Source organism: Dermochelys coriacea, chromosome 10, assembly GCF_009764565.3.
Source record: "Dermochelys coriacea isolate rDerCor1 chromosome 10, rDerCor1.pri.v4, whole genome shotgun sequence".
NCBI classification, from domain to species: domain Eukaryota; kingdom Metazoa; phylum Chordata; order Testudines; family Dermochelyidae; genus Dermochelys; species Dermochelys coriacea.
The window spans coordinates 51,908,746-52,197,103 of record NC_050077.1 but is presented as its reverse complement, the minus strand read 5'-3'; the positions used below and the strand labels follow the sequence as shown (position 1 = coordinate 52,197,103).

Below are 288,358 nucleotides of genomic sequence, written 5' to 3'. Positions count from 1 at the left end.
GACAGTCTAAATATTCTAGCCTTCACTGCTTCGGGGAAGGGAATGTGTTGGCAGTGCAGCTGTTGCGTTGAAGCAGCCTTTGGAATGGTATTGCAGCCTCTCCACAGGAGATTCTTCCTCGTGCCACCCCTACACCCTTTGGGGCAATGGCTACATCTTGGTAAGAGTTCTCCCATGAGGTCGCTCTCAGCAAGAACACCGTGCCAGCAGCCTTAAAATGGCACTTCAGTGTAGCAATAAGAACATTATCAGGCCAAATGGGGAAATTATACCAGAATAAACTAGCACCTCTTGCCATTGTAAATATTGCCAGGTAGACTTTATCTGTGAGTAACATGCTTTCCATTTTGGTGTTTCCTGGAGCAGTATGTAATGAGCCAATGGATGAAGGCATACATGGAGATAAGATTGGGATCCGACTCTACTATGATAAAACCACAGATCACTGTAAACCATTTGCATACAGAGGTGCTGGTGGGAATGGGAATCGCTTCTTCACTGACAGGCAGTGTATGAAGACATGCTCTACATTAGCTGAACAAATCTATCCAGATGATGGTAAGTCAGATTGGCTTTTATTTTGACTTTTCCATTCTCAGCATAGCTTCTTCTAATTGTAGAAGAGGCAAAGTCAGGAGAAGAACCTGAGGCCCATCTGTTGCTGTGGAAAGTGGTGGCGGCTTAGGATCATACCGAAGCTGCAGGTTGACCATCAACACCCACTCCTCTAGCTTTACTCCATCCACATCGTCATCAGCGTATCCCCAGTGGGAACGGCGTAAATTAAAATTGCCGCAGTAGACTGAAGGTCCTGAGAAGGTGGGGAGGAGAGGAGTTGGCCAGTTGGTTGATGGAGATTTCTAGACATTGATAAGGGTTAGTGTTATGATATAGATATTCAGGTCTGTCTGTAAAGGCCTATATTCTAAGAATTTAGGTGTATTCTTATCACTTGGCTAGTTATAGAGGTATAAAAGAAAGAATCAAAATCACTGTCTCTCAGCGTAAGGTCCTTCTCTTACTGTGACAGTCTGAGGCCCAGTTCTTAGGCTAAGGCCTTTGGCTAAGCAGCAGAGGCAGCCATAAGCTGGGAAGCGACCGGTCACCTCCTCACATTCCAAACTAGTCAGATTGAAATAAGGTGCTATTGGGCTGTTAGGAATACAATCCTGTCCTGATAATGCCTATCGCCTCCAGAGAAAGGGAAGTGCCTAGAAGATGTAAAAGGAAACTTAGTTTGATAGCATCCTGTCTGGCAAGGCTGGTGTCAGAGCTGGGAAGGAGGACACTAAGGAAGGAAACTGGAATCATGCTTGCTGGAAGTTCACCCCAATAAACATTGAATTGTTTGCACCTTTGGACTTCGGGTATTGTTGCTCTCTGTTCATGCGAGAAGGACCAGGGAAGTAAGTGGGTGAAGGAATAAGCCCCCTAACAGTCAGGTCCTTCACTTTTATAGCCTGACATTCGATTATATCATTTGGACATGATGATGAGACTGAAGTTGCTGGAATGCCTTCCCTGATGTAGGATGCCATCCTAGGTACAGGCAATATGCCTGTAATGGAGGTGAGACACAACAGCAAAGACAGGGATTGATTGTTGAGTGTTAACGGTAGTGTGTATTTCCTGAAACAAGATGACGTGTGCTTTGTATACTACTGCCAGCTGGAGGAGGAGGAGGTCCCTGATGGCCACTGAAATTCCCACAGTATTGACCCTGAGCCTAACTGTGAAGGACTCAGAAGGAGAGAAATTATAGTCAGTACATATTTAAAAATCTGTTAAAACTTCCTAAAGATGGTTTCCCTGGACATGATTTGGAGTCTGGTACCTCAGAGCTGGCTAGAAGCAAGTGCTGTATGTTCTACTGGACAGTTTGGGGATCTCCCCTTTACAGTTGTAGAAAAACTCCTCTTTTTAGCTCTGCAGGATTATGAGGTGTTGGATCTTAGATATGTAACTGGTGCCAAACTGAATATTGTCAACCCTGAAATAGGAAACACTTCTCTGGCTCTTCTACCTTATTACATAAACTGTCAAATGTTTGATGGAGATAACTCTGTTTTTTTTTTAACTAGTTGTTTAGTTTAGTTCCATCCTATGGGATAACACTACATTCCTCAAGGTGCTAGTAGCAAAATTCCAGCCTTTAAAGTTTTTAATAACATTAAAAATTCAGTTCATACTAAATACTATAACTTCCTGATCCTCTCCTCCTGGCAAGATTTCACCACCTTAAGTACTAGAATTGCATCTGGGTGTCTTGGACATTATTTTTAGTGTCTAAAGCAAGTCCAGGTCCAGATCCAAACTATGACTTGGGTCCTTCTCTGCATCTCAAAGTTAAGGGCTGTGGATATGAGGTGTTGGCTCATTCACCAGCACTCCAGAGAAGGTCTCTATTTGAGGCCCTGTAAATTGGTGGCTGATTTATTCTCATTTGGATATTGTCAGTCAATTCAGAGTTTGGGTTTGCTGTGTATATAAGCAACCAAAAGTGCTGGTGCTTATCTGAACTGCTTTGGGAAACTAACGAAGAACATAGTTTCTCAGGAGACTCCCATGTTTTCCCACTTCAGAGCAGGTGAAAAATCCTAATAACCGCCCCTTCCTCCTGCTGTCTTTTACCATTTCTTCTTCCAGTTCCATCTGGAACCTGGAAACAAACCTTCAAAAGGCCTACTTCAGTCCTAGAAACAGGGAGAGGCCTGGGGGAAAGGGAGTTTGAGCCAGTACTGTCTTTTGTGTTCAGATTGCAGGTGAACACTGGGAACAACTGAGCTTGAAAAATTACTTTGCATGCAGTAAAAGAGAAGGAACTAGGAATGTTGCAAGACTAAATCCTAGGAAAACTCCCATTTGCCTGTCCCATGGACAAGTCCATGAGCGTATGAATTATGATTCCCCCTCAACTATCCCAGGGTGAAATGCCCCCAATTATGAGGCAGCACAAGTCTCATTTCAGCCCATCCTAAGTTAAGGAGGGCCTTGTGCTAGCCCTGCGAACAGTGAGGCATTTTGCCCAGAGATTCTTGCTCAGAGCTTTAGAATAGAAACTGACCAGGACAAAAGTGTTCTGAGCCATCAAACCTGTTTGTTCAGATACATCCTCTAGAGCAAAATGGCACTAGGATCAGATATATGCAGGGAACAGTGGAGTGTTATTTAAACAAAGCTAGAATTGAGTATGTGCAGCACAGAGGCAGATGTCTTGGGGCTTACAACAAACAACGCAGGAGAAATATCGTGCAGAGTATTTTGCGTACAAACATACTTGTTTAATGTAGGGGGGCAAATGATACAGTCTGTCTACAGTTACAATTTACAGACACTGAAACAGCTACCGTGCTTCTACTGCTGTGTACTGTACAAACAGAAATTAGAGCTGGAAAAGACCCATTAGTCCATCTCACTACCAGTGCAGGATGGTTCCTGGCAGGATTTTTTCTGTGCTTGGCTTGGGACTTAGATTGGACAAGGTGTCATCCATTACTTCCTCTGGAAGTCTCTTCCATAGCCTACGAGATCTTGCTATTAGGACACTTGCTTTTTTCCCCCCCGAGACTCAGCCTAAATTTCCCTTCTGTTGTTTTCATTCCATTCTTTCTAGTTCTACTCCTCTAAATGCTTTGGTATATACTAGCAACAAGCAAATAATTTGTAACACATCATTTATTAGTTGAATTTTGCAGATAGATTATGAAGTGCTCAAATCTATTTCACTTAGAATCATAGAATCATAGAATATCAGGGTTGGAAGGGACCCCAGAAGGTCATCTAGTCCAACCCCCTGCTCAAAGCAGGACCAAGTCCCAGTTAAATCATCCCAGCCAGGGCTTTGTCAAGCCTGACCTTAAAAACCTCTAAGGAAGGAGATTCTACCACCTCCCTAGGTAACGCATTCCAGTGTTTCACCACCCTCTTAGTGAAAAAGTTTTTCCTAATATCCAATCTAAACCTCCCCCATTGCAACTTGAGACCATTACTCCTCGTTCTGTCATCTGCTACCATTGAGAACAGTCTAGAGCCATCCTCTTTGAAACCCCCTTTCAGGTAGTTGAAAGCAGCTATCAAATCCCCCCTCATTCTTCTCTTCTGCAGACTAAACAATCCCAGCTCCCTCAGCCTCTCCTCATAAGTCATGTGCTCTAGACCCCTAATCATTTTCGTTGCCCTTCGTTGTACTCTTTCCAATTTATCCACATCCTTCCTGTAGTGTGGGGCCCAAAACTGGACACAGTACTCCAGATGAGGCCTCACCAGTGTCGAATAGAGGGGAACGATCACGTCCCTCGATCTGCTCGCTATGCCCCTACTTATACATCCCAAAATGCCATTGGCCTTCTTGGCAACAAGGGCACACTGCTGACTCATATCCAGCTTCTCGTCCACTGTCACCCCTAGGTCCTTTTCCGCAGAACTGCTGCCGAGCCATTCGGTCCCTAGTCTGTAGCGGTGCATTGGATTCTTCCATCCTAAGTGCAGGACCCTGCACTTATCCTTATTGAACCTCATTAGATTTCTTTTGGCCTAATCCTCCAATTTGTCTAGGTCCTTCTGTATCCTATCCCTCCCCTCCAGCGTATCTACCACTCCTCCCAGTTTAGTATCATCCGCAAATTTGCTGAGAGTGCAATCCACACCATCCTCCAGATCATTTATGAAGATATTGAACAAAACGGGCCCCAGGACCGACCCCTGGGGCACTCCACTTGACACCGGCTGCCAACTAGACATGGAGCCATTGATCACTACCCGTTGAGCCCGACAATCTAGCCAGCTTTCTACCCACCTTATAGTGCATTCATCCAGCCCATACTTCCTTAACTTGCTGACAAGAATGCTGTGGGAGACCGTGTCAAAAGCTTTGCTAAAGTCAAGAAACAATACATCCACTGCTTTCCCTTCATCCACAGAACCAGTAATCTCATCATAAAAGGCGATTAGATTAGTCAGGCATGACCTTCCCTTGGTGAATCCATGCTGACTGTTCCTGATCACTTTCCTCTCCTCTAAGTGCTTCAGGATTGATTCTTTGAGGACCTGCTCCATGATTTTTCCAGGGACTGAGGTGAGGCTGACTGGCCTGTAGTTCCCAGGATCCTCCTTCTTCCCTTTTTTAAAGATGGGCACTACATTAGCCTTTTTCCAGTCATCCGGGACTTCCCCCGTTCGCCACGAGTTTTCAAAGATAATGGCCAAGGGCTCTGCAATCACAGCCGCCAATTCCTTCAGCACTCTCGGATGCAATTCGTCCGGCCCCATGGACTTGTGCACGTCCAGCTTTTCTAAATAGTCCCTAACCACCTCTATCTCTACAGAGGGCTGGCCATCTCTTCCCCATTTTGTGTTGCCCAGCACAGCAGTCTGGGAGCTGACCTTGTTAGTGAAAACAGAGGCAAAAAAAGCATTGAGTACATTAGCTTTTTCCACATCCTCTGTCACTAGCTTGCCTCCCTCATTCAGTAAGGGGCCCACACTTTCCTTGGCTTTCTTCTTGTTGCCAACATACCTGAAGAAACCCTTCTTGTTACTCTTGACATCTCTTGCTAGCTGCAGCTCCAGGTGCGATTTGGCCCTCCTGATATCTTTCCTACATGCCCGAGCAATATTTTTATACTCTTCCCTGGTCATATGTCCAACCTTCCACTTCTTGTAAGCTTCTTTTTTATGTTTAAGATCCGCTAGGATTTCACCATTAAGCCAAGCTGGTCGCCTGCCATATTTACTATTCTTTCGACTCATCGGGATGGTTTGTCCCTGTAACCTCAACAGGGATTCCTTGAAATACAGCCAGCTCTCCTGGACTCCCTTCCCTTTCATGTTAGTCCCCCAGGGGATCCTGGCCATCTGTTCCCTGAGGGAGTCAAAGTCTGCTTTCCTGAAGTCCAGGGTCCGTATCCTGCTGCTTACCTTTCTTCCCTGCGTCAGGATCCTGAACTCAACCAACTCATGGTCACTGCCTCCCAGATTCCCATCCACTTTTGCTTCCCCCACTAATTCTACCCGGTTTGTGAGCAGCAGGTCAAGAAAAGCGCTCCCCCTAGTTGGCTCCCCTAGCACTTGCACCAGGAAATTGTCCCCTACGCTTTCCAAAAACTTCCTGGATTGTCTATGCACCGCTGTATTGCTCTCCCAGCAGATATCAGGAAAATTAAAGTCACCCATGAGAATCAGGGCATGCGATCTAGTAGCTTCCGTGAGTTGCCGGAAGAAAGCCTCATCCACCTCATCCCCCTGGTCCGGTGGTCTATAGCAGACTCCCACCATGACATCACTCTTGTTGCACACACTTCTAAACTTAATCCAGAGACACTCAGGTTTTTCCACAGTTTCGTACCGGAGCTCTGAACAGTCATACTGCTCCCTTACATACAGTGCTACTCCCCCACCTTTTCTGCCCTGCCTGTCCTTCCTGAACAGTTTATAACCATCCATGACTGTACTCCAGTCATGTGAGTTATCCCACCAAGTCTCTGTTATTCCAATCACGTCATAATTCCTTGACATCACCAGGACCTCCAGTTCTCCCTGCTTGTTTCCAAGGCTTTGTGCATTTGTATATAAGCACTTGAGATAACCTGTTGATCGCCCCTCATTCCCAGTATGAGGCAGGAGCCCTCCCCTCACAGACATTCCTGCCTGTGCTTCCTCCCGGTATCCCGCTTTCCCACTTACCTCAGGGCTTTGGTCTCCTTCCCCCGGTGAACCTAGTTTAAAGCCCTCCTCACTAGGTTAGCCAGCCTGCTGGCAAAGATGTTCTTCCCTCTCTTCGTAAGATGGAGCCCGTCTCTGCCCAGCACTCCTCCTTCATGGAACACCATCCCATGGTCAAAGAATCCAAAGCCTTCTCTCCGACACCACCTGCGTAGCCATTCGTTGACCTCCACGATTCGACGGTCCCTACCCAGGCCTTTTCCTTCCACGGGGAGGATGGACGAGAACACCACTTGCGCCTCCAACTCCTTTATCCTTCTTCCCAGAGCCACGTAGTCCGCAGTGATCCGCTCAAGGTCATTCTTGGCAGTATCATTGGTGCCCACGTGGAGAAGCAGGAAGGGGTAGCGATCCGAGGGCTTGATGAGTCTCGGCAGTCTCTCCGTCACATCACGAATCTTAGCCCCTGGCAAGCAGCAGACTTCTCGGTTTTCCCGGTCAGGGCGGCAGATAGATGACTCAGTCCCCCGGAGGAGAGAGTCCCCGACCACCACCACCCGCCTTCTCCTCTTGGGAGTGGTGGTCGTGGAACCCCCAACCTCAGGACATCGCATCTCATGCCTCCCAACCAGCGGGGTCTCCTTCTGCTTTCTCCCCCCAGACATATCATCTGGTCCACTCTCCGCAATGGTACCTGTGGAGAGAACATGAAAGCGGTTAGTTACCTGTGTCTGTGTTACTGGAACCCGGACATTCCGCTTACCTCTTCTGGAGGTCACATGTTGCCAAGCTTCTTCACTGGCCTCTTGGCTCCTCTGTGCAACCTGCTCTATATCTTTAGAGCTTTGTGCCCCTAGAAGGCTATCCTGAGTTTGGTCCAGAAAATCCTCAGTCTCTCGTATACAACGCAGGGTCGTTACCTGTTGCTCCAGACCTTCAATCTTCTCTTCCAATATGGAGACCAGCTTGCACTTCGTACAGACAAAGTCGCTTCTGTCCTGTGGAAGAAAGACAAACATGGCACATCCAGTGCAGGTCACAATAGCTGAACCCCCCCCTTCCATATCACCTACCTACTATGAGCTTCCTCAGAGACGTTGGCAAGATTAAAGTTGTTCATAAGCTATTCATGGAGGGAGGAAAATCTAAAACTTGAAAACAGTTTGAGAATTCAATATTTTCAATGCAAAAGTCTGTGCTTTGTGTTTTTTGCCCCATGTGACTTAGTTAGCTAACCAAGTTAATGGGACTTGGGCTCCTAAATTAGTTAAGAGCGCCTTTAAATTTTCTCTGTGGTTTTGTTCTCTGATTGACTGACTTGGTTAACTCCAACACAGCATGAGTGCCAAATGTTTCAGTCTAATGGACAGTGTTGGGTTCCATTTCATCAGAAGATTTGTGAGAACTTGGAGTCCTTCTCTGTATCCCCAGTGCACTTTATATAAAATGAGTCAGGCTTTTTTTATTTATTTGTTTGTTTAATACACCCAAGCTTACTTAACTAGCCCTCTCCAAAATCTTTAGGCCAAACATGTTCATAATGCTGTAGTCACAGTGGAATGAAATTAATTGCGCAAGATAGACAATGTTCTGTTTTGACCAATGAAAGGATGTAATAAATACTCCTGAGCACTTAATAGTGTTAGAAGCATGAGTACACAACTATGATTATATTTGCAAGATTGCGTTTGAAGAGACTGTCACATTAAATTTACAAAAGTAGTTACTGGTTTCAGAGTAGCAGCCGTGTTAGTCTGTATTCGCAAAAAGAAAAGGAGTACTTGTGGCACCTTAGAGACTAACAAATTTATTAGAGCATAAGCTTTCGTGAGCTACAGCTCACTTCATCGGATGCATTTCGATGAAGTGAGCTGTAGCTCACGAAAGCTTATGCTCTAATAAATTTGTTAGTCTCTAAGGTGCCACAAGTACTCCTTGTAAGTAGTTACTGTAAGTGTTAGCAAGCCTTAAAGCTAGTTAAAGGAAAAACATTGTTGGATCTCACCCTGATGTCACTCACATTGTTGCATAGATGAAAATGGGCAGTTTAACAATTGATTAGACTGGTATGTAAAACTGCAAAACGTAGGAGAACTTTCAGTTTAAAAGAATTCCTTACCTGTTATGAATAACATCTTAGGTATTTAAAACTGGAGACTTCTTAAAAATGGAAGGTTCCAGAGTAGCAGCCGTGTTAGTCTGTATTTGCAAAAAGAAAAGGAGTACTTGTGGCACCTTAGAGACTAACAAATTTATTAGAGCATAAGCTTTCGTGAGCTACAGCTCACTTCATCGGATGCATTCAGAGATTGCTTATTTCATGTACTCTTTTCTATTTTCTTTACGCAAACTGAGTGAAATGTATAGTCACTTTCACTTTTGTTTATAGCAGGATTGTGCTAAAGCATGACAGAACATAAAGCAAGGTTTGGGTTACAAACACTACAAGGGAAATGCTTTAGTTGTTCAAAAAATCTTCCACTGGGAAGATCATTCTATTGTAAAATCTAGAATATGGACCCAGATAGACAAGGTTTTTGGGAGATCTTGTAAATGTCTGTCTAGCATTTAATTTCTTTCCCCAACGCTAATTTTCTGCAGCTGAAAAAGAGATTGTAGTTCCTTGTCTTGTCTGCTGTACATAGTGCTCCACTATTGCTAATTTCTACGACAGCTGTAAGCACTGCTGCTACCAGAATGTGCTCTATATGGGATCAGTGCCTTTGAATTCAGCTGCCTTCCTTCAGGGCTCAAGTTTGGAACAAATTTGTACTGCTCATCTTCATAACTATAATTCTTGACACTGTCCTGCCAATTAAATGGTTGCTCTGAAGAGTTTCTTATATGAAGGTACTAGAGTAAAGATTATTATTTCCTTATCCAGGTTGTTCTATGGAAGTGTGAGAATGAATGTGTTTGCCTCTGAGGGAGGCATCCAATTCTCTGAGCTCACATCACCAGTTACCCAAGTTCTCAAAGTAGCCTTTAAAAATGTCCATTCTAGGGATTGTATTTTGCAGATATGCTCAGAAATGACAGAATCAGGTATATTTCGACAGTTGTCTCAAAGTTTTGAGGTGTTGTCAAGGGTGCAGGAAAGAGCTGTCACTCTGGGCAAAACACAAATCATAGGAAAGGTCAAGTTTCTTCTAAGAGTGGCACATCATCATATTGTGCCTTTAGTTACCCTGAGTCACCAATATGAAGGAGTGGAAAACAATCTTTCAATGTGGTTTAAAATAAACAAAACAAGATTCTCAGCTGGTGTAAATCAGTGTATAGCTCTATTGAAGTAAGTAGAACTATACCAGTTATACCAGCTGAGGATCTGGTCTATAATTCCAACCATGTCAGCAGAACACTGAGTCCCACTCTTTCGAGAGAATCTTTTGTGTTATCCAACCCATATGGATCCTGTAATAATAATAATAAACAATTTTGATCAGGTTACCTTAATTCCAGTCTGTTTCTTGTGTCACATTTACAGGAACACAATTGCTCTGTAGATCTCAGAAACATATTTGAATTTGAGTTTAGAGTAAATACAGCCTTTTTCACTGTAGGACTATGCACATATTCTACAACTGTGGGAATCCTTATTAAGCTATTACAATTGTAACACTGCAAAAAATTTCATCACCACTGAGAATAAGTCACTTGGAATGGAAGGGACCCACCTCAGAGTGTTATAGGAAAACCATTAAACCCATGGATTGGAAATTCAGATGGTTTCATTCAGAGCTACAGTATAAAGGGGGGAATGAAGGGGATCAATTTTGGCTTTGAAATTACCTTACTTTGTATCAGGGTGCCCCCTGGAAATACACATAGGGAACTGGGGTAGAAATAATCTATCCAAGAGGGCATCAATTGTCTCTCTACTTTGTGTGTTCTTAAATCTGAATACTGCAACAACTGCAGTCAGCTGGATCCCTCTTTTTTTAAAAGAGGGGGTAGCTGGCAGGACATGCTCTATGAGGATTCCAGGATTCTGAAACTTACTCCCTCATTGCTCCAAAATGGCCTGAATTTGGTGACCCTCTGGGTGCTCTGCATTTGTTTGATGGGGTTTCTGGAGAGGGCTCTGAGTGTGTACTTCCTACAACAATACAGGGGGGAGGGTAGAGAGGGAGCTCCTGTAGGTGACTGGCTGGCTGAGTTGCTGAATGATTACTAAAAAAGAAAAGGAGTACTTGTGGCACCTTAGAGACTAACAAATTTATTTGAGCATAAGCTTTCGTGAGCTACAGCTTATTTCATCGGATGGTTTTCCACCAAATACATCCGATGAAGTGAGCTGTAGCTCACGAAAGCTTATGCTCAAATAAATTTGTTAGTCTCTATGGTGCCACAAGTACTCCTTTTCTTTTTGCGAATACAGACTAACACGGCTGCTACTCTGAAACCTGAATGATTACTGTGAAGCTGATGGGATTTCATTGTATTAGTGATGTATTAGGTGGCCAAAAGCCTTGGATCGGTAGCTTTAAAATTAGCATTTAAATTTACAAAAATAAGAACATGATCACACAAGCAGTTTTTTACTGAAAGCTTTTCCTCTTCTTGAATAGAGGTTGTGACTTGTAACATTATAATTAAAAAGAGATGTTATAAAGAATTTGTTGGTGATACCACCAAGAAATCATGTGCAATACTCTTTAAGTGACTTAGGCTTAGATTCTTAAGCAGGGATAGACATTCTGAACTCGATGTAAAAAGAAAAGGAGTACTTGTGGCACCTTAGAGACTAACAAATTTATTTGAGCATAAGCTTTTGTGAGCTCAACATTCTCAGCCTTTCTTTCCTAAAATATATAACACTGCTGGCTTGATCTGAAGGAAAATAGCTTCCCCCACCATCCTATACAGTGTAATATATTATAATTTCACCTAGAAGTCTCAGCTGAGATCAGGGACCTGCTTTATATAAACACATGAGACAGTTCATACCCGAGAGAACTTAAAACAAGAATACTCCCCAGTGAAGTGATTTGCCCACGGTCACACCTGATCAGTGGCAGAGTCAGGAAACAGAACCCAGATGTCTTGGGCCCTAGGTTATTGTCCTAGTTACTACTCCACACTGCTGTGTATATGTAAGAGGTCTGGGCCAGTAAATGAGACTTTCAAGTCCCACACCACATGTCATAGAGGAATTGATTCCTACTAACAAACAGGACTAAGTTATGCCCTTGGTTACCTATGCAACCTCATTGAACTAATTGGTGTAACTGAGTAGACTTTGGCCCATTATACACCTGCCATTAAGCTAATCAAATCTGTTGTATATCTATCCTCTTAGTATATTTATGATAGGTAACCGTGGCTTTCTTATTGATAACAAACCAGTCCGCCAGAGCCTAGACTTGATGATCTTCCAGAGAAACACTGCAGAGCCCCTCTATGCAGACATTTGTGGATGAGATTGACTGAGGAATGCATTGTAGATAAGGGGCTTTATTACTGTATATGCTGGTCAGTAGTTAGTAGAAACTGATCATATCACTTTGAATTCTGCGGTTTTGTGTGTGAAATCCTGTATTTTAAATTACTGTATGGTGCTAAGCAGATCAGAACAAAAGAAAACAGATTAGGCTGATTCAAAGAGTTGCTTCATCTCCAATGTTCTGATTTTAACCTTTTGTTCTTCATACAGACCGTGTTTGCCTCTTGGAGAAGGATCTTGGACATTGTAAAGGAACCTACTTGTTGTGGTATTTTGATCATGCGCTGAAGAAGTGTAGGACTTTCATTTATGGAGGTTGTGCAGGAAATGGAAATAGATTTGTTAATGAGACAACATGTTGCCAGAAGTGTGCTCAGGGTATGTACAGTGCACTCTGTTACTTTCACATAGAGATGTGGGCATCGAAAGGTCCATTACCCACTGTCCTGATTAGATGTGACTTGCTGTAGGCAGAGCTGGTAGCACTGCCAATAGCTAAGGTTGCCTAATATGTTCCATTATAAAACCCCATTTTCAGGTACTGATAACTTGGACAAACTTTAAGTGTTTAGTTGAAATTGTCCAAGCCAGGTGTCGATTCAGTGCAGCATGGGATGGTGACCTGAGGCAAAGAATTAATTTCATCATGTTTTTTTATTATACTAATCTCTATCATATCTGAGTTCTTCACAAATATTAATAAACTTACCTTAACACACACAGACCCTGTGAGGTAGAAAGGTATTCTCCCTATTGTACAGATGGGAAACTGAGGCACAGAGAGATGAAGGCCAAAATTGTCAAGTATCTTCTAATTTTGGATGCTGTTTGAGATGCCTAGAGCCTGATTTTTTCAGAATATTTATCACTATATGTTCAGAGAACAGCTTCTATTGACTTCAGCTGCAATTGTGGGTGCTTGGCACTTCTGCAAATCAGACCCAGATGTCTCAAGTTGAGCATCTATAAATAAAGAACACACTTAGTGGTCATCTATAAAAACGTGGTTTACGTGACTTGCCCAATATCACATAGAAATCTGTGCCAGAGGCAGGAGTAGAATCCACTTCTCCAGGGCAGCATTCAACTGCCTTAACCAGGAGACTCTCCTTTTTTTTGCTGCAGTCCCCTTCCTTCCAACTTCTACAGCAATGAGGCCAATAGTCTTACAGACAACAGCACAATTCCATACACAGTCTTGATTCACTGAGTATCATTCATCCTGTGCACTGAATGAAGCAGGACTCCTGTGGAATATGGCATGAGATCATTTAATTAAAACTGTATTATAATGCGTGTACACGGGGGCCTGAATTAACTTTTTTTGAGTGCCTGACTTTACAACCGTAAGGCCTGGTCTACAGTACGTGGTTACTTTGGAATTAGCCAAGTTACCGTGAAATAAAACTGGTTCTGTCTACAAGACCAAACCAGTTTTTTTTATTTAAAGGGCTCTTTACTCCGATTTCTGTACTCCACCTCGGCAAGTGGAGTAGCGCTAAAATCGAGATCGCAGTTCCGGGTTACAGGTACTGTGGACGCAATTCGACAATATTGGCCTCCGGGAGCTATCCCAAAATGCTCCCTTGTGACGGCTCTAGACAACTCTCTGAACTCCGATGCACTAGCCAGGTAGGCAGTAAAAGCCCCAGGAACTTTTGAATTTCCTGTTTGGTCACCACCATCACAGGCGACCATGAAGAGTCTACCATCTCAAGAGACCACGCAGTCCTGGATTCCCAGATGAGCTCCAGCGTGGTCCAAACGGGAAGTACTGGATCTCATTGCATGTTGGGGAGACAAATCTGTTATGGCAGAACTACGTTCCAAAAAAAGGAATGCAAATACGTATGCTAAAGTCTCCAGAGCTATGACGGAAAGAGGCTACTCCAGGGACACAGAACAGTGTTGTACAAAAATCAAGGAGCTCAGGCAAGCGTACCAAAAAGCCAGGAAGGCGAATGGACGCTTTGGGTCACAGCCCCATATGTGCTACTTCTATCGTGAGCTGCATGCAATTATGGGGGTTGACGACACCACTACCACACCACTGTCCGTGGACAAATGCAAGGAGGGAGTAGCATGGAGCAAGGAGGATGAGTTTTTGGAGGACGAAGAGAAGGAGGAGGAGGATGAGGACAGTGCACAGGCGACAAGTGGGGAATCTGTTTTCCCCCCTAGCCAGGAACTATTCTTAACGCTGGAGCCAATAGCCTCCCCCTACACCCAAAGCATGCTCCCGGACCATGACCCTGGAGAAGGCACGTCTGGTGAGTGAGAGCTTGATCGGAGCCACGCGGTGGGGGGTGGGGAGGAAACCCAGCCACGCTGGGCTGTTTGCATTTAGTTTAAAGGGCTCATCCCTGCTCAGAGCCTCATCGGAGCCACACTGGACTGTTCGCATTTAGTTTAAAGGGCTCATCGCTGCTCAGAGCCTCATAGGTGGGTGAGTGTGTGTGTTTGGGGAGGAGGGTGTTGTGTGAAGCAATCATCCCAGAGAGCCCGCAGGCTGCCTGCAAGTTGAATTCTGTTGGCTGGCCGCATGTGATGGCTTACTCACACCAAAGTGGCAGGCACTTCAGTATAAGAGGCAAAATGAGACCTTGTACAGAAAGAACATATGCTATGTACTATGAATTGCCTGTTTCACTGAGAAACAGTGTCCCCTTTGTTCTCTAAAATACTTGTTCTCTAAAATATCTTTAAAAATACTACCCTCCTTTTTTTCCTCCTGCAGCAGGTGCAAATGTTTCAATGCGGCCCCTATCTACTCCGTCCCAGAGGCTGGTCCAGATTTGAAGGCGGAAAAAACGAACTCGGGACGACATGTTTGCTGAGCTCATGCAGTCCTCCCGCTCTGATAGGGCCCAGCTGAATGCATGGAGGCAAACAATTGCGGAGTCACTTAAAGCATTACATGAATACGAAGAGAGGAGGGACGTGCGCGATGAGAGCAGGCAGGATGGTATTGTCAAGCTCACGGGGGAGCAAACTGACATGCTCCGCTGTATGGTGGATCTAATGTGGGAAAGGCAGCAAGACCACAGACTGCTGCTGCAGCCCTTGAATAACCGCCCTCCCTCTTCCCCAAGTTCCATAGCCTCCTCACCCAGATGCCCAAGAACACAAGGAGGGGGAGGGGGAGGCTACGGGGAGCTGCACAGTCAACCCCAAAGGATTGCACAAGCAGCAGAAAGCTGGCATATCCTAAATTTTGATTTGGTTTCTGGACTTGTTCTTCCCTCCTCCTCCACCCCCCTAACTCAATACCCCCCCCCTCCCCAGTCTAGCTTCTGATTTCTCTCAATGTTTCGTGCAACAAATAATAAAGAACATTTTTTAAACAATTGTGAATTTATTTCCTTTCATATATATATAGGGGGTAGGTAACTTTAAGAGAAACAAACACAACTCTCACACCATACCCTGGCCAGTCATGAAACTGGCTTTCAAAGCTTCTCTGATGTGCAGCGCGCTCTGCTGCGCTCTTCTAATTGCCCTGTTGTCTGGCTGTGAGAAAATGGCCACCAGGCGAGTTGCCTCAACCTCCCACCCGCCATAAACATCTCCCCCTTACTCTCACAGATATTGTTGAGCACACAACAAGCAGCAATTACAGTTGGAATATTGGTTGTGCTCAGATCTAAGTGAGTCAATAAACTGTGCTGGCGCGCTTTCAAACGTCCAAACGCACATTCTGCACTTGCTCAGCCTAGCTGAACTGCTCCTTACTATTGTCCAGGCTGCCTGTGTACGGCTTCATGAGCCATGGCATTAAGGGGTAGGCTGGGTCTCCAAGGATAACTATAGGCATTTCAACATCCCCAACAGTAATTTTCTGGTCTGGGAAGTAAGTTCCTTCCTGCAGCTGTTCAAACAGACCAGAGTTCCTAAAGTTGCAAAAAGAAAAGGAGTACTTGTGGCACCTTAGAGACTAACACATTTATTTGAGCATAAGCTTTCGTGAGCTACAGCTCACTTCATCGGATGCATTCAGTGGAAAATACAGTGGGGAGATTTATATACACAGAGAACATGAAACAATGGGTGTTACCATACACACTGTAACCAGAGTGATCACTTAAGGTGAGCTATTACCAGCTGGAGAGCGGGGAGGGGAGGAACCTTTTGTAGTGATAATCAAGGTGGGCCATTTCCAGCAGTTGACAAGAACATCTGAGGAACAGTGGGGTGTGGGGAGGGATAAACATGGGGAAATAGTTTTACTTTGTGTAATGACCCATCAACTCCCAGTCTCTATTCAAGCCTAAGTTAATTGTATCCAGTTTGCAAATTAATTCCAATTCAGCAGTCTCTCCCTGGAGTCTGTTTTTCAAGTTTTTTTGTTGAAGAATAGCCACTCTGAGGTCTGTAATCGAGTGACCAGAGAGATTGAAGTATTCTCCGACTGGTTTTTGAATGTTATAATTCTTGACATTTGATTTGTGTCCATTTATTCTTTTACGTAGAGACTGTCCAGTTTGACCAATGTACATGGCAGAGGGGCATTGCTGGCACATGATGGCATATATCACATTGGTAAATGTGCAGGTGAACGAGCCTCTGATATTGTGGCTGATGTGATTAGGCCCTATGATGGTGTCCCCTGAATAGATATGTGGACAGAGTTGGCAACGGGCTTTGTTACAAGCATAGGTTCCTGGGTTAGTGGTTCTGTTGTGTGGTGTGTGGTTGCTGGTGAGTATTTGCTTCAGGTTGGGGGGGCTGTCTGTAAGCAAGGACTGGCCTGTCTCCCAAGATCTGTGAGAGCGATGGGTCGTCCTTCAGGATAGGTTGTAGATCCTTGATGATGCGTTGGAGAGGTTTTAGTTGGGAGCTGAAGGTGATGGCTAGTGGCGTTCTGTTATTTTCTTTGTTGGGCCTGTCCTGTAGTAGGTGACTTCTGGGTACTCTTCTGGCTCTGTCAATCTGTTTCTTCACTTCAGCAGGTGGGTATTGTAGTTGTAAGAATGCATGATAGAGATCTTGTAGGTGTTTGTCTCTGTCTGAGGGGCTGGAGTAAATGCGGTTGTATTGTAGAGCTTGGCTGTAGACAATGGATCGTTTTGTGTAGTCTGGATGAAAGCTGGAGGCATGTAGGTAGGAATAGCGGTCAGTAGGTTTCCGGTATAGGGTGGTGTTTATGTGACCATCGCTTATTAGCACCGTAGTGTCCAGGAAGTGGATCTCTTGTGTGGACTGGTCCAGGCTGAGGTTGATGGTGGGATGAAAATTGTTGAAATCATGGTGGAATTCCTCAAGGGCTTCTTTTCCATGAGTCCAGATGATGAAGATGTCATCAATGTAGTGCAAGTAGAGTAGTGGCATTAGGGGACTAGAGCTGAGGAAGTGTTGTTCTAAGTCAGCCATAAAAATGTTGGCATACTGTGGGGCCATGCGGATCCCCATAGCAGTGCCGCTGATTTGAAGGTATATATTGTTCCCAAATGTGAAATAGTTATGGGTGAGGACAAAGTTACAAAGTTCAGCCACCAGGTTAGCCGTGACATTATTGGGGATACTGTTCCTGATGGCTTGTAGTCCATCTTTGTGTGGAATGTTGGTGTAGAGGGCTTCTACATCCATAGTGGTCAGGCTGGTGTTTTCAGGAAGATCACCGATGGATTGTCATGCACCTTTCTCGGCCATCCCACATTCATGTCAGTGAAACGTCCCTTGTGATCCACCAGTGCTTGCAGCACCATGGAAAAGTACCCCTTGTGGTTTATGTACTGGCTGCCCCAGTATAACGGGGCCAAGATAGGGATATGCGTTCTGTCTATCGCCCTGCCACAGTTAGGGAACCCCAGCGCATTAAAGCCATCCACAATGGTCTGCACATTTCCCAAAGTCACTACCCTTGACAGCAGCTGGTCAGTGATTGCACTGGCTACTTGCAGCACAGCAGCCCCCACAGTAGATTTCCCCACTCCAAACTGATTCCTGACTGACCGGTAGCTGTCGGGCGTTGCAAGCTTCCACAGGGCTATGGCCACTCGCTTCTCAACTGTGAGGGCTGCTCTCATTTTGGTGTCTTTGCGCTTCAGGGCAGGGGACAGAAGTCACAGAGTTCCATGAAAGTGGCCCTATGCATACGAAAGTTTCTCAGCCACTGGGAATCATCCCATACCTGCAACACTATGTGGTCCCACCAGTCTGTGCTTGTTTCCCGGGCCCAGAATTGGCGTTCTGTTGCATGAACCTGGCCCAACAGCACCATGATCTCCCAATCGCCACATGCCGTGCTGTCTGTGTCCATGTCCTCATCAGTATAGTAATTGCGCTGTCGTCGCTTCCTCGCCTGGTTTTGCAGGTACTGCACATACTGCTGGATAATGCGTGAGGTATTTACAATGGTCAAAACTGCAGCGGAGATCTGATCGGGCTCCATGGCTATGGCACCTGAACGGATAATCCTGGAAAAAGGGCGCGAAACGTAGGAGACCAGAGTGGCAGCGGAAGCTGTACTTTGTTTGTTGTAGCCAAACAAAGGCTGAAAATGGTTCTCTTCTGTGGCTTTCACGGAGGTGGGAGCCCAGGACAGACAACATGGAGAAGCTCGGAAGCGTGATAATAGCAGGAGAGCAGAGTTGGTGGCGGAAGCTATGCTGTTCGATTCACGGTAGCCGAACAACAGCTGAATATGGTTGTCTTCAGTGGCTTTCACGGAGGTGGGAGCCCAGGACAGACAACTTGGAGAAGCTTGGAAGCATGGCAATAGAGGGAGAGCAGAGTTGGCGGCGGAAGCTGTGCTGCTCGGTTCACGATGGCTAAGAAGAGCTGAGTTGGAGAGGTGGATTCATAGTAGCAGGAGAGCAGTGGTGCACCATCTGCTGAAAGCAGTATGGCGTCTCCACGCCAAAAAGGCGCGAAACGATTGTCTGCCATAGCTTTCTGACAACACACACCCAGAAACACCCATGAGAATGTTTTTGCCCCATCATGCACTGGGAGCTTAACCCAGAATTCCAATGGGCGGCAGGGACGGCAGGAACTGTGGGATAGCTACCCACAGTGCACCACTCCGACATTCAATGCTAGTCTTGGTACTGTGGACGCAATCCACCGAATTCCGTGCTTTAATGGGGACACAGAAGACCAAAAGTATAAAATAGTTTCTGAAAATTCGAATAGAATAATTTCGAAATAATTTTGTACTATAGACATACCCTAAGGTCTTTCTACTCTTTGTTCTGTATGTAAGTATCAGAGAGCCAACACTTTGACTGACCTCAGGTGGCCATTCTTGGAACTGCCTAAGCAATAAATAATACTAGTGACAAAAGGTGACTTGTCAGTGTGGCTGCTGCTTATCCCTCATATCCTTTTATTGTCAAAGTTGCCTGTGCTTTTCACAGTCTTAGTGTCTCTCTCTCTCTCTCTCTCTCTTATTGCTGAAAAACACAACTGACATAAACAATCATGAAGCTGACCTTTGTGTATTTTACTTCTTTTAGTATAAATACTCTGAGTATGCAGAGTGCTACCAAGTTATGGCCAAATTCTGGCCTCAAATATTCATGGATGGTTCCTGTTGAAGTCCATGGTAGCTGTCTGCACATATTCTATAGCAAAACATTATGCATAAGTCTTTAACTATGATATGAGTTGTGTTCTGCTATGCTCAGCAGATGGTTTTTACGCTATAGCACTGATTCTTAGGGCCACATTCTAAAGAGACATGCAGCCTGTGCATAGCTCCCATAGGATTTCTTTAGCCATAATTTTAATTAGACTGTTGCTTTCAAATTGTTACCTTACAGTCTGAATAAGGATGGTAGGATCCAGCTCTCAATCAGATGATATATATATACATAGAAGTTTCATGTATATTATTTGTATAAAATATACAGGATTATTTTAATCTGAATTCCTCGTCATCAGCATTCCAGAGATCCTGTACAGCTAACCTTCCTAGTCCGATTCTCCCCAGCAATTCACATTTTATTCCTCCATTGGCAAGTCACTTGTAACACTTCCTTCTTCCAAACACTCGAAGTGGATATTTTTCAATAGAAAAAGAGATTGCATTACAAGCATACCCATTGTGTGACATTAAAATTGCCCTTTTGCAATTTCATGTATCTGATAACTTGTGTGTGTGTGCAACACTGCTCTCTGCTAGATGGAATCAAACTTGCTCAAGCATTTGTAACTTATCTTGACCACTAGAGGCTGCTCTACAAGCGATCAGTCTGGCTGCATTCGAGCTAATGAAGAAACTTCTTTAGCTTTTCTGTTTTATTCATAAACACCACAATTCAGGAAAGCACATAAGCAAATGAGTAAAGTTAAGCATGTGTTTAAAGTGCTTTACTGAATTGGGTTTGAAATGAAACAGGAAGCTAAAAATAACACTGAATTCATTATCATAATGCCAAAGACCAATGTGTGTAAATGTCTGTGCTTTTAGCTCCTGCATGTGAACGAACAGGAAAGGAAGATGAAGGGCCTGATGTAGGTAAGATGACACCTTTTTTAGTTAATAGTAATTCACCAATCAATGCTATCTGAAGCAGTTATTACTTGGATTATTTTATTCTAAAAGTAATGAATTGCAATGGTAGCCAATCATTCCAGTAAGTGCTAATGGTCACCTATTACTTTCCCTCTATGCCAGTGGAGCAACTTAATTGAAATTACATTATATTGAAGGGACAGATGCAGGTTAAAATTTATAAATATTAATCATAAATATCATCCCACTAAATTAACAAAGGCCATTTAAAAACAATTGACCCATTTGCCTGATTGGTTTGGCTCAGATCCAGGAAGGGACCTAGGCATTGGAATGCTGAGAATCACGGCACGTAGAAAATCAGAGAAACAACACTGCAATCCACAAAGCCTGAGTTAGGCGTCTCGGTGAATGGAAAGAGCTAGGCACCTCAGAGTGTGATCCACAAAGCCAGCATGCTAGAGTGGGAGCCGCCTAAGGTACCCAATGGGAGATGCTGACCAGAAGGGTGTGTGTTAAGCTCTGTTCTTCTCAGAGATAGGTGCCAAGACCAGACTGCAGGCTAGCTCTGGTGGTGGTCAACGAACTGGGGGAAGTTAGACAGTCAGCCTCTTAAGTGGCTTGCAGAGCCCAAAACAAAATGGCCTGTGGGCAGGGGGTAGGGAAGGAGGAGCTCCCTTATAATCTTTAGCCTAGTTAGGGTACTCACCCAGGGTGTGGGAGACCATCAGTTTAAGTCCCCCTCTGCCTGAGTGGGAAACTGGATTTGAATGGGGATCTGCCACTTTCAGGAGCATGTCGTGACCACTGGGCTTTGGGATATTCTAATGCAGATCTTTTGTTTAGTCTGTTTTGATCCTTCCAACTTTCTGCTCATACTGTTTGATGCTGAACTGTTGTACGCGCTCATGGGAATATGCACAACCAAGAGAATCATGCTGGGATCCAGAGCTGAGGTCTTGGGAAGCTGATATAGGGGCACCATTCTCAAGAGAGTTGAGGGGTTGCAGAGAAACCCAAAGAGAAGCACTATTTCAGAGGTGCAGGATATTTAATCTGATATGCTTAGGGGTAAACCCTCTGCTCAGCCCCCAGAAGGGAGGAATCCTCTCACCCAGGCTGCTGTGTCCCCCACAGACAACCTGCTCCCTGGCTGATCCTCACCCTTGCTGACTGGTCCACTACCAGGCAGGGCCCCTTTGCTCTGCAGGGTGATCGTATTCCACAAACATCCCTCTGATATCCCACCTCATTGCTTCCAGTGCTATGGGCATCTTCACAGCTGTGGAGTCAGGGGAAGGATTTGCCTCTTGTTAGATAATACTCGATGCTCTGATGTTCCCATCTTAAAGTCAAACCTTGGCGGGGGAAAATGCAGACCCACATTCTCCCTCTGAGTGGAGGGATTTGCAATCTCATGGAGTGGGGAGAGGGAAGTCTGCAAATCTCATGGAATCTGAGGATCTGTGGGAAAAGTGGAGCATCCCTCCTACATGCCCCCTATACATTTCAGGGGATGTTCTTTCTTTCTGGCCTACTCTCTAAGGTCTGGTCTACACCAGGGCTACATGGCTTCCATAAGATCTTTGCTGCCATGGGCCATTCTCTCCCTTTTCCCCTCCACAAGCTGCATGCTAGACCCATCTCCAGCAGTTGTAACTCTTTTTCTCATCTGCCACCCTATTAAATGTATTACTCAATCAGAAATACACCAGGTCCTGAGGAGAACATGCTGCAGGCCATGGCTGCTCCCCGGCTACGCTTTGTCATAAATATAAAGGGAAGGGTAACCACCTTTCTGTATACAGTGCTATAAAATCCCTCCTGGCCAGAGGCAACATCTTGTTACCTGTAAAGGGTTAAGAAGCTCAGCTAACCTATCTGGCACCTGACCCAAAGGACCAATAAGGAGACAAGATACTTTCAAATCTTGGGGGGGAGGCTTTTGTTTTGTGCTCTTTGTTTACGTGTTTGTTCTCTCTTGGGACTGAGAGAGGCCAGACAAAAATCCATTTTCTCCAACCCATCCTAATCCAAGTCTCCAATATTGCAACCAGTATAGGTAAGCCAGGCAAGGCGGATTAGTTTATTTTTTGTTTTATGTGAATTCTCCCTGTGTCAAGAGGGAGGTTTATTCCTGTTTCCTGTAACTTTAAGGTTTTGCCCAGAGGGGGATCCTCTGTGTTTTGAATCTGAATACCCTGTAAAGTATTTTCCATCCTGATTTTACAGAGATGATTTTTACCTTTCTTTTTTTTTAATAAAATCCTTCTTTTAAGAACCTGACTGATTTTTCCATTGTTCCAAGATCCAGGGGTTTGGGTCTTTGATGATTTTGTAACAAATTGGTTAGGATATTATTCTCAAGCCTCCCCAGGAAAGGGGGTGTTTAGGGCTTGGGGGGGATATTCTGGGGGAAGACGTTTCCAAGTGGTCTCTTTCCCTGTTCTTTGTTTAAAATGCTTGGTGGTGGCAGCATACTGTTCAAGGACAAGGCAAAGTTTGTACCTTGGGGAAGTTTTTAACCTAAGCTGGTAAGAATAAGCTCAGGGGGTCTTTCATGCGGGTCCCCATATCTGTACCCTAGAGTTCAGAGTGGGGAAGGAACCTGGACACACTCCCTCTCACTGAGCCCCAGCTCCATGTTCTGTCCTGGCTGATGGGTTCTCAGAGGGAGGGAAGCATGCTGTGGTGGTGGTGTTCCCCTTTACCAGGGCAATGGAGGGGACCAATCCCATCCTTAGGTTCGAGAACATGAATATCTTCCTTGTTGCTGTTGCCTGTTAATACCATGGCTGCCCATTCTAGCACAAGTCAAAATTTCTGGACCTACAGCTCAGCACTGACTGCCTTTCCATGGGGTATATTGATAGGTGACAGTTCTTGTACTGTTCAGCTACTGCAAGATAGGGCACCTGATGTGCAATAGGGTACCAAAGAAAGTGTATCCATATACTGGAGGAATCAGATATAGAAGGGCCACTTCTGTCATCAGCAGAAGTAACACAAGACGAAGTCATTTGTGGAGCAGTGGCACTGGCACCAGCTGTGCCCTGAAGCTACTGGTGCACAGGCAGCAGTGGAAACCAACACAATCTGATTGCTTTCTCAGATATTCAGTCTTCTGTTCTGTCTCTGTCATTGGTGAAATGAAATGTAAAGACACAAGACATCTATTCTCTCCAGTTAACCATACACTGATTTTCCTGCAGGCTTGGTGCTTGGAATCACTGTGGGATGTACTACAGCAGTTATCTTGGTATCTGAACTCGCCATATTCCTTCAGAAAATGTAAGACTATGCATTCCATTCAATACAGGTGTTTGGGACTGTGGCTATTGTATGAGATATTGTAAATCCAGTGATTTTTCTCCAAGGGGATAAAAGCTAACCAAAAACTCACCTTCACTTTGGAGGTGGGTGGTGGCTCAAGCTCAGTCTCTGTTTCCACACTCAGGGAGACTTGCACATGTATTATAAAATGAATTTCAGTGGAAGTTAGCAGGCTAAATACCATTGAGGATCTGCCTTTAATTCATTAGGCTACACAGTCTATGGGAATGGGTAGACCTGAGGTGGTATTTCTTGCTCCTATATGTTTCTACTTGTGAAGCAAACCTATTGAAACAAGGAAAATTTGAACTAATAAATTGCTAGAGTTCAAGCAAAGCTTCTTTGATTCGTACAAAGATCCACATTCATGCTTGCTTTTTAAAATAAATCAGACTTAATTTACTTTGTTTTGGTGTTTCGAAATAAAATATAGAAGAAGCTGGAAAAACGAGTTTTGCAGCAGCTTTATATCTTTAGCCCACATTCATCCCCAGTGTATTTATTTTAGCTGTAAACATCTCCATTAACTTACTCCTGACCCCTGAGTGTGCTACTGGCATAACATTCTCAGCCTCCCATACTTGTTATAGGAGGTAGAGCAGGCCAAAGTTAATGACGACCCCTTTTGATTTCAAGGGGAGCTGGATAGGCCCAGTAAAGGTTTCTGTTGGCTTGTGTAAAACAATGTGACAAATAGGGGACAGTGTTAAACATATGCATTTTTTTGGAAAAGAGAATGCACCTGCAATGGAACTGTTGTGCTAATTTAATCTCTCTCTCAATTGTCCAGAGTGAAGAAATATTCAACCAGAGAAAAGAAGCAAAATAACCCCCTGGCTAATATAGAAATGTACTAACCAGAAAGAAAAACCTTCTTATTTCCTTGGATTAATGCAGTGAATTCCTTGATTTGTATCATATGGCTTTGTTATATGAAATATTGTTTATACTTTCTAAAGAACCTATAAAATGCATACTGGGATTTGTAAATCCTATTCATCCGGTCCAGTGTATGGGGGAGTTCTCATCCCATTTGAGGGACATATATAAGAAACCCCATAGCTTAGTGTCAGAATGCACTAGTGGTAACTTAACTCAAAATACTATATCTCTGAACTAAATCCTGCTTTTAGCTACACAGCTGGAAATGAAGAATAACTCCACTAAGCTTAGTCTAAATTGTTTATGATGTTGTGGGTAACTGGACCATATGTGCATTTAGTGAGTCTGTTCCCGCCCCCCTTCATGCACGTGCAGAATTTCCATTAATGTTAATTAGAGTTACTTGTGTGGGACAGCAAGACTATGTTCTCCCAAGACTTCTTGTGGTTCAGTAGTGCACTGTATTAGATGCTTTCCAAACTCTTCACCAGAGAGTCTTTACTGAGATGTTAGTTCCAACATCATCTGCATTATTAAATGGTGCTGTAACACTTAAGTCACCTGCTGTACCTGTGCCAATTGTCCATGTGCAGTGCAGAATGCAGCCAAAAAATGAGAGAGAGCCAAGGAATGCAAGGCTCAGAAGTACTGGAATGAAACAGGCAATCTTCTGATCTTTACTGCCCCCATTATTACAATGCTCAGCGTTGCATGTTACTGTAGAACAATGGTTCCCAAACTTGTTCCACCGCTTGTGCAGGGAAAGCCCTTGGCGGGCCGGGCTGGTTTGTTTACCTGCCGCGTCCGCAGGTTCGGCCGATCATGGTTACCAGTGGCCGTGGTTCACTGCTCCAGGCCAACGGGAGCTGCTGGAAGCGGCGGCCAGTATGTCCCTCGGCCCGCGCCACTTCCAGCAGCTCCCAATGGCCTGGAGCAGCGAACTGTGGCCACTGGGAGCCGCGATCGGCCAAACCCGCGGACGCGGCAGGTAATCAAACCGGCCAGGCCTCCCAGGGGCTTTCACAAGCAGCCGATCAAGTTTGGGAGCCACTGCTGTAGAAAGTCTACTGGGTTTTTTTCTGTAGTACACTTGTATTGATATAATATAAGCTGTCAGATTGTTGAACCATTAAAACATGGCCTTCTATGTTTTCTGCCTGCCTGCACTATTTTTTATCACTTAATTGTGACCTTTATGTTACAGAAGCCGGAAGTTTATTTAAAGAAGCCAAATTCTAAGTCAAGTAACTGTTTTTCTTCAAAGTTTAAGGTAAATATATTTGCAGCAAGAGAACAGTCCCCAGAAGGTACAGACGAAGCATCACCTTCTTATCTCTAATGTAAATTAACACACTGCACTTTTTCTAAAATAGAAAACTATTCACAAGACATACTCGTGTGAATAGTTCTTAGAGTAAGCAAGCACCATGGGTTGTACCATCATAAATAAGAGATGGCTTGAATAACTTCTGTCTTACCACATACAAATTTAATTTAGTCTGCTTCACGTTTCCTTTTAAATGTCCAGAGCTATAGTAAATACATGGGGGCTGAGTGCACGTGGACCTTAGAGACCAAGATGATACCACCTAATATTGGACAGGGGACTACTACTTCAGGTTAATTTGGTAGTTAAGGTTACCCAATACTGTCCCTTATAAGACCCTGTTTTTAGTGGCTTACAACTTTGCCAAACTCTAACCATTTGGGCTGAACATTTTCAGGCTGAATTTTTTGGAAAGCTTCAATAAAAAGAGTTCAGCCATTTCAGAGAATGAGATCAAGGAAAAAAATACTATTTTGATTAAAAAAAAAAATCTTATTCTTATTTACTACTTTCTTTTCATACTCTGATGTGCCTCATCCCTTCCCTTAAAGCTTCCCTGGTCCCATCAGCAGTCGCACCCGCCACCATTGTATTGTATCCAGCTGAAATCGGTTAGGACTGGATACCATACAACAACCTATTTCACCATGAGGTCTCCTCAGCTTGGTATCGGCTGAACTCCATCTCCTAGGCTCCTGCATATCGGTCATTTGACAGCTACATCCCTCTGCATGCAAGGAGACAGTGACAGCTCCCTACCATATAATCAAGTGAAGGTCAAGCCAAGGCATCTACTTCCTTTCTCCCATTGATCTAAAAAAGTTACCCATGTTGTTAATATATAGAACTAATTACGCCTGCAAAACAAGAGCTGTGTTCTATATTCAAGACTGTCAATACTACAATTTAACTATGTTGGAAGAAACAGAGAGCTAGACAAATTTCTGAGTCCAGTTGTATGACGGGTTGCTTGTGATGGTAGGGGAAAAAGCTCAACAGTCCTTGGACTTGCTTCTGGTTTGTCTCGTGTTTCTAAAGCTCATGCTTCATCATTTCAGATGGCCACTGCAGAGGTGGGTGGGGTGAGCCAGGGCTCAGGTGGTACAGAGCATGCTCTCTTTCAGGTGCTTGGCTGGCTGGTTCTTGCTCACATGATTAGGGTCTAACTGATTGTCATATGTTGTTACAAGGAGGAGGGAGAAATTTTTTTTTCTAAACCTCTGAGGATAGGACAATGGGGTTAAATTGCAGCAAGGGAATTTTAGATTGGACATTAGGGAAAAACTTCCAGTCAGGGTGGTTAAGCACTGAAATAAATTGCCTAGGGAGGTTGTGGAATCTCCATCATTGGAGACTTTTAAGAGCAGGTTAGACAAACACCTGTCAGGAATGGTCTAGATCAATGGTGGGCAACATGCGGCCCATCAGGGTAATCTGATTGTGGGCTGCAAGACATTTTGCTGATGTTGACCCTCCGCAGGCCTGGCCCCCCCACAGCTCCCAGTGGCTGTGGTTTGCTGTTCCCGGCCAATGGGCACTGTGGAAAACGGCGGCCAGCGTGTTCCTGTGGCCTGCCACTCTCATTGGCCGGGAATGGCAAACCGCAGCCACAGGGAGCTGCGGGGAGCCAGGCCTGCGGATGGTCAGCGTCAGCAAAATGTCTTGCGGCCCGCAATCAGACTAACCTGATGGGCCGCATGCAGGTTGCCCACCACTGGTCCAGATAATACTTAGTCCTGCCATGAGTGCAGGGGACTGGACTAGATGACCTCTTAAGGTCCCTTCTAGTCCTATGAGTCTATGTTGGGTTGGGAAGGAATTTCCCCCCAGCTCAGATTGGCAGAGTCCTTGGGGATTTTTCATCTTCCTCTGCAGCATGGGTATGCAGTACACTTGCTGGGAATATCTAAGTCTCTCTCTTTTAATCGATTCCCTGCCATTGTACTGTCCTTGGGCATGGGGGTACCTCGGTCCCACCTACTCTCTGCCTGTGGCACATAATAGTGGGCTGTAATATTTTGGACTAATTTTGGTTGTTGGGTTTAATGTGCAGGTGCTCCTAGGCTTAGTGGCTTGTGATACAGAGGTCAGACTAGATGATCTGATGGGCCCTTCTGGCCCTAAACCATGATGATGACTCTATGACAAGCCAGGCCGGGGAACAGCTGATACACACCACAGCCTGTACCAGCACCTCTGAAACCATCGCTTGGCTCACACCTCCCACCGCGGTGAGCCAGGTGTGCCTGAGAGCGTGGCCGGGGAAGGGCAGGCTGGCAGGGCAGCTCGTGTTTCTTCTCTCCTGGGACCCCTTCCATGCCCGCTGGGAGCCCCTTGTGCTGCTTGCCACGGGCTCCTGCACTCTCTCCTCTTCCGCAGGCTTGTGAACCCAGCTCCTCAAAGGGGCTGCCTGTGGCCCGAGCCGTTACATGCGGGCTGCTGCCGGAGCCGCCGCTTCAGGGCCGGGCAACGGGCTACCACTTCCCCCTGCCCACAGCACCCAGGCTTTTAGTGTCCGGTCATTAGATCTGACCGGACGCTGCCAGGTTCCCTTTTCGACTGGACTTTCCAGTGGAGAACGGACACCTGGCAACCCCGCCCCCGCGCCACGTGTGGGCAGCTGTCCCCCACCGTTAAAAGAATCTGGGCGGAGCTTGGAAGAAGCCCCTCCCCAAAACCTGTCCGGATGGGAGGGCGGCGCGGATCGCGGCGCGCGGACGGGAGGGCGGCGCGGAAGGCCCGGCGGGCGGATCTCGGACGGGAGGGGCGCAAAGCCCGGCGGGCGGATCGCGGCAGAGCAGATCGCGGACGGGAGGGCGGCGCGGAGCGGAGCGGAAGGCCCGGCGGGCGGATCGCGGGAGGGCGGCGCGGCGGATCTCGGACGGGAGGGGCGCAAAGCCCGGCGGGCGGATCGCGGCAGAGCGGAAGGCCCGGCGGGGCAGATCGCGGACGGGAGGGCGGCGCGGAGCGGAGCGGAAGGCCCGGCGGGCGGATCGCGGCGCGCGGACGGGAGGGCGGCGCGGAAGGCCCGGCAGGCGGATCGCGGCGCTGGCTCTAAGATGGCTGTTGTGAGCGGGGCGCAGTTGCTGTGAGGAGCCGCCCGCCTGTGCTATGGAGTGCCCGCACCTCGGCTCCAGCGTCTGCATCGCGCCCGCCTCGGCCCGGTTCCCGCAGGGCTCGCCCTCCTCCTGGTGCTGCAGCGGTGAGTGTCCCAGGCGCGGCCCGCACGGCAGGCCCCAGACCGCGCGGCCTAGGCGGCGCCCGCCGGCCCGACCTCCCCTCGGGAGGGAGCCCGGGAGTCACCTCCCCAGCGCGGGCCGGGCTGGCTCCGGGGAGGGGGGCGCCGGGGCCCCAGTGTTCCTGCTGCCGCCTGGGCCGGGGGGGGGCGCGGACCCCCGGAGGGCGGGTGCCCGGCTCCAGCTCCCCTCCGCCAGCGGGGCAACTCCTCGCGGGGCTTTAAGCGGCTCCCCCGCCACACGCGCCCCTCAGGCCTAGCTCGGGTGGGTGTCTCGCTGTCCCTCCCTGCAGAGCTTTGTCTGGGCTCTGGGACGGGCTGGGTGTAGCAGGCTGAGCTCATGTGCCGGGCGGGGAGCCTGCGTCTCTTCCCCTGCCCCCCGCCCCCCGCCCCCCAGCCCCCGCCGGGCTCATGGCGGCTCCCTCTGTCAAGGAATTCCAGGTTTCTGTTCTTAGCCCCTTTGTTTGCGCGAGGAGCAGCACGTTCGTCTCTACCCAGGGGAAGCCGAGCGCAGGGTATGTGGAGAAAGGGGGCCTGTGAATCTCGCAGGATCAGTATAAAAGTAGCTGCTTAGCCTGCGAAGCTTTGTCTTATTTTTAAAACATTTGTATTTGTCCGGGGTTTTGCACAATGTGGTTTGGATGGGAGTACTGGGGGGTGCGTAAAAGACACCACTGTGTTACGTAGATTGAAGGAACCAGTAGATTGAGTGGTGAAATAATAAAGTGGTGTGTAAATATCTATACAGTATAAATAAACATTTACATATTCTAGACGGATGGTGCTGGAGCAATGTAGGAGTCAACGCTGCTCTGCATATTGACTTAATAACACAAATATGTATCCGTGATATATGTATTATTTCTTAAGTACCATCTGTGTCCGGATATTGTTTGTTCAAAGCTTTCCCCTTGGGGGGGTTGCTCTGCCCAAGCGGCTCTAAATTCAACTTGTTAATGGCAACATAATTATTGCTAGTTTTTTTTCAAAAAGATGACCTCCGATGGTAGCTGTCATTTTAGCTTATGTTCTTCTCTGTATTCATTGTCAACATGTTTAGTCTGTTGTGTTTAGCCTTAAAACAAACAGAAACCCCCCCCCCCCCCCAAAAACCCGGGGCATTTAGTGTATATATAGCAATAGGCGCGTTTGTAACAATAACTGTGTCTGTGGGCAGTGGTGAGGGGAAGTGTCATTTGAGATATTAGTTCATGGAACAATGAAATGTTAATTAAGTCATCAGTTGTTTCCTTTAATGTGCAAATGCTGTTTATTTTTTGTCCTATTGCTTGGATGCTTTAGTGTGGGACAATTCTGCAGCTTGCTTGAGTTCTATGATTGGCATTTCCTGGAGTGAAGGTGGGGTAGTTCTGCTGCTTTCTTTGGTAAAACCAGTTATTTTACTCTTTAAAGCTTTTGCGTTTACACTAGAGTTTGTTTTTCAGTGGAATAATGCAGAGTAATGGTTAGAGAAGGAGAGTGTATAAAGGAAAACTTGTTCGTTTGTGTATATTTCTTTACCTGGAAATCTAGCCATTATGGTTGGATGTGTCACCTCATGGTGTTGACAAAAGGCACTAAGGTTTACCCTTCAAAGAAAGATAACATTACCAAAGCTGAAAATATGCTAAGCTGTTAATGCAACTGTTTAACTAAAAAGAGAGCCAGTCTCCTAGAAAACATGAAAACGCCAGTGTTTTGGAAAGCCTCATTTCATACAGAAAGGTGAAGTTTGATCGATGGATGTGCTGTTTTCTGAGAAAAGAAGTTCAGTGATTAGAACAAATTTTCCTTTGTTAGACAAGTGCATGTCCGCCAAGCTAGCGCTTATGGGAAGATACTGTGCTGGGTGCTGAACTGATTTATTACAGTTGGGAGGAGGTGGGAGGGAGTTAAACTCTTTGAGAAACTGACTAGATTTATAATGGTGCTATATTCAGGAGTGCACACACACACACTAGTTTCACATTTTTTAATAAAACCTAGAAACAATAACACAATCCCATATAAATTATTTGGACAGGTAAATCAGAAGTACGGTATTAATTGCTAACAAGTGGATAAAGAAACATTTATAGTTAGTACACTAAATTTAAAACATTCAGTAAAAACATAAGCCAGTTATCAATTACATGAGAGACAAATTACTCATGACTGTAATTGAATTCTTCAGTCCCTTCACAGGATTGCCAGATGAAACTATTCTACTCCATATTTAGTAGTCTGAGTGACATTTCCCATGCGAGCTGCCTATCTTGATAGGCTATTATTTGTTAGTGTTACATGATCTCTGCAGTGGTGCACAGGATACTCTTTCTTGTCTAAAGGACAGGCCCAGCAAAGAAAATAACAGAATGCCACTAGCCATCACCTTCAGCCCCCAACTAAAACCTCTCCAACGCATCATCAAGGATCTACAACCTATCCTGAAGGACAACCCATCACTCTCACAGATCTTGGAAGACCGGCCAGTCCTTGCTTACAGACAGCCCCCCAACCTGAAGCAAATACTCACCAGCAAAAAAAAACAAAGCCCGTTGCCAACTGTGTCCACATATGTATTCAGGGGACACCATCATAGAGCCTAATCACATCAGCCACACTTTCAGAGGCTCGTTCACCTGCACATCTATCAATGTGTTATATGCCACATGTGCCAGCAATGCCCCTCTGCCATGTACATTGGTCAAACTGGACAGTCTCTACGTAAAAGAATAAATGGACACAAATCAAATGTCAAGAATTATAACATTCAAAAACCAGTCGGAGAACACTTCAATCTCTCTGGTCACTCGATTACAGACCTCAGAGTGGCTATTCTTCAACAAAAAAAACTTGAAAAACAGACTCCAAGGAGAGACTGCTGAATTGGAATTAATTTGCAAACTGGATACAATTTAACTTAGGCTTGAATAGAGACTGGGAGTGGATGGGTCATTACACAAAGTAAAACTATTTCCCCATGTTTATCCCCCTCCCCCCCACCACTGTTCTTCATTCGTTTTTATCAACTGCTGGAAATGGCCCACCTTGATTATCACTACAAAAGGTCTCTCTCTCCTTCCCCCCCCCCCCCCCCGGCTCTCTGGCTGGTAATAGCTCACCTTAAGTGATCACTCTGGTTACAGTGTGTATGGTAACACCCATTGTTTCATGTTCTCTATGTATATAAATCTCCTCACTGTATTTTCTGCTGAATGCATCCGATGAAGTGAGCTGTAGCTCATGAAAACTTATGCTCAAATTTGTTAGTCTCTAAGGTGCCACAAGTACTCCTTTTCTTTTTGTGAATATAGACTAACACGGCTGCTACTCTGAAATCGTTCTTATCTGGTTTCAGAGTAGCAGCCCTGTTAGTCTGTATTCGCAAAAAGGAAAGGAGTACTTGTGGCAGCTTAGAGACCCATTTCAGTGACAGTAGCACTTTGAATGATGCGCACAGAAGTCAACTTGTGGTGGGTGGTAATGGATCTCAATTTTCCCTAAGAGCTCTGATGACTCTTTTTATACGAAGATTTGCCCATGGCAGAATTTCTGTGCCATGTACCATTGTTCTCAGTTGTTTTAAGTAGGAATGTGATCGATGCTTTTCTTCCTTCAAAGATGAGAGAATAAAACTTCAGTTACTCCTCATTATCACCTCTGTTTTTGCTCTTTGTCGCCTAAGAAGTGAACCCCTTTAGCAAGAATCTTATTCTTTTGCTTGTTCTGCTAAATGGTAATATACCATTCAAAAAGAAAATGGCTTATGTATAATTTCATATGTTGTCAAGACTTGGTGGGACTGGATAAAGCCGGATGAATGGGAGATTTCTTTATTTGTCTTTCGTTGTCCTAAACTGGAGAAAAATATTTAGCCAGGTAATTGTCTTCTCTCCTTTTATCCTGAAATTCCAGTTTTTACAACTTTTAACATGGCCCAAAAGTATCTCCAAAGGATGTGTGATCTGTCCCATTCTGAGTTAGCTGACCTTCCTCTGAAAAGGCGAATGAAGATACTGAGATATAGAGAATATTTTGGCTGCCATATGACCCACCAATGACAACAAAACATTCTGGAATACCTTGGAGAGTGGGTCCTTAATATAAGAAGTGACTTAGAGTTTGGACTGGTTCAGGTACCCTGGATTCGAAGGCCCTCTAAATGTTAGATTGACTGATGCACACGGATTGAATACTTTTTTTTTATCCACCAAAAGAGTCTTGATGGCAATGACTCTTCATTGTATAAAGTGGAGGCATCTCAAAACATTTTCATGAGTAGTGCAATAATATAACGATGCTATCTGCACTACATAGCTGACGTTTGAAAAATAACATTATCATAGGGTGGTTAGGTGGAAGGTGTGCAGCAGGGTGAAGAGGTGTATTGGCCATGAAGCTAACAGTCCTGAAGCTAACAGCTCCCTTTGAAGCTAACAGTCAAGATTCTTTTGGAGGTCTCTTGATTGATGATGGTGAACTGTGAGAATAATAAAAGGCAGTATTTGTGAATGCACTCAGCCAAATCTGAAGTGTTCTGCTCCAAATCAAAGAATAAGGGCCTATGCCCATTTCTAGACAACACCTAGAACTTTAATCATAAATAACATGGCAGTATAGTTCAGAAACTGGAGAGTTTAAGTTCCACCCTTTAAAACATAAGCCATTTCCCCAGATTATTATTTGAAGCCTTGTAGTGTGTTCTGTGCAGGATGAAATACAAAAGGCAGCATGTTCCTTGCTTTGTGGAGTTTGCAACTAAATAAATGGACAACACACAGTGCATTGTGAGACACCCACAGGGAAGTTCTATCTTAAGCTATTTTTTAATTGCTTAGAGCAATGGGTCAGTGGGTCTTGTGAAAGAACATGAAAGGAAGAAATGAGATAAATCATTAGGAAAGGCAGAAATTGTGCAGAAACATGCTGAAAATCCCTACTAATCAGTACTGTCACATGAAATATTGTTTGCAGATTTCTGCTACTTCCAATTAGAGCTAAATGTTTCCATGCATTTTATTTTCTGTAATTTCTGCTGCGTTTAGGATATTGGCGATAGTCCCAGGCAAAACCAGTTAAATTTATGACATGCCACACTCTCAGGACTCTTGTGCAAACCATGTAATTAAAAAAAGGATTCGCAACAGCTCGGATGTGGTATTTTCCTTTCACTTTTTCTCACTCACTTGCGCAGCCGCAGCCAACCATATCTCACCTATCACAGCACACTTCTAAGCAGACCTGTGCAAGCTTGAAGGGTCTTGCCAACTTTTTTGGAATGGAGAAGACTAATTGATGCTTTGTGCAGTGTGAAATTGTAAAGTGTTTCTCTAGAAAAACTCATGACAGCTAGGATTGTCTCTGCTTAAATATTCAGTACTTATAAGAGGAAATTGTTGCACTTCAAGTATGCTTAAAACGTCCACTACTTCAGATCACTGTCAGCTGAATACCTGGTTTTAAAAATAACACACATGGTGGTTTTTATTAAGTACTGAAGGATTCCTTTTGCTGTAGAACTGTATTTCCTGCAGAAGTTCAATATACTTGCTTGGAACTTGTGTTATCTTTGCATGGTAGCTTGTGATGCAGTAAAAGCTGCTCAGAGCCTCATATTGTGATGTCCACAGATGTCTGTTGGATTTTAAAAAGTAGAAGAGAGACAGAGAACTTGGGTAAATAATTTTGGCCTACTGAAATATGATTAGAGTGGAAATCCAAATGCTGAAATAGGAGACTTTTTCTACTCAATTAAAACAACTTTACAAAATGGCATTGCTAATCCGCTGTCTTCCAAACTTATATATAATGAGTCCAAATGCTATCAATGCAAGTGGGAGAATGTTCAGGGATAGGAGTTTATTGGGTTTGACTGACTGCTGGTTATGTTTTTCCTTGCATAAACCAGTAACACTGTTCTCTATTCATTTGGGTAGGTAGTAGCATCCTGCCACACTGTTTTTTTTGGCATTGCAATCTTGGACTGTAGTAAGCAGTGCCAAGACAAATATGCTGTAAAAGTAATGAACACAGACTTTAACCTTCTCAGCTCAGCTCCGCCTCCTTTCTTCTCCATCCCCATCAGTACTAGTCTCTTCATAATAAGGAGAGAGCAAAGTTCCTAATTTTCTTTCATTCTTCCTATAATAGGGGAAAAAAACCCCACTAAATCATTTGTAGAGAAAGAACCCACTCCATATTAAGACCCTGATTCTTTAGTCAGGTTGAGATGGCCCCAGCCCTTTATGCCCCCATAGAGTCTCATTGAATTCAGTGACATTGTGAGGATATGAGTCTGGGTGCATGACGATTTGTTTGTGAGATTAGGGTTGCAACCAAGTTCCATTCTGTTTTTTTTGTCCTTTAACTTTGGTTTGGAAAATTGGTTTGGCCTAAAAATTACTAGCCTTACTCTGAAATCAAAGGGGAGAGTTTCTTTGCAAAAACATTTTTAGACTTGTTTAAGTTAAAGGTCACTTAAATCAAATTTCAAAGCCCAGTAGTTTGGTGTGTGGGGTTTTTTTTTTTTTTTTTTTTTAAATCTAATGTTTCTTTGGGTCTTTCAGCTCAAGAATGGCTTGTAAATAACCCTTCAAACTTTGTATATTGATAAATCTCCTTAAAAGCTCATGTACCAGCTGTATCTGAAGAAAATTGCTTCTAATTAAGCAAAGCTCATTTAGTTTTGCACCCAATCTTGCTTCCATTAAACCACATGGAAATGTTTACATGTTTAATGTATGGACAGTCCCTTCATATCTGTCAGCAGGTTGCCCTCTATTGGTTAATTCAGCCTTGAAAGAAAGTAAGGAATTTTCAGAGGTATAGGTTAGCAGAGATCTTCCTTCGTCACTAGTAGTAGAGACCTGTGTGTGTTAGAGCTGAAGGATCAGAGTTCCAGTCTCAGCACAGCAGGCATGTGCTTTATGGAGGGGAGAGAATTCTTTTATATTTAATGTGGCAACCCCACACTCCCAATATAATGTTGATTTTGATTCCTTTTGCAATTTCAAAAAAAGAACTTAATGTTTTCAAATATTTAGAGCTATGTCTTGTTGGATTACATTGAGTAAATACTATTTTGAAATTAATATATTTTGAAATGACTTCTCTATGAAGTGTTTTGTGTTTGTACTACCTCAGTCTGCCCCAAAAAATTGTATTGCACCACAAAATATGAAACAGCTTTTTAACCTGGGCCATTGCATGATACAGTCTTCAAGGAGGGGAATAGATGTTAACGGTGCTGCTATTATTTGGACACTAGATGTGTTTCTGTGTCAGGGAAGCTGTCTGGGAAGAGAACATGGCAGTGAAGAATACTTGTATATATCTGAATTCATCTGGGAAACTTCTGAAAAGTGAAAAAAAAATTCCAGGTTCTAGTTAAAAATCTTTCTGCTGGATGTTTCCAAAAGGCCACTTTGTCGTAGGAAGAAATGTGGACAAGGAGGTTTAGCAGAGGCATATAAACTGAGGTAGTATAAACAAGTCATTGTATGAAATTTTAGTTTTTACTAACTTTACTAGTGCTTATTATATAGCTTTTCGTAAAACTAGGTAGATATCTAGGTGACTTGATGTACCCCCTGGAAGACTTCTGCGTACCCCCAGGGATATGTGTACCCCTGGTTGAGAACCACTGTTATAGAAGTTAGATATAGTAAAATTTGTTAGTCTCTAAGGTGCCACAAGTACTCCTTTTCTTTTTGTTATAGAAGTATAGATGACTTGCAAAGCAAAGATACACAGCTCTTCCTGCTGGTAGTAGTTCATCTTAAGTGATCACTCTCCTTATAGTGTGTATGATAAAACCCATTGTTTCATGTTCTGTGTGTGTGTATATAAATCTCCCCACTGTATTTTCCACCGAATGCATCCGATGAAGTGAGCTGTAGCTCACGAAAGCTTATGCTCAAATAAATGTGTTTAGTCTCTAAGGTGCCACAAGTACTCCTTTTCTTTTTGCGAATACAGACTAACACGGCTGCTATTCTGAAACCTGTCACTATAGCGCAATGAATCATGCAGATTGGAATCAATCTAATTACAGTTTGCCTAATTATAATTAGGCTAATAAAGCTCACGCACCTTCCCTGCACCCTTCAAGATGGTGGAAAAGCACTAGATAATTGCAAAGTATTATTAGTCTGTTTTTTAGATGGGGTAGTTAAGGTTTAGCTAGGTTTAGTAACTCAGTTGAAAGGCGTTGTGGTCTAGTGGTTTAGGCAGGAGCTGTGGAACTATACAGTGTGAGTCCTACTCTTGGGTCTGACACTTAAGTTCAAGAACTTTTATCCTTCTTTACCAGTATTTGGAACGAAGGTAGGTTAGGCCTTGGGGAGCCATGGTTAACTTGGCTGACACAAATCATTTAATTTTAGTAATCTCGTGCCATTTCGCTTCACATTTATTTGTCTTCATTCATCTGTGCAAAAAATTTTTAGAAAAACAAAACAAATAAATGACTTCCCTCTCCCTACTAAAGCAAATGCCAAGTGATTTCCAAAACCAATTCCCTCAGTTTTGGAAACCAGCTAAGGGTTTTATGTTTTGTTTATGTTCTGAGATTATTAGGGGAAACTGTTTTTTCATTTAGGTAAGAGTAGAGGCTTTTGTGTTGTGATGGAATATGCATTACTTTATACTTGATATTGATAATTTTCTTACTATGGGGGCAGTGTAAGCCTTGGTATCCTTAATGAGTAATTTCCTTGCTTGTAAGTGGGGATTTTATTTTGTTTTTGTTTTGTAAATGATATGATAGATGAGTACGCTTATTGCTCAGCAGTCTTAAATAGTTTGTAAAACAAATTCTCTTTTCTAAAACTTTTCTCTTTTGAGACCATCTATTAAATCTGGATTTCTACAAATATGGCTGTGAAATTTCTCTCTCAAATTTTTTGTTACCCATTTGGATCTAGTCAAAATAGTGACAGGTAACGTACCTAAACAAGGCATTTTCACAGAAGGTGGCTAATCTTTCTAGAATATTGCAAATTGATACTGATTTACCTTTCCTGTAAAATACCTCAGTACTCTCTGAGGCCCTGCAGCTACACTAAATCTGCACAGACAGACCCTTGTGCCTTGGCTGAGCCACATTTACACTGTTGGAATTTTGTGTAGGTGCAAGTGTTTGCTCAGGCAGATCAAATTGCAGGATCTGGGTCTTAGATGGTTAATGATAACTCTGGATACTTAGGCTTTGTCTACACTAGCACTTTTGTCAGTAAAATTTTGGCAGTCAGGGGTGTGAAAAAAACACCCCCCTGATGGACATAAGTTGCACCGACAAAAGTGCTGGTGTGGACAGCACTGTGTCGGCAGGAGAGTATCTCCTGCTGGCATAGTTACTGCTGCTTGTTGGGAGTGGGCATAGGGCGGCTGCACATGAGACCTTTCAGCGGTGTAACTGCCGTGGTTCAGCTGTGCTGCTGTAAGGTCCGTAGTGTAGATGTAGCTTTACTTTTCTGCTTTCATTTGGTAAGTAACATATTTTACTCAAGTGGACTCTTGAAACTCTCTTCCTGTATCTTGTTCACTCGGAATGTTTTGATGGCTTCCTTTTTTTCTGGCAGGCAGAATAGAGGGGCATGGTCTGCAATAAATAGGCTGTTAGAATCTCCCTCCCCAATACGTTGTGACCTCAGACTACTCGGGGATTCAGAGGATTCCTCTCTTTAAGAGTTGGGTAGGATCTTGAGAATTGCAATGCAATCTATTCTGATTTTCCTTAGCCTCCCTCTGAAATTGTCTTGTTTTTATTGTTGGTGTAAAGTCTTTTTTAGGTGTATGCTACTGTATTCTGTGTTCTATAATATTTGTCTCCCTTACAAGGCTTGATTTTTTAAAAAAAAAAATTTTTTTTTTGTAAATGTATGTACTCTTTATTTTCAGGAATGGTTAAAGTGAATTTAAGTAAATGTTCTCACTAGTAGGAATTAAACAGCAACAAAACCCTCAGATATTGATTATTCAAAATGCGACAAACTGAGATTAAATGACAGCTTTAGAAGTAAAATCATATACGATATAGTGGGGAAAAATGCTCTAGTTATTTTCTGGTGGAATTGCCTAAAAATATGGCATCTCTGTAAACAGAAAACTAAACTTTTCGCTGCTATTAAAGAAGCATCCTTGTGTAATGTTAGTTATGTTTAAGTAACCTTTTTTTCTCCATAGCCCCTGACAAAAAAGTCAGAATTTACTGACTGCCCTACTTTTAGCAGTGTCTAATTTTTGTTTGGCCTGGTTCTCTATTCTTTGTTTAACCACTTCCTCAGGAACTAGTACCTCTGTTTAGCCAGAGTTAGAAGTTATAGCGTAATTACAGTTTTTTTTTCCTACCTGAGTGTCTGCTCGTCCAGTATCTGTTTAAAGAATACAAACAAATATGGAACTTGCTGCATGTTTCCATTACCAGGTTTTTCAATTGCTTCCATAATCACAAAGTATCAGGGCTGCAGCCAGCACTGTTGAGTGCAATTTAGGAAGTGAATTGTAAACAGTAGAAAATAATCCGTTGTTCTCTGATGAGCAGGCTTCAATCCTAGCATGTTCCTAGCACTTTAATTACCTTATTTTATTTATTCTTGGGGAATGAGTGTTTACTTCCCATCGTGTTACTTTTGAATTCTAATTCAGCAATTGTTTGGCAGTTCTATGCTCAGTGTGATGTTTCCAAAATAAGTTGACTTAGGCCAGCCAGGAAAGTTCTTGCATTAGACTAAGCATTGCTTTTACTTGCAGTGACAAGTGGCAAATATCAGGACATACTGCAAATGTACTGTCATGTATTAGTTTCTGCAGGAGTATAGTGAGAGCAAGAAAACAAAATGTGGCCCCAGCTCTTTTTCTGACTTCATCATTGCTTTTCTTTGTTTTTGATGCTTAAGGCAGATGGCAGAAGAAATGAGACTGACTTTTTCACTGGTTTATGGCGAGGGTGGGAGGGTTACTGTAATTCTGAAAACCCCATTCGCGATCTGTAATTTTAAGTGAAGTTTCAACCAACCACAGACTTGATATAAACTACAATTTATTCTTATGCATCTCTTTGTCATGTGAGAGCATGTGCCATTAAAAAAACAGTTAACTTATTTTTGTACAGAGTGATAAACTCTGAGAAACTAGATTTCTTGGAAGAATATTCCTTTGACAGTTGAGACATTAATTTGCCTTCTTTCCTTCTCTTCTCCTTCCCCAATAAATCGGTGTTAACAAAACATGTTAAACAGTCTAATTAAAAATCACTTCCTATCTGTGAGATTTCACTTTGGCCCCGGATCCTGCAGGGAGCTCAGGGGAGGCTCGACTTGGGCGCATGCAGAGCCCCGTAGGGGCACTGGTAAGATGACATAGTTTAGGTTCACATGGAAGGTTCTGCAAACTTTCAGGGATCCGTCGGCAGTGATACTTATTGCCAGACTGACACCGTAAATAGTATCTGTGATATCCTCTTACTAGTTCATTGGTTGTCCAGAGGGTCTTACGGGAACAACAGGTAGATGAGACTTGAATTTCTGATAGCAGTAATAAGCAGGATAATTAAAAGGAAAATACCAAACTAAAACTCCAACCTCTTCTGGCTTTCTTGATGCATCAAAAATAAGCAAAGCCACCCTCCTCCCCCCCCCCCTTTTTTTTCCTTTATTTTACTTTTGCAGATGATTTAGTTCAGAGGTCTGTGGACTACCAGTGGTCTGCAAGCTCCAATCAGGTGGTCCGCGGATAGTTCCCTCTAAGGTGCGCGCCTGGGTGGCCGCCTATGAGAGAGTGAAGGGCCTCCCACCTAATTAGTGGAGCCGCGCAGGCGTGACTCCACTAATTAGGTGCCTGGATGCAGGAGAAGGTTAGGTACATATAAGGTGAGGTAGTTGCCTTGGGGGGAATAGGGGGTAGATGGGAGGGGGCAGTGGGGTAAGAAGAGGGGGTGGGGAGAATATGGGATGTGCAGGGCTGTGATGGCCAGAGAAAGAGGCAACTTTCCCCAGCTCCAGGGCTGCAGCTGTCAGGGAGAGATGGCCCTCCTACCCAGCTTCAGCTCTGTGGCTGCTGTGGCGGGTGATAGACCCCCTCCTCCCCACCCCAGCTCGGGGGCTGCCGCGGCAGGGGAGAGAGGGCACATCCATCGCATTAGAAAGTTGTGTGCTTTTATTTGTAGAACAAAAAAATGTTTAAGTTTTTTTTGATAAAGCACTTTTATCCAAAGCGCTTTACAATAGTTTTAGTTAACGACACAAACAACACTTGGAAAGATCATAGAATATCAGCGGTGCAAGGGACCTCAGGAGATCATCTAGTCCAACCCCCTGCTCAAAGCAGGACCAATCCCCAATATCTGCCCCAGATCCCTAAATGGCCCCTTCAGGGATTGAACTCACAACCCTGGGTTTACTAGGCCAATGCTCAAACCAAGATCATTAAGTGATCCGTGGAAACCCTCAGCAATTTTCAAGTGGTGCTGGAAATTGATTGGAAAATAATCATGAACCCAGTTAAGTATAGAAACAAACAAATGAAGGTTAAAAGGAAAGAGATTGGAAGAAAAGATAATCAATATGGAGTGAACAGCCGTTGTTCTAAAATCCATTTGGAGAGGGGAGAGCTGTAAGCCACTGAAGTTGGAGGGAAGGAAGGAAATGAGATGGGTTTCAGAGGGTAATGAATGCCATACTGTTTAGCCCACCATAGCAAAAGTGCAGTCAGCTCTGACTTCAATAGTAGAAGTGGGAACAGAACTCTGCACTTGCGCAGGGTCTTCTATCTGAGGATGGTATAAAGTACTAGACTCATTTCTCAGAAACAGAGGCCAAGTGACTTGGCCAACGTCACACTACAGGTAGCTGGCAGAGCTGAGACTAGAATCCAGGCCTCTTACCTTCTTTACTTTGCTTGTCTGTACAGTGACAGATAGACTATTTGAATTACTGGTTGTTAAAGTCCTTAATGCAGTTGGCTCTGGCAACCCTGGAGTCCTGCTTCTTGAACCTTGTACTAACAGACACCTCTGCTCACACAGGCTGTTGAAAGGTGGAGAACACTTCAATCTCTCTGGTCACTCGATTACAGACCTGAAAGTGGCTATTCTTCAACAAAAAAAACTTCAAAAACAGACTCCAAGGAGAGACTGCTGAATTGGAATTAATTTGCAAACTGGATACAATTAACTTAGGCTTGAATAGAGACTGGGAATGGATGAGTCATTACACAAAGTAAAACTATTTCCCCATGTTATTTCTCCCCCCTACCACACCCCCCTACTGTTCCTCAGATGTTCTTGTTAACTGCTGGAAATAGCCTACCTTGCTTGTCACCATGAAAGGTTTTCCTCTTTTCCCCTCCTGCTGCTGGTGATGGCTTATCTTAAGTGATCACTCTCCTTACAGTGTGTATGATAAACCCATTGTTTCATGTTCTCTGTGTGTGTGTGTATATCAATCTCCCCTCTGTTTTTTCCACCAAATGCATCCGATGAAGTGAGCTGTAGCTCACGAAAGCTAATGCTTAAATAAATTTGTTAGTCTCTAAGGTGCCACAAGTACTCCTTTCCTTTTTGCGAATACAGACTAACGTGGCTGCTACTCTGAAACCTTTCAACAGCGTGTGTGAGCAGAGGTGTCTGCTAGTACAAGGTTCAAGAAGCAGGACTCCAGGGTTGCCAGAGCCAACTCCATTAAGGACTTTAACAACCAGTAATTCAAATAGTCTATCTGTCACTGTACAGACAAGTTTCAGAGTAGCAGCCGTGTTAGTCTGTATTCGCAAAAAGAAAAGGAGTACTTGTGGCACCTTAGAGACTAACAAATTTATTAGAGCATAAGCTTTCGTGAGCTACAGCTCACTTCATCGGATGCATTTGGTGGAAAAAACAGAGGAGAGATTTATATACACACACACAGAGAACATGAAACAATGGGTTTATCATACACACTGTAAGGAGAGTGATCACTTAAGATAAGCCATCACCAACAGCAGGGGGGGGAAGGAGGAAAACCTTTCATGGTGACAAGCAGGTAGGCTAATTCCAGCAGTTAACAAGAATATCAGAGGAACAGTGGGGGGTGGGGTGGGAGGGAGAAATACCATGGGGAAATAGTTTTACTTTGTGTAATGACTCATCCATTCCCAGTCTCTATTCAAGCCTAAGTTAATTGTATCCAGTTTGCAAATTAATTCCAATTCAGCAGTCTCTCGTTGGAGTCTGTTTTTGAAGCTTTTTTGTTGAAGTATAGCCACTCTTAGGTCTGTGATCGAGTGACCAGAGAGATTGAAGTGTTCTCCAACTGGTCTTTGAATGTTATAATTCTTGACGTCTGATTTGTGTCCATTCATTCTTTTACGTAGAGACTGTCCAGTTTGGCCAATGTTCATGGCAGAGGGGCATTGCTGGCACATGATGGCATATATCACATTGGTAGATGCGCAGGTGAACGAGCCTCTGATAGTGTGGCTGATGTGATTAGGCCCTATGATGGTATCCCCTGAATAGATATGTGGACAGAGTTGGCAACGGGCTTTGTTGCAAGGATAGGTTCCTGGGTTAGTGGTTCTGTTGTGTGGTGTGTGGTTGCTGGTGAGTATTTGCTTCAGATTGGGGGGCTGTCTGTAAGCAAGGACTGGTCTGTCTCCCAAGATCTGAGAGAGCGATGGCTCGTCCTTCAGGATAGGTTGTAGATCCTTGATGATGCGTTGGAGGGGTTTTAGTTGGGGGCTGAAGGTGATGGCTAGTGGCGTTCTGTTGTTTTCTTTGTTGGGCCTGTCCTGTAGTAGGTGACTTCTGGGTACTCTTCTGGCTCTGTCAATCTGTTTCTTCACTTCAGCAGGTGGGTACTGTAGTTGTAGGAATGCATGATAGAGATCTTGTAGGTGTTTGTCTCTGTCTGAGGGGTTGGAGCAAATGCGGTTATATCGTAGCGCTTGGCTGTAGACAATGGATCGAGTGGTATGATCTGGATGAAAGCTAGAGGCATGTAGGTAGGAATAGCGGTCAGTAGGTTTCCGATATAGGGTGGTGTTTATGTGACCATCGCTTATTAGCACCGTAGTGTCCAGGAAGTGGATCTCTTGTGTGGACTGGTCCAGGCTGAGGTTGATGGTGGGATGGAAATTGTTGAAATCATGGTGGAATTCCTCAAGAGCTTCTTTTCCATGGGTCCAGATGATGAAGATGTCATCAATGTAGCGCAAGTAGAGTAGGGGCATTAGGGAACGAGAGCTGAGGAAGCGTTGTTCTAAGTCAGCCATAAAAATGTTGGCATACTGTGGGGCCATGCGGGTACCCATCGCAGTGCCGCTGATTTGAAGGTATACATTGTCACCAAATGTGAAATAGTTATGGGTCAGGACAAAGTCACAAAGTTCAGCCACCAGGTTAGCCGTGACAGTATTGGGGATACTGTTCCTGACGGCTTGTAGTCCATCTTTGTGTGGAATGTTGGTGTAGAGGGCTTCTACATCCATAGTGGCTAGGATGGTGTTTTTAGGAAGATCACCAATGGACTGTAGTTTCCTCAGGAAGTCAGTGGTGTCTCGAAGATAGCTGGGAGTGCTGGTAACGAAGGGCCTGAGGAGGGAGTCTACATAGCCAGACAATCCTGCTGTCAGGGTGCCAATGCCTGAGATGATGGGGCGTCCAGGATTTCCAGGTTTATGGATCTTGGGTAGCAGATAGAATACCCCAGGTCCTGGCTCCAGGGGTGTGTCTGTGCGGATTTGTTCTTGTGCTTTTTCAGGGAGTTTCTTGAGCAAATGCTGTAGTTTCTTTTGGTAACCCTCAGTGGGATCAGAGGGTAATGGCTTGTAGAAAGTGGTGTTGGAGAGCTGCCTAGTAGCCTCTTGTTCATACTCTGACCTATTCATGATGACGACAGCACCTCCTTTGTCAGCCTTTTTGATTATGATGTCAGAGTTGTTTCTGAGGCTGTGGATGGCACTGTGTTCTGCATGGCTGAGGTTATGGGGTAAGCGATGCTGCTTTTCCACAATTTCAGCTCGTGCACGTCGGCGGAAGCAGTCTATGTAGAAATCAAGGCTGCTGTTTCGACCTTCAGGAGGAGTCCACCTAGAATCCTTCTTTTTGTAGTGTTGGCAGGAAGGTCTCTGTGGGTTAATATGTTGGTCAGAGGTGTGTTGGAAATAAGTAAAGAAGGTAAGAGGCCTGGATTCTAGTCTCAGCTCTGCCAGCTACCAGTAGTGTGATGTTGGCCAAGTCACTTGGCCTCTGTTTCTGAGAAATGAGTCTAGTACTTTATACCATCCTGAGATGGAAGACCCTGCACAAGTGTGCAGAGTTCTGTTTGATGGAAAATTTCCATCAAAATGAAACTGATTAAAGACTTAATGTATAAATTTAACGTTTTTAGTGAAGTTTTGATTTCCCAACACTATTAATCATTTCCCAGCCTTTTGGTTTGCAGCTCTCTCTCCTCCCTATTTACCTCCTCAAGTCTTTGTAGAACTGATAGTAGAGGAGAATCTTGGCCTGGTTTCATAGGCTTGATTTAGTCTATCCTGTGACACATCATGCATCACGCAATACAGCTGCTATTTCACATTTTTCCCTGTGAGCCGCTACTACTTTTCCCTTCAAGGGCTGCTGCTGGAGTCTGCCCAACTTGTCTTGCTGTGTTGCCAGTCTCAGGCGCCAGACAGGCAAGCTTCTGAGAAAGATGAATTAGGGACATTTTTCTTAGCAAAACAGAGCAGTGGGTCACTATTAGACAGTATGGGGTAAAAAAATGGGGGACGTGAAAGCAATTCTGATTGTGCTTCCAAATATTTTTAACATTATTCTTTACCTGCAACTTTTCCTGGAAGCTCAGTACTGTAGTCCCCCCTCCCAAGGTCTTGTCAATACCAGGTATATAGGTATAATTATACTGTTAATATACACTGGTCTTTCACCCTGTGTGGACGCTCTTATCTTATACAGTACCAGTGGCTTTTTTTTTTTTATTTAGCTTGTACTGATCTAATGAGACTGAAAACAGGCCACTGTTTTTCCAAATACACAGTATTTTTACACTAATTGTACAAAAAGTGTCCATATGGGGAGTCACATTAGTGTAACTACTATTGTATACCTGTGTAGTAACTCTGGTAAATTTACCTGTGTAGTCAAGCCCTCAGCTGTTTTATAAAGCATGAAAGAGCGGATATTGGAAACTGCTCAACGATCTTAATATCAGTCCCTATTCAACCAGCTTCTAGGCTTCATTAATTACTGGCTGAGCTTCATACCCAGAGTGTTGCTCTTGTTATACCAATGTTTTATGGCTTTTTCTTTATCTCTATTCCGTTGTTAAGGAGCGGTTTCTTCATGTCCAGGTTGTGAAGTAGTCTGTGGTAGCCATGGCCTTAGGTTATTTCTACTCCCTGTGATTTGCAAGGCAGCCAATTTGAGTTCATTACGTACCCGTAACACCATATGCCAAATGCTTCCATGGGTACTGCATCACACAGGGGTTCTTATCTTGGCACTTTAAAAGGGCTGTTTCCTGTTTGTCTCCTGTTCTTCCTGATCCTTTTTTCTTTGTGTATGTGTGTCTGAGTTAATGAGGTGGATTCTTTAAAAAAAAACTATTTGTAGTGTATGCGCAACGTGCCTCAGGTGGCACATGGCCAGGATTCATCACTGGATTTGGTCCACTGGTTGAATCATTAGCTTCCCCGGCCTGGGCTGGGTACTGATGGAGAGCGCGACATGAACGCTGATCCATGCCCCCCACAAAACTATTAATTTGAGGCTTTGTTTGTATGCAGCACATAAACCTAAATTGTCTGTAGTCAAAGCCCACAACTCTATGCTGTAAGGGCGTAGGGTCTTTTGTTTCTGATGTTCTTGCTTCATTGGAATACACTGGAGAGCTGTGTGAAGTAACATATCTTACAAGATCCATAAGTGCTCCCAGAAGAAAGAACATGAGGGTGAGGCGGGGGGGGAAGGGGGCCCTTGATGAGCATGCACCCATCAAGCTGCATAGAACAGAATGATTAAGGTTTGGTAAGTGTTACTTATCAGGATGGGACACAGAAATTGTAGCTGTAGCTCACAAAAGCTTATGCTCAAATAAATTTGTTAGTCTCTAAGGTGCCACAAGTACTCCTTTTCTTTTTGAGAAACTGGAAGGAATTTATATAATCTGAACCCTTCTTCTGAATGATCTTAACTACACAGGATTTCAGTATGAAACTCACTGGAATAAGTCTATGCATTTGGTGTTAGACTGCTTCTTGGGGAAGGGTCCATTGCTCTTTTTTTGTTTGCAAAGTGCTTTGATTGCTTTGGGTGCTATAAAAATAATTAACTAGTATTCAGGTTTCACTTGTAGTGATTACACTGTAGAAGACAGCATTTTCCCTCTGTTATGTGATCGAATGTATAGTTTCAGCATTTCCAAGCAAGCTGATGGTGATGTACAATGGCAAATTATTCACTATTTGAGCCAGCATTGTGGCAGCACAGATTTATTTTCCCCTGTTTCAGATATTATCATCTTTCTCTAAACACTGAAGGCCATTCTAAAAATACAGCAAAACGGAGCAGTTAGTAACTGCTGTAGCAGACACTTTAGTTCAAGAGCAGCCAAGGTTCCTGAGCTTGTCTAGTGACTAAGGGAGGTGAATACTACTAATTAAGCTTTTTGCTCAACTAAAAGTCTTAAGCTGTTTGTAGGATGTAAGTCTCTTCTAGATGCATTTTTGCAAAATGCTTTTGTTCCCTATATTTTTGAAGTAGCATTTTAAAAAGCCAAGGGCAACAGTGAATACAGGCATAAGAAAAATAACCCAAATTGTTTCTCTTCTCCCTCCTCCCCCCTTCTCTTGAATATATGGTATTTTCTGTGACTTAAGAATCCCAGTGAATCAAGTCTACTTTGACATCCAGCTAGATCTGTAGCTCTTTGCTTTGGAAGTTGGATGATAGCCTAAAAACCCTTCCAACAAATGTGTTGCAGGAATTGTCAATCAGCAGAGAATCTGTTTCCTCATCCTCAGTACTATGTTTTGTCAACTGCAGACAGCAGCCCCCCTCTGGTACAACTATCCTCTACAATCCTAAATGGGCCCTTCTATTTGAGGGGCAATTGTTGAGGTTTTATAATTTACATGGACTGAGGAGGGATTTGCATGAGCCTGTGCTTTTATAAGGACCAGTCTTGTTCTTTTGCACTTGAAAAACACTTTTTCCTTCCTATTTATTTTTTAATTTGAAATACAAACCAGCACAGTCCTGCCCCATTCTGTCCTATCTGTTGTCTACCAGTATCATCTATGGGATCAGAAATGGGATGTGAAATCTGCTGCTGTAGAGCCACAAAAATATCAGAGGTTCCCATGTAAACAGTTGTTCTTTAAAACAAAACAAAAAAGTGAAAATGTAGGTTACATCTACACTACAAGTTCTACAGCGGCACAGCATCTGCATCTACATTGGGAGGGTAGGTAAGAGGTTAGGTTGATCTAACCACAGCACTCACAGTGCAAAATGTTCATAGCCTGGAGAGACGTAGCTAGGTCCATCTAAGTTTTAAGTGTAGACTGGGTCTTAGTAACAATAGTATATTTAAAAATGAATCTTGAGGGCTTTCCTCCACCATACCCACTCAAATGACTTTTGCCTTCCTCTGCAGCATGGGGCATGGGTCACTTGCAGGCTTAAACTAGTGTAAATGGTGGAGTCTTTGTAACCTGAAGTCTTTAAACAATGATTTGACTTCAGTATCTCAGCCAGATGTTAGGGGTCTATTACACGAACAGGTGGGTGAGGTTCTGTGGTCTGCAATGTGCAGGAGGTCAGCTAGATGATCAAGATGGTCCCTTCTGACATTAAGTCTGAGTCAATGGTCCCCAAACTTTTTCAGTTCTGCCCCCCGCCCTTTACCTAGTCCACACGCCCCCAGGAGCCAGGGCGGGGTATGGGGGGTGAGTGGGGCAGGACGGGGGAGAGGGAGCCATGCTTTTAGTGTCTGGGCTGCTGGAACTGTGGCTGGGACCGGAGCGGAACTGGAACTGGGACTGGAGTGGAGTGGTTTTCCCTCTCCACCCCCCGGGGGGCTGGTCCGGGCCTGCCATGGCCCCCTGCACATTCCACTGTGCTCCCCTAGGGTGGCGCACCCCACAGTTTGGGGACCACTGGTCTGAGTCTATGAGAGAACAATTTGTAATAGTCACTGTCAAATACTGTAGATTCTTTAAAATAAGTTTTACAACATATGAATAGGAGTGCTTTTTTCCATAGTAAATGTATTCGAGATTTTACATTTAAATATTCCTGTGAGGGGTTGTGAATTTACCACACAACAGCATTGTGCTTATGAATCTGAAAATGAACATTCTCTTAAGAAGTGAACTGCCCTGTCTACTTTTATCTTCCTACCTGGGTGAAATTAAAAAAGGAAACGCACTATTAATGGTGAAAAGTCAGTTATTTAAATTCTTGGAGTTCTAAATCTAGGATGGAGTTAGGATTTTATTGTAAAATATGGCTGTTTTGGCCCAGTGCCCCCTTTAAAGGTTGGTAAAATTTTTGGGCTTAAACTTTTCTCTCCACAAGGAAAACTGCATTTCAATATTAGACATTATATTCGCAGATATAATGAAGAGCAAATTTACTAACTGTTCTGAGTCTGAGATTTGACACTAATATAGTACAAGAGCTGAATGTGCAGAAGTTTCTATTTTAATGTGCAAGAACACAGATTTGCAACTTGCATTCAAAGATGACCTGTATTCTTTGTGTTCTAATGCACATCCTTCGGCGTTCCTGTGGCAGTTCTGTACTCTTGTTGTCAGTGGAGACCATTCCATTACAAGTTTTGCGACAGTGTTGATGTCTATTTTAAGAAACAGCCTGGAAAAATACATGTGGCTATGAGCAATGATGCATCTGTATGGGACCGGTAAACATCTGTTACCCTGTGAAAACATTAGTATTCAGATTCTTCAAGAGATCACAGCCAGGTCTTTCTATATGGTCCTTTAAACATTTGGAGCATGGACAAAGGCTGATTGATATTTTTTAGTTAGTTTAACCTATTGCCTAAATTGAGGCATTTCTCCCTGGACCTCCTACTCTTCTCATTGCTCTCTTCAGGGGTGGCATACTTTGAGGGCTGGTTAAGGAGAGCTATAAATGTGTGCTCAATGGTTGTGGGTCCTAGTGGATAGCAGGAAGGGGCACTCGCTAGGATCTATGACAGGGTGTATGTGTAAAGATCTTATGCAAGTATTGAGACACCTTAAGAACTGTAGCTTTTTTAACCAGAACACTGAACTTTCCCTTCTGTGCTCTAGATTGGACTATAAAACAGAGTCCTTTCACGTGTCCAGCACATGACTGAAAGGTTAAAATGTTATAGTTAAGACCTGCAGCAGCACTTGCATACAGAAATGAGCATTCAGTGCAGTGACTATAGGTGTGGTTTTTTCAGTCTTGCAGGCTGCAGTGATAAAAGACAAAATAAATGCTTTAAAACATTCACTGCTGGTTTTGGAATTGTAATTTGTGATGTTTTTATATTGTATTTGAAAATCAAATAGTGATCTAATGAAAGCAAAAATGTGATCCTTTGCAATATGAATAGTAGGTAAATGCCTATATGCCTGAAATTAAAAATGAAGGAAGATTAATATGCCTTGCTATCAGCTTCCTCTCCTGCAGTTCCTACTATAGCTTAACATGACTATTTTGATATTTTATATAACCATACAGTCAACGTGGAGCTAGAGGAGAGCTGGTTCCAGCTCACTGGATTCTATAACTGTAATATCACAGCCAATTCACCTGACTTTCTTTTTGTTTAATAGTGTGCCGATCCAATAAAAGTCCCTGGGTCTGTCTGACTTGTTCCAGTGTCCATTGTGGAAGGTACGTACAGCACATATTGATTTGGAAATTACTTATCCTGCCTTTTTAATGCTCTCTTTTTCATCACCTTTCCTCTGCTTCTTGTTCTGTTTAAAACAATCTCCCTCCAAAGGCTCTGAATGTCCCTGTTCCATTGTTCCTCTACACCGGAATATAATGTCAAAGGCGCTATTGCAGTTCAGCGATTTATACACTCATGCTGAACACAATACAACAAAAGTATCTCTTGCATTTCCAAATTAAGAACTTTTTTTTTCCTATTGTTGGAGAGCCTTAGATTTATAGGAGCAGCTCAAATTTTGGGGGTGATAAGGTGCTTTTCTTTTGAATTAAAAGCACAAGTAGTTAATGTTGTAGTAGCAGTTAATATGGTTTGTCAGTGGAACTGTTTAAAGCTGAAGACACAGTGGCAATGGAACTACATTTTATTTTTTCTTGTAAAGGCCTTCATAATATTTGAAACTCTTATATTTACAAAAGGAGTTTACTGCATTGACTGATTCAAAATAAAGCTGCTTTTGCTGTAGCAGATTAAAAACAAATAGGTATTTCTTGGTATTCTCTAAATCAAAATCTTGCCCAACTTACATTGTGAGATAGCAAGTATCCAGTTTAAACTGAAAAGATCTTAAATGTGTTTTCAGGGTACCTTAGAATAAAAGTTTCCCTTAGCTATATTGACAGCAGCTGGTGCAGGTGTGTCTTTATCTGATTTTGATGTACATTGAAATACACAGAAATACGTGCATACAACAATGTAGTGGTTGAGATGATGATTCACACTTCAAAAGACGTAGTAGAAATTTGCTGGTAAATGTGTTTTGAGATGTGCATGTCTAAGGTTAGTCTAGCTGGTTGTCACATTCAGATAAAAACTGTGGGAAATAAAAACACTTAAACTGAGGTCTACCACATGCACTGCCAGGTTTTTATCCTTGAAAACCACTATTAAGCTTAGTGAGTTTCTTTCTTAGATAGATCCCAGTAAATTGTATTTTAAGTTTACTTTAACTGCCTGTTTCTGTAGAGGTAAGAATATGCTAACTACTTGAATCATTTCTTTCATATCAAAAGCTTCAGCACAAAAAAAAACCCTTTGATTTTTCCTGTATTTCAAAAGTTAATAGCTTGGAGGGAGGTAGATGGGAAATAGCGCCATATTATATGAATGATCAAAGGCTGAAATCCATAGCTTGGAATATTTTACTTATTCTGTGTGGTTTTTTTTTTTTAAACTGTTACCAAACCTTTGTTATATACAGTTAATAGGATTTGAATTACATTTTTACTCAGTGTGTGTTAGATCTTAGAACTGCTGTCAACCCAGGAATTAAACGTACTTGAATGAGAAAGCACTATCATTGTGGTCTGGAAATCTTTAGGATGTAGGGAACCAGCAGGATCTTTTGTTCAGGTAACATTTAAAATACAAAGAAGAGACGATAGTCACCCATATCTTCACTGGAAGTGCCACGTTGTTCTCTCACCTAGATTTGGGGAGGAGAGAAGAATTACAACACAACAAAAGTATCTCTTGCATTTCCAAATTAATAACTTTTTTTCCTATTGTTGGAGAGCCTTAGATTTACAGGAGCAGCTCAAATTTTGGGGGTGAAAATGTTCACCTTTTCACCTGGTATGCTTTTTATATACAAAGGACTCTACAGACTTAAACTGCTCTTCATTACGTGACCTCAGGCCCAGTGCCTCCCAAATTCATGGACTTTACAATAAAATGCAAGTGCTTCAGTTTTAAATCGCTGTCTGCAGAGCAGTGGAGCTTAAAACGGATATACTTGTATGTAGGAGTTAGTGTTCAGTTAAAGCTATTGCAGACATGGTGAACACTGGAAGGAAAGAAAGCGAGGCTGTAGGAGAAGCGTACTGGGGTGGAGAAGGATAAACTAAATGCTGATGTCTTAATGTGGACAAGGAGAGCTAACATTCTTTTCCTTTATAAATATGTGGCAGGCCATAAGAGGCTCATATGCAGGGGTTGGCTTAAAGAGACCAGTGTAGAGAGAGAGAGAGAGAGAGAGAGAGAGAGAGAGAGAGTGTGTGTGTGTGTGTGCGCGTGCACGCATGCCTGAGGAGGAGAGATTTTAAAAGGAGTTTAGGCAGTGTTTATAATTGCAAAGTCTCTTTTTTTTTTTTTTTTTTTTTTTTTTTATAGAGGTGACTTGCATATTTAACACACTAACAGCTATATTTGGTTTACTTTTTTTTTTTCTTTTTTAAGACTACTATATCTTTTCCCTTAGGCTTTGGTTAAATAACCGTTTAAAATACAAAGAGTTTTTTGTGGTCTCTCCTTTCTTTAAGATATGTGAATGGCCATGCAAAGAAACATTATGAAGATGCACAGATTCCTTTAACCAATCATAAGAAAACAGAAAAGCAAGACAAAGTTCAGCATACTGTGTGTATGGATTGCAGTAGTTACAGTACATATTGGTAAGTAAATATTTGCAGCATGTCAGTTCATGACATTGTTATATATTCAGATGTGCAGATATTAGTAACCCATTTGGAACTTAGAGAAACATTATATATTTTTTAAAGTCATTGTATACATATTCCCAGCCTTGGCTGTTTCAAAATAGAAACAGTATGTGAAAGTTCTCTCTGCTTTGAGATGTATTTTAGATCTGTGATTAAAGCTAGATTCCTATGTTACAAGTGACATACAAGAATGTTTTTCAATATGTATAATGCGGATTTGTTTAGTTGCGCCAATTTTTGTATAGCCTTTCATGTTTAGAGGTATATAAGAGCGTATCTTTGGAATGCAAATAAGAGGACCAGTCCATTCCAGTTCCTCATTTCATAGAGTTAGCCAGTCTTGTGCAGCATAAACATTTAAAATGGTTCAAGTATGATTATGGTCAGAAGAGTGAGTGATTAAGTAAAAATGGCGAATTCTTGCCCAACTGATCTGCTTGCAACGGATCTGCTCATGTGTGCCTTTGTGTCATCTTCTCTGCTGACTTTCTGGTGAAAAGACTAGTTTTTCTTGATGGAAGCTTTGCAGAGCAATATGGCTATGAGAGTGGGAGCTAGAACCTACTTGGGTGCGAAATTAAACTGTCAACCAAATTCAAATAGCAGAATCTTTATAAATGGAGATATAAGAGGCAGAACACAGCCCTGGCTGAGTTTGCTCTGCTAGCAATAGTCCTGTAAACTGAGCAAACAGGCAGCAAAGGCTGGGAGTGATGTTGTGGAAATGATGCTCACCATCTTTCTCCCCTCCTCCACCCCAAGCAGAATTGTTGACAGCATCTGTTGTTTTTTTTCCTCTCAGATTCAGCATTATTACTACATATGTGATTGCTCAAGGGGAAAGGAAGAATGGGATTTAAATAGCTGCGTAGTTCTGAATGTGATGTTCTCATAACTCTACAGGACAGATCTCCTCCTCTGAATAAGACACAATTTTGAGCAGGTGACTTAATATCTTGGTGTACTGGATCAGCGAGAGTCCGTGCTCTGATGCCTCAGGTCTTCTGCTGTAAGAAGGAATGGTTCCATGTTAAATGTCCTCAAGGAACCCTGGATTAAGCGGTCTGAGCCAAGAGAAATTGTTTAGTGCAAGTCAGAAAATTAAGAGTTAAGGCTTATGTTATACATGCAGCAATACCAAATGCTTTATATGAATTGATAGGCATAGGAGAATGCAGTTTTAATGGTCTTAGGTGGAGTTTACTTCCATTTATATTTTTTCTCTGCCAAATGAAGAGGCACAGGGTCCAGTGTGATGATGTATTGAAAATCCCTGTTGTATATGCACAAGGCCGCAGAGATAGGTTGCTGTGTGAAGATTAAGTCTAAATTTCCTGACTTGTCAGTCTTAATGTTGCAAGGAAGTTCTTGGCATTACATATTCTGTACTCTGCTCATCATCAAAGTAAGCATGTGGATAGGAATTTGATCTGGATAATATTTGAAATGTTGGCTATCTCTTCTGTTAATTGTGCAACAGGTTTGAAAACATATATCAGATGCTATTTTGCAGGACTGTTTTATTGCCTATATACAGGTTTCAGAGTAGCAGCCGTGTTAGTCTGTATTCGCAAAAAGAAAAGAAGTACTTGTGGCACCTTAGAGACTAACAAATTTATTTGAGCATAAGCTTTCGTGAGGTACAGCTCACTTCATCGGATGCATTTGGTGGAAAATACAGAGGGGAGATTTATATACACACACAGAGAACATGAAAAAATGGATTCCTTCAACTACAATACTCACCTGCTGAAGTGAAGAAACAGTGTGTATGATAAAACCCATTGTTTCGTGTTCTCTGTGTGTGTATATAAATCTCCCCTCTGTATTTTCCACCAAATGCATCCGATGAAGTGAGCTGTAGCTCACGAAAGCTTATGCTCAAATAAATTTGTTAGTCTCTAAGGTGCCACAAGTACTTCTTTTCTTTTTATAATTCACTAGGAAATGAACAAAAAGAAAAGGAGGACTTGTGGCACCTTAGAGACTAACAAATTTATTTGAGCATAAGCTTTTGTGAGCTACAGCTCACTTCATCGGATGCATTTTGTGCAGTTATGCAAAGCTGGACACGTTACAGAAGCAGAATTTTTCTGCTTTCACCAAAAGGCCTCAGTGCTTTCACTCTAGCATTTGGAAAAGGATAGCAGCATCTGGTCAAATGCAGTTGTCTTCTAGGGACATTATCAAAACTGATTCCATAGGCCATTCAGCATGGTCAGCATTTTATTTTGTAAATCTCTTACATGTGGGAGAGAACCTGCATCCAGTACAGTCATTCACAGTACATCAGTTCTAGTTCTATACAGTCTTTACTTCAAAATACTTGCGATCAATTCCAATTAATATTTTGTGGTGGTGGTGCTCATGGAAGAGCGAATAATTGGACTAGACTAAGGCTGACACTATTCAGATTTCTCTATGCTCCTGTAACTTCAGTCTGTAGAACAATGGCTGTTGCTCAACTAAAGCTTACCAGTTTATGTAAATTGTTTGGTGGATTCCAGTTGTGATTAACTACTGCACTAACGCTTTTTAAAATGTTACTCAGTGGCTTTATAAACTTAGACAGCATAATGCAAATCACATTTACGTGACACTGTGCCTTTCAAGTGAGCATGCGTTTAGGATTAATGTTAGTGTGTCATGCAAATAGTGTGGCTTGCCACTAGCATTCAGAAGTTAGAATAACAAAATAAAATCCTGAGATTTTACTTCTAACTACTAGTACTTCTGACTCTTAAATCTCCCTCTTGCAGTTCATGCATTGAGCTTTGAAGCTGAAAGGTTGTGTGTAGGGAAGGCTGCCTGGCTGTATGAAAGAGGACTTTGCTATTTCCTTTCCCTGTGTGTAGTAGCAAAGAGAGCTTGCATTTCACTACTGTGCCACAAGTCCCCATTTAGCCTGCAGGAAGGCTCTCTGCTGGCCAGAGGGCACATCTCTTCAGCTCTTAGGTAGTGCCATAGACCTACACACAATGGGGACAGGGAGATTGTAATCATACAAATAATTAATCGTACAAAAATTGGATCAGCAGTTCAGGAACATTTCTGTCCCTCAGACTGACCTGCATACCTAGGATTTCATCCTACACACTATTTTAATCTTTGTATAAAATATACTTTTTGACATATCAGAAAACTAACTCCTCACTGGTCAATAATATGAAATGTGTGTAGTAAAGTTTTATAAACATAAGCTGAAATTAGGTCTGAAATGCGTTTCCCAGACAAGTCTGGGTAAACCAGTTTTTCAAAGACAAAGGAGAAGCTGATGCCTCTAGCCAGGTGTCTGGAAAGTTGATGGGCAAACACCTATCAAGTGGCCATTCTTTGGCAAGGGAGCGGGGCAGGAACAAACAGATCTGTATCTTAGCAAACTGCTTGAAATCTCTTTCCCTTGCAATTTTGTCTTTGTCCTCACAACATGAATAAACTTTATCTAGGGGTAATCCTCAGGAAAAGGGGGACTATAAAAGCAAGGGGCAAAAATACACCAAGGTGGTCCTCCCTATCCATCTTTCTCTCTTTCACCTAAAGACAAAAGAAAGAGCCTTTGAACTTTGGGAGCAGATCCTGGCCTGAGACTTTGTTCAGCAATGTTACTGGAAACATGGGGTAAGGGATTTCACCTTGAACCAAGTCTAGTTTTAGTACTAAAGAAGCATATTTTTCTTGGAACCATTTCTGACTTTAATGGCTTATACTTGTACTCACTAAAAACCTTTGCAGTTAGATAAACTTTTCTTCTTTAATCAAAACTAACCCAGTGTTGTGTTTTAAACTGAATTGTGTGGATAACTCCATTTAAAGTTGCCAACTATTGGATGTTAATCCCCTTAGAGGGGCAATGGACCTAAAATAGTTTGAGCTGTTCAGGAGAGGGCGGGGGGGGGGGGGAATTTGGACTGGGAGTGTGTTGGGGTCACTCTGCAAGTGGTAACCAAAGCTGGTGGAAACCACAGTGTGACTGGAGGGTGGCTGGCAGGCTGCAGCTATACACAGACACTTTAAGAGGGTGACCAGCATGATGTTTGTGAGGGGCCCAGGTTGGAAGCTACAGCAGCAAAATATTGTGAGATTCCCCAGGTTGGAGGGTCAGGGTGACACAGCCCCTTGCTGGTCTGGACTGTGCCCTGGAATGTCATATACTAGTATTGACATGCATAGCTAAGGTATTTTAATTTGTATTTGTAGTTTGCACGTAACCTCGATATAAATCAAAACTAGATCAAATAGCTTCCTGCAATTAGTCTCAGACTCTTGGCTGTTTACACACTGATAGGACTGTGATAGCTGCAAAAATAGCAGTGCCATAACTGAGGCCATCTTTGCGGCCTGAGAGATTAGACATTTCATAAATATTCCACATTTTGCAGAACACAGAAAAATACTTAGAAGGAACATTACATGTAAATATTTGGGTGTAAAGGATTTTGTTTTTCAGCAGATTCTGTTTTCCCCCCCCCCAAAACATCAGTTTCCACACGTTTGAAAAATAAAATGGGGTATAAATCTCTTCTTATTTCTAGAACGTGTTCTGGCTGCAGTTTAGGACACTAGAAAGCCATGACTTCCTGCTGTAATGTTCACTCTTTTTCTGGTAAGAGTAGTTTGTCAAAGGGGAATTTCCCAAGCTAGTAGATGTGCCTTCCTTCTCTCACCGTCTGTATAGAGAGGGGGCTGTGTGTAAGAAATACATTCTTGAATACATTCACAAAGATACTTGAAAATCAAATCTTCCTTTCCTTCATGTTTAGGGTTCTGTATTTTGACTCTCTGCTAACTCTCTTGAAGCAGTAGATAGAGTGCAGCTTCCTATATTGGGGATGAGAGCATGAGTTTCAGGAGATATGTAGACTCCTGAATTTCAGTTCTTAACTTGTAAATGGCTTTTCAGTTTACTCTAACCAGCCACTATGTGCTTACAAGGAGTAGAGGTTTTGCTTCTCGGGCTAGCACAAAATGCTTTCCCCTGCTGTGCTCTTCTCTTTTCCTGTGCACTAGCAGTAAAATGATATTTATAAGAAGCCTGCTTCCTGAAGTATAAGATTTCCTGAAGGAGGATTCTTGTAAATCTCTTTGCTCTGTTCTAACATGCATACAGATGACTAGCAGAGCAGGGGAAAGAGTATTATTCATATATTTGCATAATATGCTTCTGGTGTGTGTTATCCCAGATTCAACTGGTAGGTCAAATTTCTGACTTCTCAGTCTTGTTGTTCTCTCTTAAAGCAGGTTTCAGAGTGGTAGCCCTTGTTAGTCTGTATCAGCAAAAAGGAGGAGGAGTACTTGTGGCACCTTAGAGACGAACAAATTTATTTGAGCATAAGCTTTCTTTGTTCATCTCTAAGGTGCCACAAGTACTCCTCCTTCTTTTTTCTCTTAAAGCAGTGGTTCTCAAACTTTTGTACTGGTGACCCCTTTCACACAGCAAGCCTCTGAGTACGACCCCCCCCCCCTTATAAATTAAAAACACTTGTTTTTTTATATTTAACACTATATTATAAATGCTGGAGGTGAAGTGGGGTTTAGAGTGGAAGCTGACAGCTCATGACTCCCCACATAATAGCCTCGTGACCCCCTGAGGAGTCCCAACCCCCCAGTTTGAGAACCCCTGTCTTAAAGGGATATGGTTGTGTTGATTAAGGCTCAAAACGTAAGGTTTGTAAAAATGAAGCTTTTTGCATTTGAAGATTGAATGAATAAAAATTACACATTACTTTGAGATGGCTGCTATCTAAACATTTGATCATGCTAGTGCATGAAAACCAGTAGTGAAACTTGATGTATAAACTGTCATAGTCCACTATGAGTGGAATTTAAAAAGCAGGTGGCATTAGTGATGAAAAATAAGTTAAGGTTTTTTGTTTTTGTTTTTATTCTTCAATTTAGGAATTTAAGGTATTAATATGGTTAAGGAAATTTGATTATTTTAATTGTTCTTAACCTTACCGTATGTCTCTCTAAACTTCACTAGAGATTTATAAAGCAGCTTGAGGATCTGTGACCTAGTGGTATTGTCCAGCATTAAATTTAACAATTCCCTGGAGCAGTACATTTATGGCTTAAGGCCATTTTTAGCACTTATAGGGGGTAGGAGGGATGAGGCCGGGGATTTAGAGCTGAGATGCAAAAAATAGAAAGTATATAAGAGGGGAAAATACCATGCTATACCATATAAGGAAGTATTCTTTATAGCCCCCTCCCTGAACTACACACTTTATCCCATACAACCTTTTGTTAAAAGCATACTGTAGATCTGCAATATGCCAAGTGGCACACAGTTCAGTCCGTGGTAATCCTAATGATCACAAATTAAAAGAACGTGTCAATATTCACCTGGCATTTAGGTAGAAATCTCATTATTTTAAAACTCCTTAAACTAAAAACTAGATTGGATTTTAAACAAGATTTCTATTTTGATGTTTCCATTGTGCTATTGTTCCAATGCTGCTGTTGCTCCTCCTTTTTTTTTTTTTTTTTTTTCAAATACTGGTTTGACTCTAAACTTAATCAGTTTAACTTTTGTTTCTAGTCAGTTTTATTTTCCACTCTTTCTGTAGTACAGTAGTGCTTGAGTTTACAATGGCTTAAATTAAACTGTCCATTTAATGCTGAAGTATCATGAAAACTTTTATATTGAAAACAGGCTTTGTAAGTCTCTTTATTGGGGTTTGGACTTAACAAGGACCTGAGAACTAAAGGAATAGTTAATTGTCTATTTAGCAGCTGGCAGCCTGTTATATCCATATATTAGTGGCTTTGAAGATAAAATGTTCTGTTGCTGTTTCATTTAGGTTGGCTTTCATTACCTGTTTACAGATGGAGGCTGTTACACATGGATTCAGATTGAATCCAGATTAGCCTTGATCCAGATGGAGGCTGGATTCGATCTGAATCCCTAATGTGCCCATTCAGGCAGGAGCATGGGCATGTTGGTGCTAGGGACAACACAAGCCACCCCAGCATCGATCTGTTCCATCCTTTCCAGTGATTCAGAGTTGGGCTGTGTGTAGCTTGCCCTAAAGTAGTGGGCTTTGTTGGAAAGAAACACAAACAGCAGTACCCTGTTAGCGTGATCAGGGAACTGACCAATGTAAGCAAAGTACTTTTACTTAAAAAAAGCATAAATGGATGAAAGGTAAAGCAAACTTAACTGGTCCCTTCTTTTTTCCTAATAGGATGTCACCGGTAATATAGATGGAGAAAACCTGTTTCTTTATTGGTTTCCTTTTATTGACAGTGACCATTCTGTGGCTGTATATTTCATACTTGGAAGTGATAATTGGGTCACTTAGTTTAGTGAACAACTAAAACTTAGTTGTTTTAAGAAATTTGAGTGAATTTCTTCTCTTGCATACAGCATTTGCAGAAATCCTATGCAAGCTGATCTAGTGGATATCATTTTCTGCAAAAAGGTGCTCTGGTCCCTTCATTTTTCAACTCCAAATGTTTTTAAATTACAACAGGGCAAGTTATTTATATTTGAATTAAGGTTAGTAATATTGCTGACTTTGTGAACTATCTCAAAGATTTCTGCAATGAAAAAATTGTGAATTGTTGAAGTATCTCATGTAGCACTGATTGAGACAAGCAGGAGAGTAACCTGAGCCTGTTATGTATTCACACTTTTAAAAAAACAAACAAACAAAAAAAAACTAAGCAAGTCTTATATTAGAGGGAAAAGGAGAGAAATGGCTACAGTTCAGAAAGTAAATATTTTCAAGGAAATAAACTTAAAATATAGAAGTGCTCTTCCTTTAGCTCTGTATATGAGATAAAATGAAGTGAGCTGTAACTCACGAAAGCTTATGCTCAAATAAATTTTAGTCTCTAAGGTGCCACAAGTACTCCTTTTCTTTTTGCGAATATAGACTAACACGGCTTCTACTCTGAAACCTGTCATTTTTATTCAGTAAGTAAGGGCTAATGTACAGGGGTGGCAGTGCATACCAGAGGGTTGTAAACAGTAGAGTGCTCTAAATGCTCTGTATAGACCCTGCTAACACACTCTAAAAGCTAGCATGAGTCCATGTAGTCTCATCTGATTCAGTATTGTGCTAATGTGCATTAGGAACCTTCTAGCATGTGTCAATAGGGTCTACATAGGGCAGTTAGAATGCACTTTGCCCCTTTCTCCTCCAGCCCCTGTATAGTACTGGTTCTCCTATGGGAAGCATTAGTGTGCAGTGCTTGCATTCTGGTGGCTCAAAGTAGCATTGCATCTGCACTGACTCTGCCTCCAATGCTGAGAGATGTTGGGAGCCTCCACATGACTGGGGCTTTTTCAGGACTGAAGTCTGGGTTTCTCTCAGATCCCTGGCTGCTGCATCTTTTTGAAGTGACACCCCCTGCATCATCTCTGACCCAACAAACAGCAAAGGGGATGCAGCTGAGCGGCTCCGCATCAAACCCGTGGAGGGGAAGTTTTGTCTCCTTTGTTCTGTGTGCATATGTGGGAGGGGAATATGAGAGGCTTAGCTGAGAGCAGTCGGGGATATGCTCTTGAAGCAATCTTCTCTGTGGGACATAAATCTTTTTTCCCATCCTCCTCCCCCTCCCCAAATGCATGCACACACTGTGGATTTACTTGTACCTCAAGACAAAAGACAGAGTGGAGCATGGTTTTTTTTTGCAAGCATTCCCTGAAGGCCTAGCCTCCTGTTAGAAAGAGGCTGCTAGCTGTGCGTGTACGTTTAAAGCATTTATTGCAAAATTCTTGATGTGACCGTCGCTATATGTTTATACGGTGTCTAAACAGTGCGCTGTAATCTGGGTGAGGCTTCAGCAATAAGAAATGTTAGACGACGTTTCTCCTCCCTTCTTCATGTGTGCAGGATTCCTCTCTGGTTCTGGTTCATCCTTTCTAGACCTCTTCTAAGGCAGCTCCATTTCCTACCATTGTCAACTTCACTATTGTAGACCTAGTAACTATGATCATGAATATTGCATGCTGTAGAATTGTTCTCACTAGTTACAGCTTATGTATTTTCTTAGAGTAGACTCTTGCAATGAAGAGTTCTTTGGTGGGGGACCTTTGGAAAGCTTGAGCTGCCTGAAGAGTGGATCTTGCAGTTGTTTTGATGCACTGTATTGGGAAGCTGGTAGTCTTAACTGCATGTCAAATTACAGGATTAAAAAGAAAAGGAATACTTGTGGCACTTTAGAGACTAATAAATTGATTTGAGCATAAGCTTTCGTGAGCTACTGCTCACCTCATCAGATGCATTTGCATCCGATGAAGTGAGCTGTAGCTCACGAAAGCTTATGCTCAAATAAATTTTAGTCTCTAAGGTGCCACAAGTACTCCTTTTCTTTTTGCGAATACAGATAACAGGGCTGCTACTCTGAAACCTGTCATTTATACAGGATTAAAGTATAGCTAGCTGTTCGTGAGAGTGGAATATAGCTTCTCCAGAAGTGTAGATTTTGATAGTGGACTCAGTTCATGCTGCTTTTCTGATTGAGCAATCTGCCCTCATTAAGAGCTTCATCTCGGGAAGAATATGTAGACTGCTGTGAAATGTGCATTGAAGTTGTTATATGTTTTAAGGATTCTCTGTTATCACTTGTTCATTGGCTGTGTTACAAATGTCTTGGGGCCTGATTCTCTACTTTCACGCAACTTGTGTAATCTCACTTCTGCAGAGGAGGTGAAAATGCTGCCAGTTTGATTTGATAGAATTTTATGCTGACTTTAAATGGTGTGTGGAGGCAGTTGGGGAATCAGGCTCTTTCTTTATACAACACAGTTAATAGTTTCTGTTAATAACAGCCTCCCTGCTGCTGCTGCTTCTCCTGACAGCTTCCAAATGCTTATTTGATTTATACACATTTCCATGCTGCTTGCCCCCATTGTACATCACATACATAAAACCTTCTTGGACAAATAATTTGTAGCGGAAATACATCTTACAAAAACCTATTGGATGAGCTTGTGTTTAAGGCACTGGACTGGGATTTGGAAATTTAACCAAGACCTCCCAGCTCTTCCACAGACTTTATGTACAATTTAGGTCAAATCACATAATCTGTCTGTGCCTTGGTTCCCCACCCTTTTGTGTCTCTTCTGTTTGGAGTGTAAGCTGTTCAGGGCAGGAGCATTCTCTCTCCTTTGTTCTCTCTTCTTTAAGTGCGTACAGCACCCAGCACAATGGGGCTCATGGCATGACAATGCACAATCAGTTTAATTATTTGAATTGAGAAAACATACAATCGCAGCTTTCATTTGCCTGTCCTGCGTACGCTAAAGTTTCTGTCCCAGTGGTATGGCTTTTCTTTGAACCAGAGCTGCTAATGCCAGTATCAGTTCCACAGAGTATGTTTGCATTTTGGAGCCTTGGAGTTCTGAAGTAGGACTAATGACACTTGATGCTTTTAGTTTTACTTTTTGGTGGGAAGATAATAGTTGGAGTCATGAATTTAATTTTACAAGCTGTTGTTTGGCTGCAGTAGAGAAAAGAGGGTACGAGAGTAAGAAGCTGCCTGCACCTCTTGTAAATAGAAAAACAGTTTTTGAGAAGTGGGTTAAATTCAACGTTTTGCCTCCTTTGTTTGAGATCCCTCCATCTCTTACACTAAATACCTATTGCCTCCAGTACTTGCTCCCATAATCATGTGAACTCATCTGCTATATCCAGGCTTTGAAGTGCTATGCGTCACTGACACCCTTTACGCTTGCTGTTTGTTTTTCTTGCAGTTATCGCTGTGATGATTTTGTAGTCAATGATACCAAGCTGGGCCTGGTACAGAAAGTCAGGGAACACCTACAGAACTTGGAAAAGTAAGTAACCTGCTTACCACTCCCCACCCCGCTCTGGGTGGACTTGGATATTGTTTCATTTGAATGGATTTTCTTTTCGTACATTGTCCTTGTACAAGCCTTTTCATTACCTAAAAGAGATACCAGGATTAAGGGGTTGGGATGACTTCTACATTGAAACTCATGGAAACGCGATTAACTGTGTCTACGTGCTGACTGAGGCATTCAGACTTGTCCTTGTCAAGAATGTCTTGGGAAATGTCTTGCCAAGAAGCAGGCATGGGTTCCCAAAAGTAAGATTTGGTTTCTGGAGCAGAGAACTTAAAGTGGAAATGGAAGCGGGAAATAGCCCGTTAAATGTTAACCAGGTGGCCTGGTTTCTGAACATCTGAAGATGAGGAAAGTTCATGAACTTATAATAATTGTATACTTAGTTATAGAAGAGCAGTGCTTTATTGTGACTTACCTAGTTCTCTTCTACTGAGAATTATTATCATCTTTATTATGCAGATGCTGCAGCCAGTTCAGGAGAGCAAAATATTAGGGCTTTCATAGTTTGCTTGGAAACTTTGCAAAATACCTTGTAGAAGTCTAGGCACACACAGGTCCTTCCAAATATTGTTTGGCTGCCCCAGAGTTCAGACACCAATACCACTAATAAGTGGCTGTGATGTGGGAAAATCTTCTGATACTGGTACGCTAAATGTGTCACTTTAGCATCAGAATCTCCCGTTTGGCATTGTCCTAATCTGAGGCCCTCTCCACTTCCAGTTGCTGTCTCATGTGAATGGGGCTAGGAAATCCTAACACACTGTTTTTCATTCGGTTTTTTGCTGGGTTAATTAAAGTGTACAACACGTGGATGAGGGATGTATTTAATATTTAGGGAAGCCTAGGAGAAAATCTGCAACTTAGTTTTTCAGAGGTGAAGGTTGCCACTGTCAAGGCCATTGGATGGTTAGTACTCATGTCCCAAGGTAAAAGCCCATTACAGTGACTTCATGGTCAAAAGGATTTAAACTATAGACTTGAAATGGCAAAGGAAATATTGAAGAACGTTGCTATAGCATCCTACATGTCTTTTAGGTTTTTTATATTTTATATTTTGCCTCTTGGCTGGTGCCAGAGCACTCTTGGAGGAACACGGTTATCCTATGATGCACATTTCTATCAAGGAACTTGTTGTTGTTTGGGAGTCTCCCTCACCCTGGCCTGACAAACACTGATCTATTTTGCATACAGCAGTGGAGGACCTAGACACGTTGGATCACACTGCAATGGTACACTGCATAATTTCTCATGAACCAGTAGCACCTCAACAGTTTATCTTGTCCTTTTTATAGGTTTCCAGCTGTTTTGAATAACTGTAAAATAGTTCACTTCTTACTTGGGCACTTTGTCTTCTAAAAGCTTATCTTAAACTAAACATACTTCTATAGCCTTTAAGTGACTGTCATTGATTAGCAACATATGAAGCCCTTAGTCCATTACACCCAATAATTTTCTAGGAATGGACTTTTTTGATATAATGTTGTTAGTGTTTGTCTGAGAGAAACTGCAAAGCTTGTCGTTCAAGTTGTTTTCTGCCTTAAATTGGTTGACTTTGCACTTTAAAATAAAAGTCTTTCTAAAGCTCTGGAGAGACACTTCTGAAGACAAGACGTGCCACTGGAGAAATTCTATATGAAGTGTCCCTTTGATTAAAAAAATATGAAGTTTATTTCAGATCAGCAGTTGCATGCTAATTAGGACGTGCTTCAGGGTACTCGCTGTAGCATAACATAATTACATTAATTCAGATACTAGACACTATTAAAATAAGAGTTTGTTTTGAGTCAGTGCTCTGGAAAAGATACAGTCTATTTTAAGACAAATATTAAGTGTTTATTGTACCTCTATAAAAGCATACATTGAAACCCCGGGGAAGGCCTATCTGCTGTTGAATGTTAAAGATCTGTTGCAGATGTAACTGTTAGACATTAAGATGAATGCGCACTCACTTTGTCCATTTTATATTGTTTTTTTATAGTAAATAACATGTTTTAACTAATTTATTCCTTTACTATAGTTCAGCTTTTACAGCAGACAGACATAGGAAAAGAAAACTATTGGAAAATTCATCTCTAAACAGCAAGTTATTAAAAGTAAATGTAAGTACAACACTATCCGTGCTTGAAGGGGCTTCGTCAACTTACCGAGTCTCAAAATGGGCCTAATGTTGACCTAGTTTTAAAGTGGTTATAATCTGGTTTCAAATTCTAAATGTCATGTATTTGTTGTATCTCTCTGCCTTCCTGTAATGGACAGGTGACTCAATTCTTTTTCAAAAATTGCTGGTGTCATTTTGTAATCACACTAACTTAGTGCTTGAGCTTTCCTGTTGCTGTTTCCTAGTTAGTGGATGCTGCTAAGCTAGTGCCAATTGGGCTGAAAAGCAGAGGTAGGTAGGAGGCAGCCTCTTGTCTGGCAGATGAGTATTGCTGTCAAATGGTCAATTGCAGAAAAAAGGGCACATGCCATTCCTCCCTAATAGTTAAGGAGGTAATTGGAAATTAAGAAAAGGGGGTAAACAGTGAGGTGGGAAAGTCTGTAGATGATACAAAGTTACTCAAGATAGGGAAGTCCAAAGCTGACTGTGAAGAGTTCCAAAGGGATCTCACTAAACCAAGTGACTTGTCAACAAAATGGCAGATTAAATTCAGTGTTGATAATAAATGCAAAGTAATGCTCATGGGGAGAGGGAAGTCGCAGCTATATATACAAAATTATTGGTTCTAAATTAGCTGTAGCCATGTAAGAGATCCTGGAGTCATCATGGATAGTTCTATAAAAACAGCTGTTAAATGTGCAGCAGCAATCAAAAAACCTTAAAGTATGTTAGGAACCGATAGGAAAGGGACAAACAGATATAATAAGACAGAAAATATCATAATGCTATTATGTAAATTCATAGTACGTTCACAACTTGAATACTGCATGCAATTCTGGTTGTCCCATCTCAAAAAAGAGATTAGAACTGGAACAGATACAGAGAAGGGCAACAAAAATGATTAGGGGCATTGTACAGCTTCCATACAAGGAGAAATTAAAGAAGACCTAGGACTGGTGAGTTTAGAAAAGAGTTGACTTGGGCGGCAGGTATGACAGATGGCTATAAAAATCATGTGTGTGAAAAAGCAAATAAGGAAGTGTTATTTACCTCTTCTCATAACACAAGAACTAGAGATCACCCAATTAAATTAATAGACAGCAGGTTTAAAACATAAGGAAGTACTTCTTCACACACTACTCAGTCAATCCGCAGAACTAATTTCCAGGGGAGGACATGAAGGCCAAAAGTAAAACTGGGTTCAAAAAAGTATTAGATAAGCTCACAAGAGGATAGGTCGAGGAATGGCTACTAGCCAAGATGATCTGGGGTGCAACCCCATGCTCTGAGTGTTCCTAAACCTCTGACTGCTGGAAGCTGAAACTGGATAATGGGATGAATCACTCAATAAATTGCCATGTTCTGTTCGTTCCCTTTGAAGCAGCTGTCACTGGCCACTGTCAGAAGACAAAATACTGGGCCAGATGGACTTTTGGTCTGACTTAGTATGGCCATTTTCAGGTTCATAATAGACGTTTGAGTAAAATTTTCAAAAGGGTTTAAGTCCCATTTTTCAGATCTGACTTGAAAATATTACCTTTTGTCTCTTATCATCTTGCCTGCTGCTCCCATTTTACAGGTACCTGTCTCCGGATGTTGGATAGAGGGCATACCGCTTTCACCTTCAGTTTCTCAGAGCACTGGGGAGGGTGTCCCTTCTGCCCTCTCTCAGCTTGGTGGGGCTGCATGTATAAAAAAATTAAAAGGGCAAGAATGCAGTGGAGGAATGGAACCTGACCTGTGGGAGCTGCAGTAGTAGCTCTCAGCTGCTGGTGCTACATTGTTGACGCATAAACTTGCCTCTCCACACAGATAACTTACTTGGAGAGGCGGGAATTCTCCGGAGGGTGCGTGAAGGTAGGGATGGATGTGGCTGGGAGGACAGCTCTACAGCTGCTCTCCTGTGTCTACGCTGCAATTAAAAACCTTTGATTGGCCAGTGCCAGCTGACTCGGGCTCAGGGGCTATTGAATTGCAGTGTAGACATTCAGGCTTGGGCTGGAGCCCAGACTCCAGGACCCTGCAAGGTGGGAGGATCCCAGAGCTCAGGCTGCAGTCCAAGCCCAAACATGTGCACCGTAAGTAAATCGACCCTTAGCTTGAGCCAGATGGCACAGGCCAACCACAGGTGTCTAATTGCTGTGTGTGGACATACTCCTATTTGGCTCCCTCTGCACGCCCAGAGTTCCAAGCTGCCAGCAGTGAGTTGCTGTCTTGGAATGTCTGTGATTTTAGTTACTTTCAAAACTGTCAGGCCTACTTAGTGTCCCTCTTCAATTGATAAGAAAATTTCTCAGGATGACTGAGGAAGCGTTTGCAATACAGGCTTTTTTTTGGCTACAGAATCACATGCATTCTCAGTGTCTGGAAAACCAGAAGTAAAACTACAGCTGATGTATAGCAATTGAGAAGACTGAATTAGAAAATACTAACTGAATGGAGTTTATATCCATTTTAGAGTCTGACCTATCTTTGTTTTCTCTGTTTTATTAATACATGAATGTTGCCCAAGGCAACTGATGGTCTTTTCTGTGCTGGCACATTGGATCAGTGTCTAGAAAAAGCAGGGCACAGGGTGTTTACAATAATGCCATGCTGTCTAACCAGAGATGGGGTGAGAAGGGTACTAAAAGGCATTTTGTGTGTGTGTGTGTGTGTGTGTGTGTGTGTGTGTGTGTGTTGGGAGGGGGGTGTTGTATGTTTGAAACAACACCTTCTTTAAAAATAGGCTCTTGCAATTACTTAACTGCTAAAATGCTGCATCTGATTAATGCTGAGTTTTCTATCTAAATACTATAAAATATTCTTATGCTGTTTGCTCTTTAGGCTTTACTTGAGACTTAAGTTTTGTATATTGTTTGTGGTAGTGTTAATTTCTCTAATGATATCAAGACACAAGCAAGGGGACAGTATCTGAATTACAGAAGCTTTCTTCCATTGTCCCTACTTGAAAGCGCACTACTTTTGTTGTCAGGACCAGAGTTGATTTTGAACTCCTGTTGTTAAAAGATTGGTTAACATACCATTCTGGAGACAGTAAGGTTAAAAGTTCATCATGTTGTTCTTACGTAATGTATAAATTTTGACTAGCAACTAAAACACAAGTGCAAAGGATTTAGAAATAAAAATGGCTACAAAACCAAATTAGCCTGTGTTGCATTTCTCTAAATTGTCAACAGTTGGTAGGCCAACAATGTCATATGCCTCCTCTCTCCAGCCCTCCTTCCCCAACTCCTTCAGCTTGTAGAGTCTGTTTAATTTCAGTAGTTTTCCCCAAAATGTCATTTGTTTTTCTTCAAAACAAAAAAAGCAGCAACCCAGTGCAGGTGTCTCATAAGGAGTCCTAAAAGAGCAAACCCATACCACATGATGGTGGGGGAGTCAAGGAGTAATTGGCAAGGAATTGGATCTCATTTTCAGGGTGAGATGATTTTCAATAGTGCCTTAGGGAGATGGGCATGCAGCTCCCATTGAAAAGCTTTGGGAATTGGTACCTAACTCAGATGCTCTTGAAAATCTACCCAACAGCCTAGAGTGGATTGTTATAAAGAGTAAGTAAAACATTCTCTCAAAACAATGAAGATCCCCAAATGTCCTCTGAGGGTTTATTTAGATGGTAAAAAAAAAAAAAAGGGGGGGGGGATTTTTCAGTCAAATTAAGGACCCCTTTAATACCTGTGTAGATAGTTAATACCTTTGAGTATTTGAGTGAATAACTAGATCCTTTGAACTAGTCATGTTGTAGGCTTGGCTCCCAGCTGGCTCAAACAGTCTGTTAGTTCTATTTGAATGTGCACTGCTACACAGGTGGCTGTTGTGTGCTTCGGGGGTAGCTGTCTGTCTCTTTTGACATATCTGTTTCTTCTGGTTCCCAGGGGAGCACCACTGCTCTTTGTGCTACAGGCCTTCGGAATCTGGGGAACACGTGTTTCATGAATGCGATCCTTCAGTCTCTCAGGTATCAATCATGTTTTATATGCAATCATCAAATCAAATTACCATCCTGGGCTTGAGGTTGATTTGGTGGTATCTATTCTGCAGTGCTAGGGAAGAGAGGCCAGCTATTTCTCTTCCTCACTCTTGCCCTACAGACCTGTTGGAATGGTGGATGCTGACCCGGCACCGTACTCTGTCCTCCAGGAGGAGGGAGGATCTCTCCAAAGTGATCCCTGTGATTGTTTCAGGAGTAGCAATGATGTTCAGGGGAAACCCCAGCTTGAAGGGTAGTGGGTCTGACGTGTGACACCCCTTGTGGGTGAGGGATCAGTTAGGGCATTTGCAAGGGAAGGGATTGTCTGTGCTCTGAAGGAATGCAGTGTCTCCAGAGAGAGAGAGGCAGACAATTATCGCTGGGAAACGGTAACATAATTTGGGTGGCTGGTTACTGGGCCTGGTTTCTCGCTAACAGATCTGTAGGTGCTCTAGTGGCATGGTACCACTGGAATTCTGACCAGAGAGGCAAACTCGATTCTTGACCCTTGTTGTCCAGCCTTTGGAGACTGGGCTTTTGTGGAGTTGTGCTTGGTCTCCATTATGTCATCCTCTTGCTCCCCTTCCCCTTTAATGTACCAGTGACTCTACTTAATATGCAAGTTAGAAAATGTCATGCAGCCTGGCTGAGAGCTGCACTAAAATTTTTGTGACCTCAGTGAGCCTTCCTTCACCCCATAAGTGCACGCTTTTCTGTGTAACAGCAGCAGCTCCTTCCCTCCTCATCCCAAAGTTAACACGTGTAATTGAATTATCATTGTGTTGCTCACAAAAAGTAACTTCAAATGTAACTTTGTACAGTATTTTGTGCATATTCACAGTAAAAATGCATCAGATGGTGTATCCTCAGGGCCAAATTGTCACTGGGTAGAGACACAGTTGGGTACCTATGTCTGAGCATGCAATTACATGTGCACTGGCAGGAGATTGCCAGCCTCTTTTTTGAAAACCAGGGCCAAATTCTCAGCTAGTGTAAATTTGGCATAGCTCTGTGGATTACATTGGAAATACTCAGATTTAAACCAGCTGAGGATCAGGCCCTGGTCTTTTTAGTCTTGTCAGACTTGCTGTTTCACCCTTCTAATGAACTAGGTACAGTACTTGCCATCCATCTACCTTCCCTATCCCTTTGTAGTTCCAGCTAGATAGTGTATTACTGTGTGCAATTCCTGCTCTTAACTGTTGAGTATTATGAATGTACTGTGTAATTAAAATTTTTGTGTTTCACTGAGATATGGTGGCATAACAGTGTTGGGGAAATGATTTTTATCTGTAGTCTGTAAATCAATTTCTAATGCTTTAAATTCCTTCTAGATGGTATGAACTATATTAAAGTCTACTGATGCATTAATATTAATGCCACTTATAGAAATGGATTTGTTTACAGTGAGCATGATGTAAGAACTCAACACTGAGTAATTGTGGAACCTTGGTATCGCCTAATCAAAAGAGGAACAAAAGATATAACTGTCGCAGATAACTGGGCTAGTGAATGCTGTTTAGTGTACATGTGCTGAGTAGATAATTATATTGTAACACTAAATGCAACTTGACAGTTCTCTTGATAGGAAACTTGACCTATTCAGTGTTATAAGAACTAGTTTAAGAAGTCAAGTGAGCATCTCCAAAGAATACTATGCAAAGCACACATATCCTTTCTATTATCTATTCTATATGATTCTCACTCTCATTTCTTTTTCCTACAGTAACATTCAGCAGTTTTGCTGTTATTTCAAAGAGTTGCCAGCTGTGGAGTTGCGGAATGGGAAAACAGCTGGCAGGCGAACTTACCATACCAGGAGCCAAGGGGATAACAACGTGTAAGTTAATAAATTTCTTGCTAATACTGAAATTCAAGAAGCAGCACTAGAAACTGAAAGAGGTAGTGCCAGGTGCTATTTGGGTGAATTGTACCAGTGGAGATGTTTACATAATTTCCACTGTTTTCTTGTAGCTGTCACAGGAGAGGAGAAGACTAGCATTCATCAAACAGAATTATTAACTTAACTGGACTAAGCGTCACCTAGTGCTACTTAATTTTGCTCGAAAATTAGCACAGAAGCTTGGATTTAAAAAAAAATTGGCTGGAGGATCTTAAACAAGAATAATACTCACTGTATTGAGTTGTGGAGAGGAGGAAAAATGTCTGCTAGGTACCGGGGAGGGGAGGGGGTAGTTTTGGGCTTGGTTTATTAAACATCTTAGCACTAAATTATAGTATAGGTAACAACCTTGAGAGAATTTCAAGGTGAACAAATGGACTGAATCTTCACCAACATGCAGATAATTGTGCGCACAAGATTTACAGGTACAATTTTAGAGGTGCTCAGATACTACAGTGATGAAAATTTAGATAGAAAATCTGTCCCACTTCCGTCCTTAACATCTGTGATTTCACAATGTTGCTAGTCTGTCTTCTCTACCCTTTCAGTTTTGTGGATTAGTTTTAGATTGTAAGATTTTTAGGGACTTGGAATATGTCTTTGTGTAAGAAGCTGAAATGATTTACCAAGTGAACCATTTTCATCAAAAGAAATTCTTTGATATTTGTACCACTGAAGTCCTGAAGATCAAAATGTAGATCAGAGTATGAATCCACACTCATTCCTTTTTACTTTCTCTCCCCAGTTCATTGGTTGAAGAGTTTAGAAAGACACTTTGTGCTTTATGGCAAGGGAGCCAAACTGCATTTAGCCCAGAGTCTTTATTTTACGTCGTTTGGAAAATCATGCCAAATTTTAGGTAAGTTCTATAAGAGAAAGAGCAGTGTTCTTGAATATAACCTTATGCCACCTGTGCCCTAATCTGGCTCCTGGAAAATACTCCATGCAGCCTCCCCCTATGGCCACAAATGTAGCTTTCAAATGTGACTTCACTTTAATCTAGAGACTTTCATTCATCGAGATAATTGCTTGTTGCCAATATGCACACTGCATATAGTAATCAGAGAAGACAGATCCCTTGTATACAGGGACTAGAGTACATAATTTTGATGAGTTTGCTTGCTTCTAGGGGCAGGAGAGCCAAGATAAGATCCTACAGTTCGTCACCAAGAATAAGGGATTTACAGAACCCAAACTTTTGGCTATGATGGGAATGATATTTAAAAAAAAAAAAAAAAGAAAAGAGTTGCCATAGCCCTAAGTAAAGCATACTGGGCAAAACTTCCTTGATTCTCAAAACAGTCTAGCCACTGCCAATGTAACTCTAAGTAAGGGCTATAAGAGTCTATGGGTGTTACACACACTGTCAAAAAAAAGTTACCCAAGTAAATCAACAAAGTATCATTCCTCTCCAAGGTCTCCCTGTCCTGGCCCCTGAACCTCTTTCAAAGGAGCACTGAAACCTGTTAGGATTTGGGAAGGTAAGTTGCTCCATGTTCTCAGGTAGTAAAGATGTTCTGTTATCTGTTACATTTCCAGCAGTGCTGAAAAGATGCTGTGAACACACATGCTTAGCTAATTATCCAGATAATAAAACTTTAGTATTCTTCACACTGCCTAATATGTGTTTTACTGGTTTATGAGAATCAAGGAAGTTTAATACCAGTGGCTTCAAGCAATGGCCAAAATGTTCTAGGCATAAGAACATTATCTCTAATATCCTTGATGAGTTACCCTGTTATCAGTAATAAACCTACCCTACGGATCTTGTGTGACTGAGCAGGGAAATCTGTTCTCTAGCAAATTTTCAGCACTGTGGGTTCTATCATGGCTTTTAACATAAAGTGCTGCCCTCGTCTGGGAACGTGGCACTCTCTGGGGAGAGGGAGAATTTATGACCCACAGGTAACATCAGTTGTCTAGGAACACTTCATTAGTGAAAGGTACTAGTTGTGCACTCTGCCTTCCTTCGACCATATCTGCCCCTCTATTGAGTGAAGTAAAATAATGCGGTAAGCCACATGGAAAGGAAAGTCAGCCACTAGCTATGTTTTTTTTCCCCTGAATTTGGAGGAGGGAGGGGCAGTGGCCTTGGCTGGAGGAGGAAAATAGATGTTCTGTGTTGAATTGCATCATGCTGTGTAAGTAACTGGTGTTCCATTTAGAGTCCCCAGTCTCCCTGTGCAATGTTAGCAAGCTCAGAGGGGCTACATGCAGGGTGGGCTTCGGATAAATGGACAGGATTGGTGCTGGTGGCATGATGGCAATAACCCAGCTACGCTGCTTGTGTTTGCACAAAGTGAAGTGATGGAGAGGCCTTGGAGCTGAGATTTGGTTGGTTGGTTTTCCCATGAATCTCAGCCTTTAAGAGGTTTTAGCTAACTGTGGCATCTTCTGCCCACCCTCGCCACCCAAGGCCAGGTCTCCCTAATTGAAAAGTATAGCATAGTGGAAGCAACTGGAAATCGCTGGTATTGCAGTATAGATCTCTCCAAATCCGTGTGGGAATAGGGAATATAGCTCATGGCTAGGAATTGTATATTATACATTCAGTACAGTTGTGGTGGAATGATGGCAAACTGTAGTGTGCCTCTGCAGGCTGTATCTTTTTGCTATGAAAGCTTGGTCTCTGAGCTATCTAGTATGGCAGGTCTGCTGCACGCTGAGAGAGAGCTCCATAGCCTCTTGGTGGGTTGAAGTATGTTTAGTATTCTTCGTGAATTCCGAGAGTTCCCCCCCCCAGTGACTGTTCCTTTTGTATCATGTTTTGCTGTCCATGGGGAAGAGAATGCGGATGGGCTGGATTGAATTGTTTAGGTGCACTGGGATCTGCTGTTCAGGTGCTGCTGGGATCTGAGGTCTGTGTGAGAAGCTGTATTCCTCACCACAGGAACTTTGGTCATTTTATTTTAGATTGTTTAATATTACAAATATATTTGTACTTGGGTGAATGGAATACAAACCTTACAAAGCGCTATATTATAAATGTAAATACAATAAAGCATTTATAAATCAAATTACATCGCATTTCAGATCAAATATATGTCCCATTTCATTTAAAATATCCGTCCTTTGGCTTAAGTAATGTTGTCTGTAACACATTCTTGCTGATAATGCTATTTCCATAAATTTTCTTTCTTCTGTTGTAACTCTAAGCTATATAAAATGTGGATTATCCATTAAACTAAGCAATTCCTTCTAACTTCTAATGACTGCATTTAAACCGCAGTCTTTCTTACATTGATCACACAGCTCGGAAAGAACTCTGCCTCATTCATTTGTTCTGGAGTGATAGTACAGTTTGTATAAACATTAAACATCTTACGTTTAGTGTATCTACAAAGTTAACGTGCAGATATCTCATCCTATACTCCATAATCTTTTTAATTCTGAATTCCGTCTCTAGTGACCTGATGAAGATAAATACCAATCAGGAAAACTGCCCATTAGAAATTTTAGATTTTGGAGTATTAATAATTTTACTTCCAAAATATTTACTTGATGTTGTTGGTTTTTAATCAATCTAACTCTCTATTGGGTAACAATTTGTTAATCAAATTACAAGTACAAAAAGTTTGTTGGTGCCACTTTTTTTAGAGACGGTATGGTAATTGTCTCTCCTGGGTACTGAGGCCACAGGTCTCCAAAGTATCAGAGCACCTGTGTTACCATGGCTCCTCCGGAACCCCAGAGGACTGTCTGTAGTCGGTATCAATGGTTGGGAAGGTGCAGAACACTTCCTAGATGGGAGTTTTGTTGCATCTGGTACCAAAGGGTTTCTCTATGCTGCTCTTTTAGAGATGGTACGATAATTGTCCCCTCTCCTTAGGGGATGATCAAGGCGGTGGAAGCCTGTCTCTGTCTCGCAGAAGCAGAGCTGACAGCAGGGCTTCTCTACGCTGCTCTTTTAGAGATGGTTCGGTAACTGCCCTCTCGGTGCAGTAGATGCCCAGAGTAGAACTCGGAGCAGCACAGAGCTTACAGAAGCCCCTTGTCAGTGCAGAGAGCGGAGCTCAGAGCAGGAAGCCCCTTCTCAGGTTTCAGCTTCCAGAGATTTCCCCCTCTTCCCCCCCCCCCCCCCACTAGGAGCAGCAGCTGAGCTCACAGCAGGAGGTTCCTCTGCTGGTATTGTCCTCCCGAGGTGGCCGCTCTGGGGAGTCCCATTGGCTGGCCAGCTACTCGGGGGATTGGTGCCGAGATGGCCGCACTGGGGAACACCCCTCTGGCTGGCCAGTTGCTCGGAAGAGCCTTTCCAGAGAGCCTTTCCAGGTGGCGGCTGCTTCTTTCTCTCTCCTCCTCTTCACTACTTGACCCCTTTTGAAGTGAAGGCTCCGGGGATGATCCGGGGTCAACACCCAAGGGAGTCCCCTGCAGACTGAAGCGTTTTCTCTCTAGAAGGAATTTTTACTTCAGCTCCCAGCTCCTGTAGGAGGCTGCAATTTTAGGTGTGGCAGGTAAAGCACGGCTGTGAGAGAGCCAGGCAAGCCCCTGGGCAGGGGGTGTCATCCTCTAGCAGGGAGGAATATGCAGAAGAACATTGTCTTTATTTTTATTTTTGTAAACAACTGAAAAAGAAAATAATTGAGTCTACTAGATGCCTTGGGAGGGGCGGGGGAATGCCCCCAGATAGGGAAGGAAAGTGAAGTTCTTTTCCTTTTTCTCTTTTTAAACCAAAGGAATAAAACGAAACAAAACACTAGCCTGAGTACTTTTAGGGACAACAAAGGTAACAAACACTACTTATGCTAATGACACAAATAAGGAAGAGACTACTGCTCGCAAAGGCGGTAGAGAAGGAAGTGAGGGGGGGTTGGTCTAGTGCCTCCAGGCAGACAAAGATGGGGAGAGAGCACATGGGTTGGCTCAAGGGGACACTGCTACCAAAAATCTCTGATTAGGTGTCGGTGTGCCCCTGCACCTCTAAAGTGGAACACCCATAGGGACACTACTCGAAGAACCACCAAAGGTTCTTCAAGTCTAAAATGCGTTCTATACTGTTGAGAGTTTGCATAGACACTGCCCTTTCTGTTCATGACTTCAGAAACCACCACCCATCCCACTCAGCCACATAATATCCTGGTGGTAACTGCATCAGTTGCTTACATGGAATAGGAGAATAATATGTAATGGATTTTTAGCTTTTAGTGAAATTTAAAGGACAGAACTGCAGAGACTGCAGCTCTCTGCAGACCATGGTTTGGGAACTTCTGTACTAATCCTATGAAGAGTTGTATAGCTATCTATTACTCTGATGTGCCCCCCACTTCGTTTGGGGATGGGTGCTTTGAGTCTTACGATGTATTCATGCAGATTCCTCCTGACTTTCCTTGAATTATTACATCCTTGAGTTTACTGGTAATTTACTGGTGATACTGTTACCCTCTATGTTGCTACAAGTTAGGCAGCCAATCCAAGTGCTTGAAAGAAGTCTCATAACCACATAGGTTCACAATTAGTCAGCAGTTGCAGTGGCTTGGCACAAGTGTGACAAGAGGAGTGGGAAGTTTAGAATTCTGCCAGTTGTACTCTTGTGCATACACAAGCTGTGTCTTTGAGATTATATTGCACTCTGATCTGAACTAATTGCTTAGCTTGTCTAGACTAGTTCACTCCAGGTTTCCAGAGATGTGTGGAAATTGTTTCCTAGTACAGCCAAAGTATTAGAAATTGCACAAACAAGTGTATCCTGTAAGAAACAGGCTTTGGTTTGGTTTGAATGTTGGAACTACTTTGAGCCAATGTGTCAGAAATAAAGATGCAGTCTCTTTAAATTCTCTGAATATTTTTGTGTTAAGGGGATACCAGCAACAAGATGCCCATGAATTCATGCGTTACCTGTTGGACCATCTACATTTGGAACTCCAAGGTGGCTTTAATGGTGTTTCCCGCTCGGTAATTTTGCAAGAAAATTCAGGTCTCTCTGCAAGCAACAAATGTTGCATGTAAGATATTGTTCTAATTCCATCATGGTGGGGCTCCATGCATGAATCAAAGTATCCTGTGGGAGTGATCTGCCCTATGGCATCATATTTTAAAAAAATATCTAAAGAAATGAACTAAAGTAGCATCACACTCTGGAGCCTCTTAGTCAAAGCACCCAAGCCTTATTGTGTCTTGAATCAATTGTTTTTTTCATAGTAGTTATGGAAATTGGTCAAAATAAATAAAATAGTTTAGCTGGTGGCTGTGAATGTGACACTTTGATTCAGTATCTCTCAAAATAAAACCAATCCCATTTTTTTCTGTATACAATTGTCTTGAGTTCAGGCTAAACAAAATTACACACTGATCAATGGCATGTTAATTATAAATGGGCAACAGGTTTTTTACATGAGTGGAACAGGAAGTGGCAGTACATTCAAGATTTGCCATAACTGGATTTTTTCCCGGCAATACAACATTCTGTATTTGTATCTCACCTAAGAGATATCCTTGAAGTACCTGCTGCTTTAATTTGTCTTTGATGATGTTGTAGCATTTCCCTTCAGTTTTCCTATCATTCCCTGTTTTGAAAGTGAAGCACTTTTGGGTGCCTTTCAAATCTTTAGGTCTGGAAATGCTGACACTTCCTGAATTATTTTTTCTAAGTGTGCTCTGCTAGATTGAAAACAGCACTGAGACCAAAACATTTATTTTGCTTTAGGCAGGAATGTTAACAGTCAGTACAGCCTGGATTTTGATCACTGGGCAGACTCCCTATGTTAGGATTATCTGAGAGTTATGTCAGTCCTGATCTATGCAGGAAAAGGAATTACAAGTTAAACAGGCCTGAGCAGGGCAGGTGAGTGCTGCATAGGCTTGATTACAGTATATAACTAGTGTTCTACAACCTACTTTTAGTTAACTCTGTAAATAGCTGTTTTGCCTGAAGTCACTGGTCTTACAGGGCTAGGAGTGTGCTCTTTAGTATAAAATAAAATGAGTCAGTACATTTCTTGGTTCATGCAAAACACATGCACCACAATCAACTGAATCTAAAAACCCTATTAGACTCGGATACAGAATGTTGCAGGGTTGGTTTTAGAGTATCTGGCCAAAAATTTTGCAATCCTCAGCTTATCTGAGCCTGGAAAAACTCTGAGGCTAGAAAGGCAGCTTTGCCTGAAAAAAAAAGATTTGTCCCAATGTGACCAGTGTACAGATAATGCTGTAAACTTGCCTTATACGAAATATTGACCGTTTATTAATCAGGTCCGAAGGTGGCGGCTTGTAATCTCACAGCGCAGGTTTTCTGCAGCCCAGCAGGTGGTTGGAAACCTGACCATATAAACTAGCAAATTATTCTGGTTTCTTGTAATGTTAATTACTTAGAAATATTTGGTTTCATTAAGCATTAAGAACATGACAGTGTTAAGAATTTACACTTGAATGTTTTCAAAGGTCAGTGTCCCCAGTTGTTACTTATTTCTATTGTCCTTCATCTTTCTCACCACCTCCACCATTGTAATGGCTTCCAGGGGTAAGATCAGGAGAAGGCGGTGCTCCTGGCAGTTAGCCTGAGGTTTTGTATCAGACAAACACAAGTTGATAGTGGGTTTTTTCCTTTCTTCAGCAGAAAAACAGTTGTTTCGTTTTTCATATAGTACTACATTATGGAAACACATCTCATGGTGCATAGAGCAGTACTGCTTTGGCCTGGTTGAATTAGCAGTCTAGCTAAGAATCTCCTTCTATTTTGGAGCTTTTAAAACAAAAAGATTACTATAAGTGCCTTATGAATATACAAAAGAACAATGACACAATGTTTAGCATGTTCTTGCAATGTAAATGTCTTTTTGGAAGTGACTAAATGGGAGGAAACCTGCTTTAAAAAGCCCTAAAGATGTGCAGTAAAAAGTAGGGAGCAGGTTCAAAGAGAAAATACACCCTAGTTCACCTAACTTGAGAGACTAGGGTGACCAGATGACAAGAACAAAATATCGGGACACAAGAGGGGGCAACCACAGGCTCACGCCCCCCACACCAGGGCTGGCTCTAGGTCTTTTGCTGCCCCAAGCAGCGCAAAAAAAAAAAAAAAAAAAAAAAAAGCCAGAGTGCTGCTGAAGCAAAATATCAGGACAAATGGTGCCCTGACTGTACATCGGTCAGGACGCGGGACAAACAACTAAATAGCGGGACAGTCCCGATTTTAGCGGGACATCGTGTCACCCTATGAGAGACAGCTGTTGCATAGAAAATTGCTCTTAAAAATAACACCCTTATAATCATGTTAAATCATCTGTACTCTGGAGAGAATGGACTGTATATAAACATAGCCTTTAAAAAGATTTGGGACGCTTATCTATTTTTTGATAGAAGATCTGTTTCTTATGAATACCTGCATAGAGTATAGATTCCTGTTTCTTCTAGGTTTCCAGTATCTTTGCTGTATTAATGTTTGCTTTGTGGAATCTAGTGATGGGTGAAAGGGTCAGGTAAATTAACCCAATCCTTGTTTGTTACATCCAGACCAAACTGCCTGATGGTTTTTGATGTTGTAAGCAATAAAATATTTCACATGCTAAAATGCAGCCTAAAACGGAAATTCTGATGAGTTTCTTTTCTTCATGGTGGTTTGTTTAGAAATGGAGCCTCTACAGTTGTCACAGCTATATTTGGAGGCATTCTTCAAAATGAAGTAAACTGCTTAATATGTGGGACTGAATCTAGAAAGTTTGATCCATTCCTAGGTAAGGTATCTTTCTCTTGCAAAGTATTGGCTATCATGTTTAAAGCTCTGAATCTTCATGTATCTGACAAATGATATGTGATGAGGCTGAGATTTTACAATGAAAGATTTCAGTGAGAACTATTTTTTTTATTTTGATCTAAGAAATTCAGTTGTATTTTTTCTTTCCTAGACCTTTCACTAGATATTCCAAGTCAGTTCAGAAATAAACGTACTAAGAATCAAGAAAATGGACCAATGTGTACACTACGAGGTAAGAGTTCATGATGAATGAAATCTTGGCCCCCCTGAAATCAATAGATTTTTCAGCTGACTTCAGTGAAGCCAGGATTTCACCCAGAATGTTTGTAAATGTGATTACTGCAACCATATCCCACTCAGTTCTTTATCTGGAACATGATAGTGCCTTTAGGGGAGGGGAGGCTTTATTTCTTGAGTTAGAGCCCAAAATTAACTATTTTCAGAATTACATGGATCCAGTTTAAGATTGAACTTTCACTGAAGCAGAGATATAAGGTTGAGAGAAAAGAAATCAAAATATTAGTGAACTATTAAAATGGCTGGATTACAAGCCCTGGCTTCTGAATTCCTCTGTATAGCATCAACAGTGCAAGCTTCACCCATCACCGTGCTTCAGAAATGAGCTGTAAGGGTTAGTGGGTACTTTAGCCTCCATGTCTGTTCAATCCTTGGCCTTTATGAAGAGAGTGCCTACAAAGGGTAACTGCCCACTAAAAACCAGCCAGAACTCATCTCTTGTATACGCATGGCTTTTGTTCAAGTTCTGTGCTTGAAAAGGCAGTATTGGCACTAAGCTTCTTGCATGCAATAGGGATGGATGTTGCTTGTTCTGCCCCTTTAAAAACTGTATATAAATACTGATGAACCAATAATACCGTCCTTGGACTTTCATTTAAAGAGTACAAACCTGTGTAGCTTGTAAAATGTTTAACAGGGGGAGGGGATTCTTCTTTCTCTACCCACCCAGTCCCCAAAGACAAAGTATCTGTGATATAGATCAATTTTTTCCTAACTTAATAGTGTGATGGGAAGGCTATTCAGTTTCTGCTGACAACAGTGGCGCTGGAACATTTTTAATAGGGGAGTGAGGGGGTGTTGAAAGCCAGTTCCCTTACACCTGTCTGCCCCCCTCCATCCCCAGACAGGATTAAGGAGTCTGAGGCTGGAGTTACAGTTGGGGGTGGGCGTGGCAGCCAGGAAGGCCGGGACCCCTGAGTGTGGGGCCGGCGGTTGGGAACCCCAATTATGGGGCCAGGAGCCTGCATGTGGGGCCAGTAGTGGAAGCATGGACCCGGCGTGCAGGGCTAGGAACAGAGCCTTACATAAAATCTGGGAGGGCTGCAGCACCCCCTGGACCTCTAGTTCCTGTGCCCATGTCTGATAGTCTACCAGCAATTCCTACTGTAGGTGAGAAGGAAGTTTGTTTGATACCCAGATTTCTTTATTCTTGAATTACCATTAAATCCATGCTCTCAAAGTCAAGGAAATTAGCATCATGCAATAAATGTTAGCATAACATGTTGCCACAGCTGCATAAACCCAGAGCTAATCAAAAGTGCAGTTGGTCTTGTCTTCAGTCAGAGGTGAGATCTGAAACCTTTTGAATTCTCTAGTTGGTGATTTTAGGAGTAGTGCTGGCTCTACATCACTCTCTTTTCTGTTGATCCAAATGCTAACTTCGGCATGTTTACAATAAATATTTTACACTTTTCATATCTTTTGGCCTCTTGTTAGTGCTTCTGAATTGTCTTCCTTTTAGATTGTCTTCGCAGTTTTACAGACTTGGAAGAACTTGATGAGACAGAGCTCTATATGTGCCACAAATGCAAAAAGAAACAGAAATCTACCAAAAAATTCTGGATTCAGAAACTACCAAAGGTTAGTGCAAATATCAGTGCGTGATGAAACTTTAAAGGAAATTAATAACTTGACCAATAAACATATGTAACCATAATCAAAGACTTAACCTAATGAACTCTGTCTTTCATGTTTAATACTATAGGTGCTATGCTTACACTTGAAACGATTTCACTGGACAGAATATCTGAGAAACAAGGTTGATACATATGTAGAATTTCCCCTCCGGGACCTAGATATGAAATGCTACTTGTTAGAGGTATAGAGACTTTTACTGATATATATGCTGGAAATTTATTCTGTTTAATGTATGTTATGGAACACAAAAGGTGCCAGTTGACTTCTTAAAAGCTGTTTTCTCTACTTTGAACTGCAGCCGGAGAACAGTGGCCCAGAATGCTGTCTATATGATCTTGCAGCTGTTGTTGTACATCATGGTTCAGGGTAAGTATGCTGAGTGAGTACCTGGGGTGAAGTACTGGCCTTATTGAAGGCAGCAGCCAAACTCCTTTTGATTTCATTTAGGGTCAGGACTTCACCCCTAATGTGCATGTCGGTTCTGGTAGCCGCTGTGCTAACATGGAAATAAAAAGCAGCTTTATGTTCCGATGGGGACTTTTACCAAAAATGTTAATTGTTCAGAATATCAGAGGTCTCCTGCTGTGAATCTCCACTCTTGTCCCCTGAGTAATAGGTGGAAATCTGACACTTATTGAAAATGAGGCTAGTCCCTTTGCTACTTTCAAATTGGAAAGTAAAGTCATTCTGGAAAGTATTTAAACTGAGTGAAAGGTCCTATGGCCATAAAAACTGACATTTCATGTAGCCAATTACAATTAAATTTCAATGTTTCTTCTTTGTTTGTTCAACTTAAAAGCACATGCAGCTTTATGCGAAGGGAAAGTGCTCATCTAGAACAATGTAGACTTTAGACTGGCAGACTGACAGCAGTGGTCCTCTCCCCCAGGAGTGAAGCTTCAAACTGAGAGCCAACTGGGATGCTGTGAAGTTGGACAGTAGTTGTATTTTGAATAAAAGATATTTTGCAGCCCTTGATGGATCCTTTGAGAGTCAGGAGTAGTGACATGAGGACTTTCTTCCTCCAGGATATTGTGTAATCAAGTCCCAAGACTGAGGGATGGTGGGACAATTCTTTAGAAGAAACTATGCTGTTTTCTAATAGTGGGAGTTCTTGCTGTTGTCACTGGAACTCACTGTTCTATCTCAGTTGAATTGAGGGTGTTTTCAGCAAACATGTATTGGAAAACGTTCACTCTAGCAGGTTGCCCTTGTTGCTTTCTGCCGAAGATGAGTGGTCTGAATCTGAAGTAGTACTAAATCAAACGGTATGACTTTCAAACGGAGTCTTCATTAGGACTACCACAGAATGCCCCTGGCAGCTGCTTCAAAGCTCGGAGAAAACAAAATGTAGTTGTAATGGACATCCAGTGTAAACTGGACGTGATTGGAATGGAATTAGACAGGTGTGAACTCTGATGATATACAAGATACAGCTGTTAGTCATGCAAGCGTGAGATGGTCTTGTCTTGAGGCAGCATGGGTAATGAAACTTGGCTGTTTTCTGGTTCTTAATTATATGTACAAGGATCCGAGACATGGGATCTGTATAAAAACTTCAGTTAGTTTCCAGCCCATGTTCATTGTGATGACACTTTCCCTGTGCACTTGGTTTGAAATCGTGTAACTCAAACAGGATTCAGCTAGAACTAGTTGGAAGGAATTCTGAATATAAAATTAAATGACAGAACATGGTAAAACTCAAATTTTATTTCCGTTTGTAGGCTGATGATGACTTTTATCTTAGTAATGAACCTGATCTTAGAGGCAAAACTTGCATTGAAGTTCACTGGGAGTTTTGCTTGCCTGACGGGGTTAGATTATGCTAAAACTTTGATAGATACCTTTTATGAAGTCCCAAAAAGGAAGGAATTGTCTGCATGTGGTTGGTATCAAATCTTGACATACTAAAGATGATATTGCATGGAATATCTTTCTTAAACTCCTTTCAGTAACAATTATGGAGGCTGTCCAGTTTTTCCCCCCTCTAACCTGGGTGAAGCCTTGTGATAGAATATAGTCAATTAGCGCTTGCCCTGTTGTCCTGTACAGCGGAGAATGAGGTGGTAAATTTCCTTTTGTTGATCCCACTTTGTGTGTCTCTTTGCTTTCAGTGTTGGCTCTGGACATTACACAGCCTATGCAACTCATGAAGGTCGCTGGTTCCATTTCAATGACAGTACTGTAACTCTGACCGACGAGGAGACCGTGGTAAAGGCAAAGGCCTACATCCTCTTCTATGTGGACCGGCAGGCCAAATCTGGATCTGATAAACTTTAATACCTCCTTTTAATCCTCACTTATCAAGTCCATCGGACAAAACATTTCCAATTCTCCATAAATACTTGATCCAAGACTATTATTTTCATTGTGCACTTTCCAACTTCCTCGTGTGGGTTTTAGTTTTGTTGTGTCAAAGCTAGTAGCAGTTGACTTATTGAACTTGGACACAAACTAACATTTTTTTTTTTTAGTTCTACCAGAAAACCTCAGCAGATATTTTGATTTGCTGCTTTAGTTGTGATAACTCAATTTTTATATATATAGTTTCATGAACTACTTAGCTATTTGATTTTTATATTAATGTTTTCAGTTCTCACTTTCTAAAGGCACATTTACATCAGAGAAGTTTTGTATCCTCTTTATAAGCAAGAGAAAAGTGTTCCTGATTACGAAGAGCAATAGAATTTCATGCTGCTCTTACGGCTGTTTTGTAGATAAGATTGAATCACTTTTAAATCAAGGAATTGCTTGCACATACTGTTTGCCCCAGTGCAAGAAACTTAACAGTGACCTCTGAACAATCACTCTTTGCCTGCAGAAGAGAAGAGATGTGGCATCATTAAGTAGACTGGGTAATTGCTGCTATCAGTGTGTATCAAGGCTGCTGTCTTTCAGGACTCCTTGTAAATAAATAGTTGATTCAGTTGTATTTGTACTGCAAATTCAAGTGTTTCTCATTTGTACTTTTTCCCCTACAAAAGAGACATTTAAATTATTACCCTAATCATATATGTGTCTTGGGATTTTAATTTACTTTTTTTAAACTGAAATGGAATTGCTAGGGTGATATCTCAATTTTTAGCATTTATCTCAAAGTTTGATAGCAAGCACTTGCTTTTGAAGCTAGCAGGCTCCATGGGATTGGGCCACTGTCCCCTTTTTATATCCTAAAATGAGAGTTCAATGTGGAGGCTTCAGACAAGAGAGGTTTTTGTCTCAATATAACCCCCATTTGCCCACATCCCCTTCCAACTCCATTTAGGAGTGAAAGATGGGTTTGGAGATAGACTTTGCATGACAAGTAGTTCTACCTAATCCAGACTCAGGCTCAAAGTGGTAGGAAAGATGTATTCAAATCTATATGCAACGATATTACAGCTCATGCAAATTGTGGAGCTAACACTGCCCCTTTAGGTAAGCATATACCCTGACTAACTGCAGTAATTAATTAGTAGTTCAACATTTCTCATGGTATTTCTCAAAAGAAGAGGCAAGATATTATTTCTGATGTTGAAATGTAAGCCATCTGTTTATATTAAGCCTCGTATCAGCTTAATGGAAGAGGAATTCAGTGTTAGCAGCTGGAATTTCAGCTGTTCTGGTACTGCTGAGAGAGAGGAGCCCAATATAAATTGAATGAACTCAGCTTTCCCTCCTCCTCTGTTTGCTTACTGCCTTTCACCACACTCCCATCATTTCAAAAGCCTGGAGGAAGGCTGGAGCTCACTGCCTGCCAAGTCGGCTATCCCACCAGACCCCTCTTACTAGTGATATAGGCCCAAACAGGTGTGTTTTATATTTAACTGAGTAAAAACATCTGCCTTCCCCTGGTTGCATCTCCTTGAAGGGCCACATTAGTCAGCAGGTAGATGTAGTATGCATTTCAGTATTAGTTGACTAAGCACTGTGCTCCTGACAATTGCAAAAAAGTTTTAATTACCTGTTTTGGTCCTTCTCCAGATGGCTTTTACCACCGTCATTTAAATTGGCTTTGTATAAAACTGCAGAAATGTTCAATATTGCTAAATTGTGTATGAAAATATGTAAACTATACACTTATCTAAACCTAGTAGTGACTATCACTTGATATGTTAAGTGAAGTGGCAGATATACCAGGATGTCTTTATTTTGTTGTTGAACAATAAATAATTATTCATTGCTTCAAACTGTAGCCATCAGCTTGTTAACTACTGTTTTTAGACCTTCTGATCAGAACCAGCAGCTGTTAAACAAAATAAAAAGGTAATTGGCAGAATTCATTATTATTTTTTCACCACTAACTGATGGCAATTCAGGATTTAATTTTGGGGATTAAACCTTGGGCCACTGGCACTTGAGCCAGTGCTGTATGCTACTTAGATTGCTCTAGAATTTGTTTAATAATCATGTAATGATTTGGACAATTTGTTTTACTTTCAGTTAATTTAGTGCATATGGTTCAGCCACTCAGTGATGTAAATGTGCCTTTCTGTATTTTTAGGAACTTAAGTTCGTAAACTTCATCAACGTTATTCCCTTCATTTTAAGTCATCAACTTTGTCTCTTCCTCTCAATACAGCTTCTCATGTATCATAAGTGAATTCTCTTAGCCAATGGCATATGTCTTATTCTGTGTAGGACATGGCCCACCATGTAGTTGTCATAGTTTGTTGTTGAAGCAGTTTGATACAACTTAGCCATATGTCTATGGGACAAGTACACTGTAAATCCTTTCCTAATGTAGCTTACTCCCACTGCAAACACAGATGGACAGTATAAACAATTTGTTGTGGCAACACAAGTATTTCTCTTCCTGGTGGAGAATTTTCTTTATCCACTGTATTCTAATCAGTGTCCAAAAAAAAAAAAAAAATAAAACAAAAAAAGCAACTGAACCAGTAACCTATACTGTACCTGGCTTAGTATTAAATTTTTAACCTTACATGTATATCCTATATTTATCTACTTTCTTTGAGCAGATTGGGCTTAAAATGACATTTTCCCCCAATCTGTTTCTTTTCTATTAGTCACTGCTGATCTGATTTGCCTTCTGCAAGCAAATGTTTTTTGCAGTTCAAAAACTTGGCCAGTATTCTACACCAAAAGAAAAAGGTTGTTCTTGGAGGGTGGGGGTGTTCATTGTTTAAAGTTGCATCTACAACTGGAAATTATGTAAAACTGGTGGAATTCGCAGTTGGTCACTCCTGCTTCAGCAGATTGCATGGTCCCATACAGTATGGTGCGTTCCTACAAGGAGTCCATGCAGAAGGTGCTTTTCCTAGTGATCAATGATATCATGTGAAGTGGGTTTAAAGCGGAAAGCCATTTGTAAGACTTGCTGAAAGTATGACACTTGTGGTGGTCAAAAGTTTGCCTAATGCTGTTTCATTACTGGTGTGTCTGTGTCTTATGAATGAGGTAATCAGCACCTTGAAAACTCCATTGTGCTTTAGAATCCTCTAGTACGGTCATAGCTGTAATTGTTTTACCATTAAAATCTAAGTTTCAGTGAGGACCATTGACTGTGCTAATCTTGTGTTGGAGCATTACTGGGGTGAATGCAAGTTACAACTCAAAATCATGAAGTGTTTTTATGGAATGTACCATTAAAAGCTCTCCTTTAGAATGTGACAAACTTCGTATCCTGCCTCAAGTTCTCAGCATATTACTGTGGGTAAAACTGCTTTTTAGAATCCTGTGCAGGGGCAATGGAATCAGCATATTTTTCTTTACCTTCTGAAAAACAGCTGCTCACAAAAGCATTTTTCCAAAACTGCTTTAGGTGTGTCCTATTTGCTATTTTAGCTCTGACTGACTTTTTTGATCTGGGCACATATACTTATACCGAAAGTAATACACCCACCCCAGGCTATGAAACAGGAATTGCTAATTTCTATTGTAAAGATTTGTATACAATTCTTTTTGGGAAGAGGTCACTGACAAGTTGCCCTTTCCTCACAACAAAAAGTCACTGTTTGAGGTCTGACCTATGGTAAAAGTTAAATCACTCTCCCACAACACTTATGGATGTGAAAAATCCACACACCTCCATGCCAACTTAACCTGGGGTGTAGACAGCACAAAGTTGATGAGATGGGGTAGACTACTACAGGAGTTCACAGGTAGGCTATGGATTTCAATCTGTTCTTAGGCCTTGTCTAAGTCTTGAAAGACCCTGTTTCTCATGATAGAAAGAGACAAGGTGCCACTTGGGAAAGGAGTTAATGCATCTTCAGTATAGTCACGTGTGCTGGTAAACTAAGCTCAAACCTTAGCTATATCACTTAAATTCCATCTGTTTGCACAGGGTGGTTTAATAGGCACTAATATTTACTGATAGTCCTCTAACACAGCTATGCTAAACTTAACTTTGGGTACAAAGTAATTTACAAAAGCTTGAGATTCAACTATCTAGCCAAAATTGCCATCTTTAGTATCTATATTTATTGTAGCATCTAACTTGGTCCTTTTCTATGGCCATGCCACTGAAAACAGTCTTACCAGCTATCTCAGGGGTGGCCAACCTGTGGCTCCAGAGCCACACGGGCTCTCAAAAGTTAATATGCGGCTCATTGTAAAGGCACCAACTCCAGGGCTGGAGCTACAGAGGGTGCTTGCTGCTCAATCCCCCACACAGCTGATCAGGAGGAGCAGGGCAGGAGAACTGATGTGGGGCTGCTGATTTATTACTGTGGCTCTTTTTGGCAATGTACATTGATAGTTCAGGGTGGCCAGCCTGAGAAGGAGCCAGAATTTACCTGTTTTTCAAATGTCACTTCTCTCCTGTAAGCACAACAATTTACAAACTCAAATGTTAGACTGGTCGCCACAAGAGGCTCAAAGTGCCTTCATTAACAAATTGTTGCTGGAAAACTAGAGGTGGCACTACAGTGCCTCCCACTTACTGATTGGGCATTGTGTCTCAGTTCAGCATCTTCCTTTCCAAATCCAACCACAGATAGTGTTTTCCTACAATCCTTTCGCTCAAGTCAACATGGGCTTGGAGCTGGTGCCTGCTTAATCACCTTTAACGAGTTAGACCATTTTTGCTGCTTTGTCCTCTTGCTGCAGCCCCCTTCATTAACAGAGATGTGCAGACCTAAGCCCCTTCTGAGGGTAGAGCTGTTATTTTCATGCACCATTTTCTACCCTGCATAGACCCTTACGTAGGCTAATGCATGAACGATGCTACCCCACTTAGGCCTTTTCTCCATGGTTTCAGTAGCTAGGCATTCACTTAGTTATCAAGCCTTTTTGTTCCAAAAGCACTAACATAATGGCCTCCAATTATTTGTGGGCAAACTCCAAGGAGGCAGAAGCCTTTATTAGAAATAATGCAAGGAAATTGCTGCTGATGAGCAGTAAAACCTTTCTGGGCACAAAATGAATGAGGCTGTATAAAGTCTCCTAAATGAAGTGGGAAGCAGCTCCAGTGCTGAATATCTTTAAAAGCAAACTGGCTCATGTACTTATAAATACACTGAAAGGAACAATCAGGCATTTAGTGAGAGATGATATTCTAACACAATTTTTTCATCTACCAGCTACAATTGTTTAATCACACTGAAAAGAGGGCAGAGGGAATCAGACATTTTGTGCTGTACAAGTGAAAAAGATTCATTTAAAAACCAAAGACAAAAAGCATAAAAATAGCAAGGAGGTATTATTCCATTACTGAGATAGAAAACAATCAAGACACTAGATTCATTAACTCAGGCAAAAATTGCTACAGTGTCTTTGGAAAGGGCTTAGTAAAGCTTTCACAGTTACATAGAAGATTAATTTACTTACTATATAACTTGGCTAAACCACAACTTCTGTATCTTAAAATGGAATGATTCAGCAGGAAATTGGCTAACTAACTCACCATCTTGAGAATAGCCAGCAGGACAAGAACGAACCTGAGAGAGAACGTCAGACAGGGCCATAGGGAACAGCAGACGTTTTCTCAGATTAGGGATATTGCATGTGGACTCCCTCTCTAAAAGCCCAATTTTGAGAACTGCTGTTCTGACCTTGCTGTGATAGGAGATAATAAATGCCGTTGCTTGTTATAATTGAAGTGGCAGGAAGCAGGGAATTACACCGATGCTAAATTCAGGTACATGGAAACCGGAAACCTTAAACCCTTTGATGTATTTAATGTGCACATTTGGCTCACAGAGTCACACTAAATACACATTTCCAATCACTTAAGATTTGCTTTGCTCAAGCGTTTTTTACTAGGGGTATGTCTTCACTAGCCCCCGGATCCCCAGGCAGCAATCAATGCCGCAGGGATCAATTTATAACATCTAGTCTAAACACGATAAATCGATCCCCCAGTGCTCTCCCCTCCATCCTGTACTCTAGTGCTGCGAGAGGTGCAGGCAGAGTAGACGGGGGAGCGGCAGCAGTCGACACGCAGTAGTGAAGACACCACAGTAAGTCGATCTAAGTACGTAGACTTCAGCTACGTTACTCACACAGCTGAAGTTGTGTAACTTCAATAGACACCCCTCCCCCCCCAGTGTAGACCAGGGCTATATGCTTATTGGACAACACATCTATTTCAATGTAGTTTTAAAGCCCATCATCAATAATACATGACTTGACCCTTGGACCTGTTAGGATACAAGCATGGCGCCGAGACTAGTCAGTATTTTTTAACAAGGCTAAAACAATGGCATTGAGAATATCATAGTTTTTACCCAAAGCAGAGGCCTGCTCAGCTTTTCCTTTGCAGCTGTGGCTACTAAGAGTTCATCTCAACTCCCTCAAGCCCTTTGCTAAACATCAGGATTGACTAAAAGGAAAATAATTCCTTTTAAGGAAACATTTGATTTAACTCCATTGCTTCTTTATTGCTTGGCCATTCCCCTGGACAAGAAATGGAGCAACAGCCTGCACTGCTGATCTGAGCTGCTTCCCCCTTTTTTTTTTAAACTCCTGCACCAGTTGGTGGCCAAAAATAAACACCATTCCACAACCATATATGTTCAACAGCCCAGTGGTGATTCTGAGGCTGGTCAGGCCCCTTCAGTATTGCTGTTAGTCCACTCTGCCAGAATATACTGTCCTCTTTCTTAAGAGCACAGCTCTGCCCAGGCTATGCATATAACCCAGCTTAACCGGGAGTGCCTTTTGCACCTCTTTTTTTTCCTGGACAAAAACAGTAGAAAGAGTTTAGCCCAGACATGTCAGAAATTGCTAGAAGTGTTTCAGGATCCTTTTCTGTGGCCTGTGCTGAATTTCCATTCTCCTGTGGAACTAAAGAAGGATAATTTTCTCTTGGGACCAACTTTAAGGTACCTGTCCATCTGCTGGCATTCAAGCAGAGTCAAGGTGTGTAACATTGAGGACTGGATGAAAAACACATTCCAGAAAGACATCTGTCACAAGCATGAAAATACTGTCAATGATTTTTTAATACAAGTTTGCAACAGGTATGTTCTTGGAGTGTGAAATTTTACATCTAATGTAAAGCTTAAGCTTATTAAATTGAAAGCATTGAAGCTTTTAACTGTGTACACATCCTTTCTGGAACAGAACACTAAATACCCAAACATTTTGGCTTTGGAACACCATTATTTAGTTTTAGCACCACATAAGAAATTGGTTTTAGTGAAAATGTAGTGCATCTTTCTGTTGAATTTTACTGGGCTTCCCTCAGCCCTTACTTGCTTGACAAATGCATGTGATATTCCCAGGGTATTAGTGACAATGCATGCTAAAAAAAAAAAAAAAAATGTGGCTAACGAACTATTTAATAGCACCGTTCTATGCAGGATGAAAATATCCTCAGAAATGGAGCAAGAGATTGAATCCTTAAGAGAGGGAGATTCTTTTTTTATGAATAGAACTAGCATCTCCCTAAACATGTTGGTAAACTCAAATTCCACTTTTTCTCACAAGTGCCAGGCAGACACATGTGAAGGTAGAATGGATCTAAAGTTTACATCATTTTATTCTGTGTTAGAGTAGCCTAACTCTCTTTCTCTGTAAATTGTTAATGCTCATGTTATCTACACTGAGGTTTAATGATTATAAATATATTTCTGAGCTTTATGTAAACTATTTTAGGGTCATACAGACAAGGAGACAGTACAGTGAGGAAAAGCAGACCTCAGTGCTAGCTAAAGTAAATTATGAAGACAAAAGCTAACACCAATCAAAACAGCAATGGTGCAGAGGCACAACCATTTCTTCACACAATTTAGCAACGACAGAAAACCGCGGCTCCTAGATTAGATCTGGAATTAAAAACTAAGATTTCCACCATCTGCACCCTGAACTGTGTGCTTATCCTGCAGAGCCTGCAGTTCTAGGTGTCTGATGGGACAAGAAAGACAATGTGAGAGCTAGAAATACTTTTATATTAGTGGCCTTTTAGCTTGCAGTAGCTATGAATTTGTATTTATGTAAACAGCTGTAGGCCAGCTGCAAAAGATGGTCAGAGCAACAGGGAATCAAATGGATGAAGGTACAGGTTCAGACTGCAGACGGGGGGGAAAAAATGAGGCAGGCAGAGCTGGAAAAGGTGGCTCTCTTCAAACCATGTGTATCTCAGGCTCCACTGGTTTCACAAAAGTGACTGTGATAGAACCAGTTTTAAAGAAAAGTTTCCAGTTAATTTGGTTTTAATTAGCAAAATGATTGTTGAGAATAGGAGTGGGAAACGGTGCGGGTGTGTATTCTTCAATTCCAGAGATTCCAACAGCATCCACGCTGGCTGCAGAATTACATATCACATTCTCAGCTTTTATTTTGTTGTATATATAAAATGTTTCTAGCCAAAGCCATGCTATCCCTAAAACAACAGCTTTCAACCACTAGATTAATCTCAATGAGTTAACTCTGAAACCTAATGACAGCATGTACTGCCATTAACTATTTCAAGGCTGATTTTAGATTCCCTAGCTGCCAAAACTACAAACTTGTTCTCTCTTCCTGCTGCTCATAACTTCTATAATGCAGTTATGTCAATACAAAAATCTCAGGCACACTGAACATGGAAAATGGGGACAGTGTAAAATACATTAAATTGACAAGTTCAGTCTCAATTCTGCATTTCCTGTCTCTCAGGTATTTTACCTCCAATGACAAGTAATCCGCACTCAAACCAATCAGAGGTGTCTGCATCCTTGACTTCTTCAGTAAAGTTTTTTGGGGCAGGAACTGAACTGCATGCAGCACTCATGCTTTCCTCCAGAGTACCTCTCCTGCTTCATTCTCATGGGCAGAAAATGAAGCAAAGTGAAATTCCCAAGGAACCTTCTCTTTGCTAACATGACTGCATTTTGTTATCTCAGTGGAGCAGACAGGCATGGTGGGGGATACCTGGCATTAATTAGCAAACATCCTCAAGATTAAAAACACAACAAGCTAAATTGATTTTGCCCTACAGTCAATGATCAGTTCCCCTTTTACTGAGCAATTGTTCATGGCCTCTAAAATCCCTTCATAGTCTGAAGGCATGAAGCTTTGTTTTGAAAGGCTCACCGAGTTGAGTGTAGGCAGCCTATTCCAGCTCTGGCAGACAAACTCCTGAAAACTCCTAGTCTCACCAGTCACTAGACTATAAAGCAGCATTAAGCATTTCTGAAGTCAGATTCCAGGCAAAACAATCCTACAGGAGTTCCATCTCAAAGCCGATTTAGTTGAATAAATTAGTAAAACCAGTGCTTTTAAAATTGCTTCCCCGATGAAGCTGTCAGAAATATAGTCACTTTGGATGGAAGGGTTGTATTCTGCCAAGAGGCCAGATATCCCACCAACTTCTGATCCTGAAGCTGCCAGTCCTGCCAGTTTTTACATACATTTAGCACAAGTCACTCTAGAAGGGAAACAGGAAAAAAGTGACATTGATCCTTTTGGTTAGCATTTGGCACAAGTGTCCTCATAAGATTCTGCATTTGCCTCTCAGCAGGGTTTAAATGAAGCTTATTAGGAGAGTGAATTCCACACATCTATTTATTAGACCTCGATTTTTATCTGTTATGCAGTAGTTTAAAAGCAAAACTACTCTGTGCTCCCTTCCTCCCTTTGCAGGGTGTGTGTGTGTTAATATTTGCAGGTGGTTCAATACTGTGGGGGGGGGAGGGAGAAGAACCGATGTGTACATATTAAGTAAAAGCAAGCAGTTTTGATCAAATCCAATCAATAACTCAGTTAAGTTGGCCCCAACTTAATATCCTTATTTATCCCTGCTCCTTAATTCTGGGGGATGACCATTTCTCTCTCTGAGTTGCAGTCATAATACTTATCCCCCAGCAAGCAGGATGGGCCAAGCAGGCTCCTTTACTCTTGCTATATCAGCCAACCAAAGTCCTTTCAGTGCAGGTATCCATTAAAATCTCTGGCCAGGACCTGATGCTGGAATTCCCTAATGTGCCAGGGCACTAGGAGCAGGGTTCATAGGTTGCTGTTGACCTGAATAGATGGGCTGAGGCAGAGAGAAGTCAAGTGACTTCTGTGAAGTCACACAGCAAGTCAGTGGTAGAGTCAGGATTTATAACCCAAATGTCTTGATTCCCAGACGATTGCTGGAAGAGCTTGCTTTCCATTGCTTTTCAGAACTTGCTTTTAGGAAATCTCTAAGTGGGAATTGCTTTTACAGATTCTACACATTATTCTTCTGTCTCACATACAATGACCATGTTTTCAGATGCCCAAACTTGCTGTCCCTGACCCTTTCTGGATGTGGCCACGTCACAGATGATTACCTGTTGTTGCTTCTCAAAAGCTGCCCAAACCTCAAGATACTCAAACTGGAAAACTGTGTGCGGATCACTGACCAGACTCTGGAAGCTGTGATCCTCTACGGGGGCTCTTTACAAACCTTCCATGTGGATTTCTGCCGGAACATAACTCAGGCTGGTCTGAAGACAGTCCAGGAAAAATGTCCTTCAGTAATGCTGAAAGCAGAGAGAAGTGCAGACATGATTCCGGACAACAAACCACGGGAAAAATTGATGCTTGAAAGAGCAGTGAGAAAACTGGTACTGCACTAAGAAGGACCAATTGCAGAAATTCAATATATGTGAAGAGAGATTGACATTTTGAGGTTCCACCCAGTTTGCAATTAAGCCTATCTATATGCATATTGGCTTTGTTTATAAAAGAATATTTTATATATTTCACAAGTACTCCCATTTCACCCAGGCAAGGAGTTTATCTTGATGGTGACAGTCTGGCGCCACTGGTCCTTCATACTGGAAAATTCCCTGTGTGGCACAAAGAAGATGGTAAATCCTGACTAGCTGATAATGACCCTGCTGAGAGTTTTCCTCATTGTGGTATATTTTGCTTGGCTAACATGTATGATTATGTATCCAAATCTCAGGGCCCAAGGGGATGGATAAACTTTTTATTCACAAGGAAATATGCCTATTCTGTCATAGAAGGATCATGAATTCTAAGTAGGTAACTAGCCCCTCTCTGTCATATGTTCACCTTTTCTGCTAAGGCACATCTCACTCCTGACAAATGTCGTCACTTACTATACTTAACATGTGATCTGTTAGTGTACTTTATTTAAACCATAAGTTCTATGAAAGTGTGCACAAACCAAGCTTTTAACATTTACATAATGTACACTGACAATTTATGCTTCAGTTTACGTTACTGTAAATAGTAATGTAAGTTTAACATTAACACAAGCTTGTTTACACAACTATCCAAGCTGAGAAGGCACTGATTTACAAAAAGTGCCCTTAAAATCTCTTTTCAAAAGCCTTCTACAGCAATGATATATTTGTCTAAATCAGAGGAGGATTTTATATACCCATGTGCAGTAATAAAACATGTAGAGGGCAGTGCGCACCAATCAGACTGTTACAATAACACATGTAGAGCACAGTACCACTGTATGTGGTTTTGCTACCACATATTGTATTATACTGAAAGATTACACTGAAATGGCCAGCACTATCTTTATCTCGTCTAAAATAGGCCTTAGACCAGAGGTTCTCGAACTGTGGTCCACGAGCTCCATTCAGGTGGTCCATGGATATTTCCCTCTAAGGCGTGTGCCTGGGCAGCCACACACAAGAGAATGAAGGGCCACCCATCGAATTAGTGGAGCCGTGCAGGCATGGCTCCACTAATTAGGTGCCTGGACCCTGGAGAAGATGCACACGTAAGGTGAGGAGGTGGCCTCGGGGGGAATAGGGGGTAGGTGGGAGGGGGAAGCGGGGTGAGAAGAGGGGGTGGGTGGAATTTGGGACGTGCAGGGCTGCAGTGGCCAGAGAAAGAGGCAACTTTCCCCAGCTCCAGGGCTGCGGCTGCCAGGAAGAGACGGCCCTCCTTCCCAGCCTCAGCAGCTGCTGTGGCGGGGAGAGACCTCCTCCTTCCCAGCCCCAGCTAGGGGGCTGCCGCAGCAGGGGAGAGAGGGCACATCCATCTCATTAGAAAGGTAAGACTACTGATATTAAAATAAGTGTTGTGTGCTTTTATTTGTAGAACAAAAAAAACCCTTAATTATTATTAAGGTTTTTTTTATATAGCACTTTTATCCAAAACGCTTTACAATAGTTTAGCTAATGGTACAAACAACATTTGGAAAGATTAAGTGATCTGCCGAGACCCTCAGCAATTTTCAAGTGGTCCTTGAAAAAAAAAAGTTTGAGAACCACTGCCTTAGCCAAAATACATTGTAATATAGGTCAGATTCTTAAACATCCGGGGCTTGTATCTTGCAAGGTTTCAAAACTTGCGGCCACCTCTCTGTACATTTGGGTACAGATAAACTAACCTTAATCTTCAGTTTATTGCACAAGACCAACATACAGCGGTTGCCATTAAAAGCCTTCAACTTTTGCCTTGGGTAACATTCCCTCAGAACTTGTAATTATAGTTATACTTCACACTAAACATATCCAGGAACATGGCAATACTAGAGGTAACTTACCTAAGGCTACTGAAACTTCAAAATTTGTCAAGAAATGTTATATTCCAAAAGAATTATAACACCACCACACACCAATTGCAAATAATCCGACACCTGTACCTGTTTGCCTCAAATTTTCTCTCCCCACCCACTATAAGCCTCTTAAGAGCTTTGTGCTTATGATAATGATGGATGGATAAAATTAATACCTCATGATTTATCTTTTTCTACAAGACTAGACTTGGATCACAAGGAAGGAGGCTGGACTGCCCACTTGGAAACATAATCCAGTCAGTATGCTCTGAAGTGGGAAAAAAAGCTTTACTTTATCAGATAACTAACTAATCATGACCATCTCCTGATTAAAGCCATCTACTGAGCATAGTAACTTTGTCCTTTTAAGTATAGGGTGTGTTAGAATAAAGAGCATTGCGTAGTCACAGAAGAGAAATCCTTAAGATAGCAAAATCATCTTTTCCTCCTCTCCCCCATCCTCCCAAATCCAGGTGTGCGATATCTTTCAAAGGCTCATGGTGCTACTACAGTGTCCAAGACCCTCCTACCAAAAGCAGTGTCCATATGCTTCACCTAGTGTCTAGCAAACAAGTGACAAGATGAGCAAACTGCTGCCTTGCAGATTTTTTTTGTAGGATATGAATGACTTTTCTTCCCATCACACAGAATGTGGTCTTACTTGATCTTCTGGGTAAGATTTTTCTCTATTATTTACATTTATATTGCAGTATAGTCTAAAGGTTGGGCCCCACTATTCTAGGTGCTTAAGTAAATCATACTGCTTACAAACAGCTTTATGCGTCTATTTAATGCTGTACTTTGGCCACTCTCTTGCTCTTGGGAGGGTCAGAACAAAAAGTCCTAGATGCAGATCTTAACAGCTCTGGCAGGTTCTGATGTGTACCAGGGTTTTTCCTTGAGCTATTGAATATGCTGCAGAATGATGGCAGACCTCTCTCCCAAGAGCTGTAAAACAGTGCTAGTAGCTTTTGGTGTAAAAGCTTGGCCAAGGTGCTAGTCCCGTGTTCCTGAAGGGGGAGTAAAACATCTTCCTTGGCAACCGACAAGTCTGGTCTTGTCTCCTCAACTATAGTGGTGCAGGTATGCCAAGCTTCCCTAGCACAGTTTTGCCAATGAAGCTCAGGTCTCTTTTCAACATCCTGATTATCTCAAGACTGCAAAGATTAGTCCAGTAAACTGTAAGACAGTGATTTGTACAAATGAAAACCAGGATATCACCACAAACTAATTCAAAATCCAAACTTATTCAAAGATGAGAAGCTAGCAGCCTATATTACATATATGTATATACACACGCCTGCCTTTCATTTTCGTTTAATACAAAATACATCTCAAAACACTGACAAACAATACAACTGCAAAAATTAGTCTGAATGTCATCAGTACACCAAACATCAAGTGAACAACTGGACCCCCCACCTAATGTATTATGAAATATATCTATTGTAAGACTTCCCTTTAAAAGCTGATGTCAAGTAGGAATGCCTGAGCTTTCTTCAAAAGTAAAAAGCAGATAGTAAAGTTTGCAGACGATACCAAGCTGGGAGGGGTTGCAAGTGCTTTGGAGGATAGAATTATAATTCAAAATGATCTGCACAAACTGGAGAAATGGTCTGAAGTAAATAGGATGAAATTCAATGAGGACAAATGCAAAGTACCCCAATCAGGAAGGAACAATCAGTTGCGCAAGTACAAAATGGGAAATGACTACCTAGGAAGGAATACTGTGGAAAGGGATCTGGGGGTCATAGTGGATCCCAAGCTAAATACGAGTCAACAGTTGCAAAAAAAGTAAACATCATTCTGGGATGTATTAGCAGAAGTGCTGTTAGCAAGACAAGAGAAAAGACAGTTACCTTTTTCCATAACTGGTATTCTTTGAGACGTGTTGCTCATGTCCATTCAACTTAGGTGTGTGTGCTCGCCACATGCACCGGTGATGGAGGTTTTTCCCACAGCAGTATCTGTAAGGGACCGGCTCCGGTGCCCCCTGGAGTGGCACGCACATGCCGCTGTTTATAGGATGCCACTGGCTCCCCCCACTCTCAGTTCCTTCTAGCTGTGGGGAAGGATGGCGGGTTGTGGAAAGGACATGAGCAACACATCTCAAAGAACACCAGTTACAGAAAAACGTAACTTCGAGTGCATGCTCATGTCCATTCAATTTAGGTGACTCCAACGCAGTATCCCTCGGAGGTGGGTAGGAGTTCTGGATGTGTAGACTGCAACACAGCTCTGCCAAACCCAGTGTCATCCCTGGCCTGCTGAGGGATAGCAAAGTGGGCCGTGTGCACCAAGGACCACATTACGGCTTGACAAATGTCCTGGATCGGGAAGTGTGCCAGGAAAGCTGCTGACGGATGCCTGTGCTCTGGTCGAGTGGGCTCTGATGATCAGCGGCAGAGGGACTCTTGCCAACTCTAGCAGGTGGGGCACTGCATACTGAAGTCATGGTGCTTGGCACCGAGTCGGAGCATTGCTCCAGTGCCGGGGTGAGGGACGACTCCATGAGGAGCGCTCTTAAACGAGTATCTCGCTCCTTCTTAGTTCTTGGCTTGAAGGACTTTCAGTGATCACAGGGCTTAAAGCCTGGGGACCAGGGCTTGCCCCATCCCAAGGCAAAGTCCTGTTCGGGACCTACAAAGTCTCTAACTATAGCTAACGGATTTACTAACACTAACAGAAAACTATATACACTATAATACAAGAATTAACTAGTTTGTACGAATGAGAAAGCAACAGCACTACTGAAGCAGCAACAACTCTTGTGGCTTCTTTATATTTATATAATATTTATACATATGCAGTGTGCATGTATGTGTGTGTGTATCTTTGTACATTTAATTGTGATAATTACTCCATTGCCTCTCTCTCATGCTCCACTGTATAACTGGCAAATAATCAATCACAGAGACTAGCATTTCTTACATGGAATCCAGATACACCAAATAAAGTGATTGCCATTTTAAAAAAGTGAACATTTGCCAAAAGTTACCACATGTTGATATCTAATATACCACAGCTTCCCCCTACATTCAGAACCTCAAATACCACAATTTGTTAACTGTTGGAAAAAGTTGGCATTTCAATGGCAAAGTTGCTGATTGACAGCTTTTATTCATCAGCATCTAGAAGGCACATTCAGCTCAAAACTTGTTACCAAAAAGAACAGTTTACTTACTGTAGAGTTACTGTGATTCTTTGTCCATGTGGATCCCAATCCTGAGGTGTGTGCCCCAGGAGTGGGATCCACATAGACAAATCCTCAAAGAAAAACTTACTCTTTTTGTGCTATTGTTGATCCTTGTTTTTCTGGCTACACAGCAAGAACTCTTATTATTGCTCTAGGCATGGGAGAATAGAACACATACATTACTTTATCCCAGTTGCCCAGATAGTCTTGAAATTAAGATTTATTTCAATTCAAGTGTTTTCTTCTTTGCTTAGTGTTTGAGTAGAATGAACCACATCATGTTATCTGAGTTCTCCTTGAAGCTGATTCTTATTGCAAGGAGGTTGCATGTTTTCCAAACCTATTTTCTGATGTAAGGTAGGTTTCACACAATCCCAGTAAAACCAGATTTTACATACTGTATCAACAGGCTCATCTTTTCCACTGCAATAAATGTGCAACCAGCTGTGGAGAAAATGAAATGGTTCTTATTTGGTGATACAGAAAGCGGAATGGGGATTTCTACAGCTTTGAATATTAACTTACTTACTGCATTTATTTTTAGTTTTCCTTTAATTTAATTACATCTTGATCAACAAAATGGCATAAATGCAAGTTAAGGGAGGGGCAATGAAGAAGTAACACACAGCCCTAGAGAACCCTTGTAGCAGTGAATTATAATTCATGAGGAAGATCTCATCAGTGTCAATGGCCATCAAGAGGACTCACCTTGTAAGAGAATCTCACAACAGACCAAGAAAAGAATTTCAAATACTACTATACATTGACAACTTAATGACATTGCAACAGTGTGATTCCATAATGTTTTCTTATTGCAATGGCCTCAAAAATTCAAATAGCACCCTTCAACCATCCAGCAAGCTAAGCAACAAAACTGGGATGATCCCAGACAATAAAAGGACAGGCAGTAATCCTAAATAGATACTTGTACAAGGCGATTGCTGGGCTGTACAAAATGGCTGCAATGTGAAAGTTGAAGAGGCCAGACAATTCTCACCTTGAGCAGAAATATACAAACAAAGCTTTAACTATACCTATAAACCAAAACAAAGTATAAATTAGATGGTGTCTGACATTTGGTTAATGAACACTTTATGTAGCACATTGGCTCCTCATGTAGGGTTTCTAGAAAAATATAGACACTAGAAATCTTCCTTACTCTAAATTTAACAATTTAAAAAAAAAGCTTCAAAACTACACATATCTGCACATATGCTAGTTAGCCAATAGTGACCATTTTCTTTTGCTCTTAACCTTTGCCTGTGGCCCAAACAATAAGGGGGATTCTGAACAAATGCCTTCTTGATTTAGCTGTACTAAAAGTCTCAACATTATCTTGTTTATTCTGGTTTCCTATTTATCTAAGTAAGCGCTATCATATTTTTTCCTTTGTATGTACAAACTTCTCCATGACAAAATAATTTTGGCCACAAGGTGGCCACAGAAAACAATAGTCACAGCAAGTTATTTAGGAATAATCTATGCATTAGTTACATTTTACATTAACTATTCTGCAGGGATAGAAGAACACGCAAGGTTTGGGCAGGTGCAAAACCTCTGGAGTTTTCAAAATGTTTTTGATAATAAGCAAAACAAGCTTATGAGAAGGAGTACTTGTGACACCTTAGAGACTAACAAATTTATTTGAGCATGAGCTTTCGTGAGCTACAGCTCACTTCATTGTAGCTCACGAAAGCTTATGCTCAAATAAATTTGTTAGTCTCTAAGGTGCCACAAGTACTCCTTTTCTTTTTGCGAATACAGACTAACACGGCTGCTACTCTGTAACCAAGCTTTTGAGCTTACACAGAGCTCTTCATCAGTTCTGGGAAACTTTCTCAGAGTGCCACAACTAAATACAAGATGGAACAGATTTTTTAGCACACCTAGTTGCTCCCTCCCTCCCCACTTCCTTGCCTCCCTATAACTAAGGCTAAGATTTTGTCATGGTTATTTTTAGTAGAAGTCAGGGACAGGTCACAGACAATATACAAAAATTCACAGAAGCCCATGACCTGTCCCTGACTTTTACTAAAAATACCCAGGGTAGGAGGGAGCCAGGGGGACAGAGCGCTGCTGGGGCTTGCAGATACTCCAGACCTGCTGCTGCTCCTGCAGCAGGGGCTGATTGCTGCTGCTCTAGCCCCAGAGGGGCTGACCCAACCCCAGCCACTGCTCCAGCAGGCTGAGGACTGCTGCTCCGGCACCCCTGGCGCTGACCGCTGGTCAGCTGTTCTGTTAGCCCCAAGGCTGACAGATGCTCCAGCCCTGCCCCAGAAGAAATTATAGGTCTTGGAAAGTCACAGAATCCGTGACTTCCATGACAGAATTGTAGCCTTACCTATGACTGAAGGGATGTTAACGGACCTCTTTACCTTGAACGGTCCTTCAAATGTGTTAACTACTTATGCTGAGTAAGTTTCCCAGATCTGAAGAAGAGCTCTGTATAAGTTCAAAAGCTAGTCTCTCATCAACAGAAGTTGGTCCAATAGAAGATATCACCTCACCCATCTTGTCTAATATCCTGGGACTGACATGGCTACAGCAAGACTAGATACTATACAGCAGAGCCATTTAGTCAGATTAATTTTCTCTCCCTTCCCAAACTACCCAGCGCTGTTTTCACTTGCTCCAGACAATCAAGGGGTTCTATCCAAAAGGAAAAGGCCAGCCTAACTCCTTTCTGCAGAGGACAGGCTGCTTATTGTCTCTCTGACAGGCCTGCCTACCTGTTTCAAAAAGGCTGGCCAGTTATCTGATTACTCAGAGGTAATCCCAGAGCAATTCTTCCTAGGTGTGGTTGCTAATTGAAAAACAAGGAGGAGAAAAGAATATCAGAAACACCAAGTGAAGGACAGAACAGTCCCCCCCCCCCCCCAAAAAATAAAAGCACAAGGAAAATTAAAACTCCCAAATTTCAAGAAGCAACAACCTTGTAAATCAAGGCGCTTACTGAAATGTCAGCTGAAATGTAAGGAAAAGGTTAGGCCTTAACAATTTGCAGGATAGATTAACAAGCAGCAGGTAAAAATGAAAAACAAACTTCCCAACAGTCCCGGCTTTCATGGGACTGTCCCACTTTGACCCACAAAAACCCATGTCCGGGAAGAGACTGGCTGGGCTTGGCTCCCCACTTCAGGTGCTATGACCTGACCTTTGGTGCACAGGATAGCAGTGCTGCTCAGGTTTGGCTCCCACTGCCTCCCCCCCCCGCCCCGCAGGGGGGTTGCTAGGCCAAATTTGAGTGAGTGGCATTGCAATGTTAGCTGTGAGGTGTGTTAACATTCAAGTGGTTTCTTTCATGGGCCCATTCTCGTCTCACTCAGATATCTGAGGGACAGAATGAAAACCAGCTCATGAGTTTAAAGGAATGCACAAGCAACATGATTATAAAAATAGGTGATGAAAAAATGTCGAAGTCAAAACTCAATCTGGTAAAGAGTTTAAGTGCATCTGAAATAACATGTTACGGTGGAGCATTGAAGTTGAAAGGACTATTAAACAACCGTCTCAGAAACAACACAGTGCACTTCAATCACCATACTTGGCCCTCAGTTGCCTTCCCCAAATATCACCACTGCAGATGAACCAAACAGTGAAACATCCCATAAAAATTTTCTTGTTTCTGCTATACAGTAGAACCTCAGAGTTACAATGGGAATGGAAAAAGAAAAGGAGTACTTGATGCATCCGATGACGTGAGCTGTAGCTCACGAAAGCTTATGCTCTAATAAATTTGTTAGTCTCTAAGGTGCCACAAGTACTCCTTTTTTTTTGCGAATACAGACTAACACGGCTGCTACTATGAAACCTGTCAAATGGGAATGGAGGTTGTTTGTAACTCTGAACAAAAGGTTATGGTTGTTCTTTCAAAAATTTACAACTGAACATGGACTTAATACAGCTTTGAAACTTTACTATGCAGAAGAAAAATACTGCTCTTCCCCCCCCCACTTTTTTTTTTTTTTTTTTAGTAGTTTACATTTAACACAGTACTGGACTGGACTTGCTTTTGGGGGGGGAGGTGTGTGTGTGTGTGTGTGTGTGTGTGTGTGTGTGTGTGTGTCTTGCTGCCTGTGTACTTCCGGTTCCAAATGAGGTGTGGGGTTAACTGGTCAGTTCGTAACTCTGGTGTTCTACCGTAGTTCTAGTTTCTGATCTCTTGTGTCTGAGTGAAAAAGACTGGCAAGATAGCAACTTTAGTCCCTTGGAACAATTTTGTTGTGGTGCTGAGATTCAGTGGGAATTCTCTACTTTTAAAACCTTTCTTCAATCACAACATAAAGATAATATTTTCTATAGAACATTACTATTCCATCAAATATGCACATTACCACATACAATGCAAATACTGCTGATGTAATCCAATTGTTACTGTAACAAGACAAGTCCAGAAATATGCGATTTACTAGTGTTAAAAGCAGACAGAATAAAATATAAAATGCATACCTTTTAAAATCTGCATCTCCACCACGACAATTGACACTGACAGTTATTTATTCTTTGTCCTCTATCCAGAACAAACTATCATAGCTCTTTGATATACCGTTCTCTAATATTTTTTGAGAAATAATTTTAAAAACTAATCTCAATGTCTCAAAAGCTGGCAGTGGCTTAGCAACGTCAACAAAAAGTATTTTGTAGGGGAAGCAAAGCTTTTAAAATGAGAAGCAACGTGGAAATGAACTACCAGAGAGTGAAGCAAAGCTTTTAGTTATACTGAAGTACAGCTGAAAAGTACAGATACACCTCAATCAGGCCACGTCTACATTGCAGAGTTAAGTAGACTTAAGTTTTGTTGATGATCGTAAGTCGCTTTAACAACATCGGTGGAGCACATCCACACAACAATCCTTGTGTTGGCTGAGCATGTCCACAGTTATTGCTTTTGCATCGACAGAGAGCGCTGCATCATGGCAACTATCCCACTGTGCAACTTGTCACCTCTATTGCTGGGAGCTCTAGGAATGGATGCAGTGCATCTTGGGGATGTGCTTGCTGTCCTGTGACGCAGTTCTTTCCATTCCATCATTCCATGGGCTTACTACTTCATTTCTCACCGTTTTTCAACAGACCTTGTAAACTGTGTGCCCGCCATCTCTGCCTGGCAGCATGAACACTGAGCTGCTGACCATTCTGGTGATGAGCATTATGAACACAACATGGCTGGTCATGCAGTATTTCATGAGCTGCGAAACAGAATAAATCGGTAGTGCCTGCCCTGCTGTCTGCCATGGAAACAAATAATTAAAGATTGCTGCTATCATTCATGGACCACCTTGCCATGGTGGACCATCAGCCCTGGGCTCGGGAAACAAGCACTGAATGGTGAGATTGCATTGTGATGCATATATGGGTTGATGAGCAGCAGCTCCAGAACTTTCGGATGCGCAACTGTGAGCAGAGCTCGCCCCAGCACTGTGGTGCAAGGACACGAGAATGAGAGCTGCCCTCACTGTAGAAAAAGCAAGTGGTGATTGCTGTGTGGAAGCTGGCAACTCCAAAATGTTACTGGTCAGTTATGAATCAGTTTGGATTTGGAAAGTCCACCGTGGGGGCTGCAGTGATGCAAGTGTGCAGGGCCATTAATCACTTCTTGCTATGAAGGACTGTGACTCTCGGTAATGTCCAGGAAATAACTGATGGCTTTGAAGCTATGGGATTCCCTAACTGAGGCGGGGCGATAGCTGGAACACATATCCCAATTTTGGCCCCTGACCATCTTGTGACAGAGTACATCAACCGAAAGGGCTACGTCTCCATTCTCTTGCAGATGCTGGTGGATCACCAGGGACGTTTCGTGGACATCAGTGTGGGGTTGTTAGGGAAGGTGCATAATGCACACACATCTTTCGGAACACTGGACTGTATAGAAAGCTGCACACTGGGACTTTCTTTTCAGACCAGAAGATTCCAGTGGGGGATGTGCAAATGCCCATAGCGATCCTTGGAGACCACACGTACCCCTTGCTCCCGTGGCTCATGAAGCCTTACACTGGGAACCCAGACAACAGCAAGGCAGCTCTCTTTTTGGCCGGTTAGACCTCAGTGAGGAAGATATTCTGATGGTCACTGCAGCATGCTGTACTCCCTATATTATTTGTGAATCAAAGGGGGAAAAGTTTCTCCAGGGGTGGGCCACTGAGGCTGATTGGTTGGCTGCTGATTTTGAGCAGCCAGGCACAAGGGCAACTAGAGGGGCACAGCGAGACACTATTCGAACTGGGAGACTTTGAAGGAGCATTTTGACAATGATTCCCAGTAATGTGTCTGTATGTGATGCATTCAGCCAGGCAATGTTTACTTCCTGCCAGGGCTATCCCTAGCCATTGTGGTGCCCTAGCAGACCCCCTGTGGGGGGAGCTGGCCCCAGGCCTCCGTGGAGGGATGTGGGGGTGAGGGAGGGGTGTTGCGCCCAAGGTCTGTGGGGGGCAGGAGTGGGCTTGGGGGGGAACAACCTCCCAGCATGAGCTGGGGGGCGGGGCGGAGCGGGTTGGGGCAGGGTCGCTACACTTCCTGCTACGCTTCCGTGCAGCTCAGCCACCAGGGGATCGGACTGGCCGCTGGAGCAACTCAGCCACCTTACGGCTCAGCCACCAGGGGATCGGACTGGCCGCTGGAGCAGCACACAGCTGAGTAGGGCACCAGGAAATTTGGGGCAATTTGGTGCCCCAAATTTCCTGGTGCCCTACGCAGCTGCGTAGTTTGCATATGGGTAAGGACGGCCCTGCTTCCTGCCATGCCCTGTAATGCTTGCTTCACGAGTGGGTTAACTGCAAGGAGCTAATATTCCTACCTGTAGTCACTGTGTTTCAATGTTAGCACTGAGTGATGTATGTATGTCACAAACAAAGACTCAAGTTTAATAAAGGGGTAAAACAAACTTTGGACAAAAGGGATATGAAAACGAGGAAGTGTCTCACGGTTAGGGCTCTCACAGCTGGGTGCAATTCCAGTTTTCATTGGCAAACCAGTCCCCGGCATGGCGTGCCTGCGGTACTGTTAGGGACCAAGAACACGCGATGAATGTGGCTCAGGAGTTTGGGGAGGGCATGGACTGGAGTTCTGTAGTGGCTGAAAGGGGAGTCAGGCACAGATTTGCTCCGATTGCAGGCTAATGACAGACGTCAACATCTGTCTGGTCCTCCAGGAGTTTTAATCATCCACTCCTGCCCGTGTCTTTTCCTGGCTATCCAGCCTCAGGCTTTCATTAATTGTCGCCCTCCACGCTCTTGTTTCGCTACATGCTGTATCTGTTGACTGCAATACTTCGCAAAACGTATCCTCCTTACTCTTCATGGGTTCCCCCCTTATCTGATGGAGGTGCTCTGCTGGTGTGGAAGAGTATGTTCTCAAGGGCACATCTGCAGAAGGCAAAGAAACAAAAGAAATGATGAGCACGCTCACAGTCGTGAATCACAAAAGTTATACATACCTCTTTCTCCCTGTCCCTGGTTTAGCACACAGGTTGCCGAGAGTCCCAATTATGATGAGTTCACGGGGATGGTGGTGGGCAACGGGCAAAGGGAAGAAGGGACAAAGGGTGGTTACTATAAGTGGCTAGGGAGCTTATTCTGAATATTGGTACCGTTTTCCATAAGCTAGGGTAATCGAACCCAATATCTCACTCCTAAAGGTAACCCAGGATGCAAGGGAGCATCTCCTGCATGTATGTGGCTTCAGACCGGCTCCATATGCTGCTTGACTGTGTGCTGCTCTGGTCCCTGCAGAAATAATTGCCAGGTGGCGCAGCAAAGTTTCCTACAGTGGGGGAAGAAACAAGGCAGCTCTCCCAAGGAACCCTCGGCAGAGGATTGCAGAATACCTACAGCAGGGGTTCTCAAACTGGGGGTCGGGACCCCTCAGGGGGTCACAAGGTTATTACATGGGGGGTTGCGAGCTGTCTGCCTCCACCCCAAACATCGCTTTGCATCCAGCCTTTCTAATGGTGTTAAATATAAAAAAAAAAGTGTTTTTAATTTATGGGGGGGGAGGGTCGCACTCAGAGGCTTGCTTTGTGAAAGGGGTCACCAGTACAAAAATTTGAGAACTATTGACCTACAGGAAAGTTTCCTAGAGATCATTATGGAGGATTCCAGAGACATCCCCGGGTACATAAACTTTTCTGCCATGGCCCCACTGTGTAGATGGACAGGCTCTGTTGTTAATTTCAGTCCATTATCCCTCCTCTACCGTATAACAAAGCATAAGAGAGCTCAATCTCCTCCCACCGTGCAGTATCAAAGCAAAATGAGCCCTTACCGGAGCTCCCCTCTCCTGCATCCTGTATGCCAGAGCTGGAGTGCTGGGACTGGCTAGATCCCTCAGGAGTGGAAATGAGGTCCTGACTCGCTGCATCACCAGACGACCCTTCCATGTGCTCCACATAGTCATCCAGCTCCACCTCCTCATCCAGCACTTCCTCATTGGGGTTGAGTCCGCTGCCTCCAGTCCCCCAGAAGTATGGATGGAGCTCTTGGCGGTGGAGGTGGGGACGCTGCCGAGGATGGCACGTTTTTGGCACCACATCAAAGTAACAGTTGGCCTCCTTTGCCTTCTGATACACCTGCCTCAACCTCTCGATTTTAGCATGACACTGCAGCATGTTCCTTTCATGCTGCTTCTCCTGCATGCCACTAGCAATCAGCTCGTCGGTATCAAAATTCCTACAGCTGGTGCGAAGGTGCAACTGCAGAGCCTTCTCTCCCCATATATTTAGCAGATCCAACAGCTCCGGTGTGCTCCACGCAGGACCATGTCTGCTGCGTAAAGCTGGCATGATCAGCTGGGAACATGCTGTGTGAACTGTGCATGGTGAGCAAAAAGGAAGAGGAATTTCAAAAATTCCTGGGCTTTAAAAGGGGAGAAGGGTGCATACCTGTGTACCTTCAGGGCAGTAGAGTTCAAGCTGCTGACCAGAGCAGTCATGATAAGTATCATGGGACACTTTCTGGAGGCCAAATAGGGCAACATAACCAAGTGAGGTGCCTACACTGATGCTGCATCACTAACTACATCGCAAAAAGCTCTATGTCACTTGTGGAGGTGGTTTTATTATGTCAGTATAGAAGGGGAGTTGTATCAGTGGGAGGAGCATTTCAGTGTGTACACCTCCACTCTTGTCAACAAAAGCTGACTTTTGTTGACAAAACTGTGAATAGACAAGATGTAAGTCAATGCTGCAATGTTATTAAAATGCTGGTATACTGTTCAACATGCAATGCACAGTAACCACATGTACAATGGCTCTTCATGTGCAAATAAGCTATCTGACACTATTTCAAACATCCTAACAGATTTGCTAACTGAGAAGTTTAAAAGTCTAAATTTATAAATGCTGAATAAACCCTGTAAACAGTTGAAAACACAAAAAGAAAAATCTCACTCATTCCTGTATTTGCTTTATTTTCTCCGCATAGGGAACCCTGCACAGGCAATTCAAATTAAAACAAAATAAATATAGGACTATTCATGTAAAACTGTCCTTGCTAATGAACAATTATACACAATGTACAACTCTTCATATTCACTGGGAGGGCTTACAAATGTACCATTCCCAACAAAAAATGAACCAAAATGGCTCCATGCAAAATTATCAAAAGTGACCAAAATATGGAAAAAACTTACTGACTTCACTTTTTTGCCCCCCCCCCCTTTTTTTAAACAATCACCAAAAAATAAAAACATCTAATTTGTTGTTACATTTAGAGTAACTAAAATGTGGCCACTGCTTATTAATGTCTGTTTATGCTCCTAAAACATCTATGGTTACCATAAAATTGTGTCAACACTGAATTGGACTTAGGGCACTATCTGTAATAAAAGGAAGATGATTTTGTTCACAGAAAGTTAATAATCTGTGTCCGAGCCCTCTGCATTGTCCACATTGCGTGAGAGCATGTAATTGTCCATATCTATAGACCTGCAATTATTGATTGCATACCGCAAACGCTCTGCCATGATTAGTTGACTGGAGTATGGTGGAAGCCTCAGTTGAAAGAAACAAGTCTGTGAGGTAGGCAAGCTGTCATAAGGCTGTGGAAATGGACAAAAAGTAGGACACAGTTAAGACTGCAAAGGAAATTAAAAGGTGTAGCAAATTCACTATTTTTCCCTGCCCCAAAAGACAAACTTTAAAAAAAGCACACCTCTCTCACCCACAATAAGGTCTCATTAATCAAGCCAACAAGCTGTAAAGAATTCCTCTGAACAAAAAGACAACACTAGTACCATCTTACATTTTTATAAAAATGTTCAGCCCAAAATAATTCACACCACCACTACCGTCCACTCAATAAATGATTTCAACTACCAATGACATGCATCTATTTTAAGAGTGGAACTTCCAGGTGTTTGTCTACTGCAATACATTAAATAATAATTTAGACCAAGCAGTAAAATTTTTGTATCCAATTGAAACTACAGGGGGCATGCAGGTAGACATATTACAATTATCCCAAATTTAAAAGTAAAAAAACCAAAAAAAAAACAAAAAACCTTTTAAATGCAAGATTAAGAAAGTCAATTTCTAAACAGAAATTAAAGTGCAGAGCTTAATTATTAGGAGCAGCAAAATATTATCAGTGTCTACTTGCTATCTAGATTTCAAAATATCATGAATATCCCTTTTAAGGTTCTTTTCATATGATAATACAGAGGAGGAGTGTTGCAACTGTAATGTGAATACTTAATTTTCATGAAGATATATCCATAAGGTGGCTTTATTTGTTCTAAATCTTAAGAAATAGCTGCAGTCAGTTTTCAACCAATGCATTAGAAGCCAGCGAGCTGCAACTGTGCTTCTTGGGGTAGTGTCTGAATCTAGTGAGTTTCCACATGGGTAAGAGGGTGATATTTGGTGGCAATTAACATGCCAACAGTTTTAGCAGCTCCATTTCTATTTTCCGCTTTCTCAAGTCATTCTATAATGTAGCATATTGAGAACGCTTTCATAGAGATGGAACAAGACTTCATTAGGGTTTTCTTAATCTTTAAAATACTAAATCAGAAAATGTACTGTAGTAGAAAATTACTGTAGATTAAATATGGTACAATAATTCACACCGTGTTGTTTAGACACCAGCCTGAACTCCATAATTTACATTTACAATGTTCAAAGTCCTGAGTGAATTATGCTACAATTCATGCAATGTTAGGCACTATTATATAATTAAATCCCATGGCTCTAGCAGTCAGAAGCTCATTCCATTCCTCCGGGCTTAATGTTAGTGAAAGTTAGCTCTTTTTGCCAAAGGATTGATTAAAGTGGACAGAAATGAACAACGTATTAAGAAAATAGCATCTTACCCTATCAACCTTCATTATTTGGAATCGCTGAGAGATATCAGCAGTGTTTGCTGGCAGTCGAGATCTTCCTGACACAAACCTCATGAAAAGGACTCTTTCCTCATTTGAAAACTCTTCAAGGGTATGCCAGAACCACAGAACTAACTGATGCTGTTCATCAACCTCTCTGTACCGCACAACCTTCTTCAGGACCTCAACTGAGATTTCTGGCATTCCACAAACCATCTGTTCCAATTGCTTAGCAGTCAGAAGAGACAATAAGGGAACTGGAACAATCCAAGACATTCCTTCTCTCACAGCAGCCACCTTTAACACAAAAAGAATAGTTACTAAAAGAGTCATTACACTTATTTCGGATCCTTAGCACACAATCTGTATGCAAAGCTAAGACTCTGAGAATGAATACACATGTGGATGAACAGGCTATGGGTACAGTTTAAGTCATTGCTTAAATACAAAAATACCACACAGTAATGCATATGGCTCCCTTCAAAGGATAACATTCCCCCTCAAAAATTGTTGATGTGTTGCAGAGAATTATCTTTGACCAAAATGATTTTATAGCACTTTCATGCTAAGAAAAAAACCTCATCTAAAAAAGTGGTATAGTTATCAACACAAACGAGCGTCTGCTAAACCAAAAATTTTGTTGCCAGCATACTGCTAGGACTGGGATGAAACCATGTTAAAAAAGAAAAAAGGTCTATCTTTGATCTGAAAGACTTAAGGTCTTGGGGTCAGTATTGAGAGGGCTACTGCCCTAAAGTGGAACAGTCATGTGACCTTGTGTGCACCTATCTTTGGGGAAAGAGGAAAATTAATTCCCTAATGTAATGCTGCTGTATTAAGACACAAGGCTCTCATCTGATTCACATAATGCTACTGTATAAGTCACAAAATAGCATTTCAGCAGATGATGCAAATGTATTTACATAGATTACTACTTACTTTTTCAATCCACTTATTGAAGTGTTTACAGTTACTAGTCAAAAGCAGGCAAGGTAAATATTAAGTAAAAATATATCCACAGTCCATTAATAAGTTAAACAAATATTATTGCTTCCCAATGACATGTGCCAGATTATGTGCTGCTATAAATGCAGGGTTAAAGGTGCTGAGCTTTCTGTGTAATCCCTGTTTAGTTTCCCAGTCAGTTTAATGATCTCAGTGGGGCAATTCAGATGAATATAAAGCAAGTCCTCAGTTTTTCAGTACTCTTGTGGTCTTCCTTGACATGCTAGACAGCTAGGTAACATCTAAGATGTGAATCAGATTTAATTTAAAAATGATTCACAAATTATTTGAAAAAACAGAGGAAAAATCCAATCAATGTGTAAACCAAAACCTTTGTTATTTTTGCCATATTGTGATGGTCATCATCCAGTTAACAAAACAGGTCGAGTTCAGTGAGATTCTCACCTGGCGGTCAATTTCATGAAGTCTGTACTCAATTGCCCTCTCCACATATTCTTTCCTGTTTGAAAAGGTAAGTGGGATACTGTTCCCACCAGGAATTATGGGAACCATTTTACCATCAGCACTTTGGCCGACAAAGGAATCTAGAGGAATCATCTATTAACAGAAAAGAAAAAGTATTGTGCAGGATAAGATATTTGGGTAAAGAACTGAATTAAAAATTACCGTAAGTCACTTAGCAATAATCTGATATTCATAGTTATATCTATCAGAGGCAGTTATGAGGTGTCTGTTACTTTAAAGTATAAATGCCACCTCAGTATTTTTTTAAATTAGCGCATTGTAATTAAGGTCTATAAAAACAACTGGATTCAGAAGATTTGTGGGGGAGAGGAAGGAAGCACATTTCCATAGTTTACCTCATGGAAATTCTCTTCAGTAATCCCACTGTCTTCAATGTGAAGAATGCTGTTGAGGGTCTGCACATACAGCAAGTCCACCTCCTCTAAATCTTCCAAAGTAAGTGGGATACAACAAAGTTGCTTCCAAACCATTGGGGCCAAATGAAGATCTAAAGGCTTTTTGGTACGAATAGCCACGCCCATCAGAATGCCTAAGAACTTAAACTGCATCAAATGTTCATCTAAACAGGCTGAAGAGTTAAAAAGAAACCTAAAAGAAAACAGAAACAATGTAAAGGATTCAGTAAAATCAACCTCTCACTTCTTCATATTGCTTCAAGTTAAAAGACAGCTATATATAGGGATGCAAGATCTATATGCAAGATCCCCAAGTTCACCATAGCAATGTTCTGCAAATCTGGAGAAGGGGAGAATAGGTAGATTGATGTGATCTTTCTGCCCTTTCTTTACAAATCCTGAAAGTTGCCAGAGCCAAACTGGCTCCAGAAACAAGCTAGATCAGGGGTTCTCAACTTTTTCTTTCTGAGGCCCCCCAACATACTATAAGAACTCTACGGCCCACCTGTGCCACAACAACTGGTTTCTGCATATAAAAACCAGGGCTGGCATTAGGGAATAGCAAGCAGGGCAATTGCCTGGGGCCCCATGCCACAGGGGCCCCTGCAAAGCTAAGTTGCTCAGGCTTTGGCTTCAGCCCTAGGGTGGCAGGGCTCAGGGCCCCAGGCAGCCTAATGCGAGTCTAACGCTGGCCCTGATTCGAGGTGGTTGAGAACCACTGAGCTAGAGCACCTTCAGTGTTGCTTTAATTTATGCTCCAGCAAACCTAGCTGTAGAGCTACCTCTTGGGAACCATTACCTGGCCTTGCCCTTTCCCTCACCTTGAAATAACCCCTACATACATACATAGGGTGAAAAAGAAAAGTGCAAATGGAGCAATCAAGAAGCCTCAACATTTGTCAAACAGCTGTTACAGGAAGTTCTTTCTTCCATTTTGTCAGCTAATATCCTGTAGTAAGATGAAATGCTGTCCAACTTACCTATCCCTATTGTAGCCTACTTCAGCAGTAGCATTTGGGGAAGGAATAAGCAGGTCTACCACACCAGTTTCAAGTTCCTTAAAAATAAAAATAAAAAGTGCTTCTTAAACATTATAGTTCAGCACATTGTATTATTTTAATGATAATTTTGCCAGAAGTAGTATTTTGAATTTTATTTTTTAGGAAATCAGCACCATGATAAAACTAGAAGAAACAACAGAATAATCTAAGAACCAGAAATCTGTGTCTGATTTGTGATAGTATTTTATTTAAATTGATTTTGCTGCATTTCTGAGGCTAGCAAAGAATAGCTACATACATACTAAAGTAACAGCATTTAATGGCACCATCATCAAGAGTTAACATGCTATGCAAGATCTGCTGTCCTCCTATGTTGTGGAAGATGCATGATGGCCCTAGTGTAGCTTCAGAACTGCTGCCACTCAAAGACATGGTTCAAGGAGAAGGATTTCTTTCCTTCATGCAGGTACTCAGTGCACACACCAGTACACAGGCTGGGAATCAGATGAGAAGATTTGGGCCAAAATGCTGCGTAACAGGAAGTGGTCATAGGAATTGAAAAACAAATCTTGTGCTTTAAGATATTTAAAACATTTGTCATACCTGGCACATTTCTGTAATAGTGTCATCAAATACCCCCCCGGCGTCATCAGCCCCTTCTCCAACCAATTTCACTTTCCAGGCACGGGAAGGTAGGCGAAGGTCTGAAGCATTCAGCTTTACCACTTGTCTTGCTATTTGTACAAAAATAGGCTTACATTTCCGACCTCTTCAAAGAAAAAGAAAAGTGACAGAAAATGTAATTCATAGAAAGATCACTTTTGTATACTCAAGGCTTGTCTACACAGTAGGGTAATGTGCACTACAGGGGTGATTTCTAAAGCACACTAAAATGTTGTGTGTTAATTGGTCCAAACAGCCTTCATGGTGCCCACTAGAGGTTCCACAATGCACTTTAACGGAAAGCGCATGAGAGAGAGCTTTTGGTAAATTATAGCAGGGTCTACATAGACGAATTAATGCGCAATATATTAGCAAGCTTTAGAAATCACATTCCTATACCATGTATTAAGTCACTGTGTGGGCTGACATAGGGCTTGACATCAAATCTTTCACAAACACAAAGGAGCCAATACTGACCTGGTCGATATTCTTTTTACAGTAATTTGAGGCCCGTAGTTTTTCCCCTGGACCATGGTTTTTCCTATGGAGCGTACCATGGGAAGTGTGTAGACTCTTGGTGCCAATAAGGGTCTTAGCTGTCCTTGGACTATTCCCCATGTTCCAGCATTGTAATGAGATGTGCTGCTCTGTAATACAGCAGCATATTCATAAACACAAAATGCTTTTGTTTATTCATATTAATTCCAATATTTCTGGAATAAGAATCTCCATACTTAAATACCACCTGAACTTTCCTCATAATAGTTCAGAAATTAATGAAAATACACAAGAAGAACTACAGGAAAAAGAATTTTAGTCTTACCAGAATCTTACAAAATGTTTCTCACCAGTTACAGATGTTAGGCTAATGGATTTATGACATTAAGATACTGAAATGTCAAGATTCACATAAATCAGACTTTATTAAAACTATTTTGGGGAGAGATTGATTTAAGTAAGTTTTTATTCTACAGACACAAAGACAAGAGAGCACTATTACCAGAATTGGATTTTGGGGGAGAACGCTTTGGTGACAAGGCACAAAAATACATTTGTTAACTCTTTTCAAAATAATGTTTTACCTGGTTATTGGGGCTGAGATTAAGTAATCTCCAAGAAGAGTACATGAGGTCTGAAAAATGGTACAGCAGTCTGAGTCTCGCTCTCACTGTATGAATGCTCACTTCCTTCAGTGCCCCATACTGTGGTGGAATGGTATCAGGTAAACCAAGCTGTAAAGGCACGGACACACCTACCACAGAAAACAAGAAATTATTTTGTAAAGTGCCTGATCTTGCTCCTCTTTAAGCTAATGGAAAAATTCCTGTGGGCTACAGTGGAAGCAGTTTTGGGCCTATAGTGAAACAAATTTTAAGAGACAATAGAAGATATTACCTCACCCACCTTGTCTCTCGAATGATATCCTGTGACTGACACAGCTACAACAACACTGCATACAAATTTTAATAGGTTCTTGCTGTATTATACTGCGTACGGGGACATGCACTAAAAGCTCATGAAGCAGAATAAAATTATAATACAAGCAATCATCTATACTTCACCTGGAGCTCTTGGTGGGACAGGTGGGGCAGTCCATGCAGCACTGTGACAACGTCCTGCTGAGATCTGTCGAATATTCTTTCCTTGTAGAACAGTTATTAAGGTTGGTTCTCTGACATGGTTGGTATGGCCCAGTCCAAGCTAGCAATTTACAGGAGATTTAAAAAAGGATGCATCGTGAGGTTCTACTAATAGGAGCAAAAATTAGCTTTATTATTTTCAAAATTCTCTAAGCAGATGTTCAAAAGGAATAGGAGATGAAAACTGGTAAGATGACTCTCTCAACATATGCTTTTACTAGAGAACGTGATATAGCATTTACTGGCTATATTCCTCTAATATAATATTACACCTATGATTAAAGAAAATAGCTGCCTACATCTGCTAAATCACATTTCATGAATAAAATGACAACATTTAAATACAAAAAGGATAAGCTATTCCACATAAATGTGACCTACATACCTGATAGCTTTTAGACTGACTAATGGTTTATGATTTGTAACCAATTTTGTACATGGTATTTTGCAGAATAAAAAAAAATATATACATTTTGTGATTCAATGGCTTATAGTGACTGTTTAGTAATGATTATTATTTGTGTTTTATTATTTCTGTGTTTGCCATTTAAAGACAAACATTTATTGCATGTATTAGTTTTTCCTACTAAATCCCATTTGAATTTCATATTCTAAAACCAAAAGATATAAATAACTGTATAAAAGTTATAAATCATTGACGTTGCAGCGGAAGACATATAAAACTAAGTGTTTTAGAATCCAGACTATACATTTTTTTAAACCAAAGAATGTTTACCCTCCATAAAGATACAATAGATATAAAGATACAATACTTTCACTACAGAGAAAGCCCAAAGCTTTCATTTTCACCATATTTTCAATCATCTCTATTATAACATTTTTAATTTGGGGAGAGGGGAAGAGTGCCAATACTGCATTGTATTTTTCTTTACTTACACTTCACTAAAAGATTCCAAGTGAATCTAGGAAGCTATACTTATTCTTATGAGCACCTGAAATAAACATGATATTGTACACACCTGTCCTTCTGAGTTGCTACCCCAGGCATACACATCACCAGATGATGATAAAGCTAATGTATGCTCTGCTCCTACAGCTATATCTTCAATGAAGATTCCTGACAGCACTGGAACTTGCTGTGGTCTGTTGTGATTTCGAGCTCGGCCCTCTGGCAAGCCAATCAGCCGATCTAAAATTGCACAAAAAAATTCTCATGTAGTACATAAACACCCCAGTCCTTTCTAAGGGTTAATTTTATTATGGGGAGAGACAGATCGCATTCAGGTGGGATACTAATGGCATTGGCTAGAGACAGACCTAGTGGGCACTTACTTCCCTGAAAAGCTTTGTCAGTATCCCTCAGTACTGATCTAAGTTCCTGCTATTTGTGTTTTAAGCCTGATAAAGCCAATCACACTTTTTGGTGCTAGACTGTATGGTGATTTTGAGATTCAGGTTGATGTCCACAAGGGGGTAAATGAAAAACATTAACTAATTTCACTTGGTGCCTCAATTCTACAGATTTCTACACAGCCTCTGTAAGTGCATGGTTAATGACAGTAACTGAACATGGGTACAATCCATTACCTCTGTTCATATCAAGATTCAGGAAAAAGAACTGAAAGGTTATAGGTAAATGAGGTTAGTGTTTATATTAAGTTTGCCTTCCTTTAAAAATAGATACACAGCTATTAATTTGGATTTTACGAATGCGTCAAAAAGTAGTTTGTCTCAGAAGGTCACATTTACACAAATCTATAGAGTAACACTGTATTATGATTTCATATATTTTATATCTAATATTCTTCCTTTTTTACTTTTAATGATTATATTGGTGCTTATTCAACAGTGGTGGGAATTATACAGTAATAATTGCCAAGCCTATAAATGATCGCTTATGTGCTGTATGGTAGGGTAGGTACCATATGATGGGCGTCAATAATCTAAAATTATTGGCTTCTATATATCTTAAATGTATGAAAGCCCACAATATAGAAATCCCTCTATATGGGCAACTTACCTTGTCCAAAAGTATATACGTGACCATCTTTTGTCAATGCAACAGAAAACTGCGTTCCACAGGCAACTTTTTTTATTCCAATTCCACAAAGAATATCCACTTTCTGAGAATAAGAAAGGAAGAACTAAATACTGTACTATGAGTATACAAATGGAAAGCAGATAAAACTCCTCCATTTTCCCTTCCCCCAAAAAAGTGGTTTAAAATGCTCAGAAAGACAATCTGTATGTTATAGCTTTAGTGTGGTTCTTGTATTAAACTTGAATGCATTAAACAAAGACACTAATTTCTTGTAAAATTTCATTATATTAACACATTATTCCACATTAAATGAGTCTGAGTGCATCTCTATACAAAGATAAAAATCTCTCTCCTTCAAGCTAGCCTTCAGGTTTTTACTATTTCTGGAGTTGCAGAAGGGTAGTTGCTATGGTTTAGAGAGACCACTGTGGCAATTATTAGTTTCAGTTTAACAAAACAATGGATAATTGTTTGCACTCTAAGCACTCAGGGGGGAATTTTTCAATGGAAGTTGGATGCCTCATCCCTACAGGCTCCTTTGAAAACCCAACCCTCAGATACCAGTGTTGTAAAAATACCAGCTAGTGATTCATGTAACTGTATTAATCAATATATTGACATAGTAAACTTTTCAAAAGTAGTTAAGTTCCACTGAAAGTTACTTATGCCTTTTTGAAAATGTACAAATAAAATAAGAAGTTGAAAATTTGCAAACACACATTTACAGACACTAAACAATTATTCAAAAGATAATTTCAGTATGAATTCTAACCTGTGGTGAGGATTTTGCTGTGGAATTTCCCAGACCAAGTTTTCCATAATCTCCATCTCCAAAAGCCCACACCATTGAGCCATCTGTGGATACAACTACAGTGTGGTTTAGTCCACAGGCCACCTGGAAAGTATAATACAGTTTTAGTTTTTCATCAACTTACTGAAACAAAAAATAAAATGCCATATTCTGAAAAAAAAACCAACAAAAAAAACAACAACCCCCCCCCAACCACCCCAAAACCCTTTTCTAAATATTTAGGAAAAAATGTTAAAACCTTTATTTAAAATTTTATACTGAAGAAATGTAGTAGGGTTTATACATTAACACCCTTAGATAACATTCTTTAGACAGTTCTTCCCTCACCCAAACTATAGAACAGCTTTCAAATTATATACCCTCAATGGAGCTCTTTAAACATTAATTCACTAATGGTTAGGGCTAAAACAACAAACCCTAATTTTATCACTCTTTCACAATTCAACGTTTATAAATGTTGTAAAATAGGGACACACCATTGCAGCAAAAGGATTAGATTATTCAATTAAAAAAAAAAGGAGAGATTATTATGGTTAGATATTTGAGAATGTTCTGAGTGTATTAAAAATGCAGAGGCAGTAAAAACCATCAACCAAAATTATAAAGAGAATTTTTAAACTGACACTATTAAGAATCATAGCAACTGAACATCCTCAAGCACAACAGTTACTAACAAAATACATTTTGTTACATAATTGCATGCAAGTAACACTAGATAAACCATGCCTGTCCAATTTGATAACCCTCCAGTGCTGTCACTCTTTCAGGAAGTTTCTTGTTGGAAGTGTTTCCTAGACCCAGTCGACCATAGTCACCATTGCCAAATGTAAACAGTTTGCCATCTGCTGTCACCACTGCTGAGTGTTTAAAGCCACATGACATCTAGAAGCCAGAATTAATATGAATTTTAAAATGGATTATTAGCACCATACAATTCAAGAAAGAGGAGAACAGAACCTTCTGAATGCAGACCTAGTCATTTGTTACAGTTTAAGAGGATAATTAAAAACTAGACTAACTGAATAAATTAACCATTTTAGACTCTTCTTGTATTTCAATGTCATAAAAATTAAGAAGTCTAAATATAGGATGACACGGGGAATCAAATCATAACCAAAGACAGAAGAGTTTTCCCCTCCCAATAATCAGTTTGCACAGTAAAGAAAGGAGTTTGAGTTCACTTGCTTTAATTCGTACCAGCACACCTAGCTGGGATTCTTATTCATATTTCTGTGATTAGTTAATTCTTTAAAAAAAGCATACTAAATGATTTGCCTTGCTTTCTAGTATTACATTACCAGGTCAATTAAATGCTGTGTAAATTCCCCACCTCTGTCTTCTGTTCCCCATCTTAGTCTCAAAAGAATTGCTTATAGCAAAGACCCTTGTTTCAGTTTTTATTTTAAAATTTCCCAGGAATGTGTGCGCGTTAATTACAATTTAAAAAAAAAGCGGTGAAAATCAGAGCAAAAAATTAACTTCAGAGTTTTCTGCATAAATATTGGGGACTGATAGGACAGAAAAAAAGCACAGATGTTCCTAGTGTAACATATCAGATTTTCTTAATATAATCAGTATTTTCAGAGGTCCAAAATTTGGATGAAAACTAGTAAAAACCAAATAGCAGCTTTTGTAAAACTCAAGAATTTTTTTTTAGTAAAAATCAGTAAAAACTTAAAATGAAGGGCCTTATCAACATCAAGGGCCTAATCAATATCCATTATCCCATGTTTGTCAAAGAACATCACAAAACATTGCATAAAATATCAGATCACCACATACACTATGTCTGATAAGTCAGCTCATCCCCTGGTTACACCAAAAATATAAAGATAGAAAAGTTTCTAATGAACCATGATATGAAAGATAAAATGCTTCCCCCTCTGTTTAAAATATTATTCCTGTTCATAAAAGTATCAACTACTTAAAATTAATAACTGCCTACATGTTACAACATGTTTGAATGCAGAATGTTTTAAACATTTATTTGAAATTTGTAAAATGTGCAATATTAACTATAGGAAATGTATAGTTTTTCCAAAACTAAGCATAATGTTAAAAATACGGTATTTTTCTCAAGGTATCTTCAGCAAAAGTTATTTCAGTGATGTAAAACTATAGTAGTAATCTTTAGCCAGTCACTACCACTTAGATGCACAAAATTATTTTATATTGCAAATATATGGAAAAATCTATGATGTCCTATTTGTCCATGGTGAATGCAAACAAAAACAACTTTGTAGTGTTTTAATATTTGAACACAGATGCAGCTAAGCATGAAGTTACAGTGGTTGCCTTAAGACAGTCAACACAGTATGTCAGTCATATTTACTGACATCTTCAAACTGAAACTGAACCAAATGATAGCATATATGATGGTAATTGAGATTAAAAGTATGCACTGTCAGTTATTCAAATCAATATAGATATACTGCACAGTTGCAATCAGCATAGATGCTTGGGCTACAGTCCTTTAGTATAGAAGAGGGAGCTGCCTCAGTGCATTCTCCACAAAGTGCCCTCAATTTTGGATCCAACTCCTCAACTTGGTCTGAAACAACCTGAATTTCTTGACCTCCAGGGCATGCTGCAACCTTGTTTATCTACCTAGGCTTTTGACGAGTGAAGGGCATGAAAAGGGGCTGATTTTTGTGTGACAATAAAAATATTATTGGGATTGATTTATATTAATTTGTTATCGTGTGTGTGTGTGTGCGCGCGTGCAGACTAGCTGCTGGCTTTGCTTTTAATTTTGATTAAAGACACCAACAGCCAAAGACAGGCACTTTTTGGTATATTTTTACAATACACGTCAGTACTAGTACTGCATTTCACCATTTAAGCGAATTTAGAGCTAGTGAAAAAAACTAGTTTGACTTAAGAACGCTATACTGGATCAGAATAATGATCTATCTAGCACAGTATCCTGTCTTACAACTGTGATAAGTGCCAGATTCTTCAGAGGGAGTGAACAGAACCGGGAAATTTATCTAGTGATTCATCCCTTGTCATTTAGCCCAGATTCTAGTGCTCAGAGGTTCATGGACACCCAGGGCATGGGAGTGCGTCCCTGACCATCTTAGCTATCAGACACTGATGGACCTATCCTCCATGAATTTATCTAATTCTTTTTCGAACCCATTTATACTTTTGGTCTTCATAACAGTCGCAACAATGGTTGACTGTGTGTTGTGTGAAGCAGTACTTCCTTTTGTTTGTATTAAACCTTCTGCCTATTAATTTAATTGGGTGAGCCTGGTTCTTGTGAGAAGGGTTAAAAAGCAGTTCCCTATTCACTTTATCCATGCACTTTCTCATGATTTTATAGACCACGATCATATCCCCCCTCAGTTATATTTTTTCCAAGGTGAAGAGTCGTAGTCTTTTAAATCTTTGCTTGTATGGTAGCTGTTCCATATCCCTAATAATTTTGGTAGCCCTTTTCTATACTTTTTCCATGCAGTATTCAAGGTGCGGACACAGCATTGATTTATACAATGGCACTATGATATTTTCCATCTTATTATTTATCCATTTCCTAAATGTTCCTAACATTCTGATAGCTTTTTTGACTGCTGCTGCACAGTGAGCAGATATTTTTTAGAAAACAATCCACTGTGTCTCCAAGATCTCTTCCTTGAGTGATAACCATTAATTTAGACCCCATCATTTGGTATGTATAGTTGGGATTATGTTTTCCCAGTGTGCATTCCTTTGCATTTATCAACACTAAATTTTATCTGCCATTTTGTTGCCCAGTCACCCAGCTTTGTGCAATCCCTTTGTAAGTCTTTCACAGTCTGCTTTGGACTTATCTTGAGGAATTTTGTATTGTCTGCAAACTTTGCTTCCTTACTATTTACCCCTTTTTCCAGCTCATTTATTAATATGACAAACAGCACTGGTCCCAGTACAGATCCCTGGGAACCCTGCTATTTACCTCTCTCCACTGTGAAAATTGTTTATTCCTACTCTTTCTTTCCTATCTTTTAACCAGTTATTGATACATTAGAGGACCTTCCTTCTTATTCCATGACTCCCTTTGCTTAAGAGCTTCTGGTGAGGGACCTTGTCAAATGCTTTCTGAAAATCCAAGTATACTATATTCACTGGATCACTACTGTCCACATGCGCTGACACTGTTAAATAATTCTAATAGTGTGGCGAGGCATGATTTCCCTTTACAAAAGCCGAGTTTCCACTTTCCAACACATTGCATTCACCTCTGTGTCTGATAATTCTGTTCTTTACTATAGATTACACCAATTTGCCTGGTACTGAAATCAGGCTTTCTGGCCTGTAATTGCCTGGATCACCTTTGGACTCTTTTATAAAAATGGGCATCACATTAGCTATCTGCCAGTCATCTGGAACAGAGGCCCATTTAAGCGGCAAGTTACATACCACAGTTAATAGTAATGCAATTTCATATTTGAGTTCTCTCAGAACTCTTTGTGGTCTGGTCCTGGTGACTTACTACTGTTTAACTTATCAATTTGTTCCAAAACCTCCTCTAGGGACCCCTCAATCTGGAACAGTTCCTCAGAACGGCTCCGGTGTGGGAATCTCCCTCACATCTCCTGAATGAAGACCAATGCAAAGAATTCACTTAGCTTCTCTGCAACAGCCTTATGTTCTTTGAGCGCTCTGTTAGCGCCCAGCGTGCCAGGATTGGGTCTTTTTGGAGTCAGATTGCTTGGGAATGCTAACCTCCATCTAAGGCTAAATACTGGCAGGTGACCTAGAGCTGAAAAAGGTGCAGCAGACAGGAGCAATGGAAGCTTCACCAACACCACTCTACTAGTCCACCTAAACTTTCTCTCTCACACACACACATACACGTTTTGTGCTGTTGACCCTCTTAGCTGGGAACTTGACTGAAACCACCAACTCATTCCACAATGGCCAGAGAACTATCAGCTGATGATGACTTTTATTCATTACTTACCTGTGCTGAATTCAATTTTGTGACATTGAAGAGAAAGGCTCCACATTCCAGTGTCAATCCCTGTGTGAGCCATCCAGTTGCCTACCAGCATTTATTAACGAGCCCTAGCTAATGTTCCTAGCAGCAACTATTATGTCTACATTTAATAGATGAATAATAAATTTGTTCTTGAACCTGTGCCACTTCTTCTCCTTGTAAGGCCTCTATTTGCCTGGGTCTGCGCTGTCTGTCACTGTTCCCATGGCCCAGTTTACCATAATCTCCATCTCCCCAGCTAAAGACCTCACCACTTTCTGTCAAAGCCATGGAATGTCCATCAGATCCACAAGAGGTCACTAGCTGTGTTACAACAAAACCTTAAACAAAATGAAAAACAGAATCAGAATAAGTTAGAAATATAAATTCAATTATTTTTTATTGTACAAAATAGTCCACAATAATAACAATTACAAACTAGTGAATAGAAAAGGAGTACTTGTGGCACCTTAGAGACTAACAAATTTATTAGAGCATAAGCTTTCGTGAGCTACAGCTCACTTCATCGGATGCATTTGGTGGAAAAAGCAGAGGAGAGATTTATATACACACACACAGAGAACATGAAACAATGGGTTTATCATACACACTGTAAGGAGAGTGATCACTTAAGATGAGCCATCACCAGCAGCAGGGGGGGGAAGGAGGAAAACCTTTCATGGTGACAAGCAGGTAGGCTAATTCCAGCAGTTAACAAGAATATCAGAGGAACAGTGGGGGGTGGGGTGGGAGGGAGAAATACCATGGGGAAATAGTTTTACTTTGTGTAATGACTCATCCATTCCCAGTCTCTATTCAAGCCTAAGTTAATTGTATCCAGTTTGCAAATTAATTCCAATTCAGCAGTCTCTCGTTGGAGTCTGTTTTTGAAGCTTTTTTGTTGAAGTATAGCCACTCTTAGGTCTGTGATCGAGTGACCAGAGAGATTGAAGTGTTCTCCAACTGGTTTTTGAATGTTATAATTCTTGACGTCTGATTTGTGTCCATTCATTCTTTTACGTAGAGACTGTCCAGTTTGGCCAATGTACATGGCAGAGGGGCATTGCTGGCACATGATGGCATATATCACATTGGTAGATGCACAGGTGAACGAGCCTCTGATAGTGTGGCTGATGTGATTAGGCCCTATGATGGTATCCCCTGAATAGATATGTGGACAGAGTTGGCAACGGGCTTTGTTGCAAGGATAGGTTCCTGGGTTAGTGGTTCTGTTGTGTGGTGTGTGGTTGCTGGTGAGTATTTGCTTCAGATTGGGGGGCTGTCTGTAAGCAAGGACTGGTCTGTCTCCCAAGATCTGAGAGAGCGATGGCTCGTCCTTCAGGATAGGTTGTAGATCCTTGATGATGCGTTGGAGGGGTTTTAGTTGGGGGCTGAAGGTGATGGCTAGTGGCGTTCTGTTGTTTTCTTTGTTGGGCCTGTCCTGTAGTAGGTGACTTCTGGGTACTCTTCTGGCTCTGTCAATCTGTTTCTTCACTTCAGCAGGCGGGTACTGTAGTTGTAGGAATGCATGATAGAGATCTTGTAGGTGTTTGTCTCTGTCTGAGGGGTTGGAGCAAATGCGGTTATATCGTAGCGCTTGGCTGTAGACAATGGATCGAGTGGTATGATCTGGATGAAAGCTAGAGGCATGTAGGTAGGAATAGCGGTCAGTAGGTTTCCGATATAGGGTGGTGTTTATGTGACCATCGCTTATTAGCACCGTAGTGTCCAGGAAGTGGATCTCTTGTGTGGACTGGTCCAGGCTGAGGTTGATGGTGGGATGGAAATTGTTGAAATCATGGTGGAATTCCTCAAGAGCTTCTTTTCCATGGGTCCAGATGATGAAGATGTCATCAATGTAGCGCAAGTAGAGTAGTGGCATTAGGGAACGAGAGCTGAGGAAGCGTTGTTCTAAGTCAGCCATAAAAATGTTGGCATACTGTGGGGCCATGCGGGTACCCATCGCAGTGCCGCTGATTTGAAGGTATACATTGTCACCAAATGTGAAATAGTTATGGGTCAGGACAAAGTCACAAAGTTCTGCCACCAGGTTAGCCGTGACAGTATCGGGGATACTGTTCCTGACGGCTTGTAGTCCATCTTTGTGTGGAATGTTGGTGTAGAGGGCTTCTACATCCATAGTGGCTAGGATGGTGTTTTTAGGAAGATCACCAATGGACTGTAGTTTCCTCAGGAAATCGGTGGTGTCTCGAAGATAGCTGGGAGTGCTGGTAACGAAGGGCCTGAGGAGGGAGTCTACATAGCCAGACAATCCTGCTGTCAGGGTGCCAATGCCTGAGATGATGGGGCGTCCAGGATTTCCAGGTTTATGGATCTTGGGTAGCAGATAGAATACCCCAGGTCCTGGCTCCAGGGGTGTGTCTGTGCGGATTTGTTCTTGTGCTTTTTCAGGGAGTTTCTTGAGCAAATGCTGTAGTTTCTTTTGGTAACTCTCAGTGGGATCAGAGGGTAATGGCTTGTAGAAAGTGGTGTTGGAGAGCTGCCTAGTAGCCTCTTGTTCATACTCTGACCTATTCATGATGACGACAGCACCTCCTTTGTCAGCCTTTTTGATTATGATGTCAGAGTTGTTTCTGAGGCTGTGGATGGCACTGTGTTCTGCATGGCTGAGGTTATGGGGTAAGCGATGCTGCTTTTCCACAATTTCAGCTCGTGCACGTCGGCGGAAGCAGTCTATGTAGAAATCCAGGCTGCTGTTTCGACCTTCAGGAGGAGTCCACCTAGAATCCTTCTTTTTGTAGTGTTGGCAGGAAGGTCTCTGTGGGTTAATATGTTGGTCAGAGGTGTGTTGGAAATATTCCTTGAGTCTGAGACGTCGAAAATAGGATTCTAGGTCACCACAGAACTGTATCATGTTCGTGGGGGTGGAGGGGCAAAAGGAGAGGCCCCGAGATAGGACAGATTCTTCCGCTGGGCTAAGAGTATAGTTGGATAGATTAACAATATTGCTGGGTGGGTTACGGGAACCATTGTTGTGGCCCCTTGTGGCATATAGTAGTTTATTTCCAACACACCTCTGACCAACATATTAACCCACAGAGACCTTCCTGCCAACACTACAAAAAGAAGGATTCTAGGTGGACTCCTCCTGAAGGTCGAAACAGCAGCCTGGATTTCTACATAGACTGCTTCCGCCGACGTGCACGAGCTGAAATTGTGGAAAAGCAGCATCGCTTACCCCATAACCTCAGCCATGCAGAACACAGTGCCATCCACAGCCTCAGAAACAACTCTGACATCATAATCAAAAAGGCTGACAAAGGAGGTGCTGTCGTCATCATGAATAGGTCAGAGTATGAACAAGAGGCTACTAGGCAGCTCTCCAACACCACTTTCTACAAGCCATTACCCTCTGATCCCACTGAGAGTTACCAAAAGAAACTACAGCATTTGCTCAAGAAACTCCCTGAAAAAGCACAAGAACAAATCCGCACAGACACACCCCTGGAGCCAGGACCTGGGGTATTCTATCTGCTACCCAAGATCCATAAACCTGGAAATCCTGGACGCCCCATCATCTCAGGCATTGGCACCCTGACAGCAGGATTGTCTGGCTATGTAGACTCCCTCCTCAGGCCCTTCGTTACCAGCACTCCCAGCTATCTTCGAGACACCACCGATTTCCTGAGGAAACTACAGTCCATTGGTGATCTTCCTAAAAACACCATCCTAGCCACTATGGATGTAGAAGCCCTCTACACCAACATTCCACACAAAGATGGACTACAAGCCGTCAGGAACAGTATCCCCGATACTGTCACGGCTAACCTGGTGGCAGAACTTTGTGACTTTGTCCTGACCCATAACTATTTCACATTTGGTGACAATGTATACCTTCAAATCAGCGGCACTGCGATGGGTACCCGCATGGCCCCACAGTATGCCAACATTTTTATGGCTGACTTAGAACAACGCTTCCTCAGCTCTCGTTCCCTAATGCCCCTACTCTACTTGCGCTACATTGATGACATCTTCATCATCTGGACCCATGGAAAAGAAGCTCTTGAGGAATTCCACCATGATTTCAACAATTTCCATCCCACCATCAACCTCAGCCTGGACCAGTCCACACAAGAGATCCACTTCCTGGACACTACGGTGCTAATAAGCGATGGTCACATAAACACCACCCTATATCGGAAACCTACTGACCGCTATTCCTACCTACATGCCTCTAGCTTTCATCCAGATCATACCACTCGATCCATTGTCTACAGCCAAGCGCTACGATATAACCGCATTTGCTCCAACCCCTCAGACAGAGACAAACACCTACAAGATCTCTATCATGCATTCCTACAACTACAGTACCCGCCTGCTGAAGTGAAGAAACAGATTGACAGAGCCAGAAGAGTACCCAGAAGTCACCTACTACAGGACAGGCCCAACAAAGAAAACAACAGAACGCCACTAGCCATCACCTTCAGCCCCCAACTAAAACCCCTCCAACGCATCATCAAGGATCTACAACCTATCCTGAAGGACGAGCCATCGCTCTCTCAGATCTTGGGAGACAGACCAGTCCTTGCTTACAGACAGCCCCCCAATCTGAAGCAAATACTCACCAGCAACCACACACCACACAACAGAACCACTAACCCAGGAACCTATCCTTGCAACAAAGCCCGTTGCCAACTCTGTCCACATATCTATTCAGGGGATACCATCATAGGGCCTAATCACATCAGCCACACCATCAGAGGCTCGTTCACCTGTGCATCTACCAATGTGATATATGCCATCATGTGCCAGCAATGCCCCTCTGCCATGTACATTGGCCAAACTGGACAGTCTCTACGTAAAAGAATGAATGGACACAAATCAGACGTCAAGAATTATAACATTCAAAAACCAGTTGGAGAACACTTCAATCTCTCTGGTCACTCGATCACAGACCTAAGAGTGGCTATACTTCAACAAAAAAGCTTCAAAAACAGACTCCAACGAGAGACTGCTGAATTGGAATTAATTTGCAAACTGGATACAATTAACTTAGGCTTGAATAGAGACTGGGAATGGATGAGTCATTACACAAAGTAAAACTATTTCCCCATGGTATTTCTCCCTCCCACCCCACCCCCCACTGTTCCTCTGATATTCTTGTTAACTGCTGGAATTAGCCTACCTGCTTGTCACCATGAAAGGTTTTCCTCCTTCCCCCCCCTGCTGCTGGTGATGGCTCATCTTAAGTGATCACTCTCCTTACAGTGTGTATGATAAACCCATTGTTTCATGTTCTCTGTGTGTGTGTATATAAATCTCTCCTCTGCTTTTTCCACCAAATGCATCCGATGAAGTGAGCTGTAGCTCACGAAAGCTTATGCTCTAATAAATTTGTTAGTCTCTAAGGTGCCACAAGTACTCCTTTTCTTTTTGCGAATACAGACTAACACGGCTGCTACTCTGAAACTAGTGAATGGAATCAGCTCTGTATATACAACCCTGTATACAGTCTTCCTTTTCTTTAAGATATAACTTATGCTTGAACTGCTGCAATAACAAATATTATGTTATTAATAATTATCTAATTCTACTGTGCTAGTCTATTAAGTTTGTTTAGGTGTTCAGTTACATAAATATTTCCTTTTTCAGTCCGACTTAAAATGATAAATGAGTTTAAAAACATTAAGTAAGCTTTAATAAATGCATCAAGAGACTCATACATGTGTTTATCTGTTCAAATTAACATGAATATAAGATTTTTATTAAAGTACATTATTTTATTCAGTAAATCTGTGTAAAGACTTAGACAATTGTCCTTTTAGTTTTTGAAACATCAACTTCTGTTTCACAATAGAACAACTCAAAAAAATTAAGATAATTTACCTTGAAGTGCTGAAATAACAGTTAACACATGAAGGTCATCAGAATTTCCTTGTCCCAATCGGCCATAACTCCCTTCTCCACAAGCCAAAACTGTACCGTTAGCTTGAATGACAAAAGTACAGTTCTGACCACAAATAACCTGGTTAAAGAAAGAAATTAGGGTTTTTTTAATGCAATTACATCACAAACCATGAACCAAAATGTGCTAACTTTGTCTTTATTCATAACCTGAATTGAGACTACAAAGCTGAAAACAGCAGGTTCGGGACAATCATCAACATATTTCTTAGTTTAATCACTTAACTGTTACTTCACTTATTCTGAATTTAGCAGAAAAATATGCTTTAAACTAAGGGGGTTTTACCACATTATCACATCACAATAAAATTCCTTCATTCAGTGTTTTGGATGAAGGTGGCCCCTGGAGATCTAAAAACAGCACCACACACAAAAAGCTCTCTATGATTTAGCTACAAAGACTTTCCCTTTCTCTGCAAAACTATTTGGTCTGGTAGTATGTTCTCCAGTGAGATTCTCAATGTATTTCTTGCAGCAATTTGGTTGTCTCATTATTTCACCCTGTGCTCCAGCACCACATTATTTCAGAGAGTAATCTTGCAACATGGATTATATCAAAACTGTGCAAATATTTTTTCACGACATACTCACTCTAATCCTAAGAAATGATTTTGCCAGTTTCTTGGTGTGAATTTGGCAAAAACTAGAGCAAATTAATAAAAATTCTAACTGGGGGGAAGTACCTTATACATTTCCGAGTTCCTTTGTTTTCTGGAAAATTAGCACCGAGTCCGAAAGGGATATTGATAGATATTTTGTAACTAACAACTGAAAATAAGGCAATTTGTGAAGAATAAAACGTAAATCTCTCCTAACACTGTTACCTGTTGAGCCTGTGAGAATGAAGGTGCTGCTACTGGTATCATGACATTTCTACCAGCTTCTGCTAGCTGCCCATGGCGCCCTGCTCCCCATAGATACACATCACATTTGCCACCAAGGTGCCAATCCTATGAAACAGCATAAAGGAGCACTTGAGAATTATATTGATAATTTTAGTATTTTAAATTTAAAATAATCAATTTTACTAACCTCAGGCCTTGATGTTGCCCAAGACATAATCTGCTCATCCATACCATTAATCCATTTACTGTTATCCTGAATGATTAAACACAGGTATGTTAGGGTCAGCCCACCATTGTGCATTATTCTTTCAGTTAATATTCTTGATTTCCCTTTAAATAGTCACTTGGAAATGGCAAGCCTTTTCCTAGATGAAAAACGGTTATATGGGTCTACTACTGAACAACAAACAGCTTTTGAACATAAACATAAAATAGTTTTAACTGTGACTAAAGCAAAATTTATGTACAAATTATTTTTATAAATTCATTCATATTCAGTATTACTCATGTAAACTTTAATGTATCATTGTTGTCCTTGGGGTATACCTATTTTTCTTAATACTGGAATCTAACATTTAATATTGTTACCATAAGAAAAAATTCTGACTCATGAGTGTCTAAAACTACTTATCGTAAAAAGGGTTGCTTTTAATTGCTGCAGTGGAAAACAAGCAAAGTGTGCCACTCAAAACAGGCTAGAGAAGGAAGATGTGATAATGGGTTCAAGAAATTTATAGAAACATAAAATCTTCCTTGCAGATTTGGACCAACAACTTGCCAAGTCTAATCGCATGCATTTGCACTGGCATATGCCCATTGCTTCAGAAAAAGGCAAAACCCCATAGTGCTCTTGTACGCAGAAGGGAATCCCTCCTGATCACTGTAATAATCTATATGAGTATTTAAAAATAAGGGATGAAGGTATATTTGGGTTCAATAGGTATACAGCAAGGAAAGCAACTAGGAAGAGCCATAATTATGTTTTCCCTATGTAGCCTTAATTTTAGGAGTACATAAGCGAAAGTATTTATTTGCAAAATTATACATACTTACTGATAAAATCCAATAAATACAAAGTTTCCACTTTAGGTTCATCTGTCATAGCCCATTATATTGGCATTTTGGTAGTGCCAATATAGTTAAAGTGTAGCACTACTCTGAAAAACTACTTTAAAGATGGCATAATAGGGTGCCATTGCCTTTCAATGACTCCATATAAAATGTACTCTGTCTACATGTTAAAAAAAATGAATTAATTGTCAGCCCTGCAGCTCCCCTTGGAATGTCATAGTCAAGTCACTGGTTTATGTAACAATAATAGAGGTTCTGCAAATTAACTTTGTTAATTCAGTTGATTTGTGAACCAGAATTAGTGCAGCTCACTTTTCCCTGTGTCAACTCTGCAGGCTAAGACAATATAACAAAAACTGACTGTAGTTAGTAAAGCAAGTAGATACGACTCTGAACAGACACAGAGGGAGCAGATCTGCTAAACAGGAAGATGCCACTTTCACACTATTAGTTCTATTACAAATATTTATATGGCACCAATTGCCTCATTTTATATCAATTAAAATAAAGTCTGTGCACTCTCATGGTATTTCCATTAAGTAAAGCATAACAATTTACTCTTTACAAGCTTTTCAATTTTTTTAGGTAATTATTACAGATGTTATCTGCACAATATAGTGCATTCTATACATATACTTAATAATTGGCAGAATGAAGTGCATATTACCATTAGAAGTATAAGCTCATCCTCTGGCACAGGCTCCAGATCTGGAACAGTAAAGGATTCTGGAAACTGTGCTCCTTTGGCCAGAGCTTCAGCAGCTTTTATAGTAGTTGAAAAACATTCTAACCAGGCCCACTCTGTAGGATTCCAAGCTGAGGGATCGGGGAGGCAGTTCTGGTGATGAGGCGGTATTGGTGGATTACACAAAAGTTGATCGAGGTGAAGCCCCACAGCAAGTGAAGCCAGGCACTGCATATAAGGGCTATGAACAAGCTGATCTCCACAGACCACATGGGGCTAAAGGGAAAAAAAAATGGAAGGTCAACATATGAAGCTAGAGGCATACTTTTATCATTTCAGAAATAGTAATTCTTCAAAGCTCTTTCTATAGAAAAAAAATTTCCCAGGAAAACCCCTTTCCAATAATTTTCATTCATTTCCTCACAATGAACCGGGACCATTTGTCAAAGAACCAGACTTCACTCTCGTTCAGTATTTGAAACAGAAATACTGCGAACATATTAAAATGATGTCACTAGCAAATGCACTTCAGCATATTATCAGAAATTACCATTTTCTAGACAAGGTACATCACTCAAATATATTACAATATAAAACAACATTTTTTTTTTCTTTCTCTCTTTTTTTCCCTTTCTTCTTTTTAAGTAGAATACAGTATCGACTAGAATAATTTCTTAACCTAAACAGCAAATTTACAATAATTTGAGGAAATTTATAAACAGTTTAAATAATTCTCTGAAAAGCCTACAATAATTTTCTCTTCATTTTCTTTTTCATGTTAAGAAAAACACAAAATCCAGCTTTCAGACATGATTTTGTTTCTCTTCGGTTGGGAAGTTCTGAAGAATGAAAAGCAGAAGTGGAGAAGTGAGCATTATTACATGCCTGAATGAAAATAACCTGAAGGGAAGAGGTTACTATGGCATTACAACACATGATGAATAGAGATTGAGAAAACTGTTGATGGTGACCGATGCTGTAGCCATAAACAGATGAGGGAATGCATCAGAATACCAGCAAAATAAAGTACTTGTGACATATCTCTGTGCTCCTAGGTTTAAAGGCCTCAAACGAGCTGGCAGAATTTGGAGATGTATTCGGGAAAAGGATATGTAGCAGACTTAGCTGCCCGCTGCATGGAGTGCTGTACTGTACCCAGCTAGAGAGAACTGGATAGGTCTAAATGGAAAAAATGTACCTTGGACTCCAAATTAGGGATGTAAAAGTTTAACCGGTTAACCGATAAACTTGATGCTTCTTGGTTTCTGTTAACTATTAAACTCCGCCCAGGATCCTGGCTACCACCCTGAGCAGATCCCTGGAGGTGGGTCCGGCAATGGAGTCCTGCCTAAAACATGGGGGTGCTGCAGTACCACCCACATCCCTCGCACCCCAGTTAACCGTTTAACTGACAGAATTTTAATCGGTTACATGGTTATTGTTTTTATATATTATTTACATCCCTACTCCAAATTGCTTACTGATAAAAGTAAAGCAGCATCCTAGTTTGTATGGGAATGTACAATGAGGTTTTGTTATTAAAGGTCATTACAAAAGAAGACTGATAAAAAAAAATCAGATAAGTTTTGCAGAGTTTCCTATAACTATTCTGGCAGAGATTCTGTAGTAGACAGAAAAAGGACTTTACAAATATGATTCAGACATATGATCAAATATGACAGGTTTCAGAGTCCACATGTTCTAAAGATAGAGTGTCTTGGTTAGCCATTGTTAAGAACTATATTAGAGTCAAGACAGAGGAAAGGCGATTAAAATAAGCGATGGATGTCTTGTAGGATAATGTCTGGTTACAGTTCAGGAAATCAAAATAGCCTGAATCCAGTATCCAATTTGTCTGGCAATCCTGACATTGTCTTGCATAAACAACAGATGTCATGGGTGGAACAAATCTAGATTTCAGCGTGTAACAACAAATTCTATCTACACTGCCCCCATCATTTATACTGCTCATTTATACTGATGGGAGGGACATGACACAGGACTGGCAATGCCAATAGGATCAGAATCCTTGTTTTTTAGTTAAGGCAATTGGTTTTTTATTTTTAAAGAGATTAAGCAGAATAGTGTCTCTCTCTCATTCGTTTGAGTAGAGATACTTTCTTTCCTCACAACTGGTTTTCTAGGAAGTATACATAGGATCCTATGTCCTTCTTGGTATATTGGTCCCCAACTCAGGTTAGTTCACAATTTTTATAATTTCTAAAATTCTTTAGGACATTTATTCTATCGACTGCTCAGTAGTGTTATGGCACACAGTGATTTCTGTGAAGTACCTCCAGCTATACAAATGAATAAATTGGAGAGAGAGTAAGGGCATGGAAAGTGCTAATGGAATAGTTCAGTAGGCAAAATCACATTTATTTGCATCAGGACCATATGTTAATTCCACTGAAGAGGTGCAGATATTAATACCAGCACCAGAACTGTGGATCTAAACAAACACTTCCAGAGAAATCTGTAAATTCCTGTATTAAAAAGGAAACACTGGCTATAATTCATAAGGCCTTGCAAGAGATTTTGTGAAGATTATTTGTATACCAGCCCTTACAGTCATAAAGAAGCTAAAAGAATGAGATTCTGAGTGGATTTTGCACAAAGGAAAATGTTCATATATATGCAACAAATTGTTTTCTGAGACATGGGAACAATCTCCTAGCCTTATTATTTCTTATCCTAGAGGAGGATGCCAATTAATCAGGACAAGTTTAACACCATGTTTAAGGTCATTCAAATTAGGTCTCAAAACGATGTTTTGAAAAAAACATGTGGATACCAAAGAAAATTAAAACAAACAAAGGTGAGAAAAGCCTAACTTCCTCAGGGTTCTTTTTTTTTGGTTGATTGGTTTTAAGGGAATGTGTGTGGGCGGGGGAAGGCAACCTGATAAAGCGTCAGTTTGAGGCTGCTTTATCCAAGTGCTGCAGTTAAAGCAATACAGCAGTTCGTGTGTAGTGGTGAAGTCAAAGTGAGTTAACAAAGAAGAAACTTCTAGGATAGCCGAAACACCTATATAAGGCCACAAGAGCCAAGGATCTTGTAGTAGGTGACAAAACAAGAGAAAGATCAGAAACAGCCCGACATCAGGACAATGTAGCTCTGCTAGAGTACTCAAAAGACAGGTTTCAGAGTAGCAGCCGTGTTAGTCTGTATTCGCAAAAAGACTTGTGACACAAGTACTCCTTTTCTTTTTGCGAGTACTCAAAAGAGTAACTATAAATCTGATGTCCAAAGGTGGGACTGAACCTCAACAAAGGTTTCTTGGGTTGACCGTCAAAAGTTTAAGACAGTTGAAATTCAAGACAGACATCTCATGTTACATATGTCAGTATTTGATGTTCCTCATTCAACTATTCTTACCTTTTCATAGGCATACTGTTCCTGAAGCATTATTGGCAAACGTTCCAAGAAAGCCCTCATGCAAGGGGCCATATTTAATCCTAAAACTCCCTGTTGTTTCAGTGCAGTCCTACATGTTGCAAGGACATGATTGGAAGATATCCACTCTGATGTGCAATTCACCACCAACACGTCCTGTTCAACAATACAATCACCAGATACATTTTATATACCAGAAATTAAAAACAGGAAATACGCTTATTCAGATCAATCTAACTACTCTCACTAATTGTCTTCGTCCTAACACTGCTCAACACCTAAAAGTATCAGTGTGAGTAAGTAACAATGCTGAGTTGAAAGAAAAAATTATGTACCTTTATCATCTCTGTATTTATATAACACTTTAAATAATTGTTCTTAGACGGCATTATAAAATGGGTTGGTAGCACCTAATATTATTATTAAGGTTGCCTGATATTTCTCATTATAAAACCATTTTCAGTTTCTTATACCTTTTCTAAACTCTAGATGTTTGAGCTGAGGTTTTCTATGCTGGGTGTCATCCTCAAGCGGACATTTTTGAAAAATTTCAACCAAAATGGTTCAGCCATTTTCCAAAAACTAGGCTAGGGAAAAATATATCAAGAACAAATCTCCTTCTTTGACAGGGTTACTGGCCTAGTGGCTGGGGGAAAGCAGTACATATTGATTTTAGTAAGGTTTTTGATTCAGTCCCACATGATATTTTCATACACAAACTAGGAAAATGTGGTCTAGCTGAAATTAGTATGAAGTGGGTGCACAACTGGATGAAATACTATACTGAAAGTAGTTTCAATAGTTCACTGTCAGACTGGGAGGCTGTATCTAGTAGTACGTAAAAACACCCAGCATATAAAATTTCAAATGGTTAAAATCTGGTAAAATTATAAGCCAATGAAAAATGAAGATTACTCATCAGTACCACTTACAGGTGAGTAACCTTCATTTCTTCTTCGAATCACCTCAGCACATTCGATAGTTTGATAAATAGAACCGTCTTCCAAGGAGGGTGTGGTTTTCTAATTAAACAGTGACTGAAGTACCACTTTACCAAACTAAGCATCTGACCAGGATGCAAAATGTTTTGTTAACATAAGAATAAAGTTCCATGTAGCAGCTCTGCAAATTTCTGCAATGCGAATATACCTAAAGCAGCATGCCATGGAGGCCGCCTTTGCCCTTGTGGAATGGGATCTAATCCCTACTGGGAGAGGGACAGAGGCTAATTTGTAGCTCTTTTCAATGCATTGCCAAAGCCACTTAGATAGTCTTTGTGAAGTAAATGCCTGTCCTTTATTATTTTGTGCGTAAGAAAACTGATCTGGTGACTTTCTAAACTCTTTGTTATATTTAGATAGAAAGCTAAAGCCCTTTTAGCATCTACTGCAGGGGTCGGAAACCTATGGCACATATGCCAAAGACAGCACGCATGCCGATTTTTAATGGTCCTTGCGAGGGAGGGGGAGAAGCAGAGCCGCAGCGCACTCGCTGCTCCGGGGAGGAGGTGGAGAAGAGGTGGGGACGGGGCCTTGGGGAAGGGGGGTGGAATCAGGGCATATCCCCTCCAGCCTCCTGCCATGAACCGCTCTGGGCAGGGGGCTGGGAGCACCCCCACGGCCCTAGCCCATACCCCCAGCCCTCTGCACCCCCCTCACACACACCCAGCCCTCTGCCCTGACCCCTGCACCCCCCATGACTCCAGCCCTGACTCCAGCCCGTCCACACATACTTAGCGCCCCCACCTCATGTCCTGACTCTTGCACCCCACACATTCCACACCCACCCTGAGCAGCAAACGGGAGCTCCTGCACACACACACACACACACACACACACACACACACACACCCATTCCCACCTGCACCCCTTGCACCAAGTGGGAGCTGCCCAGGTAAGCACTCCACCCCCAAACCTCCTGCCCCAACCCTGAGCCCCCTCCCTCATTCTAGCTCCTGGCCAGACCCTGCACCTACACCTCCCAGTCTACTCCTTCACCCCCAGCCCTGTGCTCAGTGCACTCCCACCCTCAGCTCAGTGCAGAGATAAAGGAAGAGAATGGGCTAGAACCAGGGAGAAGGTCGGTACCCACTCTACCTAGGCAGGGCCAGGATCCCAGACTGGCAGCGGGCTGAGTGGCAACGGACTGATCCGCTCAGCACTGCTGGTCTGGGGTTCCGGCCGCTGGCCCCGCTCAGCCTGCTGCCGGTCTGGGGTTCTGGCTGCCAGCCCCTTGCCAGCCAGGGTCCTGGCCACAGGCCCCGCTCAGCTTACTGACTGCCTAGGTGAACGGAACTCCAGGCTGGCAGCGGGGTGAGCGGGCTGGCAGCATAAGTTCAGCATTTTAATTTCATTTTAAATGAAGCTTCTTAAACATTTTGAAAACCTTGTTTACTTTACATACGACAATAGTTTAGTTATACTAATAGAGAGAGACCTTCTAAAAAACGTTAAAATGTATTACTGGCATGCAAAACCTTAAATTAAAGTGAATAAATGAAGACTCGGCACACACTTCTGAAAGGTTGCTGACCCCTGATCTAGCGTTTGAAGCTTTGCTTTGCCTGAATGAGCATAGGATCTAGGAAAGAATACTGGCAGATTAACTGATTGGATGAGATGAAAATCATTTAGCACCTAGAATAAGAATTACAGGTAGGGATGGAAAAATCACTTTGTCCTTGTGGAAAATAGTGAGAAGTGGGATCAGCCATCGTGGCTTGAAGTTTGCTTACTCTTCTGGCAGATGTTATGGCTATAACAAATACTGTTAATCTAAACAGGTAAAACCGTGAATATTCATTCAAATGCTCAAAGGAAACCTTTATAAACTGAGTAAGGACTAGGTAAAGGTCCCAGAATGAAGTTGTATCTTTGACTGATGGATAGATGTTCACTAGACCTAAGCCCTGATCTGTAAAATATTCTGGGGTGGATCTTTCCCAGTCTCTCCTTTGAAGCTGTTCCATTTTGCATAAGTAATTAGTCATTAGGCCATAGAGAGCAAGAAAGAATGACTCTATAGACCGGTGGTTAGAGGACTCACTTGGGAAGTGGAAGACTCAAGACCCTGTTACAATTAGTATTTAATTATTTACACAGAGTGGAACAGCTTCAACAACAGAGAGAGTCCCACACCATATCATCTCATATCCAGTTGGTAGGGCACTTTCCTGCAATGTGGAAGACCCAAGTTCAAATCCACATTAGCCAGAGCGGGAATTTACTTTGGGTCTCCCACATTCCAGGTGAGTGTTCTAAACACTGGGCTAAAGATCAAAAGGGAGAAACTGTTACTTCCAACCCATTTTTTTTGACTGGTGCCTCAGTCCTGAAAAAAAAAAAAAAATTTTTTTTGACAAGAACTATTTGGCAAATTCACAAATAGATTTGGCCAACTGAAAATTGCATTTTTCAAATTTCACTATAGGCCAAAAAGAAAAAATCACCCAGATCTAGTTGCAATAGGACACTAAAGAAAGGTACTGTACAAAGCTAAATTTTACATTTTCAACTACAAAGACTATTTTAACCTTTTGAAGCAGATATTTCTTCTATGACAGACACATTTCACATCTCTGCCATAAAGAGGGGTGACATTTATCACATGCAATACATTTCAAAATGACAAAATGTTCACCTGGGTGCATATTTTTTTAAATTAATTTCCTCATTTCTCTCTTTTTCATACATGAAGTCTGAAATCTAAACAAAAGTTTAATTCTTTTAAAAAGATAAGATGGCAGTTGAGAGTCAAAACAATGTATTCTGCATGTAAATAGACAAACTACGTACAGCAGAACTTTAATTACTCACGCTCCTTATTTGACAGCAAATGTGTGTGGATAACACGGACTAAGCAGAACAGGGTGAGAAATATGCTAGCAGTTTGTTAGAAAGAAAGGTTTGGGTAAATGGGCTTCTTTTTGTAATAAGAATCTTCCCTTACTACTCACAAATTTAATTCAAAAGAACAGCACTTTAATATACAATAATACCTTTGATCTATTCGAGCAAGCAGCTACTCCAACATCAGGGATCCATACTGCAGTCTGAATAGCTCCAGAACCAATCACAACACTTTGTAATACAGAGCCATCCTAAAACAAGAAATGTTTTGATCAATACACATATTTAGTTAAACATTTGAATTTATCATCCCGTAGTACTCTAAATAAACACCCCCAAACATTTCAATTAATGCTTGTTTAAAGTATTTTAAACCCTTTGAACTAAAATTCCTATACGATAGTCAAAAAGGCATATGCATTTTCCAAAATATATTATTAAAAGTTAAAATTAGCATTGATATACCATCTTCTAAGTGTTTTACCCAGTCTCAACAGCCAGTGAAGAAAGCAAGTATTATTCCCTTTTTTCAGAGAGGAGAAACAAAAGCACAAACTGGCTAAGGACCTGAGGTCATAAATGACTTGACCAGGCACATAATCAAATCAGTTGCAGAGCCAGGATTAGAATTCAGGTATTTTCCCCCAAATCTTGTATTCATTATTCATGACTACGCTTCCTCTAATTTTATAAAATATTTATCAGAGAAAACTACAAAGGACATAAAATTATCCTTTAGCTTTTGATCTTAAACATACCTATTTTAACAAACTTTAAGAAATATAACTAAGATTTTATCACGGTTATTATTAATAAAAGTCATGGACAGGTAATAAACAAAAATTCACAGAAGCCCTTGACCTGTCCATGACTTTTACTAAAAATAACGTGGGGGGAGAGCTGACGGGGGGATGACTGAAGACCAAGTGTGGGAGAGGAGAGCCCAAGTTGTGAGGGCTAACTGTTCCGAGTGTCCACGCTGCCCTCTGGGTGCCGCCACCACTCTAGAATCCATGAATTCTGTGATATCCATGACAATCTTTGAGTAATCTTAAATATAACTCAAAGACAACCTTACCCGTAAAGACCAAATGTTCATGAGCCCACCGAGCCCACCAGACACTAATACCAGTCCATCAGAGCTGAAGGCCAAAGTCCGAACAGGAGTAATATGTCCTCTCAGTTGAAAAATGCACTTGGCATCTACTGCTTTTCTGTATCCATCCTGCAAATTATTTCATCATTATGACATATCCTGGATTACATTTATAGAAAATTGTGAATAGAAGAATGTTTCAGATTTAGACTTTTTTGCAGCTAGTGTATAGATTTTCTTGGTACAACTACTTTTATTTTATCAGGGAAAGAAGAATAAGGCACTATAAAAAGAAAAGGGCTTATAGAATTATACAAGCTGATACAGCAGACTATGAGCACCTACAGTGATGTTGCACTCTAAGTAAATATATCTAAATGCATATTTACTTAAGAGACCTTAGTTTTATTTGTAATTATTTAGTCTTTTTTTTTTTTTTTATAAGGATGCCTTTAACTTATTACCATCTATAGTTTCCTCTTCAAAATACCATAAGCATTCAAGACCACATTACGGCTGGGTCTTACCATTTAAAAAAACATTTTAGTTAAAATTAAGTCAAGGCAAATTTATTTGCTAAGAAACTTTCAATATTATTTTAGTTTTCTCTTTTGGAAATAACTGAATAATTGTAAAAGAACTAGATAGCATTACCAAGTTTTAGCCAAGATCAATAGCTCTTGCAAATAAGTTGTTTTTAAACCTTGACCTCCCATTTAGAGTCATAAACCTTAAGACCATAATTGACCACCAAATCATCTAGACTGACAACAGGCCACCGACAGCACCCAGCACCCACACACTAAACTCAACATCCAAAATTAGACTAAAGAATTAAACCACCCAGGAAACAATACTATTAGGCAGGGAATAGGAGGGACCAAGGTGCACCAATGCCCGAAGTACCTGCAATGGCAGAGAACTGATTAAGGGAAGTACACGCAGATAATCCTGGCAAGTAACCTGTACTCTAATGCTACAGAGGAGGGCGAAAACCCCTACAAGGTCACTGCCAATCTGACCTGGGGGAAAATTACTGAGCATGTGAGCAAGACCCTGAGCATGTGAGCAAGAACCATTTCCTGCCTTGGAAACATCTCCATGTGATAAGCACAGACAAATTAAAATAAATGTAACTTTTTTAAACTAAATGGTTTTCAAATATTTCTCTTCTCCCTCTCCATCCATGCAGATATTTAAATATCTTGCTCCCATCCTTTCCTATTATCATAGGAAAAACCATGGATACAACCAGGTTAAGATTTCCTAACATTTGCTCAACTGTCTTTACCTTGCCACTTGTTTCCTGTTCCCACCATCCTTCTGCACTACTTGAGCTGGACTGCAAAATGATCAGCATGTCCTGGGGAACACTCCAAACACACACTAAGCCATTCTGGCATCCTCTGAAGTTAGAATAAATCACATGAAAACAAAGTAAAGTTATTAACATGCAGCACCAATCAACAAATGTCCTAAAAGTATGTCAGTCTGTTATGATATACATTAAGAGCAAGGTGATTAAGAAAGATAATCTGCTAAAAAATAAAGTCCAAGGGCGGCAGATAATTTTTTAAATGTTGTATGCAGATTTAGGAGTAATACTCATTGAAAAGGTGCATTTTTCTTTGTTTAACTCTTTCTTAATATTAATTTTTGCTAAAATTATTTTGTCAGCACCACTTCGTTTAAAAGGAAGTTAGTGAAGTAGTATCTCCAATATAAAAGGAAAGCTGAGGCAGACTGGAAAAAGGAAAAACTTATTTTTCATCGTACTGTTTGAAATTTCACTACATTATTTAATTCACTTTTTATTTTTACATAAAATATGCATATTGACAGTGATTTTTTTTATTCCTGCTCAAAATATTTAGGAATATCCTCCATAGGTTTTCACCCTATTTTTCACATTAAATATTTTCATATTTTATCTAATACTCCCTTGCAATCAATCATCGAGCAATCAAAATGTATAGGTCCCAGGAATATTTATCAGCACAGGAAGCATTTGCAACTATGGACATAACTGGCACTTCCCACAACAATGATTAACTGATGTTTCCAATAACCTGCAAACATACCACATTACGTTTTCATTGTGACAAATTCAAGTTAATTAACTAAGATCAGCCCTGGTCAGTACTTGGCGCAGATCCCTCCAGAGAAAAGCCTAGGTGGAAGGGAAAAGCTGTTGGTGATTCAGTAATGGGAACTTTTTGTATTTAAGTCAGTGCTGAACCAGTGTTCTACAATGCCTACAATGAACAGCTTGTTGAATTTTGTTGGTTTTTTGTTTAGGAGGAAAGATGCTACATAAATCCAAATTGCAATAAGTATTAATACGAAGTACAAAGACTACACAGGAAGTATGAAAGCAAAAACGTTAACATACGTAGCCAGTAACAGCTGCAACTTGGGTCCTTTCCCTGGAAGGTTGCACCAGGTAATGCTATTCACAATAGCAGGATGGGAGAGTGAATGCAAACGCCTCCAGCATCCCCCCATATATCTCCAGAGTTTCACCATTTCTTCTTTGGAACATGTCATAAGAATCTTACCAGTTGGATCCCACTTCACACTAACAATGGTGTCCTAAAGGATTCAAACAAACAAACAAAAAGATTACAACATTCAGTGTCTTCATAATGTGACTTACGAATATGAACATCACACAAATCCAACTAAACGTACTTCCAGCACGAAAGTATTAAGCACTTGAACTTCATATACATCCTCATATAAACCACAAAAAAGGAACTATGTTGATGATTTGATACAGCAATTTATAACAGAAATGAAGTCATACCTGGTGGTTATCACAGTTTTACGAGTGAGAGAAAAAAAACACGGTTACTTACCTTCTCGTAAGTGTTGTTCTTCGAGATGTGCTGTTCATGTCCATTCCAATCAGGTGTGCGTGTGCGCACGTTTACAGTAGCCGGAAGATTTTCCCCCTAGCAGCATCCGTGGGGTCGGCCTTTGTGCCCCCTGGAGTTGCACCTTCATGATGCCCAATAGAGGGCCCTGCCAACCCGCCACCCTCTCAATTCCTTCTTGCCAGCTACTCCGACAGAGGGGTAGAAGGGTGGGTATTGGAATGTACATGAACAACATATCTGGAAGAACAACAGTTACGAGAAGGTGAGTAACCGTTTTTTCTTCTTCAAGTGCTTGTTCATGTCAATTCCAGTCAGATGACTGAAAAGCCCAAGTTCAGGAGATGGGTTCGGAGTTGTCCACCGACTGGAGCACTGCTCATCCGAAGGCCACATCATCTCTGGCCTGCTGGGTAATTGCATAGTGTGTGGTAAAAGTATGAATGGAGGACCACGTAGCCGCTCTGCAGACTTCCTGAGTGGGAACCTGAGCCAGGAACGCTGTTGATGAAGCCTGCACCCTGGTGGAGTGCGCAATGATTGGAGGTGCAGGAACCTCTGCCAGGTTGTAGCACTCCCGAATGCAGGATGTGATCCATGACGAAATTCATTGCAACGATATAGGCAGACCTTTCATTCTGTCCACCACTGCCACTAATAACTGGACCGACTTTCTGAACGGCTTCATTCTCTCGATGTAGAAGGCTAGCTCCCTACGGACATTCAATGAGTGAAGTCTCCGCTCCCTGCTGCTGGAATGCAGCTTAGGGTAGAATATCAGGAGAAAGATGTCCTGGTTGATGTGAAACTGTGATACAACCTTCAGTAAGAAGGCAGGATGAGGTCTGAACTGAACCTTGTCTTTATAGAACACGGTGTAAGAGTGCTCTGATGTTAGGGCTTTAAGTTCAGACACCCTCCTGGCCGAGGTTATCGCCACCAGGAACGTGGCCTTGTAAGAGAGGTAGAGCAGGGAGCACGATGCCAAGGGTTCAAAGGGCAGTCCCATGAGTCTAGGAAGGACCAGGTTGGGGTCCCAAGCCAGGACAGGCTGCCAGATGTGAGGGTATAGCCTGTCTAGACATTTTAGAAAATGGCTGACCATTGGGTTAGCAAAGACAGAATGGCCCTCCACGCTCGGGTGGAAGGCCGAGATGGCGGCCAAGTGAACCCTTTTTGATGACACTGAAAGCCCCTGCTGCTTCAAATGGAGGAGGTAGTCCAGAATAAGCAGCACTGAGGCTAGCATCGGGAACAAATGGCGCTGTGCTGACCAGATTGAAAATCTCTTCCACTTGGCAAAATATGTGGCTCTCGTAGAGGGTTTTTCTGCTGCCAAAGAGGACTTGTCTAACCTGTTCTGAACAGGAAAGCTCCACCAGGTTCAACCACGGCACTTCCAAGCCATGAGGTGCAGAGACCCGAGGTTCAGGTGTCGGAGACGACCGTGACCTTGTGTCAGAAGATCCAGAAAGAGCAGCAGGAGCTTCCATGGACATGTCTACAAGAGATGTATACCAGTGCTGGCAGGGCCAGCTGAAGCTATCAATATGACCTGAGCTCGTTCCCTCTGGATCTTGAGGAGTACCTTGTTGAACGAGCAGTATGGGTGGAAAGGCGTATAGGAGACAACCTCCCCATGGGAGGAGGAACGCGTCCACACTGGATCCCAGGCTGTGATTTTGGAAGGAGCAGAACTGCTGGCACTTCCTGTTGCATCATGTAGCAAATAGGTCTATCTGGGGAAATCCTCACCTCTGGAACAGTGAATTTGCGACTTTCAGGCAAAGGGACCACTTGTGGCCGGGAAAGGACCTGCAGAGGTGGTCCGCCAGCTTGTTCTGTACTCTGGGGCGGTACGACACTTGTAGGTGTATTGAATGTTCTACAGCAGGAGGGCTTCCTGGCACGGGGAGAGGAGCGTGCACGCTCGTTTGTTGATATGAACATTGCCGTGGTGTTGTCCATCATAACTGATGCACATTGTCCCATTAAGTATACCCGGAAGGTCTGGCACACCACTCTCAGCTCTCTGACATTGAGGTGGAGAGCCAGATCTGCCTGAGACCAGAGACCCTGAGTCCTGTGGTCTCCTAGATGTGCTTCCCAGCCCAAGTTGATTCGTCTATCACTAGCAAAAGAGATGGCTGTGGACTGGCAAAGGGGACCCCGGAGCACACTTCCTGAGGGTTAAGACACCACAGGAGGGAGCTGAGGACTGGGCGAGGCAGGGTCACAATCCTGTCCAGGTCGATGCTAACCATGACTGGTGCAGTCAGAGCCCGAGTCTGGCATGCTGCACCACATAGGTGCAGGCAGCCATGTGTCCCAGAAGCTTCAGACATTTTCTTGCTGTGGTGATGGGAAACTGTCTGAAACCTCGAATTATACTGGCCAGGGCCTGGAACTTCGCTTCCGGCAGTATGCCCTGGCTTGGGTTGAGTCCAGTACTGCCCCTATAAAATCTATCCTCTGAAGAGGGCACAGAGTCGATTTTGCTTCGTTTAGAAGGAGACCCAGGTTGTCAAAGGTGGCCCTTAAGAATTTGACTTGAGTTTCCACTTGGGTCCTGAAGTGACCCTTGATCAGCCAGTCACCAAGGTATGGAAATATCTATACCTAGTGCCTGCGCAGGAACACAGTTACAACTGCCACGCACTTGGTGAAGACTTGAGGTGCTGCTGACAGGCTGAACAGAAGAACTTTAAATTGGTAATGGATATTGTTCACCACAAACCTGAGGTACTTCCTGTGTAGCTGAGTGATTGCAATATGAAAGTAAGCATTCTTCAAGTTGAGGGTGGCATACCAGTCTGCTAGAACCAGTGAGGGGATGACGGAGGTCAACGAGACCGTGTGGAATCTGAGTTTCTTTACGAACTTGATTTCTCACACGTTCAGGATTGGCCTGAGGCCACCTTTGGCTTTTGGTATTAAGAAATACCAGGAATAAAACTCTCGCCCCTGTGCTCCTGGGGAACCTCCTCCACTGCCTCTAGCAACAGGAGCGACTGTATCTCTTGGATAAGAAGTTGCTCATGAGAAGGGTCTCTGAAGAGGGACGGGGAAGGGCAGGAGGGCACAGAATTGGGATGGAGTATCCCCTCTCTACCCTGCGGGGCACCCAGAGGTCTGAGGTGATACAGGACCATGCATGGTAGAAAGGGGATAGTTGAGACGAGAAGGTAAGGCGGGGTGGATCTAGTCTTTGGTGTGGTACACCGTCCTTGACTGTGCCTTCAAAAGACCAATGTGGGCCCTGAAGGTAGCTTGGATTGTCCCAAGCCCTGGCCAGAGAGCTGACACGGCCTTCTCCTGGCCAGTCCTGTTTCTCCTTCTGGACCCGTCCTGGTGGTTTTGGTGACCGACAACTGAGGAGGCTGTAGACAGAAGTGTCTCTGCTGCACTGACAGTGTACAGAAGTCCAGGGACCTGAGGGTGGCTCTGGAGTCCTTTAGGCTGTTTAGATTTTTGTCCATTTTCTCCTAAAAAAGTGTCTCACCCTCAAAAGGCAGGTCTTGTATGGTCTGCTGGACCTCATAGGGGAGACCAGAAACCTGGAGCCATGAGCCCCTTCTCATGGCTACTCCTGTGCCATAACCCTGGTGGCAGCATCTTCCCCATCAAGTGCCGCCTGCAGGGATACCCTGGAGATCAGACTCCTTAACCAAAGCCGAAAATTTGGCATGGAAATCCGAGGGGAGGAACTCTGTGAATTTAGCCATTGCCAAGCAGATATTGTAGGAATACCAGCTGATGATGGCCAGCTGGTTGGATATTCGGAGTTGTAGTCCCCCTGTTGAGTACACCTTTTGCGCGAATAGGTCTAGTTTTTTAGCATCCTTATTCTTGGGAGAAGGGCCCTGAAAGCCTTGCCTCTCCTGGTGGTTAGCAGCATCCATCACCAAAGGGTCATGCTGGGGATGGGAATATAGGCGCTTATAATCCCTGCAGGGCACAAAGTACTAGTGTTTGTTACGCTTGGCAGTGGGTGGCAGCGAGACCCGAGTCTGCCACTGGGTCTTAGTCATATCCATAATTGTCTTTACAAATGGTAAGGGCGCGAGGGGGTCAGGATGTCAGCCATAGGGCTTTCATCATCTACCACTTCTTCTGCCTTAATGCCCAGATCCTGGTGACCCAGCGCAGCAACTGCTGCAACACCCTGGAGTCTTCCAGAGCTGGGGCTATGGAAGTGCCCGCCAGCACCTCATCTGGTGAAGAGGAGGAGGCCACCACCAGACTCTCTACCCTTCCCACTCGAGGGATCTCGTGACCCCAGGGGGACTGTGGTCGGTTGGCCCAGTCCCACAAAGGGCGTGGGTAGTAGTGCCGATGTCAGTCCTATGCCGGTGCTGGTACAGACACCAGTTGTAGCATCTTCATGGGTCTTCATGGATGCCGTCGCAGCCGGCTTAGAAGACTATGTCAGTGCCATCGTCACTGCCGAAGGTGCAGCTGGCACCACAGCAGCAGCACGCCGGTGCTGAAGGAGTTGTCAAGGGCATTGTCGTTATTGGTGCCAATGTTGGTAACGGTGACACGGCTGCCGGCATTGACACTGGAGATAATGGCTCAGTCGCTGGTCGTGGCGGAACAACCGTTGCGGATGCCACTGATGCAGCGCCCGAGCGGGATCCTTGGCTCTGATCCTGGCCTTGATGGAAAGCCCCCATAGTCCAAAAGGGCCACTGAGCCAGGTTCTGCCAGTGAGGGCCACTGCATTGGGTGGGACCCTCTGCTCCTGCTATAATCAGAGTGGTTCGAATCTGACTCTGACGTTTCAGAATAGGAGGACCAGGGTGGCGCTACACATCTCGACGTAGTGTTGGGAGCTTGGGGACCAACTGTGCTCCCTGGATGGAGGTGCTGGTGTCGGGGAGGTGCCGAGGTGACATCATCACCGACTTTCCCTTTGACTGAATGGGATGCTGGGATGAAGCCTACAGTGCTAGCACATCTTCCTGTCTTGGGGACGAGAACGGCGCCGTGAGTCTCAGCAGGTCCTGCACTGCCTCAAAAGCTTCTGGGGTGGACGGGAGTGGCAGGTGCTCCAAGGGGTTTGGTGAGCGCGGTAGGCCCAGACTCGACTGCCTCACTTGGGCAGGAATTGACGTAGCTCCACTCTGAGCCTCGGAGTCAAGGCCCAACTGAGGTGCCACTGATGGCTGGTCCCTGGATTTTGCCAAGGGGGAATCGGCCTCTTTCCATTCTCCTCTTCTTCTGCACTGGTGATTGGGACCAGTGCCGAAGGCTGGAGTGCCCTCGAAAGGCTCCTTGACAGTGCTGAGCCTCCTTGTCGGTGTCTCTCTTTGACTGAAGACAGCACCGGAGTGCTCTGCACTGAAGATGACATACTGGGAGCGGGATCTCCAACACCGGGTCCGACTGAAGTCGGAGAGATGCCTCCATGAGGAGGATTTTAAGCCACTGCTCATTCTCTTTAAGAGTTCTCATTCAGAATTCCTGACAGATCTTGTAGCAGTCCTTTCGGTGACCCTTGCCCAGACACCATAAACAGGAAGTGTGAGGGGTCACTTTTAGGCATGCGCTTCGCGCAGTCCTGGCAAGTCTTGAAGCCTGGGGATCACGGCATGCCCCAGTGACAAATAAGGGGGGAGAGAAAAATGGGGGGGATGGGGGATGACACCCCTCGTAACTGAAATTTTTAAGTGAACTAACTACAATATACTAAGCAACTAGAACTAACTATCTACAGCGAAAACCAAAAGTACTGCTAAGCTGCTTGCCAATGCAAGAGCAAGGGGAAGTTCCAGCTACTGTCACTGGTGGTAAGAATGAACTGAGGGGGCGGCAGGGCACTTTATTCGGCGCAATTCCAGAGGGTACCCAGGCCGACCCCCCCACATGCTGCTAGGGGAAAAATCTTCTGGCTACTGTGCACATGCGCGCGCACACACCTGACTGGAATTGACATGAACAAGCACTCAAAGAAGAACAAGAGTTTCATGAAAACAGGATCATTACTAATAATAAAGAATATGGGGAAAGGTTCACAGAAAGTACACGATAAGCAGAATTCTCTTTCTACAAAATGTTTTTCCAAGTATCCTGCGAGGCTTTATGCAACTTTTAGTTATGAAGTTGTAATATGAAAGTACTCCAGTGACACTTAAAGTACTTACCTGAATCTGTAGATAATGAGCCAGATTCTGCATTGTGCCTCCTGAAAGGTGCAGCCCAGAAGATGGAGCAAAGGTGAATTTATGCTACCTTTTCATTCTTGGATTCCAGCCTGCTGTCAGGGCCAAAATGGATCCTGGCATACATTAGAACAGCCCAGTAATCTGTAATTTATGGCAGCCATTCGCAGGCTATTTATGGGTTGCACTGCAGATATTTCAACTTGCTTCCAACTTGCCTATTCCTGTGCTTGGCATGCTCCATACAATGAGACTTGTGAGTGGACCAACACTGGGTCTGCTTACATCAGCCTTTCACTGTGGTGGAAGTCTCTTTGCAAATTATTTATGGACTTTATTGGCCACTGGACTGGCATATATTGGCCAAAACAGGGACATAAGGAGCAATGCCGGAGTATTTTGAGAAACCTCTTTTACATTTCACAATAACTTTTTTAGTTCAGGCAAAAAAACCCATCTATAATATAAATTATAGATTTTAAGTAAGAAAATTTAACAGGCTAGTATGTAAAATTACTTTTAATTTGTCAAATTGTTCTAAGAACTACATCTTTTTTAGATCAGAAGTGCACAGCAAATCTTGAAATGCACTTTGGTTACAGTATAAACAACATACATTTGAAGAACCCTACTGGAAGAACTCTTGTTGCACACGTTCGTATGTGTGTGTGCGTGCGTGCATGCAAATCAGCTGGACTTCTTTTGGCCTCTAAATTTACTTCAGTTTAAAATGTATATCAGACTGGATGTCAATCATCGGGAACAGGTGGCTTTCTTTAAAAAATGGGCTATTATCTTTTAAGTCATTTTTATGCACAATTTTGAAATGAAGACTATAGTTTAAATCCTGAATTTTCTTTGGGAAACTAGGAGACTATGAATTAGTTTTCAAGAAAATTAAAACTCTACCTTATGTGCATCAACTAGAACAATTCCTCCTTTTTCAAGTGGCTCCTTCGTACCTATCAGCAATTTTCCATCTGAATAGCCAACTGCAAATGGTCTGTCTTCACTGAACCAGGCAAGGCATGTGACAGACACTATTGGAACAATAAGCACAAATAAAAATATATTAAATTACAAGCTAAACTGTTCAATTCCCATTGCATTTAGCTCAGAGAAAGAGGTTACTTACCTTGTCTTAACTGTTGTTCTTTAAGATGTGTTTCTCATGTCCATTCCATTCTAGGTGCGCACCCATGTGCGTGGTTGTCGGAGATTTTTGCCTTAGCGGTATCCGTAGGGCCAGCTGTGGCACCTCCTTCGGTGCCACACTCATGTATTGGTATATCAGGCGCCGCCGACCTGATGCCCTCTCAGTTCCTTCTTGCTGGCAACTCTGACAGAGGGGCAGAAGGGCAGAGTAATGGAATGGACATGAGCAACACATCTCGAAGAACAACAGTTACAAAAAGGTAGGTAACCGTTTTTTCTTCGAGTGCTTGCTCATGTCAATTCCATTCTAGGTGACTCAAATATCCTTGGAGGTGGGCTCGGAATTCACAGTCATGCAGCTTGAAGCACTGCTCTGCCAAAACCAGCGACATCTCAAGCCTGCTGGGTAAGTGCATAATGAGACACGAACATGTGGACAGATGACCAGGTAGCGGCCCTACAGATCTCTTGGATTGGTGCCTGTGCCAGGAAGGCTGCTTAGGACACTTGTGCCCTAGTCGAGTGAGCCGTCACGATTGCCGGCAGAGGCACTTTTCCCAGCTCACAGCAATAGCGGATGCAGGCAGTGATTCAGGACGAAATCCTTTGAGAAGACACTGGGCAACATCTCATTCTGTCTGCCACTGCAATGAACAACTGCGTTGATTTACAGGACGGCTTTGTCCTATCTATGAAGAAAGCCAGTGCCCTCCTAATGTCCAGGGTATGCAGCCTGCTTTCCTCATCTGACATATGAGGCTTTGGAAAGAAAACAGGTAAGTATATGTCCCAGCCAGTCTGAAACTGGGAAACTACCTTGGACAGAAATGCTGGGTCAGGACGCAGCTGGACCTTATCCTTGTAGAATACCATATAATGCGGTTCTGAAATAAACGCCCTTTTCTCAGACACCCTCCAGGCTGATGTTATTGCAACCAGGAACAAAACCTTCCAGGAGAGAAGCAGGAGAGAGCAGGAAGCCAGAGGCTTGAGAGGAGGCCCACATGAGCCTCGACAGCATGAGATTCAGGTCCGAGGGAAGGAAGGGATCCCGGACATGCAGGTAGAGACGCTCCAGATCTTTCAAAAACCGGGCCATCATGTTGTGAACAAAAGACAGACCTGCCTTACAATGGAAGGTGGAAAGCCGAAATAGTGGCCATGTGGACCCTGATCAAGGACGCGGACAAATCTTGGAGTTTGAGGTGCAGAAGATAATCCAGGATCTCCTGCATAGAGGCCTGTGAGGCTCAGATACACCATTCTGAGGCCCAGCACGTGAACCTTTTCCACTTGGCCAAGTAAGTTGCTCTAGTGGAGGGTTTTCTGCTATCCAACAAGACCTGCTGAATCCAGGCCAAGCATTCCCGTTCGTCCGCGATTAGCCATGCAGTCGAGTGTCAGCGCCGCCAGGTTTGGGTGCAGAAAACTGCCATTGTTCTGGGACAGCAGATCCGGCCAGAGGGGTAGCTGCAGCGAGGCAGCTACTGAAAGGTCCAGCAGAGTGCGGAACCAGTACTGGCAAGGTCATCCAGGGGTATTAGGATAATCTTCATCCTGTCCTGTTTGAGCTTCACGAGGACTCTGTGAATCAATGGCATTGGTGGGAAGGCATACATTAGTGCCCCCGACCCATGGGAGGAGAAACACATTGACATGGAGCCCCGGTCCACTCCCGGAATGAACAGAACACATGACATTTCCTGTTCTGCCTGGAAACAAACAGGTCCACCGGGCGAGTTCCCCACCTCTGGAAGATTGTACTGACTGCCTCTAGATCAGGGGTCGGCAACCTATGGCACGCGAGCCAATTTTTAATGGCACGATGCTGCCTGGCCCAGCCCACTCTTTTCCACCCCCCGCCCACCGCACTCTCCTTGCAGGGCATGCAAGCTTCCCCCTCCCTTGCACTCTTCCCCCAGCGTGCGGGGTTCCTGCCCCTCCTCCTCTCCCTCCGGCCGATCAGCTGACGGCCCTTGCTAACGGAGGGGGAGAGGTAAGAGCAGAGCCGCAGCGCCTCTCTCTGCTCCGGGGACCTTGGGGAAGGGGGGTGGAATCAGGGCATATCCCCTCCAGCTCCTTGCCGTGAGCCGCTCAGGGCAGGGGGCTGGGAGCACCCCCACGACCCCAGCCCACACACCCAGCCCTCTGCCCTCACCCCCAGCCCCATACCCTGATCCCTGCACCCCCCTCACAACCCCAGCCCCGACTCTGGCTCCTCCCACACATACCGAGCCCCCCAGCCCTCTGCCCTGACTCCTGCACCCTCCTCAAACATCCCCCCCACACCCTATGCCCTGACTCCTGTACCCCCCACACATACCCAGCCCCCACCCACCCTATGCCCTGACTCTTGCACTCCCCACATCCCCACTCCCACCCTGAGCACCAAACGGGAGCTCCTGCCTTCCCTCCCGCATTCCCACCTTCATCCCTCGCACCAAATGGGAGCTGCCCAGGTAAGCGCTCCACAACCAAACCTCCTGCCCCAACCCTCATTCTAGCTCCTGGCCAGAACCTGCACCCCAACCCCCAGCCTGATCCTTCACCCCCAACCCTGTGCTCAGCACACTCTCATCCTCATCTCAGTGCAGAGAGAGGAAGAGAATGGCTAGAGCCAGGGAGAAGGTAGGTACCCACTCTACATGGGCAGGGCCGGGATCCCAGACTGGCAGCAGGCTGAGCGGGGCCAGCAGCTGGGACCCTGGCTGGCAGGAGCTGGCGGACGGAACCCCAGACCGACAGCGGGCTGAGTGGCAGCGGGCTAAACTGCTCAGCCGACTGCCAGTCTTGGATCCCTGCCGCTGGCCCCGCTCAGCCCACTGCCTGTCTGGGATTCTGGTTGCCTGCCCTTTGCCAGACAGGGTCCTGGCCGCAAGCCCCGCTCAACCCGCTGCCAGCCTAGGTGAACGGAACCCCAGGCTGGCAACGGGCTGAGCAGGCCAGCGGCGTAAGATGAACATTTTAATTCCATTTTAAATGAAGCTTCTTAAACATTTTGAAAACCTTGTTTACATACGACAATAGCTTAGTTACATAATATATACACTTATAGAGAGAGACCCTCTTAAAAACATTAAAATATATTATTGGCACGCGAAACCTTACATTAAAGTGAATAAATGAAGACTCAGCACACCACTTCTAAAAGCTGACCCCTGCTCTAGATGGAGCAACCCTCGTGGCCAGATGAGGTGGTCCTGCTGAGGTAATCTGCTAATACATTCCTGGTCCCGGGCAGGTGTGTGGCTACCAGATGAACAGCATGCCACACACAAAAGTACAAAAGGCAGAGAGGTTCTTGGCAAAGGGCCAACAACCTGGCTCTACCCTGCCTGTTGATTAATACATTGTGGCAGTATTGTGTATCAGGACCTGCACTACCTTGCCCTTCAGGTGGGGCAAGAAAGCCTGGCAGGTCAGGCGATCCGCTCTGAGCTCCCTGACATTGATATAGAGATCCAGATCATCCCGCAACCAGTGGCCCTGCATTTCATACTGGCTGGGCCCGCCACAAGTCTGGGTCCCCTACCGCTCCCAGGAGTCAGTAGTGGATCCTTTGGGGGGGGGGGGCTAAGAGCCCGAATAGGGAGGCATGTCCATATGGCTCCAGTGTGGATGGGCAGTCCGAACTGTGTCCTTTGCCTGATAGCCCATGTCCTTTCCTGCCTAGTGCTGGGGAGCCGTATTTCTGGGTCTTTTTGGGTACTGGCGATGGAAAGTGGTGCTGGGCAAAGCTTGGTGCCAGGGGTGCACTATGCACAGAGGCCACGGTACTAGGGGTAGAGTCCAGCCGGGATGTCTTGGAAGCCAGTCTGGAGAACAGCCTCCCTGAGGAAAGCCCTCAAACAGATATCGCACTCTTTCTGGGTCCTGGGTCAAAAGTTTTTACAGATACAACACTTGTCCTTCATATGTGATTCCCCCAAGCCCTTGAGGCAGCTGCTGTGTCAGTCAATAACAGGCACAGCCTGTTGCAGTCCGAGCAGGGCTTAAAACAGGGAGACTGGGGCATTCCCTGCTTTGGGCGAAGTCCCCGATGGCACTCTAACTTCTAACTACACTTAACACTAACTACTGTAAACAAACTATTTACAAGGCCCTAAGGCTTGAAGTCAGAATGTATGAAACTGCTAGACTTTGCTATGCAAGGAAAAGAGCTCTGATTAACCACCACGAGCAGTAAGAAGGAACTGAGAGGGCATAGGGCCAGTGGTGCCTGATATACTGATGCATGAGCATGGAACTCCATGGGGAGCCATAGCCGACCCTCTGGATACCGTTAAGGCAAAAATCTGTGACGATCGCACACATGGGTGCGCACACACCTAAAATGGAATTGACATGAGCAAGCACTCAAAGAAGAAGTTTTTGTATTGTAATTACTTTCAGAAAACAAAAATGACGTGACAAGAATACAGCTTAATGAATGTTAATATAGCTATTTACTTTATGTTTTTTATTCTATGACTATCACCTTAAATATTTAAGAACCACTGTAGTGATACATTTCTTTCAACATAGGTATTTTATAGGAGACAGTACCATAAAAGCTTTTTGTAGTTTTGTAGTAGTTTAGATATAAATGCAATTCTAAATATACATTTCAATAGGATGAGCATAACCTACCTATTTACCCAGCTACTCTTCAAGTTTTATTTAATATAGTATTGCCACTTCTTTTTTTCCTTCTTCTACATTTTAAGTGGGATTCAAAATAGACAGTCCTTTTCTACTTTGAATAAGTTAATGACCAAAGAATTTCAGTCGCAAACCATGACCTTTCCACTGCATGCCTTTTATTCAAGGCACTCTTCATATGATTTTACCCCCTCTTTTTTTTTTTTTTAATTCATGCATTTGCTAACAGTCTATCTTAAAGAGGGAGGCAAATAGCTTTCCTGTTCTAGCCCTGATTACTTCTATGCTTTTTTCCACAAAGTCTATGTTTCCTTTTTGGAAGTCTTACGATTTCACAGTCATTAATGGAGGTGCATCAGTTACAGTAAGATTGTTCCTCCCCCCACAAAAAAAATTGCTAATGTAGATAAGATCAGAGAGGATACATGTGTCTTTCTTCACACATCCAACCTGTAACTGTTAGGCAAGGGAATCTTGAATCCTACGTTGCTCGCATAGCAATTTAACAATAACAATTGCACTGTTTTTTCAAGTGCCCCTTTGAAGAAGCAGCATTTGTAGTTGTAATAAAATCCCTGTTGGAAGTTTAGGCATTAAAAGAATGAAAATGGTTACCTATTCTACAGCAACTGCAGATCTTCAAGATGTGTAGTCCACATAGGTCCCACTTCTAGTGTGCATGCATCCCATTCACACAAGATGATATTCTTTTGACCAGTAGTGTGCACTGGTGCTGTGCCTGCACTCTGGATGCCCTCATGCCCTTCCACTCGAGGGCATAAAGAACAGAATGGGCCAACTGTCCCTCAGTTCCTTTGCCAATATGGAATCCAGATGGCCTTAGACTCCAGAGTAGCAGGGAAGGAGCGTGAGGCATAGAATATACGTGGACAGCACATCTTGAAAAATGACAGTTGTTTTTTCTCTGAATGATTGTCCACATGGATTTCACTTCTAATGACTTGCAAGCTCTGACCACATCAGAAGGTGGATGTTAGGAGTCCTATTTAAATAATGATTGCAGAATATCACTGCCCTAGAGGGCATCAGATCTTGAGACCTCAACTGAAGAATAGTGCTGGATGAAGATGGAATGATCCCCATGGAGTTGCCCTGCACATTTCTGAAAGGGATGCTGGGAACATTAGATTTTGGACTCTAATGCTGCACCCTATATGGAAGGATATTCTAGCACTTTATATGTTAATTGATTAAGCCACACAATTTCCTGTGTGATGTGTATTAAAATTCCCATTTAACAGAGATAAACTGAGGCATGCAGAGGTTAAGTGACTTGCCAAACACCACACAGAGTCAGTGTCAGAGTTCGGAACAGAAATCAGGAATCCCTGCTCCATGTACATCAGTAACATCAAGCATCATGCTTTAGGGCATTAACTGGTCACCAGCTGAGGTCAGGAAGAAGTCTCTTCCCTCATGGTAAGGTAGTGCATTATGAAGTACTGTCCAACATCATACACAAGACAGTATGGCGTACACCATTCTGAGACCTGGCGGAATGGGCTCTAATCTGTATGGGTGCTGTATTTAATATAATTAGATACCCATTTAGAAAATCTTTGGTTGGTATTGCCTGACAAAAGGCAATAGTGGACACTAAAAGGGTACCAACTTGATGCTGCGGACAATAAGAAACCGAGGGACAGCTGAGCCTGCTACACTTTTTATGCCTGTGGGGTAGGGAGCTGGGGATGAAGCAAGAGAATCCAGGGTGCATACACAGCTCTAACAGACACTGCTGGCCAAAAAGAATCCAATCTTGTGTTTATGGGGCATAGGTGTACTAGAACTGGAATCTGTGTGGACAGTTCTTCATAAAACTGAAGTACACTCCGCATTTTCAATACAGATGGCAAAAAATTCTAAGTATGTAACTTACAAGTTTTCTTTAGAAATATCAGCACGTCACCTACCATCCTTTCTGTAGCAATGCTCCAGTTCTAATCGATGCATGGTTGAAACATCTACAACTTCAATAAGACCAAGAGATCCATCCATACGACCTACTAATAATACTTCTGGAGCGTCTCCTGTCCATGTTGCAGTTGGCCCTTCTTCTGGCCAAGCTAGAGCAGATACCCAGTGTGGCTGAAGGTCTAATAATCCTTTTCCTCCTAAAATCCCCAAAAATCTGTTACTATAATACTACATTTTACTTCACATTAAAAGACCAAAGAGTACCTTTCAGAGGACAATGTTGAAAAACTATGTATACAACTGGGACATATACTACTGATGATCCTTAAAATCCTTTAAGTTGACATATGGTATATGATTACAAAGTAACTGGTTACTAACTTGCCATGAAAGAAAAATCAATATAATGTATCTAACAGCATCACATATAGAACTAATCTTCAAACAAATTACTCCAGAAAAAGTAATTCACAGAAGAAGGAAGTGAAATTTTATGAAAGACTGCAGCATTCAGACAATGATGAAGTGCCAGTAACCATATAAATGAAACAATACACTGAACCAAGCGTGTGTCAAGCACATAGGAACCGTTCTCTATGGAAACATCCAAGATTGTCAAAAACTGTAACTAGCGATTTTTGCAAACATAAGGAGTTAGAGATCCTACAGCTGTCTAAAGGATTAACGCTCTTCTCCTTTCAGAGTTAGTCTCTAACATACCATTTTGAGCATTCTGGTGCACCTATGGATGGAAAATGTTGGAACCTTTTTGAACTGCTTTCTAAAGAACTATTTATACAAACTTTTAGCGATATCTTGTTTAAACGTCAAATATATTTTACACCCTATAAAAAGAATAGTATTTATAGGCAATGATTGCTATTGCAGTAGGCAAGTCTAAAGCCCAGCACAAATTTCAATGACTCTTTTCTGGCTCAATGATAGGCTAGAAGGATTCATGTTAACTACTGAGTTTCCAATGCCTATGTTGTAACAAATGTTGAAAAAAGGCACTAAGGTGCTAGTGAATTAGCTGGGTTCAAAGCACCTAATGAAGGACAGTAGGCATATTAATTGGCAATTTAATCTGCAAAAACACCTACCAATACAGAAGTGCCATTTCTCAGCGGTTTTTAAATAGCTGTCAGACTCAGATTATACTATTAAAAACAAAACAAAACACGTGCATCATACCATTGACTTGCCATATGTTCACCGTTTTTTCCAAAGCTCCAGCCAGATACTTGCCACTGATGCTCCAGCAGATGAGAGACAAGCTAGGGTCACTGGGTGACCCCAGACTTTCTTCTGAATCACCTTCTCTACAATAAAATAAAACAGTGCACTTAAAGTAGGCATTTCCAACTGGAGAAAATGAGAAAAAGTTTAATCTATTAAAGATCCGAGTCATTTTCTATACTCCCCTTGTTATTGCAGATATAGAACCAAAGCATTTTTTCCCCTCAATTTTTCATTCCACTTCATCCCTTAGTAAAGTTATTAAAGAGACTCTCTCTGTAGTTAAATGTTGCATTTAACTAGCTTTCTATAATAGTCCTAATTCTGACTACCTCTGACATTGCCAAACTAAACCAGCCTGCCTGAAACATTCACAAACTTTATCTTATGCCAAAGTAGAGTTTTCTGGGAAGTCTCAGGAAAACCAAACAGGGAAGTTAAGAGATCTAAGAACAAAAAAAAGTCAGAAAAGGTACTCTCTTCTCAATTTCTGGCCCCAATTCTACCCCACACTGGGGCAGCTTTGCACGGCTTAACTAGAGTAAAGCTATTTTAAAGCCAGTTTAGCCAACCACAGTAGGATCACTGATTAAAGGTCTAGAAAACATGACCTATGAGAGAAGATTGAAAAAATTGGGTTTGTTTAGTATGAAGAAGAGAAGACAGAGGAAACGTAACAGTTTTCAAGTACATAAAAGGTTCTTAAAAGGAGAAGGAAGGAAAATTGTTGTCCTTAACCTATGAGGACAGGACAAGAAGCAATGGGCTTAAATTGCAGCAATGGCAATCGAGGTTGGACATTAGGAAAAACTTCCTGTCAGGGTAGTTAAGCAATGGAATAAATTGCCCAGGGAGGTTGTGGAATCTCCATCATTGTCTAACCTGCTCTTAAAAATCTCCAAACACCTGTCAGGGATGGTCTAGATAATACTTAGTCCTGCCATGAGTGCAGGGGATTGGACTAGATTAACTCTCAAGGTCCCTTCTAGTCCTATGATTCTATGATCATCTTAGCTTAACAGGATTTTTTAGAGTACAGAACTCTTATGACCTCCAATTCTCTGTGACAAGTGCAGGGGGTGCAATCATGGTATCCCCAGACCTCAGATATCATATCAGCTTGTTGGGACCACTGACAGCCAGTGTAAATTGCAGTACTCCTCAGGCTGTTCTAATTTATGTTGAAGGAACAGCTCAGTAGCACAATGACACCAAGATAAGACAGTGAAATGATGGCTTAAACCATCATTGACCCTCCCCACTAACTTCTATTAATCACTCCTTGGCTGGAATTGGCAATTGTAGCCACTTCATTTTTTTTGGCTCATCACAATGCCAAAAAAGCTTGACCAAGAAACATCCAGTTTGTTTTAATCGGTTTTGTCTGGAACTAGTTTCATTTACCAGTTTTGGAGAGTTGCTTGGTGAATTATTTAGTTTTTGAAAAAACAGTTCGTGTGTGTATTATGAGCTCTGCAAAATGCTTAATTTTGCAAGCCATCTTTTACAGAGCTTAAGAAGTCCATGCTAGAGAGAGATGAAATTTCTGAACTGCACAAAATCGTGTGTGTGTGTAAAAAATTCCTCAGGAGACAGCTTTAATGCAAGTCTGCTAAAGCCCAAAACAAATACATACTTCAAGAAACTTGCAATCAGCACATACAGGTACCTAAAATACATAAATGCCATAAGGAGAAGGGAGTACCACTTCCTGCGAGGCCAAATGGACTAGAGAAATAAGCAGTGGAATGCAAGCCCATGTGTCCTGAATTCTATTTCCACAATTAACCCAACAATTACCTTAATACTTAGTACAGCATAAACATATTTTTGGGCCATATTTAATGCCCTTTGAAATCAAAGGAAAGACTCCCACCAAGAGAATGGAAATCAGGCCCTTCGTTAGGCTTCTTAACATCTCTATGAAATAGGCAAATATAGTTTGATATATCCCAACTTTACAGATAAGGAAGAATAAGCATTTAAGTAGTTCAGGGACTTGCCCAAGGTCACACAGCAATTAGGAAAACAATTACATTCATTCAAAAGTACATTTAAGTCAATATATTTGTAAGTTACCCTCAGTATGACAGTCCCTCTTTAAGCTAATATTTTGCTCACTAATCTTTGTTCTTTGGTCAATTTATTATAAAATAATACATAAACATTTTCAGCAAGAAAAAAATTTTTTAATCCCCTTACCTGGATTACTACCTCCACCTTCAATTTTAGGTTCTCTTCTCAGTTTTAAATAAATTTACTTTTGATAATTTTTGTTATTTTAAATACAGGAAACATCCCGAAGAAGAATAAGAGCGCCCATGAGAATCCCCACAGGATTGCCATTGTGGACCAATTAATAACTGACTTCCATAAAGAAACAACTTACAATTTGTTGAATACACATGTTTGCTGCAATGAATATTGCTTCTTTGTTACATTCCACACTCTTATAGTCCCATCATTCCCACTAGTTGCCAAAAGTCCCTTTTTATTGCACCAAACACATGTCATCACCTGCAGAAATTAAATTAACAAGTGTAAAACCAGAGTTTAAAATTTAAGGGTAGACATATTCATCTCATGCAACTCATTAAGTTTGCCCGATTTGGACAAAGCATTAGCTATATTATTTAAATCAATTATACTAAACAGAATCCAATAGTGCCCAAGAAGAAGTTTCCTTTCATCGTACAGCATTGCGTAATTAGGAGCATTATTAGGGATACTGCACATGAATCATCTTCCATAGGCCACTGTCAAACAGAATAGTAAACGAGACAGATTATCTATTATGGCAAAACAAATAAATACATGTGTGCTTTTAAAACAAATGTATAAGAAAAGACTTGTAATAATTCAGTTGACTGTGTGCTTATTTTTTTAAATCAGTTTAATGAATCCGACAGATGCAAAAGGTCTCATTTCTGCAACTGCCTCTATGTTGGCAGATAGCGATGTCAACAAGATGCTGCTCATGCAAAGCCATTTTTGCAAGATCAGTGCCTTAATTATTGAAGCTGACACTAGAATAAGGAATTTGAAATGTAGTTACCCTCATTTCCCACCCCACTCCCAGCTCATTTAATTTGCCATTTTTGGGGATATAACTTACTGTGATCCTCCTCCCATTCATTTCTTTTGTAAAAAGAGGGATTAAGCAATGTTAAATCTTAATTTTAAAAGATTTGTAGCTACAACAACAAAATTAGTAGCAGAAGGCAAAAATCTTTGATAAAAGTAAGCTGCACAGCAGCAAGAGGTTAAATGTTTTATGGCACAAGATGTTGTCCCAATCAATATTTATCACTACAAAATTTTATTCATCTTTTGTGGTAAAATACTTTTTCTATAAAATACCAGAAGTCTGTTGCTTTGCTTATATGGTTATTTAATTACTTGCATTTTTTCTGTGTTTTAAAGAAAAAGGTCAATAAAGAATAAATTATACATTAAACAAATCTATTTTGGGAAGAACAATGCTTACCCTGTTCTGATGAGCCTCCAGTTTTATGAAGGAGCATTTTCGTAGATCTCCACCCATATCAGCAAGGGTCTGAGGACTAATTTGGTTGTCTCGGTCATGTGCTGCAAGAGTTCGCACAAGCTGCTGTGCAGCCCACTGCCTATGTTGTGAAGACAACCTTGAGGAAAGGCAGCAAGCTGCTAATGCATTAGCCAGCTCCAGAGGGCCTACAGCAGAAGGATCACAGGGAGGATGGGCATACAAATGGGCAATTAAACCTGCTTAAACAAAACAATAAGATGATGCCAAAATGAATATTGGTAGTATTAAACAAGCCAATAAAATATTACACACAATTGCTAGAAAGAACAAAATTTCTGCAAAAAAAAATTTTCTTTACTAAAAATACCACAGAGACATCTTAAATTTGGATAAACTGTTCTGATACAGACTGAAAACCAGCCATCCTCTAATCTTTTTTTTCACAAAACCCTTCAGAAGCCCTTTAGATTGAGGGCGAAATACGGTCCTCATTAGAGTCAATGGGAAAACTCCAATTGACATCATTGGGCCAGGATTTCATCCTAAAACACCAAGCTTTTTAAGGCCCAATCCTGCATTGGGATCTATTAGCATGAACATCTGCACCCAAGTGGAGCCTCACCGGCAGTCAATGAGACTCCATAAGAATATGAACCATACACCATTGGTTTTATAACTAATTGGTATATAAATGTCTCTGATGATTATTCATTTACGATGCTAACAACCACATTAACTTTTGTTCTTTCATGTAAGTGCCATAATTTTATGCATCTATGTTTAGGAGGGTTAGATCCTTAGTTCTGTGCCTAATGATACTTCTGTGATTGGTGGCATGTGGAATAGTAATGAAAAGTGGATGATGCTTTAAGTATTCGATCTGTCTAATCAGGAATTAGTAAAGTACATCTTTTACTGTGGACTATGTATGCCCATAAAAAAGGCTAGAGCTGGAGCAATAACTGTGATTAAGAGTACTTGTGGCACCTTAGAGACTAACCAATTTATTAGAGCATAAGCTTTCGCGAGCTACAGCTCACTTCATCGGATGCATCCGATGAAGTGAGCTGTAGCTCACGAAAGCTTATGCTCTAATAAATTGGTTAGTCTCTAAGGTGCCACAAGTACTCCTTTTCTTTTTGCGAATACAGACTAACACGGCTGCTACTCTGAAACCTGTGATTAAGAGTGAAGCATTTTACTTTCTGTGGTCCTTAAAGACATGAAGTTTTGACATGAATAAAATCTCCAAAGGGCCCCCCCCCCACTCCACTGCCTAACTATAGGGGCAGAGTTAGAACTGAATGCGTAAACTGTGGATTTTCATACTTTCAAATATTTGGGTTTCTTTCCAAGGAACCACCAGCAACTTGAGAATCACATTTCTGCCTGAAAATTTTGCATCTACTATAGTTAAGTAACACCTAAGATTACTCTCACTGAAATCAATAGTGAAAAAAAAAAATCTTTAATTTATTTTGTGAATTTGACAGCAATTTATGTATAAGCAGTTTTGCAGTGTCCTGTATATAAACAAGTGTCTTGTAAACATCAACAGGGAGCAGAAACCTCTTAAAATAATTTAAAAATTCAGGACATACCATTTGAAAGGTGCTCCATCAGAAACTGGATTTTTTTAATTATCTATTTTTTAAAAATTAAGGTAAATTCAAGTTCCAATCTGACTGAATTTCCTGGGTTTATAATGGTGATTTTTATTGACAATTACAAAACTCTTGCAGGATTTTTTTAAAAAAACATATTTCTCCTATGTGCTCTCAAGCTTAACTCCAGTTTAACAAATCTGTCTGGGAATATAAATGAGAAAGTGCATATATTTGTGAATTATATTGACAAACTATTTTTTTAAATACAAAAAATACCTTTCTTTTCAATTTCTGCTTTATCATAGTTCGGCCTCAATTTAGCCCCTTTGTCTGCCAACAATGCTACAAGTGCCTGAGTTACCACAAAGTTGGGTGATGTTACAAGCTTGTTTTCTTCTGCAATTCCTCGCAGAAAGCTTGGCAAAAATTTTCTTTGAATTGGATCATCAACCGTAGTCAAATTTACACCAGTCGCAGCAGAAATCAAGTTCTAAGAGAAAGGCAATCAAGTGAAAAAATTAAATGTATCCAAATGCTTTTAGTCAAACAAAAATAAAATCTAAAATGTATAGATTTTTCAAGTACTTCAGTTTATTTGTAGAGATTATCATGGGCTAACCAACATCCTCTAATTATGCAAATATTACGTACAAAACAGAATTGAAGACCTGTATCCCACAAGCTGATTGGATTGAACGAACTCCTGTGCCAGTGTGAAACAGGTTGTTTGTTGCTTGCAGGTTCAGGGACAAAGAATTTAATGTGTTGTTAATGTCAGCTAGGGAATTTAATCTATTGGAGAATTTTGAAAGCTTAGAAAGTTGTGCGTAGGAAAAGCAAAAACAAGATATGTAATAAAATCAATTACTCCATATCAGGGTAGTTATAAGTCCTTCACTTGCATAGTCAGTAAAAGCAAATCAATAATGAGCTTGTGTGCTACAGAGATTATAGATATACATGACACCTTGCTACATATATCCATTTTTTTTTTTTTTTTTTTTTTTTTTTTTTACTTTTTTCAAACTTGAATGTACAGTGCTAGGTATAGTTGACTCAACAAAATGTAGGTAATTTGAGTAACCAAAGATTGTTCCCTTTTAGGGTTACCTGTTTAAGCAGCAGCAATTTAAAAAAAACCCCAACAGATTCATGTTTTCCTTGGCAGATATACATCCCCAGCACCCAAACAAAGATACATGAAGTTACCAACAATAAAACAAACTTGTGCTAAAGCATGAGGGAAAACTCCAAAGAGAGAATAATCTCTTCCATTTTACTTTCATCTTGATTCTTTTATAAAAAGAAAGGCGATAACATGAACAAGTTTCAGCTACATTTTTCAAGCAGTCCTTTCTAATCGAAATAATGTTCACATCGAGTTGCACATGGTATGGTGGAGCATACAATATCCTTGGTATATTAGTGCCTTCCTTATGTAAATTATTTCTCACAAAATTTACCATTTCGACTCACACAAAAATTTCAAGTGTAAAATACCAGAGTTTTACGCAAATGTTTGTATAGAAATAACAATCCTACCTGCGTACACAACTGTACCAGCAGTTTTGCAGCACTAGGAGTATTTGATGCCAAACAGCCTACAGCTGTACTCAGGTACGCCAGGCAAGATATAGGCTTGCTTGTTTTACTATGTACTCCTCTAGAACGCTCTGTAGAACTGGACATAGTGGATGGACTTGTGGAGAGGCCTGCTCTCCCTGCTGCAGCCAGGCACATTAATCGAACCAAAGTTCGGATATCTGTTAAACCCAAGGACTCAAGACCAGCTGCAAGACTACAGCTGGACCCACTGTCAAAAATGAAAAAAAAAAAGTGTTTTAGTTTAGGGTGTTTTTTTAATGTTAGGTGCATAATAGGAAATTTTATCTTGCATACAATGTAACTATTACTAAATGCCATTAATAAATAGAATACTGCTTGATTAGTGGGAAATTATTTCCCTAGAAAAGGGTAGGAGAAAGGAAGTATTACCCCCAGTTTACAGATGGGAAACGGAGAAAGAGTTCTGATCTTGCAAATACCAATGTACTAAACTTTAAGAATGTGTGCAGTTCCACTTCAGAAGAAGGGACTACTCATGCTTACAGTTAACCACAGAGATAAGTATGCTCAATAGTGGAAGCTAAGTAACTTCTTCACTTTTGCATCTGCATCCTAAATACCCCCATGCTGTGGTATGAGAGCATACAAGACCCCTGTACAGAGGCAAGTATTTAACCCTGATCTCTTCACTCCATATCAAGTGCCATAACCACAAAACTACCCTTCCTTTACTGATTTAACTTTAGAAATTCTAACGTCTTATACTATGTGTTTCTACAATGTGCAGCACAATTGGGCACTCATCGCAGTTGGGTCCTCTAGGCATTAACCATGATATATAAAGGAAGAAGTGTCTTTTAGGGAAGGAAAGTGAAGAGGCATGGCAGCCTAGAGTAAGAGATGGGACTCAAAAGAAATACCTCCTCATAAAAACAGCACCAAATTATTTAAAATGAATAACACAGGCCCCACCAGATAACAAAACTGAATCCCTAGTAAATACAAGTTGATAATTAAACCCAGAGGAAAAAGAATGTCACAAACCTGACAGACAAGAGTGAGAGTGCTCTCATAACCATGGTTCTTGCAAGAAGCACTTGGGCTGCTGCTGTCACTCTTCTTAGTGCCATAACACGGTCATGTGGATTTACTAGAGCAGCAGCTTGTTCCCCCAAGGTTATCCTGCCAGAAGAACTTTTTTCTATGGAGCCATGACAGCCTTAAAAGTAATAATGTTTTGAATTAGTGTTAAACAAAAAGGGAAAATTATATAGTGTGCTATTAAACACAAAACTACTATATACAAATTAATATAAATTTTGCAGATTTCAGTTTGTGAGTCCTTATAAAAACTAAGTATTGTTTGTATACTCCTAAAGTTCTACACCCAATTTAGCCTTTTTTAATTTTCAGCAGATTGGGAACAATTTGACAACAGCCAAAATGCATTACAAAACCCCTTCAAAACAGTGGGCTACAGATAGACCTAACTACTACAATCTGATCTCCTAGAATGGCCCCTTGTGAGAATCCCATTTAAGTTACTGTAACTTCCCCAGGGATTCAGGGACCATGCTAGTGAAGCCCATTGCAGGACTGGAGCCATAATGTTAACCAAAAATCACAGGTTTTAGTCTTTTGTCAATATAAAGCGTCTTTTCCCTCCATCACCACAGCTCCTCTAAAAAATAAGAAAAATTAAGGCCTGCCGCATTTCCTGCTGTTGGGAGGCTGTTCACACTGACCGACCCAAGATAAAACTGCCCCTATAAGCACACACCAAAGAAAACAAAATTAAATTACACTTGTTTGCCAAGTGCTGTTGCCTCCCTCCTGATTATGAGAAAGCATTCTGTTTAAATGGGAAAACAAATGAATATATTCTCCAGTTTCTCACTCCTCCTCTCTGCGGCACATGGGATTTAAATCACAGGGTAATGCATCTCCTTTGCTCAAATTTACCTATCTGCATCAAAGTCTCCTCCATACTATTGGTGGCTGTGACCATTGCAACTGATGCTCCCAGTGGATCGCTGTCAGGGAACTGAACTGCCTCAGGTACAATACGACGATCATTTAACCCCAGGGGTCCAGCCAGTAATTCAAATTCCTCTTCTCCTGTCAGCTTTTCATCTTCATCAACATCCAACATATCCCAGTCTTCTAAGGTTGGAGAAATAAACAAGGTTAGGCACAAAATCTAAACTAGCGCTATCAACTGTGCAATAATGGGATGCATTTTAAGTAACAGCATGCTTGTGCATTTAAGTAATTTCAATGGATTTAAGAACCTAGGCTTAGTGTCATAAAAATATGAATTGCAATCCGCATCCTGATTTTTATTAAAAACAACCCTCATCTTTAGAGGCTTGTATCGATACAGTACAACTGAAATTAAAAAAATCTAAAATTGTTACATTTGTACAATTTCTGTATTTCTTGTATAAAAAAGTTGTACGGATAACATTTCTCAAAGGCAAGTGGCATATGTTATGTGACTACTTGCAGCATCAAACTAACTAGTTATCCTTTATATCCTTTCAAGTACATAAATGGGAAAATCAAAGAGAAGGGACACTCCTCGAACAAGAAGAGGAAGTTACTCACCTTGTGCAGTAACTGAGGTTCTTCGAGATGGTTGTCCCTGTGGGTGCTCCACTTTAGGTGTCTTGGAGCCCTACACTTCTATGCAGAGATTTGTAGTAGCAATGCCCCGGTTGGCTGCGCTGCTCCGAGCAGTTACCCCATATGTGTAGCCAACTGTCCTCTAGTTCCTTTTCTACCCCAGAGGATCAAGGTGAAACTCTGAAGTGGGGGAGGGGGAGAACGTAGTGGAGTACACACAGGGACAATCATCTTGAAGAACCTCAGTTACTGCACAAGGTGAGTAACTCTCTCTTTTTGTCCGAGGAGTGTCCCTGTGGGTGCTCCACTTTAGGTGTCTGCCCCTCAATGGAGGGGCAGGGCTTCAGAGTTGATTTATGTGCAGTGGAGAGGACCGATAGTCCAAACTGCACATCTGTAGCTGATTGTTGTTCTAATGCATAGTGTGTGGTAAAGGTATGGGCTGATGCCCAGCTAGCTGCTTTACAAATGTCCATGATGGGTACATTATTGAGAAATGCTACAGATGTGGATAGTGCCTTAGTGGAGTGTGTGCGAAGTCCAGAGGGAGCGTGCATATTATAATTTTGGTAACATAATTGGATACATGTAGATATCCATTTCAATAGACTCTGCTTGGAGATCCTTTGACCCTGAGAACTCTCTGTTGTGGATAGGAAGAGTCTGGATGATTTTTTAAATGTTTTTGTTTTTTCTATATAGAAAGCTAGCGCTCTGCTGTTGTCCAGTGTATGGAGGGGGGCCTCCCTGCTGTCAGCATGCAGTTTGTGGAAAAATACAGATAAGTAAATGGGCTGGGTTGAGGTGGAAGGGGGAAGCAACCTTGGGTAAGAACTTGGGATGTGGTTGCAACATTTCTTGGTCTTTGAGAAATATGATATAAGGTGGGTGTGCCATTAGGACACCCAGCTCTCCCACACTTCTTGCTGACATGATGTAGAGGAAGGCAACCTTCATGGAGAGATGTAACAGCAAGCAGGTCGCTGGTGGTTCAAAGGGCTTGCCCACGAGAACGAGATTGAGGGCCCACATGGGGACTGGGTCCTGTAATGTGGGGTAAGCGTTCACGATGCCTTGAGAAAGCATTTAGTCAGTGGGTGAGCAAAGATGGCCTTGAGATGGAGTACCAAGATGTTGGGGTGACAAAGGCGACCTGCGTCCTGTATCAACAGATGAGGCACAAGGGGAGGGATTCTAGGTGGTCTCACTGCCACTTGTTTCAGGTACGGAAACCATGTTTGTCTGGGCCATGTTGGTGCAATAAGGATGATCCTGGACCTGTCTTGCTTGATCTTTTGGAGGACATGGTGCAATAGAGGGATTGTGGGGAAAGGCATACATTAGTGGGGCCGCCCATTTCATAAGAAAGGTCTCCCCAAGGGAATTGTGGCCCAATCCGGCTGGTGAGCAATATTGCAGGCACTCAGCATTGTGTTTCATTGCAAAGAGATCTATTGTGGGGAATTCCCATTGTCTGAATATAGTTATTATTCTGGGATCCATTTCCCACTCGTGGATTTGTCCTGCTTAGGTCATCTGATATTACATTCTAGCGTACGGGCAGGTAAGATGCTATGAGGTCTATGTTGCTGGAGATGCACCAGTGCGAGTGGCAAACTGCTTCTGCACAGAGAGGGTAAGATCAGGCCCCTCCTTTGCGATTTACGTAAAACAGTTGCCAAGTTGTCCGTAAGAATCTGTACAGTCCTGTCGTGGATCAGAGGGAGAAAGTGTTGGCATGTGTTTTGGACCACTCTTAGCTCTAGTAGATTTAAGCGGAGATTGGATTCCTCTGGAGACCAGCGACCTTGAATGGTACCGTCTCTCAAATGTGCTCCCCATCCCACCAGAGAGGTGTCTGTGGTGAGTGTTATTGTTGGGGGTTTTTGTTGTAAGGGGACATCTGAGTAAACATTTGTATGTTGTGTCCACCATCGGAGTGAGTCCTTTACCCTGCTGGGCATTGTAAGAGGTCTGTTGATGGAGTATCTGTGTGGAATGTATACAGTACGGAGCCAGGCATGTAGGCATCTCATGTGGAGCCTGGCATGTTTCACGACAAATGTTGTAGCAGCCATGTGCCCAAGGACTTGTAGGCACATTCTGGCGTACGTTTGTGGGCTGTGTCTGACAGTTGTAATTAGGTTTGTTAAGGTCAGAAAGCGTTGCTGTGGTAGGTGTGCTGTTGCTGTGCAGCAGTTGAGGTGTGCCCCTATAAACTCCAACTTTTGGGTCAGTGTCAGAGTGGATTTTTGAAGATTGATTTGTAACCCTAGAACTGTAAACAGGACTATAGTGGTTCAAATAGTGGCGACTGCTGCCTGGTGTGTTGGTGCTTTTAGGAGGCAGTCGTCTAGGTAGGGAAAGATGATCACACCCTGCCTGCGAAGATGCGCTACTGCAACAGCGAGAATATTGGAAAAACACTCTTGGGGCAGTGGAGAGGCCAGAGCGGAGTACTTTGTGCTGTGTTTCTGGGTGAATCATGACATGAAAGTAGGCATCTTGTAGGTTGAGGGCTGAGAGCCAATCTCCTTTCTCCAATGCCAGAATTATAGCTGTCAAAGTCACCATCTTGAAGCGCTGTGTTCTTACAAACTTGTTCAGCTTTCGCATGTCGAGAAGTCCATTTCCTTCTGGGTGAGAAAGTAATGGGAATAGAACCCTCTGCTCCTCTGTTGAGCTGGCATGGGTTTCACAGCACCTAATTAGAGGAGATGTTTTATTTCCTGTTCCACTAGGTGCTTGTGAGAGGGTTCCCTGAAGAGGGATGGGGAAGGGGGGGTGGGTAGGTGGAATAGAAGTAAAGGGAATGGAATAGCCCTTCTGAATAATTTCTAGAACCCATTTGTTTATGGTGATGGTTTGCCAGACTGGGCAGAATGGTGACAGGCAGGTCTCCAAATGGGCTGGAGGTTAGACATAACTCTGGGATTGGAGTACGTGGGGTTGTCTTGAAGCGGATGGCTGAGACATAGATGACTGATCTTGTGGTTGCTGATGCCTCATCTGCCTCTGCGGAGCTGGTTGTAGTGTCTTTGAGGCTGGACGCATGGGGCAGTTCGGAACCGTTGGTTATAGAATCTGCCCCGTTTCTTTTTGTTTGTAGGAACATTCTGAGTGTCTTTAGAGTCACCCAGGAGTCCTTCAAAGTGCGTAAGGACATGTCCATGCTCTCTGCAAACAGTTTTTGACCTTTGAAAAGGCGGTCCTCTACAGTGGCCTGAACTTCTCTGGGAAACCCTGAAAGATGGAACCAGGAAGCCTTATGCATGACTATGGATGGGGCAATGGATCGTGCTACTGTGTCAGCTGAATCAAGAGAAGCCTGCAGGGCAGCTCCGGCAATGAGGGAACCCTCTGTAATACTGGCCTTGCATTGCTCTTTTGTGTCTGCTGGGAGACGGTCAAAGGTTGACATCTGCAAAAACGTGGTATGTGTGTATTGGCCAAGTAGTTGGCTATGCAGAATTGGAGGGTAGCTGATGAGTAGGCTTTTCTCCCGAAAAGGTCTAGCCTTTTCCAGTCTTTATTGTAAAGGGTGGTTTTAGACTGATGTTGCTTCCCCCTTTGGTTAACAGCTTCTACCACTAATGAGTTTAGAGTAGGATGAGTGAACAGAAACTCAGCTCCTCAGATCTTTAAAAGGAAGGTGGGACTGTGGTTGATGTCTGCCAGACAATTTTAGCTGGGTCCATAATGGCTGCATTGATGGGCACTGCAACCCTGGCTGCTGAAGAGGCTAGGAGTATATCAGTCAGTTTATGCTGTGTCTCAGGTAGCTCTGTCAGTGATATGTCAAAGGAGTCAGCTACTTGTTTAAACAACTCCTGAAATGATTTGAAGTCATCACCCGACGTGGGAGATGGTGGCATTATTGTTTCGTCTGGTGACAAGGACGAAATGTGAGTAGATGGGAGGGTATCACCCTCAGGTTCTTCCACTTCCTCCTCCAGCATTTCTGTAGATGCAGGAGCCAGTGGTGAAGGTGATCGTGTTGCTCTGCACCTGGATAGGTTGGGGGGCCTGATGTTCTGTGCCCTGTATAATGTACATGGGTCCCAGTAGGAGCAGTTGGGTGGGAGTGCCATGCGGGGTGGCAGTCATTGTGGACCTTTCCAGCCTCTCACATCAAGGGATGTTTGGTGCCATGATGGTCCAGGTTTGGGTGAGGAGTGGCATGGGGTGTACATTCCTGCCTCCACTTCCTCCTCCTCATCGCTGGAAAGAGGAGGGGCTAAGCCAGCAGGGGTAGCAGTCAGGCTTAGTCCCATTCCTGCTGGGGTGCCGTGGGTGCCAAAAAGCAGAGTCTCCAGAGAAGAAGAAACAAGGAGGCCCGTCTGTCTGATGAATTGTTGCGGCACCAGAAGGCTTGGTACCAGAGGCGGAGGCGCACTCTGACTGGGAATCAGAAGTAGTATTGTCGGTACCGTAGGCTTGCTGCATTGTATTGGTGCGACAGATGGCGCCATTGCACGGCTTGGTGCCTGGGTTTTCGTAGGTTTCCCTGGTGCCGAGCGAGGAGGCTTAGTTTTGTTGTATGTGCCTCCATGAGAGCTAGACCGCATAGGGTCTTTAGCTCCTCAAGATGTCTCGGTACCAGATGGTCCCGGTGTCTCGTGGTCTGACTCTCTCAGTGCCATCGGTACCAGGGAAAATTCTGCAGTCGGAGATGGCTTTTAATGAGGCAAGTCTCGCTGTGATGAAGAGTGAAACCGCTTTTTCGTGGCTTTTTTAGGAGCAGGGTCCTTATTAGCTGTTTTTGAGAAGATTCCCGTCAGAGGCAGCTGTAGGCGAGTGCTGGCCAGGACGTGTCCTGAACTCAGGGTCAGAGGCTGGTCTGAGGGATTTCTCCATCATGAGAAGTTTCAACTGGAGATCCCTAGCCTTCCTTGTCCTACCTGTCAGTTTTTTGCAGCGAGCACACTTTTGAGTTATGTGTGTTTCTCCAAGGCTACAGACACACTGCGTGTGGCTGTCTGAGACTAGTATGAAAAGTCTGCAGGTGAGAGAGCGTTTGAAACCTGAAGAGCCAGGCATGTCTGAGAGGCTATGCTGAAGACGGAATGAGGTAGTCCTATTCTAATTCCTATCTTGGTAGGCAACTGCCCGCCAGAGGCGGGGGAAAAAAGGGGGAAAAATCCCCTCTTCTCTTTTTTTTTTTGGTAAATGAGAAAGACATTTTAGAGAGAAATTAATAAAGAAAAGGTACTAGTTGAAAAAAACTAAAATAATAAGAAAGAGCTAAAGCTGTTGAGGGCACTGCTGTTGTTCCAACAAAAGCCCAGGGTGGTAGAGAAGGAACTGTGCAATGGTTGGCTGTGCGCAGGAGGTAACCCCTCAGAGCGGCGCAATATGGCTACCGTGCATGCGACCAACTGGGGCACTGCTACTACAAATCTCTGATTAGAAGCGCACGGCGCCAAGACACCTAAAGCGGAGCACCCACAGGGACACTCCTCCAAGAAGAACCAGCAGATTTAGTGCCAGAAGATTCCAAATGCTGCAGTTAGTGAAAAGCCTACACCCAGAGTTGGGTTTTAAATAATGCAATAAAAATTTCCAGACTCATGCTGAGATATATATATTCAAAGGGAGTGAGTTCCAGAGGCAGTCACTGGGAATGCCTTGCTCTCATATTCATTACAAAGTATTATGAATGTGGTTGCGGGCTTTGTGCAGTTATAGGACCATGTTTACTCTTTTCCTTTTTCAGGGGATATATATAAATATATAAAAAGAATAATTTAAAAGTTTGATTTTAGTGATAGAAAAAGACTGATCATTTCACTCTGGGATTGACAGAGAAGTCAATTAATGTGCTGCTACCCTCCTCCACCTTTGTCACTCACCTTGTGGAATGGAAACATGCTAATTTACACACCCAGAGAACTCAGCACCTGGTAGAAGCTGAATTTTCCCCTGGGTGCTGGTATTGGAAGATGCACATGAGCTACCCCAGACCCTGCTCCAAGGCTCCTCCCTCTAAGGCTGAAAGGACTGAGCTCAGGGAGCACAGGACAGGTGACTGCAAGTTGCAAGCAGCATGTGCTATAATAGAGAGACTCAGGACCAGGGAAGGACCTGGGTGGGACTCTGCATAGGAGCCAAGAAGGGGGCCTTAAGTGGTCTTTGTGAGATAGGTCCCTGAAGAGGGATGGGGAAGGAAGTGTAAGGAGCTGAACAGGATGGAATAATCTGTAGAAATCACTTCTAGGATCTGAGCTGATGAGCTCCAGGGAGGAAGGAAATGGGACAGATGATCCCCATACGGGTGAGGGGGGGACAAGTGCAGTGTATGATTTGCGACTCTCAACCAATGGGTCAAAACAGGCATTTAGAGGATGTCACTGACAGAGATTGCTAAGAAGAGGGCATAAATCTGGGCTTTTGCCTCGGGCAGTGGGGAGGTTGGTCTGATAGTGGACTGGGCAACACTGTTGAGATGTCTGCAATTTGCTATATTTTCTTTTCGTTGCAGCTGTACAGATGTCCAAAGACTGTAGTATTACCCAGGAGTCTGTAAGAGAATGAAAGGACCCATCCAAGGAATCACTAAACAACTTAGGCCCCTCAAAGGGAAGATCCTTGACAGTTTTGTGTGCTTCCTGGAGGAGGCCAGAAGACCGCAGCCAGGAAGCTCAATGCATGAATACTGTCATAGCCATGGAATATGAAGCTTTGTCAGCAGCATCAAGTGAGGCCTGGAGAGACCCCTTGGCAACTGTCTGGTCTTCTGTAATGAGGGCCTGAAATTGTTCTCTCTGCTCCTGGGGCAGATGTTCATAAAAAGATGAGAGTTCTGAACAGACTGTTAAGTCATATTTTGCTACCAGGGCTGGATAACTAGTTACTCTGAACTGCAAGGAGGCTGAGGAGTAGCTCTTGTGGCCCAGAAGGTCGAACTGCTTTAGCTCATCGGATGGTACTGAATGGGATCAATGTTACCTTTTCTGTTTGTTAACAGCTGCAACAACCAGAGAGAGAGGAGAGGAGAGTGAAAGGAAAAATATACTCTGAGCCTCTTGATGGGATGGGATGTAGTACCTTTTGTCAGCTCATTTACAAGAGGATGGGACAGTAGCTGGGGTTTGCTACATTGTGCATGCTAGATTAAGCAGAGTATCGTTGATGGGTAAGCTCTGCTATCCTTTTTATAAGGTCTTGGAAAACCTTAAAAGTCATCAGCGTAAGAAAATTGAAGAGGCATGGCAGCATCATATGGTAAGGAAGAGGACTTGTAACAAGGTGGAGTTTCTTACTCTTCTGATGGTTCCTCCTCTGAGAGATGCATCTGTGGGGCAGGACCTTAGGCTATGAGTTAAAGCTCCTGACAAGTCCTCTTTTGAGAGAGTACCCTGTAAAAAGGGCTGCCATAAGGAGCCCACAGGTTCCACTAAGCCCACTGGTGTGCGGCATAAGGGAAAGAGCCAGGACTCCAAGGTTGACCTTGCCAGCATAGTCAGGTGTGCGTCCTCCTAAGAGGTGCTTCCTCCTACCCCTTCAGCGGTAACCTCAAAAGAAGAAGGCTGGAAGGGGGAGGAACCTTGTACAGATACCTCTGAGTCAAACGAGGGATCATCCCCTGCATCCACTTGGAGGGGGGGAGAGGGGTAAGTAGTGCCAGTACCCAGTTATCAGATCAGCACCAGGCCCCTGGAAGAAACCTGTACTTGCATAGGTACGGATATTTGAAAGAGAGGATGGTGAGGCAGTGCCAGAGACTGTTGTATCACTACCAGCTAGAAGTAAAGCTCAGTACCCTCAAAGAGGCTGCATGGAGACTGTGTTGGTAGCAGTGGGCGAGTCACCAACGATGAATATGAATGGCAAGCAGGCTCTTGGAGGTAAGCTGGTACCAGTGCAGAGTACTGGTGATTTGGGCTCTTTAAGGATTTGCAGGTCTTCATGAGATAGGAGCCTGGACTGTACCATGGACTCTGGATTGGATTCCTCAGGTGTCAGAATGTCAGGTCATACTGAAGACTGTACCAAAGTGTAATGAGTACAGCATTTCCTTCTGGCTACAGAAGACAGTAACAATGAGGACTGTACCTTGGCTCTGGACTTGGGAGGCCCTAAGCCCAGTGCTCGTGCCGCTCTAGACAGCTTCTCAGTATGCAACATGGTCTTCTTAGCTGGTACCCTTGATACAGTACTAGAGGGAATGGGAGCCTCAGTGGCACTAATATTGGGATGTGAGGTAGGCACAGACTTGTGTACACTGCTGACAAAAATCTCATGTCATAAAAGTAACATGTATCTTCAAAAAGTCAGAGTAAAGAAATACCTTCATAGACACTATCTTGCTTGCCTATTAAATCAGGAGCCTGGCCTTTGTACCTGCACCAAACAAGAATATTTTATTAAGAGCATACTAAGTAACAAAACATCTCAAAAGAACAACGATATACACATATATATTTAAAAATAGAACTATATTACAGTTCGGTAATATGTAAAATGTTTTCTGAGGATTGCTACTCAGGAACAATAGTCTGTATTTAATAAAAGGCCTGTTAAGAGTGGGAGCCTTATACGTACATCCTTCAAAAAAAAATCCATTTTGTGATATTGAAAGAAGGATCCAGTGCTAGTATTCCTAAAAAATATTGTAATAGCTTCATTTTTAAAGCTGCTGGGCCGATCAAACTACTTACTTGTTTCTTAGTAAAATGAATTTAACAAGGCTTGAATCTAGGCTCCAAGAGTTGATTATACGTATTTTGAAAAATTTTGGAAAAAGATGAAAGGATTTAATTTTCCCTTTCCACAAAAGGTGTGATCATAGAAAGATTTTTAATCTCAGTTACCACCAACAATACTGGTACAAACTGTAAAGCTGGTAAATCAAACTCTTCTTAAGATTCATACATAGATGGACGTTTTCAATTTTCCCTCCTAATGAAATTTCCCAAACCTAATGAAACCTCCCACCACAATTTTCTTCTGTACCTTTCTGATGTTGATGTCTTGAATTTACTTTTCAAGGCCAAATATTTCTCTCTGCAGCTGCCACACAACAGGTAGTATGGATTTCCACTTCCACATTCACCACCGAACCATCCATCCACATAGGAACCATTGCTACGATAGCCTTGTCGATTTGCACTACGGCCACAACCAGGGTGATTTCTTTTCATGTGCTGATTGAAGCTGACAACACTGGATTCACACAATTCACAAACTACCACTTCTTCTCTGTCTTCAGACTCACAAACATGCTGTATAATATAATTTTCATATGAAATTACTAGATATAGAATAATTATGCTCATATTAGAAATAAGAGTACTTCTATTTTTGTTAAGTGGTTTTTTCTATCTATGTCTGTTAAGCATTCACGACAGTATTTGTGCTGTCGGTTTTACTTAGAAGCAGACCAGAGGTGGCTAAGTTATTGTGTGTGGAGGAAGGTGGCAGGTGTCTTTCCCTTTTTGATTATAGTACAACATTCCCATAAAAAAAAAATCTTATACTTGTGCACTCTCTGTCCCAATCGGTCACATTATCAGAACTTCTGCCTCTAAACTCTTTACAATCCAGTCCTCAAGAATCATTCTGCTTCAGCCCACCAAAGACTGTCTTTATGAGTTATTCATTTCTTCCTTAAAACTTGGCAGAGTCTAGATACAGAACAGGGAAAACATTTAACAACTTTTCAGATTGTTGGCTACTACATTCAGTGAGTGACACTAATTAATGCTCAAGTCAACACATACTGTACACCAAGGTGCCTGAATTTGTAACTCACTGATCTAAGATGGCAATTCTACCACAAGCTGGTACTACTGTCAAGAATCTCAATTTAAACACACTTACTAGGAACTTAAATTCACATGGCCAAATTTTCAAATTCTGCCTTTGAAACTGCACATTCAAATATGTTCATATTGTCTGAATGTGCAAATCAGGTAACTGTGTGTTACAAAACCCCCCACAAGTTTCAACTGAGCGTACTAATTTATGAAATCAGCCAACAAAGCTGCATACACAACGTCTAAGGAAGCTGCAGTTATTAAATTTACCAATCCCACTCTAATTATAGGGAACACTGAAAATACCACAATAAAGGCAAATACTGTATGTGAGATAGTAATAGTAACTTTTTAACAGAACCCACTGTAACATGCATAGCAACACTGAACACAGTCATACTAAGATAGCAAGCCTAATTCACCTGTAAATTACACTGCTGTAAATCAGGACTAACTCCACTAAAGTCAATGGAGTTACACAGGTGACTGGAGAATTGAGCCAGCCATATCAACTTTTGCAAAACCTAGATGTAGTAATAGTATTATAGGACACAGTCACAAAAAAAACAAAGCCTCTCAATCCTCTTCATATGACTACAATGAAAGATCATATGACTACAATGAAGGAAAAAAGCTAGTCTGAACTAATGGTTCTCTCTAAATATAGAAAACAAACTTTCATTGCTATAAAGAAGATACAACTGAATGATGAACAGGAACTTTATTCCATTTCACTGGACAGCGTCTCCTATCCGTTTCGCTTGTCTGCTTCGTTTGTTTTAACTGAAGAATGCTTTGCAATTGTTTTATCCTTATACTGCTTTATTCCACATAAATTTAGCAATCTAATACAAGTGTTTGTTTTCTAAAACTGGATGTCATGATCAAAATAATTTAGCTAATGTACCACTTATCCCTTTTCTTAGGAAAGAAACTAAAGTATGTGCAGATGAACACAGCAAGAATCAAAGGAATAAATTAGTTATGTACAGCTGTATTCTCATTAAAGTGAGGCGACAGACATCAAAGTAGCTTTAAGCACCATTATGGTTTAGAAACTCATTATGTCCAAGCAGAAAGCTATTAATGCAATGTGTTATTTTAATTTTAAAATATGATTTTGCAAAAAGCAGTAAGTAAGTCAAAGCAGCCCCAGCTGCAGTCACACACACCCAGGTAGGCCAATCCAATACCTCTGGGATCCACATTCCCAGAATATCATTATCACTGGCCAGATCCTGTCCAAACATTGCTTCCATTGCTTCATCATCAAGGTCAATTTCTAACTCTTCATCCAAGTTGAAGTCATATAAGGCTCCTGGATCTTGCTGCAAAGATATTCCCTCTCTCCGACTCTGATTTCTGTGAGCCTGTACTGAGCGGTATAATCCCGCTCAAATCAAAGAGAAAATATTCTTTACTTTGCATGTAGTTAAAAAGACAACCTATTCAAAAGCTTTTTAAAAATACTACTAGTAAAATTAATATATTATTTATTCATTACTGTATAAAAGAAATTAAGCTAAATATATACTGAAATATATACAAACAGGATTTATATTTTTAAAGTTCCATATTAGATGCTAAATACCTTCTTCTCACAAATTTACCAAATGAACAAAAGATATTCGAACCATTTTAGTGCACTTACCAGCACGTGCTAGCAATGTCCGGGCAGCTAAGTCAAATTTGTGTCTCCTTGTTACTGCTGACCGACCTCTTGAGGGGGGTCCACTTCCAGAAGCAGCATTCTCTGCATGATCCATATTATCAGGACTGGGAAAATAGTTTGAATATTCAACAGGTAAGCCAAAAAATATTTTGCATGGATCTTACAAAAAAGAAGAAGTGAAAACACTGTTGGTAGTTAATTCTCTCCCTCCAAAAAAGGAACTTCAGAAATGTATCATTTTGTGTCTGTGCATATTTATACTATAACCCCCATTAATAGTAAGAAGGAGTTGCATGCATGTGTTACATCAGCAAAGGAACACAAGGCGGCTCATGTGTCTTCCTTCACTTACTCTGTGGGGTCTAGATATTGCAGGAGCCTCAGAAAAGTATTCATTTTACATTCTGCACACTACTATAGAATAAACGGGGAAACAACAGAAATATCAACATCTGTTTATCTCCTCAATCACTCTCCCTTTTTGACAAAAGTAAGGATATGTGTATGGAAAAGTAATCTTTAAATGTGTGACTCCTAATATTTATTCTTCACCTGAAGTTAAGTCTCTGTGACATAATAATTATCTCTAGAACCAGTAATTGTGACACCCAGGGCCAAATATCTAATCAGCAATAAACTCAGACAAAATGACCCGGTTTTCACACAAATAATACTTCCTACTAATAAAAATCTGAATGGCCTAAGATTTATGACACAGGCACAATTGTTTCTATATAAAATGTTTTTCCCCTCACAATTTGCAGTATCTACTTTTTAAAGATAAGAATTGTTCTTATGAGATAAATATCAATATAAAACAAAACACTATTCTTTCCTTTCAGAGAACAGAGTTTAAATCTGCCTGAGGTCAAGAGTGTGATTAAGATTGTTGGCTTTAGTTTAGTTCCTGATTGATCTCTTCATTATAAAGTCACCACCTAATTTAGCATAATCAGCACAACTGAAAGTGCTTTTGACTGACAGGTATTAACACTATCCCTCCCCTCAGAAGTGGGCCATAACTTAAAAAGGGAAAGGGAAAGTAAGGAATGCAGTCGCATTATAAAGCTCAATGAGAAAACATACTTGAGCTCTGCATTTAAAAAAATTAATAAATTAAATATCCAATGAAATTTCTTTTCATTGTAGTCAGACCATTAATATCATATGGTTTAATTATCTTGGAGGGGGATATATTCAGTTTACTTTTTTCTTAATAAACACAATACTGTAAATAAACATATACAAAAACTGATTTACTGACAACTCCACTTCTACGCATATACAACTTTAGAAAATTAACTCATAGTGGTATTTTGGAGTCTTCTGGCAACTACCAAATTGCTGAAATATCAGCAGCAGGATTTATGCAATCAGAAAAGAACTACATTTTACCTTTCACTGAAACCTTCCTCCATTTCAGTGGCATCAGCTGAAGGGATATCTCCTGGGGATTGTAAATAACATTGGTCACTAGATTTTCCACTGCTTCCAGAAACTATTGTCCCATGATGTGAATCTGCAGTTCCTTCTGACTGGGGCTCTTCATCTTCTTCATTCCCAGGATGCTCTATCATCCACATGGCCAGCACTGTGATATTCTGAGCATCCGCTTCTCCTCTTGCGCCTGAAAAGCAAGAAAATCTTACCTTATAATTTTATATCACTGTTGATGAAAAAAATCCATTTATTCTTTCCATAATTGGCCATGGCATTTGTGAGTTCAAAGCTTATAACATACAGTGTTCCATTAAAAAAACCTGTTTCATATTAAACTGTGTTTTCACGTGTAATAGGTATTATTCAACAAACAGATCACCTGTGGCTTCCATAGCTTTTGCAATCTGCCTGAGAGAGAATCCCATTTCTAACAATGGAACAGCAATGGCAGGTGGAGGAGGAGAAGTTGAAAGCCGACTACTTGGATCTGACAAAGCTAAGAGAAAAAGAAAAAAAAGTTAACTGATGGTTGCATAAGTTATCAATATTCTTTTGCCTTTCTTTGGTCTTTTGCATTTTATTAGGCTTCTTTAATCATTTATTCCGTTATTAGTTGAGGATTAAGAATTAAAGAAAATTTGTTCCCTGAGAACTTTCCTTCTAACATCTTCACTAATTTGCAGCTCTGGATCATCTCCTTTCCGTAATAAAACCAGAGAGAGTTCCTCTTCCTTTAATTGGCCAGATGACTGTTTCCAAGACGAGGTAAACATTTACTTGATCAATTAAGGTCAACCCAATTTCAACATTTTGAATTAATTTATTTCTTTACATCCAATCGAAACCCTACCACACTACTCTTAGATGGACTGGACTAAGTTCAGCTTGGTTGGACTTGGTTCAGAGGATCAGCAACCTTCAGGAGATCACACCAAGATATTTTGCCATAATTAGCAGCTAAACACACTTGCATAGCTGCTGAGGATACTTCAAAGTCTCTTTTAAGGGTGTGTTCTATCTTCCTGCAACAGAATCTTTCAAAAGAAAAAAAATCACCAACAGAAAAGGATTATTATATCCTTGAAAAGGCCAACATCTCTCCAAGAACTGCTGCCCCACAGTTTAGAAGAAAAAAAAAAGATTTACTCATTACTTGCCATAAAGGTGAGGATTAATGTCTGAAAGCACTACAGTAGCAAGAGAACTTGCTGCCACCTAATCCTAATGCGGCAGGCAAAGCATCTGGAAAGAAAAAAAAATGAGGCAGTCTAATGGCTGAGCAGACAAGTTGCTAAGCAACAGCCTGAGTTGCCAAAAATAGCACTGCAGAAAGGAGACAACCAGAACTGTGGATTAATAAAGATGCTATGAAGGAGGAAAACATAAGTTGTATACCTCTATCCTGCATCATTCTGGAATTTGAAAATAGTCTCTCCCCCTCAACACTGATCATCAATTCTAGAGGAGAGATGTTGATTTAGTTTTCATATTAGTCACTCAAACATATGAGCTGACTTTTTCTTCTTCTTCTCATCACATTCACAAGGTGAACATTTTACTGAGTGATGTCAATGTTAACTCTGACATCAGCAGGAGTAGGGATTTACTGATGCAATGTAGAAATTCTAATAATGGTGCTTCCAACTGAATATCATTCCTCAGATAAGAGGAAAATACGGTGCTATTTAATTACTCTATTCATTTTCAACTTTTTATATATTACACAAAATAGAAGCTTGCCCCTGTAACTCACAGGCGGGATTAACTGGAGAGACTATATTTCAGAAATATATAGTAATGATGGATATCAGAAAACAAATCAAATAATTCTAGTGTTTTAAGTGATATATTCTAGTTTGTGATGGATCACTCTTGAAGTTTGTTCTGTTAAGCAACTCTATAGGCAAAGACCAAAAAGAAACTAAAATAATACTCGAGTTATTTATCATAGTTAATAATACCACCTGTTCATTCTTGTACATGGCTACCAGTATGCAAACTATTCAGCCACTTATAAGCACCAATTTTAACTTTTTTTTCCTAGCAGTCAGTTGCTGGCTTTTAGTACTAAGATCTCTATCGTAAGATTTTAGTTATGACATGCACACTTAATTTTATCAAAATGTATACTTTAAATTAGTTACTGATGCCTTAAAAGCCTACACTGAACATACTTAAATTTAGGAAACTCCTATGTTTCCTACTAAGTTATTTGTTGCTTACAAGTATACCTGTACGATTGGCAGGTCTTGTGGACTGGGAATCAGGAGAGGTCAGACTTTGCCTCCTTCCCACTTCATCAGAAGGAGATGTTGGTAAGGAGGATATTGGAGGAGTTTGTGCACGTCGTGTCGGAAGTACTGTAGTTGTTGGGTAACTTGAGAACATTTGCCTTTCAAAAAAGGAAAAATGTATTTAAACTACACTACATCTCCACACTGTGGAAGTCTTGCACTATGCCTACCATCAGCTAGTACTAACCTGGTTAGAGAGAGGGTGGGCACTTAAAGGTAAATGCCCATGCTACCTTGACAGCAGAATCCAGTGCAGTTTCATATAAGGTTAGGGGGCATTATCCTGGTGGGGAGGGCCCTGCAGGGACAACACAATCCCTACATGCTGTGGCAGGGCAGCTCAGTTCTGCAGTGTGCCTCTGCACAACAGTACACAGGAGTGGGTAGAGGCAGGGTATGGGCTAGACTAGGAGATTCATCATCAGAAGTACTCTTCCTTCCAATTTCCCAGAACATCTGCTCAGTGTCCAAGCCAGCTATGCTGGCCAGAGGATTTGTCCTTTAGGATTTGAATGTTCCAGAATGTGAGGCCTCCCACTGTACTAGTCCTCAGTTCCTAGCTGCCTCAAAACAGCCCCTAAAGAGCCCTAAGAAGAGGGACGATTGATATGGATTTGCTAAAGCAATAACTCAAAACTGAATTCCATTTAATGAAAAGAAGCTTTCCTTCTTCATCATGAATAGCAGATCTATCCTGTAGGGGATTAACTAGGAGTACCTCACTATGACAACTGAGGAGACTTTCAATACATAGGGTCTGAAGGAAAACTCTCTTGAACCAAAGCCTAATCTAGCTCTAGAATCAACAGCAATTAATTAAAATGTTAAGTGTTGGCAGACTTTTAAAAAACAACCCAACAAACAAAAACCAGGACATGAGGAAGGGTATGAGGAAGGATATTGGGAAGGTATTTTTAATAGCGTCCAGTTCTGGAACATTAAGATCCTAAGTGTATAAGTGCCCCTCAGCAACTTTACTACTACTAAAAGTCCAGTGTTTTCTGAGATATGGTGAGAGACATATAGCCTTCCTCTGTAGAAACAATTCATGATGGACAATAAAAGTAACAAATTTTTCAAGCCACCCAACAGGCAAAGACACTAAGTAGTAGTATATCAAAATGACCCACTTGAGCTAGTAGAAAAAAAACCAGTCAAATGTACTTAAAAAAAAAAAAAAAAAGTCCAGCACTCTACCTAAGAAGACTAAGAGGCATAACTCCAGGTGACTCTGAAGCTGGCACTGTTTCAGTATCTGTTACTGGGGTAGTAGCAGTAGTAGTATCCTCCAGAGAGCTGCTCATGAAAGATGTAGTACTAGAAGCAGAAGGACTGGTAGTAACTGGTGTTTGAGCCTGCTGAGCTTGTTCATTTTCTTCTGCTTGCTGGTCTACTTCTGCAATGCAAAAAGGACGTTACAGGAACATTAAGGTAACGCTACAGATAAACGAGTGGCTCTACCTAGCCTTAAAATTTTGTGTAGTGTTTATAAATATACACACATCCACATGCACAGTTTACAAAAATATTTCTGCCCAATATCTTGCTGATTAAGGAAAATATGTTGGTCAACTCATGTTATTCCCACAATGATGAAAAGCAGTTGATAAACAAGGTTTTTTTAAAGATGGTTAGAAAGGAGAGCTCCTTTCTTCATTAGATCTTATTATAGATGCTAAACTACAGCAGTTAGATTTTAACTTTCCCTTTTGTCTGAGAGATCAGGTTTAAGAGATTAAGACATAATCTCTGGCGTGGAAACAGTTATTTACAAAAATTACTATGTAAATTAATCCGTACAGCTTCCTGCAGCAAAAGAATCTAGACTATTTAAGAAGTTTCTACATCTGAGCCAGTTGGATCTTTGCCATTTTTCATTTATTTGTTCTTTTATAAATAAAACAAAGAAGTTCAAAATCTGCTATTTAATTGGCTGTGACTGGAACAGTGTGACAAGTAGCTTCCCTGAAGTTCCGACAATGTCATATTACATGTATACAAAGATTCTAAGACTAAGAGCAACACTATTATCTCCTTGTCTCTTCAAAATCAGCATCACATCAGCTAATTCCAAAAAACTCTGCTCATTGAGGGTTTAAACATCATTGGTGGATTATGTTCAACACATTTATTCTTCATCTGCACTGATCACAATCATGGTCAGCCATGCTAAAATCAGGTAGACCCATGTCACAACATAATACAGAAAGTGAGAATCTATCTTTCAAAGTTGGGTATAAACACAAAATATAAATTTATTTTTTTCTGACTACAGTGATGTGCATTCCTCCTGCATATAGCTCTGAAAGTGTACCCTAAATATCAATCTCTATTTTAATAAGCTATGCAAATGAAGGGGGGTGTGCGTGAATCACCAATGTCAATACATTCTATAGAATTGATGGATTTGCTACCTTCCTTAATTTTGTTGGTTTGGATTACCACAAGTGTCAACCGCTGCAGAAATATATGCCTATATGTTATCTATGTCCACATTCTAAGTAATTTTAAGTTAACTCTAATTAACTTTACAAATCTATATATTATCATAACTTTAAAAAAGTACCTTGTTTAATTTTGCCACCAAACTGGTCCTCCAACAGCCCATGAACCACTAACTTGTAGATCATGGCTTGTGCTCGTTCCAAATCTGCTAGTCCTAGAGCTCTCTTTATTGGTGAACGCATGACTGCCCTTTTCACCATGTGTCGCATCAGGAACTGCAATGCAGCACGCATTTCAACATCTTCATGAACAACTGGAGAACTAGCACAATCAGAATTGTGACCATTTTCTGCAAGGACTTTTGGTATCAGTAGTAACTCAGCATATTTACTACAACTAAGAAGAGCACTAAGTGATTTCATAGCACCAAGGTAAAGATAGGATAATTGTACTGCTCTGATTTCTGACTGTACTACATCATGATTTCTTGGTATGTGTTCATGATTCTTTCTTTTTCCTTCTATGGGTTGATGCTGGGACTCCATACCTAGTGGTGTTGGTTCTAAAGAGAATGAAGCTATTTCATTTTCTGACTTCGAACATGTAGTGATAGGTCCTTTGATATCATCAGCACTTAGTAGCGATCGCACATCTGATCCAGTATCCCCCTCTGTTTTCTGTTCAATGTCCCCTTTATCTTCAGTCTCATGTCTGTGTTTTTTCTCATGTCTCTTGGCACTTTGTTTTCCCATGTCTTCATGAATACCAGTCAGATAGGTAAGGTCCAGCAACACAGTAGCTGTCAGTCCACGGAATCTTGCAACATCAAAAGGCAGTGGTTCACAGGGCTCCAGATTATACAGTGGAGTATCACTAGGCGACCAAAAAGTTGGGAAGCTTTAATAAAGATCAGAATGACACAGGAAGAAGCAAGTGAGGGATAGACAAGAGGAAAGTACAGGAAATAATGTAGGCAAAATAAGACGTAAAATATACTTAATAAAATAATTTAAATGAACAGAAAGTTTAAAATTAAATGTAAACAAGGGAAAGAAATGAGGTTATGATCAGAAAATGGGGATATATGATACTCAACACAAAGCAAGTGAGACATGCACACATTTTCAACAATGAATGTTAATTTCCAAAAACTTCATATAATCCATCACTTAGGTAATGACAAGTTTCTACTGCATTATTTTAAATGTTTTAAGACATTTACAATATAATTTCTTATAATTATCATTTAAGCGTCTGGTAATTGGTTTGAGCCAAATTTTATCTTTAGTTTATGAAGGACACACAGGCAAAGATTTAACCATTGAAAACTTCTGAACTTTTGCAATGTTAACTTAAAGCTGCTGCCAATGTTTTATCAATTTTACTCTACTACTTGTCTTTTTATTGCCAAGATGCACAAAAACGATAACCAAAAGCAAAAGCGTCACTAGCAATGCAGGGAGTAATTCCATCACTGAATACAAGTCTATGAGTTTCTTTTTTAAATAGGTCAATGACATCCATTCCTGCATCCTAACAATGATCATTCAACTGAGGCATACCATGTATGTAAGAGCTCCTACCCCTGGTGACAGACCCTTATATTAAATATTGCCATACGAGTCTCTGCCTCCATCAGAAACAGGACAAATAGAAGAAACCTGCAGGCATACATTTTCCACACATCCAGCAGATTTACAAATTCAGAATCTTCCCTATAGTTTTTGATATCCTCAATATTTTCTTCAGCATTTAGACTTCCCTAAATATTTTTTTTAAAAAAGCAGGCTTCAGTTTCTAACCCTTCTAGAGATTAAAACATTATAAACAATAACCATTACAAGTGTTGTGTTAAGGAGACCATGTCTATATATTAATATCACATCACACCAACTTAAACAGATTTTAAAACTGGTACAATCCCCTTCCGTGGACTCACTCAAATCTGCTTACATCTGATTTAATTTGGTAACCGAATTAAATGAAATTGATTAATTTAAAGTGGCACAACTTTTGTGTATACACATGGCATTAGTCTGCAGATGGGTTAACACAACAGTTCTAAGAGGAGCGAACAGCCACCATTCATCTCAAAGAAGAATTAAACTTTTAAAATTTAATTATGCCCAGAGTCAAAAGAAACCAGTGGTGATGAATTTGTTTAGAAGACTGGGAATCAAGCTATCTCGAAGAAACTATGAATATAGGGAAATCTAATTTTCTGCAGAAAACATTCAGCCAATTCACAAACATTAATGTAGGAGAGCTAGAAGACTCCATGAAGTTCTCCTCATAGAATTTTCTTCAGATGTGCCTCCCATACACGGAGACACTCGAAGGTCTGTAAAGAAGGCAGAGGTGCAGTCACAGAGCCCTGCAGATTCATAGGATCTGCTGGAAAGGAAACTCCCAGTTTGATGAAGGGATAAATGTAGTGTTAGTTCTTTAGCTATTGAAGGCAGACCAGAGCATGAGTAAATGCTGCTTCAAAGCAGCATTAACTTAGATGTGGCTATCCACCACTTTGAGAAGGGAGAATCATCCCATCTGCTGGCCTTGACTCCTCAAGCCCCATGGAGCAATTTCCACAGTGACCCAAGCAGGAGAGGACAATGTAGCAGAGCCATCACTTCCCAATTCTGATAAACCAAAACAGAGTTTCCTGCCACTTGCAGAGGCAACCTAGCTCATTATCTAAAGCAAAAATGCAAGCTAGTCAATAAAAGTTTGTGTCCAAGAAGTTGTAATAAAAATTCAGAAAGATAACATTAATAAGCCTTTATATAAATTTCAAACATAAGCAACATTTATGTCAAATGTAGCTCACAAGCATGTGGATGTCCTCAAATTAGGAAATTTAAAGTGAAAACTCAGTTTAAAAACTACCAAATCATATAGATGAATTCCAGTTTTCCAAATTACAATTATATACTGGATATACAAGACAGATATTTTATTTCTCTAAATTCAAAGTTCAACTGAGTTGTTTTTCAAATCAGAATTCTTGAAAGTTGATTTAACAAGCTGAATGCCCAAGCATCTACTTTAAACTTAAAAGTTACTAAAAAAGGAGGACTTGTGGCATCTTAGAGACTAAAATTTATTTGAGCATAAGCTTTCATGAGCTACAGCTCACTTCATCGGATGCTATAGCTCATGAAAGCTTATGCTCAAATAAATTTGTTAGTCTCTAAGTTGCCACAAGTCCTCCTTTTCTTTTTGCGGATACAGACAAACACGGCTGCTACTCTGGTACCTGTCATGAAAAGTTACTAGTGTCTGAAAATTCATGTTTCAGATGTAAAATGTACATTATTTAGGAAGTTTTCTAAGCACTAAAAATTGCTAACTAGTGCAAAGAATAACTGAATGCACTATACCTGATAGTAATCTCTGCTTCATCCCACTGGACCTTAGCAGACGTACTGCCCTCTTTGACTACTCCAAGTAAGGTAGCATGACGCCCAGTTTGCTTGTGTACACATCGGCCACCAACTCTAAGACCAGCATCAACTCCACCAATTACTGCAAGCACAGGCCACACCTCTACACAGAGAGTCTTAAGTTGAAGTTCCGGGAGGTCAGCAAGACCATGTCTACTATGTTTATTTTTCTCCTCTTCTTTATTCTCTCTCTCCTCTCTCATGTCATTCTCATCTCGGCTTTGGACCGAACGACTTTTCTTCAGTTTTTGACCTGCTTCTTTAAGGCACATTTTGATTTTGTGCAGCCGTTCCATCATTTTTTTATTGATGCAGTGTGTCCAACGGTCTGCATGATGAAGAATGCGGATAAGTTGGATAGTGGCCTCTGCCAGCACTGCAGCAACAGGACTACAGATAGGGTCACCAGGTAGCAAGTCTCTTGGTGTGCCACGCATCTGCATATCACAAATTTTCACCTTAGTGTTTAAAAAAAAAATATCAAAGTTATGCTCTCAACTTGCGTTTGTAAAGCTTATTCTAATTCCATAGTCTTTCCAGCTGAATTGAAACCTAACATTTTTGTCTTTTTGTGTCTATCTCCAGTGAAATGCACTATCATGTTTTCTTTGTATTGAAGAGAAAACTCACCTGGCACCTTTACAACAAACTCCAATAAAACTGTGAAATGCAAGAACTAAATAAATTCATGGTTTCTAAAAAACGAACGGTAGGTAGTCCAAAATATTCCTAATACCGGAATTTGTTCCAATTCTACTGACAGACATCTGGGTACAAAATTCAGAGTCTTGTAGGACAAAGTACAGGTCTATCAATAGATTGCAAAATGTAGGAATTTAACTAAGGTCTACTACATATTTTTCTGGTAGTGTAGTAGTGACCCAACATTCATACAGCATAATGAACAATCAGTGGAGTTCTTTCCATAGACCAGCTAAAAAGCAGTCAACAATTCCATATAGTAGGACAAGAAGCAAAAAATAATCCTGTATCACCTCTTACTGTTATGCAGATATAAATTTCAGTTACCTTTTCTCCTGGGTTACTGCTATAGAACATTACACAAGGATATAATTCTGCTGCATCCACATCTTCAAAAGCTAGTTTTGGCTCCTAGTTAAAAATAAGACAAGGAATAGAAACTTTTAAAACAGATTTTTAGAACTAGACAATTTTAAATAATTATTTTTACCTCTTTATAATCTTTACAAGTAATAAAACTAACTTTTTTGTGGTTTTCGAATCATGTGTAAGTTACCAAATGTTTACAGTCAAAGTTACAACAAGAAAATATCAAAGAAAAAAAAAAAACAGAAAACAGTTAAATACCTCTCCATTTTTACCAAAGGAAATGGTTCTAGCTTCCATATCTAATACACATGTGATGAAGTCTCCTTGGGTAAAACTGGACAGAGTCAAAGTCTGTTCCCCATTATGATACAGGTTACCACTGTAGGCTCTATACAGCCACATATCTGACGTAGTGCGATGGTTAAAGTCATGTACTGGCCAGCGAGACACTCCTACGCATGTGCCTTCATTGCCTCGATTTTCCTTCACCATATAGAACTAGAAGGATTAAAAAAAAATTAATACCATGGAATAATTCAACATTCCAGTATAATACTGAGCATAGGAATTATTATATTCAAGCAGTGAGGAGAATATACCCTTAGTATAAAAATTTAAGGAGAGTTTTAAATATGTTACATGTATAATAGCAACATTTTCATAAATTAATACCTTTAACACATTGATTGAACATACTTCTTGCCTCAAAAATTCTATTTTTCCAATGACAAGGTCAGTCTCTAAAGAGTGACTTATCATGGTCTACTAGCAACCATTAGTATTGAGTATTTGGACACCAAAAGATGTCTCAAAAGTTCATGTTAACTTTTCCAGATAATAAACCAAATTCCGGCACACTTTCAGTTTAAGAAGTATATATGTACCTTACAAGTTAGGAGTTAAGATATAGTTGAAGTGATGTTAAGTCAGCAAAATAAATGAGTTTCACTCATGTTTAAAGTGAATGATTTATCCAGAAAAGCGCAAGCTATAAAGTACTATCCTCAGAGAGAAAGAATACAGAAACAAAACAAAACAAAAAAATATAACTCCATATGTAACTAGGTTAGTAACAGAACTACTGGATGATTTATTAGAGAATTACCGTAACTAACTGAGAAGTGTCATTTACCCATAAGAAAATTTATGCCTTCTCTAGTGGAGAAATTCAGATCTACATAGGCTGATGATTAGTATTCCCTTCAGATGGCAGTGCAGCCTTATTTGTCGAAAACAGAAGCTACGTAGTGATTTGCATTAGCCTACATATATCTGTAAAATCTAGTGAAAGTGTGTGTGGAGGCTGAAACAAATTTTCGTAACTGATTTAGTAAAGCTTTGCCTTTCTCATCCAAAAGCTGAGCTTCTTGTGACATAGACCTTGACCTGGGTAAGACAGGGCAGGCCTTGAGCAATCATCTTTGGCTAACATGTTTTGGCAGTCTCCCTTTTTTTTGTCCACTCAAAATTAATGAGAAAAGTAATCAGGTTTTTTTTTGTTTTTTTTTTTTAAAAGCTAGTTCTATTTACATAGGACTTTATGGCTCATCCAATATTAAGAAAAAGGAGGCATCTGTCAGTCTTGTTGAAGAGGACAAATCCTTCATAGGGAAAATCAATAGGCACTGATGAACAGAAGATGGCACAATATGGAGGACAACCTAGTGATAAACTAAGTTTGGAGAGCCTGTATACAAGGGGTGTTAATTTCAGACATCTGACAATTATCACAAAAATGTGTGATAATAAGGATTAAAAAGAGATGGACACTTGAAAGAGGTTCATTAGGAGGAATGCACAGAGAGAGGATTCAGAACCAGGATTTTAGCCAAAATGCTATATGGGCCAGGTTAGCACAGCCACTGCCACTAATTGGGCCCAGTGCCAAAGATACAGATTCCGATACCTGATTGCTTACACGGTGTGTGTTGTTCTATTGATTTCAAAATGGACTACTTGCAGATTAAGATACTGCTAATTATGAGCAACGCTCATTATCTGGCCCAATGTGTATAAAGAAAGACATTATGCAAGTATTTTGGTAACAAATCAGTCCCTTCCAAATGTCTTGAGATGGATCTTAGTCTAAGATAGAGAAATTCAGTAAAGTATTCAACAGTCTGCAGGTGGCATACAGCTGGTTAACAGGCAGGAAGAACAGAAGAATTCATAGAATCTTCATCAGAAGAAAGGGCCTTCGGGAAGCAGTTAGCAGCAGTGGAACTCAGTTTGGGGACAGCATGTCTTCTGAGTTGGCAACCTCTATTGTTGAAGAAATTTGACAGAAGAGTGAAACAAAAATCAGGTGCACTCCACATACTATCTTAGTTTTTTGGATACAAGGATGCCACTGATTAGCATCATCCTGTGTGTTCACACAATTAACAGAATGCAAATTAAATCTACCTCTTTTGAACAGTGTGGAGGGGAAAACTTCAAAGGGTTAGTAATAATTAAGCATAAGAGGTAAAACTACAAGGGTGAATTTTAGACTGATTAGGAACTTGATCCTGGAAACAGACCTTTGAAATGCAAGGATAAAGTCAGTTCATACTGAGTGAGGTAATTGTGGCCTAAAATGTCTAGGGAAGTAAAAAGGTTCTTCTGAAATGAAGAGCATGAAGAACAATTTATGCTATTCACTGACACATTATCAAATAGAAGAATGACACCAGAGACTTGGGTAAGGATGTTGGAAGAGAGTACATTGACTGATGGGCCCAGACTGGATTTTAACAGATCATTTTATTTTAATGTGCCGGTGATTTTTAAAGAAGATTTTGTCAAGAGCAAAGAATGGATAATCCAACTTTGCTGTGGCTGCCACAAAGATCTTCACTATCAGAGAAGATAAATCTTGGAGAAAGGGGACAGATCCACATTCCAAATCCCAAAATCTAGCCTTACTCCAGAATACAATTTCAAAACATTCGGTCTAATTACCCTAAAAATAGAATTCATATAAGACAGTTTTGCAAAAAAAGCCATGAAAATTTACTAGGCCAGATACAAGATCTACTCCCCCTTTTACCATGATGATTGATAATAAAATAAATAATTCATCCTTCCCCACTGCTCCCCCCCCCCACAAAAAAGAACTAAAAGAATTACTTGCAATGGGGAAAGAGAATTTTGCAAGTCTGTTTTAAATTTATGACTTTTATACTGACTGTGGATTTAAAAGGAAATTACCGTCAACAACAAAAAAAAAATAAAGGACTCCATAGCCATCAGTTCTTGGTTTGAAGCAACAACTAAGATCTGCTCCAGTGACACCATAAACAGGAGCACTCAAAATACAGCATTGTGCAGTTTATTTTAGATAGAGAATAGTCCTTTCATCACTAGGTTTTGCTTCTTCTGTAGTACAGTATGTTCTTGAATATTTATTTATAAAACAGTATTTTTCTGAAGCAAAGAAAGAACTGAAGACAGAATTAAAATAATGCGTTTAATTCCATATACCTTCCACTGATAACACCCAGAAGTGACTCCTGTGGATGCTAGTCCATATCCTTTACCTCCACTGCCATGAGTTAAAATCTGTCCATTCTCTACTATGCAGCATTGAGCTTTCTCAGGATCAAAGGACACTTCCTGTATAGGAAGATTCTCATCTTCTTCTTCAGTTTCTCCCTGCTTCTATCAGAAATGGAACAAAATAAACACCTCATAATTATATAACTCAGAAGTATCTAATGAAAGTTTTAAAAAGGACTATTACCTGCAGCTTCATTTCTTGTTCTCTCTCTTTTATTTGAATTGCATATTTAGCCTGAGCAATCGGTGTCTCCCACATGCAGTCAGACAGAAGTGAGAACAATCGTTCAACAACCTGTTGTATTAGAGCATACTTCAGATCATTTTAATCCCAAACTTGTGAAAACAAATAATAGGTTTAAACCATTTTGATCTATTTTAACTAGTTTAAGATCTGTAGTGAGCATTCATAGATAAATAAATACAGTGAGCATCGGGTGGCCAAAATTCTGAAAATCTAACAAGCACTGCTTAAGTTAAATTTTTATTGTATGAGATTTGCTGCAGAAAACAACAACTTAAAAAGTTTAACTAAAAATATATAAACCTGAGCCATCTGATCATCTTCAACACCAGATTCACAAGCAGGCAACACAGCTTCTAGTACATGAAGTGCAAGGAGTCTGGTCCTTAGGTTGCCCACTAGGGGTACTCCTTCAAGAGGAAAAGAATGTTACTGACGACTAAAACACATTGAGTAAAACTACAATAATGATCACAATAAGAAATTTACTAAAATCAATTAATTTTTTTAACTGAGCGCTAAATAAGTGTAATATGTATGTTAGAAACAGCATACATACATACATATACAGACACAGAGAGAATCCATTTTGAATAGATCATACCTGAACAACATTTTTGAGATGCAATATTAAGAAGCACCTCTGTCCATTTGGGAGAAGCCATTTTTGACTGAATGGCTTTTGAAGAAACAACTCTTCGCAAAAAGACTAAAAAGTCTCCCAGGTGCAGTTCTGCTGCATGTTGCTTTCGGAGTGCAGCTGAAGAATAAAATAAAGTTATTGCTAAAAATTCTAAGCAATGAATTGATTGATATATCTGCAGTAAACAACCTACATATACACAATATTTAGGTCATGAAAAATGTCAGAAAATTCAGACACTTAGTTGGGGTTGCAGGCTTACTTTGTTTTTGAGAACAGTGAGAGCCCACAACAGAATGCCACCAACCTTGGCTATGCTGTAAGACTGTAAAACATGCATCAGCATGCATCTGGCAGATCATAACTACAGCAGATGCTCAGAGTTACGAACATCTCGGGAATGGAGGTTGTTCGTAATGGAAACGTTCGCAACTCTGAACAAAACATTATGGTTGTTCTTTCAAAAGTTTACAACTGAACATTGACTTAATACAGCTTTTAAACTTTACTATGCAGAAGGAAAATGCTGTTTTCTCCTTCATTTTTTTTTTAAAGTAGTTAACGTTTAACCCAGTACTGTATTTGGCTTTTATTTTTGGTCTCTGCTGCTGCCCATATACTTCTGGTTCCAAATGAGGTGTGTAGTTGACTGGTCAGTTTGTAATTCTGGTGTGCATACCTCTGAGGTTCTACTGAACTCAAAATCAGCCATACGTGCCTTATGGAACACAGAGAGACTATTTTTTAAAAAATAAATTAGGTATACAGCTATATGCAAGTTTACCATAACTGCACAGAGTACGTGGCATATAGATGACCATAATCAGCTATGTGCCAACAATGGCACACCTACCTTACTTAAAAATCAGGCACAAAAATTTTAGTATTTGCAAATTGTTTGTAGCAGTTTAATTATTTGGACATATTTTATATTAAGGGTATATTCACAAAGTGTTTATAAATGATTAATAAGTGTTTTAAGCATGTTAGACTTGAGTAGAAGGTGTTATGGATGGTTTTAAGATTATTAGCAATCTATTGACCTATTGGACTCTATAATAATCTGTAATAATTGATTAGCCATTTATAAATGTAGCCATACATAAAATGTAACCAGTTGTCTTAGAGGCTCTTTTTTCCCTTTTAAATGGATTTCTGATCCAAAACACTAAGTCCTCCTTTGTTTCCTGTCTTTTACCGAAGCTGATACTACTATCTTAACTAGTTGGTGACTGTTAAAAATGAAAAACATTAAAATTGTTTTCTATGTTAAAACATACCCAACAGTACTAGTCCATGCTATGAATCTATCAGGTACAAAACTACTACTAAAAAAACAAAACAACTCCTGTGAGTAGTCATATGACCGAACACCAGCGATTTGGAGCAATCAAATTTTTGAATTGCTCTGCTCCAGCTCTGCTCTGGCACCAATAGTGACTGCTCCAGCTCTGCTCCGTGCTGCAAATCAAATTAATTCTTAACTAAATAAAAAAGTGCATACTGAAATTTTGAAAACACATTTTTATTTAGACTTTTAAAACAATTTAAATGTCATCAACAATTATACAAACTAGAATCATTCCTAATTCATTCTGTAAAAAATTATTGCAGCAATCAAGTCGTCTTTCATAGCCTGCCACAAATTGCGCGAACAAGTTCAGAGTGGAGACGGAAGTTTGAGAACAGCCTGCTATTTCTTAAGGATGTGAACTTTTCCGAAACTTTCCGATTGTTGATGACTCCTTTTGTTGTGTTTCATTTTCTTCAACCTCTTTCGCAGAGTTCAAATGTAGCAATAGATTTTGTTTTTCAAATAGTCAAGCAATATCAAGGAGCCCTTCCTTTGCCTTTGGTATGTCCCCTGAGGTAAGAAGAATCTGATACCGTGGGTCAACATAAACTCCAACAATGAAATGAATATTGTCAAAAAGCTTCTCTTCGCGTTTCTGCGTGGAGAATAGAATTGCTTCTACAATTTGTCCCCCATTCTCTTGCAAGAATTTTGACAGTTTTCGCCATTCCTTCATTAAAATTCCCGGGGTTACATCGACAGCTTGAAGATTCACGGTTGTTTGGGTTTGGCTTTTTCAAGAGGTCTCGCAGGTTTTTCACTTCGTCCCATTCAGCTTTTGTTAACTTGGAATTCTCTTGTTCCAGCAGCTGCCACTTGTTCATAGTAAAATTGAAAAACAAGAAGCTGATCAATCATCACGAATGTTGAACCCTAGCGAGTCACAGTATCCAATGATTGAGTTACCCCATACAGATCAAGCAGAACACTTTGAATACTTGGGGTTCGGAGTTTGACGACTTGTCGAATTTTTGCCAGAAATTTCTTCGCATGTTCTTTGTTCAATCCATCCAAGATTGCCAACTGAAGAGTGTGAATACCACACCTCATCAGTTAGACTTTTCAGTCGTCCTCATGAAGCCAGGTTGGAAGTATGAGGCTAGGTTCATTATCCCATTGCGCAGCAGCATCCACGTTGAGTTCAATTTCATCCATTCCTTTAGTTCCTTCATCAGGCAAAATAGCTTCAGTTCTGTCCACAACTCTTCTCAGAGGTAGAAACGGTTTCATTGTCCTCACTCAAATTTTTGACAGCACACGTCATGTTTGCTGCATTGTCAACACAGATGCTCAGCACTTGCATTTCACTGATCCCAAATTTTTCTAAAATAGCTTTTACTTGACTTTTCACGTACGAAGAATTATGACGCCCTTCAGTATCGATTATGTCCAAGGTTTTTAACCACAGCTTTATCTTTTCCTTCTTTGTAGTACTGAGCATTGATTGCAAGGAAATTTCTGTTTCCACGGGTTGCCGCATCCATTTTCAGGTAGCACAATTTTTGCTCCAAAGCTTTCTTGAGCTCTTCACGACCAGACTCAGCTGTGCTGACAACTAAATGACGAACTGCATTGTGCCCTGTCGAAATGCCAAGCTGCATACCCATTTCACCCGCAACTTTTTGGAATCCTTTGTTCTTTAGCCTGAAGGTAGTGAGTGGTGTTAAACTCAAGTAAACCATTTCCATCAGCCCTTCATGAAAAGTATTGGCATCCATGGTGACTGTAAACTTTGAAGACTTTAAATATGAGTCAAGTTTTGTTTGCTCAATTTTCGGTTTCTTTTCAGATGAAGCTCCGCAAAAAAATCTTTTCTCCAGGAGTTTTCAAAGAGCCAGAGGAACATCATTTACCGCGTCAACTTTCTGTTTTGCCTGGTCTTCCTGGTCCTTTTTTGTAACCAGAGCCGCATAGTTTTTAGGATGATTACATTTTCCATGCTGCCAAAGGTTGAAACTTTTCATGGCACTTGCCTCACCTGTCTTGAAGCTACAGTTTGAGCTCGCCATTCACTTCCTTTTCCACCTTGCATGTTGCCGATTTCTTCTTTGATTTTCCCAAAAGCCCAAATTTGGGCTTTTCAAATTCAAGAGTAAAGACATTGTTGAGATCCTTTTCCGTAAATCGGCTATCAATCATGGGGAGTAGATTTGATTTTTTTGTTGAAGCCATGGCCAATCTTGTGCTGCTACCACATCCAAATGTTTCTTGTTATAATCTTTGAAAAGCAATGAACAAAATTACATTTTTTTTATAATATACCTGCTTGTGATATATGAACCATTTAAGGTACTTTGAATTTATTTTGGATTTTCTGGACAAAAATGATAACATTTTCTTTTTACACAAAATTATTATTAAAGTATATTTTATTATTTTAACATTTTTCTTGCAGTTTTAATGAAGTATTTTTAATACACATAATTAATATAAATTTGTATTGATAAATTGCAAGTTAGTTTCTTATGAAATTTTGCAATAAAAATATTTGAAATATTTTCCAAGTTTTTAATTAATATCTCAAACTCTTTAATATAGATATATCAATAATATTTGGTATATGCCATGGCATTAGTTCGTGCTATCGCTGTTCTACAACATTAATTGTTGGGAAATAATGAGGCTACATGTTACAAGGTTGAAAAACTTTAACGGAAAGCGGATTCAAATTGTAAAGCACAGTCCTTTTAGTAAAGAGAGCAAATTTTCGGAAATGTGTTTTTGCTTTGTCAGCCTGAATAGATTATACAAGATAGAGCAAACAACAGGTTCTATCTTGTATAATGTTTCCAGCCTGATGAAGGAAAAATATATTCCCGAAAATTTGATCTCTTTACTAATAGGACTGCGCTTGCAATTTGAATCCGCTTTCCCGTTGAAGTTTATTTCCAATGTTCTATCATACAACATCATTCAAATAAAATTATTTAAACTACAGGTGTCATGAACTTGGGGGACTGGGCCAATTTTATTTAACATTTTTTAAATCTTCGACTATTTAACAGATAGGACCCTGGAATATGATTTAATGTTAAAACATGCATTAAAATGGTACTCTTAATTTATTTTGTATAATTAACCGTTTCCGAGAAAACTGTTTAAAAATTTTAATCTGCTTAGATGCTTAGAATGATACAAACAATTTTACCTATTACTTATTTTTCAACTTTGGAACCATAAATTTTAAATGTAATAATAAATAACCAAAAATTATTAACTTATTATGGAACATAATATTACCACTCGTAGCCAGGCGCAATCGATGATAAGCCTTTCTTGAAATATGAAATAAAAATAACCAACCGCCAGTTCGGGACGCCTATGGTTTAAATAATTTTGGATAATGTAATACGGTATTGCATACCAACGCTAAAAGACGCAGACATAATTTCATTACTTTATATTAAAACGTTTTTCAGATATTAATCAGAAATTAACTTTTCATCACCTCCTTGAAGGGACTGTAGCTCCCTTAGGAAGAATTTTAAGTCAGGTGTTCACAGAAACGCTTTTTTCTGAAAATGACCAAAGTTGTGTTGGACATTTTCCAATCACTCTGGATAGATCACAAAAATCACACCTAATTTATGCAAAAATGTTTACTGTATATTTATATGCCTGCTGCATGAGACTTTCAGTAAATTTAAAATTACAAACAAAGCTACCAAATGACCGTTGAACAGACGACATATAAAATAAGTCCGCCAGAGTGATACAGGAGCATGTACAAATGAACAAATGTACCGGTAATGGGAGCCTGTGTGAGAAATGAGCGTAAGTGGTTAATAGCTCTTGCGATATGTTAAATATATCAATAAACAAAAACATTATCTCTTTTGCAATATACCTGTTTGTGATATCTTAAATGTTGCGTCTTGCATCATACTTTTCCATAATCGCAGCACTCAGCGCGTCTCGTTGATCAACTCTTACAAAAGAAGTATCAACACATACTAATCTAACTAATCTACGTGAGTACGTACTCGCCTAACCTTGGCACAAGGGTGGGAGCAGTCTGAAGTGTTGCCGGATGTCTCATAATTATCTGATTCTTTAATAATACATATCTCCAAAAAACTTTGTAATTTTGTATCTGTACATTAAATCTTGATTTCAGCCGAAGTGAGAATAACCGTGACATATTACGTAAAGTGGTAAAGTAGATGTTAATATCAATTGTTATACAATCTGAAACTTTTTGGCACCTTTGGGTCATCATTCATTTTGGATATCGTTCATTTTGGATTGAAAATGGAAAAAAAAAAAACCTGGAGCAGTGGAGCAATCAAGATTTTCTGTGCTCTGGCTCTGCTCCAGCTCTGGGCAAAAACCTGCAGCTCCACTAATCCGCACTCCAGCTCCGGGCTCCACTCCAAAGCCCTGCCTAACACATCTAAAAGTAAGTAAAATTCCGTAAACTTTTCTTCTAAAACACGCAATTTCCCTAGAAATTAAATATTTTTATATCATATTATACAAAATAGGTTCCTTAAGGGATAAGACATTATTTGACTACTTTTATACTGGAGGAGCTTTTTTCTTAAAGACAACTATAGACCCTTGAATATAAAGGTTAGGCTAAGTTTTTTTTACATCAAATCACTCTGCACTCTCTGCAGAATATGAAATCGGTTGATAGCTGTAGAAAATTTTGAATGTGGAATAAGTGTGGACTATGCGATAGCGATAACCAGAGAGGAACCCAGAGAAGATTTCTACCTATATTATGGGAAATTTGGCTCCTTAAATTACAATTGTGCAAAACACAACCACTATAACAATCTTATTTGCTGGAGGGGAACAATATTCTCTCCCTAAATATGGAAATGGAGGAAATGGGCCTGATTCTCCACCACCTTGCAGTTTGTTTAGTTCTTTACATATGCACCAAGTAGGTGCAACACTTATGTGAGTGGAGAATTCTTATTCAGTAGCATTTTATTCTATTCTGCACAGGAGGAAAAGACCACACAAAGGGCAAGATAGTGGAGAGTTAGACTCTTATTGTCCTCCCTGCAACCCCCCCCTTTTTTTTTTTTGTAAGAAAAGATTAATTCTAATACAACAAAAATGGTGTAAACATGGTACCTCTGAAGTCTTTCTTCTCATTATCTCCATTTGAATCTAATTTTTTTTCTTCTTCTTCTTCCTCATCTTCCTCACCTTCACCTTCTCCAAAGGAAGCCATAAGCATCACACCAGCTTGTGATAACAGGTTCTTCAACTGACTGCATAGCAGATCCAGCAAAGATTGGACCACTTTGGGGCTCAATTTATCAGCATAAGTTCTTTGTGAAAAATATAAAGTTTAAAACATTTCAGAGCTATTCCAAGTAGAAATCATTTCAAGACATGTACATTACAAAAAACTCTCATTATGCACACATTCAGTGCACATGAAAATGAGGCACTAACGTAGCACTGGCTGTAATCGGTTACCGTGTAGTTGGGCACTTCCCCAATTGCTTTCTACTTATTCTGCAATGCACCTCACCACTAACTTTAGCACTCTGATATTCCAGTCCTTCAGTCTCATTTTAGCAAAAACTGTCAGTGATGTTAAATTACTTAATGTTTCATGATGTGGCAAATGAGGATTAGATGAGACCAGCCAACTCATTTTCATTTATGACAAACTAGGATCTGAACCCCAGTTTTAAGAAATTAAGGTGATTACAGTTCAATCGTATAACCACTAAACATAGTGGGAGCCTTTCCATTGACTTCAGTGCGTGCTGGATCAACTCTTTAGTGCATAAAATCACACCACCACCACAGCCCCACAACAACACTTCTTAATGACTGACAGCAGCTGAGTGTTTACATTTTATAAACATTTAAATAGAAGTGATACCTACTGAATATTAATACTCTTGATCAAAATCAGAAACCCTTCTTTTCTCCCCTATGGTTTTTTTTTTTTTTTAATATTAGTTATGCACTTAAATTAACTCAGTAAGAGTCAGGTTGGTTCCTTGTTCCCATGTCCAAATGTTAGCAGCACTCAAGGAAATCTGTTAAACCCTGTGAAGAAGCATGAAATCTTCCTCTTGCTAACACAATGGAGGGGATTATGCATCAGAATAGAACAAATGACCTCCAAAGAGAACTACATAAAGCCTCATCAGCTGGGGATCCATGACAAGACCAAGCAGGGAAAAATGAGGAGGATACAGCAAGATCATGCTTGCAACCCTTGTAGGCACAGGACACTAAACCCAAACTCAAATCCTTACATAGCAGCTAGTTATGCTATTTTATCAGAAGGGTACACATTGATTTGATTAATACTTGTTTAACATTTCTGTCAAATCTTCCTTTTTTTTTTTTTTAAAGCTAGTGTGCTTCTGAACACTGTTCTTCCATCAAATAGACCTTCTTCTGAAAACATTTTTTTGTTATTTTTAAAAAGGCACTGTTCAAACTGGTGAATTATCATCTAGGGAAAAAAAAAAGTCTTCAATTCTTACCCTGTGGTAATGGCAAGGATTTGAAGTAACCTTGTACTAGCCACTTTCAAAGCAGTGCTGAGTTGAGAAATACCAGTTTTAGGCAACAATTGCAGTGGCTGTCCGAGCATTGTGTCTGTGCCACACAACTGTGATAGTACATTGAGTAGACCAGTGGAAATGGCCAAGGAGACATCAATAGGCTGATAGTGTACACTTAGAGCAAAGACAGTTACTAACAGAAGGCGCTGTTGTGCTTCTAAAATAAAAATAAAAAATGCTTTAGAATCAAAGCACTTAAATAACTCAAACAATAGCTAGGTCTTTAACAACAAAAATGTAATGCTTGAGGCATGTGCCAGAAGGAAAGCCCACTAGTTATCCCCTCAACAAATTCAGCATGAGCAGTAAGGTGATTTTTTATTTTTATTCATCTTTTGTAATCCCACTGTATATAATGTACAGATCCTTTTGGTGTTCCATTGTGACCCCCTCACATGATTCACATGTTCTCAAACTTGTTCCCCACTTACCAATGTGGTGCTTATTTGCTTGCAGAGCTCTCTCCAATGTAGCAGATAATTGCTGGTAAATCTTGTGCACAGCCACTTGGATTTCAATCTGAATATTTCTCTTGGCTGCTCTGATACCATCCTGAGTCAAACAAATAAGTACTGTAATAATCATACACATTTTAATTTTTCAACTATTGGAACAGGAAGCATAGACTAGTGATTAAAACACAGAACTAGGGCTCTGGAGACCTAGAGTTCTGCCTCAGTTTCCTAACCTGTAAAACAGCAGTAATACAGTTTGCCTCAGTTTCCTCACCTGTAAAACAACGGTAATACTTCCCCTATCTTATAAAAATGAGTCATTCATGTTTACAAAGTGCTTTTAACATCCTCAGATACAGAATGATATGTAAGTGTAAATTATTATTATTGTAATACATACACAAGCAAGAAGGAGGTCTGGTGGTATTAAACTGAGTTTCACTGACCACTCCAATTGTATGACATAGCTTCTTGTTTAATTTGAGTATGTGGAAACTACAACTTCCTCAATAGGCTTTTCTCACTGATGCAGTTTAAAACACATTAATTTCACTTTTATTATTTGTAGATAACAGCATTTTCTCCTAAATTCAAGGACTGGGCTACATGTATTTCAGTGAAAGGTTAGGTTTGTTTGATCTTTCACCTGGAGGGAGAGAGCTCTATTGCCCGAAGGAAACCTCCATCAAAATGGTTTGATGTTTTGGGCATCTCTTGCAGTTGGTAAGGGGATGTGCAGAAGCTTGAGTCTCCACAATATGCATGCTATCTTATCTCCTGAGATCAACAGCACCGGAGCACTCTTCACCCTACAAAATATAATCTAGAGGGGAAGCATACAAGGATATTCCTAAAAAAGAACAGGAGTACTTGTGGAACCATAGAGACTAACAAATTTATTAGAGCATAAGCTTTCGTGGGCTACAGCCCACTTCATCGGATGAATAGAATGGAACATATAGAAAGAAGATATATATATACACACACATACAGAGGCTAATTAATTAGCCTCTTACAGTTTGTATGGCAGCTTCCACCTTCTCTGTATGTATATATCTTCTTACTATATGTTCCATTCTATGCATCCGATGAAGTCGGCTGTAGCTCTAATAAATGTTAGCCTCTAAGGTGCCACAAGTACTCTTGTTCTTTTTGCAGATACAGACTAACACGGCTTCTACTCTGAAACCGAATATTCCTAAGAGATTCCAGAACTTTCTCTTGGGAAGGAGAAGAGTACAGTAATGCTATCATTCTAGATTCCTTACCAAATGACTTAATTACCCACTTAAACTGAAATACTGCTCTAGAGTTTTCCTCTTTAGTGGTGGATTGAATTAGGAGATTTGGGATCAATTTTAGGCTTACCCCTGAAGATCTTTGATCAGTGATGATGATCTGGTTTGCCTAATCCCAAAAGCTAAAGACTCACCCACCCTCGCGGATGTATCTCAAGAAGAGTCTCAATTGGTGTGTATGGGGAGGGACATGATGTGGGGGGAATGCAGAGCCCTCCACAAGCTGTCCAAACTTTGAGTGCCTTCCCCTGGAACACCAAGAGACCGTGAACTGGGAGTGATCATGGCAGCGCTCCCTTTCTGTGATTCCTGCGAGGGTCTCCTCACAGAAAGAGCATCTCTTTCCCTTTGGCTTGCTTCCAACTGCTCTACTATGACTTGAGAAGGGGGGACAAACAGAGCAGCCTGGTGAATGATTCAATTCAGAGATCAAAGCACTGGAAATGTTAGCCCCCTAAAGAATAGCGGAGAATGTGAGGATGGGAGCACAAGGAAGAAATCCTGTTTGCTGCTGCAACAAAATCAATTTTGAAAGCTGGGATTGCAAGGAATAAGGTGGCATTGCTGAACCACCCTTCTGCTTGCACCATAAGAAACAGAGAATCTGGGGCGGGGGGGAGGGGGAGGCTATACAGACATGCCACAGAACACTGTGGCCAAGTTTGAATTTCCTCTAGTATTTGGTGTAGGAGACAATCAGATAAGAACATTCACAGGAGTGCTCTTAATGTTTGTCATTGTTTTAAACTGTATCAGAGAAAAAACACTGTCCTCCTTAAAAATGGTTTCTACATAGGGAAGAGTTTGGGGCTTCAAATAAATATTGTTCAAGATATAAAATATACAGTGAATATCCTAAAGTGAACATAATTCTAGTTTGTTCTCCTACTGGCTTTGATACAGACTAAAATAAGAGTCATTAACATCTTCAAATTAAAACTTTCTGAATCACAAGTGTCTGTATATTAAAATAGCTTTATTGAATGAAAAAATTTGGTCAAGAACCTATTTTTTCAAGCTATGCAAGTACATTTCATACCTGATAGTGATGCAATCGGACACTCTCCCCTTTGGCTCCTGCATGGCCAACAGTGCCCAAACCAAAGCATCCAGCTAGAAACTGTAGTCTAACAGAAGTAAGCAGTGAGGAAGACTGAAATGCTGGCCCTTGACGGCTTCCCATTAATGGGGCACTACCTTTCTCCTCCATCCCTGACAGCAATACTAGGATCTGATGAAGTGCTTCCAAACGAAGCTTAAAAGAAAAAAAAAAACGAAATAAAAACTGATTTACTTCACTTAGATGTTATGTAACAAGGACTGTTAATTGAAGTATTTAATAATTGAAATATCTTAAGAATTGATGACTAGATTACCTGTAAATCATAAATAAAATATCAGGTAGTCAACTGTGAGTAATATGGCCATTAAATCATGGAAGAGTTTTGTTTGCATTATATATCATGGGGATATAAAACTCTTGTGGTTTTTTACATTTAAATTTCCTGAAGTAGCATTTCTTTTTTTTTTTGTTGGTTTTGTAAGAAAAATTCTGAGCTGTCGATCCTGATGCCTCCTGATCCCTGGGCCACAGCTAAAATGTTTCTAATCTAAGTTCCTCCAGCCAAACATGATGCTTAAGAACTTTAGGCTCCAGGAGCAGTATAGTGACAACTACAGTTTAAAGAAAGTCAAAGATTTAGCATTTTCAAGCTTCCACTGAAACCTTTAAATATCCTAACTTGTGTTTTTCAACATTGATAAATTTACCACACCTGCGATAATTTTCTTTAAGTCTGAAATATTTCAAGTTTACAGAACAGCATCTTACATAATTTTTATGTATTCCAGAAAGCACTTCTTTCTCTTCTCTCAAACGTGTTAAGTGAAAAGAATGCTCTTAAAGTTCAGCCTACTGTATATTTAAAAAATACTGAAACAAGCAGCAGTTTCAGTTAAAGTTTGTAACAAAGAAGGGAGAAAATATGAATAAAATATGCTTTGTGGTTCAAAACATTTTCCAGTAGAAGTTTAAGAGTCAGCCCCATCATATTGATTCATTCTAAAGTTAAGATCCATAACATGGGTTTAGTACACAAGGGATATAAAAATAATGTAACTATAACTTACCTCAGCCCTCAGCTGCTGCTGTTCCATTGCAATAACTGAAGCCTGGGGGCTAGTGGACATACTTTCCTCTGGCTCCTTAAAACCTGGTGAGTTTCCTACATCTCCACTTACGAAACTGATAACATTTTCAATCAAAGTATGAACTCCAAGGGATTTTGAAAGATCAAAATCAGATTCAACAAATGAGTAAGAGGAGCTGTACAACCAATCTCTGCTGTGTTTTAGTCGAGCCCATGAGTCACTTAGAGGTTCCACTTGACTGTGCATTGCTCCTAAATATAAAATATAAAATTTCATAAATTCCAATTCAATAGAACGTTGCATTTTGACAGTATGTGAAGACTGAGCTGTTGCTGTTCAAATAGGTGGGAAATGGGCATTTATGTTTAATTATACCATGCATTAAGAAATCAGAGCAAAACACCTCAGTTAAAGGATAGAAATATAATAAACTAAAGGGAAGGCCACATTTCTATTACTACATATCCTTTAAGCAGTATAGCAACACCCTGCCGCAGGAAAAAAAGAAAAGGCGAAGCCACTCAAACCATTTGGATTAAAGCTAGAACACTGAATAAAAATGCTATGCAGCTAAATGGCAAAACAGTGATGAAGAAAAGATCTGCAATGAAAAAAATTGTACACTAAGATATTTCTTATAAGATCTGATTGTAAAACAAGATTTTATTTTACTTAAGCTATTATATCTTTTCTATAGGCAAAATGACATAGTGGTTTATAGCCTGTTTCAGATGAAATATTTACCAAATTCATGAGTGAAGTAAACCAACAAAAATACTTCACTCTTAAACAGAACATTTACTTTGTAATGATTATGTGTCAGTGGGTAGTGTATTTTAAATGCAATAAAATAACTACATATATGTTATGTCTGCAAACTATAATTTTTATTTCATGAAATTCACTTTGAAATACTTCTTGATATTTCCTGTAATAACTGTATGTGACCACATCTACACTAAAATATCTACCCAATGAAGACAAGTGCCCCCAAAAAGCTGAATCAGCATGGAACATGGTTTAATTTCAAACCAAACCATGATCAGCGAAGTGCTGTCTGGTCCTTGTCTATATTTGTAGTTAAACCAGTTCTTGCAGAAGTTCCTGGTACTCATCAGCAGTGGGTCATTTTCCATTGCAGACAAAGTTTACAAGATTATGGGTGAAATGCCCCTCTGGCAAAAGTGGGTACAACTCCACTAAGTAAATGAAGTCACAGTTGCTCAGGCATTTCGCCCTATAACTTTAGCTTTGGTAATCAGTATTTTATTATTATTTTTTTTTTGCTAAGTGTCACTAGTGTGCTTGGTGCAATACAAGATATAAACAAAAAACAGCTCCTACTCCAAGGAGCTCTTAATCTATACAGGGAGACAGACAATGAATGGAGACAGACAAAGAGATACCCAGAAAATGGTACTAACTTAGATTTGATACACTTATTTTAAAAAGTCTAAAGAGTTTAGTTTATACTGAGTAAGCTACCTTGGCATCATTCAGTATTAATGTCTCTTGTGAGCCTGAAACCACAAACATAATTTAAAGAGTCATATCCTTATTGCTAAATTAAGTTAATTGTGCATTCACACAACTCTGACAAAACTACACCAGCATTTCTCTTTTAAACACTATATTTGCAGGGGATGGGGTTTAAAACTCAGTTATACAAATTCTAAATCAGAAAATTCAATCTTTTCAAAACAATCCAAATTTTTACTTACACAATTGACCACAACTACATCTTAGGTTTCAAATATTTCCTTTCCCAAATGTGATACATAATATGGCTTAGCCACAACTTATTTAGATTATCAGAGCATCTAAAAGTGACCACTACTAGCATGAGTATTAATCTCAGTTATATGTGGAAACCACAAGTGAGATCCACACTTCTGCTCCAGCCCCTTTATAACAAGCAAAAGGGCCAGAGTGGTGTAAATGAACCCTAAAATGTCTGATCCTGACCAAGGAAGGATGCTGCTGGCACAAGCTCTGATGAAAACAACCATGAGACTGCCTTTTGGGCCCTCCCTTGCAAGCCCAAGAAGAGACGGCATGCTGGGGGCAAGCCCACAGCACTGTAGAAATTCCAGACAGTGCTATGGCCCACAGAGTAGTCCACTCTAATGTAGAGAGGCCTCTCCCGGGCAGCCAAAGTGACACTAAAGGCCTCTCCAACCTCCTGCAGCAACCCAGGATCAGGAAGGCACAAAGCTGGCTTAAAGGCATCTTAGTTCCCCTTCACCCCAAACTGTGAGTTCTGCAATGAACCTTTAAAAGCACAGTACAGACTCTCACCCCATAGCTCCAAACATCAAAGGGTTGGTAGAGAAAAAGCAGTGGAAAAAAACCAATTTATTAAAACTATGCTACCCTATCATCAAGATCTGATAAAATATTAAGTGACTTTTAAATTTTGTTAATAGAAATTTTTTTTTTTGAAGGAAACAGTTGATATTACTGAGCCAGAACATAAAAACGTTGATACAGAGGGAAAAATTTCAAAACCAATTAAAAAATGTAACTGCCATTTAGAAAGAAAGAAAGATAGAAAGACAGAAAGATCAAGGACTCTGAGAAGCAAAATGAAATTAATAAATATGAAGAAGGATTCCAGATGAATACAGCCAGATTTTTTTAAATGGATGTAATATTAAAATAGGATAAGTTTGGAACAAAACAATTTTTTCAGAAGTTAGCATATAAAAAACAAGAATGAACCAAAAAAAAATAATCACATGTTCTGAGAAAAATGTTTAAAGTAAAAATTCAAACAATGAAATATTTGACTCTACATTAGCTGGGAGATAGTGGCGACACTCTGAGAACCTACAGTTATACTAAGGATTTCTTATAGAGCATTTCAGATCATGTAAATACAGTTACACTTAAAAAAAATCCACAGAGCAATAATCTTGAAGCTTACATGAAAAACGACTGAACGTTTACTTGTCCTTATAAGCTAGCTTTTAATAATGAAGTTTTCAAAATGAACATGGTACAGCTGCAATACATACTTTATAAAACATAAAATATGTAGGGAAGCTATAGAGAAAAAAAATAAACATGCCATCATGTACTTGCTTGAAGCTCTTCTTTTTTCTGGGGCTCAACTGGCCAAAAAGGAGTAAATACACTACCACATAAGAATCAGAAGACAAAAGGAGACATTTGATACAAAAGACAACATTTATAAAATCTCTTTCTTCATATTATCCTGGCTCAAATTTAATTGATCTATCTGCATTTCATCCATGCATGAAAAACATCAACAAGCAAACTCTGAAGAAAGCATTTTCTTGGTAACAATATGGCTGCTACTCTGAAATATTCATTACTGTGCATCATCTATGCAGCACACACTTTGTAAGTTCTCTGCATCACAATTTTTAATTTTGTGTTTCCTCTTCTGTTGCATTTATATCTATATGCGTATATATATTTATATTCATGCTTAAGAGTCACAATCATTTAATTCAAAAATTCAGAACTACACTCACTACTACAGGTACAGAAAAATATTTCAATTATTACAACAGTAGATATTTTAGATGTAGGATATCTGCACTATTGTGTCCTAATGTTGGTTATCATTCAAGTTACTAGAAATTTAAGAGGCAAGCTTAAATTGTACTTAATGAACGTCTGTGTAATATACCACCTCATCACAGATATTTGTGCAAATACCAACTCATAACAGATTGAGACAGCCGCTCTTGGTTTTGTTTGCCCACAAAAATGTATGTGTGACTGCATGTCTAAATGTGTGTGCATTTACTGTGTGCGCATTTACTACAAATGTATATGCAGAATCTGGTGTTTTCTTGCCCAAACGACTATTTAGATGCATTAACACTCACTCTTTCCTGCCCTAAAGGAACTGGGGAAAAGATCAGAGGGATATGAACAAAGAATGCAGACAGGGTGCTGCCTACTGAGTTACATCAGTGCTGGGGGCTCTCTCTGGTCTGGCAAGACTGAAGATGATGAATCAGTAACAGACAGAAGAGAGGAGAGAAGAGGAGAAGAGAAGGCTGAGAGAGGCCCAGGGAAGATGCTAATCGCTCGTCTCCATCTCCAACGGCCAAAAGCATTTTAGAGAAAATTTCTGGAGTGATTTCTACCTTGCTGGGGTGGAAGCTGATGGTGGCTTTCTAGAATCTGAGTGATTAATGGGTGGGTCTAGGAATTCCAAAAGGATCCTAGATCTGAAGAAGGAGCCCTGTTGTCATGCTACTGCTCAGGTGGAGCATCTGAAGAAACAGGGAGTGGAGAATTAGTCATTCAGTCCCTGCTTGCATTTTTGGATCTAATAAGAACTTGAGGTTCATGTAGGTGAAAAAGCAAAGCTTTCCTTCCACACCCACCTGCAGAACCACCAAGAAGGGCAAACTCTTTTTTAGCAACTCTTGCACTGCTCACTAACTATGTTGCTGATGATGGTTGGGAGCAATGTTCACACATTAAATCTGACCACGTCAAGTAGTGAGCATTGAGCTCATGGGAAAGAGGAATTGGGCAGGGAAAGAGAGTTCAGTTCAGTAACTCACTATTGGGTCAGACACCAGCTAGGTTCCATCTCACTGCCATGGGAGCTGGAGGGAAAAAGATAGAGAGTTGTTGCCATCCCACCCTTTAAGCACTTATACAGGAGCACGAGGATGCACAAGGACCATGTACAGCCTCAGAGGGCACTGCTAGCCATAAAAACCCCAGTCTTGCTCAAATGAGCACATGTGCCTACATATTGACACACACCCAAAGAACTGTCTTGATAGATAGTGTAATTCAGTTTGTTTAGTTAAGCACTTTCTATTACAAAAGAGAAGTGTTTTAAAATGTGGGATAGTTCCAAAACCCACTAACATTTTACTTATTTATCAAGACAATTCTCTCTTCTTCCAGGACTATGCTACCTTCCTCTCTTGGCTGCCTCTTCTAATATAGTTTTAGAATACTTCCATGAAAATGGAAGTGCTTTCCATAATATATTAGTGACATTTGCCCCTTAAGTACTAAGAAGGCTGATAATTTAGTGAATCGAAAAAAATCTTGCAGCCTATTAGAAACATAAAAAGTATACAAAAATTAGATTAAGAGATGTCAGATAATTCTGTAATACAATTTGCTAATTTTGAACGTCTCCACGGCAGGGTGTAAGCAATCATAAGATGAAGGTCATGCCACATCTTTCCCTAACTTTGTATTTCGATATAGATTTAGTTTACTAAATGTATGTATCATGATAATTTGAGCATCTTTACCATACCCATTTCTTTACATTCTGAACTAGAATTATTCAAGATAGATCTAAAACAAAGTCAGCTCTGTGTCACAAACTAAAACATGACTTCCGTTGCCTCTGGTGGGCAGACTTTGTACTATGATTCTTCAAGTTTTAAAACAACAACACAGAATCACAGAAATGTACAGCGGGAGAGATCATCATGTCCAGCACTCTATATTGAGGCAGCATTAAGTAAACCTAGATTATCCCTGACAGATGTTTGTCCAACCTGTTCTTAAAATCCTCCAATGATGGGGATTCCACAACCGCCCTAGGAAGCACAGTCCAGAACTTAACTACCATTATAATTAGAAAGTTTTTCCTAATATCTAATATAAATATCCCTGGCTGCAGATTAAGCCCATTACTTCTTGTTCAGATGATATGGAGAACAATTGATCCTTGTCCTCTCTTTAACATCCCTTAACATATTTAAAGACTTATTAGGTCTCCTCTCAGTCTTCTTTTTGCAAGACTAAGCATGCCCAATTTTTTAACCTTTTCCAAATCTTATATCATTTGTGTTGCTCTCCTCTGGACTCTTTCCATTCTGTTAACATTTTTCCTTAAGTGTGGTGCCCAGAACCGGACACAGGACTCCAGCTAAGGCCTCACCAGTGCTGAGCAGAATGGGACAATTACCTCCCATGTCTTACAAACAACACTCCTGTTAATAATCTCAGAACGATATTAGACTTCTTTGAAACTGCACCACATTGCTGACTCACAGTCAATTTATGATCCCCAACAACCCCCAGATCCTTTTCAGCCATACTACCACCCAGCCAATTATTCTCCATTTTGTAGTTGTGCATTTGATTTATCCCTCCTAAATGAAGTACTTTGCACTTGTCTTTATTGAACTTCACCTTGTTGATATCTGACCAATTCTCCAGTTTGATAAGGTTGTTTTGAATTCAACCCCTCCCAGTTTCGTGTTATCTGCAAATTTTATAAGCATAATCTCCACTCCATTAGCCAAATCATTAATGAAAATAATGAATAGTACTGGACACAGGACTGACCCTTGAAAAACCCCACTAGATACACCCTTCCCAGCTGACAGCAAACCATTGATAACTACTCAGCATATGGTCTTTCAATCGTGTACCCTCCTTATAGTAATTTCATTTAGACTATGCTTCCTTAGTTTATGAGAATGCCATGTGGAACTGTATGAAAAGCCTTACTAAAACAGGATATATAACATCTCCTGCTCCCCTCCCCTCCCCTCGGCGAGATACCCTGTCAAAGAAAGAAATTAGATTGGTCTGGAAAGATTTGTTTTTGAAAAATCCATCCTGGCTATTCCTTATAATCTGACTATCCTCTAGGTCAGGGGTCACAAACACACGGCACATGGGGCTATTTCTTGTGGCCCGCCAAGCTCCCCGTGCCACGCCACCCCCTCTGCCTCACCTACCTCTGGTCAGGGATAGGCAAACTACAGCCTGCGGGCCAAGATTGCGCCCCCCCCCGGTGCCGTGAGCCCAGCGCTGGGCCCAGCACTACATCAGAGTTAGGTGGACCAGACTATAAATTGCCTAAGTCCTCTTTGTTCCCCTTTTTATAGACAGGTATTATTTTTGCCCTTCTCCAGTCCTCTAGGACTTCAACTGTCCTCCATGTGTTCTCAAAATAATTGCTAACATTTCTGTGAGATTGCTTCAGCTAGTTTCTTATGTACTCTAGGATGAATTCCATCAGGCCCTGCTCACTTGAATACATCTAACTTATCTAAATATTCTTTAAGCTATTTTCCCCCAATTCTGGCTTGTGTTCCTTCCCCCTTGTTGTTAATATTATTTGTGTTGAGTATCGGGATCACCATTAACCTTTTTAGTGAAGACTGAACCAAAATAGGTTCTGAACACCTCAGCCATCTTAATGTAATCAGTTATTAGCTCTCCTTACACCCTAGCTAGAGCACCAACACTTTGTTGTCTTTTTCTTGCTTCTTTTGTATTTAAAAGAACCTATTCTTATTGCCTTTTATGTCCCTTGATACATGTAATTCATTTTGTGCCTCAGCCTTTCTAAATTTGTCCCTATAAGCTTGTGCTATTCTTTTGTACTCCTCCTTAACAATTCATCCATGTTTCCAATTTCTGTAGGATTCCTTTTTGATTTTCAAGTTATTAAAGAACTCCTGATGTAGCCACATTGGCATCTTTCTATCTTTCCTTCTCATCGGGATAATTTGCAGTTATGCCTTTAATAGTATCTCCTTGACAAACTACCAGGTCTCCTGATCTTTTTCCCTTATATTTTCCTCCCATGTGATCTTACCTACCAGTTCTCTGAGTGCTTTTTTGAAGTCCATTGTCCTTATTCTACTATTCTCACTCCTTCCTTTTCTTCAAACCATGAAATCTATCATTTCATGGTCACTTTCATCCAAATTGCCTTCCACCTTCAGATTCATTACCAATTCTTCCCCGTTGGTCAGAATGAAATCTAAAAGGGCTGTCCCTCTGGCTACTTTCTCCACTTTCTGAAACAAAAAGTTGTCCCCAATACACTCCAAGAACATACTGGAAATTTTGCATTTTGCCATATTACTTTTCCAACAGATGTTTGGGTAATGAAAGTCACCCATTACTACAAGGTCTTGTGTTTTGGATATATCTGTTATTTCTTCCACAAGTGCCTCATCCACCTCCTCTTCCTGATTTGGTGTTGAAAAGTTAGACCCCTACCATGACATCACCCATTTTTCCCTTTTTATCTTTATCAGAGGCTTTTAACTGATCTGCCTCTCACCTCCTTCTGGACCTCTGAACAAGTGTATATATTCTTGTATATATTTTACTCCCTTTTTCTTCTGCCTGTCCTTCCTAATCAAGCCATCCCCATCTATGCCAATATTCCAGTTATGAGACATATCCCACTTAGTCTCTAATGCTCACATGCTAACTAAATATTCTCCCTCATAACTAGAAATGAGCTATCAACTAATCAGAAGACTATTAAAGTTTTCCCTAAAATTTCCACAATATTCAAGCTTCCTCAAACCCAGAGGCCGCATCCAGCCCTTCAGACATTTTAATCCTGTCCTCGAGCTCCCGCCGGCGAGCAGGGTCAGAGGCTTGCCACACTCCGCACATACCATGGCTCCTGGAAGCAGTGGCATATCCCCCCCTCTGGCTCCTACACGTAGGTGGCAGCCAAGGGAGCGTGCAGAGCTGTCTGGCCGGAGGGGGGACATGCCACTGCTTCTGGAAGCTGCTTGAGGTAAAGCGCCACCCAGAGCCTGCACCCTGACCCCCTCCTAAGCCCCAACCCCCTGCCCCAGCCCTGATCCCCCTTTTGCCCTCTGAACCCCTTGGTCCCAGCCTGGAGCCCCTTCCTGCACACTGAACTCCTAATTTCTGGACCCACCACAGAGCCCACACCCCCAGCCGGAGGCCTCACCCCATCCCCCAACCCCCAATTTCGTGAGCATTCATGGCCTGCCATACAATTTCCATACCCAGATGTGGCCCTCAGGCCAAAAAATTTGCCCACCCCTGCCCAAACACCATGTACATCTTAACTACAAAGTTAGTTTCCAAGCCCTTTGTAGAGATCAAACACTGAACTCAAATTATTTTAGCATCAGCTGGTCACTCTTGTGACATACACATCCCTATCTCCCCCCTAAAGACAAGACATATGCTTTGCTCCCTCAATTACTTCCAAGATGACTCTTTGATAGTCTTGAGAAAGAAAACCATTAAGATTCTGATCTTCAGATCTTCTGATCATATCAGACTGATATGATATCATCTAGAAGGACCTGGTACTTGGACTTGCATATACAGTAAACAGAAAACTGCCCTCCCACCCTCTTCCAAATCAAGTGCCTTTCACCTTCTGGATTAGAGTTCTGAAAGCTCTGAACTGCATTCTATGACAAAAATCCATTATAAGCATAAGGATAGAGAACATCACTTGAACATCCCCCATCAGTTTCTTCTTGCTGGCTTCAGAAAGTGAGTGAAAATACAATGAAAACTCTCTGGAAGTTCTGTTGTAATAAATGGACCAACAAATTTACCCTAATTGTACGCTCAACTCGTGAAAAGTGGATAAAGTTTCATGAATTGTCACAATGATCTATTATATAAAACTGTAAGAAAAGATGTGAAAAGGAGAGAGAAAGACTGAATTAATTTAAACAAAAAGTTTACTGATATAATCTTAACACAGTCTTTGAATTTAACTGGTAAAGCAAGAGGACCAGAAAATCAGAAATCAAGAAACCAACATTAGTGTGTTGGAAATGAGGCTTAATTGCTAGACAAAATAATGAGATGGGCTATTTCACTCATCACTCCTTTTTGAAATCCTTAAAAAGATATTTTCAGGAAGAACAGTGAGAAGAACTTTTCATCACCATTGCTGTTGTGGTGGAAGGATTGTTCCCATGACACCAGACCTTGATATTCTATGGGGGATGCTTGACCACGATCGCTGCACCAGAAAGGATGCCAACATGATATGTTAGATCCCGCTGTCTTCTCCTCCCTCGGTGCCCCTTTCTGCTCCCTATCTTCCTCCTGTCCTACCTCTATCCCTCTCTCTCTCTCTGTTTTTAACTGGATCCTGAAATCAACTGTACTGCACAGTGCCAGCACGGTGGGATGAGATGGTCCATCCAACTCTGCTCAGCCTGAGGACCAGGGAAGGAAAGGGACCTGACCAGACCAGTCAAATGATGTCTCTGATGAGGATGGTGAGCCGGCGTCCACAGCAACAGCTGTCATGATCAACCTACCTTCCCCAAACATCCCATCAGTGACTGAGCAGGCACCCAATATCCTGATATCATCCACAAAATCCATATTCCCCCATCTTTACTGTCCTAGTTATTCTCTCCCTTCTGTGTCTGTCTGTTTTGTCTAAGGCAGGATAATGACTATCATTCTCAATTCAGAAGTGAACAGAAGAACTTTCTCCTCAACCAGGAAGGACTGTTAGACTGCATAAGAGACTTTAACTAATATTCACTGTCTCCAGAAAGGACTTCAATAGGTTTTGATTAAGTTTGTTTTGGATAAACAATCAGAATTCTAATGCTTTTTACCTCGTTTTATTTTCCTTGTCTGTGTTTCAATCAATACATTTCTTAAGTTTGGTCTGAGTTTTATAATGTTTGCGCCACGGTATTAAGCAGGCGGAGGACTCTGTATATCAATCCCCAGACCTTGTTTAACACTGTTTAACGTTGGACAGTAACTGAGTTGTGCTAATACCTTTATCCTCTTTAATGCATCTAAATTAATATAACAGCTCTCACTAGCTCCCAAGAAATATCCCACTAGGAAAAGATATATACAATGGGTTCTAGAACTTACCAATCAGACATCTTTGCCACACAAAGACATGATCTAAGAGTGGTTATTTATGATCAACAGTAATATTTAAGAAACTTTAAAAATTCTAATTTTTTTTAAAATAACAAATTTTCATGTACCATTCTAATGAGCTAAGATCGTATATATGATACTTCAGAAACAAGTTATTTCAAGTGAATCTAAAAGTACTTTAAAAAAACACAAAGCAAGTTTAAAATCTACTAGTTTACACCAATATCCAATATATTAATAAAAACTTACCCTTCTTTCTATGCGAGGATGCCAAATCCAAATCAACATTTCGTCTTCCACTCTAGATATAAAAAAGAATAGAAAACCTCATTTCTCTTTCTAATTATACAACAAAAAAGTACCTCAAGATTTAGGTACTTAAAGCTTTTCAGTGCTAAGTGAAATGAGATAAAGCAAAGCATTTTATTTTAGTTAAAACAATCTGAGTTTTAAATAACATGACAGAGAACACCCCACATTATAGAAGAAATAATTACTCTAACTGCCAAAACTTAAAAAAAAAAAAAAAAACCTCTTAACAAAACTTCATTTTAGATTTACACGTACTCATGTGTATCATGATGTTCCTCAGAATACTCCAATACATGGGAGACATGTAAATCTAAAATCATGTTCCTCAGAATACTCCAATTCTTCGTATAACAAGATTTCTAAGCCTTTCGGGGGGAAAAACTGTGGTGCATAGCTTTGGCTGTGTAAATGTCACTGCTGCTCATCAGTAAGGCTCTGTGTTTGTCACGGAGGTCACAGATTCTGTGACTTTCCCTGATCTCCATGACTTCTGCAGTGGCTGGTGTGCCTGGTCTGAGGGCTGCCTGAGCAGCTCCGGCAGCCCCCAGGCCAGGCGCACTGGCTGCTGCTGGGGAAGTCTCTCCATCCCCCCAGCAGCAGGAATTGGGGTGTGAGGGGGCTCAGGGCTGGGGACTGTGGTGCGAAGCGGTGCTTTTTGTTTACTGCCCATGACGTGTCTGTGACTTTTAATAAAAATATCCATGACTATAACGTAGCCTTACTCATGAACAAAAAAAACAACCTAAACTAACCTATAATAATTTTAAAATTAATTTTTGTGCAATCATTTGTTTCCCCAATAGCAATGCAGGTGGGTTGCAGTGGGCTCCTCTGTATATCCACTGTAAATTCACAATGCTTCTAAGCAAAATGGCACATGTTTAAGATATCTTTCATATCTGAAAAAAATATAGATGTAAGACTGAAACTGTATAAAACTTCATGTTAGTTTTACCTACCAGCGAGTAACCCTCTTCATCTGATTCAGGCTGAGATAAATCAGATTCACTCCTCGATTTGATCAGCCTATAGTTTGAACTAGGGTGGGTTGAACGACTCTCTGCAGTAAGACTTTCACTCCTGCCTCACAAAAATACACAAATAAAGAGAGAAAATTATTTCACAAATGCTCTTTGTAGCATACAAAACTAAAGTAAATTAGCAGCCATAAGATGTTGTACAAAGTCTCTGCTACAAATATTAATTTCAGGGTATAATATTCAAAAACTAAACTTTGTATATTTAAAATGAACCTAAAAAGTGTGTATACTACCTACCTGTATCACCATTAATGTTTATATCAAACAAAAGCAAGCACTGATAGTCAAATATTGATTCAGCTGGCAAAACAGCTTTATTTGGGAGAAGCCTAACCAGGATAGTCTCAAGAGCAAAAGGGGACAGGAATAAGATGTGAAAGGGCTTGCAAATGTTTACTAATGCCCTCTATTAGCATACATTATTGCTCCTCAGCACACTTACTGGTCAGCAGATCTGATGGCAGCCTGAGATGATTGATTTGCCTGAGCTCTTCACTAAGTGTTTTACATAGTAATGTTCAGTATGCAGAAACACTTAGATTTCTAGTGGAGGGGACATGGCAACAGACAAGGAAAGGCACTATATTCATTTAAGACCCACCCATTAAACGAATCCTAAGGTCAATATGCTGAAGATGAAAGCCACTTTGACATCACCACCAGACACAGCTGCCCCCGTTTTAATGCTTGGACTCCCAGCAAACAGTCAAAAAGAATAAAAATGTAACTGAAATTAAAAAGTCTTCCCTATAAATTTCTATTAAAATTTCAGTTTAAATATAGTTTAAATGTGAAACAGTCAAAGAAAAGCTAAAAACACTGAGTTTTAGTATAACTCTACTGAACAGTGTGACAGATGTTAAAAAGGACAAAGTCAAGATAGATGTAGTTTAAAAAAAAAACACTACATCTGCATTACTAGCAATACCTTAGATTATTAAAATTAAATATTTTTTAAAATACACTTGACTACCAGAATTTATACTGTTTACTTCACATGCTGTTTCACTCCAATTTAGACAATGAAACTAGTTAGCCTTCCTTTCTGGTTTTCATACATCTGGCTAAAAAATGCTTTGTTTTCCAGGAAACATTTAATTTGTTTTTTTTTTTAAATCACAAAAAACATTTCTATTTATATTAGGCCCTGTCTATCTTAATACTTTCTTTTAAAACCCCAAATTTTGGATGTAAGCAGTGTAACCTTTAGCCAACACTATATGTTAAATCCCACTAGATACAACAAAAGAACAAAACAAAAACTCGTCAAACTAATTAAAATATGAATTTTTCAACGAATCAAATTATTTTAAATCCTAGATGATCTGGATTTAGTTACGAGTCCACACACCTATATTCAATTTCAAAAAAATCAAACTGTGTCAAGTATATCATGCTATATCTAGGTTGCCAATATGGTTCATGAGTATCATGTTGGCTTCTCTTATGAAAAATTGAGACACACCACTTTTCCTCTGAACCCAAGCATCAGTGTTGTTTTATCTAATCCTTGAGTTTTTCTTTGTTGTCATATCCTCAGTTTACCTTCAAGGGTTATCTACTAAATTTTAATAAATATTTTTGGAAAGAAAGAACTAGAGGAAAATTAACTACTTTAATTAGTTAATGAATCCCACCTAGTCATGAGTCCAATCCCTTCAGGAATACTAGTTGAAGGTTGCTGCATCTGTCCTTCCTCCCTTCGTTTTTGGAGCTCTTCAATAACAGGGCTTACTCCTAAGATCAACAAGGCACATCTATGGATCACAGAGTTGCATGCAGCAGTGTACACATCTTGACCCTCTGGAAGATCTGTGCTAACTCTTCGTTCCTGTTGGGACTGAGGAGGCTGATCATCAACTCTAGACCCATTTCCAGTGTTCATCCTATCTCGATCCCGACTGCGAGCTACTTCACGGGCTGATAGGAAACATTGAAATATTTCTGTAACATGCAACACAAAAACAAGGTCTTAACTTCTAGGCAAAGCTAAATGATAATAAAATAGTCATCTTCAGTTTAAGCCAAACATTGGTATTGACAAGTGGAAAACATAATTTTTTCCTAACAGTAAAAAAAGGATCCATTAACAAGTAAAAATCTACAGAACAAGTTAACAAATGTAGACTAATTACTTAGTTTAGCATTTACAATGTTAAATTTAAAAGGAAGGAAATAATAAAATCTGACATGCTGCTAAACAATTCCTTCAGCAGTGCAGCAAGAAAGGGAATGATCAAAATTCTCACTCCGTTGAATACCTTCAAAGAGCCAGACTAAACAGGAAAGATTGTACACTGCCATTTAAAAACCTCACAATTTATTTTTTAACATAAAAACACATCCCATATTACAATGATCAGAGCAGGCGTTGGCAGCGTGCTATTCCTTGGATGCATTGTGCTTATGATAAACAAACCGCTGAAACCTCCTAGAGAATGGAATTTGTTTATATGGTACCATATAAAGATGGCCTGGGATTATAAAGTTAGGCTCAGGAAATAAGGAACAAATGCTACCAAGTAAAAGTAATAACTGGCTTTTTAAGCATGCCAGCTTCTGACTATAACACTGTCCATCAGTGGCAGTGCAGGGTTAGCCATATCCCTTAGAAGAGCGTAACAATTAGAGAAAATGCTTCCAACTAAATATTTCTAATTCTTACAATAAACTGGTGAAACTTACTGCAGAGCATGCATCCTACTCAAATTAGCCAAAACAACACAAATTCCAATACACACCAAATTGCAGCCTAACCAAAACAAGTGCTGGTTGGTCAACATCTGTGTACCTGAATTCTTGGAGAAAAAAAATCAGTAAGAAAGATAAACTTTCCAATTTTCAATCAAATCTAGGTCCACAGACCCACCAATGGGATTTGTGTAACAGTATCCATCTGGGGGATATACAGTCATATAGAAGAACTGGTGTTGGCAGTGGGTAGCCTGTAAAATCTAGAGGTCATTTGATTTTTAGTCTGTTCATTTCCTCTGGAGAAGTGGCTTTTCCTTCAGTCATCTCTCTATTTCAATGGGAGACACAAAAGGACTATACTCTACTCTTCTCCCATATTGCCGGTAGTAGTTCCAGCATATTTGGCAGATGCCAATTTCTTTTTAGACTTGCCTCCTCAGAGGTCACTTTGCTAAGGTATTCTCCAACAATCTTTCTCCCAAATATTTAGAGGCTAGTAGTAGAGCTTTTGCCTGAATACCACACAGCAGGATCGAAGGCAACCGTGTCTGAGTAAGAGAGATGAAACCCACAGCTCTGGCAAAAAATCTGAAAAAGAGTTGAGCAATGCTTCGGAAACAAAAACAGCTACTGGAATTATCTTATAGAGAGAGAGACCACCTGACCATAACATTTCCTGATCTTCAGGAGTACATCAGCTGATGCTAATATTGTTTGGGTAGACCATGTGGATGCACATGAAGCTGTCAAAGCTGTTGAGGATGCTTCAAAATTCCTCAGGAGAGATGAATCCACTTCCCCACCTCCCCTTCAGAAGGTACTGTGGCTCCTTTACCACAGAAGAAAGAAATTTAGGTAGAGAGATAACAGGTTTTGAACTACTTCACCCGGTAATATTTTCAGGACATCTCTCCTAACCATCTGGGATTAGCTGGCTATTCATATTCTTTCCTAATCACATCTCTAGAGCTGTGTGGATTGACACCAAAATCTCAGACTCGTCTCCAGAGAGGAAATACTACTCTGTGGTTTCCCTTTCCTCCATAAGCTCGGTCCTTTTCATAGTCCAAGCTCCATGTTTTGAAGGTTCTTTTAATGAGAAGTCAAGGAATTACAGGGCTTTTTAAAATTTTTAAACCAAGAAGAATCTTAGTCTGTTTACCTGTGCTATGGGGGCAAAATAAAAACAAGTAGGTTCTTCTAAGGGAAATGATGGCCCAATCTAGTTCTGTATCTTTCTACAGTGCAAGCTGGAAGACCCTGTTGGTGGGTCTGTGGATCTGGGTTCGGTAGCAAATGGTGTCTCTTTATAACTCCAGCCTGTTTCTAGGAAAACAAACCTAGGCTTTTGTTAGCTTTGGGTCACTGGGAAGAGTCTTCTGCCAAACGTTTGGCAGGCCTCTCAGTCCTTACGAATCAACAGAAATTAGAAAACAGTCTTATCCAAGACCCCTCAAGCAATGTTAAGTCCTTGAGCAGAAATTGAGCCATTTGCTATGCAGGTACTCCTTACCCCTTGGTCAGGGTAGCCATGGCAGGCTCCTCCCTGAAGAGAGGGGAATAAGTCCTTTCTCCTTGTCACTGAGAAACTCCAAACCACTTCCTCTTCTTGTTTTAATATTTGCCTTGTTCCAGTCATGACGCAAAGCAGGTTCTCTAGGATGAAACAACCAACCTACCTCTCCTTCCCTAAAGGAAATTAATCCCTTCCCTACCTGTTAATATGGTGATGGTGATGACTAAGCAAAGGCTGGGGAGATGGATGCCTTAATAATGGGAGAATTTGGAGGGGGGAGGGGTTAAAATATCCATTTTCACAAAGCTTTTAATATTTTCCACAGTGCATAATACACATTTGTTAAACCTTGCAAACTTACACAACATAATTTTTAAAAACAAAAACAGGACTGATTTCTTTTTAAGTCAAATTCACTTTACTGCATTTTTCCACGACTGAAATGACTTCACTAACATAGAGCACGTTGGGAATGTCACACTGATATGGAAATTAGTCACCTGAATATGGCTAGATGTTGCTTCATCAAAGGAGGAAAAACCACAACCTTTTAATTAACAGGCTGATTATTCCTTTCAGCCTGAGCACAAGACTCAATTCAGAAAAAACTACCAAAGTTGAAGGAATTTTGACAATTTTCTTTGCAAGCCATATTTAAATATCAACAATTACAAATTATCTAGACAGTCCATGAAGTTTACAGGTAGTGGTGCAAATATGAAGTGTACTGAAAAACATACATTGGTAGTGTTACCAAGGTCTGATTAAGCAGGCATTCAACAGCATTAGTAAATTCCAAACCAATCCAATGTTAGCAACAATATATTTGATTCCAAACTCTAGAATAAGAGATATTTAAAATCTGTTACTACATACATATACATATAGAAAATATATTGTAAACACACGTTTATTAAAAAGTGAAGAATATTTCTTTTTTTTGACACAATGAATATACTAAAATTTAACACAAATAAACTCAATGACATTTTGGATATCTGAAGTAAAAACTCCTAGATTAATTTTTAATTTTTCCTTTGTCAAACAAATGTACTGTCCTTTCTAGAAACCATGAATTGCATTCATACATTTAATGTCTACTTACTTCCGGCTGTCATGACTTCATGCTCTCTTTCCTCCTCTTCATCTTCTTGTTCTGGATGCCCCTCTTCTCTGTCTCTCTCTGCCTGCTCCTCCATTTCAGCTTCTTCATCAATGGTCCGAGTAAAAGAATGCTCTTGAGGATCAATATCTGCAGACTCCTGGTTTTCTGACATCTAGACAAAGTTGTTTAAGTTACATAGTGAAATCATTTTTCACCAAATGAAAAACTGTAATGTTGAAAAAATATTAAACAAAAAAGTTTGTACTCGTACTAATTGCTATCTACTTTTATGTACTTGGACAGGAGTGGGCAAACTTTTTGGCCTGAGGGCCACATCGGGGTTCTGAAACTGTATGGGGGGCTGGGTAGGGAGGGCTGTGCCTCCCCAAATGGACAGAAGCTCAAGGGCCAGGCAAGATGGTCCCCACGGGCTGGATATGGCCCACGTGCAATAGTTTGCCCACCTCCGCCTCAACCTTTAATTGCCTGCACTGAACTTGTCCAAGTTAGACTGTGTCCTATCTAAGCTAAAGGCTTTGTAAGGCACCTTATTCAAATAATGGGTACTAAATAAATAACGAATAACAACTTACTGAAATTGAGGGCTATTAAAAATCTCTATTTATAGTCCACATTTTAATTTGTAAACATGCTTTAAAAACTTAGTCATTTTAGTGAAGTGCAAAATTTCTTGCTGAAGAAATGAAGAAATGTTCGGAAAGTGATCATTAAATCATAGAGTATATACAGTATTTGGTTAATAAATATATCCTCACAATATGCAGCAATATCCTATAATCAAGCAGATATTTTTCATTCTTACCCATCTGTCTCTTGAGGATGATCTAGTCTGAATAAGTTCCATGTTTTTGCAAGCAAGCAAGCGACTCCGAACTTTATACACACAACGGTATACTTCTGCCAGGGCTTTGCCAGGCTGGTATCTACAAAGAGCCATAATAGAAAAATCACACATTTCATTTAAAAAAAAAAAAATACATAAAGATTTAAACATAGTTTCAAGTTACTTGCCTGCTCTCACCACAAGCTTGACTAAGTAAATTTGTGTGTTTCAAAAGAGCTGAAAGAACAAATCTAGACACAGTATCCAAGAGTGACTCGTTACTTAAGGTTGCACTGTCCCAATCTGAAAATAAAAATGAACCATTAAAATTTACTGGAATTTCCAAAAACTAATTCTGACTACATTTTAAAACAGCATCAGTTACGAAATTACGTAAAATCTTTCTTCTACTAAATTTTTTGCCAATTTATAAATGGATTTAGTGTTCTTGAAATAAACTAAGAGTACTGATTAACACAACACATAATGCAACAAACAAGGGATGATTAAAACAAAATCCTTAGAAACACCAATGAAATTTTAAATAAATCATTTTAATAATTATAGCATCATTTGCTTAAATGAGGTGTTAAGAACTAACTGAAACTAATATTGATAGACTTGAAATATGCTTCAAAGGAGCTTTCCAGCCACACCTTTCATTATTCTTTACTTAAAATTTTTTATTAGAACATTATGAAGATGCAGTTTTACTTCTGGATAACTTATCTAAAGACTGTTTAGAGTGCTGTTGTAGTCGTGTTGGTCCCAGGATATTAGAAAGATAAGATATCCTTTATTGTACCAATTTCTTTTGGTGAAAGAGAGAAGTTTTCAAGCTACATAGAGTTCTTCTTCAAGGGTAAGTGGAGAGGTGTTAACAGTCTTCTTCAGAGCTCTCTGTAAACTTGACAGCTTGTCTCATAGAATATCAGAGCATTCACCAGCAGAAGTTAGTCCAATAAGAGATATTACTTCACCCTCCTTGTCTCTCTCAGAATGTGTTAACTACTTATGCTAAATGATCTGTTCCACTCTGTATTTAGTGTGATACTCTGAATACCTTTCCCTGATCTAAACAAGAGTTCTGTGTAGGTCGAAAGCCAGTCTCTTTCACAAACAAAAGTTGGTCCAATGAAAGATATTACCTCACTCTCCCTGATTAGTTTAAGATTGAAATTACGTGAGTTGCTTATAATTTGACCTGAAAATTACGAATACAGAAGCTGATCAGAATACTCCAAGTCTAAACTAGGAAGAGTCTTTGCTTAAGGACACTAGTGTTATCTTCAGATCTACCAGTGCAAAAATTGTGGCTGCTACAGAGATACTAAATTGCATTGAGCAAAGCTTGAACAAAAGGAGATTCTGACTAGCAAACAAGGTTTTGAAGACATTCATTTTACATCACTCAACTGCACTGAAATTAACCCTCCCTCACATCCATATGACCAGGAAAGGGCAATGAAAACAACAAGGTTTTCCATCCTATTTATACATTTTTTAAAAAGTTTATAACATTGAAACACAACAGGGTCCTGAATAATACAAAAGTTACTAAATACTCATAGTAGAGTGACAGCTTGCTCTTGAGTCCCAAATAACTAAACTGAACAACAGATTTAGTAACTCATGAGCTGTCTTATGAGCCTTCCTGCTGCATTTTTGACATCACCCAGCTCGGTTACAGTCGTAACAATCTAAAACAGACCAGTATTGCTTTTTTTTTTTTAAAGTAGTCTTGGCATCTACATTTTTCAAACTCTGTAGGTATTTTTCAAAAACTTATTGGAAAAATAATGGTTCTTTTAAAACAGACCTTGTTCTTATGAAGCTACAGCAATTTCAAACCCAGTAAAAAAACTCTTCAGTATGTAGATTAAAAAATTCTATTATTAAAATAATTGCAAAACAAGTTATTACTTTACTAAATGCAGCTATTTTACAGTCTTACATGTTTCTAAAATCTCTAGGGCTAGATTGTGCATTTATAAACTGCCCTGCAAAAGGGTAGTGCGATGTACCTGCGTCATCCCAGGCGCAGCACAGAGAAGAAATCATGATCCAGCCAATCACAATTCCTTCCCTGTTGCTTCCCATTTGCCCTTGGAAAAGAAAAGATGGAGAAACAAGGGGAAATGGAGAGTAATCTGTTGCTAGCCCTGATAACGTGCACCCTGGAGAGAGAGTGTGAGTGTGAGTGTGTAAGGGGCAAGGCTGCACCCATGCCCTCCATTCCTGCTCAAGACAGTTAGTGGGCTCACTTATGTCTATGCACCCAAACCCAAGGTCCAAGAAGGCCATAAAGGTGCATGCACACCAAGCCATGATCTTGCCCTCTTTAGTGTTTCAGACTCTAATTCAGGAAGTCACTTAAGCATGTGCTTAAATTCAATCCTATTCAAGATAGCGTTTAAATATACACTTAAAATTTAAGCATATGCTTCAGCCCCATCAACCTCATGTCCTTAATTACTGTCCTTATTAGGGAAGCTTTCCTGAATTAGGGCCTTGCTGAGGATTGCGCAAATCTTGTTAATGTGTTTTGAGTGAAATTCCCACCCTTGAAAAACTTCAGTATTGTTGCACGCCATTTTGAGGTCCAAAAATCAAACTTCTTGCAACATTTTTATTAAATGTCCATATTCACATCAAACAGTGACAATTCATAATTTTAAAAATTTCATTTCTGACTTGAAAAAGAGGACCATGAAGAAAATAGCCTGTTTTTACTACAACCCTACCATCAAGCAAACCCCACAAAATCTAATGCGTTTTTCACAGAAATGGATCACTGCCACAGAATCAAAAAAATGTATAAACCATATTTTAAACTTTTCCAATTCCCTTGCAAACATTTATACAGCCATACTTTCAATATTAAAAGTAAAACTAATCCACAAAAGGAAATGTTCACATAGATTCATAGATATTAAGGTCAGAAGGAACCATTATGATCATCTAGTCTGACCTCCTGCACAACGCAGGCCACAGAATCTCACTCACCCACTCCTGCAAAAAACCTCTCACATGTATATTTGGAAACTAGTTTAAATATAACAGCAACCTATTTCACGATTAGGGCCCTACCAAATTCACAGCCATGAAAATCACACCACGGACCGTGAAATATGATCTCCCCCATAAAATCTGGAGCCCAGCCAGGCAGCTCCTACCATGCACAAGGCTCCAGCTGCAAGTCCCAGCTGGGGATTGAGACTTCCTCTTCCCCTGCAGGGGCCGCTCCAGGACAGACCCACATCCAGGATTTCCCCCTAGGCTTCCGGAAGCTCTGCAGCTCAAGCTGTCCCTCCCCCTCCATCCAGGGAGGCTGTGGCTCTAGCTGTCAGTCCTCCAATGGGACACGAGATTGCTGGGAAAACTGGACCTATGGTAACCCACCCTGCGACCTCACTTCTGGGCTGCTGCCTGTGCTGGTGCTGGTTTTAGAGCTGGGTGCCCAGCCAGCAGCCTTCCTTGCTGGCTGCCCAGCTTTGAAGGCAGTGCCCCAGCCAGCAGCAGAACAGAAGTAAGGGTAGCAATCCCATGACCCTGCTACAAGAGCCTTGCAACACCCCCACCCTCACCCCCCCGACCACCTTTTGGATTGGGACACCCCCCCCCCAGTTACAACACTGTGAAATTTCAGATGTAAACATATGAAAATGTGAAACTGACTAATTTTAAAACTCCCTGGCTGTGAAATTGACCAAAATGGACCCTATTCATGATGTTTTTATATATATTTTTATGGAGCCAAAGCAGTCTTTTTGGATCTCAAACCTTATGATTAGGGCCCAGAGTTTTCCACAATGATGGTATTCACATCTTGCTGCATACTCATGATTCAAAATCTTTTATTTTTAAAAATAATTATGATTCTAGCCATTACAGTTGCAATGCAATAGCCTTGAAAATGTGAACTGAGCCTGGCTTGACTGAATCTGTAGACAACCCGAAAGAATAGCTCTAAGAGGTGCAAAGTGACCCATTCATCTCAGAACCCCATGGATTTCCCAGCTCAGGAATTAGTTTTCCAAGGCACAATGGAATTCAGCATTCCTTCAACCAAATTCTCCATTTTGCTGCAAGCAGATGCCCAATATTTTGATCTGTCCCCTGCCCAGCAAACCTCTGCCTGCAATTGCCTCTTATTATCCAGCTTTCTTCACAAGAGAGTGTTACAGGATAACAGCACATTCTCAACGTGTTGTTCCACGGAGCTAGTTGGCAGGAGCCAGAAATGAAGTCCAGTTTGCAAACACTAAGTAAGGGCTACCAGAAATGTAGGCTGGTAGGCTAGGCAATACAGAGAGTCAAAAAAAAAAAAAAGTGGTACTTTTTTTGTGAGAAACATTTGTTGAGTGTTTGTTCCTGTTTTTTCTTTTAAAAAAATGAAATCAAAATTGTATTGACCCATTCTACTAGAAAAAATAGATTTTATAACAATGGTTACTTCCAAATATGAGCCGTAGCTGTGTCTGTTTGTGTAAGTGTGTAGTGACTGGACTGAATGGTATGACATGGCAACAGAATTTATCTTGCCGTGGAATTTACAGATTGTTGTCACAGAGTACACAAGGCCCAGCTGAGCATGACCTGAAGCAAGCAAGTAGCTTTGCAATAGGGCTGATAGTCTGAGCACTGTAATGTCATTATTCTGCACATAAAATTGTCTTCCAGGTTTACAAGATATGTAGAAGTCTCCTACTTCTGTTTTCATCTTCTTACCTTTACTAACAGCATAGTCTTGCATACTGAGCCAGAGACTACGGGCTGGCTCTTTTGTACAACCCAAGGCCAAATCAACAAAGACACCAATCTCAGGTCGCAGCTTATAATCAAATGGCTTCTGTTCCTCATTTCCAGAGAGGGCCACTTCCAACAGGGAACTCATGCATTTTTCTAAAGTAAGGGAAATATTTAGGTTTTAGATTCTACTGATTTTGATAAGCACATACATTCACTGATTTTTGCAAGCTATTGAAGGGGTAGAAAAAGGACATCCCAATGAACACACCATCAACCCACAAGGGAAAACCCTATCATCCCCGCTATTTCTATTCCTCAGGACAGGGAATCTCCCTCTCCCCAGCTGTAAAGTTACCACTCTGTGCAGAGGCCACCACCCATACTCAGTGCCATGGCTCAGTATCAGGACTCCTGCTCCTCCATATATTTTACAGGGAGATCCAGAAAGAAGAGAGACAGCCATCCCAGCAAATGAACAGTAGTTCTGCATGTGTTTCTCCTACTGCTGTATAGTCATATAGGTACTCTCAGTTTTTACTTTACAGCAAAGGCTTTGTTATCCGGCATGGTGGGGGAATGGTGGGTGTCGGTAGGTCAAAAATTCCAATTCCAACTAAGAGGAAGAGAATTTGGGTGTGGGAGGGGGCTCAGGGCTAGGGGTTGGGATGTGGAAGGGTGTGCCAGATCCAGGCGGCACTCACCTAGGGCAGCTCCCCACAAGCGGCGACATGTCCCTGCTACTCTTAGGTGGAGGCATGTCTAGGCAGTTCTGTGAGCTGCCTCCGCCCACAGGTGCCATCCCCACAGCTCCCACTGACCGCAGTTCCTGGCCAATGGGAGCTTTGTAGCCAGCGCTCGGGGTGGGGGCAGCATGCAGAGCTGCTTAGCCATGCCTCTGCCTAGGAGCAACAGGGACATGTCACCGCTTCCAGGGAGCCACACAGAGCCAGGTAGGGAGCCTGCTGGCCCTTTGCCAAGCGGATTATAAACTGGACTTTCCATTAAGATCAGAAATTCTGCTTTATAGAGCTTTCTGGTTGGTAAAGTGCCAGATAACACAGCTGTTACTGTACTTTCCTTTCACAAATTATGTATAAAGATGATCCTTTTTGACAGTAAATAAGAATGTTTAATGCAAATGGAAATGGGAAATAGTACATCCAAGTTGAAATGATACAACTTGGTGAAAAAAGAAAGCTTGTTATTTTTTCCCTTAGAAAACTTGATCTAGTTGATTTTTCTGTTTATAAACATCAAAGCTCCTACACTGATTAAGCACGGGAATAAATTGCCTAGGGAGGCTGTGGAATCTCCATCATTGGAGATTTTTAACAGCCGATTAGACAACACCTGTCGGGATAGTCTAGATAATACTCAGTCCTGCCATGAGTGCAGGGAACTGGACTAGATGAACTCTCAAGGTTCCTTCCAGTCCTATGATTCTATGATGTGCTGAAGTTTATATTTACTTATAAACATCCAATTTCCTACTTTTTCATATTAAGATATAAATAAATCAGAGAGTTCAAATGGCAAACCATATAGCACAGATCCTCCTAAACCTGATTAGACATTTCAGAACTGAACCCAAAGATTTACTATATATGTTTTGGTGCAATGTCATTTAAGCTCATTTAGCTAGAATCTCCTTAAAAGGAGAAAGGGGAAGGAGGTATAGCAAAACCTAACAAAGTAATTATTTCTTATAAGAAAGAAATATAAAGATTCCACATTAAACCAAATCTTACAAATGGTATACACAATTTAATATACTACAACAAAGGAATAAACTGACAGAGCTTAACTGGTGGAAAAGTTAGGCCAATATTTTAGAATACAAAAACGGTAGCTATTTGCAAATTTTATTCTTTTCTTCCTCCTTTCCATCCACTCCTAGGAATCCACAGGATGAGATTTACTTTTCATACCCAAGACCATTCTACTATCAATCTCAATTTGGAGGCCAAAAGCATAAATTGACTTGGAAAGAACCATGCTTTTATAGATCTGTCTACTATGAGGGCATTTTTAAAAAGCTTCTCACCACTATTAAGATCATTCTGTCAATTGCTATGATATTGGGTGCCCTAACATAGATGCTCTGCCAAGTACAATGTTTCCTAACCCTGCTTAGACCAAGTGTAACTGATACTCTACTTAAAATGGCATCACCTATACAAGGATTCCTAACATTGCTAGGTTTCAGAGTAGCAGCCGTGTTAGTCTGTATTCGCAAAAAGAAAAGGAGTACTTGTGGCAGCTTAGAGACTAAAATTTATTTGAGCATACAGTGAGCTACAGCTCACTTCATCGGATGCATCTGGTGGAAAATACAGAGAGGAGATTTGTATACACACACAGAGAACATGAAACAATGGGTTTTATCATACACACTGTAAGGAGAGTGATCACTTAAGATGAGCCATCACCAGCAGCGGGGGGGGGGGGGGGGAGGGAGGAAAATCTTTCATGGTGACAAGCAAGGTAGGCTATTTCCAGCAGTTAACAAGAACATCAGAGGAACAGTGGGGGGTGGGGTGGGGGGGGGAGAAATGACATGGCATCCGATGCATCCGATGAAGTGAGCTGTAGCTCACGAAAGCTTATGCTCAAATAAATCTGTTAGTCTCTAAGCTGCCACAAGTATCCTTTTCTTTTTGCTAACCTTGCTAAAATCACTGGGAGGCAAGTGACAACTAAAAAATGTGCATACTTAAGTTCATGAAGGCTGGAAATTAAAGATCAAGATCTCCTACTGCCTACTCCTCTAGCATCTCCAAAAGTTTGTGAGGATGACAATACCCAGGCTTGAAAGTGTGGCAATGTTAAACAACAATGAAAAATTATAAAAGCCTACATATAGTAAGTTTATATTTAACAATGTAGCAAACTACCTAAATGAGGAATGTCCATTTCCACTCCATCACTGAACAGTGGTGTTTTCAACCAATAGGCTGTATCCTGTTCCTCAGGGGACACATGGGATCCCTGAAGCATTCCACCAAGACAGCGTCCAATAAGCAGAGCTACAGTTCTCTCTAGATCAACAAGCCATACCCAAGATTGGGCAGGCTGCGGTAAGGGCACTCCAGCAGGATCAATTAGTTCAGGTCCACCTAAAGCATTATAAATAATTAGTCAAAATAGATTTAGTTTTCTATTCTGAAAAACAGACTGGAACAAAACTCAATCTGACAGAATTTATTGCTTTGGCAAAATCCTACCAAAGGACATACGTATATTGCTGTAGATCCTCAGGTAACTTTTTGGGAGGTAAATATTTTATATCTTATTCTCCTTGGATATGTCCAGTTACTTACTTTTTCCCCCCACCTTCCTTGTATAAGAAAGATGGTTGAAAATACTGCAGTTTTACTATCATCTTTCCACTTTATGCACTTTAGAATTTTGGGGTTTGATTCTGGTGGGAGCAGGTACAAAGGCCTTTTTTAGTTTCACTAGTAATCTATTACTTTCATAATGGTCTTCCAATTTTGTAACTGAATTTCAAAGAAGTGAGAAAACTCCTTTTGCCTCTTAGCCATTTTATTCACCTTAACACAGTCCAGAAGATATTCCTCTGTGAATCACTTTTGGAGTGTTTATTGTGAAGACATTTTGTGTGTTTTGGGACAATTTTTTAAAAATATGTTGTACCCATATGTCATCATCATCTTCACCCCATATATGGTAGAATTTCCTTCCATAAAGTTGTCTGTTGAACCGATAAAAAATTATTCCACTGCTTCTTACAACTTTGTCCCATATTCCACTCACTCACGATTTATTTAAAAAATTGCTTTAGCAAAACCTTTGTCACATGTTATAAACAGCATTTCTCCAAAAAGAGGTAAACATTGTCATATATAATCTGATTAGGAAATAATTCAAAGCTTGCAAAAAACTATAACAATTCCCCTTCCCAAAACCCCTGCCATTTCTCTCTCCATTTTGTATTTTGGAAGGAGTATAAATATTTGACAGGTTTCAGAGTAGCAGCCGTGTTAGTCTGTATTCGCAAAAAGAAAAAGAGTACTTGTGGCACCTTAGAGACTAAAATTTATTTGAGCATAAGCTTTCGTGAGCTACAACTTCATTCGATGAAGTGAGCTGTAGCTCACGAAAGCTTATGCTCAAATAAATTTGTTAGTCTCTACGGTGCCACAAGTACTCCTTTTCTTTTTGCAAATATTTGACAGCATTTATTCAGATAAAAGTTAGTAGCTAATCTTGTCTATTAAAGTTAATTTTATCACACTCCATTCCGGAAAGCATTAATAATACTTGAAAGTCTGGATAGTATACTATATAAAGGCACAGGAGGAATAACATTTTACAACAAAAGCAAAATATTTTCATGCATTACAGACTGGGTATTTTGGCCCTAATCTTACATTCCTTGTGCACCTGAAACTCCCATTGAAGTCAAAAGGAATTATAGACATGTAAGATCAAGCAATTTGTTTGTAGTGCAAAATACTTGGTTTACAGCAAGGTATCTTAATAAATTTTAAAGGTTATAGGGGAGGGGTACTGAGACATTTTGAGATTAAAGGGACACAAAATGAAGTTTCCAATTTATAGAACATATTTACCTATTCTAATTTTAACTTGCTATTTTCTTCTTTTTCAGATGAAAAATGTTACTTACCATGAAGTGGCCACTGTAATTCCTGATCTTCTAATAGCGCAGCAGCGGGCAACAGTCTATTAAGGCGATCAAGAGGTGGCAACAGATCTAGCAGATAACTCAATAAAGGCCTGGCCACTGACACAGGCAGTAACAACAAAGAGTTAACAATCTGGCACAGCATACTACCAGCTGCGGATACATAAATTACATCTACAAGGAAGAAAAAGGAGGGAGTGTGTGTTATGTTAAACAAAACACTGTTTTTTAAATTCAGCACCCAAAAATGTCTTAAAACATTAAATAAGTAAATATTGTCATTTTATATTTAAATGGTTTTGGCAAGAAAAACATCCCAATTGTCCTTACAAGTTTAATTATTCTATATGATTTCATACGGTGACTTGGTAAAATGTCCTATGAAGATCACCTTAAAAATATCTTTCTAAAGCACATTTTTTTTAACAGTTTATATGAGACTATGATGTATACATAACCCTAATTTGTAACATTTTCAAAATGTACCTGTGTTGGGTTTTTTGTTTAATATACATCACCTTAAAAAAAATCATACTTGACTAAAATATTTTTATGAACTTTAGTCAACTATTGTGACCACTACAACAAGCATAACTAAAAGCAGTTAGAGATTTAAAAATTCCCCTTAACTTTATCTTCATGTTTACATTATGCACAATGTGCTATCAAATGTACCATCTGTTTTTTTTCTGCTGCATCTGTGCAATTAGTCAATTTCCCGTTTGGTCAGGTTTTGTCCAACAGCAACAAGGGACAGAAAAACATTTGAAATTTATTGGAATCTAAGTAAACAAAAATTGTCAAGCAAGCTGAGGGCATGGCTACACTTGCAGATGTAGAGCGCTGGGAGTTAAACCAGCCTTCGGAGGCTGCAGCAAGAAAAACGCAGCCATGTGTTTAAGCTGTCAGATTCAAGCGCACTGGTGTGGCCACATTAGCAGCTCTTGCAACACCACAAAGAGCAGTGCATTGTGGTAGCTATCTCAGTGTATAAGTGGCTGCAACATGCTTTTCAATTGGGGGGGGGACGGAGTGGGACAGGGAGTGTGTTGTGTGTATGTGGGGGGAGAGAGTGTGGGTTTTTGGGGGGCTGAGAGCATGTCAGCATGCTGTCTTGTAAGTTCAGACAGCAGCAGACTCCCTCCCCCCAGACAGAAAGACAGACAGACACACACACACACACACACACACACACCCCAGCAGCAACATTCCACAGTAATGGCTTGCTTTGTCCCGGAGCAGATAAGCATGCCTGATGTCAGAAATTGAGCTTTGAAAGGGGATATCTGCATTCCTGCAGCCGATTCCAAAACTATGAGAAGAGTGGCCACTTGACTTCAGGAGATTATGGGACGTTTCCGGAGGCCAATCACAGCGCAGTAATGCAACATCTCATTCACATTAACGCCTGGATGTTTCAGCCGGGGCGCAGCAAACTTTATGCTTCTCATGGAGGTGGATTACCAGGAGCGCTCCAGCTGCAAAGTCCAGGCATTCTACGTGCCTTGCCAGTGTGGACATGTCACGAGTTACAGTGCCCGGGGCTGCTTTAATGCGCTCTAACTTGCAAGTGTAGCCAAGCCCTCAGAAGCAGTTGTGGTACATGAAGTTACTTTAAACTCTTTTTTAATTAGTATATTTCAAGTTTGTGGTATCTCTTTAAACTTGACCTTTTTAGCAATATATACCTCTTAGTTTTTCCCCAACACTGCCATTCCAAGAACTTTCCTTAAGAAGAGTTGCAGAACGTGAATAGGTATCTGTAGCATGCGGCAGTAAAAGCTGGAGGTGTTTGTGTAGCAGTGCCACACTGCTAGAATTCTGGAAAAAAGAGAAACTACTTGTAACAAAATAATACAAATGTATTTTAGAAGGTTTCATCATGTATTAGATTGTAACTTCCAAATACACATTATTCAAATCTTATCCTACGTAGATGCTCACAAAATGAAGAGGAGTAATGTTATATTTCCAGAAGATATGACCAAAAAGCCCACGCACCTCACTAACACTGTTGATATGACAATAAGCCAGCAATTGTTTCTGCAGTGAACACAACAGCTCATGAAGATGAGCAGGTTGGCTGTTTTCAGATGATGATGTCCCAAGTAAAAACTTATCACTATTCTTCTCCAACTCTCCAAAGGCTTGATCCTAATTCGACAAAAGGAATAATCATATATTGTCCATTTTAAAATATTATAATACTCTTCGTATCTTAAAAGGAAACTCTTTCACCTCCAAACATTTACAGCTGGGATTTACAAAAGAACCCAAGAAAGTCAATGGGAACTGGGCTCCTTATTCTCTTGGGTTCCTTTGAAAATCCCAGCCTACATAAATTTGGACAATCTGAAATCACAATCATTGAGATTTTTACATCAGTCACTGTGACTGCTGTTATACAGTCAAGTATTTCTATTCTAAGGAGATTTTCAAAAGCACAAAGGACAGACAGGCATTAAGAGCTAGACACCACACATCTTTGTGCCTTTGAAAATCTCCCCATGAACCATAATATCCAGAGATATGCAATTGGAACTTTAAAATTTGTTCTGGGCTGACTACTGACACAAAGGTTTAGAAGAACATGTTAACATGATTAGTATTTTTCACTGTCTAATCTGGAGTGGAAGGGAAGAAAAATACCAGTTCAATTTTCACATAAGAATTCAGAAAGGAAAAAGTTAGCAGAGTTTCAGATATAAAGTTTGGTAGGGATTCAACTTGAATGTAAACTGCTCTGGGCTCATCTTAGATGGAAAGATAGTGCACAGCAAGCTGGGGTGTAAATCTATAGCACTAGCATTCCATGCACTAACTGTCCATGCGGTAGAAGGGTCCACATGGACAATTAGTGCACAGCACATTCATTCACTGTAGATGTACACCCCATTTTGGTACGCACTATCTAGACAAGCCCTTTAGGGAAGACCCTTAAAAACACCTGTCCACCTCACAGCCTCAGACATAGGAAGGCTTTGTCCAAGCTAGCAGGGGAAAGAACTCCAAGAACCTTTCAAGGATTGTCCATCTACTTCTGGGTTTGGGGAGAGGAGCTTCTCAGCTGATAGGCTGCATAGAAGAGTGCAGCAGAAGCCCACTGGCTCTCACAAATCTGGAGGGAGGATTTATGAATCCTTTTCATCTGCCTGGGGCACCATCCTGCATCTGGGAGCAACTATATATAAACAAAAGTCAAATGCAACAACAATAATATTGGACCCTTAGTATTAGGGATAGTAAATTAGTTTTAGTCCTGTTTTAGGGGGGAAGTGAGGCTGGTTGCAGGTTCCTGTTGCAGGTCTCTTGAACAAACATTAAAGGAGGAACAGAATTATTTTACCCAAACTAAAGAGAATTTTTTAAAAATAACTTGATTACTATAAAAAGTTCAAGACAAGCCCTAAACATACCGTGTAAAATCCTAAATTTCTTAGCAGAGTCTTCATTAAAATTTCAGCTAGATGAGTATCTGGATGGCTGCTCTGGACACCATATGTTTGATCAGATAGGTTTCCATAGCCAACACATAGTGAGGAAACTTCTGTTGCATCAGATGGTGAACTATAACCAAGTAGCGAGGCTACATGGGTATGATCTTGCAAACTTGTCAGAATAATATCCAATTGCATTCTCTAAAGGAAATAATTAGATAGGAACAATTGTTCTCGTTAGACAACAAAGTAACGAACTAGAAATTTTTTCCTAATGCTTTAACTATTAAAACACTTGGGTAATGTAACCACCTGCTAACAAAGTTTGATGACTAGCTTTCACTGCAGATTTTCAAAGATAGGCACTTGATATATATACTGGACTAGATGACAGTCTAAAGCAGGGATGGGCAAACTTTTTGGCCCAAGGGCCACATCTCGGTATGGAAATTGTATGGTGGACCATCAATGCTCATGAAATTGGGGTTGGGGGTACAGGAGGGGGTGAGGGCTCTGGCTGGGGGTGCAGGCCCATGGGGTAGGGCCAGAAATGAGGAGTTCAGGGTGCGGGAAGGGGCTTTGCGCTGGGGCAGGGGGTTGGGTTGCAGGAGAGAGATCAGGGCTGGGGCATAGGAGGGGGGTCGGGGTGCAGGCTCTGGGCAGCACTTATCTCAAGCAGCTTCTGGAAGCAGCAGCATGCCGCTCGGCACACACGCGTGGAGCAGCCTTCGACACCGCTACCCGGCTGGAGCATGGGAGCAGGGCAAGCCCCAGACCCCGCTCCCCAGCAGGAGCTTGTGGGCCAGATTAAACTGGCTGGAGAGCCAGATGTGGCCCGCCGGCCATAGTTTGCCAACCCCTGCTCTAAAGATATCTAGGATAATTAAGAGAGAATTAACTCAATATTCCCATCATTCAGGGGGACAGAACAGATGCCAGACCAGAAGGTCCTCTCTAACTCAGTCTTAAGAAACTGTGGTTAACAAATTCACAAAGCTCTTCATAATGACTTAGCAAAACAACAGTATATGAAGCTCAAGCAGAAAAAATTCAGTAAATTTGTATTATTTGTAACACTATGGTAATTTTGAGGTCTAGAGGTTTAAGTGAACAATTACAAACCACAAAAAAAGAGCACATAACTTCATGGAAGAAGGTGAAAAAATCAACTTTGAGTCAACCTTTTCCAACTTTGTATTATGGTTTCTCTCTCAGTACACAAGTTTTGTAAAAGTCAGAATTTTTTTTTTTTTTTTAACATTTTTCACTAAAACATTTTAGTATACTGCTCATATCATACAATTTATAATGTAATAATCTTCTTTTAGTCTGTAGACCACACTACTTTTGCTAACTGTATAATCAGTGTCAGACAATTACTGGACATAACCGACAGTTACATTGTTAAATATCCTTGATGTCATCTCGGTGTTGGAGACACCGGGCATGGCCACTAGGTAACTCAAGGGGATGGAAGACCACGAGTGTCGATGAAGCCCCCTCACTCTAGGCCCAGATAGCCCCCCCCTTCCCTTTTCTGCCTGGAGACACTCACAGCGGTCAGGCTGAGAAGTTTGCAACAGTGTATTGCAGGCGCAGACTGGCTGGAGCAAGATTAGGTCAAGCAGGACAGGAATGTTAGATAATGCTGAACAAACAACTCCATATATGGGGGAATAGATAAGACAAAAAGGGGAACTGGCTGGTGTACCGGATTGGCTATATGGATACTTAGGGCAGCTTGCTATTGGATAAGTATGCTAAAGAATGAATGTATAAAATACGTGTAACTGCTTGCACTGGTGTGCAGGATTTGAGATTGTCGTCTCCCTATACCGCTTGAAGCTTCAAATAAACTTTTCTACTTCTCCACCCTGTTGTGATTATTGGGCGATGCACAACGGGCAACGAATCCAGCTGTTACCTGCCTCGGGCTTTTGTGCCAGCAACAGTTTTTGGCGCCCCTGGGTGGGTGAGAGGCTACAACACAAGCCTTGCCCAGATCCCTTGCGGGGACCGGCGGGTGAGGACTCCAACCGACGCCCAGTGCACACCGGTGTGATTCCCGGGGGCCTCGGAGGGGCATAGCTCAACCGGCCCCGTAGGGCACAATGGTGCAATGCGCTGATAAGTGGAGAAGTGCCATGGGCAACAGTGGGGAACCGGTCCTTCGGATAACGTAGGAACCTTTTGAAATCCAGACTGTCTGTTCTGTTTTGAACCTGGGGACGCCTAGAGTTACCCTGTAGGCATGGGACAGGGACAGAGCTCGGGAGGGAAGGCACAGTGTATGCCCCTAGAGTGTATCCTAGCAAATTGGAAGGTATTTGGATCGGATCTGATGACTAAGAATAAATTAAAACGATACTGTACAGTTGACTGGCCTCAATATCAACTAGAGGACCAGGAGCGGTGGCCACCAGGAGGGTCAATTAATTACAATACAATCCTCCAGTTACTTTTGTTCTGTCAGCGAACGGGGAAATGGAATGAACATCTGTATGCGTACTTGTTTTTGGCTTTGTGTAATCCATCAGACGTCTTACAGCGATGTAATTTGACTCCGACTGGTTCGGTAGTGGCTAATGTTAGTTCCCAGACCCCCACCCCAACTGTGATGGCAGGTCCGGTGTCCCCTTCAGCCTCCATGCCCCCACCTGATAGGGCCCCTACAGTGGGCTTATATCCTTTACTTACTGAGACTAAGATCTCCCGTACTTGCACAGGTGAGCGTCCGGCCACGACTATGCAGGTCTATACCCATGTGCCCTTTAACCCTATGGATTTGGCTGCTTTCAAAGTACAGACAGGGGAGTTTTCCCACCAACCCGAGTAGGTTTATTTCAGTTTTTGAGGGCTGCCTTAGCAGCTATAAGCCAGATTGGGACGACTGCAACGTCCTCCTGCGCACCTTATCGTCTGAGGTCGAATGACAACAGGTCGTGTCCAAGGCAAGGGAGGAGGCACAGAGACGGTACGACCAGGATCGTAATAACGTCCATGACCCAGATGAGCAGGTCCCCCGAGCAGACCCCAGGTGGAACCCAAATGATCCTGCGGGTATGACCTGGCTTACCACCTATAAGCAGTTGCTTTTGCATGGACACCGTCACTCAGCTGTCCGACATAATAATTGGACAAAACCGTACAACGTAATGCAGGATCTAAAGGAAAGCCCAGGGGCCTTCCTACAGCGTATTCGGGACGCTATTCGACAGAACACCAATGCAGACCCCGATGATCAGGAAACTGAGGGAATCATTAAGGGAATTTTCACGAGCAGAGCAGCCCCTGATATTAAGAGAAAGTTACAGAAAAAAAAGAGGATCTAATGGGCATGACCATGGCACAAATCTTAGAGACTGCAAACCCAGCTTATAGTCTAAGGGAGGCAGAAAAGGAGAAAAACCACGTTAGAATGATGGTAGCGGCGGTACAGGCCGGCACTACGCGAAGTGGCCGGGGAGGAAGGGGCCGTGGACGCGGACGTCCAGGCCCGTAGGAGACCCGACTGGGTCACAACCAGCGTGCCTTGTGTAGACAAGAGGGACACTGGAAGAATGAGTGCCCAGAGAGGAATGGAGAGGGGGGCGCCCCTATGATGGCAATGGAGGAACAGGAATAGGGGTAGGGGTGTCAGGGGGGACGGACCGCCCTGCCCCCGGAACCCCGAGTAAAGATGCGGGTGGGAAGTTTGGAAATAGACTTTTTAGTTGACTCTGGAGCCGCACGAACTGCCGTGAATCAACCCCTTCAGTTGCTGGTAGCAGACTCCCTTACCGTGGTGGGTGCCACAGGCAGAGGCACCAAGTGCCCAGTGTATGCCCCAGCAGAATGCGCTTTGGGAAACAGGACTATCTCTCACAAGCTGATCCATCTCCCCGAGTGCCCGACGCCTTTGCTGGGACGGGATCTGCTTTGTCGCCTAGGCGCCACCTTGCAGTTTACTCAAGACGAAATAACCCTTACCCTACCCCCCGAGAATGTATGGCTCATGACCCTTACAGTTGAGCCCTCAGCTATGCAAGCCCCAGAATGGAGCCTGTGGGAAGATCCGGTGTACCCTCTAGTGTGGGCAGCGGGGGTCCCAGGAAAAGCTACCCATCAAGTCCCTGTTAAGGTTCAGCTCCTGCCAGGAAAAGGCCCGGTGCGAGTTAAACAGTATCCAATTGCAAGGGAAGCCAGAGAAGGTTTACAGGACACTATAGATTGGTTCTTAACATATGGAAACCTCCGGGAATGCCAGTCAGCCTGGAACACTCCCATCCTGCCCGTACGAAAACCTGATGGCACGTATCGCTTGGTACAGGATCTGAGGGCACTTAATGAACGGGTTAAAACTCTGCACCCCCTCGTTCTGAATCCGTATACCTTACTGGCTTCTGTAGGAGGCCAGTATACCCATTTTTCGGTCCTCTATTTGAAAGATGCGTTCTTCGCTATTCCCGTAGATACCTCGTCCCAAGAAATCTCTTCTTTTGAGTGGGAGGACACAAAAAGGGTTAAAAAACAACTATGATGGACAGTGTTGGCCCAGGGATTTAAAAATTCCCCCACCCTTTTTGGCCAGGCTTTGGCCAGGGATCTGGAAGAGTGGAACAACGAGGAGGGGGCTCTTCTTCTTCAATATGTAGATGATTTGTTAATTGCTACAATGGCCCTAACCCCATGCCTCAAAGCCACTGTGGGTCTCCTGAATTTTATTGGCCTCAGAGGATATCTGGTATCGAGAAGCAAGGCTCAAATTGCCCTCCCGATGGTACAATTCCTGGGGTTCCACATAAGGCAGGGGGAGCATCAGCTTTCCAATGAGAGGAAGGAGGCTGTCTGCCAGGTTCCCGTTCCCATTAATCGTAAACACCTCAGAGCCTTCCTGGGCATGGCGGGGTTCTGTCGGATATGGATCCCGGAATTTGGACTGTGGGCTAGATTCCTGTATCATTGTGTAAAAGAAGCAGATCATGACCCCTTCTATTGGGCCCCAGAGGCCGACAGGGCATTTAAAATCTTGAAAAGGAAGCTGATCGAAGCTCCAGCTCTGGGTCTCCCGGATCTCACTAAGCCGTTTCAGCTGTATGTACATGAACGAAAGAGGGTGGCCCTCGGAGTGCTCACACAGTTGTTGGGAGCATGGAAACATCCCGTGGCCTATTCCTCTAAGCAGCTGGACCAAGTGGCAAAGGGATGGCCAGCGTGCCTGCAGGCAGTTGCAGCCACAGCCCCGACACTGGCTGAAGCTGAGAAACTAACTTTGGGAGGAACAATACAGATATATACCCCTCATATGGTGCGAGCTGTATTGGATGCAAAGGGAGGCCTTTGGCTCACCCAGGCTCGGATGGCTAAGTACCAGGCTAAACTTCTAGAGAACTCTGAAGTCACCTTACAGTCTTGCCCCTCCCTTAACCCCGCCACCCTCTTACCGGAGACTGAGGAACAGGAACATGATTATTTAGAGATAATAGATACCCAAAACTCTAGCTGTCCAGACTTAAAAGATATACCCCTCCTAAATGCAGATCACGAGTGGTATACTGATGGTAGCAGCACTGTGATAAATGGGCAAAGGAGGGCGGGCTATGCTGTCGTAACCCTCCATGACACTGTGGAAGCCAAGGGTTTGCCCACTGGGACCTCTGCCCAGCTGGCTGAATTAGTCGCCCTCGCCCATGCACTTGAACTGTCAAAAGGAAAGCGGGTCAAAGTTTTTACTGATTCAAAATATGCCTTTGGAGTGCTACATGCTCATGCTGGCTTATGGAAGCAAAGGGGAATGCTGACAGCTCAAGGCTCCCCAGTCAAGTACGGGCCCCAAATCCTCCAGCTCCTAGAAGCCGTACAACTCCCCTCGGAAGTGGCAGTGATACACTGTAAAGCCCATCAAAGGGAAGATCAAGATGTGGCCAGGAATAACGCCCGGGCAGATAGAGAAGCTAAGCATGCTGCCACCCTGATATCCCCTCAGACTGAGAATGTCCATATGCATGCCCTTATCCCATCCGTGGGGGAGCTTGCGACCCACCAGTACTCTGGAGAGGAGAGACAGCTAACCGATAAACTCGGTCTCCAGGAAAAGGAGGGATGGCTCCATTCCCCGGAAGGGAAGGTCCTTCTACCGAAGGGCCTGATCTAGCCAGTGTTACAGATATTACATCAAACCACTCATGCTGGCAGGGAAGCACTTATCCAACTGATGGGAAAATACTTTATAACTTCTGGACTCTGACCCCTGGCTATCCAGGTACAGGAGGACTGCTTAGTCTGTCAAAAGAATAACCCCCGACCAGGACATCCAGGGCCACCCGCTGCTCTGGAACCCACTCCGGGCCCCGGGTGGGTGTGGCAAATAGATTTTACTGAGTTTCCTTGGACCCAAGGGTACAAATATCTCCTTGTCTTAGTGGATCGATTCAGCGGATGGCCAGAAGCCTTGCCATGCCACAATTGCACTGCCAGGACGGTGGCCCTTAAGTTTGTTAAGGAGGTCATTCCTCGCTTCGGACTTCCTCAGTGGATGAAATCTGACAACGGGACACACTTCACATCAAAGATCGCCCAAAGCATCTCGAATGCCTTGCAGATCCCTAGAAACTCCATGCGCCCTGGAGACCACAAGCCAGTGGCATAGTAGAGCGTACCAATCAGACCCTTAAACGACATCTTTCAAAAGTGTGCCAAGAAGCCTCCCTGCGATGGCCTGATGCCTTACCCCTCGTCCTGCTCCACATCCGCGCTCTCCCAAAGGGTAGATTAGGGCTTAGTCCCTTTGAAAGTATGTTTGGGAGGGTATGGCCTATGAATGGCACACCGGTTCTGTCAGGGGAGTGGGAGCTGGGTAATGGTTTTGTGTCTCAGTATGTGTGTTCCTTGTCTGCTGTTCTCGTCTCTTCACAGGTATACTAAAAAGACTCCCAGCCTCTTCCCTTGGACTCTCCCATCCACTCCTTACAGCCTGGCGACTCTGTGCTTGTTCGCACCTGGAAGGACGAGCCTCTCCAGGAAAAGTGGAAAGGATCTTACATCGTCCTGCTGATCTCCCATACGGCGGCAAAGGTCGAGGGACACAAGAACTGGATCCATCACTCGCGTCTGAAGGCAGTACCCACCCCTTCAGCAGCAGAGCAGTGGACCGTCCACCCCGTTGACTCTTCATCTAGTGACGATCTCGGGCTAAAGTTACTGTTTAACAGAGACAAACAGCGGGCACCTTAGCGCCAAAATGAGCCCACTCAAAAACTGGAAACTCTGGACCGGGAGGACCCCGGTAATAATTAATCGTGTAACCCTGTTATTTTCTAAACTGTGCATATCGGGAACATAATTCCTTTGTTTTACTTGCGCACCATGTTGCTACTTTAACAAACCCAACTGATTGCTGGGCGTGTGCTCCGACTCCACTTTCCCCCAGAACAGGAGTGCCCCTTGTCATGCTGCCCTTAACCCTAGCAGAATTAGCCGCCACCAAAGAGCAGGAAAGTAGAAATCGAACGGACTCATCGTTCTGGGATAAGATCTCTTTGTAGCAAGCTACCTACCAGGATCAGGAGTATTCAGTTGCAGTGCTCACTGAGGGAGTATTTTGTTTTACCCGAAACGAATCTGATCACTAAAGGAGTCCTGTGGGAAGGAGTTCCTGTGTTATTACACAGTGGGCCAATGGATATTGGATACAAACCGAGAGGGGAGGTCAACAGTGTGGATGTAATGGTTCCTCCCCTTTTGGGGAAACTCTTACGAATGATCCTTCCACAAAAAGAGGGCCAGGAAATATAAATTGCCGTTCAGTTAATATTTCCACTATAGCAGGCCAATGGTGGGTTTACAGCGGTCCTTATGGTGAGTGCAATTTGAACGGCACAATTAGGAATACCCCCCCCCTTCTACCCACTCGGGAGGATGGGAAGCCCCCCTGGGAGCATATGAATTGTTTGGAAAAGCGGACTTAAATATCCCAGGAATCCCTCTAAGAAACAGTCCTTACTGGGCCTTACAGGGTCACTATTTTGTATGTGGCCGAAAGGCTTACAAGGTATTGCCCGCCAATTGGACAGGTAGCTGTTGTATAGCTTATGGAGTTCCTCATCTTTCAATAACTACCACACTGCCCAAAGGAAAGATTTGGAATACCCGAGATACCTCTGTTGAGTCACGAGAAGAGACCCTGCAGCGACTCAATGCGGCCTTAGAGGGCAATGCTAAGAATCCCCTCACAACTGAAAAGCTTACAGGGTGCTCCATACTGGGAATTGTGCCACTGATTACAGGGCCAGCCATAGCATGCATAGGCTGCTATACTGTAAGGCTTCAAATGGTGCTTGAAAAAGTAGCCTTAGAATTAGAGGACTCAATTCGTGATCTAGGGTCAGCAGCAGTAACATTAAATAAGGAGGTACAGCAGCTCAGAACGTATTCCCTCCAAAACAGGCTGGCCTTGGACTACCTTTTGGCATCCCAAGGGGGTGTTTGGGCCCTTGTCGGTCCCGATGTTGTGAAAATGTAAATGACAGCAGTTATGAGATTTATGATAAGATAGTACAAGCTGAGGCCCATGCCCGAGCCAGAGCACAGGCTGCCTACACTGCCCCCGAGGAATGATTGGTTGCAAACCTTGTTTTCAGGCTGGGGTTTGTCATCTTGGCTTGGTGGTTTGTTTAGTCTGTTGTTGAAAAGTTTTCTCCTGTCTTAAATCGTACTGATGGTGTTATGTTGTGCAATATGTGTCAGAGCCCTTGTAAAAAACATGGTAATGCATTCCCTTCAGGGCTACCACAAAGTGCTTATGCAAAGTCCCCTTATAAAAAGATAAGAGCCCAAGTGAGAAAACTCAGAGACAAAGCTGTTGAGTATTCTCAAAGAAAGGAGTTGTTGGGGACACCGGGCACGGCCACTAGGTAACTCAAGGGGATGCAAGACCACGAGTGTTGATGAAGCCCTCCTCGCTCTAGGCCCAGATGCCCCCACCCTTCCCTTTTCTGCCTGGAGACACTCTCAGCGGTCACGCTGAGAAGTTTGCAACAGTGTATTGCAGGCACAGACTGGCTGGAGCAAGATTAGGTCAAGCAGGACAGGAATGTTAGATAATGCTGAACAAAACTCCATATATGGGGGAATAGATAAGAGGAAAAAGGGGAACTGGCTGGTATACCGGATTGGCTATATGAATACTTAGGGCAGCTTGCTATTGGATAAGTATGCTAAAGAATGAATGTATAAAATATGTGCAACTGCTTGCACTGGTGTGCAGGATTTGGAGATTGTTGTCTCCCTGTACCGCTTGAAGCTTCAAATAAACTAAACTACTTCTCCACCCCGTTGTGATTATTGGGCAATGCACACCGGGCAACGAATCCAGCTGTTGCCTGCCTCAGGCTTTTGTGCCAGCAACATCGGCATGTTGGAATCAGATTTTACAGAGTTTTGTACAATTCTTAATGCATTAATAAATAAGGTATTCATGCAGTATGCCCACCATTTTAGTTTATTCTGTCTGCAACATCCACCTTGTCAGATTATTCACTTGATTCAGTGCAGCCTTTTGAAAACCAAAACTGCCCATTAAACTGCCTATATTTAACCCAGCCAAGCTTCACTCATCTGACTGTACAATATCTTGACTTATACCATGCTTCCATACATCTTTGGACAAATCTGATACTTGAGTTTTAATTCCTTTGACCTAAAGGTGAAAGTTGCATTAATAAAAGTACACTAATGTGGATGTACTTTTGAAATCCTTTAAACCTATCCCAATGCCTTTGTTCTGAGATGTTCCACACTGCTTGTTTGTATGCACTGTAATCAGTATCAATTAACAGGGGATAAGTTAAATTATAAGGAGTAGCGAAAACTCCAGTCTACTAACTATTATACAGGAGGTCAGGCTAGATGGTCACAATGGCCCCTTCTGGCCATATAATCTATAAATCTATGAAGATACCAGGGTTCTTAGTTTGTGCTAGCCCTAGGGTACTATACTTTGAGAAACAATCTTCCAGTTTTGTTAGAATTCGTACTCATAATTCTGACATTCTAGTACACTGTATAGTCCATAGTACGCAAGTTTAAAGGCCAGGATTATCCTATGTGACAGCTGCCCAATGTTATTTTAAACCTAAGGCTCAAATGCTGAAGATCCACAGTTCCCATCCACTTCAAATCAGGGAAAGGTCTTTTTGTTCTGTGTCTGTAGCATGCCTAACACAATGGGGTCCTGGTCCATGACTAAGGCTCCTAGGCACTACAGTAATAAATAAATAAAACAAACAGTCTGTCTTTAACTTCTTCTCTCTTCCCACTCTATGATGGGGTGGGCAAGAGGAATGTCTCAACAGGATATTTCCCACTCCTCAAATGAAGCACTGCTAAATGTAACTCCTCTGCCCAGCAGTGTATCACTAGGCCTGCTTTTCTTTCTTCCCACAAGCAAGGAAGGAAAGGTATACAGAGAACCTGGTCTGAAGCACATTCTACTCCCAAATAACACTGTAGCCTATGCTCACTCATTTCACTAATAAAAGTACAGGATCTTTACCACTGGGGTTTGGGTTATAAACATTATGAGGAAGGACAGCCATCCACACACACTGGACAGTTGAGATTTAGGCTCCTAGACTACACCCCAGGTGAGGAGTTAAAATTTGTATTCTGTTCCTGATTCTACGATTCACTTGTTGGATGACACTTGGCAAGTCATCCAACCTTTTTGTGTTAATCTCAGTTGCTCACATTTGTAAAAACAGAGACAGTAATACTTATCCACTTTTGGAAAGTGCTATAAAATCTATGTATAAAAAGCATTATACAAGTACTCTGATTATTAGTACAGAACCACAAGATCTAATTCCAGCACTTTTCCTTATTTTTGAAAAAAGACTTAGGGAACCAGCAACATAAGATTTTTAAATTTACATTATTCAGTTTTGTTTAATTAGATTGGCTCTCAACAGCAATTGACCTTCAAACTGCTCCAGGTATATCTTCTAATATAGGTGTTCACATAATTACTTTCAAAGGGTGACACAGTTTTACAAGGCCTTACCTGCCCCTTTGATAAGCTCTCCCATCTATCAGGGCCTTGGGGTAGAAGAGAATGCAGCAATTCCATTCTTTCTCGCAATGGAGGCAGTAGCATAGTTGCACCTACTGACAGAGTCTCAATTACAACCTAACAAGAAAGGAGAGGGGGAGACAACACTTTATATTTTGAAATATTTTTCTATCAACATAATGGCTCAGGGACTCATTCACCTGCACATCTACTAATGTGATGGATGCCATCATGTGCCAGCAATGCCCGTCTGCCATGTACATTGGACAAACTAGACACTCTACATAAAAGAATAAATGGACACAAATTGGACATCAGGAATGGTAACAGACAAGCCTATAAAAGAACACTTCAATCTTCCTGAACATTCTGTAACAGATTTAAAAGTAGCCATACTTGAACAAAAAAACTTCAGAAACAGACCTCAAAGACAAACTGCAGAACTAAAATTCATTTTCAAACTTAACACTATTAATTTGGGCTTGAATAGGGACTGGGAGTGGCTGGTACACTACAAAAGCAACTTTCCCTCTCCTGGAATTGACACCGACTCATCAATTATTGGGAGTGGACTACATCCACCCTGACTGAATTGGCCCTGTCAGCACTGGTTCTCCACTTGTGAGGTAACTCCCTTCTCTTCATGTGTCAGTATAATAAATGCCTGTATCTGTAAGTTTCACTCCATGCATCTGAAGAAGTGGGGTTTTTACCCATGAAAGCTTCTGCCCAAATAAACTGGTTAGTCTTTAAGGTGCTACCAGACTCCTTGTTGTTTTTGTAAATTAGGTTAGTGCACTAACTTTTCTTACTTTCTACGAATGTGTGTTCAAACCCTGATTGAGCCCCAACTGATCACAAATAATAGCTAATTACTTAATTTCTTCCTAGTTCTTTCTAAATACATCAGTAAGCCACCACAAATATTAACACAATTTGGTATGATTGGTAGTCCCTGCTAAAAAGAGGCCTATGGCTGGAAGAGCAGTTTTATTTATTTAAGAAGTAGGACAAAATACACACATCCTAACATACTGCATCTTTCACTTGTGTCTTTTGAAGCTGTTTAGAGCAGAGACTTTATTTTTACTAGTTTACACAGCGCCACCCACACTTGGCTCAAATCATAGCGGTGCCCTAATGGACAGTAAGGCTGCTTTGAAAACTGCACCTAAAGCGGGCCTAAAATTCCACCCTATAATTACTTTAGTCTCAAAATTTAACAACTCACTCAAGAATAAGAAAAGGAGTACTTGTGGCACCTTAGAGACTAACAAATTTATTAGAGCATAAGCTTTCGTGAGCTACAGCTCACTTCATCGGATGCATTTGGTGGAAAAAACAGAGGAGAGATTTATATACACACACACAGAGAACATGAAACAATGGGTTTATCATACACACTGTAAGGAGAGTGATCACTTAAGATAAGTCATCACCAACAGCAGGGGGGGGAAGGAGGAAAACCTTTCATGGTGACAAGCAGGTAGGCTAATTCCAGCAGTTAACAAGAATATCAGAGGAACAGTGGGGGGTGGGGTGGGAGGGAGAAATACCATGGGGAAATAGTTTTACTTTGTGTAATGACTCATCCATTCCCAGTCTCTATTCAAGCCTAAGTTAATTGTATCCAGTTTGCAAATTAATTCCAATTCAGCAGTCTCTCGTTGGAGTCTGTTTTTGAAGCTTTTTTGTTGAAGGATAGCCACTCTTAGGTCTGTGATCGAGTGACCAGAGAGATTGAAGTGTTCTCCAACTGGTTTTTGAATGTTATAATTCTTGACGTCTGATTTGTGTCCATTCATTCTTTTACGTAGAGACTGTCCAGTTTGGCCAATGTACATGGCAGAGGGGCATTGCTGGCACATGATGGCATATATCACATTGGTAGATGCGCAGGTGAACGAGCCTCTGATAGTGTGGCTGATGTGATTAGGCCCTATGATGGTATCCCCTGAATAGGTATGTGGACAGAGTTGGCAACGGGCTTTGTTGCAAGGATAGGTTCCTGGGTTAGTGGTTCTGTTGTGTGGTGTGTGGTTGCTGGTGAGTATTTGCTTCAGATTGGGGGGCTGTCTGTAAGCAAGGACTGGTCTGTCTCCCAAGATCTGAGAGAGCGATGGCTCGTCCTTCAGGATAGGTTGTAGATCCTTGATGATGCGTTGGAGAGGTTTTAGTTGGGGGCTGAAGGTGATGGCTAGTGGCGTTCTGTTGTTTTCTTTGTTGGGCCTGTCCTGTAGTAGGTGACTTCTGGGTACTCTTCTGGCTCTGTCAATCTGTTTCTTCACTTCAGCAGGTGGGTATTGTAGTTGTAGGAATGCATGATTTATTTCCACATAATTTTTTGTTCAAAAAGATTCTAACTTCAGCAGAGGAAAGAGTTTGCAAAATGAGCTAGTGCTGAAAATTCAGACCACCTCACTTTTTCAGATAGTACAACTACAGAACCAGTGTCTTGACAAATTCCAAAAATTACACAATAATAGGACCAATTTAAATTTAAAGTAGGGCTGTCCATTAATCAGTTTTAATTGCACTGTTAAACAATAGAATATCAATTGCATATTAAATATTTTAGATATTTTCATATATATATATATATATTTTTGTATTGTGTTGTAATTGAAATCAAAGTGTATATTATCACAAATATTTGCACTGTAAAAATGATAAAAGAAATAGTATTTCAACTCAGCTCATACAAGTACTGTAGTGCAATCTCTTTGTAGTGAAAGTGCAACTTACAAATGTAGATTTTTTGTTACATAATTGCAGTTGACACAAAACAATGTAAAACTTCACAGAGCCTACAAGTCCACACTGTCCTACTTCTTGTTCAACCAATCACTAAGACAAACAAGTTTGTTTACATTTATGGGTGATAACGCTGCCCTCTTCTTATTTACAATGTCACCTGAAAGTGAGAACAGGCATTTGCATGGCACTTTTGTAGCTGGCATTGGAAGGTATTTACAAGCCAGATATGATAAACATTCGTATGCCCCTTCATGTTTCGGCCACCATTCCAGAGGACATGCTTCCATGGTGATTACGCTCGTTAAAAATATAATGCGTTAATTATATTTATGATTGAACTCCTTGGGGGAGAATTGTATGTCTCCTGCTCTGTTTTACCCGCATTCTGACATTTATTTCATGTTCTAGCAGTCTCGGATGATGACCCAGCACATGTTGTTCATTTTAAGAATACTTTCACTGCAGATTTGACAAAACGCAAAAACGGTACCAACGTGAGATTTCTAAAAGATAGCTGCAGCACAAGGTTTAAGAATCTGAAGTGCCTTCCAAAAAACTGAGAGGGACGAGGTATAGAGCATGCTTTCAGAAGTCTTAAAAGGCCAAAACTCCGATGCAGAAACTACAGAACCTGAACTACCAAAAAAGAAAATCAACCTTCTGTTTGGTGGCACCTGACTCAGATGATGAGAATGAACATGTGTCAGTCTGCTCTGCTTTGGATGCCTATCGAGCAGAACATGGATGCCTGTCCCCTGGAATGGTGGTTGACGCATGAAGGGACATATGAATCTTTAGCTCATCTGACACACAAATATCTTGTGACTCCAGCTATTACAGTGCCATGCGAATGCCTGTTCTCGCTTTCGGGTGACTATTGTAAACAAGAAGTGGGCAACATTTACTCCTGCAAATGTTAACAAACTTGTTTGTCTGAGCGATTTGCTGAACAAGAAGTAGGACCGAGTGGACTTGTAGGCTCTAAAGTTTTACATTGTTCTGTTTTTGAGTGCAGTTATTTTTTTGGTACATAATTCTACATTTGTAAGTTCAACTTTCATGATAAAGAGATTGCACTACAGTACTTGTATGAGGTGAACCGAAAAATATTTGTTTTTTACAGTGCAAATATCTGTAATCAAAAACAACAATATAAAATGAGCACTGTATTTTGTATACTGTGTTGCAATTGAAATCAATATATTTGAAAATGTAGAACATCCAAAAATATTTAATAAAATTTCAGCTGGTATTCTATTGTTTAGTAGGGCGATTAAAACTGTGATTAATCGCAATTTTTTTGAGTTAATCACGAGTTAACTGAGATTAATCGACAGCCCTAATAATATAGCTATATAAGTATGATAAAAAAAGCCAACTGAAGTTATACTGAGGTTCAGATATCTATTCATCATCAATAGATATTTATCAAACTGGCTCAATTTACAACTCAAAACTGGATTTTAAATCAGTAAATCAAATATTGGTAATAATAAGGCACCATTTTTACAGAATGTTTTCTGATCATAACCATACATCAAAGAGAATTGGATGTGAATTAAATAATATTACTTACTTCCTGTATTTCATCTGGGACAGAGGAGTCCATCAACCTAAACAGCAAATTCCGAAGTGGGCCTGCCTGCCTTCCAAGAATGCTAGTAGCTACTCCTCCAGCTAACGCAAGAGCAAGATGATTAGAAAGTAACTTCAGGCACAACTTGAGGAAATTGTGATGTTCTCTGCAAAACAAAACGTTGTTAATCTTGCCTGTAAATCAGCTTTGACAATACAAGTTTAGGTCCCATGGGGGAACAGGATCTTATACATGAGAATATAATCTTTCCAAGCCTCTCAAAAATCTTGTTCACAAAAAGAAAAGGAGACTAACAAATTTATTAGAGCATAAGCTTTCGTGAGCTACAGCTCACTTCATCGGATGCATTCGATGAAGTGAGCTGTAGCTCACGAAAGCTTATGCTCTAATAAATTTGTTAGTCTCTAAGGTGCCACAAGTACTCCTTTTCTTTTTGTGAATACAGACTAACATGGCTGCTACTCTGAAAAAAATCTTGTTGATAGTCTAATATAAAAGACAGATTGGTTATCCACCTGACGGTGGAAGGCCGAGATAGCTGCTAGATGGACCGTTATCGAGTTAATGGCCAAACCTTGCCGTTTTCGGCACAAAAGATAGACCAAGATATGCAGGATTGAAGAATGCATCAGCGAAACTGCAGAACCAGACCAACTAGAGAAGCCTTCCACTTAGAGAGGCAAGTAGACTTAGTAGATAGTATTCTACTATTCAACAGCACATCCTGAAACTCTTTTGAACACATTTGCTCCCTAGAATCTAACTATAGAGCATCCATGCTGCTAGATGGAATGTCTGCAGGTTTGAATGGCGCAAGCGAGCAGAGTTTTGAGAAATTAAATCCAGGTCCAATGGAAGTGGTATCAGCTTTCACCAAAAGGGACAGGAGGTTGCTCGACCAGCGCAACAGGAAAGCATCTGTCACGGAACCCAGACTGTGACCCTGTAGGGAACAAAACTGCTGGTATTTCCTCTTGTATCTCATTGCAAACAGGTCTACCTGGTGAGTCCTCCAGGGCTGGAAAATGGACCTGGTTACATCAGAAGGGACCACTCGTGGTGACTCGTAAATGACCTGCTTAGATAATCTGCCAATGCATTCTGCACTCTGAGAAGGTAATAGACTTTGAGATCAATTGAGCTGGCAATGCAAAAAATCCCATAAACAAATTCCATCTTGGCAGAACAGGGATGAGCAGGCCCCTTGTTCGTAGAAACAGAACATTGCTGCTGTGTTCTCTGTGAGAGTAAGCAGGCGTCTTCCCTTGATATGGAGTAGAAAATCTGACATGTCAGCCAGATAGCTGCCAATCCCCTGATGTTTATGTGAAGAGTCAGGTCCTTTGTGAACTACATCCCTTGTGAGTGAAGGAACCCAGACAAACCCCTCAACCTATAGCAAACACATCCATTACTAGCATTAGCGATGGTTGAGGAGGGACAAATGGAACTCCTATGCAGATGTTAGCAGGGTTCGTCCATCAATCTACAGTGTCTAAAATGTGAGGGGGGGCCGCCCTTGCCCATAGTGATCTGATAGTGATAGCACAGCAAAAATACTGAGGCCAGCCAACCTTGTAGAGTCCTCAGATGCAATCTGGCATACCAGACTATTTATAAAAAGAAAAGGAGTACCCGTGGCACCTTAGAGACTAACAAATTTATTAGAGCATAAGCTTTCGTGAGCTACAGCTCACTTCATCGGATGCATCCGATGAAGTGAGCTGTAGCTCACGAAAGCTTATGCTCTAATAAATTTGTTAGTCTCTAAGGTGCCACGGGTACTCCTTTTCTTTTTGCGAATACAGACTAACACGGCTGCTACTCTGAAACCTGTCAGACTATTTATGTACAAGAGGCTGTTTGTCCCAGACGCCTCATACTATTCCATACAGTTGTGATTGGGTAAGTCTTGAGATCTAAAATGATGGATTGAGTTGTCTGAATCCTTGTCTCTTGAAGGAAAAAAAATGGTTACCTAACTCTCTAACTATTGTTCTCTGAGATGTGCTGAACAAGTCCATTCCAATGTAGGTTTGTGCATGCCTCATGCACAGCTGTCGAAGATTTTTCCCTTAGCAGTACCCATCAGGGCAGGGCAAGGGCCCTTTGGTGTCTTGTGCCACTGCACGCATGCATAAAGGGGCATGCTGCCCCCAACCTTCCTCAGTTTCTTCGCCCCAGAAAGACTAATAAAGAGGGGAAGGCAGGCAGGTCATGGAATGAACATGTGCAATGCATTTTGAAGAACAGTTACAGAAAACCAGTTTTGCTTCTTCGAGCAATTGCACATGTCCATCCTACTGTAGTGACTCACAAGCAGTTCACACTGGCAGTGGGCTCAGAGTCTACTTAAACAAGGATTAAAGGACAACTTGTCGAAACCTGGCATCCTCTCTGGATTGATGAGATATGGCATAGTGAGAGACAAATGTATGGAGCAATACCCATGTAGCTGCCTTACAAATATCCAGAATTGAACCCTAACCTGCAACCTGGTTGAATGAGCCATTACTCTACTCAGAGGTGTGATGTCAGCCAATTGGTAAGATAAACAAATGCAACTGGAGATCTAGGTGGAGATCCTCCAAGTTGAGACTGGTTGGCCCTTTACCCTATCTGAAATGAAGAAGAAGAGTTTAGTCGAAGACCTGAATGACCTAATCCAGTCTTGATAAAAGGTCAAAGCTCTTCTAACATCAAGAGTATGAAGCATTTCTTTCCCTTTACAGGAAGGACACTTTGGAAAGAACGTTGGTAGATAATCTCTTGATTTAAATTCAATTTGGAGACCACTTTAGACAGGAATTTAGGTAAAGTAAAACCTTGTCCCTAAAGAAAATTGTATAGGGAGGCTCTGACACCAAACCTCATAGCCAAGGTTATGGCAACAAGGAAAGCTACTTTCACTGACATGTGTAACAAGAACAAGTTGTGCGCAGCTCAGGGGGTGGGGAACATCAACTTTGCTAGTACTAAACTTAAGCTCAACTGTGAAATATGATAACAAACCTATGGGTATAATCTGAACAAATCCTTCAGAAACCTGATGGACATGGGGTTTGAAAAAAATTGATCCGTTATCCACAGGTAGATGGAAAGCTGATAACACTTCCAGATGAACTCTAATCAAACTAAGAGCCAATCCTTTAAGAACAAAAGATAGTCCAAGACATGGCTAATCAGAGCTTGAGCTAGAGGAATGCGCCTCTGAGGGACAAGATATAAAATCTCTTCCATTTAGCAAAATAAGCAGACCTAGTGAAGGCAAACTTAGAGCAAATTTGTTCCAAAGTTGTCAGCCACAAAGAATCAACACAATGAGCTAGAGACCCTGAAGCCTGGGATGAAGAAAGAGACCGTTGTGCTGGAAGATAAGATACACCTCTCTCAGGAACAGCAGTTGAGGTCTGACTGATATCACTAATAGGGTTGAAAAATCAATGTTGATGGGGCTATGCAGGGGCTATTATAACAAGGTGAGCAGAATCTTGCTTACCTTTGGATAAGACTTTCAGCTGAGGCCCCCTCAGGGGGAAAAAGATGACATTTTTTGTTTTAGCTTGCTGCAAACATGCCCACTTTGGGAGTTCCCCACTGCTGGAATATGGATCTGGAAATGCCCAGTCAGAGAGATGACTCTCTGGTGGTGGCCTGTGAACAACCTGGTCAGGTAGTCTGCCAGAGTGTTTTGAACTTCTGGAAGGTAAGGTGCTCTCAGGTTGATGGAACTGATGATGCAAAAGTTCCATAAGAGCTTCCCGGCATAACATTGTGGATCAGGCCCCTCCTCGTTTATTTACATAAAACATAGTTGCTGTGTTGTCCATGACCACCAATAAGTTCCAAGTCCTGATGTGTGGAAGGAATGCCATGCAAGCTAGGCGGATGGTACAGAGCTCCCTAAATTTATATGGAGTCAGATCCTGGGGAGACCAAAGCCCCTGACTCTGAAGGCAAACTAAGTGAGCGTCAGTTGTGGAGGGGCAAAGGGAACTGTCTTGCAAACAGCAGAATCTATCCACCGGTCCAGGGAGGATAAGACCCCATGGGGGTACTTGAACCACATTGTCTGCATGATAACGGCTGGTGAATACACTGAGGCTATCCAACCCTGTAAATGTCTGAGGTGCAGTCTGGCATGCTGTATCTCGTAAGTCCATGCTGCCACGTGACCTAGAAGTTTGAGGCAGTTCCAAACTGATGATAGGATGCACCTTTAGACCTAGAGCAATAAGACACATCTTGGAACCTCTGCTAGGTAGGAAAGCCCTGGCTTTTGTAGAGTCCAGGACTGCCCCAATTAATTCTATTCTTTGTACAGATGGCAGGACAGATTTCTATACATTGATTAGTAGCCCCAGTACATCAAAAGTGGATTGAATACTGCCAATGCTGGAAAGCACCCAAGATCTGGACCAGGCTCTTACTTGCCAGTCAGGTAAGGAAACACATGGACTCCTAACAGTTCGGATGATGGTGCAGAGGCCATGGTCCTAGCAGCCAAGTCAGCTGCATCCAAATCAGCCTGCAGTGAAGTTCTTCTCATCAACTTCCCTTTATCTACCAGAGAAAGGAACTTCTGCTTAGTTTCCTCAGGCAACTTGTTCTTAGATTTTAGAATAACATCACAGATCTTAAAGTCGTATCACCCTAATAAAGCCAGTTGGCTGGTGATTCTAAGCTATAACCCTGATATAGAATACATTTTTCTCAACAAGTCCAGCTTTTTTGCATCCCTTGACTTAGGGGTAGATGCCGGATTCCCCTAGCACTCCCTCTCGTTGGCAGCCAAGACAACCAGTCACCCTGGAGGGGCATGGGAATAAAAATGCTCAAAACCGTGGGTGGCTACAATATCTACGCTCCACTAGCTTTGCTGTGGGAGGGAGGAGAGTTTGCCAGAGAGCCTTGTTAGGTTCTAAAATTGATTCATTAATTGTCAGAGCCATCTGAAATGGAGCAGCAGAGGCATCAACGAGGCAGTGAGAAGATTCCCTAACTGCCTCCACCTGAATATCTACGGCCAAAAGCCCCCCTTTTTAAGAGCTCCTGGTGAGCCTTGCAGTCATCAGGAAGGGGCAAAGACACCCCCAAGGAAACTGCTTCATCTGGAGAGGAGGATGAAGCTAGCTCAGATTTAGGCTGTGCCTCCTTGGTTAGATGTCCTGACAGATGTTCAACACTTTCTTCCTGCTCAGTACCAGACTTAGTAGCAGGTTCAGGAGGGGATTGATGGAGTTGATTTCCCACGTCTATCTAAGGAAACTGAATGTGACTGACACAGGGAGGATTCAGAAGGGGAAGGAAACCCCAACTCACAAGTTCAGAAAGGCCAGTGAAAGAGTGCTGGACCCCAATGTCACAGGCCACATGTCCATGTCAGCACCAGTTTCAAGGTCTTGCAAATACCCCAAGTGGTAAGGTCTAGGACAGGGGTAAGCAACCTATTGCATGTGTGCCGAAGGCAACATGCGAGCTGATTTTCAGTGGCACTCACACTGCCCGGGTCCTGGCCACCAGTCTGGGGGGCTCTGCATTTTAATTTAATTTTACATGAAGCTTCTTAAACATTTTAAAAACCTTATTTACTTTACATACAATAATAGTTTAGTTATATATTATAGACTTATAGAAAGACCTTCTAAAAACATTAAAATGTATTACTGGCACACAAAATCTTAAATTAGAGTGAATAAATGAAGACTTAGCACACCACTTCTGAAAGGTTGCCGACCCCTGGTCTAGGAGAAGAGTGGCAAGACACACTTTGCACCTGGGAAACATAAGAGTCAACCTCCAAGTCAGAAGAGTTGCTTTCTCCTGACCTCAGAAGGGCCAATCCAGTCCACTCTGGGAACTGGTGCCAGGAGTCCAGGGAAAAGCGAAGACAAGACATTATTGCTTGCTTACATCTCTACAGTACCAAAGAATAAGAGCTCCAGAATGCAGGAGGCTGACTTGATGCTGGGTACTATACTGAGGAAGCTGAAGTCAAGCGGTCTACCGCTACAGGAGGAGTGATCTCCTGCACTACTGGGGAGACCGGCACCAATAAGCTCAGCAAGCCTCTTGCAGCTTGAGGGTGCAGATGGTACTGGGATAGTCTTTGACTGGTGGACAAGATATATATATAGTTCCAAAGATGATGAAGATGCTGCTTTGGACTCTAGACTTGATAGTGCCTAGCCCAGCACCACAATCAATGGTACCGACCTAGTTGATGGATGAGTTGAGGAGTGCTTTGATATTAATTGCACTCTATTCAACACTCTGTTCTCTTTCTTGGAAGACTGAGGGACCAGAGAGATCTGCCTCTCCCAGCAGCGTCCTTGGAAGCCTTCTACTTTTCCCTCGGCACTGGTGATGGAGAGCAGTGCCGGGACTCAGTCAGCATCAGACTCAGTGCACGTCTCACAGATGCTGAAGTTCTTGGTACCATCTCTGACCGAAAAGGCGCTGAAGGTGGTCTCAGAGCAGCCTCCATCAAAAGAAACTTTAGCCTACCCTCTCCATCTTTCTTAAGCTTGAAGTCCTTGCAAATCTGGTACTGATCCCTAATATAAGACTCATGCTAGCACTTCAAACTAGAGAGCGGGTTTCTCACAGGCATGGGCTTAAAGCACTCCAGACGGGGCTTGAATCCCAGTGCCCAATGCATCCCTTAGTACCAATAATGGAACCCCAAACTTGGCGAACTGAGAATAAATTAACTCAACAAATACTAACTAACCCTAATGACTATACAAATATGTAATTACATGCAAGAAAAACAGCTGAGAGCACTTGTTAAAGCAAAGCCAACAGATTAAAACAATCATCACAGCAGTAAGAAGGAACTGAGGGGGACCAGGGGCTGCTCCTCCCTGTATACATGTATGCAGTGGCTTGCTGCTGCAGAAGGCACACAAGCTACCTCGATGTGTACCACTGAAAAAATTTTGACAACAGTCCTTGGGATGTACACAGTCCAAGAGCGGAATGCACATATGTAATCACACAAAGAAGAGAAGTTTGATTTCTGGCATTGAAAAAAATATTGTACTGCAAAACAAAATATATCTGAAATACAAAGGTTGTTTAATCCAGGAAACCAATATCCCATATCTTTACTATTAAAAACAAAAAAATTAACAACAAAACCATACACCCCTATTCCAACAAACAAAACTAAATATGTATATACTGTATAGATACCTTGATGAAGGGAAAGGAAGAGGGGGAATCTCGCTGTTAATTTTATCACAGTACCGCTCAAGAAAGGAGCGGAGATGGGAGAAGGTACTTTCTTCAAGGTCTACACAATAAGGTCTGTGCCATGCAACAACTTGTCTGGAATCAAACATAAGAAATGCATGAAGTACACTGAAATAAATGCACATGAAAAACATGCAACTATCTGTATAATAAATTAACAGTTACAGTAAATTAATATGGTTGTCATGTCAAGGACACGATCATTGCATTCCTTGGCAGCAGGGACACTTGCTGAGATTGTCTGGATTTCTCTCACTTAATTCTCTGCCATTGCAGGGACCTCAGCCCCTCCTATTCTCTGTCTGTGGCACGTAACCGTTTAGTCTCCTGTGGGCTGTAATACTTAGGTCTAAGTTTGGTTGTTGGGTTCAGTGTGCTGATTCTGAGTAGTGTTGGTGGCCTGTGACATACAGGAGGTCAAACTAAATGATATAGTGGTTCCTTCTGGCCTAAAACTCTAAACTCTGGCTCATAGCTTGACGTAACAAAATAGTTATAATCTGATTGCGGCAGAAAATCTTCCTGATGCTCGTAGCTAGTTTCTCTCTTTTCTGTAAATGTCTCTCTGAATCAAACACTGAGCAACTAAAACAAAATATGTGCTTTTATGAGTACCTTAAATATAGGGACATGGGATTTTTTTTTAAGCTGATTCTTAGAGGAGCTGTAAAACATTCTCAAAACTAGTTTGGCATCATGAAAGTTACTAATTCACTACAGAAATTTTGACACAATACTGACGGAGTTTGAAGGGATGCAGTCATTTGATGTTATCTGAAATTAACTAATTTTTGAAATTCCAATTTCTATTATAGCTCCCTTTAAAACAGAATGTTTTGAAAAAAAAAATTCTGTCATCCTTAAAAAAATTGTTAAGAGTTTCTCTATTTTTATATTGCTTTTTATCAGGGTCTTCTCCATTAAACTGCTTCAGCTTCAAGCATGGACAAGGCCTAACAAACAATTTTTAAACTGATTTAGGTCAACCAGAGCAAAGACCTACATGGACACACTTATTTTGATGTTAGAATGGCTTATTTCAGTTAAGTAATACCAATTCCCAATTAAGTTAAACTATAAAAAGCCTCTTAAACTGAAGTGTATCTATCCTTGAGGTTTGTTTACACAAGACCTTAGACAATTTTTTCCTTGCTAATAGATTATACAGGGAAACAATGTAACTGACACAAAGTGCTGTCATATCCACAAAATAAACAAACTTGAAAAACAATTATTTTTCAACTTTTCCATTTTAATAACCTTAAAATGTTCTTTGTCCAATAGTAGGTACAAAGCCTTCAGAGAAAATATTTCTGAATTGACAGTGTCCCTATCTGTTATAACTGTTAAACATGAATCACAATGATAAAAACCAAAAACCAGAAAATCTTTAAAGCATTATAAACAGAACTATTACAATATTGTGATGTACAATGCTGTTAACAAAGTACAATTAAAAATTTTAACACGCATTAGGTTATTTTTTATAAAATGTAGTATTTTACCTGTCCCTTGGAAGGGCTGTCCAGGCAAGGCTATGCGAAGTGCCAGCTGAAATCTGTTGAATTGCTATTCCGTCTAAACCACTTACTTTCTTTGGTTTAGTAATGGGACCAGTGGAATTTCCCTGACCGCACTGTCCCATGGAATTGTTACCCCAAGCATAAACTTCATTATCTAAAGAGACAAAGAAGGAAACAAAATGTGTGGCTCAGTGTCTTTTAATCAAAGATGATTATAAACACCCTATATATCATATTTATTTTACCATGAGAAAGTGCCAAACAATGGCTGTCACCAATTGAAGTATCAACTATTCTTGTAGCAGACAGCTCTTCAATCAGCTTGGGTCTAAGAGCAGTAGCTTCTGAAGAACCACAGCCTAGGCATGCACCACAGCCCCACGCATATACCTAAACACACAAAATATAGATATAGGTTTTCAACACAATATTATTGGTATTTGTCAAGAGACAGAGCTACAGAAGACTATGTGTGTGTAATTACTGCAATTATACCTGTAATTGCACAAGCAAGTTATGTATGTATACTTGTATTTATGCACTCTGTACAAATCTGGGCTCTGATATACCCACTTATATAAAAATTAGTGACTGCTTCATAAATTAATTATACACATTATGCCACAGAAAATTCTTCAGGATAACAATTCTCCAATATACAACACAAGAAAATATATTTGAGAAATTAAATGACCTCAAACCACCATAATTTCCAAAAGCATCATTACATATAAGATATAGAAGATTATTCTCCTGTTTTTAGTCCCAACATTATTTGGTACATAAAACATCCTGTTGTGGGTAAATTTAATCCCGAATTCCTTCCTATTTGTAGGCTTAAATTTCATTCAATCACACCTCACAATACCTTTACAAACAAATCAAAACAAATACTAAAAGAGTTGCAATTACATGTTAAGTAACTGGGATTAAAAGAGATTTTAGTAAGGGCATTGGACAAATATGGCTGTTGAAATTTAGCAAACAATGCAACAATCAAAATTTATCTGAAATATATGTATAAACCTTAAAAAATTATTTTCTTTGGTTATCAAGACCCTTGGGACCACAGACCTTTTCTTTACTATCTGACATGGATAGGAATGGACTGTTGAATCCGGGCCCAAGTACATATATGGCTTTATATAAACACAATGTATTCAAACCTATTACTATATATGCTGCAATGTTCATTAAGACTATGAAATACTCTATATAATAGCTCCACATTTCTGTATTACCCTTTAAAAGAGAACCTTTCCAAGATTGGACCTTTGGTGTTTTGCATTTATAATACCGAAATGTATACTAAAGATACAGATAGAAATTATAAAACTGTAGTTCTAGTCTGTAAAAATAAACATATATTCTTTTTGTGTATATATTCTAGTCTTGGGAATTTTTTCCCTATAGACTGAAGTAGTGATGTGGCACTTGAATATTATACTACATCTATAGTACATTACTGGAAAACAGAAATAATTGTTATGACAACTATGATTATAAACTATCATATTAGTTACCACTTGTACCAATTTTGATCTTGAGGAAGGATGACAGCACTGGATGAGTTATTGTGGGATAGCTCCTAGACATGTTAATAAAGTTGTGGCCTAGTTAAACCACACTTCTGGTGTCTTGTCTTTCTTCCAGCTATGTTTGGAACAAAATTATACTTCTCTAAATTGTATTTCTCTAAACAGAGCATCTATGTTAAGTAAAATTTTACATACCTGTTGTATAACATTTAAGTTTTTTTTTGTTTGTTTTAAAGTGTCTCAAAGGCGTATATTCCTTTTCATAATTTTAACCAAAACAATAGCCATACACATTTAAATAACAAGTCTCAGGCATCTCGTCAAACACCAAGACTGTCGTTCAATATGAAAATATTTTTTTGCCTACCTGTCCTGTTGATGTCAAGGCAAGTGAAGACTGGCTCCCAGCACATACTTTGCGAATGAACATTCCTTGTAAAGCTTCTATAACTTTAGGTTTATATACTCTATTGGTATCACCATGGCCGAGTTTACCTATCAGACAGACACATAAGGTAATATTAGACAAAGTAAACTGCAGTTATGACAGTTATGTGAAGATTTAACTCCCCCAACAAAAGCCTTTTAGATTTCTAAACATTTGCCTCAGTGTTTCTCTTTGGTAGGTAAATATTTTGCTTTATTTTTAAATTATTTTATTGCTACTCAGTAGAAGGAAGCATAGAGGTTGTAGTAGGTGTTTACTGAACACACACCTAGCATACTAAATTGTTTCTTTTCCCACTAGTGTGTTGCTTAGCTCCTCATTTTGTGATCTGTCATTTACTTACGTCTTCTTAAATGTGAAGCCTTAGCATGTTTAGTAAAACAAAAATCCAACTCTCTCTCTCTCTATTATATATATATATATATATATATTTTTATATTTTTATATTTTTTTTAACTTAAAGGATGGCCTGAAAAGTTTCTGAAGTTTTCTAACAGTCCTTCATACGTTAATATGTCTGTTTTTAAGCACTTCACATAATTTTAAGGTTTTCTGTCTTTTCTTTCTCTAAGTTTCTCTTTTGAATTCAGCCCTTTGCCCTCAGCAGTTCATATAACGTCATTTTCTGCGAAAGAGCAGTTGTGACCGGATGTATAAACCCCACACTAGACCTGAAGTTAAAGCGCAACCATAGGCCTAAACGACCCAGCCCAGCTGCAACTGCAGAATATGTTTCAGATGGAGGAGGGAACTTAAAAGGAAAACGGACAGTTCAGAAGGGGGTTGAACAGGCAGGGAAAAGTACCTGCCTTGAGAGCTGCTGCAAAGGGGTGCTACAGGAGCTTTCATCTGGAGAAAAGGAGCCTAACTGCTGTGCCCAGACAGAGCGAAGGACAGGACAATCCATATCTTTTTCTTTTACTGGTCCACCACAGAGCGCAAAAAGAATGGTTACTTGCTTTCTCGTAACTGTTGTCTTTTGAGATGTGTTGTTCATGTCCATTCCACATTAGATGTGCGCGCGTCGCGTGCACAAGCGTCGAAAACTTTTTCCCTTAGCGGCTCCCGTTGGGCCAGCAGGCCCCCCAAGTGGTGCCACTGCACCCCGCATATATACCCCCGCTGCCCCGACCCCCTCCAGTTCCTTCTTGCCGGCGACTCCGACAGAGGGGTAGGAGGGAATGGACATGAACACCACATCTCAAAGAACAGTTATGAGAAAGTAACTGTTTTTTCTTCTTTGAGTGCTTGTTCATGTCACATTAGGTGAATTACAAGCTTACCTCTGGAGGAGGGTAGGAATCATGGAACAACTGCTCGGAGGACCGCTCTGCCAACTGCCACGTCCTCTCTGGCCTGCTGGTTGACCGCATAGGGGTCGTGAAGATGTGCACCGAAGACCAGGTGGCTGCTCTGCAGATCTCCTGAATCGGGACCTGTGCCAGGAACGCGGTGGAAGTCGCCTGCGCCCTGGTCGAGTGGGCCATGACCGCCGGGGCCAGAACACTTGTGAGCTCATAGCACGCCCGGATGCAGCTTGTAATCCAAGACGAAATCCGCTGCACCAACATTGGGAGGCCTTTTAACCTCTCGGCCACAGCCACAAACAGCTGCGCGGATTTGCGAAAGGGCTTGGTGCGCTCCAAATAGAACGCCAGCACTCAACGCACAACCAAGGTGTACAAGCTGCAGTGACTCGGGTCCGTATGGGATTTCGGGAAAAACGCCAACAGATAAATGTCCTGGCCCAAATGGAATTGGGACACCACCTTAGGGAGGAACTTGGGGTGCGGCCGGAGCTGCACCTTGTCCTTGTGAAATACTGTGTATGGCGGCTCAGAGGTGAGGGCCCTCAGTTCGGACACCCATCTGGCCAAGGTAATGGCAACCAGAAATGCCACCTTCCAGGAAAGGTGGAGGAGAGAACAGATAGCGAGGGGGTCCCATGAGTTTAGAAAGGACCAGGTTAAGGTTCCATGGAGGGACTGGGGGTGGGAGTATGGGAACACCCTCTCCAACCCTTTAAGGAACTGTCCCACCATTGGGTGGGAAAAAACTGAGCCCCCGAGAACCACGGATGGAAGGCGGAGATGGCCGCCAGGTGCACTCTGAGTGAGGATGGGGCTAGCCCTTGCTGCTTAAGGTCCAGGAGGTACTCCAGAATGGCCTGCACCGGGACCTGGCCCGGCTGCACCTGTTGGAGTTCACACCAACACAAGAACCTTTTCCACTTGGCCATACAGGCCACCCTGGTAGAGGGCTTTCTACTGCCAAGCAGAATCTGCTGCACAGGAAGGGAGCACTGGCTCTCCAGGGCGTCTAGCCACAGACCCTCCACGCCGTCAGGTGCAGTGACTGCCGGTTGGGGTGGAGAAGCCGCCCGCTGTCCTGAGCGATTAGGTCCCGGTGTAGGGGCAGGACTACTAGGGCATCCACTGGCAGCTCTAGGAGCGATGTGTACCAGTGTTGGCGGACCCAGGCTGGGGTGATGAGGATCACCGCTGCCCTGTCCCTGAGCACCTTGAGCAAGACTTTGTGCACCAAGGGGAATGGGGGGGAAGGCATACATCAAGCTCCCTCTCCACAGGATCGCAAACGTGTCCGCAAGTGAGCCCGGGCTGTGGTCCTGGAACAAGCAGAACCATGGGCACTGGGCGTGGGAGCTGGTGGCAAACAGATCTACCCGGGGAACCCACCACCTGCAGAAGAGCGAATGCATGACGTCCGCCCTGAGCATCCACTCGTGCATATGGTACAACCTGCTGAGGGAGTCCACCAGCTCGTTCCACACCCCCAGGAGATAGGATGCCTCGAGGTGAATAGCATAGGCTATGCAAAGGTCCCAAAGGAGGAGAGCCTCACAACAAAGTGGCGAGGAATGAGCCCAGCCCTGCTTGTTTATATAAAACACGGCAGTAGTGTTGTCTGTCAGAACTGTCACACTGTGACCACTCAGAGGGGCGTGAAAGGTCTGGCAGGAGAGACGAACCGCCCTGAGCTCTTTCACGTTGATATGGAGCGACCGCTCTGCCTCGGACCACAACCCCTGCGTCATGAGGTCCCCCAGGCGAGCCCCCCATCCATGGTCTGACGCATCCGTCACCTGCGTTAGGTCCGGAAGTGGGGTGGCAAAGGGGATGCCTTCACAAACCACAGGCTGGGACTGCCACCACATCAGGAAGTCCAGCACATCCTTTGGGGCTGTCACTACCAAGTCCAGGGGGTCCCTGCCTGGGAGGTACACCTGAGCGAGCCACGCCTGCAGAGTCCTGAGTCTCAGGCTGGCATGCCTAACTATGTGCGTGCATGCTGCCATGTGGCCCGGCAGCCGCAGGCAGGACCTAGTCTTTGTTGGAAACTGGTGCAGGGAGGCCACTGCCTGTTGGATAGCCCGGAATCGGGATACCGGAAGACTTGTCCCGGCCTGCACCGTGTCCAGGGCCGCCCCTATGAATTCCACTCTCCGCGTGGGTATGAGCGTGGACTTGGGGATGCTGACCAGGAGCCCCAGCTCGCGGAACAATCTCAGGACCACCTCCACATGGCCCCGCACCTCCGCCTCGGATAGGCCCACCAGGAGCCAGTCGTCGAGGTACAGGTACACCCAGATTCTCTGCCTCCATAAGAAGGCCGCCACCACCACCACGCACTTCGTGAACACCCTTGGGGCCGCGGCTAGACCGAACAGGAGAACCACAAACTGATAATGTTCTCGGCCCACGGTGAAGCGTAGGAACCGCCGATGTGCTGGGAAAATGGCGATATGAAAGTAAGCATCCTTCATGTCGAGGGTGGCGTACCAGTCTCCCGGATCCAGGGAAGGGATGATAGTGCCCAGAGAGACCATGCGGAACCAGGCCTTAACCAGGAATTTGTTGAGCCCACACAGGTCTAAGATTGGGCGAAGGCCCCCTTTGGCCTTGGGGATGAGGAAGTACTGGGAGTAGAACCCTTTTCTCCTTAGGCTGTGAGGCACCGCCTCTACCGCCCCCACCCCTGTAGCAGTGAGCAGACTTCCTCCTCTAAGAGATGCTCGTGAGAGGGGTCCCTGAAGAGGGACGGGGGGGGGTGAGAGAGGCGAACTGCAGCGCGTACCCGTTCCACACCATGCGCAAGACCCAACGGTCCAGCGTAATGGTGGACCACGCACAGGAGAAACAGGAACAGGACAGGCAGCTCAGGAAACAAAGCGACAGATCCGGTGACTGGTCTGGTACGCTGTCTTCGGGTGCACTTTCAAAAGCCTGGCTTAGGGCCCAGCTGGGGTTTGTGCTGGCCTTGGTTCTGGCCCAGCGCATTACTGTTATTATTGTTGTTGCGCCATCGCCTGTTATCCCTGCCTCGCCTATGGTAAGGCTCATGACTGTGGTGAGGCTGGTACTGGCGTTGAGGGGGAGGCTGCAGCTTAAAGGGCTTCCTCTGGGTCGCTGGGGCGTGCATACCCAGCGACTTGAGCATAGCCCACGAGTCCTTGAGGCTAGGCAGCCTCAAGTCTGTCTGATCAGAGAAGAGCCCGGACCCTTCGAAGGGGAGGTCCTGGAGCGTATTCTGGCCCTCGGGGGGGGGGGCAGGCCTGACTCCTGGAGCCACGCCAAGCGCCTCATGACCACCCCTGACGCAACTGTTCCAGCTGCCGTGTCTGCTGAATCCAAGGAGGCCTGGAGAGAGGTCTTGGCTACTGCCTTGCCCTCGTCCACCCAGGCCATAAACTCCTGTTGGGAACCTTGCGGGAGGTTGTCCTTAAACTTTCCCACTGCCACCCAGGAGTTGAAATTGTGCCTGTTGAGGATGGCCTGCTGGTTAGTAATCCTCAACTGAAGGCCCCCATATGAGTACACCTTTCTACCAGAAAGGTCCAGGCGTTTTGCCTCCTTGGCCTTAGGGGCTGGGGCCTGCAGTCCATGGCGCTCCCTTCGTTCACCACCGAAACCACTAGAGAGCATGGACTCAGGTGGCAGAATAGGAACTCATAGCCCTTAGCTGGGGCAAAGTATTTACGCTCCACTCCTTTAGCCGTTGGAGCACCGGAGGCCAGGGTCTGCCATATAGTCTGATAGTTAGACTGAATGGTCTTAATGAGCGAGAGCGCTATTCTGGATGGCCCTTCGGGGCTCAAAATGTCCACCATGGGGACCTCCTGCTCAACCGTCTCCTCAGCCTGCAACCCCAAATTTTGGACAACTCTGCACAGCAGCTTCTAGTGGGCTCTATGGTCTATTGGCAGAGGGCCGGATACCTCTGTACCCATCACTGCCTCATCGGTGGAAGACGAGGAGGTTAGCTGCTGCTCGACCCCCTCTGGTTGGTCCTCCTGCTCCCCATCTCCCGTGGCAGGGGCCCCTGGCTCATGCCGGTGCGGGAGTCCATGGGACAGCACCGGGCTCGGTGCCGGACTCTCCGGTCTAAGCTGGGGAGATGCTGGAGGCCTGGATTGTGTTGCCTCTCGCACCGTCTGGTGTCAGTGCAGGGACTGGGACTGCTGCACCGAATAACTTGCCCTGGACGGGGCCCCTTGGCGCTCCTAATAGGCCCAGGGGGTCCAGAAGGGCCAATGGCCTGGCGGCCCCCATTGAGGTTGCCAGCTCCCCTGAGGATCCCTGCTGTCCAGGCCCTGGTGCGAGTAGCTATAGCAGCCGGAGCCGGCGCGGACTGCGGCGACGACGACCGCGAAGGCCATGGCTGTGCCAACGATCTGCACTGGCGGGAGAATGAGCAGCTCCTGGCTGAATGGGACTGGGAGCGGTACTGAAATCCGCGGGAACAGGACTAGCACCAGCGTTACCGGGACCATCTACAGGAGACCTCTGGCGAGCGCCGTCTCAACTCCTCTCGATGCCGGTCTGTGGGCAGTGCCGGAGAGCAATGTGCCCTTCCTGGCACTTCTTCGCGTCGACCCGCTGCAGGTGCCGCAACCTCCTTCTGGGCCGCTGGCAAGTGCGAATCTGAGGAGTCGGAGCTCGACCGGGACCAACTCCGGGAGCGGTGCCAGGACAGCGTCTTCGAGCAGCGCACCATTGTCGGCTTACCCCTCCGCGGCGCCCAAGGCATGGGTGCCAGAGAGTTCTCATACGGGAGGGGGCTCGCCGCCAACAGCTTGATGAGGTCCTTTGCGGCCTCAAAGGTGCCAAGTGTAGAGGGCTGATCCATTATGCCCTCGAGCCCATCGTCCACACTGAGCTCACTTAGGTCTGGGCGCTAGGACCGCCTGTGTCAGCGCCGGTACTGAGGCCTTCCCACTCTTGGGCAGTGCTCGGTGCCTTGGGAGGCGCCAGTCTCCTGTGCGGGGAATGACCACGCCTTCCTTTAGGCTGCACCGGGGAGGACGATCGGTGCTGGGGCCTAGCCTGGTGCTCTGGGGCCGGGTCTCCCAACAGCTCCGGGGCACTACGCACAGAGGAAGCCTAAGCCAGCGTCAGGAGCTCCGGGCCCAGCGGCTGCAATGCGGCCTCCATCAACGGTTGCGTTAGGCAAAAGTCTATTTCTTTCCTTGTCTTTGGTTTGAATGCCTTGCAAATCCTACACCTTTCAGTTTGATGTCCATCCCCCAGGCAACGTAGACACGAGTCGTGGGGGGTCACTAACTGGCATAGGTTTGCGGCACGTGGCGCAAGCCTTGAAGCCGTGGGCCTGTGGTATGCCCCGCGGCCAGTGTTGGAGGCCTCCAAGCACCTAATCACTTAAGTGTTCACAATCTATATGTAAACAAACTGATAACAGCTACTCTCAGGCTAAGGGACTGCTCTTCTATATGAGAGAGAGAGAGAGAGAGAGAGAGAGAGAGAGAGAGAGAGAGAGTGTGTGAGGTTGTTCCAACACCACCATGGACGATAAGAAGGAACTGGAGGGGGTCGGCCGGCGGGGGTATATATGTGGGGCGCAGTGGCGCCACTCGGGGGGCCCACCAGCCCGACAGGAGCCGCTAAGGGAAAAAGTTTCCGACACTCGTGCACGCAGGGCGCACACACCTAATGTAGAATGGACATGAACGAGCACTCTAAGAAGAACTTGGATTTTAGAAAGTGGGTGATAAGGAAAAGGCCCAGGGAGTGCAGATTTAAGGTGCTCCTAGGTGCTAGACCCTTGGTAATCCTTGCAGGGTTCTGGATTGGAGCCCAGTAGAGTGAGAGGATCCGGGCTCCCCTACCAACCCCCCTCCACATTAAGGAGGGCATGACTCACTAACCAGCACCAACCAATCATAGCAATATAAAGAATTCCATAGATGTGTGTTAATCAATAGGGGTGGCTGAACATTTTTTGAAGGAACAGTTTTCCATCAAAATATGCAGTTCCACAAGAATCAAAATGTTTTGTGGAACACGTTCATTTTGACAAAGTTTTCTACAGGAAAAAGGAGATAAAACCTTTCATTTCAACATCATCAAAACATTTTCATTCATTTTGTTTGGACTTATATTTGAATATATATACATATATTAAAATATTGATTTTAATATATGTATATATTATATTCAATGTGTATATTGTGTATCTTTTAATATTTTAAAGTCAAAATGAAACATTTCAATGGTCTTGCATAGAAAATTTCCTGAATTTCACAGGAAATTTTGGTTTTCATTCCAATTTGAAACAATTCCTCCTCCCCTCCCCCCTGCACCGGGGTCAGAATTCCCCATGTAATGAACGTTCTAGTTCCCAACTAGCTCTATTAATCTCTGACTGCAATATGAGCTGCTGCTCTGAGCTTTTTCACCTTCCACACACATACACTGTGCTAGGAGGTGGCAAAGTAACAGCTTTAATCTTAACAAATCCAGTTGCTCTAACCAAGACAGTGAGTAAGTAAAAAAGCTTGATAGAGAGAGGAATCCTATTTGCACTCTGGCTCTGAAATAGCTGTAAAGACAGGAGATGGCAGAGTCTGAGTCTCTCTTATTCTGGCTTTTCCTGCGAGATGTGGTCGTGACAGCAACTATTCCAAATATATATAAAAAAACCATTAAAAGTTTTGACAAAAAGAAATAAAACAGAAGTAGAACTTCATGGCTCAGGAGTCACATGAGATGAAAAAGTGAACAAACCTGAAAAAAATTTACACTACCTTTAAATATTTCATTCAACATATTTGCAGACATGATAAACTTTTAGTCCATTTTTACACAAAGTCTACGTTCTAATATTAAAACTTATTCTTATATTTGTGTGTTGACTTCACTATATCATTTTTGTCTTAAGAACTACCAAATAAAATAAAGAAGTCAAAGTACATGGACTGTATTCTGGCTGGAATCATATGGAATGGTAATTGAGCTAATAGTGATCACTTCCATAGGAAGTAAATGCATAAAAGATACTTGTACTGAAGAATGTTACACTACAATGTATTGGATTTGAAGCCAATAATGAAGATTGTGAAATACATCTTAGTTTCCCTATATCTTCTGACAAGAAGTTATTCCACCTACAAATCACAGATTAGATTCTGACCTCTCATACACAGGCGTATTGACATGCACAGCAATAAAAAAAAATAAAAATAATAGAAAACACTTATGTATATTAATTCCAATGTGTTTCCAAAAAAAATGGGTGAATCTCATTATAAGTATATTAAATACATGGAAACTGATGGGCATGTTACTTAATTTCTTTATACAAGATCACACAGCAACCAGAATTATGACTTCAGAGACCCAGTCCTGTGCTATGATCACTGTACAATGCTACTTCAGTAAGATCAGGTAAAATCATGCAGATCTTGTAGTTTTACAAGTCTCTCACACTAAAAGACATAATTGAAATGTGTGGTAAAAATCAATACATACAAATGTCTTTTTTTTTTTAAATCCTTCATGGACTTGCCTCAACTAATCACATGAACTTAAATCTCCTCTGACACCCCTGAACAAGTCCTTCTGCTTAATTACAATCTTCCTTTCTGTATCTACACAATTTCACAAGATATTTGCATCTACAAACAACCTTTTACCTCAAGTTCTCACCAATCCTCAGTTTTAGCTCCTCTGTTGATTACAACTCAGTCCATTTGATGTGCAATAGATTTTTCAAAAATGTAGAAATACTTCATCATATTTCAGATCACAAATGACCCATGTTAACTATTATTAAAATTTTAGTTTTTACATACCATTATCTCCTCCTCCAAATGACCATACTGTTCTTCCATCTTTGGATAACGCTATTGTGTGTGAACTGCCACAGGAAACTTCTCCTACATTGCTAATGTCTTTTACTAAAGTTGGAATGTTACGGCTATTGCTGTCACCATGACCTTGGAAAAACAAAAAATGTATTTTGATATGTTTCCTTCCTCCTGTTTATGAATTCTAAGATCCATCTGTAATTATAATGCACAATAGAACTTTGCTAATTCATCACCTTGTAATTGACACAAACATTTTATGTTTCTGCTTACTTCTCAGCAATGATTTAATAGAAAAGTTCTGTAGTAAGGTCTCAAATTACTAACCTTTCATTATTTTTACAAATGTACTACAGAACTTTTACCAGTGCATTATGAAGCATCATAATTTAGGGAAATTTCTTACCCACTAATTAGATTTGTTTCACCAAAACTAGGCTAGATGGGGATAACATACCCTTTCTAATGCTGGGTTGTGGCTAGCCCAAAAGATAGTAATCTCATAGGGTAAGTGACTTCCCTGAACGTGGACCTTAAAAATCAGTATGTGCAGGTAAGCATCACAGAAAGCCACTGAACCCAGAACTACCCAAGATGAGTAGCCTGAAACACTGATCTTTGAATCAGAACAGCAAATCCAGGAATATGTATAGCCCACTTCGGGTCCAGGTAAACACTTGAAAGCCCAGAAGCTGTGGGACTATAGCATAAATTAAATAGATGCTATGATCTTCCTTATCTGGAGAAAATAGAGCAATAAGACTGAACATGAGACTGACTTTCTAAAATCTAGCAGCAAAAAGACCTGAGTCTCAGAGCAGCACCTACTGAAAACAGGAACAACTGAAACCTGGTATCCAATAAACCTTAAATGTACCAACTGTGTTCTGCTTTTGCTACCTGCTGGGAGGAAAGCTACATTACCCCAGATCTGATCTGGCACAGGACAAAAACTGAACTAGTCAAATGAACGAAATACATTTTAGATGCAGCATACTCGTTTTAGATGCAGCATACTCGTAATAATTTCTCACTTATTATTTTGCAAAGTTCAGTAATTCATAATGGATCACTCTAATCAGTGTGAATTAATAAAGTTCTAGTGGTATTGTTATTTGAGCACCTTTTTCCTGATGAAAATTGCAGTGAAAAAAAATTTTTTTAAAGAACTTATTTGCATACACTGTGAAATTTCAAAAACACAGAAAAGTATGTTTTTCATTTAACAAAATTAACATAGAACATACAAATTTTAATTTGCTCACCAAGCACACAAATCACCATTAATCTTTCTTAAGATGGTAACTCCTGGAGTGCTACTGTTTTAACTTTTAAGAATTAGTAGAGGTAAACTTTTACCTACAATAATTTCTTTACCATAAACAATTACATACAGCAAACCATTAATATTGATATTAACAGTTCAATAGAAAAAAAGTCACTTAGTTATAGCCCAAATAACTTCATAAAAAAAGTAGAAAATTCAAAATCAGACAAACCAAAGGAAAGAGAAAAATGAATACAGTACACTTACCCTCATTCAAGAAACAGAAATTTTTCTTCCCTCTCCGTTTCCCCCATGAGTATGTATACAATTTGCCCCAACATTTCTAACTTCCAGTTGGTCCTTTCTGTATGTAATCCTACCACTTAAGAACCCAAAATACTTTATGACAAATTTGACCTACATTAAATTTTGCCATGTTCTACAAAGGTTTTTTGTTTTGTGTTTTTATTATTACAGAAGTTGTTCAGGAAGCTGGAGTATTTGAAGTATGGGGGTTTTGTTACCAAGGAAGGCATAGGAGACAGTTTGGAGCACTGGGAGAAGCCTGCTTTTTGAAAACAATCAGACATGTAATAGTTAATTTTGCAAAGTAAATATGAAAACTTTAGAAACATTATACAAGGAAAAAATCTGAATAAATGTGTAGGGTCATTATTGAACATATGCCCTTTTCAAAAGCAACAGGTCATGTCAATTTCATACAAGGAATTTTGAAATTACCTAGTCTTCCGAAGTCTCCTTCACCCCAAGTATACAATTCTCCATCTTCTGTAACAGCAGCACTGTGTCTATATCCAGCTGACACGCATACAACTACCTGCATTCATGCAAAGAAAACAACGTTTCTAAAACTGAAGCTGTTGCAAGTAGTAGAATCATACAGAATTTTGAGTCATCAAAGAACAGGGATATGAAAGTTTGCCTTCAGTAAGAACATTGGACTACTGTATTATAAATCCATTTTTCCCCCCATAAAATATATCTTGTTCATTAAATTATAGTTGCAAAAACTTAGTATTTAACAGGCATTTGCAAATGGCAGGGGGGAAAGAAAGAAAGACAGAAATCTGAAATTTAGCCATGTGGCCGCAACTTTTATTTATCAAGCAAGCTTAAACAGGAGTAATTTAAACTGGATAATGCCTGCAAGGCAACCTAGTCTGGCAGCAGTAAATGGGAAAAGGGAGGAAAACCCACACCCAGCTGTCATCTGCCCTATTCCCTACAGGTGCAAACCAAGACCTATTATAGGGTGAAGCATGAAAAGGCTCACTTCCACCCTGTAAGACCCTCTTATGAATATTGCACCACCTTCTTCTTCTGGATGGACCAATCTGTTTCAAGGTCTGGGAACTGTGAAGGACCTGGCGCGGAGTGCCGACGAGCGAGAAAAAATTCACAGGGGAGCCTCCCCAGCTGAAAGCTCAGGCGGGACAGACAGGACAGTCCTGCGGGCCGCATGTGGCCCACGAGCCGGAGTTTGTCCACCCCTTTAACAACTGGTTCTAAACCGGCTTCAAAATTTAACAACCAGTTCGCGCGAACAGGTGCGAACCAGCTCCAGCTCACCACTGGGTCTGTTCCTTTCCACCCCACTGCCCCCCACAGTACGGCAGTTGTAAGAGTGGCTCATCTTAATCATCTCAAGAGAGTCACTTAAAAAAAAAAAATCACTTAAAGTGGTATGTATTGCCATTTAATACTGAGAGAGAACTGACAGCAAGAAACTCCCATGTGCTATTCCTGGCTCTACAACTGACTCCCTCTGTGGCCTTGACATGTCATTCAACCTCTCTCTCTCAGTTTCTTCATTAGAAAAAATGGGAATAATATAGTATTAATCTACTGCACCAAGGAGTTATGAGAATTAACTAATGAACTCTGAAAAGGAAAAGCACTATCAGTGTTAAGGATTCTTTGTTAAAATTGTTACATGTAACCAAAAAAATCAGTAATCTTCTGAAATTAGGTACCAGTTCAACAAAGGACTTAATCACATGAGTTAGACCCACTGCCCACCAAAGGAACTACTCACATGACTAAAGTTGAGTGCATGTTTAAGTACTTAGCTGAAACAGGTAACTTCTACCCTTCTAGTCTCCCCAAAAGAGTAATCTTGTATACAAATTGAAATATTTGAACCCTTATGGAAGTAACAGCATTGAATTAAAAAGGCATGAAAACAAAAAGACATTCCATTACATAAAACATACCTTTCCTTGTAAAGGACCCTGAATAAGTTTGGGATATTTCTGTGTTGAGCTATTTCCATGTCCCAGTTTTCCATAGTCACCATCACCCCAGCTGAAGACTTCCCCCTCTGTGGTAAATGCTAAAGTGTGACCATCAGATCCTTTCGAAGAGGATACCTTTTTAATAGACCTGTGAGGCTCAAAAGTCAATTTTTTCAGTGTGGACTGGTTATTGGAGTCACCAAGTCCTAGCCGCCCATAGCTGCCTTTACCACAGGCTCTGACAGAACCATCCGTGGAAATGACAAAAGTACAATATTGTCCAGCTTCAATCTATAAGCAAAAAAGGTAAAAATATTACAAAAGAAAATGCATTAGATAAATACATTAGAGCACAGCTTAAAGTTTGTACTTTTAACAGAATGCTGTATTCTTTCATGGATCCCTTTTGTGATAATTTTCAGAGTGGTAGCCGTGTTAGTCTGTATCAACAAAAAGAATGAGGAGTACTTGTGGCACCTTAGAGAGTCTGTTTTTGAAATTTTTTTGCTGAAGAACTGCGACTTAGTTCTGTAACTGGGCGACCAGGGAGATCTTGGGAGACAGGCCAGTCCTCACTTACAAACAGCCCCCCAACCTGAAGCAAATATTCACCAGCAACCACACACCACAAAAAAAAAAACCGAAAAAAAAAAAAAAACCACACCACACTAACCCAGGAACCTATCCTTGGAACAAAGCCCATTGCCAACTCTGACCACATAGCTATTCAAGGGACAGCATTATAGAACCTAATCACATCAGCCACACCATTACAGGCTCATTCACCTGCACATCTACCAATGTGAAATATGCCATCATCATGTGCCAGCAATGCCCCTCTGCCATGTACTTTGGTCAAACCAGACAGTCTCTACACAAAAGAATAAATGGACACAAATCAGACATCAAGGATTATAACATTCAAAAACCAGTCAGAGAACACTTCAACCTCCCTGGTCACTCAATTATAGACCTAAAAGTCGTAATCCTTCAACAAAAAAAAACTTCAAAAACAGACTCCAACGAGAAACTGCAGAACTGGAATTAATTTGCAAACTGGACACCATTAAATTAGGCTTGAATAAAGACAGAGTGGATGGGTCATTACACAAAATAAAAACTATTTCCCCATACTAATTTTTTCCTCTACAGTTACTCACACCTTCTTGTCAACTGTTTGAAATGGGCCATCCTGATTATCACTACGAAAGTTTTTTTTCCTCCTGCTGATAATAGCCCACCTTAATTGAATAGTGTCTTTAGAGTTGGTATGGCAACACATTTTTTCATGTCTCTGTGTATATATATATATATAATCTTCCTACTGTATTTTCCACTGCATGCATCTGATGAAGTGGGTTTTAGCCCACGAAAGTTTCTGCCCAAATAAATTTGTTAGTGCCACAAGTACTCCTCGTTCTTTTTGCGATAATGCAAACTAAAAATTAAGGGGCGTTTGGACTTGAACGAGCTATGGGAACGCAGGTTAAGTTGATCTTCTGTAAATCTTAAATTCCAAAATAAAGCTATTTTCTTGCTACACAGATACACCCCAATAAAGCTATTTTACCTAGTAATTTGCACCTCTTCACTCATATAGTTTAAGTTGTAATTCTCACCTTAAACACACAAAACTAAATCAAGCAGGAATAGTAAAATAACACATAGGTACTAGGAACTTTCTCTGGCATGAGTTTAGCGAGGATGATTTGGGCCTCCTTTAGCTCTGTCAGATTCATGAATGGACATGGGATTTCTTTACCGCCTTGGCCATCCCAACCCTGCTTCCAGAGTTAAAAAACAAAGAAACAACTTAATGGAATAGATTTAAAGTTGGTTATGCTTCACTGTAACTGATGATAAATTGTCCCTTCTATACACTATTATGAATTCACTGAACATTAAAATGTGTAATTCTATTAACAATACACAAAACACAGAAGAAATATGTATTTAAGGGCAATAAAACTAAGGATTAAATGTTCCTGGGCAGAATAAGATTACCTGGAGAACACAAACTGTGCAGCACACTAAATGTTGTGTGAGAATTTACTATACTATTTAAATAACCACACACAGAACATATACTTTTGTATATTATATTTGCTTGAAATGTAGTTATGTTGATGCATAAGCCTGCCCTATTAGAGATGTGAACCTACTGTCCTTTGGCATATAAAAATTCCCATTGACTTCATCAGAACTGACTGCAGAATCTGGACCATAATCACATCTTTATCTAGTGACCAAAACAAGCTTTTACCTACACAAACATTGCAAAGCCATAGCAGCAAAAGAACTTCAGCAAAAGAACAAACTTTTCTATTGTGTCACGTATCAACAAAAGTGCTAACTAAGTTGTGCCAGCAGAATCCATGACTGAAAACGGAAAGAACAAAGAGCTAGTCAAGCTTGCTGTGCCAGCAGTTAGACAGATCCTGCTTTGACTTTTAAACTAAGCAAACTTGATGTGAAAGTAATTGATGGAGAATAAATATTAACAGCTAGAACATCTTTTGGTCTTTAGGGCCACTTTTTCTTTTATTTGGGTAAAGAGTGAAGCACAAAAAATGTAGTAACTCAAAGAATCTTCTTTTCGAACAGCTTTTATAATGAACTAGAGGATTTACTTATACACTTGTTCACAGTCATTTAGGAAAAAATGATTCATGTTTAAGTGTTACTGTAGAGAACAATCATGTTTCTTCACAGACCCAAAAAGAATTAGGATACATTTCCAGATGTTTTTCTCTCTTCAAATATTAGGACTTGGCAGTCAAAACTAATCACAAAAAACTCTTTAGATCTTGTATATTAAAGTATAAAAACTGGAAAAACTTCAAACATGATATGCATCTTCTTAGTTTACGACTACAGTACATTAGATACCACTACAAAAATCACTCACAGTTTGTGCATCAGAAAAACTTGGTGCTAGTTTGGGCTGAAGTATTTTCTCTTGTGTTCCTTCTACCAGCTGGTGGCTGCTGTTACTACCCCAAACATACACTTCACAAGTCTCAGAAACAATGGGAGCATCACCAGTTTGTATACTGTCAGGGCTGGCACATGTTCTAGAATAGTCTGATGCCATTCGACAAACCTAATGCAATAAAATAAAAAACAACACTAACAAGGTAACTAAACAAGAATTTTAGTTGACTTTCAATGCATTTTCCTATTGGCCAACCAACAAATGTATTCTTACATTCCCATCATTCTGATTAATTCAATTTTCTACCTAATGCACAGTACTGACTTTTAGCAGTCATCTGGTGGTTAAAATGCAGTCCTGGGTGTCAAAAGATATATGGGTTGTACGCCCAGCCATCCAACAGACTTGTTGCATTATGATCTTAGCCAAGTATCTTAGCTTCAGTCTTCCTTCTGTAAAATGGGGATTTCTCCCCCCTCCCCACCCTCCATTTCACAGGATAGGTGTGAGATTTAATTCATAAAATGTTTGTAAAACACTTGGATATCCTTGGAAGGACCACAAAGTTAATAATTTCACTTTAAAAAAAAAAGTGAGCTAAACAAATAAGTGAATTGTATTTCGCACTGTTTCACTCTAAACTCAGAAGTTCATTAAAAGACATACCTCCTCAAACAAACATAAAGCTGCCTCATAGAGAGAGCATAAACCATCAGGCGTTCTAGTTGGTTCCCTCCACTGACTTCGATCAGCAGATGATCCCTACAATTTAAAAAACATCGGTGATGTTGTTAGAAAGAGAAGTACACACAGCAACGGCACATTACACAACATTCTTGATGCATTTATTCTTCTAGGTGTGCAGTGAAATCAAATTTGTTTTCGGAAATCAGTCTATAACCAAAACAAGTTTTAATTTTGAATAACTAAACAATAACATGGGAAATATATTCATAAGACTTAATTTTTAATTAACCACTCCAAAAATAATGGTGGGTTAATTTTTAAGTTTGAGTTTTGATTTCCTTAATACTGTTTTAAAGTAGTTATTTGTGTGCATTTTTAAGGTGCATAATTTTTCTCTTAAACCACAGATCCAACACTATTATTTGTGTATGATGCAAATCCTCCAATGGTTTCAATTATGTTATTACATTTAATCATAAAAACAAGTTAGACATATTAGATAGCTTCAATTCTATATAAGCAGAGGTTTTTTATGCAAACACTGGTCTTTCATTGGTACATTTATCGCACATAACTAAAGTCTGAAAGACAAACACTATTACAAGCATTTTAAAGCGTCTGGTTTGATTCAGAATCTGATGCAAATCCTCCTAAATAAAGCACTGGTCCCTAATATATCCCTCGGTCAGCTCACCTCCTTTCAACATAGAGCTGACACAAACTGTAAAATACCCATATGACCAACTGTATTACTGTGCATATACAATATTCTGCAGTACATTTATTGGTTTTGTGCTGTGCCCCACCCTACCCAAAAAAAAAATTCTCCCATTCTTTTAATCCCTTTCAAAATAGGTTTAATAATTTAGGTTTTTTAGCAGATGGGCAGGGCAGAGGTTTTTGTTTTTCAGTTTAAGAGAAAAATCTGCCCCCGTTTGAGTTTGTGCATATTAAGCTTACGCCTGATAGATTTTTGATTGCACATCCCCCCAAGATTTCAAGACTTTAAAGAATATTCCAGAGTGGGGAAAGGAACCTCACTCCGGAAGTGCCCACAGCACAATGAAATTTACAAGAATCGCATCAATTTCACTCTTGTTCAAAACTTACACAACAGCTTGTAAATTTTGCTGTTTCTCCTAAAGGTACAAGCAGCAGACGCCTGGGTTAGTTAGGAGGGTGGGGATGTCACATGCGACACAAATTTGAACAGTGAACCAAGTATACTACACAACTTTGAACACTAAGCGAGTCCAACAGAAAGCAAACTTTAAAATCCAGTTTTGTACTTTTTACTATATTTCGGAATAAAATGTATTTGCAAGTGGATAATTACTCGTACGTTCTTCATACTCTGTACTGTCACACCAGAAGTGTCAGATTTTTTGTTTAGTTGTCTTTTTTAGGGGGCTGAGAGTGGTAGGCAACAAGACATTCAAACAAGGTGATAATGAATATAATTATCCAATTTCTAACCTCTTCAAAGCAATTATACTACTAATAAAAATGGATACATATTCCATTCAGTTTTGAGGTGATGGTTTAGATTCAAATTAGTAAGAATTTATTTAAAAGTTGTTAATTAACGACAAAAAGATTTAACCAAAATAAAAATCAAATTCCAAATAGAAGTCTTAGATACATACCAAAGATCTCCGCATCTGTGTTAATATATTCATAAAGCAGTCAAAACTGATCATCCCTTCTTGACTTTGCTGCATTTTGTTTTTCTCCATAGCATTTACTACAGCTGATGCTCCTAGAGCCATCTCTATCCATTCAAGAAGGTATCTCAGAGAGCCACGCTGGGCAGCTAAACCAAGAAGCAACTCCGATGCTAGCCTACGACCTAAAGTATCTGCTCCAGAGTTAGGAATAGTTACTCCTTTAAGAAATGTCGTTACTTGTGATAAACAGTCAAGTCCCATTGGTGGAATCTTACTTTCATTTGCTAGAGATAAGGGTGGCAAAGAGCTCACAACTTCTATTGCAGTATGAATGACATCATTGCAAAGACTGAGGCCAGGTCCTGAAGCAGGCATCATCCAACTTTGTCTTAGTAGTGCAAATAGCAAGCTTAGTCCAGTCCGGACTCCCATTTCTATTAGAGCATCTGTACTTGACCTGGGACGCTCACTGATAGAATGGACATCTGTTGATCCAGAACTGCTTTCTGGAGAATGCTGTTGCTGTTTCACCTTGCCTTTATCATGATATTTATTAGAAAGTGCATAGAAGACACGCTGCAACACAAGCAGACGTTTTCGAAGTGCTCCAGCAAATGGAGAATCTGAACACACCATCTTAGCCAGTGCCAGCTGGCTGCTAAGAAGGGCATCCAAGTAGTGGTCCTGTTCATCACTGGATAAGGATTCACGTTCAAAATCTGGTAACTGAGGTCCTTTGAGGCACAGAACCTGTTGGGGCAAGGGCACTACTTCCTTATTGCTGACTAATTTAGAATATAGGACAGAAACTCCCTCCCTAGTGGCAATAGATTCACTGTCCTCTGTGATCCAGGAACTGTTTAGATGTTCAAGCCATTTCAGCTTCACTGGTGGCACCATAGCTGCCATCTTTGTTTATTCTTCTGCCATTAGTCCTAGAAATGCAAAAAAGATTTATAGGCATATGCAAAACCATCCTTATTACTTGTTCCTCCAATTAAAAACCAAATCCATCTTTATATTATATATACACAAAACAAAAACAAAAAACACACACACAAAGCTAAGGATTTCCATTTGTTTGTGCCTAAATTTAGGCACCTCTACCCAAGTTCAGATACCTAAATAGCTGTCAGAGTTCCCACCAATTGCAATACAAAAACATACAGAAATTCTGCAGACTAATTTTGATCCTCATTTGAAAATGCACATCAACAGCTCCTAACAAAAAGGCAGAAATCTGCACAAAAAATTAAATACCAGAATCTCCATTATAGCTCAAGTTATTCACTCTTATAACAAATTTAATCCAGATACTTTAGTCAAAGTAATTACCCCCCCCCCCCCAAGACAAATGTCCCCATTTTACATATACAAAAACGGAAGCAAAGAGAGGTTCTATGAATTGCATGGGATCATACACAAACTCTATGCTACATTCACAAAACCATTCTGCCTCTGAAAATGTATACTGTGGGGATAAGGCATGAAAAAGAAAACATTTGGTGCAAAAGAAGTTTTTATATTATCATAGTCCAATATATAGAAGCACGCACTATTAATGACAACTGTATTCATTTTCCCCAAAACACAAAGACTTCCCAATTCTTTAAATCTTTGACATTCTTGAAATCAAATAGTATCAATAAACAGGGTAGTAGTGGCAACATCCACTACTATAATGAATGAAGAAACAGATTTGAGGACATCCCTAATAGTCTATGCCACAACAAAGGGTCTGATCCTGCAAACATACATGTCCTTAAACTTTACTATTATGAGCAGTCCCATTAGAAGTAATAGTCCCCTTTCAGAGTGGGAATCTGGGCATCTCTGAAGAAATGATGTTTTCAAAATGGCTGTGAATGCATTAGTAAGGGTCAGCAAAGAACCCTTTCATCATATTTGCAGACTTAGGCTGTGGCTTCACTGCAGAGCTTACAGTTCTACTAGCTATGCCACTGCAGCAATGCTAGTGCAGATGCCCTAAGCCGATGAGAGAGAGCTCTCCCGTTGACTTAATTATTCCAGCCCCTGCAAGCAGCAATAGCTATGTTGGCGGAAGAAACTCTCCTGCCAACATAGCACTGTCGGCACTTAGGTGGATGTAACTTGCATCGCTGAAGGGGATGGCTTACTCACACCCTGAGCAACATATAACTTATACTGATGTAAGCTATTGTGTGTACATAACCTTATTCTCTGGATTGTATTTTTGATTTTATCAGTAGCACCTCGAGGTTATTAGATGGGCACATTACTGGATTCATTACTCTAAATAAAATTAAATATTCAAATAAATGTGTACTGCATGTAATTCTGTAGCTTCCCCACACACACCTTTTGTGTACGTGAAAGCTTGCACACTAACTCCCTAAAGGCAGGAAAAATACCTGTTTGGGGCTACAGAAGACTTATATAACTGACTCAAAGGACTCTTGTCAAAAGGAACGAATAGCCAACAACCCAAGCATATACAAAAATTTAGTCACATTTGTTCTGGACTCATCTTTTCAAATGCAGGAAGTGACCTGGAGCTCAGAGATAAGTTTATCACTCTAATGAGTACTAAACACTATGCCACTGGCTGCCACCTGCCTGACAAGCAGCAGAGGAATTACCTGCGAGTCTGCATTGATGGCAGCTAAGTCAGAGAAAATATATACTGTGCCACTCAGTACCTTGCCATTTTACTGTTTCTGTTGTAGAGTCCCAAAAAAGTCTATAATAATTACTGCCATGAATGGTGCATGCTCTGCTACATGTGTTCCAGCCTTCTTCCCCTCCTCCCCCCAAACTCTCTCACACACACACCCTTGCCAGAGTTTCCATCAGGATTGCTTTTGGGTCTTTTTGGGGGGAGGGGTCTTAATGTAAATATAGTAATATGGTGCTTTTTGTTTCTAACTCTAGAGGTTTCCTCATCATATAACTTCCCTCTTCAGCATGAGCAGAACTAAAGAAGAACATTTTTATCACTTGTTTACTGTTCCTCTAAACATTAGCCATTGCTATTTCACACACATTATATCTTTAATGATAGACAGGTTAATGGAAGTTAAGAGACCTTGATAAGTGAAAACAGGATCTGGAATTTGTGAACACGTGTTGATTATACAATGCGAAATTGTCCAAATCCAAATTTATTTGAAAGATGGCTCAGCTCCTATTAGCATTCTGGTAAGAAGATAATTAACAGCAGAGCATTAACTTCAGATAAAAGTGTGCACCACAAAACAGGTCTACTATATTCCCTATAAAATAAGAAGATTCTAGAAAGCTTTCATTAGGAAAATACAAACGAGTCCTTAGTAGATTGCTGTTCTCTCATCCAACACATCAGCAGTCACAGAAAGGCCAAAATGCATTGTTGGAACCTGGGGAATATCTTGTTCATATCAATAGCACACACTTCCCATGAAAGGCTCAGCTTCTACAAACTAGTATCCAAACAAAATCCCTAAACTAATGGCACCAGCACTGACAGAAGGGATTGAGGTAATGATCTGTAATGGATTCAAGGGTCATAATATGTAAGAGTATTCAAGTATTAAGTGGTTCAATCCAGGTATTTTAATATCCATGAGAGATATGACATGCTTTTGCATTACATTTCAGAACATGTCAAGAAACTGATTAAGCACCTTGAATAGACCAAGCATAGGACAGCCCTGGATCCTAGTGACTGTTACCAGCTGGTGCATTCAGTATTTAAAATTTACACTATCTTCCAGAAGATCACAGATATTCTCCACTGTACAAACATTTCAATTTGAACAGTGCTTTGGTCACATTCTAGCATCTGATTTGTCAATTGCACAGTAGATGACATCTACAGTGAGTCACAGCAGGAGTACCTAATCCATCTGCAGATGGCACTGGAGAAAAATCTGCCTAATTTTCCCACAGACAGAGTGTGTTTGGCTGTACCGCTATACAAAAGTGCCGGCAGTGCATACTAGTAGTGAGTGAACTACAGGTGGATGGAGTCAATGTCATCAACCAGACACCAGCCCCAAAGATAAAGCAGATGATCAAAGTTTTCCTTAGGCACGTGGGTTGATCTAGACAATTTATCCTGCACTTTAGCATTACTGTGGTTCTGTTAAATTTGGACAGCGAAGCAAAGGCTAATAAAGTGAAGAGGGATCAAGGATTTTCACACACTGCCTGTGGGATGATCATTATTTAAACAGGATTTTAACAGTCAAATCCAGGACCAAACTGATACCTCAAGTAGTAAGATGTGGAGTAGTGCCCAGGCGAAGAACAGTCAGTCACTTTTCTCCCCTGAAGGCCACTTCCTTCAGGATATCAAGTACCGTATGCTCTGGTCAATTACAAATGTTTGGCAATTAGAAGTGAGCGAGAAATCTAAAATCATTATCTCCTCAAATAAAAACTCATCCTAAGGATAAACTAGAGGATACTAATGGCATCACTTGATGAAGGAAAAGAATGCCAGGCTTAGCACAGGGTCTCTATTTTCATCAACCCCATAAATGAAAGGCAGGAGCAGACCATGACAATCTGGGAGTGCGCCCAGACTGGACCACAGATTTGACAACCCAAGCAATGGGTATTTTTGAGGGGCTAAGGGCATTTCAGGCCACATTATTAACCGTTTTGTATCTCCTATTTTCAATCCCCCACATTCCTTTGAACTTTGAGAACAGGAAAGATGGATCAAGAGATGCACATACTATCTGTTTTTTCTAACCATATTCCCTTCTCTTCTTGGGGTTGAAAACTTACTAGCTCTCTGTCAGAATCCAAAATGAAGGCAAAGACATTTTTAAAAAGTGAGCCCTTCTCATAGGAGTGGTTAATTAGAAATAAAGCAAGGGCCCTATAGTGCACTGTTCTGGCTATGAGTGTAGTCAGGCTAGTTGAGCTCTGGAGAAGAAAGATGTGTAGAGCAACTGTGCTTAAAAGATTTTTCTATATGACATACACATATAAATATATAATTAAATAAACAAACAAAAAACAAAACACCACATGCAGCACACCCACATTGTTTTCTTTATTGTCCTGTTATTTTTATTCATTCACTTGCATTTTAGTCACATTTTGGTATTTGAACCAGTACTGTGTTTTGCAGCCTAAAGCTAGATTAAGGACTCTACCATCCTCCATTCCTTAAGAAGCAGTGAGACAGATTCTTTAATTCTTCACTATTACCTGCCAACCACAAGAGAAATTTTTGTCCAAACATAAAACATTGCACAGA

At 41.3% G+C, this 288,358-nt stretch overlaps 5 protein-coding genes and 1 long non-coding RNA gene across 25 annotated transcripts in view; 3 read left to right on the top strand and 3 right to left on the bottom strand.

Moving 5' to 3' along the window:
- The window catches only part of LOC122455393 (kunitz-type serine protease inhibitor bitisilin-3-like), an 83,999-nt gene extending 58,395 nt beyond the window's left edge, over positions 1 to 25,604 (top strand). For all 4 annotated transcript variants that reach the window (XM_043493280.1, XM_043493278.1, XM_043493279.1 and 1 more), the window contains 5 exons: positions 367 to 558; positions 12,317 to 12,484; positions 20,520 to 20,567; positions 23,777 to 23,855; positions 24,688 to 25,604. In XM_043493280.1, the coding sequence (XP_043349215.1) occupies positions 381 to 558; positions 12,317 to 12,484; positions 20,520 to 20,567; positions 23,777 to 23,855; positions 24,688 to 24,754 (540 nt within the window). In that variant the 5' untranslated portion in view covers positions 367 to 380 and the 3' untranslated portion in view covers positions 24,755 to 25,604. The remainder of the gene's footprint in view (positions 1 to 366; positions 559 to 12,316; positions 12,485 to 20,519; positions 20,568 to 23,776; positions 23,856 to 24,687) is intronic.
- A 3,467-nt stretch (positions 25,605 to 29,071) lies between these two features.
- On the top strand, positions 29,072 to 87,098 carry USP3 (ubiquitin specific peptidase 3). Of its 5 annotated transcripts, none has more exons than XM_038418919.2 (15): positions 29,074 to 29,308; positions 51,137 to 51,197; positions 53,520 to 53,651; positions 64,402 to 64,485; positions 66,533 to 66,614; positions 70,489 to 70,571; positions 72,310 to 72,423; positions 73,232 to 73,345; positions 78,282 to 78,428; positions 81,049 to 81,155; positions 81,327 to 81,407; positions 82,935 to 83,053; positions 83,178 to 83,291; positions 83,409 to 83,476; positions 85,225 to 87,098. In XM_038418919.2, the coding sequence occupies exons 1-15, from the start codon at positions 29,218 to 29,220 to the stop codon at positions 85,388 to 85,390; spliced, it is 1,563 nt and encodes a 520-aa protein (XP_038274847.1). In that variant the 5' UTR covers positions 29,074 to 29,217; the 3' UTR covers positions 85,391 to 87,098. The 5 variants fall into 5 exon arrangements, with proteins under 5 accessions (XP_038274849.1, XP_038274847.1, XP_038274846.1 ...); XM_038418918.2 differs by lacking the exon at positions 29,074 to 29,308 and adding an exon at positions 29,667 to 29,856; XM_038418921.2 differs by lacking the exon at positions 78,282 to 78,428 and having other exon boundaries at positions 29,072 to 29,308.
- Positions 87,099 to 91,839: 4,741 nt separating this feature from the next.
- FBXL22 (F-box and leucine rich repeat protein 22) lies at positions 91,840 to 101,383 on the top strand. Its single transcript, XM_038418924.2, has 2 exons — positions 91,840 to 92,517; positions 95,739 to 101,383. The coding sequence occupies exons 1-2, from the start codon at positions 92,183 to 92,185 to the stop codon at positions 96,082 to 96,084; spliced, it is 681 nt and encodes a 226-aa protein (XP_038274852.1). The 5' UTR covers positions 91,840 to 92,182; the 3' UTR covers positions 96,085 to 101,383.
- Positions 101,384 to 105,669: 4,286 nt separating this feature from the next.
- LOC119862339 lies at positions 105,670 to 110,441 on the bottom strand. Its single transcript, XM_038418922.2, has 2 exons — positions 109,453 to 110,441; positions 105,670 to 108,554 (listed from the first exon to the last, which is right to left on the bottom strand). The coding sequence occupies exons 1-2, from the start codon at positions 109,967 to 109,969 to the stop codon at positions 108,346 to 108,348; spliced, it is 726 nt and encodes a 241-aa protein (XP_038274850.1). The 5' UTR covers positions 109,970 to 110,441; the 3' UTR covers positions 105,670 to 108,345.
- A 137-nt stretch (positions 110,442 to 110,578) lies between these two features.
- Positions 110,579 to 284,075, bottom strand: HERC1 (HECT and RLD domain containing E3 ubiquitin protein ligase family member 1). 13 transcript variants are annotated; one of them, XM_038418910.2, is made up of 77 exons: positions 283,105 to 284,075; positions 281,438 to 281,533; positions 280,745 to 280,939; positions 277,816 to 278,127; positions 276,323 to 276,419; positions 274,300 to 274,443; positions 265,110 to 265,237; positions 263,450 to 263,594; positions 263,187 to 263,358; positions 261,622 to 261,756; positions 254,404 to 254,569; positions 250,062 to 250,187; positions 239,003 to 239,224; positions 237,588 to 237,740; positions 237,275 to 237,407; positions 235,569 to 235,760; positions 233,812 to 234,033; positions 230,897 to 231,070; positions 226,354 to 226,468; positions 226,145 to 226,265; positions 225,322 to 225,493; positions 221,644 to 221,950; positions 219,926 to 220,046; positions 218,904 to 218,955; positions 207,996 to 208,267; positions 206,905 to 207,120; positions 204,544 to 204,664; positions 204,032 to 204,269; positions 202,650 to 202,849; positions 196,169 to 196,324; positions 195,868 to 195,974; positions 195,505 to 195,615; positions 195,246 to 195,422; positions 192,039 to 192,278; positions 191,739 to 191,822; positions 190,647 to 191,167; positions 187,388 to 188,163; positions 186,019 to 186,217; positions 184,759 to 184,919; positions 182,907 to 183,023; positions 182,483 to 182,714; positions 181,067 to 181,191; positions 180,588 to 180,808; positions 178,613 to 178,881; positions 177,948 to 178,000; positions 168,995 to 169,195; positions 168,077 to 168,251; positions 167,009 to 167,279; positions 165,743 to 165,956; positions 163,839 to 164,098; positions 162,741 to 162,868; positions 160,307 to 160,434; positions 159,109 to 159,309; positions 152,288 to 152,418; positions 144,731 to 144,930; positions 143,630 to 143,744; positions 142,321 to 142,467; positions 141,392 to 141,493; positions 137,377 to 137,550; positions 133,981 to 134,274; positions 132,430 to 132,495; positions 132,222 to 132,347; positions 131,320 to 131,458; positions 125,632 to 125,813; positions 121,236 to 121,391; positions 120,471 to 120,593; positions 119,678 to 119,780; positions 118,677 to 118,846; positions 117,619 to 117,757; positions 117,139 to 117,308; positions 116,534 to 116,703; positions 115,997 to 116,162; positions 115,373 to 115,449; positions 114,333 to 114,585; positions 113,917 to 114,069; positions 112,498 to 112,803; positions 110,579 to 111,225 (listed from the first exon to the last, which is right to left on the bottom strand). In XM_038418910.2, the coding sequence occupies exons 1-77, from the start codon at positions 284,032 to 284,034 to the stop codon at positions 111,040 to 111,042; spliced, it is 14,652 nt and encodes a 4,883-aa protein (XP_038274838.1). In that variant the 5' UTR covers positions 284,035 to 284,075; the 3' UTR covers positions 110,579 to 111,039. The 13 variants fall into 13 exon arrangements, with proteins under 13 accessions (XP_038274838.1, XP_038274839.1, XP_038274845.1 ...); XM_038418911.2 differs by having other exon boundaries at positions 163,839 to 164,095; XM_038418917.2 differs by having other exon boundaries at positions 163,839 to 164,044.
- Positions 164,208 to 165,724, bottom strand: LOC122455982. The gene is made up of 2 exons (XR_006274541.1): positions 165,036 to 165,724; positions 164,208 to 164,821 (listed from the first exon to the last, which is right to left on the bottom strand). It is a non-coding gene; the product is annotated as an uncharacterized LOC122455982 (long non-coding RNA).
- Positions 284,076 to 288,358: the final 4,283 nt, after the last annotated feature.

Bases quoted from the DNA above. Each gene is read 5' to 3' on its own strand.
- USP3 (XM_038418918.2), top strand. From the start codon at position 29,682: ATGTGCCGGGCGGGGAGCCTGCGTCTCTTCCCCTGCCCCCCGCCCCCC. The intron at 72,424-73,231 runs GTAAGTTAATAA...TTCTCTCCCCAG, and splicing joins AGCCAAGGGGATAACAACGT to TTCATTGGTTGAAGAGTTTA. The intron at 78,429-81,048 runs GTAAGATATTGT...TGGTTTGTTTAG, and splicing joins GCAAGCAACAAATGTTGCAT to AAATGGAGCCTCTACAGTTG.
- FBXL22 (XM_038418924.2), top strand. From the start codon at position 92,183: ATGCATATAACCCAGCTTAACCGGGAGTGCCTTTTGCACCTCTTTTTT. The intron at 92,518-95,738 runs GTATGTTCTTGG...CCATGTTTTCAG, and splicing joins TTAATACAAGTTTGCAACAG to ATGCCCAAACTTGCTGTCCC.
- LOC119862339 (XM_038418922.2), bottom strand. From the start codon at position 109,969: ATGCCAGCTTTACGCAGCAGACATGGTCCTGCGTGGAGCACACCGGAG. The intron at 108,555-109,452 runs GTAAGGGCTCAT...TGCCTTCTGCAG, and splicing joins TGCAGGAGAGGGGAGCTCCG to ATGTGCCCTTGAGAACATAC.
- HERC1 (XM_038418910.2), bottom strand. From the start codon at position 284,034: ATGGCAGCTATGGTGCCACCAGTGAAGCTGAAATGGCTTGAACATCTA. The intron at 226,266-226,353 runs GCAAGTAACTTG...GGCTCTTTGTAG, and splicing joins CAAGCTTGTGGTGAGAGCAG to ATACCAGCCTGGCAAAGCCC. The intron at 111,226-112,497 runs GTAAGATGCTAT...CCATTTCCACAG, and splicing joins AAATAATGAAGGTTGATAGG to CCTTATGACAGCTTGCCTAC.